General features: G+C 38.4%; 4 protein-coding genes across 4 annotated transcripts; 3 read left to right on the top strand and 1 right to left on the bottom strand.

Annotated features, from left to right (window-relative positions):
- Window positions 1-921: 921 nt before the first annotated feature.
- On the top strand, window positions 922-21,035 carry LOC140235078 (glutamate receptor 4-like). The gene is made up of 16 exons (XM_072315114.1): window positions 922-1,149; window positions 2,755-2,933; window positions 4,235-4,288; window positions 4,649-4,846; window positions 5,902-6,072; window positions 7,793-7,897; window positions 8,405-8,512; window positions 9,291-9,494; window positions 10,387-10,645; window positions 11,383-11,527; window positions 12,327-12,525; window positions 13,129-13,379; window positions 13,993-14,104; window positions 17,944-18,078; window positions 18,751-18,864; window positions 20,397-21,035. Exons 1-16 carry the CDS (start codon window positions 1,023-1,025, stop codon window positions 20,454-20,456), a joined length of 2,421 nt encoding a protein of 806 aa, XP_072171215.1. The 5' UTR covers window positions 922-1,022; the 3' UTR covers window positions 20,457-21,035.
- A 7,566-nt stretch (window positions 21,036-28,601) lies between these two features.
- Window positions 28,602-35,421, top strand: LOC140235483 (gamma-aminobutyric acid receptor subunit beta-1-like). The gene is made up of 7 exons (XM_072315510.1): window positions 28,602-28,658; window positions 30,836-31,053; window positions 32,048-32,130; window positions 32,506-32,637; window positions 33,249-33,500; window positions 34,255-34,409; window positions 35,017-35,421. The coding sequence occupies exons 1-7, from the start codon at window positions 28,617-28,619 to the stop codon at window positions 35,419-35,421; spliced, it is 1,287 nt and encodes a 428-aa protein (XP_072171611.1). The 5' UTR covers window positions 28,602-28,616.
- Window positions 35,422-39,935: 4,514 nt separating this feature from the next.
- LOC140235481 (glutamate receptor 2-like) lies at window positions 39,936-68,727 on the top strand. Its single transcript, XM_072315509.1, has 18 exons — window positions 39,936-40,020; window positions 46,155-46,334; window positions 49,884-50,138; window positions 52,305-52,483; window positions 53,037-53,090; window positions 53,832-53,996; window positions 55,083-55,271; window positions 56,646-56,750; window positions 57,522-57,638; window positions 58,256-58,459; window positions 59,089-59,304; window positions 60,690-60,874; window positions 61,367-61,565; window positions 62,927-63,177; window positions 64,604-64,715; window positions 65,171-65,359; window positions 66,922-67,047; window positions 68,638-68,727. Exons 1-18 carry the CDS (start codon window positions 39,936-39,938, stop codon window positions 68,725-68,727), a joined length of 2,901 nt encoding a protein of 966 aa, XP_072171610.1.
- A 7,025-nt stretch (window positions 68,728-75,752) lies between these two features.
- Window positions 75,753-152,061, bottom strand: LOC140234635 (gamma-aminobutyric acid receptor subunit beta-3-like). Its single transcript, XM_072314663.1, has 9 exons — window positions 151,805-152,061; window positions 151,417-151,526; window positions 132,194-132,261; window positions 106,127-106,347; window positions 97,287-97,369; window positions 90,959-91,096; window positions 82,763-82,915; window positions 77,174-77,430; window positions 75,753-76,239 (listed from the first exon to the last, which is right to left on the bottom strand). The coding sequence occupies exons 1-9, from the start codon at window positions 151,882-151,884 to the stop codon at window positions 75,856-75,858; spliced, it is 1,494 nt and encodes a 497-aa protein (XP_072170764.1). The 5' UTR covers window positions 151,885-152,061; the 3' UTR covers window positions 75,753-75,855.
- Between the last annotated feature and the right edge of the window lie 63,763 nt (window positions 152,062-215,824).

The raw sequence follows: 215,824 nt of genomic DNA, 5'->3' as shown, positions 1-215,824 counted from the left end.
CATAAAAAAAAAATGTAGACACACGTGGACTGAATCAAAGAAGTTTGCTTTCGATGGAGCAGAAAAACGGGCGTGGAAAGATCAGCGGAAATTTGAAACTGATCGTCTGGTGATAGACGCCCTTTGCAATATGATGGCGTCTAATTGTTCTTTCTGAGAGTAATAAAGTCTCAGGAGATCCATTGCACAGTGATGGTTCTCGAGGGAGCCCTCTAGCGGCGATGAGCAGACGAAGATTCAAAGAGACAATACCAATCGATAATCACTCATCGTGACACCGATTAAAACACACGCACCCCACCCCGTAAAACATCCCTAATCGAACACGGCATGTTGTGACGGAATGCTTAATCAGCACTGCATTAAACATACAATGCACGGCACATGTGGCTACGTGTGTTTCCCAGTATTCCACATGCCATTAAATTTGTTCTTCAAAGTCAAAACTGCATGCAGATAGTCAAAGAGATAAGGAGAATTTAAAATAACACAAAAGGGGATAATGCAACTAAACAGCCTGTAACTAAATTCATTTTCTGGTCATTTTACTCCATAATGCATCCGGTGAATTTGAAGTATAGCTCTTTATCCTTTGCAACCGAAATAACTTCCCTGCAATTTTTAAAATCTATGACAACTTAACTAACATGTTTTCTTTTTAAACGAATCGTGAAAGTACATAGCAGAAATAACAACAATAACAACAACGAAACCTCCAATACAGAGTAATCTGTGACTTCGAAGAGCCACCAAGAATATTTTCTTATTACTGCAGTACCTGTAATACTTGATTCGTTTCTGTATTACCTTTCGCTTTTATGTTGTTTCATGATTATGTTTACCGGATGTAGTTGTCCGTTTATGCGTTGACCAACCCCTCTTTTCTTGCAGTGTGTAAGTTGTACCGACAGAAGAGTCTCTTGACCGGTGGTCACTCGAGTCTTGTCTCCCTTCGGACATTCCGGGCCTACGCCAACAACTTCCTCATCCCCTACGTGACGGCCAGTCTGTCGAAGACCGACATGGGCATCAGATCCGACGAGAAGGACTTCCTCGTCTCGATCATGCCCTCGCTGGTCCAGCCCCTCGAAGATCTCATCCGCTATCACAAGTGGGAAAAATTCGCCTACATCTACAGCGGTGAAGAAGGTAAACAAATGACTTTCTTCAGCTATATCCTCTGTACACCTTATAGAGCATTACATTGTTGTTCTTCTAATATTAAGCTTCTCAAATGCATACGCCTCAATTTTATGGAGTCGTTTGGTGCTCAGAAGTTTGATAGGGAGATGAAAAGGTCAGCCAAATGCTGACTAGAAATGACAAACATGATAGGTGATACGCTAGTAGAGTATCACCTAAAAAGGCTGAGAGAGAGAGAGAGATAGAGGGAGGGAGAGAGAGAGAGAGAGAGAGAGAGGGAGAGAGAGGAGGGGGGATCGAGGGAGGGTCAGAATGACAATGTACGTGCACCGTTTATGCTCTACTATGGGGAGAATTATATCGAGTCGAAATAACAGAAATGAACAATATTCGAGTCGCATAGTCAATCTGATGGAATAATGACAGTCACTCTGAAGAGGAAAGGAACCAATGATTTAAACAGGATGTAGTGTAATTTATTTCCGATATAATTTTACCAAAAAAGTGTTTTACATGATTCTACATGCCTTTATCCAGGTTTACACCTACACACCCCATATCCCCATTCTGGGGGTATACAATAACTTCACTGCCTATCCGCAAAAAAGGAAACATTATTTTACAGATTGTTCATACTCAAAATCTGTTTTCTTGTCTTCAAAATTGATCTGCGGTATCTTGCTTTGTAAATACCATATTGTCAGTGTTATCATTGCTAGGTAGCCCTGCCATTATTTAAATTCATGAAATTCTTCAGTCGAGATGTTTTTATGCAACTGATAGACAAATTGCCCTACATCGACGTAAATAAGCACTGACTTGATCAGTGTTTTAGTAGTAGCCATGATAAAAGAAATCAAGGGCGTGCATACTCGAGCAGGATTCGAACCTACGAACTCCTGATCTCCGGACAGGCGTCATCTCCACTAGACATAGCCCTGCCATTATATCCCCAGTCTTGCCAGGTAGACCTACCACTCTAGACTGAATAAGCAATGCATCATTTTTGTCATATGGATGCATGCAGCAGGCAGGATTAGAACACCATCTTTGATATATCAACTCCCATACGGTTAATACGGGATACATTTTTGTCACCGCAAGCAAGTGACAATCATGTCAAATATAGACGTTTATCCTCTTTCACGCACACACAAACATACATTCTTTTTAAATGATATTCTTTATCTGAATTTCATTCAAAGTCAGGCTCATTTTCACAATGAAACTAGTATGAACAAAAATAAGCAGCTACATTCTTCTCACTTTCACTGCTGAATAACGAACGCACGCAAAGACACACACACACAATCTATATATATATATTATATATATGTATATATATATATATATATATATATATATATATATATATATATATAACTAACCCATAAAGTCCCACAGAAAACCCACGCAAATTTCACAAATTCTACCCTCTTAAACAGAGTTTACGCGAGCTTATTAACTGTCGTAAATTAGTGGGATGAGAGACGAGCATGTAGATGTAAAGTAGTTCTTTAAGGATGTGTCTACACTGTTCTTTATGTCACTACTTCCACCTAAATGAACTCATTGACATCAGGCTGTTTGTTATGTGATCGTTATCTCCAGCTCTTCAGCGCTACCAGACCCTTTCGTCTCGTCTCTCCCCGAAGAAGTATGACATCGAGCTAAGGCAAGTTGGAGACGAGCTGAAAACCCGAGAACTGCTCAAGAGTTTCCGCGACTCCGGCCGACACCGCATTGTCTGCGACACGGTTGGAAACGACTCTCTCGTGATTCTAAGTCAGGTAGTCTATCCTGAGATCATCATCATCATAGAAGTAATAAGTTGGGGTCACACTGTCCAGAAATTGACATTTATGAGAGCCCCGAACGTGGTTAAAAGCCAATCAACAGCCAAAACACGATGCCTACAGAAGATCACACTGAGATGTGAAACGTTATTATACAATGAATCTCTGCAACATTTTTGAGATAATGTATTGCAGGCTAACTTAAGTAGATATTAGTAGCTAGGAATAGAAGACTGATGACGTGACACTAAACTCAGCTTGTGTTTCTTCCTTGATGTTTAAAGGATGGACAATGTGCGTATTATGAACCCTGCCACCGACGACCACATAATGCTAATACAGAAAATTTGCAATCAGAGCGAATCCCGCTGCAACATTAAAAATGAATGATCTCCACAGGTTTGAGATTTTGAATCGTGCTCCAAGCTTTGCCTGTGACAAGGCAGACTCCTGCCAGTGGATTCGCATTCTTGAATTCAAGATGAAGTAGGCCCTACATCATAAATCATAGATTGAATGCGAATGAGCATTACGAATGAGTACTAGCAACACATGCAGTTGTACATTGTTACACATTGACAGAAACAGCGCACTGATAACTATGCAGAAAAGGAAATACTTTATACACATGTAAGTTTGCTGGAATTCAAGCCCATTTCTAATCTCCTAATGTGCCATCCATTCCAGCTACAGATTTCGATTTGTATTTACATAGTTCGTAGTCTATTGATTTTGAATGCTTTCGTCGTTGCAGGACCAAGCAAACCTGCAATAAAACTGTGATTTAAACAATCCATAAGGGAGCCTGGTGAGCCCCTGTGCATCATTTGTTGTAATTATATGGAAACGGGTTCAAAGGAATCTAGAATCCGATTTGGTATACAGCGTTCGCCATTTTTTCCTTGTCTGCGCGTTCCATAAAACCACAAAATATCATCCTTACTTTAATGCGAATGTGTTTGATTCTTTCTCTTACATATGAAATGATCATTATGATTATTTTTTAATGTCTCTATCATGATTATTTAAAGATGTAAGAAACGGTAAGTGCCTCGTTCGGACAAACATTATCCATAACATACGCCTTTATTACTTGCAGTGATGGGCATGTTAGCCTAGACATTTAATAAGATTATATTTTTGGTTTGCCGTAGCTGTTTCTGGTCTTTTATAACAACCTACTGACCATGAAAACAATGACAACATCTTTCGGTGTTATAATGGAACCTTGACGAGTGGGTTTTTGTTTGTTTGTTTGTTTTTTTTGTTACAAAATGATATTCTTTTCATTTCAGGCGAGTGTCCTCGGCATGATTACACAGTCATACCATTTCATCTTTCTAGATTTGGTAAGTATGGCTGATTCACCATCTTTGTTTTGTTTTGTTTTTCATATTTTATTCAATATGCCCGTATGCCTAATTGATTATGGTTTCTTGTTTTTTTGTTTGACTGACATCGTTTTGCATATTGAGACTGAAACACAACACACGCACACACGCAAATATACAATGACAAAATACGCACCATTGCACACAAACACATGTTGCGCACACTGAGAAAAAAAAAAACAGAAACAGAAAGAAAGAAAGAAAGAGAGAGGCGGAGACAAAGTAGAGAGACAGTTTTTTTTTTTTTTTTTTGGGGGGGGGGGAATATAACTATACTCTCATAATCAATGACGCTATGACTGTCTCGACTCCACGCAGGACATAAGCGACGCTAACATGGACTTCTTTCTCTACGGCGGAATGAACGTGACTGGATTCCAGCTGATAAACAAAACCAACGAAAACTACCTGATCCTTCAGAAAAAGTGGAACAAAATTAGAGTGAACAAGACGTCGAGGCTGAACGGCACGCAGGACCTAAACCCCCTCTACGGCTACAGTGACAACTCCATCAAGGTATATCTTCCACGCGTACAGTTTCCACTCACGAACCTTACACAAAGTTCCGTTTCAAGTCCAAAGTGAATTTTGATTCCGATAATCTGTAGTTATTTCGTCATTCGTCATTTCGTTTGTAAATTGGCAACTCTGAATACGACTGCTCATCTTTGTTTTGGAAAAAGGTTAAATCATTTTTTTTTTAATCAACAAATTATGAAAACCTAATACCGATTTGAAAGCATCACCGGATTTATGATCTTTCAAAACATAAAACGTAAACACACACACACACACACACACATACAACGCAACTTCAAACCACATATTAATACAGTTTCAAGGGATTATATCTAAATGCATGCGTATTAAAGGGGCGTAGTCCCGGTAGTGTAGATGGCGCTGTTGATGATACTGCCGAAGATTACCGAAGAAGAGCTGTCATCAAGAGTAAAGTGCGTAGGTGTTGCTAAGTAACGTTGCCTTTGTTGCATCGCGCAGTCTGTAGTAATGCCAGGGTGCGTGCATATGTGCTTGTTATTATGACATCACAAAAGAAGTTTGCTAAAGCTGTCATCCCCCTCAGCCGAATCATGAGCCGAAGTGTGATCGGACCACTGACTATAGTGAATCGGTCTTCTTCGGACTCGGGAAAGTGGGCCAAAGCGTAAGCGCCAAAAGAAGTCGATAGCGTAGGTCTCTATAGGAAACTTGCGCCGTGCGCCCGCGTACGCATTTGACTAAAACACGGGGACCATGCACCTTTAAAGGTTAGCTTAAATTTCGCTGACTATAGCAGTTTGCATGATAAATCATGTATGTATTGTACGTCGTATAGGTGTATGTATGTATGTATGCATGTGTATGTAAGAAACTTGTCATGATCAAATTGTGTAATCTTTGTGTCTCACTTTGATAGAAATCTACATTGGAACAGTGCAACAAACAATGCATTCATGGAATTCTCCTCTCGATTGTGTAATGCCGTAACTTCATTAAAGCCCATCAAAATTACAAGTTCAATGGACGAATCTTGACATTACTGCTCTTCTGAAATCCTGTTCGAATTTCAGACGTTGACGGCGTTAGCCTACGACGTGACGCGGGTGTTCGCGAAAACCACGGAACTGCTGGAAAGATATGGCTGCCTGCCCATATTCCGCGCCCGGGAGGCCCGGCCGTGCTCGTCTATCGGTATCACGGGAAGCAGGCACGATTACGACTTATTGAAATACACTAAACAGGTGGGCTACTTTCTGGGAAGAATAGTATACTTATGAAGATAACGAATATCTTATACCTGTAAATGTTTTTGTTTATATAAATCTATAGCTATGTATATTAGTAGATAGATTTAACTTGAACATCTTACTTCAAAATTTAAAAGGCATCGCTGACATTTTTGCTGTGTCTGCGATCATATATTATATTATCATATGTTTGTTTGTTTGATAGATAGTTTATTTTCTGCAAATCAATATATACATAAATTACATAATCATGAACATGGGAAACATACAAAGTATATTTGAAACAGAGTCGTTTGACTTGCATAAACAGCGATATAAAAGGAAATTAATGATATAATATTACAGTATGCATGTCTATGCACAGGGATTACAATAACAATATTATATTTAAGAAGCGATAATGCAGAGGGCCGCCATTGTAAGCATTGCTTGAAAAGATGGCCGGCCCGAGGAAAAGGTAGGGACGTACTAGATTCGTAACAATACAAATTCTGCTGCGAAGGTACTAGGGGAAAATAAACTCTGATGTGTGATGGTGGTGAATGTGCGTGCAAGTGCTTGAAAGTGCACAGGGGCAGATAGGCTGGAATTTAGAATAATAGAATTGGTATGCTGGAAGAGGGAACGACATGCGATGTTGCTATCGGGAGACCAATATGAGTCATATACATTATTCGTGCTTAATTCGTATTTGAAGTATACTGTAATAAAATATGCTTCTTTAAGTTTGCTTTGAATGAAAACAAGGAGGCACACTGTTTCAACTCCTCAGGAAGAGTGTTCCATTTATCCGGACCTTGATGTCTAATCGACTTTGGAGCAAGTAAAAGCTTTGGATTACTTAAATGAAAATCATGGGAACGACGGGAAGGGTATAGGTGAATATGGTCATTGGTTACTAGGGCATTATGGAAAAATGGTAATAAATTTCGAATGTGTTTATACATAAATATGGCAGTTAGGTATAAATGTATATCATGGGTCTTTAGAGTTTTTAGGCGATAAAATATGGGATCAGTGTGAGCCAAAAAAATTGAATGTGTGCATATACGAAGAGTCTTTTTCTGGAGAAGAAAAATTGTGTTCAATTTGGTTTTGCTACAGTTGCCCAATACAATATTGCAGTACATTATGGTAAAAATAAGGTGTTGTATAACATTATTAAAGTTTGATCATTAATTAAGTATTTTATTCTCCTTAAAACACCAGTTGCTTTAGATATTGCTGTTGTAATATTCTGGACGTGAGTATTCCAAGTGAGATTGCTATCTAGGGTCACTCCTAGGAACTTGATTGAATGTTTCTCAGCAATGTTTATATCATCAATAGAAATACTTTGAGGAAGGGTGGGTTGGGATTGAAGCGTATGAAAATGTATAAAACATGTTTTATCAATATTCAATGAAAGCTTGTTACTTCTAAACCATTTCGAAATGTTACTTAATTCCATATTTAATGTATCAACCAGTGTTACAATATCCTTGTGGGAATAAAAAACGTGGGAATAAAAAATGTTTGTATATGTGTATGTATTACGTATAATTACATTTGTTATATATAATTACATAGAATTATTATTCATCACGCACACACACATATATAATGTATATAAATTGTATGTGAATACTTGCATATACTGCATATTTTTATTTGTTAATGTTGTTTCACTTTATCAAGCTGTTTTTTTTTCTCTCTCTCTCTACCCCTAATCCAGGTTCAATTTCGGAGCATCACGGGCCTGATTGCTTTCGATGCCAACGGCGAGCGTACCAACCACACCCTACAGGTGCTTGGCTTGAGACCAACCGGTCTGGAAGAGGTGATTATGTAATATTGACAAAAATGAAGGTACTGTTTACCATGGGCAACAGCGATTAAAAAATGTTCGAGTTATCACATTTGATGCAAATGTGTAGGCCAGTTGTATCACAAAACAATGATGATACCATATAAAAACGTCACAATGAAGCCTAAGGAGATGTCACTACTTTCTCAATAAGCCATAACCGTAGACGGTTTATTCTAGAAGCAATTTTATCATAACTATTGTTCATATTTTGCGTATTTAACAATACATAACATTGATTATACTGATTAACAGTTTTAGATTGTTTGTTTCTATCCTTAACTCACATTTTAGAACTATTTTGAAGCACTAAAGCTGGGTTTTTGTTTCATCTGCAAATGGCAAAAAATGCCATAAAGCTAAACATGTGCTATGATTTCTCGATGAAAATATAATTTCAGATGCAATCAGTATGACTTCAAAATTGTTTCTTTTTTAATTACCATTTGTTATTTTTTTTTCGTGATGTAAATTCTTCAGGTCGGGATTTGGGACCAAAGTGCTAATCCACGGCTGAAGCTCTATGGGGTCAACGGACAGAATCGATCTCGTGATCTGAACAAGACCATCATCGTTACAACAGTTCTGGTAAGTGGGTAGTCAGAGCAATGGTCAATAATCCTGCTTTCGTATGGAAACGAAGTAGTGTTACTACTTAGTCAACAGAAAGGAAAGGGTGACTAAATTCCGACTACTTTATTGCTTTAATGGCCTTGAATGAAATGGTGATGTATTCTGACGTCGTGAATTGCGTTGGTTGTTATCTACCTAGATGTGATAGTATTCTATGCAGAAACCTATGAGGTAAATACATTGTATTGTGATAGCTGATGTCTTGTCTCTTCAGTATTTTTGTTTGTTTCCTTTTCTTCTTCTTTTCCTTGCACTTTTTTCTTGTATCCTCCTTCTCTTCGTCCTTTAGTTGAGATGCAATTGACATGAATTTTGCTGTAAAATATAAAACATAACTTTATTAAGACATAACTTAAATAAGTTTTTTAGTTTTGTTTTTTTACGTGCAGTGTAACTTTATTGATGTACTTGTGTTAATTCAGACAGTTCACCAAAAGACGACCAACCAGACATTTCCTACATCTTCCCCACCTATACTCGCTCCTATACTCGCTCCACCTTCCCCGAAATACAGAGCAAAACAGGAAACGACAGTTATGGGAGACTGTCATCCATTGTCGTTTTTATGGCATGCTGGCGATGCTATGAAATTCAATTTGTTGTTGCTCTTGTTTTTACATCATTATTCTACCAACCATGTCCAGCGTTCTTAACTTTTTCCTTGTTGTGTATTTGTGTATGTCTAGTCTACTGAGTTTACCTGATTTAAATCGCCCTCTAACACCCTATGCAGGAAAGTCCGTTTGTGATGATGAAGCACCCAAAAGAGTCGTACACAGGAAACGACCGCTACGAAGGTTACTGCGTGGACCTCCTCGCTCAGATAAACGAGCATCATAAGTTCAAGTTTGAGATCCGAGCGCGGAACGACAGCAAATATGGAGCCATGGACGCCAACGGGAACTGGGACGGCATGATTCTGGAGCTCATCAAAGGGGTAAAGAGATTAGAAAGAAGTATCAACTATGATGGATGTTTTGACTCATGCTGGAGTAACAAACAGCGGTCATCCACATTAAAACATTTTGGGTCTTACTATTCTAGTACCATGCACATCAATGCTAAGTTAGCATTAAAATTCTAAAATTCACTCATTTTGTTTTATTTCAACATAGAACAAAATCAAACAAACAAGAACGTACCATACAAATGATATTCATAATGATTACCTTATAAATTAAAACTCTTAAATCAACTTCTAGGCACCTTTTCGTTTCTTCTAAAAAAGTGTATCAACACGCTCTTGGAAACTGGAGGGACCCAATATAAAATGATGCGTAAACTCTGCGGGCACTGAAGTATATGTTGTCGAGTATGTATATTTATACTCATGCTTTATATTTTGTTCTCTATTCAGGACCCCTGTCGATTCATTTTTGTTATATTATCATAATCTTACTGTGAACAATGAAATCATTGTTTAATTGTGAGTATACGGCTCTTTTCCTCTACTTCAAAGTGAAAACCACGATCGACATTGAACGTTTTTCGTCGTCTAATTTCTACAAGATATCTATTACTTTGTATGAGTTTTTTTTTTTTGCCGCTAACATTGGTTCCCTCACTCTCCCTCTCTCTCTCCCTCGACTTTTCTCTCTCTCTCTCTCTCTCTCTCACTTTCTTACTCTCTGTCTGTCTGTCTGTCTTTCTCACATTCTTCTCTTACTTTCTTGAAATTGTCGAATATGTTATCTTGCGCCGGTTTATTTAAACGAAAGCAGTTCCATCAAATCTTTATTCCAAATAAGATATGAGTTTTGAAAATTCAATGATGACGACCAGGATGACGTGGTGGGAGAGTCGTTCTTGTTTCGTCTCCTTCTATGCAGGATGCCGACATCGCCCTGGCTCCCCTGACGATCAACTCCGACCGCGAGCGCGTGATCGACTTCACGAAGCCGTACATGAGTCTCGGAGTGAGCATCATGATCAAGAAACCCCAGAACACGAGGCCCAGTGTGTTCTCCTTCCTCCACCCTCTCTCCTATGAGATCTGGCTGTCTATTATCTTTGCTTACCTCGGGGTCAGTGTCGTTCTCTTCCTCGTCAGTCGCTTCAGCCCCGACGAGTGGTACACAGTAGAGCAAGGTTCGCCCTTTAGATATCTTCTTCTTCCTCCCCTCTGCCTCTCTCCTCTCTTTTTTTTCTCTATCTTTCTATGACTGATATTCGCTCCCGCCCTTTCGTCTTTCTTTTTATTTTCTTTTCACCTCTCTCTTTATATCCCTTTTCTCCCCTTATATACATGTACATGTTTCTCCCTTTAAGTCTTCTTCATTTGTAATGGTGCTGGACTTCGGTCAAGTGTTCTTGCGTAATGCAATATGAAATTTGACAATTTTCAGTCAATTCAGGATTATTGTAAAGATTGGGCATCAAACCAAGTGTTACACGATAGATTTTTTCCCCCTTGATGATTATCTTTATATTTCAGAATCACATCATAAATATCACTAATGCAGCTGTTCTTCCTTAATGTCCCTATTGAGCACCAAATTGTGATGTCACAGTCACTCATTGCCATGGAAACTGGCCCAAATGTTTGTAAAGACTATTACTGCTAACCATGCCTGCACCTGGTTCCAACCTTCACAACTAAAGGCTGTAATACCATCACTTCGGAACTCTATACCGGTCATGTATGGCATGGATCGTAATGCGTTGGTACAATACGGTCTGACCCGTGAGGACTTTTATTTTCACATCATTGCATAATTCAATTTTAACAGGTTCTTCTATATTGGTATTATTATATGTATGTTGTGATAATGATTTAACTTTTGGCGCTCTTGCATGTTGATTGTCATCTCCACTATACTGTATAGGCACGTTGTCCTGTGCGCCCTCTACGGAGGGAGATATAGATCGAGTGGAACCAAGAGACAAGAAAGAGAATAACTTCGGCATCCAGAACAGTCTTTGGTTCTCCATGGGTGCACTCATGCAGCAAGGATGCGAAGTTTCCCCGAGGTAGGGCCGTGAAAGAGACCAATGAGAGTTCTGTGTATGTTATTCTGTGGATATGAGAAAAAAAAAATGATGATAACACAGAATGATGGCTTATGTTAACAACCAGTAAAACATTGATCAACGTTTCACCTACAGTAAGTGTCATTCTTGCTCATCTATTCTGCGTTTTGTTGTTGTTGTTGATGGTGATGGCAGTGGTGTTTTCTTTTTAAAGCATTCAGCAATATGCGTGTGCAAACCAAACCAAACCAAACCAAACCAAATCAAACCAAACCAAACCAAACCAAACCAAACCAAACCAAACCAAATCAAACCAAAACAAACCAAACCAAACCAAACCAAACCAAACCAAATCAAACCAAACCAAACCAAACCAAACCAAACCAAACCAAACCAAACCAAACCAAACCAAACCAAACCAAAAAGTATTGTAATTCGATTTTTCTCCTCCAACAATGTACCGCTAACAACAACAACAAACAATAATAAAAAACAAACAAACAAAAAAGAAAAAATCAAAATCAACCCGCATTTAGATGTCTACATGGCTTCCGCACAAGCGTTTATTTCTCTTGTATAGTTTTTGTATTTGCTTATGCAGGATTTTGTATTCGTGTTTTCTTTTTGTTACCAAGTCTGCAAGAATGTGTTAGGGGTTTTTTTTTTTCACGCCAATTGTATTCTGTGTGACTACTGTTGCAGTGTTCCTTGGCAGAGCAGTTCCAAATGAGCTGAAAGGGCTACATGTTAAAAGAAAACGGAATGAATGAATGAATGAATGAGATGCCTTGTCTTTCAGATGTCTGTCTGGTCGCATTGTGGGCGGGGTCTGGTGGTTCTTCACTCTCATCATCATCTCCTCCTACACGGCCAACCTGGCCGCCTTCCTCACGGTAGAACGCATGTCTTCTCCCATTAACTCCGCCGAAGACCTGGTGAACCGGAAGGATATATCGTACGGAATTCAGCGGTCGGGAGCGACCGAGCAGTTCTTCTCGGTAAATGAGACATCGCATATTATCAATAGTTTCTTCTTTCCGTTCTCCTTGCAAGAAAGTACAGAAATGATATTAATTCTCTTTTCCATCTGTATCCATAGGGAATAATATTAGAGACACGATTACAGAATCTGACAAATGGAAAGCTTGGATCCACGTGTAATCCAACTGTCATTTTTAGATGTGCCGTACTCACGTTTTGTTTGTTTTTCAAGAATCTTTATTTGATTTATATAATTTCACATAACAAAAACATTCATCTTGAATGTATAAAACAATATGCAATCAGCAATGTTTGAATTAAACACACGCACACACACACGCACAAAAGATAAAAACAAAACAAAATATTTACTTACGTGAAATCCTTTGTTTTAAACAAGAAAAGTGTAACACATTTTTGAGATAATATATCTGAATCAGACTCAATAAAAGATAATTAGAAATAAAAAGATATGAAAAAGAAAAAAATAAAACAAAAAAACAAAACAAACAGACAAGAAAGCCTGATGATTCTCCATAAAGTGTGAGAACCCGTGTTTCCAGCCAACTTAAAGTTATCTTACTCTTCCTCTGACCTCCTCCCCCTCCCCCCACACACAGTCCTCGAACACCGACATCTACCAACGTATGTGGCAGAGGATGAATACGACAGTGCCCTCGCCGATGACCGACTCGGCGGCGGAGGGCATCAGCCGCGTTCGCCACTCCAACGGCAAGTACGTCTTCATGCTGGAGTCGACCATGAACGAGTACCAGAACCAGCAGAAGCCGTGCGACACCATGAAGGTTGGGAGCAACCTGGACTCCAAGAGCTACGGCATCGGCGTCACTCGGGAGAGATCGCTGCTGAGGTGAGCTTGATTACCATGGCAACCACAAGTTGGATCTGTCTAGCATCCGGCCATGATGGTGAACACTAGCACCGCGGATTTCGACGATTTTTAACCCTGATATCTACTTCACATTGTTTGACAGTCAAATCCAAGATTTCCATCTGCCCAAGAGATATGTGAAGATATATTTTTGTAAACATTTGTTTTAAAGTGTCTTTTGGTCGATGAAAAGTTGAAGAGGAGGAAAGAAGTAAAGTAAACTTTTTCATTTTATTGCGTGCAATTTCGTAGATCTTTACAATGATGCTCAATGCTTAGACAAGATTTCTGATTACCTGGGCAATCTTAATCATAAAGGCAAACAGATAGATTTCAACGCATTAGGAAATCCGTTCAGGTTTCCTTTCAGGAAGATATGATGCAATTTTAATGCATTAAGAAACTAAAATTATCAAGGGGAATAGGCAGGACTATCCTCGTCATTGACGTAATTTACTCCGAAACCTGTCTCATTTGTATGGATTAAAGGTGGATGAATTAAGTCATTTTATGTTATACTGGGTGTATACAGCGAAGAGAATATTATCGTGCGCTTTTGTATGTCATTATCATTGTTCTTTTCCATCTCCAGAGACGAACTAACGCTAGCTATACTGCAACTCGGCGAAGATGGCGTGCTTGATACACTGAAGAAAAAGTGGTGGTACGACAAGGGAGAGTGTGGTGTGCAGTCAGATTCGGTGGTAAGCAGAATCTCGTCCTTGTCTCAAACATTTAGGCCCGAATTCACGAAGGAGGTACAAATGAAACCACGGTTTAAACCATGGACAAAAACCATGGAGCGCCAAGTGTTGCACGGAATATTTCGTTACGAAATTGGTCATTTCGTCGACAAAATAACCGTTTCGTTAACGAAATTATCATTTCGTGGACAAAATGTTCATTTAGTTACAAAATGTTGTCATTTTGTTACAAAATAATCATTTCATCGACGAAATGACTGATTTCGTAACGAAATATTCCATGCGGCACTTGGCGCTCCATGGTTTTTGTCCATGGATTAAACCATGGTTTCATTTGTACCGCCTTCGTGAATTCGGGCCATTGAATCATTATGTGTGGATTCTGTCATTGTACAAAATCTATCGGAAAATTTTGATTAAAATCCCATAACAGCTCTCGTTAAATGGGAATATTTACCAAAAAATGTGATGTCAAAATAGCTTAAAACACTAAAAGGATCATATAAACGAAACTTCACGATTTTTTGTTGTTGTTGATGACAAGGTCACTTTCACACGACTTTACACTGAGACATCTTTAGCCAAATACTAATTCCCGTTCTCGAAAAATCTACCGTAAGTGTTCTTTCGTTATCCTTGTGTATTGAATTTAGTGAACGTCTGGCATAAACAAAATCACTCTAGAATGTCTATTCTGATGGAGCTAATCGAATATCTTTTTTTAATATAAATATATATATAGTTCAATATTTCGCGAATTGTCACCGAGTGTTTTACTTAATGAACTATAAGTTAGTTTTTTTCTTCAACGTTCAATGTAACACTTGTTCTCCAAACAGTTTAGCCGCTATGTTTTTAGAGTTTCAGACTTTCAAAGAAAATACATATATATAACTTTAAGGAAAGTTTATGATCTTTTGAAGAAAAATTCAACATCGAATTTAAATTGTCTCTGGCAGTTAGAACAATTGAATACAAACAAGTAGGAACCTGTGGCACTTGAAATCAATACAGAAGAAGACAAAAATCTATTTGTATACATTGTATCACCAGTGTATAAGCATGTTTCAATCAATTCATTTCAATTCAATTCATTTTATTTCCATACTTCTCATTTGTGGACATTATAACAGAAATCAAACAAGTTCTTTCACCTTGTAAACAATGTGCAAAACACAACAATATACATGGTGATAACACAGTAATTATATGTAATAACTGGTCAAATTCGAAATCGAGATGGGGTTGATCAAAGAAAAGTATGGCGGGACCTACATGAAAGCAAGCTTGTTTGGCTGTAAGCCCCGAGTAATCAGTGTTTGTGAAAAAGAAACGGAGAACGGATAGTAGATAAGACCAGATGATGCAAGAGTGCCAAATAAGGAAAAAAAATACAAAAAACTAAAATGTGAACTATTACTGTGACCGAGATATCATTGGTTTCAGGAGGACAACATGATTTGCATAATCATGAAGCCTACTTAGGTATATACATAATGTACACTATAAACTGTTGTTGGATTAAAGTTAGCGCCAGGATATGATCAGTAAGACACAAAAAGTAACATGTACAGCTATCAAGCCATTTGGTGTCCGCCGTCAAGCTCTGTATAGAAAGCTAGAGAGAGAAAGAGGGAAAGAGGAGGAGAGGGAAGCGAAGTAGAATGTGGAATTGATAATGATGAATTCGGAGAGCCTGACAGCAAGACCTAAAATGGAATCTGCAGCGTGTTGACAAGAATGTTTGATCGGACAATAACATACCACAATATTACATAAGACATTACAATTCAGTTTCTGCAAGATATGCACTCAATAAAGACTCTTTTAATTTGCGTTTAAAGGAATATAAAGACAAGCAGCTTGTTATTTCGGGGGAGAGGTCATTCCAATATCTGGGGCCCGTATACATTATCGTTTTTTTAGCGAAAATTGTTCGAGTACGTGGAAGGTGAAATGCGTCACTTTGGCGGGTAGGATAATTATGAATCAAATAGTTTTTCCTGAACATGCGCGTAAAAACATCCGGTAACTCCTTGGCAGAAAATTTATACATAAATATGCCGACGTTGTAACTCAATAAATCTGATGTTTTCAGTATCTTATTTTTGAAAAATAGATCGTTCGTGTGAGACAAATATCCAACATGGTTGATATTTCTGATGGCGCGTTTTTGAACACGGAACAGTATGTCAAGAAGATTTCTAGGTGCATTCCCCCAAACAAGAATACCATAATTAAGGTACGGAGCAATCAAAGTAGAATAAAGATTAAGCAGGATTTGACTTGGAAAAACATTCTTTAGTTTATTAAGAACACCCGTATTTTTGGAAAGAATATTACTTAAGTAACTGACGTGGGATTTCCAAGACAAATCACTGTCAATAAAAAGCCCTAGAAATTTTATACTACTAACTTGATTTAATTCAATTTCATTAAACTTAATGTTACAAGGAAGGGTTTTAAGACTGTTGCTAAAAAAGCATACAATGAGTTTTATCGATATTAAGTGACAATTTATTGGCGTATATCCAAGATTGCACAGATTTAAGTTCTTTATTCATTGTGTTAACAAGAGTATGAGGATCTCTGTGTGTAAAAAACAGATTGGAGTCGTCAGCAAAACATATAAAGGAAAGAATTGGCGAGGAACTAGGAAGATCGTTAATGTACAAAATAAACAATAGTGTAAAATGTAAAATGTCTTTTACAAAGTGGCTAAGTTCATGATGCCCTTAAAAAAAAGGAGGTTTGTGAGTTAAAATGAAAATATTAAAATCATAGCTTTGGTCCATGACCTAACAATTAGAATTCATTAAGATCACAACAAGGTTATTGCAACATCATGGAAATTTGATGCTAAAAGTATGACTTATTTTGTTGAATTACATCCCAACCCCCCCCCCCCCCACACACACACACACAAAAGGACATTCAGAAAATATCTGTATGTAAGTCTATGGGAAAATTGTGATGCTATGATGTCATAATTATGATGCAATAAAAGTAATAGTCATAGGACGAATATGATGTGGAGAAAACAGAATGGATCAGATGAAACAGAAAAAAAAAACACTCGTGTTAAATGGTACACTTAATCACACACAGCTTGACAAAATGAATTAGACATTCTCAGTCATGTCAGTCGTGTGTATTTTTAAACACCATTTTAATCTTATTTGTAGATAGTTTTCAATGAATTCACCCGCTTTGTTTGAAGAAGCTGTGAGAACAGCTCGCGATCAATACCTCAAAGAATACGAAGTGGGTTTTAACTCGGTATCTTTGTCTTTCATGCGATAATCAATATAACACCCGAAGAGGTCACAATCGATTCGGATCATCCCTGCACCTTCCACTTCTGTTGGAAAGGCAGCTGTAATCTACATGACCCAATAAAAGGTCAAATAGTGAAATACTCATTCCAAACGGTACACTTTAATACACATTATGACGAAAGTAACTTGACATTCGCAGCCTTACGCCTTTTTAACCTTCTCTTACTCAGACTGTTGAAGTCTACGTCACTCGCAACGGAAAGAGATAAAGAAATTCAGATTACCGCTAATTTGACAAAAACCAAAAGACTTTCGCATAATTATTCAGACGTATTTTTACTTTCTTATTTTTCTCAATATACTATCATTGATAGAGATTGAAAACCTGTGCGATCATAAGTAAAACAAAACAAACAAAACAACAAATCAAATGGCAATCCATCCAGAATGTGTATGTTTGTGTAGTACGTGTTTGAGTATCTATATGTTTATTAATGGCTCTTTGCAAATGTGTCGGTGTTAATATTGTGCAACTGATATTTTTTTTTTCAAATGTCACAGGACCAAGCTAACGCCCTGAGTCTGAGCAACGTAGCAGGAATATTCTACATCCTGATAGTGGGTATGGGCGTGGCTATGTTCGTTGCCATCTCGGAATTCTACTGGCGGTCACGTGCACAATCGAACAAAGAAAAGGTTGGTGTCGTCAACTTGCGATATGACACTTTCTTCTCTCTGAATTCTTTGAAGAGGCTGAAAAAAAAATATGACAATATCAAATTTGGTGTAGGCCTATAATGGCGTTCTTTATTTCTCTTTCTGTTGCAAACTTAATCGAGGTCAAGATTCTGATGTCATTTGATTACTTTTCACGTTGTTATACACTATAATTGTTTATTTGATTTGTCTTTTATACATCAGTTCCAGTTTACTTCGAAATTGTCAGATTATTTGTGAAAAATCTTGTTACGGCAGTTATCAGCAATTATGATATGAATATAAATCATGTAGCATTTGCAATAAAAGCATGACTTGTGAACAGTAGAGATAAATGTTACGTATTGACACTGATTGACTCGGAGTGTAAGTACTAAAGCACCTATAATTTCTCTAAACATCAGCCACCAAAAGTAAACAATCATGAAGACCGGAATTCGAATAAGCACAACGATGTGTCAAAAAGAAAAGCGAGATATATTTCTGATTATGTCATTTTGTCTTTAATTTGATGGCTTTTGCAACAGTCGAAGAATAGTCATGCAGACTTGACACATTCTGTGACGTGTTTGAATTATTTGTAGCATATTGATGAGATTCTAGTAACACTTGTAACAGTTGATATTTGTAACTCTGTGACATTCGTTACAGGTGTCACTTTCCCACGCCCTGAAAGCAAAGATTCGAATGTCGGTCACTGGTGAGAAGGGGATGCCTACTTACCCTATCATGAGACCGGTAAACCAGATGGCATGCGAGAAAGCCGTGAGTACTGGCACGGTGATAATACGGGTGATGTTCGTCATTCCAAAGTTCGTTCATCCGAAAATGAAATAAGGTTCATTGATCCGAAAATGACAAGAAGTTGCGTACAAACAAACCTTCGGAATGACGAACCTTATTTCGTTTTCTTATTAACGAACCTTCGGGCGAACGAACTTTATTTTCCCTTTTGGATAAACGAACCTTCGAAAAAAAAAAACGAACCTTATTTCAGTTTCGGATGAACGACCTTTAAAATAATGAAAATTCGGAATAAAAATTTTTCGGAATAACGAACAATAACCGATGGTACACACTTCCAGCTTCTTACTCTTGCCTTTGAATCGCAATAATTGTTACTTTACATAATGTTAGTACAAGTTTGCATTGTATACGCCATTTTCATCTTTGATTCCTCCGTTACTCACTGTCTACGTCAGGCTGGTGGTTTAGAACATTGCAGGTAAAGGGTTTAGCGCGTTGCTCACGACAACAAACAATCAAGTACACCACATGTTAGATTCATGTGAAATGATTATATCCAGGGGACAGGGCATTACAATTGATAAATGTTTTACAGCTAAATTGTTTGGTTAGACTGTGCATTAAATCATCGTCTAGTGGGTTGATGCAGATTAGAGTAAATGAAAACGAATGATCCTGGAATAAGAATGCAGAAGGGTGATGATATTGTATTCATTTCTTCGTGGAGCAGTTCGAAAGTTTGAAAATCCTTGAAGCTATGTCTTCTTCTGATCATCCAGTCAATGTCCTCCTTGGGACTGAGGTCATCATCCTGATCATCATCATCAGCATCATTGTGATCATCGTCATGACCCTTACCACATACCATGATAATGATGATGATGATGATAATAATAATAATGATAATGATAATAATAATAATAACAATCATCATCATCATCACCATCATCATTATCTCTTAACGGTACCATGATCTTCACTGTCTTATCACAATAACCACGACTAACCATCACTACAGTAACCATATGCATCATCGTCATAATGACTATTACAGTCAAGGACACAAATTATTGCTAACATTATCATTATCATCATCATCATCATCATCATCGTTATCATCATCGTCATCATCATCATTATTATCGTTATCATCATCAGCATCATCATCACGGTCATTGAATCACAGTCATCTTTAAGGCCAGTATCAACAGCAAAGATTGCCAACACCGTTATCATCGCTGACATCGTCATCGTCGTCATCATCACCATCATCATTATTATTATCGTTATCATCATCATCATCATCATCATCACCATCACCATCATCATCATCGCTATCATCATCACCATCATCATCATCAGCAGCAGCATCATCATCATCACGGTCATCGAATCACAGTCATCTTTAAGGCCAGTACCAACAGCAAAGTTTACCAACACCGTTACCATCGCTGATATCGTCATCGTCATCATCATCATCATCATCATCATCATTATTTTCATCCATGTCGTAATCTATCCACTTTCGTGTTTTGTTTTTTTCTTTCCAGTTGCTCCCAAAGGACAAGGAATCTCCAGCATTGATCAAGCGAGGCCAGACTTCTGTCTAACCGTGGATCGATTCATTTTTAGTAAAGGTCATGATTATATGGAGTGAAAAAAAAAAACGGCCTCAGGGTCCAATATGTGATGAGGCTGTTCTTGTTTGAACTGTGTAGTTTGTCATGCTTCGCAAAAGGCCTCGCAAACTGAACAATTGATCAGCGTGGTCGTACGTACTTTCAGGCCAAGGTAAAATGATGATATTATTTTTTTTTTTGGTCCAGTGGGTTTTATTAGTCATCTTAGCTTTTATCGAAAAATAGATCATTAACTCATTGACCGAAAAGATTTTCAGTTTTATTTTTTCCTTCGCTTTTAGTTATGATCTAGATAGTTTTGTATATCACCTTTAGCATCAACAATGGCTGGTGTGAGTTTATGTTCGAGCTTTGTTTTTTTCATTACATGATAGTTGTACCATTTATTACGTGAAATGTGTTAGGATTGTCATGTTCATTGAATAATGTTCTTACTTTCATTTTTCCAGACATATTCAAATGTGGATTTTGAAATAAGCGAGAATATGATTATATGCATGCACATAATATTATGACTTGTCAGTAGTACTTCAAATGCCACCGATAAACTGTTACTTTTGATTAATCTCATTTCTGCTTGACAAAATAAAATTTTCCTTGCTGTCATTAGAATAAGAATTATGAAATTAGCGTGTTAATAATAACGACAGGAATGACTATTGCCAGTCTTCGTTTTTTATTGCCTTTCCATTCATTATGGTTAGAACAAATGTTGACATAGTAGCAATAATAGTGGCAAGTAAGAAACTGGTGGTAATTAGACAGATATCTATAAGGTTGACGAGAATTATACCATCACGGTCAATTGAAATTTGATTCGTTGTGTGTTGTAATATATAAAGAGAAGTTAAGAAATTCGCGAATAAACGCCTAATAAAAAAGAAAAAATCTCGAACTGGTGAATCGTAAGATCTTCGTCCTGGTACTGGTCCTTAAGAGTAAAAATGAGTAAAAATGTACATATGACAGAAAAAAAGGAATGAAAAAAAAAACCCAACGTAGTAGACTGGTAGGAAAGAACTAGGATAATGAAGTCATAAAGTCCACTGAATATTAAGCTATCGTTTTTCAAATGAGCCTCAAATGAGAGACTGAAAGACAATTTCCAAAGAGCTCTCTGGTCTTGGATAAATCAAAAATCACTGTACAGGAATGATGTACATTTGCATATATGCTTTACATACTATATCGATTGTAATCTTTAAGTGTGATTTCCAAAGCTTTCACATTGTGTATGATTATTTTCCACATGGAATGAATGTGAAAAAAAATAATAATTGGCATTAAACATGACATTATAACCACGCTAGACTGAATTCTCCTTTTCAATTTAGTCATTTTGACGATGCTTTGATTATCGTAGTACGGGTGCGTGATTTCAGAACCTCTGCTACAATTGAGACCAAGCGCCATGGTGCTAAAAGAAAAAAAATACAAAAGAATTTTTAAAAATAGCTTAGCTTTTGGCCTGTAGAAAACGACTGTACTATCAATCCGCAATACCCAAATAATGAAAATAAGGCTCAAACAGAACAAGAGAGATTAGTATAACGTGTCTAATTGCCTTGGAAAAGTGTTACTCTCACTGAGGAAAACGTGTGAAAAACCTTTGAATGTACATGTACTGAAGATAATTATATAAAAGGTGGTTGATATTAGTCCAAGAATAGCAGTTCGATCTTACTGGCGGAGATGTCTCTCTATGTTAAAATGTCACGAAGAGTGAAAGCTGGTTTGGAGAGGTAGGAGGAGAAGAAACAATTTTAAAAGGGGATGGAAGGAAAAAGAAGGAAGCAGAGAAGGTGGAAGAGAATTTAAAGGAAGAGATTGAGGAACAGGTGGAAGCACAAGAAGAAACAAGAGGAAGACAAGAAAAAATGCAACAACAAAATAAAGAAAGGCGTGGACGAGACACAAGATGGGTGGAGGATTTTTATATCAACATGATCTCAAGGAGAGAGAGAGAGAGAGAGAGAGAGAGGATGAGCAGGATAGAAGGAGGTGGATGTTGGAAGACGGAGAGAGACTGAAAGAGTGAAGGAGAGGAGGAGGAAGATGGTGAAGAGTATCATCAGGAGGAGAATTCAAGGGAAGTAGGAGGAGAATACTGGATCAGGTGCAAGGTGGAGAAGGAAGAAGAAGAACTGGTAACAGGGAAGGGGAGAATTATTGAGTGAAAGAGGACGAGAATGAGAATGGTGATGGGGGGGGGGGGGCACTGGGTGAGAAGGAGGATGAAGAAATAGAAGGGAGGAGAAGCTAAGTGTCAAGATTAATGATGTTAGAACTCATTAAAGTGATTTCCTTCGCATTCAAGCTGGAGCTTCTTTTTAATGCCAAAATTTGTTTTGTTTCTCTGTCTTTTTTTCCCTGACATTTATGATTCTGTGAATCTAACTATGTTCGGTATTATAGGTGTCCGATAATGTCGTTTTCTTGCGATAGGCTTTTTACATTTTTTCCCCATTCAAATTGCATACGTACTATCATCATGCTTCACAAAGTCTGCCCGAGTCTTGTTTGATATACATGTATTAACATCTGATATATGCAAGGTCAGTGGCGGATCCAGGAATTCCGTAAAGAGGGGGCGCCTTTACAAAATTAAAGGGGACGTACGCATCCTCCCAAATTAATTCTTTTTATCTATTTTATTTTAACAAAAATAAAAGAGATGGAGCGCGCACCCGGTGCGCTCACCGCCCCCTCCCCCCATCCCCCTGAAACTGTATAGTGAAGAATATTTATAAGGAAGTTTAGGGTACTATTACGTTATCACAAAATAACAACACCACTAAACACAAATGCATTTCAGTGTATACATTCAATACGTGTAACACGTGCGTCATCTTTTGCAGGTGAGAGATAACTCGAAATCTGTGAAGTGCCTTTTACAAGGCTATTACCATTGAGGTTTATCAGTCTCTCAGTCCTTCAGTATCAACGGTACAATGCTGTGGCCTGCGGGCAAACAGGAGTAAAATGGTCGAACAACACATTCCCAGCTTAGATGTGACACCTCTCATTTATGGATTTTTGAGATTACCTTTTAGAACCTAAAAACAGTGACATCATTGGTGTGAATGGGTGAAGAGGCTTTGTTCTACATCTCCTTTTCTCTCTCTCTGTCTTCCTGAAAACGGGTTGAGAACGAACTTGTTAGAACAAATTTCCATACAGCGGGACAACGATTTCTAATCGATCGGCTGCCCTTTCATCGATTGATCCGTTCCGTATTGAGAAATACCCAGGTAACTTCGATCGATCGCTGGATCGCTGGCCGCGAATTCCATTCAAAGGTGCATGGTGGTGTGACGTGGTACGATTCGTTCGAGTCCGAGGCTGTGTCATGCAAAACACTTTCAATACTCTAGCATTATCTCGTTCAGTTGTGTGTGTATGTGTGTGTGTGTGTGTGGGGGGGGGGGGTAGAAGCCCATAATCATTAGAATTTCACTGGGTTGTTTTCTATAAACAAAGCACCATGGAGAGACGTGTGGGGTAAAAAGTAATAAAGATACGCAAAGGAATGTAAGTTAATGTATCATTCATGCTAAGGAAGTAATTCTCATTAATTTTAAGGTTGAGTCCAGCAAGATTTGTCTCCCTCGCTCTCTGTTTGTCTATCTGTCTGTCTTTCTCTCTTTATATCTCTATGTATATCTATTTATTTCTGTTTTATTAGCATTTTCTTTGGGTAAGAAAGCTTTCTTTTGTTGATCATGAAAAGAATAAATGTCAAACTATATCACATCAGAATGTGCTATCCAACGAAAGGTAACAATAATGTAAATCCCCTGAACCGCCCTCTATAACCGTAGACCAATGAATCTCTTATCCAGCACTGTGGACGAGATTATTCTTCTGTCTGAGATCAGTTCTGGGATACGTATAAAAAGAACTGAGCGGGATATTGATTAGTCGAGATACTATTAATGTCGTTGTGGTAGCCGACGTGTGTCTGTGTGTAAAGACTATTGTACTGTGGGTGGGAATCAACAAACTAGTGAAAGCGAAGGGACACCCAGAGAGACAGCTATTTGCGCTGTATGATAACTTCTCCAAGACACTCTTTACCTCTTTCACGGATCTACCGCTCTTGCATCTACACATCGGGGTCTCGAACAGCACGTTTTCATTATTTTAAGAGAGTGTGAGGTCCCAAGGTAACCCCAATTGGTAAAGCAAGGGGTGGAGAATGGAGCGGTTATGCGGTTTCCTGTCAGTGCATGCTGCCGTGCTCCTAGTGATTGGTAGCGGGCTGGTGTCGGGGAATGACGAAGATTCTATGTAAGTATGAATGACGAGTTACTCGCTTGCGCGCCCTTACATGAAAGACCACTGTCTGTGTGTGGGGCAGCAGGTTTATTCTCTCGTCAAGCATTCTATTTCATATCACATCTGGTTCTATTTTGCTCTTTCAAGTTAAGAACCACAACTAGGAATTACAGTCATGACTATGAAATTACATGTATTTCAATTTACGCCTCGACGTGTAGAAATCCCCGCGCGTGTTCGTAGTGACTGGTGCCCATTCATTTATATATCTTTCAGTTTGTTTAAAACATTGTACTTTGCAACTGATTGACAAATTGCCCCACATCGACGTAAATAAGCACTGAATTGATCAGTGTTTTAGTAGTAGCCATGATAAAAAATTATGGGCGTACATACTCGAGCAGGATTCGAACCTACGACCTCCTGATCACCGGACAGGCGTCATCTCCACTAGACCACCGAGCTTTCGCCCGACAGCAAGTGTTGGTTCTAATCCTTATAGCATGCAGCGGGTACTGCTTTGTTATTCAAATTCATGAAATTCTTCCGTCGAGATGTTTTCATTGCAACTGATTGACAAATTGCCCCACATCGACGTAAATAAGCAATTGATCAATTCAGTGCTTATTTACGTCGATGTGGGGCAATTTGTCAATCAGTTGCAATGAAAACATCTCGACGGAAGAATTTCATGAATTTGAACATTGTACTTATTGCTTCTCTGTCACTTCAACAAGCCGTAGTAGAGCCATTAATGAAATAATGTTCAAGTTTAAAGGTCACAGATAGTAATGAAATGCATAATTATTGCCATGAACAGAATTACTCTTTGTGTCATTACAATTTTTATCACTATCGTTATTCATAACATAATTGTAATTAGTAGCAATACGAACAAGTTATAAAAGAGCGATGCTTTGATAACATTGACGAGTAGTCCATCTATCCAACGTATTTGTTGTGTTTTAAAGGAAGAAGAGAGAGAGAAGAAAAATTGGGCCCTATACATCAAATAATTTGCCCCAGACAATACGGACATATATCAAACATAATAAATCGAAACTAGAATATGAGATATACCATAATGGAGTCTCCACGAGGGAGCTCATGAAGTCATAGACATATTTAGGCCCTGTGTATCATCTGTATCATCATCATAGGCATCTGTAGTTACTACCAATGATACAAATCAATTTTTGTTCATTTCATGTTAATTGCGTTCGCCAATTTGCATATTTGAGCTGCTTTGTAGAAAATTATATTGGTGTTAAATAGTGAGAACATGTGAAACTTTACATTTCAATACTTGCCGTACTTAAGACCAGAATAAAAATGAAAAGTCCATCAGTATGTTGGCATGGTATTATAACTATTGTTCATCAGAGCAAACTTGAGTGATATGCTGACTCGCAATGAACCTACAGTACGTGGTAGCCTTTTGGTCAAAGTATCTCTTAATCATCTTAATGAAACTCATATAACACAACTGAAAACACACGCGTTGTAACACGTAGTCGCTGGTTTTCGTGGCAATCACAAGGTCAACATTCGTTTTTGTGTATCATATAGAAACATAATGTGAGAATGTCTGTGAGTGAGTGGTCCATGTACGTTAATGTTATGTCGAACACTGCTCTCAGAGTGTCTTTAAACTCACCATGATGATTGATACAGTATGGCTTGACAAATGCGTCTATTCAGTGAAGGACAATTCACATACAGGATCAATGGTAGTTGAACTTGCGTGTAATAATCAATGGGGGATCCATTATCATGATTATGATAATCATACTGTTAACGTTGATTCTATAACATGATCCGACAGAAAAAGAAGCACACACAGAATTCGCCGCAAGGACGAATAACATGATTATTGCATACACACATTGTGCATAGGCTTGCTAATCATAGTTACTCGCGTCTATATAAAACACGACCCTTGCATTACTTGTATACTAGTAACTTAAACACATACGCACGTACACAGACACACACATACACACAAACGCGTACCCATCACTTCCTTGAAATTAACATGTTGTTTTGGTCTATTGGAGAATTGGCCGTGTGTATTTTAAACTAAAGGTACACATTTTCTGAAATGTTACTGACATAATCATGTTATCATGGTTATGGGTGATATTTCATTTCAAATGTCTTTTGAAGGAGATATTGAGTGAAATATTGTCACTGCAATAAGAAATTAAAACACGTGGAATTCTCTCTTTATTTCTCATTTTCCGTTTCACATCGACATTCTAAATTGCTCTAGAACTATGAATAATTGCGATTTAACAGTTTTTTCTTTAAGCTGTTATCTGATTTTAGTTATTTCTTTTTCTTTGTCGATGTCCTAGTTTTGATAATGACAAGGACATGCTTATATTTAATTTGATTTATTTCTGCATATTTCACAAAGTTATACAACATAACAAACAATTTTCCAATACTCTATATATTATATCCAACACAAGATGAATAGAAATATAGTCATAATGTACCAATAATGAAATATTGCATAGGCGAATTATAATCATACAAAAACAATTGGAAAATCATTGACCATTCAATCGAATTAATACATACAAATTGCAGGAGACCGTCATCTTAAGCTAAAGCTTGAGTTTGATGGCGGCCTCTGGAAAAGCACACGGCTTGTACTTCTTTACAAATCATTTAATACATATTAAATTGTATAACCGATGAGGGTAGCTACAAAATGCATCAGTGCAATGGTGAGTTAGCGTGCAAATACACTTGTACATAATATGTGCAGTTTTGTTATTTTGTCATTGTTAATGCTATTTGAGAAAAAAATCTTTGTAAATTAATTTTCATATAGAAAAATGATATACTGAGTTTTTATGTGTGCATATCATGTATGAAAACAAATCATGTAATATAACATTGTGGTGGAAAGAGTAAAGTATATCGTAGCAATTATAACTGTGTCCACACACTGTGTTTTATTAAACATGAGACCCTTCAGAAGGTTGCTGATATCAATCCAGGACTAATTCATAAATAAATCTTAAATCTCTTAAGCTGAGACAAATATTATTGATATTATAGTTAATACACCACTATTTTTGGCAGTATAACCATAGTAGTAGTAACTATAATTGTTATTGTTAACATGATTGTAATGGCAAGGATTAATATCATCATGATCACTATGATTATCACGATCATCCCCATCATCACCATTATTATGCCAGCTTTCCTCCTTCGTAACGGTAAATTTAAAGGCGCTGTAACAACATGAGCTATTGTAAATGTCCTACCACAATGGGTATCTTTCGTCATCGTCCGTCATACCTTTCTCTTTCATACAGCATTGTCGATGTCATTACTTTCTTCTTCTTCTTTTTTTTTTCTCCAGTGCTGCAGAGTTGCAGCGGAATACTTCCCGGGTTCTCGCCCAGCTTCTGGACAACTATGACAAGAGGATTCGCCCAGACTTTGGAGGTGAACAGAACAGAATGCCCTATTATAGAGGGGAAAAAAAAAGAAGGGAATGGAAAAAAAGGGAAGATTACTAAATAGCAGTCATCATCATTTCGACAAAATGTTATGATATAATTGAATGATTTCCCCAGGCAATAGCAAAATTAATGGGCGTTGTCTTACCTAAAGAGAATGGGAGCATGATGTGTAAAGCCCACGCTGTATATTTGGCAGTAGATTGGGAAATGTGCTGCGAGATGTATTCGGATATACTTGCTCTTACATCCTTCAGCCGCCTGCCAAATTTCGCAAACCCATATCATAAGTTGCTGATGCTCACTACAGTTATGTATATCTTTTTACTCATTATTTCTCGCAGGTCCTCCTGTAGACGTCTACGTAAGCATGTACGTGTACAGCATGGGACCTGTTACCGAAGCTAACATGGTAAGTATAGACCATATACAGACTGTCGAAACGAAATGGTAAAAGCCAATAGAAACTTCAAGAAACTGGTAGAATATTATTGTGTTTTTCTTTCTTGTTTGCTTGTTTTGTTTAATTTTTGTTTGTTTGTTTGTTTTGCGCCACAGATGTGTATAGCAGACTGCATCCCTGTTAAGTACATTTAGGATCACGGCTTACGTTTAACTATGTCAGCACAAAAGCCTATTTATATTCGAAAATATAACTATCCTGCAAGCAATGATTCCTCAGTTTCGAAGTGTTTTTTCTGCCTTAGTAAACATGTGATACTTTCCCTACTATTCCTGACCTCTGAAAGTGACGTATTCCCACAAGAACAAAACTAATTAGATCAAATGTAAAATCAAAATGAAGAAAACAATAGAAATTTTCAGCAAAATCGGAAATAAACAAAGAACGTTATGGAATTCTCAAGCCTCGTGCAATTTCAAGCAACGGTGAAGTCCGTCTAACAATGGTTTATACAAACCGCCCACTTTACCTATAGTTATATGCATGGTTATTATTAAAAGCGTCCTTGCCAGTATTATCTGAATTTGTATGGTTGGATGCTTCGCCAGCACCCAGTGTAATTTCAACTTCTGCTGCCATGGCACCAATGCCATCTTTGAATTAATTTGACTGAGTTAATTTCACTAATGGGAAAACACTGGTTGGGCATCTTTCACCTTTAACAGGCAAATTGATTTCTCACGTACATCTTGAATACTTTGGCCCTTTCTTCTAAACCTAATTAATCCTATATTTCACAGAACTCACCTAGCCATGCAACCTTGATTGGTTATAATGATGATGAAAACTGCAATAGATACGGTACAATGCAGATTCCCGATTGCTTTTCTGAAGCTCGAAAGTTTGATACACAGCACGATTTTTTAAATACAAATTATACTGATTAAATCTCATACTCTTTAACGTTTAAAAGGTGATCAAAATCTGCTTCTCATGGCTGTTGTTATATCTAAAATCTGGTTAGCTTTTGCGATGATTTTGTATTTGAATGAAAAAATCCGATATGTATCCAGACTTAAATGTTGATGCAGTTATTCCATGTAGCCTAGTATGAACCTTGGTATGAGGTATAAGCCAGTTCGGGGTTCCACTTTGAGCATGAGCAGAAAAAGGTCATCAGAACCGGCAGAGCATGTTGGTTTTTTATTCACTGAGATAAACATCTGTGATGTAATGATTATTCAAGTGATCATTATGAGTGGTGCTTGCTAGCACATCCACCTGACAGCAAATGCGGTATTTGACAATATCAATAGAAAAAGATTGTTAATACATTCAATGCGAAATAATGAAATGGATGCTTTCCAAAGTGCTAATTGATGGATCATTCTGGTCACCTGGTCTACGCAAGTTCATTCTTTCTTTGAACATGACTGATGAATTCCATAAATTGTTACGTCGGGTAAGCTGAAATACCTTCTCTCGCTTGAAAACTCGTGGAGTGCCTAATCAACTGAGAAAGAAGAAAGGTCATTTGTACCGATGTGCCCATGAGCTAACCCCGAACTGGCTTATTCACGACAGCCTATGTGTCCACACTGGCAATACTCGCATTATCCTCTGAGGTCCTGTTAAAACAAACAGACAAACAAACAAACAAACAATAAATCAATCAATCAATGTTAACAAAGACTAACATCCCTTCACTTGATGAAAAACGCATAGACCGGTATTTGTCGTTGCAACAATAGAAGGCAACCGGTGGCCATGATAATTGGCTAAAGTATACTTGACATAACATTATAGTCTTCTTCAGCAGAATGCAGTGTTTTGAGAATGTTGACATAAATCGTTTTCCATTCATCTTAGGACGGACGTGATGAAGACAACTTAACTCAGTTCAATTCAGTTCTTTCTTCCATCCTATAATTTTTTCGTCCCTGACATATTATGCCTGATGTAACGTACAGTTTTTTTTTTTTTTCTTTTTTTTTTTTTTTTTTTTTTTTTTGGGGGGGGGGGTTAACTACTACATATAACTTTACACTATTTTTTTGATAATCAATTATTCTGACTCTTTATATTCATATTCGATATTTCATATTATTCGAACTCACCGTTGTGGTTAGTAATGTTGGCGTTATACGAAGTTTAATTTCAATCACGTGATTGGTTCTCGCTTGTAGGAATACACTGTGGACATGTACTTCCGGCAGCAGTGGAGGGACAGCCGACTGACGTATAGTGGTATAGACGGTCTCGCCCTCAACGCCGAGACTTTGACAAGTTTCTGGGTGCCTGACATCTATTTTATCAACGAGAAATCAGCGAGGTACCACACCATCCTGTATAAGAATTCTCTGCTTCGCATCAACCCAGACGGCACCATGCTTTTCAGTACCAGGTAAGCTATTAGCCTAGGAACCAGCGAAGCAGTGAAATATTGTATACTGTAGGGCCTACGCCTATACTTCCCCGTCTAAACGGAATGTTCATCCAGACGTTATCCGGAAGTTCCCCGGAAACGACAAGAGAGAAATTTTACAGGGAAAACAGAGACAGAGACAGATATTGGTCGGAGACCTTCTCCGGGTACGTTAGGCCTACTATAGTAAACTCAGCCGACCTTGGTCATTTCGCCACTGATACGCGGGAAATGTTACTTGGAGAATTATGTACCATCGACCATACCACATGGTGTGTATCGTACCACATCATTACCATGGCAGTAACATCAAGATTTCTGGCCAAGGTGACGTCACATGATTTTTTTTTTTCATAGGTTTATCTATCAGGATGTCCGCCGGACGTTACCCCGAGTCTACCCTAGACGGTCTAGGGTGAAATCTACCGTGAGGTCCTCCGGAGGCTATTACCAGGAGGCTATACATTGTGTTGTGTTTAGACATGAGGGTATAAACGTTATCCCGGAGTTGTCATGCCGATAACCAGAGTTTGAGGTCTGTTCCAAGACGCAGTAAAGAACAAAGATCATTTGAACTTTATCGTTATAGTTTGAAGTTAAAATTCACGATATAACTTTTCAAAATGAATAAAGAAAGCGAGAACAATATGTCGAAACTAAGCAAGAAAGCAACTTCAATAAAAAAAAAAAATCATCCGTAGGATTTGTTTCGATAGGGTTTATTCTACCCTTTGTGGAAAAAGAACAAAAATCACAACAACACTTTGTGTTACAAAATCAAGAATAACAAATGCTTTCGGCAATAAGTAGAAATAATTTTGGTACTAATCTCCGATAAGGTATCTGGACAGAATGCTCTTCGAAACGCGTAAAATGTTGTGGTCCCGAGGTGGTGGACTTACTCTCTCGCAATTGTTCAAGTTTCAGTCAGTGATTACTACAGGTTGTTTTGTATGAATTCTCCATTTCGTAGGTTGACGGTGACGGCAAGCTGCAACATGGACTTGTCTCACTTTCCTTTCGACAAGCAAAGATGTTCGCTGGAAATGGAGAGTTGTAAGTCTGGTATTTTCCCTTTCTTTAAAGGTTTACAACAACAACAATAACAACAAAAGAACAAAACGTTCATTGTTATACGAGTACTCCAACGATCTGCTGAAAATTATTAAACCTCTGGCTGTTTTGGAGTACATAAGAGCTATATTCAAATAATGATGACAGACCCCTCATAATATTTATTAAGGTTCTGAAGATAAATATTTCGTGCCTTTTCATTTGTGCAAATTCAAAAACATAACAACGGACCACATTGACTATACTGCACTGCATTGTCATTTAAGGCACTCAGATAGAACGTGAATGCTATTGTTATGAACGTTTATCATCTCTATAGTCATCGTTTTCGTTATCGCTTCGTTTTTGCTACTGCAGATGCTTATAGTACCAAAGACGTGTACTTCCGGTGGATAGATAGTGGCCCGATTTACACCGATCCAGATATTTCACTCCCTCAGTTCAAGATTTTGGAAAGTGAAACAAGATCAAAAATAGGCCAATATTACGGTAAGCAGAATCATTTTTTTTCTGTTTTTAATGATGACAGATAGTTATAATATCCGTCCAGTATACTTAGAGTGAGTTCTTGGAATATATATTGTATAATGTGACCCTGCATCACAAAACCAACAAAAAGTGGCACCATGCACTTAGTTTTACGTGAGGACTAAAAAAAAAATAAATAAAAAAAAAGAGTGAAATCAATCAATCAATCAAGTCAGTCTTAAGTTTTTAATATTTTCTGAAAACACTATTCTTCTACATTATTCTTCTTAAGTTCGGGATAATGAAATAAATGGGTAAGTGCATTTTCAGCAGTTTCTCTACAACATTTTTCATTTCTTAAAAATCCTTTACACACTATTGAATTTCAACTCTAATAACTTTTAAACGGATGATGCTACTGCTTTGAAAGTTGGCTTAAATCATGGGCATAAATTATATAAGATAATAATTTCATTATTCATTTATGTATCTATTCATACCTATATGTACATAAAAAGGAAAGGAAATTATGATTCCAATAGCTTCTGTGTTGTATCCTGCTGATGTCCTGAGATTACCCGTGTTATGTTTGCAATATTTCCCTGTTTCACGTTTCCCTCATCAAACATCAGTCGGAAATTATTCCATCATTGTGGCCGATTTCTTCCTCGGTCGCGACATCACCTACTACGTCATCCAGACGTACATCCCGTCGTCGATGATCACGTGCCTGTCTTGGCTGTCTTTCTGGATTAACCGTAACGCCGTGCCCGCCCGCGTCGCTCTCGGCATCACTACGGTGCTAACGATGACCACCCTGGTGGGGAACGCTGGCAACTCTCTTCCCAAGCTCTCTTACGTGAAAGCCATCGATCTCTTCCTAGGTAGGACGTGGTCATATGGAAGATTTTGTGAAGTACTTTTCAAGACCTTATTTCGTCATGTTATTATAAAAACTTTTTGTCTCTCAATTTCTAGGTTGTTGTTGTTGTTTTTTGTCTTCTTTTCTACCTCTTCCTGTCCCTAGCTTCTCATCCTGCTATTGTAATCAATAATTATTTTCGTCATCATCATCATATGACGTCACTTGTCACTCGATCTCGTCACCATCATTAGCAGCCAGTACCATCACCTGGTACCATCAATATTGAAGTATTCCTATCAGAAATAGGTTAGATTCTACTAAAGTCATAAATAGGCAAGACAAAGTGGTCACCTTTGTTATGCCATAAGCATAGCCGTGATGTTTTGAATTCGTTCTAATCTCTCCCTTTCTTTCTATCTCTCTCTTGATGAGGCAATGGACAATAATTCCCGATTAGTAGTATAGTTATTACAATTATTACATCATCATGTGTGCTTGGGAAATCTGTTATTTTTTCCTTAGTGCTACATTTCGGTTTTTTTTTTCTTTTTCTTTTTTGTCGTTAGACTCTAATTCCTAATCGTAAATGAAAAAAAAGAAGAAAACAAGATTTGTCTTGTGCATATTGTCAAAATTAGTAACTAACTTGCTCCCATTATTGCATCATTAAAAAGGAGGATAGTAAGTGTCATTACCACCCTCTTAAATAGTCTGCTTCCTTACCAAGTGTATGACATGACTCCCCCCCCCCCCCCCCCTCCTCCTTCCTCTAGGTATGTGCTACCTGTTTGTGTTTGCTGCTTTGCTGGAGTACGTTCTGGTTATCTACTACGATCAGCCAAGGTACCAGAAGGCAAGAGGTCTAATGAAAGAGATCCAGGAACAGGCCAGTGCATCCAAAGAAGACGCCGCACATGAAAACCAAGTCGTAAGTCCTGGATTCTTTTGGATGTTTGACAATCTCATTAACCTTGTTAGTGTGGTAAGGTAATGTGCTATTGCCATTTTCATAGGAGTGGGAGGGGGTAGAACAGTATTATAATGTCCGGTTTCTGTCTAGATACAATAAACGCAGGATAAGACAATGTCGTAATGTCACTCTATGGAACATAGTTGACAAATGAGAATTCATTGCTCAACAACACACGGTAATTTGTAATAGAACTAATAGAAATAATGAATAAAAATAGAAATCGCGCATAGAGTCTCACATCTCGATAAAAAGAATAAAAACAGGAAATAGATCCATGCAGAAAATGGTAGCGTTGCCAGCCTTTCAAGCAACAATTAAGTGAGTGTTATCACACTCATTACTTGCATCATTTTTTTTTTTTAGTCTTGCTATAGGTATACGACTATGTTAATAATTGTGTCTTTATCCTTATGTTTATGATGATGATAATGATTAGTAGTAGATTATTAACATTATTAATACAGTACTATGATTTGCATCACTAGTAGTATCATCGTTGCAGTCATCATCATGATCATTATCATCATTACTATCATCACTTTATACTTGCATGTAATTACAGGCTATCGATATCGAAGACGAGGAAGACAAAAGAGCGTCGAACTCCCGATCCGCCAAGAACGGATCTGCGAACAAGAGCATGCGACCACCGAATGCCCAGCAGATTAGCCAACGGGCTGGAAAGGGCGCGGGACCAGCCGGACCCGGAAATAGCAGGGACGACTACGGTATCATCGAGGGGAAGGTTTCGAAGGAAGAACCCGACTGCATGGAGGAGACGATATGCTCGTACACGGAGTCGATAAGGGAGAAGCTGTGCGTGTTCGGCTTCAACCCCTACTCCATCGACCGGACATCACGGATCGCCTTCCCTCTCATTTTCACCGTACTCAATCTCATTTATTGGCCATACTATCTCGTGTTCGACAACATTACTATAGAAGAACTTCGAAACCTACCCGGCTAGGCATTTGATATACACATAGTACAAAATTAAGCATTACACACTTTAATGATATGCATGATAGAGTCAGATCAGCAGATTGTCGTATTTTCTATTTTTTTTTTTTTAAACGTGCTCAGGCAACGATAATCATTTGTTTTTCAATTGATTAGTGTGATACAATTAATGATAGTTATTTGGTAGTTATAATGATAGTTATAAGAACCTTGATAATCATAATTTCCTCAGTTGTAGTAAAATTGAAAATCATAAGAACATCACTCATTCTTGATTACATCATTGATAGCAAATACTTTGAGTGTGTCAATTGGAACAAGAGCATCGACGGAGGAAAGTCCTTGACAATCAAAATCATTGTATAGACTTTATACCAGGCTGAACATGAGTTTTAAGGGATGATACGGTATTGGCTGAGGTGAGGATTCAGCTTTTAACTTTATGTGAGATACTTAAAAACCACTTCATGAAATGTTAAAGAGCATACAATTCTCAGAGGAATTCAAAGTTTACCTGATTTGATGAAAATCGTGGCTAAAATATAAAAAAGTAAAACAAAGCACCACTAATAAAAGGTGGGTCCCACCTTTTATCAAGATCGCTTTGTTTTGGATATCTAAGTCATTTCAAAACCAATTTGTATCAAATAAGCTTTAAATTCCTCTTAGAATGATTATGTTCTTTCATATTCCATAAGAGATTTCTCATCATCTCAAGAAATCATCATCAAATTGCTAAGTTGGCATGTCAGAAGCACAGAGAGAGAGAGCGAGAGAAAGAGAGAGAGAGAGAGAGAGGGGGGGGGGGAGAGAGAGAGGGGGGGGGGAGGCCTATGATATTCGACTGGTTTAGGGAGACACACATGCGTCAGCCAAAGTTTCCATTTGTTCGTTTTGTGCTACATCCGAGAGGTACCTTAAACGAGTGCAATACAAAGATAAGGATATTTGTTAAGAACGCGTGTATAATGACATACTGTGATGCAACTGGCGTTTAATATCAACCAACCTTTTTTTGTACTTTTGTATTACCTCACGATGATTAAGATTACCTGTGCGAAATGATTAGTGTTCTAATGAAGTGGAAATACTGCTGCTTTTGATTTGTTTTAAGTTTTCGATTTCTAAGAAACAATTTGGATATCAATCTTTTTTTAGCAACTGCTGAAAAAGACATTAATCAGGAGATATGGCAAGTGGAGCCAAAAGAAAGTTCAAAAGGACATGTAAAATGGATAGGAAACGTGCATTGTCTCAGATGAAATGCACATGTAATAATCTGAATTATCAGCCAAATAAAAACAAACATCAACAATGGGTGATGACGAAAAATGTAAGTGGAGTTTTGGAAAGCAAAACACTACATTCAAAAGACTCATCAGTGGACGATCGTGTTAATTAGATGTCGAAATTTTTTGTGATAGAAAGACGAAAGTGTGTGACGAAAGAACGCAATTTTTTTGTGTATTTGATAGATTTGATATGTATCTTAGTGAGATGAACAACGAGTTTTGTTTAAAAATATTTTGCAAACATTGTATGTTCACCTTGATGAAAGAGCAGCCACGTATTATCTTTTTAAGAGTCAGCACAACCAAATGGTATCGTTACATTTCATTAATTTACGTTTGTTTTTTTATTTAGTATTTTCAATGTAACTGAAATATCGTTTAAAAATGTGGCCACTACCACACACATTGACTGAGGAACATTCATTATAGAGTGGTGCACAATGCATGTGTTTTACGGCCTGTTTTACCATGACAATCGAAGTTGATTTCAAATTTATATTTTGTAATTTAAGTTTTTAAGATATCATTTATAAGTCTTCATGTATTTTTTATTTATAGTGGGTTACGTTGAATAAGTTAATATTTTACAGTCATGCATCTTAGATGCATACATGTACATGAGGATGAATGTATTAGTAATACGATTAATTTGAAAAAAAATATATTATTCTGGAACTATATTTTCACAAAGCGATGTCGTGTTGTAGATTGGAGGAGTAAAGCTTTTTATTCATTTTGTATTAATCGTCATTGGTACTACCACGTGCTCCGTCCTTCCGTTTTGTGTGAATCTGAAAGAAAATAATGTGCGGCTAACATCATGTTGGCAGAAGGAACGTCTAACAGTTTAAATAGCTGCCCCTCCATTTCGCCATTCTTTTTCTTTAAACCTCTTGCGTTTCCTCGGTACGTCCCCAAGTAAGCGTCCTTCGTTTGCTAGTAGGCCTACTTGCGCAGGTGTTTTGAAACTCCCGTTATTTTGATTAGTCATTATAACATCATGTTATCTCTGTTGCATCATTTTGAACCTCTGAAAAAGAATACCATTCTATTTCACCATGCAGAGTGGGTTTGCCCATGGAGCATTCATCGTGAGAGGAAGGTCCTATTGCTGACACAAAGAAAGTCAGACGTGACGTTCTGGTTATTATTGTGTGTGTGTGTGTGTCTGTGTGTGTGTGTGTGTGTGTGTGCGTGTACGTGTGTGGGTGTGTGTTTGTGGAAAGGGGAAAACATTATTTTAGCGAAAATATATTATCAACATAAATATCTACCCACATGAAGTACACTGATACTTTCCAGAATTTCGTGTCACGTGATCAGACACTAGCTGGCGCTGTTTAAGATAGTTCTCTCGACAACATTAAAGTGTACGCTTATGTGGCAAAGATTTGCTTCGTTGGTATTCTTTTTTTTTAATTCAGTCAGAGTAGTTGTTTGCTTCCATCCAACAAAAAGCTAAAACAAAATATAAAGCATACATTTCACAAATTATGCTGTATAAACAATGGAAATACGTTTAGTACAAGATGAATCATAAAGAACACGCAAAATTGAAATAATGCATACAAACACACCCGTTCATGCACACATACATACTCACACACACATAGTAGACATACATACAGACACACATACTACATATCCATACAAACATAATCATGCGCATACAGAACAGATACAAAATGTATACGTATCATCATACACACACGCACTATGCACACATACAGCGTCGTGTCTTTCGCGGCTTGCATGGTACTCTTCTCAAAGTAACTGATAACAACATCACCGGATGATAAAACCACATTATTTCTTTGATTTCATTAAATTTTGTGTAGTTGTACATATAATCTGTATCAAACATCCCGACACTCATCCATGTCAAGCACGCATTCACCTTTACAAAATGTATCAATGCTGAGCGTATAGGGATCTGATCTTCAATTCACGATCATTATACATCGCAACATTTTGATAAGGATCTCACCGAGCATTATGTAGAAACCCTGCACGGGTAACTTCTTTCTCCAAGCTGAGCGATCAGTTTATCCCTCTCCTGAATAATATGTCAGCCATGGTTATCAATATGCCCGTCTGCGGCCCTGCGCGAGAGACGCGAAATTGCGCGTTGAATAATTGATGAGCCGCCAGCGCGAGCGGGCCCCAGCGTGATTTGTGACGATTCCCCGGGAGAGGCGCCGGGGGTGAGATATATGGAGGCTACGTATAAGTGGAGCCCATCATTCACGCTTCAGTTAACTAAGGAAAAGGGAAGCCAAAAACAAGAACACAAGGAAGACAAAACAAAATGAAATAAAGACAAAGGAATGAGAGTGAGAAATAGAGGAGGAGAAAACGAGGGGTGAGAGAAAGTGACTGGAATAATTCGCATGATCACTTGCATGGACTGTAAAGGATCCTTCTCCTCTTTTTCGTCGCCGGAATTTACCCCGTACAGCGCTTTCCTTTTGTTTAATAGGACCTCACGCCGTTTTAGCGTTTTGTCCTGTCTCGGTAGATATTCACGTGTTTCACGGCTTTCTTTAAAATGAAATGTCTATACACTGCTATTTTCAATCATAGCTGCAGAGGTATTCATGTTTCGCCGGTAGCATTTTAGAAAGTAAATGGAATGTTGAAACTAGGGAACTGATCAACAATAACAAAAAAGAACAACAACAAACCAACAGGATTATCGTTATTTTTTATTGCAAATTCGTTGAGGAAAGTGTCACTGAAGCATAGAACTTCTGACAGCTGGTTGCTGAAATATTGAGTGCCTTATAGCAGTAGTGACTGTTACAGCGATTATCTGTGAAAAAGCAGCGGAGGCGCCATTTTAGAGTACGCCCGCACGTCCCTCTTTCGACGCACATTACCATGATGCAAGCCATGAAGGATCTATGATCTCATTGCTGTTAGACCTAACCCCACCCCCACCCCCGCTCCTTGGGAAGTGACATCTGTAGTCGGCGAGGAGCACGCTGTGTCCGCGAAGGGGCAGACGGGTTATACGCCTCTTAACATCACCGACTTTCTTCGGCCGATGATGTTTCGACGGGGGTGAAGTAAAGACCGGTAGGATTTTTCGAGAGGAAAGGGAGAAAAGGTCGTGTCGATACCAGGAACTTTGCACCGAAGGCTTGAGCAAAAGGTATCCAGGAGACTGACACGCTTTGGAGATCTTTAGCTCGTTGTCGTACATACCCTCTGCGGCAGATAGACAACGATGAATCAACAATATATTTTGGGAGCCTTCGTCGTGGTCTTTGCAGTGTTGCCCGCCACCAAAGCAGCATACCAGATAGTGGTCCGTAAGTTTACACACGCTTTGTAAAGTCCTTACTAGTCGTTACTTATCTGAAATAAGTTAGAATGATGCATACATAATAATTATTATTTACACTCGATTGTTTGTCTTCGTATGCATTCGCGACTTCATTGACGTCAAAGTGTAATCAATAATGTTTGATGATCTCACCTCATGTGGGTTGCTTTATATATTCATTATATATATATATATACACCAAAAATAATTATTGACAGAAATGTTCCCTAAATTGTTCATCGATTATAAGTTGAATGCGCATGTTTCGTGAACAAAATTTTTGTGTATTATTGAAAGTAAGTGTACACCTTGTTCTCAGAATCATTTAAGGCTGCTTCATAACTTAACCTGTTGGTTTCTTGCTGTTGTGGTTATATATATATATATATATATATATATATATATATATGGACAAGGTGTACAGCTGCTTTCAATAAAAACTTCCCCCGTGGGGATGATGTTTCACTAAGCACATTACAACCTGGTTTTTCCTCAATTATACCCTATGTGACTCGTGTTTTCTCGGGCCTTTTTCCGAAATGCTTTTTTAAAGTTATAAGCAGCGTTTAGCCGAATGACATTTATCAATAGTCTTCTATTCATCTTTTTAACACAAAACTCTCCTAATAATCACATAATAAAATGTCATGATAATTTGTTCTTTTCCAAAGCTCTCGGGCACGAGAGTAATGGCCATCATCATGCACTCCTTCCAGAGTAAATTATCGTCTTGACCATAATTATTATAATATCTACATTCATTAAGTTCATAAACGGCTGGGTGTATGTGTGTAAATTAAGCAAGCGAACTGACATCGCCGTGATCTTCAAAGTCCCAAGAAGTGAGAGATTATGACCACACGACAAGAACAAGGCAGCTTGTTTATATATCTCGCTCTCATTCATAGGCAAACTTCGTACCGCCAAGCTTTTCTGAGAACCTTTGACTGCGAGTAATTATTATTTGCCTTCAATTCATGCAAGCGTATAGCTCAGTGATAAAGTTTTCACGACCCTTGATGGCGCGGACGCTACCCGTACACTCTCCCGTCTCCAACCGCCTTACCCAACCATGTTTGCTCCCAATGGTATTCTTAATATTCGCTGCGCTACAAAAACTCATGAATATTTTGCAAGACTGGAGGACGGTCTAGCAAACTACAGCATTATAATACTTGAAATTGCGCTCTCCTTTTACAGGACGCCAAATAATGATAATTTCATTGGCCTTGATATCTAAGGAAGACAACTGGGATTGGATTAGAATGATGTATCGTTTGGATGAAACTGCCCTCTTTTTTCTGCGATATGAGATGAAGTGCTCTGCGGAACTCGTGCTACTATCGTGACTTTCGATAAGGGTATCGATACTCTCCAACAGCGTAGAAGAGGATACGCATTGACAATTATTGCTATGTTATACGCATTATACGAGTTATTCATGCGCGTTTACCAAACATTGCTTCTCCCACTTTTTATCTACTCGAAACATTGACGGTCCTCGTCGAGTGTGTATGTTTGTTTGTTTTTTCTGTTGTATGTTCTGTCGTGGTGTGAACCCCCTCTCTCTGTCTCCCCTCCATCTCTTTCTTCATTTCTCTTTACCTCTCACCCATCTCCCTTCTTATATTTTCCATGGACAAAATGAAACGATATGTTTGTCAGATGGGATGTCTCTCAGTATAAAGTCATGTTCTCTCTCTCTCTTTTTTTTTTTTTTTACATGACGTTGAAGAATGTGTACAAGTGATGGCGCCACATTTGACCTGACAGAGGTCATTACAGTGTCCATCCCATCCCACGCCCAACCCCGACCCTCGGCCCCCAACACTCGGCCCCCAACACTCGGTCCCCAACCCACAGCCCCCGCACCCACTCACATATAACTGATACACTGTCAAGCGACTTCTATAACGCGGTATCAAAAATAGATCTCCTTGTAATTCTCAATTCAATTGAGATTTATCTCCATTCTATTCGTTCACAAAAAACGACACTTAAAAATATGAAGTGTATTATATGAATGTGTATGAATACAGCCATTATTTCATCATTTTCTAGAAAATTCATAATGAAAGTATGATGGCATATAATAAACATACAATTTTGTATGTTTTGTATGTTTAGTTTACAGGATATACCTTGCACATTCACAGGTTCTTGCCTATAAAGGTGTCATTGTCCTTACATTTTTGTTTGTTTGTTTGTTCTTGTCATTCTTAGATATACAGGGAATAGAAAAATTTGACGTTTGATATAAACTCTCAATAAGTTTTTTTTTCTATGCTTATCTGAATGATTTTGCATCAAGAGTGTCTACTAAAATAAGCCAGATTAATCAAAATGAGTTACTTTTGATATAATATTAATATGTGTATTCTTATTACATTAGCATCAGATGTTTTATGAAGAGCGATGTTACTTTATTCGTTGCGCGCTAGCTTGTCTTAATTCTATCAACCACTGAAGATATTCGGCGCCATTTTGTCTGATGCTATTTTTCACCGCGTTGCTATATTAATGATATAATGCTGGAGATCATAGAATTCAGAGCTCAATCAATCATTCTCCTAAATGTTGCGAAGATTCTGGCCAGAATATGGTCTAATCTTTTCTATCTCTCTCTCTCTCTTCAAGAGACCAGTTACCGAGTCTCCTCGCCGGCTATATACAGGGAACGATTATATTACAATGGCTTATGCATTGCAATGCGTGTACCTTGCATTTTAACTCCACAGCATAATGTAAAATCATTGTCACCTACTCGTCTGTTCAAGAGGCACAAACATGAATTATTGATGGAGGTTTAGTCTTTCTCGCTTTACACAATCATGTAGATAATGTCGATATATTCTTAATGTGAGATGAGTGTATTTAAACACACACACACACCATAATATATATTATGGTGTGAGTGTGTGTTTAGATACACTCATCTTACATTAAAAATATATCGACAATATCGACATTATCTACATGATCTATTATATATATATATATATATATATATATATATATATATATATATATATATATATATATGTATGTATATACACATATATAAATCATCATCAAATTTTGATTACGTCCGGGCACGTGTCCCAGACCTATGTGCATAATTTATGTGTGTGTGTGTGTGTTGTGTGTGTGTGTGTGTGTGTGTGTGTGTGTGCGTGCGTGTGTGTGTGTGTGTGTGTGTGTGTAGTGTGTGTGTGTGTGTGTTTAAGTGAATGCGATCAATGTTTTTTGGTCTTCTGAGGGATGCGGAAATTTTTGAGGGTTTTGGGGGTAAGTTATGAGTTCTTTTTTTTTTTTATTAGTGCATTAGATACAGTGAACGCGTTGATTTCCTATGTGATTGGTGCTGGAGAAAGGAAGTCAGTAATCTCTTACAGATGCTGCAACCCCCTCACATGTTTAGCTCTTTTAGAAAATGGGGAAAATGGGAAAAAAGAAATATAAAAAATCACAAAGCTATGATTCTTTAAGAGTTCCGCCCTGAGATTCTTCACATCAGAGTGGATGGGGGTATATTGTACATCGACCCTTGATATCCAGAATGGCCCTCGATAAAAACAAAACAAAAACAAACAAAGAAAAAACAACAAAAAACAACATCAACAACAACAATAACGACAAAAGTTCAGTGGACCTTGTTTTACAAGAAAGGAGTACGAAGAGGAGGAGGAGTGCTGATTTGGAAAAAAAAATGGAAAAAAAAAGGGAATCAGATAATCAAGAAAAACAGTGAGGAAAGAATAAAATACAAGAAGTACTTTGGAAACAAGGAAAGTAATACGAGAATAGTTGCAAGTCATGTCCTGAAGATCGGGCGTCTCAGCATGTCTAATGATGCAAGGTGCCCCAATGTAACATTAGTTTGCCCTTCTCTGGATTTACACAGTCTACTTCGTTTTGTCATCTTCCTCCTAATGTAGCATGTCCACTGATACTAGTAGTCCGATTCGATTTATTCCGCATGTGTCTTCGCTTCCGCAATTGTAAGCGTGTTAATGTATAGAGGCAGACCTGTCCCAAAGCTTCTATGGTGTCCTCAAAGATGACTTCGTTTCCTTTTTCTTCTTCTTCTTCTTCTTCTTCTCTTTCTCCTTCTCCTTCAGCTGTGTCTTCTCAGTAACCCTCCCTTCTGGATGGCTACTTCGCTGGTGTGAAGAAAAGAGAGAATTTTCAATGATTAGTTCATGAATACTTGATCATCCTTGGGGATATAGTAAACCCTCACCCAGAGCGGGGCGCGTATCAATTTAAGACAGTCGTAATTACGCGAGGAGAATTACCCCCTTGATGGCGTACGCACAACGCACAGAATCGCAGAGAGAAAGAGAGAGGGGAAGGGGGGGGGGGGGCTCAACAGATTATAATCTCACTTAAACGTCCACTGCGTTTCACACGTCGAGGAAGGATTCTTTGATATCTTTTTTTCACACCTGGTATGAACCATCTTTCTGAATGTAAACCTTTAGAACATTCCCAGACAAGCTCACACATTGAAATTGATACCATTGGACGGTGTAATATGGTGGTGACAGACTTTGTTGATTATTGAAAAAAAAAAAGTCACAAAAAGTATGTGCTTCAATCCTCCTCAAAGTTCATCTGTCGCACTCCACTCCCTGGGGGTAAGGAAGATGCTAATCATGCTAATCGCACCTTTATCGAAAACTTCGCGCTTCAAAGGGAGCACGCCGGGGATACGGTGAATATCAAAGACTCTTAACCTTCAGACGGAGGTCGTGATTTTATTTTGTTTAAATCAGTTGCTTTACACTTGGCGTACTAACGAGTCTGTTTCGTTGTCATCGGGAACCATACAACCCATCTAGAATAAACAAATGAACGTAACATAAACAAGTACAATGCTGCAAGATTGAAGCTTCCTATTCTTGATCGTGTATTAACGTAGCATTGATCAGCTGGCTATGCGTTTTTCTCTGGTGCTATAAGCGAAAAAGCGAAAAACTCTCACTCGCTCCCTCTTTATCTCCCACACATGCACACACTCACACACATAAGCACATACAGATACACACAGATAACATAGGCAAACACACACAATCGCAATCAGACACACAGACACACAGAAACTTGTTAATCGGGGTGGGGTTCTTATACGGTCCCTTGGTATACCATCAATGTTTTAAGAGAAATGCTAGCGTTAGTTGTGAAAACAAACTAAATATTAAAGTCACGCATCATTTTGCAATGAGCTTTGGGGTCTTGGGACCAGCATCAGCCGACGTGTAGTCCCCGTCTCTATGCGAAAGGAGCCCTCGATGTGCAATCTGGACATTCGCTCACAGCAAACCTAATGGCAGGTCTGCAGTGTTGCGACTGCAAATCAGCAAAGCATTCTATGTACACAAACGAAAATAAGCAAAATGGCGCTGGGAATTGTGAAACGTGATGTGACTGTGTGAAGAACATTCTGCTCTCGTTTTTAGTCTACTGCATGGTAAACAAAATAATTCAAAATGCAGCTCCCTTTGTTGAAATGGTGCATTTGATGCTTCAAGTAACATGATAGATTAGAAATGAGTCCAATTTTTCTTTCCACGGCATGAGACAAATCTCAAGTGACAGATGAAGCGAATTTACATTGTTCTCATGGAAGTGTTGCCAGAATGAAATAATTCGTCAGTCTGTTTGTATTTCTGAATTAGATCAATTACCTGCACAAAATGTCGAAAAAGAGACTCCGGTTTTACCATTGAGAGCAGTGTACAATCTGATATCATATCAACGACAATAGCATTAATAAAAATGTTATGTGATATGTGTTGTCGTGAAAATCATGGGAGTAAATTTGTGATATTAACATAATGTAGACAGACAGGCTTTTACGTCGAAAAGGCTATATTATGATCAAAATATTGTCATGACCAAACTCCGACAAGCCGTTAACTGATGGGGCCTAACAGTTTGTCTCAAATACTAAGTCAATTCGAAACGAGATTCTGAGATGGAAGTTGATGGGTTTTTGATCTTTATACTTTTCTCCCTTTCTCTCAAATCGTCCTCTATCTGCCCTTTACAAACAACAACAACAACAACAACAACAACAAACAAACAATTTTTTGCTGTCGCCACTTCATTTCGAAGGTGGAATCTACGACGAGAACTTGGCGCCACATGACCCGAAAGCAGTGGGCTTTCGTCGCGGCATCCTCCGTTACAACGTCCGCAGCAACGAGACGGATGACGCCCTCAACGCCCAGTTTCTCCTGCTCGGTATTGAGGACCGAGTCCAGATCAACAACAGCTACCATCTCACCAGTGCTAGTAAGTATATCTCCAAGATTTACTCTCCTACCAGTCTTATATAATACTCTTCAAACAATCAGAATAATACATTTCCAGCATCCATGACATTATAGTATAATCTGCTAGGTTTTAATATTGGATCCCGTGAGATTTTTGTGCCAAAATTGATTTTTTGTTGTTGTTGCAAACTTTGTCAGTTTGGGGGTGCTGAATCTAAAAAAAAAAAAAAAAAAAAAAAAAGCTTTCGTTTCAGTTTTCCCAACCACGTCTTTAGCCGCCATTTTGAATTTCAAAATGGCCGCCATAGCAAATTGTATTTTGCCCCATATCTTGTAGTGTAAGCATTGTAGAAGGTTCAAGTTTGGGTGCAAAAAGCATGGTTGCGATGTCAGACTTCAGTTGGCACCACTGAAAGGATGACCAAGCAGACCTTTGTTGTTGTTTTTTCGCAAAAACAAAAACAAAACGAAAACGGCAGAGCTTCTCTGAACAATGTTAATTGTACTCTTGGTATCTCCGTTTCCTTGATGATGCAGTAAGCAGAGCAAAGATCTATCCGGAGAATGAAAATGTCAGTGCATAGGGAATATAATTATCTCTGATTTCCCAGTTGCTCTTGAAGTAGCACCTAGTACATGCAATGGAATGAGATTATCTGCTTCTTCATTGTGAGTGACGGGTGAAAGCTCCCATGGCATCGATGATGAACCCTTTATTTATTTTGATATGGTCTCTGTGTCAGATGGAATTGACTACTCGGTGTTTCAGCTTTCAGACTGACTATTTGGCTCATTTTGGGGGGTTTCTACGGCATGAATGAATGAACTTTTGTTAGTTAGAATGAAGAGAAGGCCATATGGGATGAAAGGTTAATTACAGAGAGCCTATACTTTACATTGTATCATATAGCAATGACTGGATGAATACAGGTTTATCATTGCCAGTGATTACAGATTACACTCCGTTGTAAATGGCATGGAATACAGAAAGCTACTTTTAAGCTCTTGTCAATACCATGACCATAGCTCGTCACTGATAACAAGCTGCTAGTATCGTGAAAATCGTTATAGACCACTGTTGACTCATGACTTTATACAAGCTGCTATTTTTTTTTTCCGGGCATTACAAGGAATAATAAAAAGAGAAAAACAAACAATCGAAGATTAATTCGCCTAACATTGAAATCAAATCACATTGGTATCTTGGCACCGTATATTGTTTTCATGTATACACGCGTCGAGCATTTGTGCACTCGTGTGTTACAAGCATGCCGTCCACTAGCTGGGTTTCAAATGTAGAAAATTCATGAACATGTTCTGCATCATTTATGGATGCAAACGTGTTCCTTCCTGTTAGATCGCTGCAGTATGTTCATAGAAGAGAGCGCGACATATTATCCGAGTAGGAGTATTATTATGTCGGAGCCAAAAGACCCAGCGCTGTATGCGCGAAATTTGCGATGCGAATCGGCCTTCTGAAAATAACAGGAACTTTGATGAATTATTGATAGATCTGCCATCCCACGCGTTCAGGCAGGGTAATATTATCTATCTTTTCCGGACGCTCAGGCAACACAACAACTCTCCTCCTAAATTATCAGTAGGCAAAGGAAAAAGCGCTTATTTTTTTTTTTTCAAATTACACAATTACGCACCTCCAATCAAAATTCCACCAGGAGTATTTGGAGGGGAAACTTCCAAGTACACAGATTGGATATTATCCAGTGTACGACTTTAAAATAATTTAAACATTTTTGTGAAAATTGTATTTTTCGATGACTGCGTACATGCATAGGGTAGCTCGTTTTAATGATAACATTAAAGCAATTATGATCAGTGCCAACAAATTTTACGCTAGGCTACATTAGCGGTAAATGTTTGATCACGATCGCTGTGATCAACTCTAATTATTCAACTGGCGTGTATGCTTGAGCAGTTCGAGTAATCATAGAGCGGCCATCTTGAGTCAATTGCAAGTTCGTGACACATTTGAGACTCACATCAGCTGTGAAGTAGACTGGTAACCTTCGAAGGCAATATGCTGTACTCACAACATTAGGTAAGCAAAGTTAATTAGGTTTACAATTTCATGCCAAGTATATATCATTTTAAGAAAATGCTTTAAAACAGTCAATTAAAACGCGTTTTCCCATGGGGGCTTGTGATGCACAACAAAAATGGATGGAAAATGAATGAATGAATGAATGAATGAATGAATGAATAAATAAATAAATAAATAAATGAACGAATAACGAATGAATGAATGAACTGTCTACGGCATGAATCATCTACGATGTGGTACAATTTTCTTTTTGCAGAGTAATATATTTTTGACGTGTTCTTTTTTTCAGTTGTATAAAGAAGTTCAACTTACTTCACTATAACTCACATACTGTGCACAGACCGATACATTTCACTTATTGTGTTCAACAATAAGTTATTCTAAAAGCCACTTACCCACTAGACTAATTCATTCAGACGTTGGGGATTCATCATCTGTTAAAAGAGAAGCTGCGGTCATTGTGCGTATCAGAGATTGCTTTGAAACATATTTGCTTTGTGCAATTATTGCATACTTATATTTACACCGATTATTATGTTAGAGAAAAAAAATCTATCAAACATAAAGTTCCAACCTCCAAACTCACTCAGCTCATTTATCCTATGTGAGGTGTGCAAATTTGTTACAGACAACACGTAATCCAGGGACAATTAAAAAATACAATGTTTCCCTTCACCATAACCTTCTTTTAATAAAAGTATCACACATTAGGAATTTCTCTTACCTATCTTTCCTTCCAATCTTTTCTCGGGGAGTCAGATTTGTAAAATGAATCTATGTTGTCTAAACTACTCCAATCATCCTACGCCGAACCCAGTCCGTATGAATGTCAATTTATTGTCTCATTTCTTCATTTCTCATATAGTGTTGTATTTCTTGCGGTCAGATTAATGTATGTATTCTGTTTCATGTAAATGATAAAACAGAAACCAACAAAAGCAAAATCTATATCAAAATAACTAATCGAATCGAATCAAATCAAATCAAATCAAATCAAATCAAGGCTGCTGAAGTAATAATCACATGTTGATGTCACCGCTGTTTACCACATCACAGGAAAATGTCGTAGTTGTCCTTTGTATAGATTATGAACACATGCATACACACACACACGCACACACATACACACACACACGCACACACATACACACACACACACGCACACACACACACACACACACAAACACGCACACAAAAAACCGTTAACGTCTATCCAGATTAAACTTATTTGTGTGTGTAATGTAACGTGCGTGGCAGATTTGGTTCGTTCAATCCAACTACTTTTTTTTTTTTTTTTGCAGTACAACGAAGAGAACTAATACGTTTATACTCAATATAGAAGAAATGATTTGATTTTGATACAGTAATTCATGACATTTGTATCAATTGACTGGTTCTGCTGAGAGTAGAGATACCGTGCCTGCATTGAAGAAATCTATCTCTCTGTGAAAATATCTAGCTCTCTCCTTCATCCCCATCTCGTTAATTTGACACCATTTTGATCAGTTTGTGAGGCCTTCGAGGACGGCCAGATGTTGATCACAGGCGATGGTCACCCAAGCACCATCCACAATGCCGCCTACGCCAGCACAGCGGTTCAAATCCCCTATTTCGTCACGGGTCTGGCCCCGCACGACCTTTATCCGGACTTCTCTTCGTCCTACCTGCTGTCTCTGCAGCCTCAGATCCTGGAGCCTCTTGTCGATTACATCACCTACTTCCGGTGGGACGAGCTGGCCTTCCTCTATGAGGGAGAAGAAGGTGAGTGTTTATTCCCTGTCCGACTTGTTTTGTTTGTTTGTTTCATTTTCTATCTGAGAAGATGGCTGGATATCCCATGTTTAGCTACACTATTGCTGGTCTTCCATGGGTTCCAGTAACTGTTGGATGTGAGGTGGGACCACTTCACCAAGACTTGTGCCAAGACTGCCCTCCTGGATGAATAAATAAATGAGTAATGAATAATGCCATTAAACACAAAGTAACAACAACAAAACAACAACAACAACAGTAACAACAACAACGACAACAACAATATAGTGATTTCTGGAAACTCGTGTTGTAAAAGGGCTGTGATTTTGCTCAGTCGGTATAGCGCGTTTGCCTCCAGATTCAAAGTACCAGGGCTAGATTCCCGAGTCTAACTGAGCAATGTTATGTGTTATCATACCGTCCCCTCTACAGTAACAGGCAAAATATTCTGTCCCTCGGATAGGACATAAAATGAAGGCCCCATATGTGAGAGAGTCACAACTCATGCACGTAAAAGATCCCTCTTTATTCATTCATTGCAAAGAGCAGGGTGCATAACCGGGTAGGTCCAGCCTCGCATCCAGGTAAACCCCATGGAAGACCAGCTTAGTATAGCTGAACATAGGCTATATCCAGCCATCTGAAACAATCAAAATGGATTATGAAAACGTTATGAATCACTATGTCCCACGTGGTTTTGAAGAATAAAGTCGATCCACACGTACAGAATGGCAGAAGCTTCATAGGGGACTCAAGTATTTATGAAAGTTATTGAATTTTAATGATCGCGATATTTTCACGCTTATCGCACTTACATAATATACATACAAGTCTCTCATTGAGCCAGTAAAAAAAAAAACAAAAAAAAAAAACAAAAACAAAAACAAAAAAAAACTTCCTTCATTTCTGTCATGAAATTAATCGGAATAAGCTGTGTCTTCCCAATTACACTCTTGGAAAAGAGGTTGCAGTTACTATCAAATTCAGGGACACAAAAATATGATTTTGATTTTTTTTTTTCATACCAAAAAAGGTTGAGAGTTGGGATGTAATGATTAAGTGTTCATCGCCTCTTCCAAATAAGTGTATTCAGTGAAAACATAATAAACTTATATAATAATAAAATCATCATTTATTTGATTCAACACGGGAAGGTTCATTCTGTATGAGCTGTTTTATAATGTTTCCGTGCAAAAAAATCACAATTCAAAATTATAAATGAATAAAGCAAATCAAAATATAATCAAAATAAAAAAATATCTATATTTATAAAGCATAGTAAATGAAATACATTTCGCAATCATATATATACAAAGACATAATAATGCAATGCAAGTAAATTGAGTAGAAAATAAAATTAAAGGGAAAAATAAACAAAACGACGCTAAAACGGAATCTTATGTAAGCCTTTACACCCCCTACAAATGACAAAACAATGGAATTCGCGGGGCAAGTACAGGCACATGTGCACACACACACACACACACACACACACACACACAACCACACACCCAAAATATATTCATATGCATGAATCACACTTCCATCTATACGCTGTTGATTTCGCATAATACATACAGACACGCAAAATACACGTTCATTTCATTGGTGTGTTAATTATACACATATACACATAATACGTATGCAGATACCTATCAGACAAACGACATTCATCAATTGATTCCTTTATGTCACGTTTGTTAGTAATGCCCTTAAATCCATTTTTCCTTGAATACTAGATAACAGTGCGTTATTCCGAAAGTTCGTAATTCCGAAAATGAGTTTAAGAGTTTGTTATTCTGAAGGCTCGTTAATCAATGTTAGGGCCGAAAAACGAAATAAAGTTCGTAATTCTGACGGCTCGTTCACTGCCTTAATTTCATTTGCGGATAAACGAACCTTAGTCGGAATAATGCACCTCATTTCATTCCCGTACGAACGAAGCTTTGAAATAACGAACATCATTCGAATACTGTGTATGCTGCAACTTGGTCAAAGTGAATCTATAGGAAACGACATCTTATTACTAAAGCTAGACCAAACATTACCATGATGCGATTTATTTACTTACGTTGCGTCAATCATATTTATATAGTCATGTTAAGATAAGAAAAGTAATTGTCAGTAGATAGTATGACTCATGATTTATGACAGAGAATGTTTAATCCTACCCAGGGTTTCTCCGCTTGACCACCTTCCGTGACATGATCCGCCCACTCGGAGCTAAGATCATCCACCGACGCATTGACACCGTCCAGTCCGTCAACGAGACCTTGAATGAGATGAAGACGGTTGGCTACCATAGGCTCGTGTGTGACGCTGGCCTCAAGATTACGAGGACTGTTCTGAAACTGGTAGGTTTTTTTTTTTTTTTTTCTGACATATCCTCGTCACATAATGTCCATGCTGGTTGTAGTTACATCCTTTTAAATACTGAGCTTCCAACTTTATGAAGTCAGTATTTCATATCATAAAATAAATGAAATTAATTGGAATAAAACTGAAAGCGTAAATATCACCCATCATCACGAAATTCTGGTAAGGCATAGATTTCGTTCTGAATATTTTCTAATTTACCACATTCAAATCCTTTTACGCGTATATAACTCATCTCGCTATCATATTTGTGAGAATCTAACGCTACTGATATAATGCTTAAAATTATTTTTTCCATTAAATATATTTCTTTTGTGTTTGTAAGTTAAAACGTTACCACTATACAGCATGGTTATTTTATGAAACCGACCTCCCCTTGAATTCTTTAGATGACGTATGCCAAACTGTTCTCTCTCTCCCGCCATCTCTCCTGTCTTTTATTAATTTATTTTTCATTTATCTTCTTTTTTAAAATGTCATACTCGATAATTTCATTTGATTCACTCCCTTCTCTGTTTTTTGATACCAAAGGCTCTAGAACTGGAAATGGTCACCGCATCGTATCACATGATATTTCTCAACTTGGTAAGAACATTGATATCTACATGTGAGCATTTTTTTATCAATCTGGGCTAGATTACAGGAAACGTGCCATTTCGGTTGAGATACACAAATGCAATTTAGTCAAAATTGCGGGGTGTTTGTTGTTGTTTTTTTTTTATTAGGAGAACAATGTCCTGTTACTGTACAAAAGTAAAATGCGATACAAACAAAACAAAAATCTCAATTAAATTGTTACGTTTACAATAAATATTGATCATAAAGTCTTGTTAGTTCTTGAAAGCCATGTTTCTTCCACTCGTTTTCAAATTGATATATATTAATGTAAAGCTTTGTATGATAAATTCCGAAGCTTTCATGAATGTTTCTTTGTTTGTGTGTTTGTGTGTGTGTTTGGGGAGGGGGGGGGGATCAGAGACACCTGGAGGAGGATTATTATTTTTTTTTTTTTTTGATGATTCAACTAAACAAAATTAACATCCCAATTGTCTAATTTCAATCAATGCGTCTTCTATTAAAAGAAAATGATAATTGCAATAAACACGCAGTCGGACTCAAGAATTTTCAGCAACGTTTACATGAGCGCATTATCATCATATTACATAATATTCGATTTAAACGGCAGGATCATTCTTGTCACAGCTTTAATTATTCAACTTTAAAACTTGAACGTCATTTCGGAGGTGTATATGTGTTTGTGTGTACATATCAATATCCATAAATTGTCCTTGTGCCTGCCATTCTTTCGTCAACCCTAAAATAAAGGACTTAGATACCATCGATACCACTGATATGTCATTTGGCGGCATGAATATCACCGGCTTTGCGCTCATCACCAACAAGAGCGGCGACGCCTACCGGGACCTGTTCGGCGACTGGTCCAACAAGTTCCGCGATTCGCACTCGCTCCTGGCCGAGGCCGAAGTCGGGGTAAGGAAAATCTGTTTTTATTTTCTTTCTTCCTACTTCTCCTCCTCCCTGTAGTTCTTCTTCTTTTGATAAATGACAAAGCAATAACCAAACACAGAAATATGCCAACGAGCAAGCAGAAAAATACTCCTGATTGAATAAGTACATTCAATAAACAGCAAACAAGGTGTGATTGTACTCACCGAAAAAAAAGTAAGATGACTTCGAATTACCTTTTAAACTTACGACTGTAAGGATGCAATAAGACTGTCAAGTATGTACTGAAAATATGATTTATAAATAACCCAAAACGGCTGAATATTATCAGCCTCTTAATAATTGCAACAGATGCCACTCAACTGGTGAAGACAAACGTACCCGTTATACACACTGCATGGTCACACAACCATTAAGTACGCACAAATCGACACCTCTACAGACACACCACGAACCTGCTGACACTAAAAACGTGCACAGAATATCACACACATACACACCAATGGACGTGTGCATTTCTTCGACAAGTTGATTCTAAGTGCTTGGAAAATTTAGAAGAGACAAAACTTTGGGAAGAAGCCCCTTGAAAAAAAAAATAAAAAATCAAAACAAAACAAAACAAAAAAAGGAAAGAAATGGATCTATCAGAGGGCCTATACCGCACTATGATTAGACTTAATCATATTAATTTTGAACATGCCGTGTTCGTCATCATGAAACGCACTTTGTTTTGCTTAAAAGAGTTTGCAGTTTCATCTTGTGTTAGTGAGTTAAACTAGAGGGTCAAAGGGAGAAAATAAGGGATTAATGAAGACAAGAGAAGAAGTTGGCAGATTAAGAAAACATATGGTATAAAGCTCATAGGTATTAAAACAATTTTAATCATTAAGAAGTTTCGAACAGTCGCCCAGTACGAGCCATCTATCTATCATATCTATGTATTTATCTATCTATCTATCTAATGTTTTTATGCAAATGTTTCCTGTTAATAGAATTTCTTTCGACAGTATGAGGTGATACTTTCTTACGATCTCTGCTATCTATACTGTTATATCTATCTATCTAATATTATGATACAATTAATGTTGCCTATCAATATACTTTCGACAGTATGAGGCGATACTTGCTTACGATCTCTGCAATGTGGTCATCCAGGCGGCACGGCGCATGCGCGAGAATGGTGAAATGGTGTGGCAGCAGCAGGGTTCGCAGGCTCGCAGGAGGACGTGTTTCCCTAGTGACCAGAGTCGTTTTTACTCGTCTGCCATTGGCCCGAAGTTTTTGACCTACATCAAGTCGGTACGGTATCCTTGTCACGTTGGTTCCTTGTCTTATATTGACAAGTGTTTAAGGCATTTCTTTCCAGGTTGAAAATCTGAGCTGCTTTGTTCTTCATGCTACCAGCGCATTTGAAATTGCGTGAACTGAAAGAAACAACTAAAAGTTGCAATTGATTGACAAACTACCCTACCATTGATGTAAAAAAATTAATTTCATCAATTTGAAATAAAAGTTTAGATTATTCCCAGAACGTAAATAGCGTTAAAACTAAAGCACTTCGAATTCGGTTAACAGTAGTATTGTCCACGAATGCATTCATAATTACACCTGTTCATCCTTGGCAGTTTCTTCGTCATTTTCATATCATTTTACAGCTCAATTGGCAGATATTAACGAATTGTCAAAATTCAGCAACAGATTTGTAGCCCACGGACCATTTTTTTTCTCTTTCAGCTAAAACACATTTTGTTTTATATTTCTTGACTCCTATCTACCTTTATGACGCATGTTCACACGATGAGATACGCAGTCATGCACACTAATGTTCTTGAAGAGCATAATGGTATTTGCTGTTGTTACTCAAGCGAAAGAGAGTGGGTGTTTGTGCGTGTGCAATTCAAATTACAACACACTTGGGGTGTTTTGTGTAACGTCGTTTATGCTGGAAGACATACGTTTACTGACGTTCTCAACGATTAGCTCTAAGGTTGTCTATGTGGTGTCTGGAAAGCTGCTCTCCCTCTCTCCTTCTGTCACTCCTACCTTCTTCTTCTCCTTCTTCTCTTTCACACTCACTCTTTTTCTCTCCCATTCGCACACACACACACACACACACACATACGCGTCTATGTCGGAAAACGAGGGCCTGTTTTACCACATAACCGAGGACCTGTGTGTCAGTAGGACTCTTGTCAACCGAGGACTCATTCGTATATTACCATCCAACCGAGGACTTATTACAATAATGCTAATCGAGGACCTACAAACATGTACCCCTTCATGCAAAAGCATGCAAAAGCAGACTGTTTGGAATGGTCTGCATGCGTACCGAGGACGTCCTCGGTTCTCTGTGTGTCCTCAGTTTAAATGTAAAGTTCGAATGTGTGTCCTCGTTTTACACCATGGGTAAGTGGGTAAGTTACCTTACCATGGGTAAGGTAAACACACAGACACAGACATACACAGACACACACACAAACAAAGACTAACATCCATGTATTCATAAGTGCTTAATGCATGATTTTTGAGCCATTTCAAGATTGATAATGAACTCGATGTCACTGTGAACGTGATAAGAAGCTTGTTTCCACGCTGATTACGTGTAAAGCGATAGCAAGCTAGAATCATAATGTCTCCTCTTAAATCCTATTTTCAAATCACATTTTTTGTTAGACCGCGGTGAACATCCTGAGTGGCCGGATTCAGTTTGACGATAAGGGAGCGAGAATGAACTACTCACTTCAGATCCTGGGACTACAGGGTGGGCGAATCGAGCAGGTAAAAAAAAAAAGATAAGGAAACAATGAAACATAGAATATCAAACGAAAATATGTTTGTTTATTATCACAGTTATTATATTCATATAACTTTAAAATATTTCATGTATACCTAGATCATTAAGGCTCGACACGATCATCTTTGTTTGCTGTTCCGACATCATTTCTGGTGGTCCCCGGCTCACCGGACCACCGGTAATTATTATTATATTATATCATATTATATCATATTATATTATATCATAATCGTCTAATTATATTATATTATATTGTATTATATTATATTATATTATATTATACTATATTATATTATGTTACATTATATCATATTATATCATATTACATTGTATTATATCATATTATATTATATCATATTATGCCACATTAATGACTTAAAGGCACAATGACTCTGGTTTCAAGAGCGCACTGTCGAATATTGTGATGATCGACAATCTAATGGGCTCTCTTTTCTAGAGGTCCAATAGTCGTTGTTGACTCCCTGTACAGCTGTATACCGAACCAGCAGAGAACAGCGGCCGAATCAAGAGACGGACTGGGAATGGCGTCATTGTGACATTTTTAGACATAATCACCTTACAAATCGGTTTTGGGAATATTGGGACGTTCGTAAGATACCAAATGCACCAAGCGTCGAAATATCCAACAGCGCCCTCATGGAACCCGGGTACGTGTGCCTTTAATAATCAATTTATACTGTGATCAACCAAGCTGTGTAGGTATGTTTGTCTTTGATTATTTCCGCCCTCTTCAGGTTGGCACTTGGTCTCAGAAGGAAACACCCAAGATATCTTTTTTCGATAGCGGCACCCACGGTCGTCTGAAGAGCGCTGACTTTACCAACCGGACTTTCGTCGTTACATCAATTCTGGTGATGAATCTTCCTTAAATTCTCTTTTCTTCCCTATTCCTATCTCTGACTCTCATTTTTCTCTCTTTCATTTCATTTTGCACACACACACACAATCACAAACACATACTCCACGCACTCGCGTGTATGTATGCTTGGATGTACAATGTCATGTGTTACAATGACAGCCGGTTGCCGTCTACCTGATGAGATGATATCTTTGAACAGCTTTCTAAAAAAAGTAAGAAAATCTGAATATCAGAACAAGAAAACAAAATGATTTGGTTGAAAAAGAAATACAGAAGAAAAGTTGTCAAAAATCGAAAGCTTGATTTTTCAAGTACCACTTTTTATTGATACTTAATATCGTGTCACATGGAATCACTCATAGGAGGGCACCATTCAATCAAGCAATAAAGATTAACTAAGATGACAGCCTTGTTTCAACTTAAATCAGTTTTATTTATTCTGATTTTTTTTCTTTTTTTTTTTAGATTATACGCTTTGTAATGGTATGAAATATGTATATCTATTTGTACTGATTCACCTAAATGCTCAGGTTATCATTACAACTAATGTACTTGTTGAAAAGCAAAAATTAAATCAAAGGAATCAACTTAACATATTTTGAAATACAGGAAGATCCGTTTCTGATGTTGAAGGAAAACGCCGATGAACTGAAAGGAAATGACCGTTACGAGGGATACTGCGTCGATCTCTTGAAACATATCGTCACAAAGTTCCCCTTTAAGTTCCGGATCGAATTGGTGAAGGACAAACAATACGGCACCATCCAGAAGAACGGCAAATGGAACGGAATGATCGGCGAACTCATGTACGGGGTAGGTCTATAGTTTTGCCTCATCCCTTGCGACTACCTCCTTGACCCCCCCCCCCCCCCCACACACACACACACACACACACGCACACGATGCATTATTCATTTGTATGCCCTAAAATGAAACCTTGATTACACTTGAGGGCAAATCTGTACGCATTTATCATAGAACTGCCGCTAACTTTAGGAGTCGTATCATATTAATGGATATTTTTCTGAACTCTACATCGGTTGGAATCCTGCTAGGTGCATACATCCATGAACAACAGATAAGCACTTACAATCTTCTCATGACCAAAGTTTCCCTAGCTATGCAAGGGTGAAGATGATTGCAGGACCCTCTAGTAGAGCAGTGTAAACGTCGAAGGGAACTATCCTAGGTGTACGGAGTCATTATTTCAATTAATTGAAGTATAATATCCTTTCTCAGCGGAAGACATATTTATGTCAAAGAGTCGATTTTGACGTTTGCGTCATGGACAAACTATGTCCTTTGACCATCCGAGTCAAACACATGAAAATCAGCACTCTTGGTCTTTACAAAACACGAAAACCAAAAAGACCAGAGCCTTTTATATCCAATTTTTATCTCCTTTGTTGTATGTGTGTTTGTTTTTCTGTATTTCCCCCAAGAGCGCGGATATCGCGGTCGCTCCGCTCACCATAAATACGGACCGGGAGCGCGTGGTAGCCTTCACCAAGCCATACATGAGCTTTGGTATCAGCATCATGGTGAAGAAGCCTCGGGAAGAGAAGCCGTCGAGTTTCTCCTTCTTCCATCCGCTATCTTACGAGATCTGGATATGTCTTGCTCTGGCTACCTGTGGCGTCAGCATCATCATGTTCCAGGTGGGAGAGATAGATAGTTAGATAAATAGATAGATAGATAGATAGATAGATAGATAGATAGATAGATGAATAAATAAATAGATAAATAAACAGATGGATAGACAGATAGATAGGTAGAGAGATATGTAGATGGATAGATAGATAGATAGTTGGAGAGAAAGAGAGAGAAAAGGGTGAGGAAAAGAGATCGAGGGAGATTTGAGAGATTCAAATTGTGAGAGAAAGTATCTAGAAGGAAAGATAAGAGAAATCCGTTGAATATTCACCTGCAGAATTGGAGGGCTTTCGCAACTCTATTATGTTGCTCCATGCATATCGCAAGCTCTTCTTTTTAGCTTCCCCTAAATTTTCGACATTACCATGCATCTAGGCTTTAGAATTTATTGTGTGTTCATGTTATATTTGGATATGTGTAGAATATGAATATTTTTGACATTTTTGTACACTTATAACGTTTGTGAAAAAAATGAAAATAATAAATGCATTGATATGATGATATTATGTGCAACAGTAACAACTCTACAGCCGATTAAATCCGATGGTGTCTAGGCGGACAGGGAGATATACACGGCATTCTAACACTTCAAGGAATGATTTTCTTTTCTCATTGCAAAATCGACTGTCGAGTGTGGTTTTGGTTATATAGTGCCGGAGGTTGACCAACATCGTGTATCCCTAAAGAAAACAAATTAACTTTAGCGGTAATGAGCGAAGCCGTTAATATAGGGAAGCTACAGAAGGAAAATTGTACAGAAAACAGAATTAAATCGTGACTAAATGAATACTGTGGTTAGACATATTGCTGAGATAAATTACCCAAGTGGATATTATCGCCTCAACATAACAAAGCTTGTTGGGCTATCGTTGCTATGGGCATGATGGGTGTTTCCGATGTTAGACTCCATCTTTCTAATGCAAGGATTGTTTTTTTTTTCTAATGTATCAGAAGGATCAGAAGGATAATGATAATAAACATTATTGGTAATGAACATTTATACAGATTACTATGCCAATGTATACAAAAGTGATGGGATTTACCAACACGTCTGGACGGCACAGAGATAAGTGATGGTGTGTTTGTTTTTTGTGTGAGTTTAAACATTTTGTGTAAGTTGTGCTCTTGAAAAAAAAAGTAAGAAAAGCTTTCAAGACCAATACATTATATCTTCAAACTAGATAGACGTAAATATGGCATAGATACGTGGTATGATAACAACACATCCTTTGTTTCGCACGCAAGACATTACTGATGTCTTCCACACTTCGCTCTCTACTGTTGGTTGGTACTAGAGAGCAGTGACAGATCCAACAAGAATGACACAGAGTAAATTTGAAGACTGATTACTGAGTATTATGAGTGTGCCAATTTCAAATTTCCTCTAAAGGTGTGTCGGTTTAGTACGACGGAGTGGCGGATCGACACCGACAACGGCGCGGAAGAAAAGCCAACAACTAGCCAAATACCCGGGGCGAGCAGGGGCGCCAAATGGACGAACGACTTTGGTATCGTCAACAGCTGCTGGTTTGCTCTTGGCGCCCTCATGCAGCAAGGAAGCGACATTCTCCCGCGGTAAGTTATTAATGACGTCCGAGTTTATGACTTGCTATGAATTTATATCTTTATGATTTTATGAATTTTCTTGATTCATTCATTTCTGATGTGATGTCTTTGTATTTTCAGTAGGGGTTTATGAACCGTTTGTGACATTGCTAATTTTGTACGGGGCACATTTTACCCGCTTAGATTCTAAGAGTAAGCGTCTGCGTCGGTTACCCCATTTAGTGTCAGGTACTTTGGGCAGAGTGTGTGCACTGAATGCTTTGGCGTTTCTGAGGAGGAAGAAGAAGAAGAAATATGAAGTTAGAAATATAAAGGAAATCAGGGCATGAAGCAGCACATGTACTTTGATCCCATTCACCATCCACTCTTCCTGTTCCAGTTCCTACGATCACGGTGTGCAGAGGTGGCTAATAGAACCTAAGACTCGCCAGCACATTAAGAATAGATTGTTCTCACTCTACTATTGTTGTTGATGTTGTTGTTTTGGTTTTGCTATTAAAGGTCAGTGTCGGGTCGCATCATGGGAGCCATCTGGTGGTTCTTCACCCTAATCATTATCTCGTCCTACACGGCCAACTTGGCCGCCTTCCTCACCACCCAAAGCATGAAGACAGTCATCAAGTCCGCCGAAGACTTGGCCGCACAGACCAAGATCCAGTATGGTGTCCACGGCAGCGGCTCTACCATGGATTTCTTCAAGGTTAGCACAATATTCATCGTGTGTGTGTGTGTGTGTGTGTGTGTGTGCGTGTGCGTGCGTATGTATTTGTTTGTGTGTGTTTTGTTGTTGTAGTTGTTGCTTTTATTTTGACGGAAGGCATACCCACGTCATCCTTCTCAGTCACATCTTGACCGATTGCCAGAATGCGCATGCGCAGACGAGAGTCTTTCAGACCAACAATTAAAAGGAGACAAAGAAGGGAGAGTAGACACAAAGAAGTGGACAGATAGAGATGTAAAAAAAAAAAAAAGAAGTGGAGCGGTAAAAAAGAATGAAAGTAATCCACATGATTGAAGGAAAAACGAAAGAATACAGGTGAAGGAGAGATGCTGACATTTGCAGAAGAAAAGAAAAAGGGAAAAGAGGAGATAAATGAGAAGGTGTAATGACAAACAGGTAGAAGAAGAATTGAAAAGAAATCATCAGAAAGGAAGAGAAGAAAGAAGAAGGGATACGTGAAAAAGAAGAACTGTTTAAACAATGTACGGCGACCTTGATTTCACTGATTTGCTGCATAAAAAAAAAAAAAAACATGGGGCAGTTATCTATATCCACACCCACGAACTTGTATTTGTGATGAGTTATATTTCCCTACATACATACCCGTTACTTGTCATTTATGAAATAGATGGTGCTATACATTGTACATCGGATGACGGAAGTCGTAAAATTCTCTTACTGTTCATAGATAAATTTGGATACACCATAACAGGAATTTGGCATTTTGTTTTTGTAGTGACCTACGCTTTACAAGCTCTGCGTTTCTGTAGATTATTATTTTCCATCAAATTATTTATTTACTTTTTTTGTTACCATTGCAAAGTATGCATTGCTTATATTCATTCGTTCATATAGATGGCAATAGTACTACTACTACTACTGCTACTAATGATGATGATGATGATAATCTTGATAATAATCATGACAATAATAATGATAACAATAATGAGGATAACAATAATATGTTATTTTATTGTATAGAGACTTTATGATCTGCATTGCTTACAAATTGTTAACAATATATTATGATTTTTTAATGAATACCGGTACTCTGTATTTTTATTACTTTTCTGTTGGATAAAAAATAAAAAGCTCAATTAATTGAATTGAATTGAATAAAGTCGGCAGAAAATAATAATTTGATAACCATCCAATTCGGTACTGACGTCTTAAATCCCCGCCGAAGAACTAAACACTGAGGATAAAATTGCCTTGCCTGTCGGCACATCTGCTACCATAAGTGAACTCGAACCACTACTACGAGTCCTTAGATTTCTGAACAGAACCACAACGGGGTCCTTTGTCACTTTAAACTGCACTTTTGTCTCAATCTCATGCAGAACTCAAACGTGCCACTATACCGCAAGATGTGGCACTTCATGAAGAACACCGAACCGTCGCCACTAGCAAAGGACACGGAAGATGGCGTGCGGCGGGTCCGTGAGAGCGACGGGAAATACGCCTACCTCCTGGAGTCCAAGATGAACGAGTATGTGAGCACCAGAGCGCCGTGTGACACCATGGCCGTAGGCGACCCGCTGGGAACAAGCAGCTACGGCATCGGGGTGTCCAAGCACCTCGTCGACCTCAAGTAATGGTCTTTGTTTGTGTGCATGCATGTTTGGTGTCTTGTCGGGGAAAGGGGACGGGTGAGCCTCATACCTCTGCATTTTGAAAGCACAACCTACGCACACGCGTGCATGAATGCATAACTTAACCTGCAACCCACGCACACACCCGCTTGTATACGCACGTACACGAATTCCATTAATCACACTTAATAATTATACACAAACGCGCATACAGACAAACACCCCCCCCCCAAAAAAAAAAAAAAAACATAATGCACGAGAGATATGTATGGGGTGTCTGTAACTATGGCAATGTGTCAGTCGTGATTCTTTGTGAATACCTGCCGCGACATTTTAAGTTGTAGATTCGTATAAAAGTTGATACATGGCAGATCTGGGTCCCGGACGCAATGTGTTGACCTTGTTGGTTTGGTGGAAACTCCAAGGAATTTTTAATCAATTTTAAGGGATCCAATGTTACACAAGGTGGAATGAAATTGGCATTCTGAAACTTTGCATTTGTTTTTTTCGATCTCGATTATGATCGACAAGGACATCAGTTGCAAGAAAATGACAGGTTCACACATTTTCCACCAGAAACTTTCAAACTTACTCGAGTAAAATCTTTCTTCTTTGTGCCCAATCATAGTACCGAATAAGTGACTTGCTGTTGTAATAAAAAGATACAGTTGATGTGTGTGTGTGTGTGTGTGTGTGTGTGTGTTTGTGCGTGTTTGTGCGTGTTTGTCTTATTTTCCATCTAAGATGGCTGCTGGGGATAGCCCATATTCAGCTACACTAAGCTGGTTTTCCATGGGGTCCAGGTGGATGCAAGGCGGGATCACTTCACCGGGTTATTCACCCTGCTCTTTGAAATGAATAAATGAAGCGGGATCTTTTACGTGCATGAGATGTGACTCTCTCACGCACGGGACCTCCTTTATTTTTTATGTCCTATCCGAGGGACAGAGTGTTATTGCCTCTCGCTAGAGGGGATGGTATGATTGTCACATGACATTCCTCAGTGAGAGTCGGGAATTGAACCCGGGTCCTTTGGATCTGGAGGCAGACACGCTGCCGACTTAGCTGGATCACCGCCCTTTAATAACAATGATGATGGTGATGATGATGACAATAGTGATGACGGTGATGACGATGAAGTAGATGATGATGATAATTATAACAACAACAATAGTGATAATAACATACTAATAAAAAAAAAAAGGTGCTCAAGGAGTTCACAGCAATGTGTATAAGGAGCAGAGGCTGATGGTGTTTACAGTTATAACTTGTTCATTTTTAACAAAGAGTATTTTTGTCAAGATGTGTGTTTTTAGATATTCCTACAGTGTTACTGCAGTTATTTGACTTCCTGTGATCCAAACGCGTGAATCACAGTATTGCTAATGTAACGCTCTTATACCGCCTCCACCTGTCCACCTACAGAAAGCAGCTCACTGTCGCCATCTTGAAGCTACGCGAAGAGGAAGTACTAAGTGACCTGGAAGATGAATACTGGGAAGGCAGGACCCAGTGTCCCATTATTAGCCTAGACACGGTGAGTAGTCTCAAATCAGCCGTCTAGGTTTAATAACTACAGGGCTTGATCGCGTTCGGGATGACAACTCCTAACACATTTTGACATACTAGATCCTTTACGGATGAGAGTTGTCTATGTACTCTATCTACCTACCTGCCCACATATGATTTCTTCTTTTTTTTTCTGGCTAGTTCTTTTGATGCCCATTTTATTTTCAGTAGCATTTAAACAGAAGAAACTATGTAAACCTAAGTATATTATGTCTGTCTGTGTATATACAGACAGACATAATATACTTAGGTTTACATAGTTTATTCTGTTTAAATGCTACTGAAAATAAAATGGGCATCAAAAGAACTAGCCAGAAAAAAAAGAAGAAATCATGAACTTAATACAATCGTTGGATTCGTATTTATGTTATGCAACTAATTAAGGTGATTTTGTCGTTGGTTTTGTCACACCTGTCCATGTAGGAACGCACGAGGGCGCTAAATCTCGAGAAGCTGGCCGGCGTCTTCTACATCCTGCTCGGTGGGACGGCGGTGGCTGTACTGGTGTCCATCGTGGAGCTCATGTATCGCTCAAAGTCGCTTTCCTGTGGATTCCTCCATACGTTCGGCTGCAGAAGATTGTGCCGCAACATGCGGGCCGTACTGGCTCATGTAAGCCATTTTATCTTCTTCCATTTTTTTTTAATTGAACTGAATTGAAGTGGTTTATTGATGAAAAAAACAAAACAAAACATACACAGTAAAACATAGCAGCCAACAGGTTGAATTCTGTTTATAATTCACAATAATTAAGAATTACACTGAATTTTACATTGAAAACTTTGAGGTCTAGGTATAAAAAAGTGATAAATATGGACTTAAATCGTATGTTAAAAATAAAGGTGTAATTAATATGTTAAAAGTTAAGATATACAAAAAACATGGGAAATGGATTTGGCTTCTGACTTCCTTTTGATGTTTGACAGCAAAATATATTCATTCTCATTGAAATATGGAAAAAAAAGTAAAAAAAAAAATCATTAACTTCATCCTGACACTTCCTATTCTGCATTATTTGTGTAACAACAAAGAAATGATTATCAAGTAATATTTTAGTCATTTTATATAAAGAGAAGACTCCTATGTTCTAGTGCGCTGAAAACAACTTGGAAGTAATTGTGTTGATGATGATACTGAGAATACTAATATCGATAACAATGATAATGATAAGTGAGTCATAAACATCATTTTGCAACAAGTCCATCATTTATATTTTCTTTTGCAAACCAGCCAGGCATGCAATGGGATAAAGGTCGCCGATTCGTAATTACTTCCAAACATCTATAAAACTACCACTTATTTTGAAAAATCATGTTACGCGCCAATTCTAGTAGCTAGGCAAACACCAGTCATCTCGCATATATCCCTGGAGTGAAATCTCTCTACAGAACATGTTTCCTTTTTTCGTAGAGCAGTTTGTTACAGTGTGTGAAAATGAAATAATATGACACATAATATTTCATTTAATGTCCCCTTTATACAGTATATATATATTATATATTATACGACAAGGAGCTACTATACGAAAAGGAGCTACTATCATCGTATGTAAACAAAATACATGTACCATCAAACTGTGTCTGTAAAAGTATCCCCCAACCTGACAATACTTGTTCCAAAAAAGGTAATGTTGTCACTGTTGGAGATTGTCACACAAGCTAATTGAATCAGTCATTACATTTTCTCCTCAGATGAACGCTACAAATTTGACAAACGCCCTCTATCACCAGATGGTATGAACACTGTTGATATCCATAGAAATGAAAAGTCCTTCTGCTGAGATGGTTTGTCAATTCATAATATAGATATACTTTAGCCAGTTTATAAGGTCATCTTACTTCTCTGATGTTATGGTATTATAATTTTGACAATTATCTGTCCTTTTTCACCGTAAAATTGATACGAAAGCAGCATAAAAACACAATATTATGTGTTTTTTTTCATTGTGTTGAATCCCGTGAAAATACTTTGAGAAAGCATTTCAGCGTGGGGAAACATGGACGAGAAGAACAAGAAGAAAGAAGAGAAATAGAGTCATGACCTCACCATATCCCATCTTTTCTGTGCGTTTCACCTCCCTCTTCCCAACCCCCACCGCCATCCTTTCACTCGCCCTTCCTGGCCCCATGACCGCCTCATCTTCTTGTTTTCTATCGAATCGGGGTGTCGCCTAGGAAAGGCTGATGGCGTCCCTTCGTCGACTCAGTACACCGGGCCGGAAGTCCGCCTCAGACGTCGCGTCGGAGACAACGGAGGAAGTGTCAACCCCCGCCACCACGCAGAAGTCCCTCCTGCCTTCAGTAAGCTTGGCGCACCGGTAGTCTATCCTCATCAAACCGTTTGCATGCCCCTTTAAAGGGATGGAATATAGTTTGGGTTGAGATAGGGGATTCAAATTGTAACTTTTTTTTGCGAGATAAGTATAAATCACTCATGAAATATTATTGAGCATACCAATACTAAAAGGCATTCAAAAATTATTTGATGAAAATTGGTTTTGAAATGGCTGAGATATCCAAAAACAAAGTAAGATAAAGTGGTCCCAATAAAAGGTGGGCACCATCTTTTATTAGGACATCTTTGTTTTTAGATATCTCAGCAATTTCAAAATCAATTTTCATCGAATAAACTTTGAATTTCTCTTACAATAACGCTATGACGATAGGGGACAGATAATCGTTTGTCTCGCGAAGAAAATCGTAGGTGAGGTGAACGACATTTCGCTCGCTACTGCTGAGCTTCGTATGGTTAAAAAAAGAATTCTTCACAAGAATTGATATGCTCTTTAGTATTTCATAAGAGGTTTCTCATTATCTCACAAAAAAGTTGGAAACCCAAAGTCCCATCTCAATCAAATCTTTACCATCCCTTTAAACCATAGCTCATGTGTGCACCATTTTCAATCGTCAAACAGTGCAACATCTGCAAATAGTCTGATCTTTGTTTTTGAGAGGGAAATTCACTGTTCGTAAAAATGCACCTTAAAATCTAACGTAAATTCTTTCTATTATTTGACAGTACAGTAGAATTGAACCAACAAAACAGTTTATATTACTAAATGCGTTTTAACTGGACTAAAGATATGACAGAAAAATTGTAAATCTATCACGTCTTTGCAAAACAGTGATATTGCCCGCAGTTATTTTTGCAAATTGAACAAGTTAGTGACGTCTCGACTCACAACTTTTGGATGGTTTCATAGAATGACTCTAAAACAGCCTTTTCGTCTTTAATTATTAGGATATTAAGTATTTTTTGTCATTACTATGATTGTAACTCTTATTTCCTTTTAATAGTTGCCACTGTTGTATTATTTTCTTACACTATCTGCACCATTTAATATGAAGGATGGAAGCGATTTGTATGCAAATGAATAGAAGTCTTTTGAGACTATGACGTCATCATCTCATCTGACTACACTATGCCTTGTGGATATGGCCGATGTCATTAGCCGAAAACATTGGAAATGTCAAAACTCCCTAAGTTTCCTATCCTTGGTCCCATTGTGATAAAACTTTCACTGTTATTATCTGTGTCAAAGTCAACTTTAACAAAGATGGATTTAGATATTGTATCTACTTTGATTTAGTTCTCGTTATTTGAAAAGACGTGTTCATGTGGAATGAAAATTCTTTACATTTGAGTCTAGAGGATAGGATTCGATGGCTATGTATAATCATTATAGTTTAATGCATCATAAGGTAGCCACTATCAGCAAACCTTACATTATCTATCGCTACTGTCGTTATACAACAACTTCTGTAGTCATTATCATGATTATGATTTTACTATCAAAATTGTCAACATTGCATTTGTTGTTGTTGTTCCCATTCTCACTCCTTTCATTATGTTCTATTATGCTTGTTTGCATACTGGCTTTCTAATCTCAGATCGACTCTGACGAGGGACATGTGAATACCGCCCTCTGTAAGAAGAAATCGGGCAGCCAGGCAAGTGCGGTGACGCACACCGACGTGTGAAAGACCACTGTACTGTTAGTACCGTACAGGCAGTGCAGCCATGAACTGCTCCGGAAAAAAAAAAAAAGTAAACAAGCAAAACAAAGAAATAAATACATATGCATATGTATGTATATTATGAGTACACCTCAGATCAAAATGTTTGCGGTGAGTACCATAGCAACTTGTGATTGTATATCTGATTATTACGATCACGTGCGTGCAATAAGCCAGTTCGTTATTAGCTCATGTGCATAATTCCCAAAGTGATCTTACCCTTTTTTGCTTGGACACTTCACTGGTTTTAAAAGCGATGTAATGCATTAGCTTGCCTTACGTGTTAATTCATAGGATTCATGTTTCTACAAAGAATTTGCATGGACGAGGTGACCAGAATAGTCCGTCAATTAACATTTTGGGCAGCATGAATTACATAGTTTTGCATTGGATGCGTTAACGTTTTTTGTATCATTATTGTCAAATATAACTGAACTAGGCTTTTTACGATGAACACTTTATTGCTGCCAGTTGGATGTGCATAGGCAAACGCAATATGCAAGGACTACATGAACAATCGTTACATCACAGATGCTTATCTCAATAAATTTAAAGACCAACATGCCTGTTATCATAAATGACCCTTTTCTGGTCATGTGCAACGTACAAAAAGTGGAATTACGAATTGGCTCATTCATACTGTCCTATTATCGGCAATCTATGTAATTGTCCACTATGTCAATGTATTAGGATGGTAACAGGTGGAGGCAGGTCTCGAAGAAGAAGTCTGGTTGAGTGGTGGCAGTCTCTTTGACAGAGGCAAGGCCACCAAATCATTCGTATCTGATTGATATCTTACTCATTCATTTATTCATATCATTTATTCACGGTATCAACATCATCCAGGGTTTTCACTTAGTCCGTGCAATAAAACTCTCTTCTATTTTTGTTTTTGTTTTTGTAAAGAGATTGGACTACAACTGATTGACAAATTGCCCTATATCAACGCGCTGTCAATCAGTTGCAATGAAAACCTCTCGACGTAAGAATTTCATGAATTTGAGATTGTACTATATTAATTTCATTACGATGATTACCATGTTTGTTAGCGCGTTTTTTTAAAATGTCAACACGATACTGTGAACCACTCAACCATAAATGATAATTGAATTGAACTGAATGACATTGATTTTAAAGCCACTGAATGCCTATTTTAATAGCTAAAACTTGCCGGCAGACAACGATGACATGTCCAAAGATACTGCCAACTTGAAGTTATTGACCTCGTGTTCTACATTATCTCTGTTCTTTATTCGTTGCTTTGCCGAAATCTGAATATACATGAACTGAAATTTAGTTCATTAGGGAAAATTATTATTTCAAGATGACAAATAAATTTGCATTCAATTTTTTTTTTCTGATTAGGGTATGTAACACACACAAAAAAAATTCAAGTGCGTTTGATGTGCTCTGGTCATCGTTGTACATTTTTCAATAGTGCTACAAAATGTAACAATATGTCACAATTTGATGTATTGCTTTTGTAATTTGTTTGGATGGTCTAGTGTTATAGTAAACGAAAAAAGGATATTCAGAAGAAAGGTGTTGCGGATATTGAGAACTTACAAGTTTTCTCAGCACACTTACGTATGATAGGAATCCCCTTTCCTCCGTCATGAGTAACATGCTTTGTTTAAATACACCGTAGAACCTTTTGCCCCTCATGCAATTCACTCTTGACAACCATAATATACTGCAAATCAGCCAGCTAATCATTCCATAGTCACACAATCAGAGTCATGTAGAAGATGATGAAATAAGAACTCCGAACACTGATGTAAGTTTGATAAGAAAACAATTCATTTCATATCATTATCTCTTAATTCACAAGCATATTTATTGTAAAATTTGTACACAGTATATCAATAAGTTGTTTTGAATATCGCATGTAATCTATAAAGAATATACACATCATGTAAATGTATATGGTTGTAACCGTAAACATACGCGATGAAATGGATAATTATGAAGAAAAAAAGAACTGTATGTCATTAATAAAATCTTGTCGAGAAGGCAAGACGAAAAACATATTTCTACAGATTTTCCAAGGAAGTGTGTGTCTTGCATCAGTAGCATAGTTGTATCTCACATACAGAAATGTGTAATGGTTATGAGGCGTAATTGTGTGTATCGCGTTGTTCAGTTCTAATTATGTTGCTCAGCCATGCACCACCAGACATAGACGAGTTGTTACTTTAAAACGATTTTCATGATTCTTAGTCTCTAAATAGTTATTCATAGTTTACATGTTCGTCTTACCATGATTACAATATTCAATTGCCATGGTTTAAAATGTATGCTTCGAATCGAAGAAAGATGTGGGATATTCGGGACATACTTCACTAGATTAAGTGTCGTGACTACAGCCCAAAGAAATGCGTCCCTGTTATAATTCAACATTGAAGAAACTAAAAATGAAACACTGTTGGCTTTTTAAGCTGTATGATGTGGGTTTGTTTTATATCATCGTGATCATGCATAAATTAAGAGCACAATGTGGAAAAAAAAACCACCTTTTAATGTCAATTATGTACAGGAATGGGACAATCTAACCAACGAAAAGTAACTGACTTTTCGGAGTCATACATCCTAAAAGTTTTTAGCAGCACTTTTTTTCCATCATCCCGAAAGGGAACATTTATATGCCTTCTGACGTACAGACTTCGTACGCAGTTCGTTGTTGGGATTGGGGACTGAGTAGTGTTTCTAGAGACATTGGTGGGTAATATCATACAAAAGCAATGAGACAATCGGAAACCGTACTTTGGTCTTGTTTCGAAACAAGACTTTGTATGGTCCCTCATCACAATGCCGTCATGAAGTCGCAGACACCATAGGCAGTGTCGGGTGATGTTCGTTATTCCGAAACACAGACATTTCCTATACATGGCTGTTGTTCTTTAATGCGAAAATTAAATTGGATTTGTAAATCCAAAGGTTCGGTAATCCGAAAGTAAAATAAGGTATGCTAATTTCAAAAATGAAATAAAATTCATAAATCCGAAAATGGAAAGAATGTGCGAACTAACGAACCTTCCAAATGACGAACCTTATTTCAGTATTTCGTTTTCGGATTAAAGAAACCTCCGGAATAACGAACTCTCAGATTAAAAAAAGAAATGTTTCATTTTCAGATGAACGAGTATTTGGAATAACGATCTATAATCATAGCAGGTAGAACTGAACGAACATAAGTGAGTTATTACATATGAATAAAGTGATGACAAATATCTATTCACAAATCAAAATTGGGCATCTTGATCACCTCTTATCCGAATCTCAGGGTTTGTCGATGTATGAACATTTGATCTTGTTTCTTTTAACCGTAGTAATTGCCTTACACTTTCCTCTTAAAAATATTTAGATCTTAAAAACTCAATCACCTGCATACTTGCCTTAATAGCCTATATCATCAAGTATATAGTATTGATCTTTTGGACTGTTTCATGTCCAATATGCCAAATAGTTTTCGATATAAAGTAAGATAATGAAGACCATCGTATTGTTTGGAGTTTGGAGACTGTGCCTAGCAATGATATTGAAATGAGACAATGACAGTGAAAGCAACAGCGGTAGAGTATAACCAGAAACAGTCCTATAGAGTAAACCAATGTTGATAAAAGGCAATGATGATGATGATAATAAGAGATTGATACTACACATAGTTACTCTGATAACAATGGAAGTGATTACAGTGAAATTATCATCACGATAAGAGCAAATGAAATGAGATAAAGAGAAGGGGCTCTGTTAGTAAATAAAGTTCAAGCAAGTTATAACAAAAAAAAAAAATCACACCGATTCGGACTAAATCTTCCATCCTTCCAAAAATAGCCTAACATCAAGATGACACTGTTGAGTCATCTGAAAGTCTGTCGACTGAACTGACGACGATCCTTCCAATCATGGGTTTTTCACAACAAACAATTCAAATATGGTTAAATGCTGTTGCGATATATAGCTGCAAGGGGTAAGAAGGACACCTTTTATTTGACATGATTATTTTCTGTTTCTGTTCTTAAGTTTTACACGATGTCAGAGTTGAACTTTGTGTAACACTAGGACGAGTTTAATTCAATATCTGTTTTTTGGTTTTTTATTTATCTATTTACTTTTTTTTTTGCAAGAGCGTGGTCATGAGGAATGGTAATAGACCGATTTGAAATAAGCGGAACTAAATAATAATATCCCCGGTGGATTTTTTTTTCATAGAAGAGGGTGGGGAACAGTTATCACCATATGTATTTTGGATCACCCTATGTTTCCCAATCGGCCATTTTGATTCAAGTATTCAAGTCTGGATGTACCCAAATTTTAGAATCACAATGATGTGAGCTGAACTCTTAAATAGTATAAACAAACAAACAAACAAACAAACCTGCAAGTGCGCACACATACACATATAAGAAATATGAAAACTACTTAGAAATCCAGTATGATTAGTGCTTGGGAATCTTATATCAAAACAACAAGAAAACGGCAATACATTCCCAGCACTGCGACAGTCAGCCGTAGGCAGGACGAGTTGACAACTATCAGCGGGACTTTGGTTGACAATCCAAGCCTTAGTATACGAGTTGATATGAATTGTTGAATACAGTGTATAGGTATGTATATAAATTTTCTCGATATCTAAGTAAATCCAATCATGAACCGCTGATTCATCTGCTAACGAAAGCTAGGAAATATTGCCCCATGGCATTTCTTTTTTAACATCCCATCCCCTTCAATCGACTAAAGTGTATTGATTTTTTTCCCCCCGCAGAACATATGTGTCAACGCACGACATTTTGGAAAATAGGATAAGAGGAAAAGACCCAATCCGATTAATGCTGTCAAAATGCGTCAACTTGAAGAGTGCCGACAAATTCTCACAGAAGTTTTACTCGAAGGCAATTGAACGGAAAACACGCTGATGAAATTAAAACGCTTAAAGTCCACGTTTGCTTCGCCGAGATTTCGGCGCGATGGGCTCGGATTGGTAAGATCACTAATGTACTTAGTGGTTGGTTCTGAATCATTTCTTCAGAGACAGGCATAAACTTAATATGAATTTTAGAGACAAGATTTCTCAGGCTGTGTGTGTGCGTCCTAGTTAGTTTGTTTGTTTGTTTTGCAATGGGCATTACGTTATGATTTTCGATTACGTTTTGTGCATCATTTAAAGAAATTGGGCTGCGGACTTTAAAGCGAAGACAAGGGAAAGATCAACAAGAACACATTTTCGTTAAAGATAAGCCTACTAATTTTCCTTTTACGTTTTCTCCTACTGCGCAGGATTGCTTTGAGGGAAATAGATAAAAAAGTAACAAAATACGTTAAAGACACGGGGGGGGGGATGAGCCTGACAATATCGATTTTTAATCTTTTTTTAAGTGGTGGGATAGGTGTCACGAAAGCTATAGTCTCTTAACTTGATAGTCATAATATGTATCTTTAATACAGTAACATTTTCAGAATGATTAGAGAGACACAAACATGATGGATCAAACCCGTGTGCTTTTTGAACAAAACAAAAGGAAGCATCCATTTATAGGAGAAAGTAAAATGTCTCAAAAAGTGCTAAATGAAATACAATTATGCGTTCCGTCAAACAGAAATGTCTTTACCTTATCTCGACATAACTTGTTCACACTGAACGATTTTATTTATTTTTTTAAATCTGTGATACGATGACTTTCAAAAGTTGAGAAAAATGTATCTTCGCTACAGATATCTGTGATAAAAATGTCCGTCATGTCCATGTGACCGACGCTTTAATTCCAATCCCGCTGCATATAATAACAAAATTACAAACACCATCAGCAGAGGAGATGAACGTTATAATTCAACGAGGCGTTGAAATATAACTGAATTTACGCAGTGGGATTTTAATAGTAGTACATTACTCATGAATTATACTCGTTGATGTACTGGTATTTCACTGATTACATTTGAAGGTGCGGATGAATGAAAATAATACACTTGTCCAATCTTGCATCGTCCAAGAATATAACAATTCTCCCCAACTACGCTACTTGGTGATCATTCGATTCATAGTTGGTTTAACCGCTTCCAGGTTAGCAGTAAAGCCCGAATTCACAAACTGTCAGTCATTTTGAACACGCGTTTAGGCCTCACTTTCATGGGATATTGAACGCGTAACCTGTCAAACACACTTCGGGTTATAATCGTTCGCTGATTAGATTTAAAATTTCGTTGTCATAAATAATCTATAACTTACAATGAATGACACATTCAAAAGTCTGGCTTGATCCTGTAAAGTACCGACCAATGCATATAAAAACAATTGTAGTTGGTAAGACATGATCAAATATATCATAATATATTCCAGTACAATATGTATCATTGTTTTGTTTTGTTTTTGTCAAAAACACACCTGTTCACTTCCGTTCTATTTTTGTCAAACAAATGACATCATAATGAGATTAGAAGTAGGAATAATCGTCTGTATATTATCATCACAGCATGGTTACACTCGCTGTACGTCGTACATCGGTATTCGTGCATCGATCGTTATTGCGCATAAGTGATTCGAAGACGTTTATCCATGTGGAATCTGATAAGCAGAGTTGAATCTCACGTGTGGCTATATATGAAGTAGTTTTGATACATTTACAATGTATATATTTTTGCATTGATATATCGAGTATATCCAGTTCTATTCCCAACACGCACACACATAATTATGTATACAAACATATAGACTTTATCTCTCTTTCTCTCTTTCTCTTTCTCTATATCTTTCATAGTCATACACACAAACACTCATCACACATTCCTCACGATACCAAACAAGAACAAAAAAATATGTTTTCTTTGTTCCTGCTCTCATCATAAACGCTCCATTATAAAATGTCACGTCTTTGCTATAATCTGACCGGCAAAAAATACAAAAGAAAAAAAAATCAAATTCCCAGACTATGGCGTTTAGGTAACTTTTTTTTTTAATATAAAACAAAATGAAACTACGTTTACTTGTCTCTATGTTATGATATTGTGATTAGTATGTCTTTTCTATAAGCTAAAATAAAGAACACTACATAATGCATGGCATTTAAGTACGATAATATTGTAGCAAGTATTTGATAACTATTCATGGGGATTTTTATTCCTCAAAACGTACAGATAGCCTACCCAGTATAATACGTTAAAAAGTAAAAAGCCACTTGGAAATATGATGCGCGCCACTCGGTCCACGGTGTTCACATCTTGAATCTTCGGCAGGACTCGGAGTCTCTTCGGCTTCTTTTTCCGCCGCCGAAGGTTCGGATGCACATTCGAGTAGCGACCGTACGAGTTGTTGTTGCGCTGACTGTGCGAATTGGAACGATGCTGGGGCCGGTATGTGAGCGACGTGCGCCGATGTCCGCGTATGTCTCTCTCACTGCCGTTGATGGCGTCCATTCCGATGCTGTTCTTCACTTCGTCGTCGATGTCGTCCTCCGAGTCGAGCTGCGAGAGCCGGAGCGCCACCTGGGGGTTAAATTGTAACTGTGAAAATCAAAGGAAGATAATGAAAGAGAGTACGAATAAACACAATGAGCCTCCCTGGAGACACACACACACACACACACACGCTCACACACGCATGCTTATTTTTTTTCCTTCTCTATCCAAGAATCACGTGACAGGTAAAAATACTCCTCTCTCTCAGTATCCCCTCTTTCTCTTTCCACTTACTCTCCATTGATACACACGCAAACACAAAATAACACACAACATTAGTGTACATGCTTGCAAGAAGCTAACAAACAAACGTACACAACAGCAAAGTTCTATTTTTTTAATGGTGCAGTTGTTGTTGTTGTTTCTTTCCAGACAGCCTGTCATCTTGTCTGATATCTTTATCCCCGCTCTTGAAAGAAAATGGGGAGGGGGAGAGTGCATCCAACGAAATCCAATTACTTTGGCTTAGTGTGAATTGGATGAATCAGATCATGTTGGAGGTTTCTTACTGAATTTAGCAGTATGACTGAATTTGTAGAACACGTTGCGCGTTTCGTTAATCGCCATCCCCCGAATGCAGATGACTAAGAGCATTACCATCCAGTGCACTTTTGATGGAACCAGAGGTAGCATGACCAAAAATTTGACCTATCTAGTTCATTCTAACCAACCTGCACCATCTTTTTAAGTACCACTGCCGCGCATGCGCAAACGTCAACAGAATCTCGCTAATGTGAATCACCGAATGAAAGTGTATAGGATGTAAGCCTGAAAATCAACGGTGTCCCCCACCTCCATACTGGAGCTGCTGTTGTCAGCCTATGACGTTGTGAATCATAGTTCTAATCCCAAGTTTTTGACGCAACAACAACAACAGCGGCAGCAGAAACAGTAACAAAATCAACGAGAAAGGAAGAGAAAACATCAACTAATTAGTACGGCCATGATTTAGTTCAAATACCTGGCCGTATCGCACATCGGACTGCTGTTTGCTGCTGGGCGGCGGTCGATGGTTCTTGATACCGTGCGCCTCCTTCACCTTCTTCTTCTGCTCCGACCAGTAGTTGAAGTTGACGATGGCGTACTCGACCAGGGCGGCGAAGACGAAGGAGTAGCATGTGATGACGTAGATGTCGATGGATTTGACGTAAGAGATGCGCGGAAGTGACTGGCGGACACTGGTGCTTATCGTTGTCATTGTGAGCACGGTGGTAATTCCTGCAGGAGAGAGAGGTTAGGTCGCGGATGTAGAGAAGAGGCAAAATAGTCGTTAATTCTTAACAAGATGGAAACCCCCGTGGCTAGGATTTTTCGACATAAATTGCCTTTCTCTCGCTCTCTCTTTTTTTTTTTCTTAAAGAAAGGAAAAGATAACGGAAGTAGATCCTTGCCGTTAAAATCAGCCATTACCCCCCCCCCCCCCAACACACGCACCCAAACACTCACCATGCTCACGTCAGGATCTTACTTGATTTTGTACTGTGGCTGAGCGGGTTACCCTCTTGACTTTGTCTTGCGTTTGAATCCCATCAAGTGCTACGTAGGCCTACTTGGAAAAGATGTTTCTACCCACCATGTCCCTGTCGACCTAGGTGTATAAATGGCTGTACCTGGCAACACTAAGATAATTATATGATAACAGACGTCCACCCTCTAAATGAAATGACTGATACATTAAAATGATAAGGACGATGATGATGATGATAATAATAATAATAATAATAATAATAATAATAATAATGATGATAATAATAATAATAATAATAATAATAATAAATGGTAATAACATTACTACTATTATTGCTACTAATGATCATAACAATATCGATAACACAATAATTGAACTCGGTATTGGAAAATAATCATTAGGACAGTTGATCTTTAATGATTGTTCAAATATTTGACTTTGAGACATTTTTGTTGATTTTGTCAGTTTGACTGTGGCTGACACTGTTGAATCGTGCGGTGTGATCTCAGAAGAGAGAGATGCTATTGTAAACAGGAGACACGTTGAGTTTTTGATGACGAACTTTCTGGAGAAAAATCGAATTGCCGATGGCCAGTGAAACGGGTGTTTCGCACATGTCTTGGCGAGAATTTTCCTCCCAATTTCGAACGCTGATCTCTCATGCGGAGAAGCAACTTAAGTAAACCAGAGGCGAATCTTCTCGTGTAATCACGACACATAAATATCGTTATGTTTGGGTGGCTTAACTTGTCTTCAAATAGAGAAGAAAGAAATCAGAAGGGGGTGGGGAGGCGTGAGAATAAGATGGGGAAAATGTAAAACCCTCAATAGCTCATCCCCCCTCAGGGTCTACTTATTTCCTTTTCAACATTGCTTCAATTTCCCGTCCAAGAATTGAACAGGTGCGTGAAGAAATGGTTCATACACCGCGCCACCAATACCAATAGACACACAACCCCACCCCACCCCTTACTCCATGATCCCGTAGTCAACCTTTCAAGACCTGTAAGGTTTGCCCTTGCCCTTCATCCTAAATTCTTATAATCCCATCGAGGCGACAAGGGAGATTTTAAACATAATCAAGACAGATCAACCACGACATGGTGTTGATGTGTACGGTGTTTTGATAGGACTAAGCCCACAGATTCGATTATTATGATTTCAGATGAAATTTATTGGAAGAAAACAGTGCCAGGGGATTACAAAGAAAGCAAAGTCGAGAAGGGAAGGGGGAGGAGTAAGATGTTGAAGGCAAAAAAAAAAAGGTAGATGAAGAATGAGTGGGGGAATGTGTCGTGGAAAGAAGGGGAGAAACATAAGATATATGATAAGAGAAGAAAAGTATTAAGGTACACAATGGGAATGAAAATTCAATGAAAGATAGTGATATAGAATTACTGACAATAGAGACATGGAGAGATAGTTTTGCAAAAAAATGGATACGCCAGCGTGTTCAGGTCTTTTTAAGGGAAGGGGGGAGACACCAGGAGGCTGAGAAATGAAGGGGAGAAGGAAGGGGGAGAGTAGAGGAGCAGGGACAGGAGGGGAGCAGGAGGAGGCAGAGGATGAGAGACGAGTGAGGAAGAAGAGACGAATAAGGAGATGAGAATGAAAAATAAACAAGGAGGTCGAGAAAGGGTTAAGGAGGAGGAAGAGGAATTTGTGGCACGTGACGTCATTGAGGAGAAAACAAATACAGAAAAAAAAAGATGAGGAAGAGATGAGGTGGAAGAGTAATATGAAGCAGGAGAGAAACCAGTAGGATGAGTACGATAGGAGGAGGCATAGGAATGAAAGCAAATGGGGTTATCTGGAAGAAAAAAATCATTGAAGATGTGGAGAGGAGGAGAAGAAGGAAGAAGAGATGGTGGAGGCAGGGGAGGATGATGAAGATGATGATGAGACAGGTAAGGGTATGGGGGAGGAGAAAGAAACACGGAAGATGATGTGGGACGGAGAAGAAGGAAGAGGGGAAAAAGAGGGGAGCAGGATGAGGAAGGGGGAATGAAAGCAGATTAAGGTATGGAGGAGGAGGAGAAAGAGGAAGAGAAGGAAGGTGAGGGAAAGCAAGAAGAAACAAGGAGAAAGAAAGAAAAAGAAATGAGGCATAGAGGCAGATGGAGAAGGAGAAAGAAGGCGGAGGAAGAGTAGGAGAAGGGGTGGAAGAGGAAGAAAGAAGACAGAGAAGAGTAGCAGCAGCCATTCGTGTCTGACTGACAGTTTCTCAGACCGACATCTTGTCTGTCTGGGGAGGGACTCCAGACCGAGAGTCCACTTCACACTTTCGCTATCCTTACCGGTCCCTTCCTCTCTGTCTCTACCTCTCTTTCCTCTCTCCTCTGTCTGTCTGTCTGTCTGTCTATCTGTCTGCCTAACTCTCTCTTTCTTTCTCTCTCTCTCTCCCTCTGCCTTCCCTCCCTCTTGTTTTATTTTCTATTTTGTTCTTTTTTGGTAGGTCTGACATTTCGCCGGCTGACAATTGTCAACAGCGATCCGCACCGAGGAACGGTCAACAATCCGGCTCGGAACGTGCGAGAGATGCCGATATGTTCGACGGCAATCAATGATAGCTCTCCATCAGTATGGACTGTGAACGTACGGCTTCCTTAACATGAGAACATCGACCAAAAACGCTTAGAGCACACGGTAGAACACATGTTAGGTTCCGATGCCCTCTTCTCTCGCATGCATCTGGGAGCATAGTGATGCAGGGCAGCGAGACAGAGAGCAGTAACAAGGGACATCTCGAAAGAAGTGCATTCTTCATTTGCGTTTCATTTATACTGACGTCACAATGGTACAATCCATAATAGTGAGTGTCCAAATCATGCCCCTAATGTCACATCAGAATGGCCGAGTAAATAAGTTTTGGTATGAGCCATTTGGATAATATGCGCACCAAGACCAAGACAGGTAAAGGAAAACTTCATGAAACCATATCATTTTTCGTCACCAATGGCAAGGCACCTACGCAGGTGGGGAGTTAGATTATTGCGGGGTGTGTCAGTAAGTAGATTTGAGATGCATTTGAGATGCGTCTAGTCCTTGGGCCGTGTTGTGCTGCGTCAGCAGCGGCCCACCTGAGCTCAAAGATACACCCTCGTTCAATCATTCGACATTGTACGTGTGATCGGTCTCACCCGGCCCGACGGCAAGATAGATCTTTCTAGTTTTGCTGATTTCTGTTCTTTTGAAAATGATCGCCGTTTTCTCAGATCGATGTTTTGCTTGATCGAACAACTCTTCGAAGCTTTCTTTTCATATTCCCTTTCTCTTTTTCTCTGTCTCTATGTTTCCCTTTCTCTCTCTCTCTCTCTCTCCCTTTCTCTTCCTAAGCAATGACGTCTAAATTCTCAATTAGTGTTTGGAGTCTGGGAAGAATTTATCTCACGTTCCTGAACGAGAGGATATTTTCACAGCAAAGGCAACTCAGGCAGTTTGCAACGATTCCATCTAGTATACGTGTCCGCGGTGCGAATGAGTTCCTTATTGATCCTGATACAATACCCGGCTCTACGTATCACTCGAATGCTCAGTTGGTAGCTGCCCTATACGACCCTATACCCTCTCTCCAACACCTTGCTAACTTTCACCAATGTGTGGGCTGCTGAGTGAGCGAAGTTATTGAATCATTTGTTCAAACACTGAGAAGACTCGACGATAACCGGATGACACTTCTTTTCTCTCTCGGTTCGAGGATAAATCTGAGAAATTCACAACGAAAATAAGCGAATGAGCAGATGAATAAAACAGCACACACAACAGGGCCTTAAGTGGCTTCGTGATCAGCAACCATTTTTTTTTTCACTAGACCTGTAAGGTTTTGTTCGACACGTGACGCATATTAATGCCATGAGGAAGAAAGGTCCAGGTTTTAAACTGCAAATTGACAGAACGTTGCAGTATATCGTGAGAAAAGAAGCACGTGTAGGGGGAGGGGTGCTCAAACGCACATGACATTTTGCGATATCGATTTCTCTTCTTTTCTACATACATGAAATGCTCCCCGCAGCAAAGGCATCCTCAGAAAGATATAATACAGGCAGTGCGCACTTAAATGATGACTGATATTTCATTTACATATATCGGCAGAAGCTGAAGCACCACTCTTCAGAATGGATGACCAAGGGCAGTAACTTCTCGTTTTAGATATCACTCCGCTGGTTAGCGTGGGTCTCCAGGGCGCCACGAACGTCAGAAATGTGAATCATGTTGGCGGGTAATGCGTCTTGCTGTAGGCCAAGTGTGAGCATTCAACTCTCCCAGTCGATAGTACATGCATGCCTGATACCCGCACACCTGGGTACGGCTTCACTCATCAATGCAGACTCCTACCTGCGGGGCACAGCGAGTTCGATCTGACGCACATACACTGTGGAGAGCAGCAAATCACCACAGCTTAAAGTGTCCTTAACCCACTACGTACTGCTCCACCAGCAATATGCACAAAACTCGCACGGGACACCCAAAACTCTACATGCGTGTGTCTGGTGACTTTGACAGAGACACATCATACTGTAACAGCAGAAATGCACAGAAAACAAAACCCAAGAGAAAATGGCGTCTTTGAACACGAGGCGCTCCTGTTTCCTTCTTTTACATGATATATTTATGTTTTCATATCCTTGGACCGTTCAGATTTCATGCACACATCACGAACATTCGTTTGCAACCATACGTTTATCGAGACAATCACGATTACATAATAATGAATAGATGTCAATCTCTAGTACAAACCATGAGAAGGAGGGCAATATGGGTGAAAAAAAAATGATTACTTGTAAATTATCTCACTAGGCCCAAGAACATGACATTGTTGGCGAAACTGCTCATTGGCCATATCAACAATATACGTATCTTCGTTTTCTCGCCCACTTGCAGGAGAACAAAGTTTTGCAATGGAATCACTTTCTCTAGTAAAAGGAAACAGCTTATGTAGAAACAAAATAAAAAGAATAAAGAAATAAGTATAACAACTTGGATTTATTGTTCATTGGTTTGTTTGTATGTTTGTTTGTATGTTTGTTTGTTTGTTTCATGCTATATTCGTTGCTGTTGTTGTATTGAGTGATGGAGGCCCACCTAGAGATACTCTGGCTGATGTGGCTTCGTGGTTGATCCAGAATGACACCCATGATAGCATGACGAGGAGGATGGAGGGTAGATACGTTTGGAGGAAGAAAAAGCCAACATTCCGCTTGATCCTGAACGTCAAGGCCAGCCGAGGATACGAGCCTGTAAGAAAAGGATGAAATAAAATGTGACAGACTTACAAACTGTTGATTGCATTAAAATACCTTCCAATGCTCACAAAATCATCATGGTTTATAATAATTTTGATGTTTACTTGAATTATTTCATTTATTTCATTGTTGTTGTTGTTGCCCCTTCTTACGTTTTAGTCGCAACAGCTGGTATTTGAAGCACTTTGTCATATACCTGCAAATATTTATGTAATTATCATGATTTATTCTATTAGTTTAAACTTTTATCAAATTACTTTATTCCTAATGTTTTTCTTTATTTTTTCTTCGGTCTGCCAAAGTCTAATTGTCGGCCACTACGAATAAATTTGAAGATATTTGGTGGACGGGCTACGGGAAGAAAAAAACTAGTGTTGAGTATGGTGTATATACATATATGTATATAATATATACATATGTATATAAATATATACATATATATATATATATATATATATATACATATGTATATATGTATATATATGTATATATGTATATGTATATATATATATATATATATATATATATATATATATATATATATATATATATATATATATGTATGTATATATATATATATATATGTATATATATATATATATATATATATATATATATATATATATATATATATATATATTCATGCATATACTGTAGATGTATACATCTCCCGAAGCGTTACGTCTCCACCATTTCACCATCTACGAAATTGGGGTCGGTCTCCTGAATGTGCGCCATGTAACTGGAGGCGATTGAAACATTTTTTACAGAACGCATTAAAACAAAAAATTCACTGTTAAGAGAGAAAGCAAGCGATGCGAAGGGGACGAGCGAAAAAGGTGTGCACACATTTCCAGATGGGAGGGCGAATAAGACAGGAATGGCTTTGTATTTTTTTTTCTTTGCCATTATTGATTAAAACATTCTCCAGAAGATTTCGAGCTGAAAGAAAGAAATTGTCACGAAGAGGTTTTCCCCCAGGGATAACACTTATTTGTTTTTCTCTGAGTAGAGAAGAGCGAAGGTGCGCAAGAAGAAGAAGAAGAAAGAAAGAAAAAAGAAGGGAGTATGTTTAGTAGCTCCGCTCCCCAAGAAGATGAGCACATGCAGGAATTGCGGGGGATTCTGAGGCCTAGCGGTGAGAGGGGACGACGCCAAAAGAGCGGGAGGTCCCTTGTGGATTGAGAAGAAACGGTTCAATGGGTTTCTTCTCTCCCTCTCGCCTTCTCCCTCTCTCCCCTTTCTCCATTTCTTCCCTGTTTCTTTTGTTCAATCCTTATTTCTCTCGAGATTAAACTTTCAAGAAGAAAATGATCCAGGAGATTGATTGTGGTGGAGCTGAAAATGACATCAAAGGTGACCACGAGAGGCGACGGCACCGTGTTACCATGCATCTCCGTGGTGTTACCCTCATCGCTCCGAAGTTAGGAGGACGTCTGTCGCTGTGTGGTCGTGGAGGTGGTCCGTGGTGGGTGTTTACAAAGAAAATCTTTATTCATACCCATATCTATTCAATTATGCATTTATGGATATATCACTCTGCTGTCAAGGATGAGAGGTTCTTCTGCCCGACTTGTCCTTGGGATTCAGGAGCAAAGGTAGCGCAACAGCCAAACAAGTGAACCAAGAACACTAAATTGTCAATACCGCATTTTTAAGCCTATCTGCGTGCCTATTTATCTTGCAGGTACCGCACTGGCAAGTGGCGCCTATCCGAAAGTACTATCACTATAACAACGCACTGATCATAATCAGGCATGGACGAAAATAAAATGTGATCACTGACAGTCAAACTGCAAACAATTATGACGATCAGTGAGATATTAAAATAATGAAAATAATCTCGTTATTACTCCCATTCGGGTCTATGCGAACCGGACCGTCCGTCAGACACACAACATCGTTCAATTACACTTTATAGTCAAACTGATTGTCTCAGTCAGTTCGAGAGTAAAGACAACTTACTGCCCCCCCCCCTCCACCAAAAAAAAAAATGGTCAGAAGTACTGGGCACACAGACAAAACGGAACGATTCATGATGAGGGAGAGGGAAAGAACGAGAGAGAAGGAGAGAGAGAGAGAGAAAGGAGATAAAATACAAAGAGAGAGGGTGAGATAGAAAGATAGAAAGAGAAAGCAAAGAAGAGATTGGAAAACGGTGAATACAACGCAAACTCAATTTTACCGGTTGGTTCGCGTCGACACTCACACAACGTCAGGATTATTAGTTTGCTCGAAACACGCCAAGGTGTTTCTCCATCTAACAACTTGTCTACTACCATTTAGATTATACTTCACTTGGGTAGACTTTGGCGCCTGAAAGCGCGCTGACGTTTGTCTGTGTGCAAATGTATTGTGTCTGTGTTTGAGTGCGTGTGTGTGATGTGATGTTGTGTGTGTGTGTGTGTGTGTGAGATGTATCCGTGGTTTGTAAGTGCAAACAGCGTGAAAGCACTCATCCCTGTCAAGTAACTTTTCAGGTAAAGACATACATATTTCTGTATTAGTTGCAGTTGAGATGACATTTGAGATGCGGGAAGCGCTAGACAATCAGAGACACGACTACGTCTTACAAACACGAATGCATCTGTCATAGGAACATTTCATGTTCCTCCTCAAATGTTCCTCCTCCCGAAAAAGGAAAACAACGAAATCAAATAAAAAATAAGTCCAAAACGTAGTATTTGCGAAAGCCGATTGCATTACTGCCCAAAAGACTCTCAGCGTGCTAGTGTATTCAAATTACAATATGGTTTCTATTTTTCTTCCTTTCGGAAATTATGTTTCTATGAAGTTTTGTGGAAGAAAATGGAGCGTGAATGAAACCAAGCAAACATTGTCACATGTTTTCTTTTTTAATTATTTTGTCTACTACACTTGTCAGAATAGATGATCGTTGTAGTATCAATGCATGATTTCTGGAATGCAACGCAATAGACACCAGAGTCTTCGAAATATTGGACAGGTGACATTCTTTTTAGCGAATTGTCGTGAGTTGAATGAGAAAACATCACTTCCACATACGAGTACTTTGCTCGAGAGCGGAGAACCTCTTACACTGTGTCTGTATTCAAAGCTATAAATAGCGTAGCTACATGAGAGTATTGCGTATGTTGTGTTTCAAAGTAAGTTTCAAAGTTTTTTAAGTAACAACAAAACTTAATTTCTCCTCTCGCCTCGAGCGCCAGCGTCCCCAGTCTCAATCCGTCCTCTTCTACAACTTGGGCCGGACAGGACAAACCCTCTTTGCACAAGTAATGCATATTCATGACAGGTAATAGTAGTAGCAGCAGCAGTAAATGTAGTAGTAGTAGTAGTAGTAGTAGTAGTAGTAGTAGTAGTAGTAGTAGTAGTAGTAGTAGTAGTAGTAGTAGTAGTAGTAGTACAGTGTAGTAGTAGTAGTAGTAGTAGTAGTAGTAGTAGTAGTAGTAGTAGTAGTAGTAGTAGTAGTAGTAGTAGTAGTAGTAGTAGTAGTTGTAGTAATAGAGTAGTAGTAGTAGTTGTTGTAGTAATAGTAGTAGTAGTAGTAGTAGTAGTAGTAGTAGTAGTAGTAGTAGTAGTAGTAGTAGTAGCAGCAGCAGCAGTAGTAGCAGAAATAATAGCAGCTGTAAAAGATATTCCTGAAAGGGATTTTGTTTTTATTTATTTATTTTTTTACGGGGGGTTTGCGGGTCAACAGTAATCCCCCTCACACCCGGCTAAGACGGTAAAAATCTACGAACGTAACCCTCGGAAACTATAGGTGTTGTGATTTTCTCTTTTTTTCCTGATTTTTGTCCCTACGGACCAAAAGAGTGGGTGGTGGGGGGGGGGGGCGCTGTCTCTAGCTCCCCCATCCCCGCCTCGCGACCTTCTGTAGTCTACAGAATAATAAAAACAGCTGCGTAACGTCCAACATTGTGCTGGTAAAACTTAGATTATATCAATTCCAAATATTTTTGCCTCAGATGAATAGATTCCACGAGTGATAGTGTTTATCTTTGATCAAATTAAATGATGCATTTTTGAAATGTAGTTTAGTATACTATCAGAGTAGTATATGTGACCCTGCATCACAAAACCAACAAAAAGTCGCCAGACATGGATTTTTCGTTAAGGGCAGATTCTAAAAGAGCAGACTCTAAACTTTAAAATGATGTATAACTCACTCAAATGGACTCCCCTAACCTATCTAAGTACTGGGAAGAAAGCACACACTCTGAAAAAGTGTGAATTGAGAAAAGAGGCTCTGAAGTACAGGGTCTATTCAAGCGTTCAATCTTTACCAAGCCGTGCCAGCTGTGTGATGACAGGGACAAAACACAGGATGTAAGCCACCGGAGCAGCAACAATGAAAAAATTATCAGATTAAGCTGAAATTGATAATGCTTTTTTTTTACCACATTCTGTCCATGATTAATCCGAACTTTCAAAGCAGTAGCATTATTCATTCAAAAGTTATTAGACTTGAAAGTGAAGAGTGTGCAAAGGATTTCAAGAAATGAAAAGGGGCCTCAAAGACATGCCTGATCATTCCACTCTACCCTCAAAAAAAGGTTGTAGAAAAACTCCTGGAAACACACTTTCCCATTCATCTTATGTTCCCAAACTAAGGTACAATGTAGAAGAAAGATGGCTCTTTCAGATTCGGTTTACCCATTTCACCTTTTTTGAGTCCTCACGTAAAATACAGGGTTGTGACTTTTTGTTTGTTTTGTGATGCACAGTCACATATGGTGTGTACGTGTGTGTGTGTGTGTGTGTGTGCCAGTCTCTGTGTGTGAAAACAACATAAGAGTGTGTTCTTAATCCACTGACAATAGAAATGGTAGAAATTGTTCATTTCACTAACTTGTCTCCACCGTATGTTTAATTTTTAAGAGAAAGCGTCGATGCATGCAGCGTGTGTATGTGTGCGTGTGTGTAAGTGTATGTGTGTATGTGTGTGTGCGTTTGCGTGCGTGTATGTGTGTTAGAAGGAGAGAGAAAGAGAGAGAGAGAGAGAGAGAGAGATAGAGATGGACATTTATCTGAGAAGTGACCAGTAAAAAGATATAGAGAGAACAAAAACAAATTCTTTTCATATAGTTCTGAATTATATAGGTAAATCGTCACCCAAAGTCAAAAGGTCGTTCGCGCTTTTGAAAAAAAAAATAAACAAAACACATGATGGTATCAGAAAAAAAGAAAACCGTGTGGGTGTAGCGGAAGTCCAAAGGATGAATCCCGAAGGGGCATGAAAACAAAATGTAAAGGGTATTGAAGAGATTTCGTCATTCTACTCCACGATCGAATCCGTCCAATCCCCCGGGGATGGACGACTCGACAAAGCTATGTCCAGGGGCTTAGGGTTAAAACTCCTTACTACATCTTCAAGATTGTGTTTCGCTTCGAGGGGGTCAAGCCGATGTATGGCGGAGACTGGACTAAAGCAACCGTAAAGCTGGTTTAAATCATTGGTGTCTATCCAGAGGCCAGATCGAGAGGGCGAAAAAAAAACCCCAATGTGATTAGCCAGCACTTATGAAGCGTCTTCAAAGAAACAAGTTGATATGGAAGAAAACTCGGCAGTAGACCCAGCAGCTAATATTTCACTCGAAAATGAAGGGCAACGTTAAGACTTGAAAAAAGATGCAAAGTTATTCAAATGAGAGTGATATCTTATTTCCACCCCCTTTTTTTTCTCATGCCTTGGCTTCTCCTAGAAGTGTTCGTCAGTGGCAGTCACTAAACTGTCAGGCTCGAATTCACGAAGGTGGTACAAATGAAACCTTGGTTTAAACCGTGGACAAAAACCATGGAACGCCAAGTGTCGCACGGAATATTTCGCTACGAAATTGATCATTTCGTTGACAAAATGACCGTTTCGTTAACGAAATTATCACTTCGTGGACGAAATGTTCATTTAGTTACAAAATGTTGTTACTTTGTTACCAAATGATCATTTCATCGACGAAATGGCTAATTTCGTAACGAAATATTCCATGCGACACCTGGCGCTCCATGGTTTTTGTCCATGGTTGAAACCATGGTTTCATTTGTACCACCTTCGTGAATTCGGACCTCAGAGTTTAAAAGCAGAGAGATGTAACAGGAGCCCAGTCTGTCTCCCTCATCGTCGAGTGCTGTACTTGGTCCCTAGTTTGGGGCGTGGCTTCTCCAACTTTGCAACCCATTAAAGTTCAAAGATACGAATCTTCTTGTCAAACATGCATCCTCAAAGGACTCGCCTGCACTTGCAGCTATTAATCATCAAGGATACGCGAGAAACGCCGTCTTCCCAGACACAACTGATTAGCTTATGATCCGTAGACAGTCAGTGACAGCATGTTATGGAGAAGGGTTTAGGCATTGAGCCATGCTGCACGACATACTACGCCTGTTTGAGCAATCTAATAAACTTGCCGTTTAGAGCCGCAATATCTCATTGAATAGAGTCAACAAACAGGGATACTGATCCCACATTGATTGGTTATTTCTACCGTTTGAGGTACACTGCCCCCATCGAATGTGGCTTGGACTTGGACCCCTACCGTCCAAGCCATATCAAATCCACCCATCTCTCCTCAACGTCTGTGCTTTTCTCAGCCTAAGAATGACGTCACCATGACGCCCATTGACCGGAGGAGCAAGGCGTCATGCGCCCTCACAGGTGAACTCCAACGGCCGCCTTCGCCTCACCACTTAACGAAATTGAAATACGACATGGCGGGTAAATAGTCTTGACAACTTCGTCGACTCAGACGGTCTGTCAGAGACGTGGTTTCCTTCGCAATCAGAGTATCACCAAGGGAGCAAAAGGCTACAGAAAAAAAAAAAATATCTTGGCCATGCATACATTTGGGGAAGGTAAAGGAATTTCATCTACAGAGGAAACGCAAAGGGTGCTACCATGTGTACATGACCAGGACTACAACTATATGATACATGTACGACACTTCAAAACAGAGTGGCATTACGCAATTACAGTGTCAACGACTAAAACATAGGTTGGTCTTCATACTTTATGGTGATATACGATAAACTAAACCGTCATTCGGTATAAGCATGATAAGTACTACACAAACTAATCAAACAGTTAAAGGCAAAGCAGACTGAGTAAATTCGATTCCTCCCATGTTTTGCGTGACGAGAATCTGTCATGACCCGTCTGGAATCGTTGTCCACCAACCTTCGTCGAGAAGACATATTCATTATGATTGGAAATGGGAATTTCTTTACATAATAAATTTGTTTCGACATTATTGTTATTGGACGTAAAAGTTGCAGAATTTCGTAAATAGATATCTCTGACCGATTTCTTGTAAAAACATTATTTTATTATGTTCCTTTTAGTTAAACTTGTGGCCTTGTGACAAAACAGTGGCTGGAATTCTTAAAGGAAAGGTAAACCCAAAGAGCAATGTGGATTGAGTGAAAGCAGCAACATTAGTAGAACACATCAGTGAAAGTTTGAGAAAAATCGGACAATCGATGCAAAAGTTATGAATTTTTAAAGTTTTGGTGTTGGAACCGCTGGATGAGGAGACTACTAGAGGATATGACGTATGAGTGGACAACAATACAAAGAAAATATAAAGGATATTCTACAAAAATTCACTTTTCTAGAATTATGAAAGAGCAGTGGACCAACCGCTTTCAGAAAGCAGGGGGAATATCTGCTTCCCTTAACATATGTCAATTTCAAGTTGATGGAATTTGTAATTTTCATGAAAAATTGATTTTTTTAAAGTATTTTCTTTATATTTTCTTGATATTGTAGTCCACTCATACGTCATAACCTCTAGTAGTCTCCTCATCCAGCGGTTCCAACATCAAAACTTTAAAAATTCATAACTTTTGCATCGATTGTCCGATTTTCTTCAAACTTTCACTGATGTGTTCTACTAATGTTGCTGCTTTCACTCAATCCACATTGTTCTTGGGGTTTATCTTCCCTTTAAAAGGAGTTTAAATCTAGTCAATAGACTTAGCGCGCACGCCAAAAAAAAAAATGCACGGACTAAATTAAACCATGTAATGAATTGAAATTACGCTTGTGAATTCTTGACCATACCTGTTGAAAAATTTTGCATTTTTACGACGAGTTTGTAGTCGACCAGGGTGAACTGTGCCATTTCGATGTTCTCTACACCCTCCAGGGAATCGTCGCCATATTGCCATACGAAATTCACATCTGTCGTCGTGTAACCATCTGGTGAAATGAAACACAATATTTATATTTAACAATGAGACATGAATGATAGTGGATATCAGTTCAAAATCAAAGTGCTCGGGTCTTTGATATTAGCCAGTTAAATTGTAGGAAGTTGACCATGGAAATCAACTTTACTGTATTTGAAAAAATTTGCCGAAGAAAGACTGTCGGATGATCAAACTCCAGTTATGATTTCAGTGTGGCATGTAAAAGAAGTTTCTTTTTTCCCCCTCAATTTAAGAAGACTAAATGACACGTTTCAAGTCAAGTGTAAATGTAGCGTTTTAGTGGTAGCACTGCTCTTTCAGAGTTGCGTCGATAGCACACAACAAATTTGCAATGCAAATAAAGAAGGATATTTTACATATGGATCGTGTGTCCCTAAAACGATCGAGAGACAGTTTGGTTGTGCGTTCGACATACATTCATCCGATTTTCTTTTCTCTTCATGTCAAATCACTCTATTTGTCTAAAACAGAGACGTTCCATTTCATAAATCTATAACCCATTTCATGGTTATTAAATTCAGCACAGACAAGTCTGATAAAAGGTATGCATACGAGGGGGATAGATCATAAAAAGGCACATCAAACAGAGAGAGAAAGTCATTCTATAGAAATATACGAAGGAGGAATGAACATTCTTGTGCAGTACAGAGAAGAACAAAATAAAAATGAAAATGAAAGAGTAGCTTTGATTTAACTTATGCTAAATTAATTATACTTTTGCCATAAAATAATATCTGGTTTGAAAATACCTTATGGCAAAGACCAGTACCTTCAAAGTTTTGGATTTGTTGGCGTAGTCTTGTTTTTCTTCAAAGGGAGGGGAAAGGACACACACACACACACACACACACACACACACACACACACACACACACACACACACACATACAAACAGAGAGAGAGAGAAAGATAGATACAGAGTCAGTCGGATGTGATACAAAAATGAATAATTCTTCTTTGACCAACATATGCCAAAACTAACTTTTAGTATACGTGGTTGATGACGCCATCTTTTGGTGAAAACGGAAATCGGTGTATGTGGTTGTGTTATGTTTGTTTGTTTGTGTGTGTGTATGTGTGTGTGTGTGTGTGTGTGTGTGTGTGTGTGTGTGTGTGTGTGTACTGTTCTATCTCATAATACGTGCTGTGTGTGTGGGAGGGGGGGGGGGAGTATGGTTTCCCTTCCAGCGACCAGTTCGTAAACGTAATGAATTTTCACATCCTATATAATTGATTATAAAGAAGATGTAATACTGTTGACAAATTAATGTGATTCACTTAAAATTGCAACTGACTGAATAGGGAGTCTGCTGAAGAGTACAGCCATAGGTGTAACCAGGTGGATAGACTCTGGCAAGTAGGCGAGAGCAATAAGTCATGGGAAAATGAATTTTGACGTTGTTTTAATGAATGTGTTGAGTGTTTTATCACTCATATATTAGTTGTTGTTGCTTTTCCGAACGTCGTGTTGGAATTAGCTTTACATGTGACGTGCAGTTGATGAACTGTCATTGTCGATGAATATTATTGGGGACAATAGATGAGGATCCATCGACCATCAATAATCCAGGGTATTACACTATTTGTCTGGCTGGGCCATTTGCGCACATTATTCAAGAGTGTCAGGTGATTGGCACCTTACGCAGCACGGATCACACGTCGAACCGCAACTCACGGTGGTTCTAAGCCACAACTTCGCGGTAGACCGACTTCCGCTCGTTGCTGGGCAACGGCGCATATCCACCAATATCGAGAGCTCGCGTCGACTCTGCATCGCATGTTGATAATATCTTGAAGCAACATCTCAAATTGGGCCAGTCTACTGATGCATCCAGTCAGCTTTAGTTACCGGGCAGAAACAATTGAGTATTACTGGAAATTCACCTGTGAGCAATTGCCACGGGTTATGGTGTACGTATATTTTGTCTTGTTTAACAGGTGCCGCTTTATTAAAGCCCAGTAGAGCGACCTTGGTATTATGTCCCAAGACACGAGTCAAGAGTGAGACATCGAGACTTGCACACGGCTCAGCAGGTGCAAGCTTACACCAGGAGAGATAAGAAGAGGAGTCCGGGATGGCTCTCTATCACGAACTGCGGACCAGGTGGTGCAGAAATTAAAACCGATCTGTCAATGACCCTGGTTCATTAGTTATACATGGTGCAAGGAAGGGGGTGGGGGGATTGGTAGGACAGGTGGATGTAGTTGATGAAAACTATTTCAATCAACTATTTGCAATCTCATTGATGTGTGATTTTCAAATCTCCGGTATTTTATAATAAGACATTTCAAACGATCCACCATAGTGTGTATAATTATGATATGAGCATCAATGTGCGTGTGTGTGTGTGTGTATGTGTGTGTATGTGCGTGCGTGCGTGCGTTAGCGCATGTACTGCTTTGCTGGGGGCTTCAACGTATCGCACCCAAATAACTTTACTTTAAAGTTAAATAGAAGTTAAATATCACTTACAGGTGTCACATGACCCTCCACGTCCATGACGTCTGAATAATTAATTCCGTTTTCAAGTGAAGTTGCAATAAAGAGGCAATATTCACGTTGATGGCTTATAGACCTGTTGGGCTTTATTCAGCAATAACTCAGGAAGGGGGTGGGGTTCTTCAGTATATCTAAAAATAGTTGATTTATGCATTGACGTAGCAATGTGCCTGACTGAATCATCTTTTCTTACCATTTTGGAAGCCTCTCAGTTATGGCCGACACTATAGTGACATTGCTTTAAAACCAAATATGTCTAAAGTTGCTAAACAAAGAAAAGATTCCGGATGAAAGACTCGTTCTGTCCCCTTGATGGAAAGCGTGGGTTTGTACGCATTGTAAGCCGCTCGAGCTTTATCGAGTGATTTTGATCAATTTCATATTTCATCTCCACTTCTGCAAACCCCAGTCCAGGGTTGAATGTACATAATATCATTAGTCCTGTGGCCTCGAGAAAGAAAACACGAGACGTTTACTTTCAGAAGCACACGGTGAAATCGCTTTTTTCCCCTCTCAACCCCCCCCCCTTCCCTTTTGCAATACCTCTATGGCAAACGACTCCTTTGTAATGACAAGCCCATGACTGCGACGTGGACTGTGTTTTCCGAACGTGTATTTGGGACTAATCAAGCTTCTGCACCCCCACGACTCTCTCACCAAAGGAGGCCATGATACGTGTTGTGTCGGCAAACATTGGCTGAAAAGTTGCATATTAACGGTCCAGCGCTGACACTCGGTCCCATGCAATCTCCCCTGGATCGCTGTGATATCCACACATCACGGGGAGGGCAGGAGGCAGGAGGTAGGATTGGAGGGAGGGAGGGAACATGGAAAGAGAAGAAAAAATTCTGGAAATGAATTGACGGACATGGGAAGAGGGAGAGAGGAAATGTAGATGGAGAGAAAGAAAGATTGGAAGGAAAACGAAGATGACAGATTAAAGGAACCAGGGATTTTATGTATGTATTTACTCAAGTACAGATTGAATGAAATTGATGTAGATGAACGGAGATGGGTGAAGGTTGCACGGAAAGGCAGCTCGCGAACATACATGGTTGGAACTGGGAATGTCTCCTCAGATTTTGAATGATTTATTTCTCACTGCAGCTTGACTGTACAAATAGGGCTAAAGAATTTACCACTTTCATAAGCCTCAAGAAGATTGACATGCTACCGTTCACTGATGTTATTTCTCCAACCTGTCGCGAAACAACTTAAAAAAAAAAAAACTCCAAGATAGATTCATTATTGAATGATTTAGATTCAAAACAGTGTTATGAATCAAAGTGATTCGTAAAATAAGATGTAAACGGTAACGTGCATAAAGTAGAAAAAGAAGTGAAACAGCGTGAAACAAGCCACAAACACTGGAGTAGAGAATAAAAAGATAGAAAGAGAGGGAGACAGAAAAGGAACGAGAGAACATGATTGATAGTCATTGTCTTTCTTTCCATCGTAAGCACGTAAGTGCGAAAAGTTCATATTGCACTGATGATATTGTTGAAAAGGTTATACCACGCCCCCTTTCTTCTTGTTTTTGTTTTGTTTTGTTTTTTTAGAGAGAGACTAATTATATTCCTGCAAAGAGTAGTGCCCGTCCCTTAATATTTCTTCTCGCCAACCCAATGGCGTACAGCGCGGGGTCATTGTCAAAGGTTAACATCTTGATAAGATACACTGCAACGCGACTGGCATCCCGTTATAATACCAGCGCGGAGGAATGCGCGTAGAATATAGCATAAACCGCGAAATCAACGGATGGATAGAGAAAAGTCCATCCAGCCCGCTAGCCGCTTTGCCGGAGAGCCCTAATGTGAAAGTAGTATTTGTTATGGCGGCACGTCGATTGTTGACGTCGGATGTATACAAGTCAAACACATTTCAAAGGCTCGCGGGCGAACGTTTTCTATACGAGCGGGAATGATTATTCTCAATGGGCTGACCACGTTGGAGGAAGTTTCCAAGATAAGAGGGTGGCGGATGAGGAGGAGGAAAAGATTAAAGACGAGGAGAAATTCGAAGTGAGATGAAGGATTGGCAACGGAGGGAGACATTGATGATCTAACACAGAGAAAACGAGACATGTGAGATCTCATCTACTATTTCTGTAACATCCGCTAGAAATATCAATGGTGATACTTGATGAGGTAAATCCCTCATGCAGCTTCAAGAAGCCACACTGGGATGAACTGCACATGTGACGTGGGAAGGTGTACGGTGATGATCTCTATTCACAATAAAACAGTGTGCCCTGTGCGAGTGAAATCTGGATGCAGCTTTATAAGTCTTCTTTATCCAGGGTAGCTTCTTCAGTGTTGCCACTGCTCTACCAGAGGGCCCTGCTATTATTATTACCCTAATAGCGTTGCCAGCTATATGTACCCATTTATACACCTGGGTTGAGAGGGACATTGTAGGTAAAAACATCTTGTCCAAGGACGTAAGCACTGGGTGTGAATCGAACTCGAGTGCTTCGTTTGGGAGTCGGGAGTCTTATCCACTCTGCCATAGCGCCTCCTCCCATTTAAAGAATAAGAGATCCAGTCGAAGACTGCCATGGGTGTAAAGTTGTAATAGTGGGGAGAGCTGCTTCACTGAACAACTGGATGTTGTCAGGGTGGTAGCATGCATGACCAATTTGACTAAGTAGGAGGTACCAGATCCAAACTGTCTTGGGATATCGATATTGATGGTGATATCAAAATGCGATGACGTAGTTATGTCCGGATTTCATCTAACCCATCGAATCCCCCAGACCACACTTCGTCGATTCGATGCTGTATCTCTTTGGGATGGTTTTTACTTGTCATTGCTAGTCTTTCATGAGGAATGACTATTTTTGCTTCATCCTTTGAGCGATCTCTTGTCTTGATTGCTAGATCTATAGCTGCTCCTTAAATCGGCAAAACATTGTAGAAAATTAAAGTTCCCGTTTTTCTCTCTAATGACCAAAGTTTTGCAAATTTCTTTCCTGATAGTGTGCAGTTCTAACTAATCTAGCCCCATAGGATATAGTAAGATTGCTATTTTCCATAATTGAAGTTATTTTCCGAACGCTCACGAAGTATACATGCATTGTTCCTCGTAATTATTGTACATATGTTGTTGTATATAATTTATTTCGTATACTACATGAATCTTTTGTATAAACGTTTGGACAATATCATTTCATGACATGTATACTTTGTATTATGTATTATGTTTTGATTTTCGTTGATTGGAAATAAACTATGATTGAATTGAATTGAATTGAAAAGAACGTGATGCTGATGATAATGGTCATCTGATCTTTTTTTTTTTTTTTTGGGGGGGGGGGGGGAGGGTGTCATTCTGGTGTTTAAGGTGTAATGAACTTGTCACAATACTGTGTCAGTATTAACGAATCGTAAGTTCAGATAATTACTGCTAATTCTAGTTTCATTTATAACAATGAATTCTGTATTTATTTTAATGTTGTTTAAAAATGCACAAATATAATTGCTCAACACAAAGAATTAGCCCTTTCATTTGGTTTCATCTTTATAATAACGGAACACATACAAACATAATACACGTAAACACAAATACAATGTACATATTACAAACAAGTGACGATATAGACCCACTCGCTCACCACACACGCACAAGAGCGCGTATGCATGCCTGCTCGCACGCACAATCACAGCAATAGTTTACTTACAACTTTCAATTTCTAATGTACAGTTCTGTTCGTCCATCGGGTAGTGTAGAAGATCCATCATACACGATGCGACCGTCGTTATCCTGGTGAAAAAAAAAAAGAAAAGCTAGGAAATCAAGGAAATCCTAGTCAAATTCCTCAATATGAATCCAAGGAGAAAGGAAAATGTATGATCTCCTCTACATGCCGTTAATGTATCACATAATGATAGTTGCTGCTAATAAATCTATATTATCTGGATTCCCAAAATATTGATCTTGTTAGAGTTGCCACCACTTAAGCAGCAATATCTTAGATTTCTTTCTCATTTTGAAGGTGACAGAGTCTCACACATTAACTACAAACAAGAAATTAAGTAACATAGATACCACTTTTGAATTTTTCCCCTTTGAGGTGCACTTTGAAGAAATCGAAATACCATTGTACCGTGTATAAAGTAATAGCACGAATGCAACGAGAAAATCCCTGAGGAATGAACATCGTATTGTGTTTGACATGTTTTATTCAGCTATATACACAGAACCCCTCACAATATCCACAACCACGAAAACGTACCTTTTCTAACATCGATCGGGTTTCATTTCGCGCAGAGTTCGCATTTCAGCGCGTTTTATTTTCTTTTATAGCAAAGAGACTTCAGTCAGACATATAAGATATAATAGTAAAAGTTTCCATTGCCTCTCTTCTTGCATTTTGTATTCATCAGCCACTTCATTCCATTTCCACGTTTTACGGCCAAAAGCTGAGCGGTGAAACCGAGAAAGGGAAAGCATATAAAGACTCCCATGAAACCAAACTTGTTTCGTTTACTCAACATGTCTTCCGTAAAGCGCAAAGTATTCCTTCTGCTGAAATTGACTTACACCACATAGGACCCACGTTGCGCCAAGGAGTATGTACGGGACATGGCGAAGTGGACGTGACACACAAAAGTGTCCGAGTTCTTCGCGAAAGCGCGATTTTTTTTTTTCCTTTCTCCCTCCTCTTTAATGCCAGGGTGCTTGTTCGACGGGTTCGTCCGTTCCCATGGGAACGCTGGGAAAATATTTGAAGAATCATCCGAAAAACATTTATAGAGACTAAGATTTCGGGGTGGTTTAAAGTACAGACACCTGTAAATCAGACAAGTCTCCAGTCCTACCTTCTCTCGCCTCATGTTTCCCTTTCTCTCCCTCTCTAACTTCCTCCCCTCCCCCTCCCCTCCCTCCGTCTTTCCCCCTCCCTCTCATCACTTTCCTGTCTCCCTAAACTCTCTTCTTCCCCTCTCCCCTCTCTTTTTCTCTATCTCTACTTATCTCTTCCATCTGCTCTTGAGGAAAATTGAAAGAGGAAAATAATGTGAAAGAGATATATCACAAGTTGAGATATACGTGTGTAGTGTAGAGTAGGTTTATTCAGTTTTTCTGTGTATGTGTGCGTGTCTGTGTGTTCATGTGTCTGCGTGTTCTTGTGTCTGTTTGTGTGTGTGTGTGTGTGTGTGTGTGTTTGTGTGTGTGTTTGTGTGCGTGTGTCTGCGTGTGTCTTCCTTCCCAGTTTTGGGAAGCGGAAAACAAAATATTGTAATTTCGATCAATACACTCTTGTTTGTGCTAGTGACGTTTGCCGCAGCAGTTTCATTGCTGTTCCTTTCATTGGTATTTCAATTCTTTAGCTGCCGCGGTATTGCAAAAAGCAATCATGAATAGCAGTTTCATCATGCATCATGCATTAGAGTGCGGACTTGGAACTTTGATTTCACAAGCAAATCAGTTGACGCGGAACGCAGTCATTATTGTATTAGATTACAGCCCATTGAAACAGTGTCAAGAAATGCGGCCGTGACCCGCATAGCTGTTCTGTTTTTGTTTCTGTCGCTGGTTTTTGTCTTTCACCCTCGTATGTTGTAAATCGGGATAAGTCTGTATCTTACCGGCGGCAATCATTCTCACGCAGAATTTCCACGGTGACTAAGCTGTTAAAGGTTCATGACATTTAGTTTATTAGGAAAAAAATACTGGTCATGTAAGTATATACTGAATGAATAAATAAAACGTGCTACTAACTTTAAAAAAAGTAACGTGCTGTACCTTGAAATGATTCCCTGACACTAACACCCATCATAAATTGCTGCAAAGTCAGCAGGTCTTCACAACATCCGTTTGAAATAAACAATATAAATGAATTCTAAACGTAATTATCAACTATTTGTCGTTGCTTTGACAGCTTCATTTTACGCATACGAGCCAAAGCATTACTTCAATCCTGACATAATTATAAAAAAGATGACAGAAAATTGTTCCGCTTTGCGAAAGTTTACACTAGTGATCATACATGTCCTCAACATGAAGTTACTCCTGCCATTATCTGTGACATACATGGATAAAATACAAGTAGTTATAAGAGTTTCTCCGTTTGGTCGCGTTTGTAGCTTATGCGTTTATGAGCATGATTCAACTCAAACGCTCCCCTATACTTTGCGACATTATACTAGTACACCGTCAGAATATTTCTAACCTTCATCTACATTGCTGCGAAGAGGCACACTAGACATTGTTAGATAATTATGCTCAACCCGTTGAGGATGAGTCCTGGGTAAGGTATACTCGGGCAAGTGTCTATGGGAAATGTGTGTTGTAGCAAATTCAGACTGTCCTCAACGAGTTAAAGGCAACTCCAGACCAGTTAAAAGTTAATCTGATAAGAAAGAATAAAATTTTACACTCAAAAACAATAAAACTTGATCAGTATTGGAGAAAATTGAAGAAGTTATAAAACTGGGAAGTTTCGCTAACTTTTGCACTTCTCGAACAGTCAATCTGAATAACTATGTAAATGAATGAGTTAATGATGACATCGCCTCACGACTAGCCGTATAGTTTGTCACAAAATCTTGAAAATTCTAGGGTGTTTTTTTTTTCTAAATCGTAATAACATATGACTGATCATCATCATTAGGTTTTTCAGCTAGGAATATAAAGCTTTGTTTTTCAATTTCACAGCTGAAAATGTGAACTTTTGTAAGTCTTCTGTGCACTATCAATGGAAGATTGCGAGGTGGAGACACCATCAGCTCACTCATAAAGTGTACGAGAACTGTTTTGCAAAAAAAAAAAAAAAATGCGAAACTTCACAATTTCATAATTTCATCCATAATCTGCAAACAAGTTTGATCAGATTTTCACCGTTATGCCTATGAAATTCCACTCCTCCTTTTCAGATTAATATCAAACTGTTCTGGGCCTTGACAAAATTCAACATTCAACTTAGTGCCAATAAAATCTATCACAGTGATGCGATCTTATTATGGAACAACCATAATCTTCATTGTAAAACTGCACGGTGCTCCACGCTAAGAACGTGAAGGACCCATCTGAAGATTTCAAAATGATGGAAAGAGAGATAGATTGATGGAGTGATAGATAGAAGGATAGATAGATAAATAGATAGATGGAGAGTTAGAATAATATTCAGACAGACAGACAGAGAGATAGGGGAAAAGGGTGAGCGGGAGGACTTATCTTGCAACAGTCTGAGGATGATATTCACGAAGGTAAAGTATAAAGCAAAGCTCTGCCCCGCCTTCTCATGTTGATATATTCGGTTCCTGCTCGAGCTGTAGCATTGAAATGCTAATGTGGTATCATTGTTGTTTCTCCGAGGCATCTGCTCTACAGTATACGGTGCTGAATCAGTGTCAATGATGTAACAAAGTGTAGTGACAGCTATAGTCCTCCTTGTGGGGGATGATGTTTAGGAGCCAGGAGACACCCTAGGGTGATAACTCTCCATTAATCTTTCAAACTTCCAAGTTGGCAGCCCTTCGTTGGAAGTCATCCTCGCGATCTCGAAAATAAGAATGGAGTTCCGATGGAAACATGATATGTCATTTCCGGATTTATAATTTAGCATGTAACTAAAAAATCAGATCAATTCGCAGACTGGAAGACGCCTTCGGAATCGATAAGAAATAAAGTAAATCCCCTCGGTAATGATAGTTTTAGAACCGTTCTCCAGAAGGATCGCTCCAGAAGGATCGTCTCATTAGATTTAATGCCAGCTTTTTTCCGCCTCCTATTATTACATGTCGTGAAGACGCGCATCGCAGGCTAAACGTCTTGTTAAATGATGCACGCGCCGAGCGGGATTCGAACCGATGTCTACCCGCCATACCGAATTGCTTTGACTAATTCAAAACAACTTGAGTATATTTGGAACTTGACTTGCTTTCGATTCCAAAACATTTTACGGAGAAATGCATTGACTGTAGACAATGGACAGACCCTAACAACTACTGCAGAAAAAAAGGAAAAACAATAGAATACCCTGATAGGTGTGTCAAGCCAACAAGAAATGATCTCTGTGATATAATTCGGGGTAATGGCTATGACCCTTTATTTTTATTGTTTTGTAATCTGCCTATTACGTACCTTGTTACATCGAGTGACAATATTATCATCTCGTGTAGGAAGTAGTCTTTTAATCGTGCGAGACTATCACTATCAACGCCGCGATGTCCGCAAAAACAAAACATTCCAACAAAATCATCAAAATCACATCATAATGATCAATGAGGAACGAAATAATTATGAACATTTTCACTCTGAACAACTTTTAGCTTTGTCTGTCTCTGTCTGTCTGTCTGTCTCTCTCTCTCTCTTTCTCTCAATCCGTCTATCAACCTATCTACCTATCTATCTATGTCTATCTCAATCTCCCTTTCTTTTTTTCCACTAATTCTAGACGGTCTCAAACACACAGTACGAAGTTTGGTTTGTCATCACTACTTCATTTACGCATTAGTGCATTACCAGTATTAAGTGCTAGACAATTACCAAGGCCAATTAGACAATTTGTCCCACTGAAAAAGGTACAGATAGATTCAAGAGTGCCTTAACGACTCGTTTATTGGGCATTGAGTGTGTTTTTTTGTTGTGCGACAGGCATCAGGCGCTTCGTCGGCAATCACTGCTGAAAGTAAAATTGACATGCTGAGTTTACATCGAATGTGTGAAAGTGATTAGCGGGTCACGGCGACGCAACTTCAGGTGAAAATGGTCTTCGCCCGGAGCTCTCCGGATGTCATAATGCTAGGAATGCGGCCAGACAGAATGCATGCATCAGGTGTAAAACGCATCAATACAACGACATGATTTAATTAATGTGATGAAGAAATGCACAGTAGTCTTGTTCGAGTGGCATTACCTATGGGCAACCAGTTTGTAAATGCTGAAGCGATTCGAAAAAGTCGGGACACTCATTCCTCATAAAACCACCGCATTCTCTTCCGTTAAAATATCTGCAACGTGGGCGTGAGGCGCGGTATGGAATACACAGCAAACCCGATGGTGGCATGGTGATAATATATTAAGAAAAAGATCCCTGTTGAATAGCAATCGTACACCTAGATGAGTGAGTGGGTACGGCGGCTGGGCAAAGATTCCTTCCTCATTGCGAGACGTATGGGAAGTCCCTTGGACATTGCTCGTCGGTTATCAAGGTGAATGCTGGGCAAGGCGAATAGATCAATTCAGGGGGAAATGAGGTTGAGAGAAAGCAATCTTGACATCTACACGAACTTTGCCTTTAATTCGCGAATTAAACTGTCCTGTGCCCTACGCCTTTCTCGACGAAACGCAACAACATGATATGGCGAGTAATGAAAGCATACGCTTTGTTCAAATGTCTTTTGCACAGAAATGCAAGTCAAGTCAATTCATTATGTCTGCAATATCACATTCTGTTTGTCGCTAGAGTTAAACATCGTCATTTGCTATTTAAATGAGTCTGTTGTTTGTGTATGTCCGTCACACGGTGATTTTTATGACGAGGGTTTAATGGGTATGTTGTTATTAATACGTCAACTGCGTTCATCGTCACTTGGCTCAAAAGCAAAGTTTCACACTTAACATCCAATATTAGCAGATGTCCAGATCGGCATTTGGAAAGAGTAAACATTCGAGACATGGCCTGATAAACTATGAAAGGTACGATGGCTTGTTCCATAATTAGGGCTGGCGTGTGTAAATCACTTTCGGATTGAGTTTTGCTGTGGTCATTTTCCGTTCGTACCTCCATTGTTTTTAGTTTTGCTGGATGTTAGTTTTTATATCCTCAAATACACTGTTACTGTTAACAAAGAAAGTACGATACTGCATTGCTTTCGGTAGGGGGAATCAGTGAACGAACTTTATTTCAACTAACTAACTATTCCATCCACCTTTTTTATTTCTAGAGTGGACCACATGGCAAATTTTGAACTCAACTTCCAGATAACTACTGCCGGATTGCAATGGTTTCTGAAAACACCGTACATGGTGTATCTAAGAGGAGCCCACATTCTACAAGCTCTGTCTTTTTAGTGGGTCCCTCCGTGGTTTTTTTTTTTCACACAATTCATATTGATAGTTATTTCACTTTAGTTACTTTAGCAACAGTTGTAATGTATCCTTACTGTAAGTTTTTAATTTATTGTTTTCTTTGTATAAATTTACACGCGTCATTTTTGTCACTGAAGAAAGTGAGATTTATGTTTATATCTATTTTCATTGTGAAAAAAACGAAATAAATTTGAATTGAAAACATGCATATTGTGTTCCCACTCTTTGAACAAGATGAGCAGATTGGCAATTTAAATAGGTCTACAGTGAATCCACTCTGGTTTATACATGTATTTCCATTCTCTGAAACGTTCATTTTTAGGGATGTTTTGTGCCATTGTGCGAAATTGTCTGTTGATGACAAACGACGAGAGTGTTTTCACAATTCACATCAGTCTTTTAACAAGCTCCGACATCTAGTGTGCCAAACATGATATTAGAAAGTCTCACAATTTACGGCTACCTACTGGCATTGACATATCATAGTGATCACGGTAGACATCGTCAATCTATACGTCATTAAGCATAGTTGTTGTTATTCCTTCCGCATTATTACATTTGACCTTGGAAACTGTCCAGGACGTCAATATTGATATCACTCATATTTATGGCGTCAAAAAAAAGAATAAAAAAATACACCTGTCGGATCACCTTTCCATCATTTCACGGCGAGTGTGGCATAAATATTAAGGCTTCAGAGTGTCCGCCAATCAGAATTTTAATCGAAGATGTTTCCTTTATCATTGTAGTAAGTTGATATGAATTGAGTTTATTGATATATGATTGACTTTTTGAGCCACTTTGAGCTTACTAGAAAACTCTAAGCGATAAGACCTAGCGGAAGAATATTATTTTCAATTTCTGTTTAGTCCACTCAAGAGAAACAGAAAAGTATCTGAGGTATGAATAAGGGATAAAAAGTAACGGAAAATACGAAAAGGCGTTATGGAATGCGTTCTATAAAAGACATAAAAAAACAAGCACAACATGTAAGTATTAAAAGGTATTATCTACTGAAAGCAGCATCTGCACTGCTCCGATCGCTTTCCAAGATAGGCTCCCCTATTATGATTAACCTAACATTGCAAGGTACCTATTCACACACCTGGGCGAAGTCCGACATTGCGGATAGCTTGCCTTGTCTATGGGTGTAAGCATCGAGTAGGTTTCGAATCGGGGACTTCCAGTTTGAATGTCCTGTAGCTGTATCCACTATACCATAGTGCTCACGCATTAACTCATGGGTGTTTGTGGATGTGTATATCTGGCAAATACTCATGCGTACTGGTCCCACATGGTTCCACATGTACACGGTCTAAATTGTACGGTTTACAATGGTTTGAAAAATCAGAGAAAGAAGGACAAACATGAAAGCGTCTGAAACACTTAGGACAGAATTCACGAAGGTTGTACAATTGAAACCATGGTTTAAACCATGGACAATATGTATGGAGCGCCAAGTGTCGCATGTCCTATTTCGTTACGAAATCAGTCATTTCGTCGACGAAATTAATGTTAATTTCGTTAATGAAATGATCATTTCGTCGACGAAATGTTGTCTTGTCATTTCGTTACGAAATGATCATTCCGACGACGAAATGGGCCACGCGACACTTGGCGCTCCATACAAATTGTCCATGGTTTAAACCATGGTTTCAATTGTACCACCTTCGTGAATTCGGGCCACAGAGTGGTAACTTGACACTTGATACTACATGTTTCCCATGACTAAACAGACATTCGTTGTGTGTGTTTGTTTGTCAGAAAAAAAACAACAACAACGTAAGATAGGACGGTGCGTGATTGTTTCAAAGCCAGCCTTTCTGCTAAAACATGTGGCAAAAAGTACATTTTGGTGTGTGTGTGTGGGGGGGGGGGGGTAGCACAGTGCTGTTCTCCCCTAAGTGAAAATGACATTTGGGAAAAGACGTAACCTTGCCACTGAAGTGCAAAATTGAACGATGAGTCCTTCTGGTACATTCACATTCTTCGACATGGACAGTTGACAATCATGATTTCTTAAATGCGCACGCATGTAACCGTGTGTGCAGGCACGTCCGTTTCAAACTTTTACGTGCTGATTGAGGGCAGAGAGATGTTTCCATGCGACAAATAAGACTGTTGTCACAAACTGCACGAAATAACAAACTCCTTCACAATAGTATCATAGGACTAAAGAAATTTGTTCCTAGTGATCGTTTTTCCATCGAACTACAATGTTATATGTGGGGATAAAAGCAACACACTGGTTCTTAGCTCAAGCACATCACACCTTATTAATCGATGTCTATGCACGATGTGGTGTGGTGTGGCGGTGCGTGTGTGTGTATGTGTGTATGTGTTTGTGTGTATTAGTGCGTGTGTGTGTGTGTGTGTGTGTGTGTGCGTGAGTGCACTGTGAATATCAATGTATAAGACTGTGTTGTATCTTTGTGTATGCGTGTAAGGGTGTAGAATGCCTTTAATGTGTTCACAAGCCTTTACCTCATGCCGTACATGATGGTGCCGTCGTAGTGAAATCTCAGCAGACGGTTGGTTACCGTCACGTCGTGGACGAACGAATGTTTGTCGTTGGGAAAGTACGTGTCGGGCACCCATATGCGCTCGGCTAGCCCCCCGTTGAGGGATACGTTGCCCAGGCAGGGGTCGTAGGCTAACCTCTCGTCCCGCCAGTACTGTCGGAAGTACATGGATAGTGTGTAGTCCTACGAGAAAGAAAGAACAAACAGAGGCAGGTTTGACGTAATCCTCGGCAGAGAGAAGAGAAATATTGACAAGTGGTACTATACGTGCGTCTGTGGATCATACATTACGGTGGGGCATGTATTAGGAATAAGGGGAGAGTAAACTGTGAAAATCAGGTTAAATTAAGGTTATAGATTTTTTTTTGAAGTATGATTTTGAGAGGAAGAATGAAATGATTTAATATTAAGCACAATTACTGTTTCTTAAAAGGATATAGGATACAATACAGTACACAGGATATTGGACATAATATTATTGCAACATACATGAACACGCCCAGAATGTTACGATCTACTGAAGATAACAGTACATTGTCTTCTGTAAAAAGGAAGGTAGGACCTACTCCTTGGCATTGTCAATAGAAAGATCACACAAGCAAACTAAGTAACTACCTTATAAACGAACGAACGAACAAACAAACAAACAAACAAACAAACAAACAAACAAACAAACCTATAAAGCAAGCGCAATACGATTCCCATGTCGGGATATTGGTAGCGCCCCCTTTTTTCCAGTCATTAAAAATCATAACGATATGTTTCTTTCCACAAAGCTGAAAGTGTGAAAGGGTATCTCTACATAGAAGAATTCGATTCACATTCTCTCTCTGTGCTATGTGGCTATCTGTTACCACCCGGAAGAAACTTTGTGAACCAGGATAAACATTGTGATGTCATACGGGCAAATGACGAGAGATGGTATTCACCAAGGGTAGTCAAACAATAAACTATGCACGTGGACAAGTCTAGCAATTAAAGTTAACGATGTAAACAGTCTTTCCTCTTATCTGATACCACCAATCATCCATAGGATCATACTTTATGTGGCTGATGTCGCATCGTAATCATATGATGCTGTATGATGTTCAACACCTTGTCAATGAACAGTTACGATCTTTTGTTTATCTCTCGAGCATGCCAGCGAAACTTGTATGTGATGCTATTTGTTAGAAGAGAATTAAGGGAAAGGAATCGGATAGAGAGATAGATAGAGAGATAGATATAGAGAGATAGATAGAAATAGAGATAGAGATAGAGAGGGGAGAAGGAGATTTGGTGAGTCATCTGTATTACTGCGATGATGTCGAGATACCGATTGGAATACCCTTGTCATTAAATCACAGTGTCCAATGAATTCACGGTACAGGGGATCATTAAAACGTCATGTTCTTGGGAATATAAACTTCATGAGTAAAAATCTACTTCAACCGAATCTCTGGCACACCGTTTACACAGTCATGTGAACACATTGTGAATTATTTACACTCTCCATAAAAACCTCCAGGTAATTTAACACCATGAGATATCAGAGTACAAGTTTAAGTCGAGCCTAGTTTTGTCACGAGAAGTGGAGCTATATACATGTCAAACCTAAAAAGTCATAAGCTTTGATCATAAATTGTAGATGACTGTCATACATCTTAAAAGACAAAACATCTATAATAACTGTGACCAAAGTCAGTATTTCCCATTTAGATAACGCTACTTCTCGTAAATGTATTAAGGAAATATTCCTAAAAATAAGGGTTGCTAGGCAGCTTTCGGCCACAATGTCTAAATCCGAACTGCGTACATATGAAGAGTTCTTTTCCAAATGTGCTAAATCCACTGTAGACGGCAAGGAAGAAAAATGCATTTTTATTCCACATGATTCGAGGTGTTCTTATGCAATGGCTTTTATGTTACTTGTGAGTACCCCATAACGGGATAAAGAAGATGAACTTGAAAAATCAACGTGTCTACACTGACTTTGTGAAAGAAATAATGTTTTGGGCTTTTTTGGTTTAATCTATCACCTTTTGCGATAAAAAGAATTTAGCACAGTAATGTAAAACACGCAAATGTTTTAAGTGATTAGTTTTTTGTGATTCAGTTTACTTTTACAGGATGATATGTTATCTCTACACATCCCACTCCTGTTTCCCTATCCCTGCAAATAATGTATATGTTTGCAATTTAAATATTTAACATCTGATAATCAAGCAATATGTGGGTCAGCTGGTAAGCTATTACAGAACAAGAAGAAGTAACCAACCTAGCCATACTCTGGCATTAAAGTGCAGTCATGCATGACCTGGATTTCTGATTGGACCCAGCTGGATTTCGGACCTTTTGGAACAAAACAGTAATGGATTTTTCTTCGCCTGATTTCTCCATTGTGTGACAAATTTAAAGAATATTTTGTACAGGACTACTGAAAAGGAAAGCATTTCTGTAAAAAAAAAAAACCAACAACAACAACAAGAATGAAAAAGTCCCAATTGATGACAAATGGATTTAGCACCTTTTGGAAAGTGATTTTCCAACTATCAAATCATAATAATGATTACAAAGTAATGCCGACATTTACACGTATTGCAGTGGGTAAAAGTCCCACATACATTTTACTTAGAATATTTGTAATAGTAACATCACTAGTCCCTGACATCTGAAAAAATTATGATTTGTTTCTGATCTTGATTAATTACTTTTGATGGGGGGGGGGGTCTCGAAATGGAGTAAATGATAATTGTTGGCAGAGCATACACTCCTTGCAGGCCAATTCAGTGTTTATTTGTGATTGTTGTTCCAAAAAACATGTTGATATGAACATTTGAAGAGACTGATTGCAAAACGAGCTAAGTGCCATTTTCAAACTTTTTAAAGTCCATCCATCAGATAGAGCAATATAAAACCTTGTTGCATAAGAAAAGGTATTTTGAAAATTATGATTAAAAATATCCATTGTTTTTCTTTCAATTTCTTTGTTTTTAGGAAGGTTTAGTCGGAAATATCTCAAGTGACATGAATGGGGTCGGCTTGTTCTGCGATCAAGTTTTTCATATATTGCAAAGGAAACAAATTGCCTTGAGACGACATCATAACAAGACTTTGACTTGGATGGTGACATCAACAAATATCAAATAAGAAAAAGGAAGTAGGAGGGACCTACTTTGTCTACTTTCTAATCTAGAAAGTATGTAAATGTTTGGAAAAAAGGGGAGCAAAGGGGGAATGATAGACAGTTCCCCCCCCCCCAAAAAAAAAAAAAAATTAATAATAAGGGCGAAGAAGTACTTCGTCTATTTTATAGTCTAGAAAAATTTGAAATGTTTAGTGAAAAAAGGGAATGGCAAGACCACTTCAGAAAAAAAACCCGATTTCTCACGAAAATGATATATGAACATACCAATACATGTTATTCACACCCCCCCCAATGTTTTTATTATCTTTTTTATTATTATCTTCATTAATGTGTTGGCGTTTCAGGTTCTCACAGTTTGGCAAGCACAGACCGGATTGGCAGCTTATTTCCTAGAAATCATTGCAATCAAGTCACGATGGGCTGACGATAGGAGAGAGAGAAAGAGTTCATCAATTATCAGCTTGAGAGTACTTTGCGTCAGCTTGGGTTTCATGGGATGGCTTCTCTACGTGAGGCAATTTCTCGTGCCCTAAACTGGCGGGATTGTCATACTCCATTTTGGCGCAACGCGACGAAATATCACAATCTCGGAAATGAGAGAATGTGTGGCTGTCGGAAAGGAGACCAAACTAAAGTTGAGAGAAAGAAAGAAGAAAGAGAGAGAGAGAGGGAGAGAGAAGGAAGAAGATATAAGTGTTACTTGACACCTCTCACGGCGGGCAAATTACACAGGCTCACGTTTGCAAAGATATTCCAGAAATGAATATGGATTCCATGCCACTGAAAGTGACTCCGTCCCCATTGGGTGAAATGACGATTGGAAGGAAACACAAATCTTGACTGGCTTAGAGGGGAATAGAAAATAAGAAAATAAAAGAAAAAGAACGCAGTAATAAAGTAAAAAGACAAGCCAAAACAAATCAACAACCAAAATAGCAGTGGAACGCCGCGATATCCTATCATGCATGATCCGTATTAATACACCCGGCTCCGCTGTTTCTGACTCGGTGGGTGGTGGTGGTGGTGATGGTGGTACCCGCACACGCTCAGCATATTTCTATGTCTATGTGTATACTGGTAGGGGATTTAGGTCAACATGCCACATTTTTTTTTCTTCTCTCTCCATCCCTTTCTCTCTTCCTCTCTACTTGTCTCATTTTTTCTCTTTTAACCCTTGTTAAATGGGATGGCTTATAAAAGCTTACCAATATCTCACTCCAGAATGACTTGGGAATGACTTATGACAAGCATAACAGTTCATGCCCTTGGAACATCACACTAAATACTTCATTTTTTAAAGAAACACGCCTACAATTTTCTACCCGACATAAAACAAAGAAAAAACTGCGTAATTGTTCGACCCATGTGTCCCAAGAGTTCAAAAGAGTACGACATTTTCTCGCTAGCTCGCGTCCACTGCTCCGTAAGATACACACAGTGATCTATGCCGCGGAGTATGAACTACAATATCCAAGTAATCTGAATTTCATGAGCGCCCCGCATCAATATTCTGAGTGAAATGAGAACCTTTCGTCTTTTTCTGCCTGAAAGAAAAGAAAGATGGGAGGAAGAGAGAAAAAATGAAAGAAGGTAAGGAATATGACGTGACAACCAGTGATTGGCTGGAAGGATAAACTGTTCCATAGCTCAAAGCGAGCCGCCATCCATCAAGCCTTATTGGAAACATCTTATTCTATTTCCTTGCGATTGGCAATATATGGCCTTCTTACCCGTTACAAAGTGTACCCATAAATCATTACAGGGGAGCAGCCTGTTACGCAGCGCCAATGGACGACGAAAGCTCACGTTCGAGTTTGCACTTTTTGCTGCTTACACTGGCACAATGAAGGTTTGCCGTGACCTACGCCTTGATTCAGCGAAGCTTTTTTGTCATCTATGTGAAAAGGTTATAAAAGACGGGACACCCTTGCGTTGTGGATATCACCTCCGGTAACCCCTTATGGTCCGTTCAAAAAGGAACAGTAATTGTATGATTTATATTTCAATTAGTCAATTCTGACATGTAGTAGGAGAAACAGCTTCGAGAAACAGACTAAACTGCTATATGATTTCCAGGCTGCTGTGTTATGCGCACATCAAAATATAATGACGCTATAAAGATTTGTATGTATTACATGAAACAATACTCGCTGCCATTTGAGCATGGTGCATCTTGTCAATAGCAAAACACAGGGCATGCCATGAACATATCTCGCGGTTGTTTTTTCCGTTATTCAAGGATCTCATGTGGTTTAAGGATTTAAGAGCTAAAACAATATGATCGAAAAATATACTTTGATAGCGAGGAGCTTACAAGTAGAAAGCACATCGAAACATCGAAACAGGGGTTACACTGATCTCCGGAGTATTACTCTAAAAGACCTGGATCTACCTCCAGCATGATACTTTCAGACGCCGAGATCCCGTCTGACAAAACTAGTTGAGTTTTCGGCACGCCCACAAAGATCCTGGCGGCATCCCAGTACAAGTGTATAAAATAAAGAGTAGCTGGTGATCTGCGTCGTGAGCTGTGAAGTCGATCAAGGCACTGACGCAAAATTCTAAAAAGATCAACAGAACGGATTTTTTTTTTTTTGCTCTTTATTTTTTCGGTTGCTTGACTTTGTTTCTGTTGTATCTTTTCGCTCTTGTTCTTTCTTTCCTTCTTTTTCTTTCTCGGTCTACTTCTTAAAAAGGCAAATATGCGGAAGAACAAAAAAAAAAAACAAAACCCAAACAAACAAACAAACAAAGAAACCCACATAATCTTTTTCTCTTTCTCTCGGCAATACTGTTCATTGTAATCGCTTTGATCGTATTTACCTCACTCCGGTATATTTAAGGAATAGATGCTGTACGCAGACTTGTGTATATATGAAGGGTTTGTTTGCAAAAACCGATAAGTCCATTTTTGAAGATTTTGAAGTACGATCTCTGTCATAAAGTACAAAATAATACCTTTTAAATGATATATTGGTCACTACATATAAAGCTATATTTTTGAAGATATGGTCAAAAGAAGCAAAAATTTTCTTATTATTCTTTTTATTTTTCTTGACCTTTAATCGCAAATATCTCCATTAGGCAAATATGGACTTATCGGTTTTTGCAAATAAACTCTTCATATGGTGAAAATGTAAGAAAACAGCGCAATGCTCTCCTGCAAATGTGCAAAATTATAAACACAACACTTAAGTATGCACACACACACACACACGCACACACACACATACGCACTAAAACATAGTGAGGTGATACATCGTTGTTGTCCGCTATTCTTCTCATAACAGACTACTGTTCTGTTGAAACGTTAAGTGTACCAATCGATCATTACATGATTTTCCAACATCGTATTTCGGTTTCCTTACAAGCTCTGATATCAAATAATTCAAGTCGTTTACTTGAAACCTGTACCTAAGTGAACAGTATGGGCGTCTCCTTTAAACAAATGAGACCCGCTATCGATCGAAAAATGGATGCTAGGATATTACATACAGGAACAGAAATTCCTTCTCACTAATGCACAGGGAGGCGTGTCACTATAGTCATACTAAGTACATTCATATCTACGTAAGATCGTTTTAAGTGCATACATTACATATGTGTGTGTTTGCGTATGTGTGTGTTTCAGTGGTACTTAATGGACCTTTGACAGGGTGCAACAAAGCGGTGTCTTCTTTAAAAACTGGCCATTTCGAAGAAAATTCTTATATGTATTTGTAACAATTGGTCTTTGATTTCATTCTCAAATTGTATCCTTCACAAAACAAAACAAAACAAAACAAAAATTAAACAGACATAAATCTTAATTACTTTGGATAAACAAATCTGATTAAATCGACAAGGTATTAAAAAAACAATAACAAGAAGAAACAGAAAGGACTATGAAACCTATGCCAGGCAGCGGAAATAGATTTAGAACCAACTTCACCAGTGAGATCTTATTTTCAGGGGAGTTTCTTCGTCTGATTTCATTTCACTTTGTTCTTCGGTTTCTTAATTCTTATATTTACGTCAATGCCAAGAAATATAGCGCGGATACCAAGGTAGCAGTGCGCTCTCAGCAATCCATCTTCTTAAAAAAAGAGGGGCAAAAAACAAAACCTGATTGCACCGCATTCCGTGTTTGACAATGATCGTTTAACCTTCTCATGACGAATCGTTCGTGGAGGATAACCTTTAATCGCAATCTGTACATCGCCGTCAAATGTCTCGGAATGTGAAGGGAAATGAGATATCCTACAAACGGGTGGGTGGTGGGCGACAATGGACTCTTTCCCCCCTCTTCTCCTCCTTCTTCCTTGATGGTGCTTTTTACCTCCTACAACATTTCTTCCGTATTTCATTGGAAGGGATGGGATCTGCCCGATGAAACTTCGATGCCGTGCTACGAGTCAGTCGTTTGTTTAGAATGGCATCTCAACTATTGGGCACGAAGCCGAGCCAGAGAGAGAGAAGCTCCCATCGATGACACTTATGAAGTCACGATAATGTTCTCCAAAGATGGGGGGGGGGGGGGGGGGAGAGGTTGTAGTTATTAAGAAGAGAGAAAGAGAAAGGGAGGAGTTAACGGAATTGGTCTGACGCCAGAATTCGATGCTTGTGTGTTGTTACTGGGATTAATGTGTCATGGACAAGACGGAAAGGTAATTTCACCGGTTATCGCATGAAAATATACGGGGGGATTGGCCGCTGGGTTGATCGGCCAATGCAATCAACAACCACTTTCCCGGCTCATTTTACCTCATCACGACGTACACGTACGGGAGTGGCGCGGTTGACATCTATTATTTAACATTCAAACTGTCGTGAAGCATCCTTTTATAATGCTCTCAAGTGGATTATGAGTTCATACTATTAAAATGATCCATCGGTTATATACTCACTCCTGCACTCGGAGTCTAATTGAATAAAGTGTTTCAATCAAGTGTGTCACCATGTTTTAACTGACGGCTTCCATCATCCGCATGGTTATGCACTGTTGAACGGTTATTGGCCATATTTTGACCTAACGTTAGATATCATAATTGCAAACGGTTAATGAATGGGCGAACAAGAGACCAGCAATAGCAAAGTGTAAGAAAAGAGGGATAATGTTGAGGTAAGGGCACCTTTGTAGAAAAATGGGGGAGGGGGGAACTATTGGCAAACTAATTCATGATTCAGAGTTCTGATAAAGTTTTCATCAGAACGATTAGAACTTCTGGTTATATGTACCGGAACGTTTATGGCTTTTTGACTGAGTGTGTGTGCGTGTGGTATATTTCGTGTCTATAATGTTTGGAAGTGTGGATGTCGTTTTCAGTGTTCAAACGGCAAGCACTGGCAAGGGATGATCACCAACTTTGCACTCCGTTTTTGACGACAAATTTACAATAACATTCTAGCCATGCTTAGCTACAAAGCTTTGAAGTTTACTCTCTGGGTGTGTGCAGCTTTACATAGTGAACGTTAACAACGAATGAAGTAGAATTTTAAACGACATAAAAGTCGATGTATACATTATTGCGGATAAAGCGACAATATGAACCAGAGGTTCAAACTTCAAGTCAAGACATTAAACGCCAGGCACTTCAATCCCTTTTCCTTAATATTCTCATTTAGTCGCATCCTTTCTGTAAAGCAAATTCCGTACTCAATTTGGAATATTAGAGGATTCCAATTCATTTCAGCTTGGGATGATTACACGAGCATCGCTCGATTCCTATGCCCTATCGGATAACAAGACACTCCGTTTGAAGAGAGCGGGAGGGGTAAGAAAGAGCCCCTCCTGGATTCTCGACTTTCCCTAAGTGTGGTGATCGTGGGCCGAACAAAAGAGAGCGGAACGCTCCAGCTGTGCTATCGGCAAAACACATTCGGCTTTCACCCTTCATTTACTTTGGCAAGGTAGGAAATGAAATTGAAGAAAGGGATAAAACAGGAATAGAAGATGAGGGAGAGTACATCAATACTGTAATTCAGTTGCTCTCATTTCATTTCATACCATCTTTTTTACTTCTATTTCTTTCTCGGCGCCCGCGTCTCTACCTAATCTCAGTCTTCTCCTCGACTCAGTCTTCGACTTTCTTTATCTCTTCCTATCTCTCCATCTATCTCCCTCTCTCTCCTCTCTCCATCTATCTTTATACTTATGTCAATAGATTCTCTCTCCTTCTTTCTATCACTCTTTTCGCCCTTCTCTTCTTTTCTTCCCTCGTTGCACTTAACTGTATGTTTCAGAAACAACTCACCCATAGGGGTCTGGAAGCTTGATCTCGTCACTAGTTTGTTCAAGTAAAGGTTTCAAAGTTAGCTGTAACATTTTGATTTGATATTGGGGGTGGGGTGGGGTTGGGGTTGGGGCAATAGTTTGTTTAACTGTCGGGGTAGTCCCCCTCAAAAATGATGGACTTTTTGCATTTTTAGAACTGAAACTGAACGATCTGGTGCACACTTTTGGAGGAATATTTAAAGAATTTTCAATCCACAGAGTAAGAAAAATAACCATTCAGGGACAATATGAAAGCCTAAATCGTGGTGTCTGTCAATACTTGTACCTCTTGTTACACGTATAAACCAAAAGCGGACATCTACTTTTGTATCGTAGGGACATTTGACTTACTTGGTGACCTCCCAACTATGAAGCTACCAAAACGTAATTGAGTTTTCAACGCCTAAAGATAACACGAACATGCTTTCATTGTATAAAAAGGTGCAAATAGATGACATGTTTTTAGTGTATTTGAATGTGCGCCTTTTGTGTGTGTGTGTGTGTGTGTGTGTGCTTAATACGGTATGCTTTGGTGTACTATTGTTTGTATGGATTTGTGTGTGGACCGATAGTGTAAACGGATCATGTACTTTTACTGTGTGTGTGAGTGTGTGTGTGCGTGTGTGTGTGTGACTGTGCACGTGTCACTGTGTGAGTTTGTGGAAAGCCGTACCAATGCGGTTGAGCAGCTGTGGGAGTTACCTTTCAAAATGTAAGTAAGAGACAATAACTTTGAGTAAACGTTACATTGATATACTCTTTGACATTTGTCATTTAACCAAAACTTTAAAGTCTTGAGAGGCTGCTAAGAATATTTCATTTTCTTCGCTTTCTCGCTTATCATCGACCATCATGTCCACAGTCCCCTTTCTCATTTTTGTTCCATTCTCAGCCCAAGATAAACTCTCTTCCCTCTTCATTCTGTCATTGTTTGGTTTCCCTCAACTATCCAGGTACTGTCGTCATTCGCTCCCTCTCACTGAACACGCGCCCTATTATTCTCATTTCGTACGATCCCGAATCGCCATTGTCTTCGTTTGTCGTCCGCTTTGGCCGTTTCCCTCTCGTCACCCCGCCCCACCCCCACCCCCACCCCATCTCTCACTCTTCTTCCCATCGCGTCCCTCACTGGTTAAGCTGATCTCAAGTACGTGGCGAGCGATAGTGTCTCCCGTTCTTTAACGCCTGGGTAATAATTGGGCCAAGGCGCGTAGCATGGGTTGGGAGAAGGGCATTCCATGTTCCATTACACGTGAAAGACGGCGACACGAACTGTTTCTCGTCTGGGACAGAAGAGCATTGAACCAATATAGATCTCTTCTCTCCTCTCCTCCCCCCCCCCCCTCTATCTCTCTTCTATCTTTCCTGTTATCTATCCGTTTCTATCCCCTTTGTCTTATCGCAATCTCTATCTTTATCTATCTATCTATCTATCTATCTATCTATCTATCTATCTATCTATCTATCTACCTATCTATTTATGTACCTTTTACCATTCTATATCTATATCTATTTCTATCAATCTAGCTAGCTTTATATCCATACATAATCTCTTTCCATTTATCTACTTTTCAATCCATCTCTATCTACCTATCTATATTATCATCTATCTGGTTATCTCCTGCTTCTGCCGTTTCCTATTCCTACGGCTTCGTGTGCATGGTTTTAATTAAATCATTTCCAATCCTACCATCCATCTCTCCTTTTGCTTAATTATTCTTTTTATTTCTTATTTCACCTAATAAAATACTTTGTTCATATCTTCTTTTATTTTAGCCCAGTTGCTTTCTGGCCCTAATTCCCTTATGGGATCCACAAAGTCTGTGTGAAGCTTTATTACCATTATACCAATATCTTGGGTTTTAACAAAATCATTAATATGCCACTCGCACCCAACACTGCGAGGGGACAAATTAATTCCGAACTATTACTGTTGCCTAAAGGAAAGAAGTCAATGATAGATATTTTTTTTTTTTAGAAAAGTACGCAAAATGAAATTGAATTTTCCTTGTATTTGTGCAATGCATGTAGATCAAGTTCTTTCTTTTCTCTGGATCGCATATCTTGTCATGAATACCACCTTAAACGATCAGTACCGTGAACATAACACATCTATAACATGCTCAAGTGAATGCGAAACTCTTCAATAATCATGGATAGTGACTACTTTATTTGCTTGAAAATAAGACGTTACTCAGTAACTAACTTAATCGTTCAGTACCGCTTACATCAATCATGTAGAACATGGTACGGTAAATGCAAGCTTATTCAATAATGATTAATAGTAGTGATAACATTTGTTTCAAAACAAGATTTTGTACAAAATCTGAGTACAACTTTACTGACATACGATCGCATTTGATAATCTATTTGAGAATGGAGAAAGAAAGAGATTAAAACCACTACTAACGAATAAAAACCATGTACTTATTTGTTTAGAGTATGCAAGGAAGTTATTGTTCGCTTTCCCCAGTTCCTTATTGGCAATTTCAAAACGATAAATAAACAAGGTTTTTGTGCAAAATAAGAATCCCCCTCCTCACATCAAAGAGTGATCCGATATCGGTGGTAAGGGTTGCACGTGACATAGATAATATGAATCGCGATTGCAAAACGAATCAAAGATTTTCAATCTCTCTTTACTAACAATACTAGCTTAAAAATGTAGAAAATGCAAGTGGGCGTTGGGGCGCCAGGCCGGCTATGAATAAAAGGGATACGTTGCCTCAACTCAGGTTGGGTTGGGATTTGATATCACACAACAAATCCGGCCTACCATTGCATTCAGGGTAGCAACTACACAAACAGATCAGCTCATATCGAAGGAGAGAATGAGAAGGAGGGAGAGAGAGAGAGAGAACATAAAAACACATAGATGGGACTACAGTCTTGAACCTAATAAGCCCGGCGTAATGCCCCAGACGCGGAAGACGTCACGTTCTTTAGTTTGATTCTCTCGGAGCGCGCAGTGGCCCGAGGTATTTCTTTACCTCGATATATTCAGCCGAAAAAAACAAAGATTTCATTTTAGGCCAGCATGACTCTATTGGAGTAATATTGGCCATTGGCAACATTGTAGCCTCAAGGTCTAGGGTAACAAATACACTTCGTAAAGTCCAAACAACGGCATGTACATGTGAAATTGTGCCTTGGAATTCATCATAAAAAGCTAGAGCCATTCTGATTTTCGCTACTGTTATTTCTCTTCTTGGAGGGAGTGGTTACTATCATCCTTTTTTCTTTAATCAGCCAGCTAGACAAAGTTTACCTACCATTTCCCAAACCCAATGTCAGTCTATCTTATTTTTGTGTCTTATTTTGGAAACTCATTTAAACATAATGCATCTCAGTTCTTGCTTGTGAACTTTGCACGTAGTTCAGATCCACTGAACATCAATACTCAAATGGATTTCACGCACCTCAATGTTTTCTTTATTCGTCCAGCATGTGTATTTCAATATCATACTGAGGTCAATTTCACACACACTAAGTTATCGTATAATATACAATGTACATTCATATAGCAGGGGCGGATCCAGGAATTCCGTAAAGGGGAGGTGCCTTCACAGAAATAAAGGGGTGGGGCGAAGCGCCCTCGCCCCCCCCCCCCAATTTCTTTTTTATTTTATTTCTTTAACCAAAAAATGAATAAAATTAATAAAAAGGGGCGCGGGCCCGATGCGCCCCTTCTGAATCCGCCACTTTATAGATAACGAGATCATTCAGACACGAATGAAAGTCGTACGGATGTATACGTCGTAGGCTTATAGGAGAGCATTCAGACATGATGCCCCAATATACGTTAATAATAATGTAGGACAGCATTAGACCTCGCGCACTGCCATGTTATCATGAAAAGTTCATAGATCATGCATGAGTCTCTTCGTTGCTGTCTCAAAACAATGTGGCACAAAATTAAAGTGGGCATCTGCGCCCCCCTTCGAGATCTTTTTGGATTTTTGCTTCTTCTTTTTTTTTTTTTTTTTTTTTTTGGGGGGGGGGGGCTTCAAATGCTATCAACATACTGTTTAAACATAATATAGGGAACAATGTGTCCAATGTGCTCATTAAAATGTAAAACAATGTACAAAACCTAACCAGAATTTTTCTTTCAACATTATCCTGACAACAAGTTCTTAAAGAGAACAGGACAGACGACACTGCTCAATTCATCATCATTATGTTAGACTGTCTTTCTGACTGACGATATCACTGGAATGCATTTTTGCCCCAAGCATGTCGCATATTTTCTTACGAAACTTTACTCAGGCACCTTCTACTGACAAAACTGATGGAAATCGACAGGTAGCACATAACCGGTGGTATGTAGGATGTTTGTTTTTACTTTCATCATAACATGTTCATGAAGTACGCATCAGTTTTCTTAATCAATCTTGAGATGTAGACAGGACTTCCTTTCATTCTACTTTAATGGTAAATAATGTTCGAGACCTTGGATTGGCGTATCATTTCGTTCGAGGAAGTCAGAATGGCCGCGGGAAAATTTGGAAGTCTACTTAACTTGCCATTAGACTACCCCCGCATTTCTGTATAATCGGTCGACTGGTCTCCGTTGGCGTATTCTATAAGTTAGGATCGCTGAGTTGCGTGAGTTTTCTTGAAAGCAATGATATCAACAAACACAAAAATCGAGTGTGGTTTCTGGGGGAAAAAAAAAGATATAACAAGAGTGAAGCAAATTGAACCTGTTAGTCAACCATAACAACTGAAGAAAAGAAAAGAGAAGAAAAGAACAAGAAAGACTAATATGCAAGAGTCAACCCCGGTCAAAATGGAAATAACCGAAGTAATCATATCTATGTCATCAAAGACAAATATGAAATTGAATAAATAAGAGCCAGGGACGTTAACAAACAAACCAAAGATGTGGATAAATGTAACCACGTCTGTTTGAATTCCCTAAGATATAAAATTTCTGAATTAGTAATAATCTCTTCCTTTTATGTGAGCGGTATTCGCAACTCAGTTCAGAACTTCGCTCCTAGAGTGTATTTCTGGTTCTCTTGATATTTTGTACAATATTTCACTACTCATTCATTCTACTTCAAAAGAAAAAAGAAATAAGACCCCTTGTCTCTCCTCTGTCTCTTCCTCTCTCTCTATCTCTCCATCTTTCTCTCTCTTATCCTCAGTCTTTACACATACATACACACACAGACACACACACATACACATACACGCACACGCATATATATATATTCTCACTTAGTTTACTTAACAGCTTTTACAGTACAGAATATTGTCACATCTTTTTCCCTCGTTGATTTCATAGAGTAGTCCTGTTTAGTTTCACGGGCCTCAGTGTTAAGATTAATGTTCATGGATAAGGGGTCATTGCAGCCAGCTTTATCAAAGGTTGGATAGATAGGGTTTCAAACCTTGGGGAAAAAGAGGGAAGTTTGAAGAAAAAGACGATGATCAACGAGAATGAAAATATTCCCTTTTGTTATCAGCAAAAAAAAAAATAGAGAGAGAAAGAATGAAAGAGAAAGAGAGAGAGAGAGAGAGAAAGAGAAAAAGAAAAGCAGGGTGGGGGTGGAAGATAGAAGACGTGGCGCCGACAAGCCGTCATATCAATGACAAGTTAGTATTGATCCGCCTGGAAGAGTATTGCTAATTGCCATAAAGCATGCACAATTCATAACTCGCTTCCCGCTCAAAAAAGCAATCATCGATTTGGCTTATCCAGTCGTAGATTTCCGCATCCTAATGTCCCCGCATGCATTATTTGCGCTTGCAAAGGCGACTTGATAACAGGGCGCGGTGAGTTGAGAGCAGGGAGTGACGTGTAGGAACGGAGTACGAACATGTCGGTCTAATGAAGCGCGAAATAAGTGCAAATGTCTTTTTCTCACTCTCTCCTTCACTCCGGTTCGCCAGTATATCTTCAATTTACTACAAAAAATAGGCTGTTTACCTGTCATGAAACACACACACATACATACACGAGAGAGGGAGAGAGAGAGAGATGTGTGTGTGTGTGTGTGTTAACCTTTGGTAAAATCTTAAAGTTAAATGACATATTATTTCTGAGACCATTATTCTCTTAAAGCGTTTGCTCTGGTTTATGGTCTTCTATTATTTCTTTTGTATGTCTAGAGTTGTTTTTTTTTTTTGTCTATCGAAGGCACGTACATGTAATTTCTAAGTTTGCATCTGCATAAGATAACACCTTCTCGTCTTCATTAGTCTTTTTTTTCCTTCTATTTTGTATATTTCTACTACATTTATGTATGAAAAAAATACAGAAATGAATTCAATCAATACATCAAATATACTTCATTTCATGAGATTATGTGCGTTAGATGTTTGTAATTCCCTTGACAGAATTGTAAACTATTTCTTAAATGGAGACACAAAGATTGGCAAGATGCTCACGACTTTGGCTTAAAATTTCTGAAAATACAAAAACGACAAAGCAAAGATACAAAACTACCTTCACCTGAATGATGTTTGTTATAACAGAATAAAAGTCTTGACAAAACTTTTTTTTCCGTCGGGGGGGGGGGGGGGGTCCAACACCTAATTTTCACAAACATATATTGTGTTTACTAGGAGGTATAAGATACCGAAGATGTCGTTGAAATGATTATCGACTGACAAATTTTAATTTTTGTCATCTTTGAACAACAGGCATTATTTTGTGAGGCTGTTATAGACAATGTACGTGCTGGTCTTTGAAGGAACGGCAAACCATTATACCGTATTTGGAAGGAAAGAGATTTTTTAGACCCGGGAATATATCAACGTAGTACTAGGGACTCCATACCATAGCAGACGTGATAAAGCTAATACTGATATTGCTGCTGCTGATGATGATGATATTAATGATAATAACAACAATCATCATCATTATAACAACCACAGTATAATAGACAACAGTGATAATGATACATAATAATAATGATAACAATAATGATAATGATGATAATAACAATAATTAATAATAATGATAATAATAATAATAATAATAATAATAATTACTATTATTATTATTATTATTATTATTATTATATTATTATCATAATAATAATAATTATTATTATTATTATCATTATGTACTAGAAAATAATACTATTACATGCAACAAAAAATCAGAAGTAATGTTTTAGATTTATGAGGATTTTCGGGGAATTACGAGATATCTAAACTACATAAAATGCAGGAACCATTTTTTTTATCCTTAAACAAACATCTATATTTGACATCCCATGACTTTCTTATTTCATGATATAAATGTAGTTATGACGACACTTCTACCATTGCTACACTTTATTTCATTTAATATGGCAGGAAAGCAGAGAGTCAGTTCAAGTCACGGTGTGAATGTATGTGTATGTGTAAGCGCAAGTGTGTGTGTGTGTGTGTGTGTGTGTGCATCTCTTTCGTTGGAGCTATGGTGCTAATGCATTACTAGTACATTGCATGTTGTGTAATTAATAATGTGCACTGCTACACAATACGTTATCTTATTGTCCATACCCCACGTGGTTCTTGGGATATGTTCACGCCCACGTCGTGATGGTAAGATCTGGAGGAGAAGGTAGTGTACGGAGGGGGGGGGGGGGAGGGGGTATAAGGCCGGGGGTGGCTGGATTTTCGGAAACGACTTCTATTCGCGCCGGCTCGACTAGCTAGTCAACAGTTGAGGCGAGGCGATCTGAATCTGGCATCGATTACGGAATATGGAGGTCAAGATCGAATTCTAACTACAGCTCATCGAGCTTCTACAGAGAGTGAATAGATCACGATCACTTGCCCTTCTACGGGAGTAATGGAATGATCAAGTAATAACAAGCAAAAACCTATTCACGTGACAATAATACCAGCTAGTCTCGTTACCCGCCACCTCTTTTCTCTCCCTGATCGTCGTATCTGTCAGTCACACTTTAGTGTGTACGCCCACACATACTGCATAAAATGATAACAATCACGTCTAGTAATTCCTTAGCACGACATGCTGTCTCTATTTGTGTTGATTTCTAACAAAACAAAAAAAAAAAAACCCTCTCGTGACGAGAGGTAAAATCTTGATGTAGGTAGTCATGAATAATTCACTGGATGAACGTCACACGCATTTCGTGGTTCAGTTTAAAATAGTTTCCATTAGCCCGTGAGCACATCTATCAGAACAGCAATGCATTGGTAGACAGTGGTGGGATATACAGACTTGGGAAGTGCAAAATAACTTGTTTCAAGTGACGTCTGTTCGGTGATAATTCTATTCAAAAGAAGCAGTTTCTACACGCCATCAGGTCTGTGAATACTGAATATTGACCCCACGTGAATAATCGTGAACTTGAATCGTTCATTTAAGTTTACAAATATTCAAATGTTGTTTTGTTTTGTTTTGTTCCTTTCTTGAAAACAAACTTTTAAGAACATTCAGTTCCCTCCTGCTACCTAATTAGTTCTTAGAAGAATAGGAAGAAAAAAAAAAGTCGAAGTTGGTAACCCCCTGACGAAACTTGGTTATGTCTCCCTCGTGCATGCCCTCCGCTGTGCCTCTTCGCACCGCGGTGTAAGATGTCGGTACAGGAACCGGCTGGTCTGAATGACCATGACGGGTACTCCAGGGCTACAAGGACTCAAGTGCCCTCTCCATCTCCGTCTTAAGCACCTTCTGTGTCTAACATTACCCCGGGGTCCCCCAGGCCCCGATCATTTCATAGGGTAAACAGGTACTTCACGGCGATCGTTCAGCGTCGTGTTCATCGTCTGCCCCGCGTCGCCTTCCCTCCTCTCACAGGGCACATGACCGCTGCGCACGCTTGCAAGACAGCCACATGATGTGGAATCAACTATGAAACCCAATTATGAGAGATGAATGCGAGATAAATTTCATTGCCCAGGCGTATACTGCAACCCGAGTAAAGGGTGAATTAAAAAACAACAACAACAACAACAAATGAATATATGCAGAGGAACGAGTGTAAAACCTTTTAACTGGATAAGCCGCAACGCCTATTGATATCCATCTATCTGTCTATCACAATGTATTCTCATTTAGTATTTGAACGCAACTGTAACAATAACAATATGAGAGAGAAAGAATGTGTGTAGGGTGTGTGTGTGTGTTGTGCGTGTTTGTGTGCGTGTGTGGTCGTGTGTGTTGTGTATAGTTACCTTTCGTTCGTTTGAAAGCTATGACGAGGGTCGCAAGTTTGTAACCTGTGGACAGGGCTTTGAAATGCGAACGTATAATCACCATGGCGTATCTAGGGAATGCGTGGAAAATTATGTATGCCAGCAACAATGGCACGGGAGTATCAGTGTCCTAGATCGTGATCCGACAAGGATAGTGCGCACTCTATACAGTCATATGTTACACAGTCATATGTATCGACATGTCTCTTGAATACACTATTGCTCTTGTAATTACCGTTATATCTAAATATAGATGTCTCTCTGCATGTGTTCCTCCCATATTAACACCAAATACACGTGTACTGCATACGTATATGAATATGATTATGAACAGTATGTCCCCCAAAAAATTACAATCCGATTTTTGTATTGTTAACACCCAATATGATTAAATTGTCTAAGTACTACTTCAGTGTCTTAAAATACAACATCTTAGTTCTGTTTTGCAGAAACCCCCATTCAATTTGGTTAAGCGGTCACAGAGAAGTGTGGATTGTTGTAAAGCATGTCATGAGTCTGATTCTTCCAAGTTTAGCACTTGGATGCTCTTGTGTGTGAACACAATAGACAGAACTTGCAGGGAAGAGATTCCTGACATGCTCCACAAAATTCCTCATTTCTCTTTGACCACTGAAGCAAATTGAATGGGGTTTCTGTAAGATGTGGGCAATGAATTATAGTTTTATACCCTGAAATTGTATTTGGATTGATTCACTATTTTTAAAGTTATAATTGCGGAGGGTCTCATTGTATTTTTTTTTTTTGGGGGGGGGGAATACGGCATAATGCGTAAGTGTGAGTGTATGTCTGTTTGTATCAATGTTAAACCGAATTAGATAAGGTATCTCACTATCTTTGATAGCATAGTAAAAGTTGGGGTCATAAATGTAACTTACTATGTAGCTTTTCGGACGTAGATGATGGAAAATTCGGACGAACAGCCTGAAATTACGTCACTCACCATTCCCCCACACATGAATTTTTGTGGACGAACAGCACTGTATTTGCCCGACTTCTTCTGAACTATACACAAAAACTAAACGACATCTCTTTTATTTGGGCGGGGGTGGTGGGGATGGTGGTATAGGAATGACAAGAAACAGAATAATAGATTCAGAGGAATATTTTCGGCTGCATAATTAATTGTTTTATTAAAGAATGTAGCGAGGTCTGGATTCATAACTGATAGAATTACTTTGGCAAGAAAAGTTACAGTTTTATATGGTTCGATACAAGCAATGCATTTTTCAAAAGCCACAACGAAACAGCATCCAAAAAGCTGAAAGGCAAATGGGAAACAGACACCCTCTGTAGTTCTTTTAGTTACATGATATGGTTCAGGTTTGTTTGATAAAGTTATTGTCATCAAATTCGACATGTCACGGATGTATTCTATGCAAATTAGGATGTTGGGCTCTTCAGAATTCTGTCGTCTTCTCCCATTCCCATGGTAACGAAATATTTAAAAAAAAACACCATATATTTTCAATGATAAAATAGTAATGAAGTTGAAGTGACTCATTCTATCGATTTAGAATTAGGCCCTACCCTTTCAAATGCAATTAGCTTCTATATGATAAGAAATGGACCACAAGTTGTTGATTTTGTCTTTGTTTTTTTTTTTTTTAAGAGCGGGATTACAAAGGTAAAGTCCAGTATAATACAGTAGGTATAAAACAAGGATATATCATATGACAATGTCAAAGAGGAGGAGTAACATTTAAAAATACATTACTACATACAGTTCCTATTGATTTGTATGCTATAAGCATATCTGCTGAAACTGTTTCCTCTGGTATGACCATTACCGTAAAACAAATTGTAATTACTGTCAGAACTAAGTGTACTTTATAGAGTGATTTGTGTACTTATTAAAGTCATCTGCGTTTTGTCATGATATAGGAATAATCTTATCTTCTCAAACATCACTTTCTATACAGTCGTTGACATAGCAACTACCATGTTACAGAGGAGATAATAATTATGAATTTGCAGAACTAAGATTGCGATGGCAAACAAAGTCTTACTTGAACATTCTCATAAACTTCTATGATGTTTTAACATTGTTTCATTATGAATATTGTTTTATGGAAATTCAAACGTTACCATAGCAACTACCATTTCTGAGGATTTTCATGAGGTTGAATTATTGTGTTGTATGATTACAAATATACTTCAAAATAATCTTTTTACTATGACAACGGGAGAAGACGTCGGAATTCTGAGCGATTCAATATACAAATCTGTATTTAGAATAGATCAGTCCACATATATACCAAATTTGGCACTTTTAGACAAACCTGAACAATTTGGTCTGATCTGAATGTGCCGCTGGACTATGTTTCTATCAAAGTTTGATTTTGATTTCAAGTCAGATCATCGCAATGCGCTTCCCTTTAAAATCCGTCTGCCGGTAAACCCATTGACTAATGGTTTCTAATGTGCACTATTCAGTGAGTGCATTTGTCAGTCAAATCTACAGCGATACTCATGTCATGTTGATAATTATTTCGGGAAGCTTCTTGAGCGGACGCCGGTGCTAGACGCGCTTCAAGACCACTCCACAATTATCTTCCACAGACACCAAAGAGCCTTCTTCGTTGTACGTTTCAGTGGAGTAGAAGAAAGACAAAAAGACCCCATAAAAGGGTACCAAGTTCATTTGAAAGGCCTCATATGTCTTATAGCATGAGAAACATAAGAAAACTTGTAGTGACAGGAAATAAGTATATCATGACAAACTGCATTTTCTTTAGAACGCAATGAAACATGGTATATCTAGTGTACGATGACATATTACTATCTTTTTATTCCGTTCTATTTTCACATGGTCGCCTTTCAGTTATTAAAGAACTGATTTTCATGATCAAATTGCGAATTAAAATGATAAGAGAATGAAAATGCACTTAGTCAAGCGAATATCACGCAGGCATAATATGACATTTGAGCTTAAACTAACATTTTATTTGCGTTGTATAATTAAAAGATCACAGTAGCGAATATCTCTGTGACAGTAAAGAGATTGCATCTGATACTCCGTTATCTATGCGCATTTTTATTACGGAAATGCTCTGGGAATCCACAGAAAAGTAAATGGAACTCGACGTAAATATCTCATGCATTACTGCTCAACGTAAAGATACCATATTTTACGTCGGGGGCGCTGTGGCATAGTGGATAAGACTCCCGACTCCCGAACGGAGGACCGCGACTTCGAATCCCGCCCAGTGCTTACATCCTTGGACAAGATGTTTTTACCCACAATGTCCCTCTCGACCCAGGTGTATAAATGGGTACCTGGCAGTATAGAGTAATAATAATAGCAGGGCCCTCTGGTATAGCAGTGGCAACACTGAAGAGGCTACCCTGGGTAAATAAGACCTTATTATTATTATATTATTATTATTACCATAACAAAAGTAATATCATGGAATGTCATAATGGTCAAACCAACTCATCGAATATTCATCGCCGAATAACATTATTACTTACAAATCGCAAGAAAAAGGATCACCGAGTGATTTCATTTTTCATGGAGAACACAACATGAAACGAATGTTTTAGAGTTAATCATTGGTCCATTACTACTTTATCTTCCATTGTCTTCCCTAAAACAAGTTCAGCTAGTTTGTGGGACTTTGGAAGGTTTACGAAAGAGTGTCTTGGCAAATTCTTCCCTATAATATCATTGTAAAGGGAGGAGTAATCCTTATTCCATATGCAATCGATCAAGTTCCAATCGTTGCCTATCCTAGAGCGAATCAAAAACATCGTCAGAGAAGAATTATCCGAAGGGAAAGAAGCAAGGCAACAAGAAAAAAAGGGAAGGACATTTAATGAAATAAGAATCATAGATAGAATAACAAAGTAAACGAATTAAAAAGAAAACGCTCTTTGGTGTTACTTTAAGAAGCGAAATTCGCACTGCGTGAATATGCGCTCGCTTGAATTTTCAATCACGGCGGTCTTCTCCCGTGCTCTGCGCATTGATCAAGCAGATAGGAATAGCCACGCCATAATAACCCATTTCGCTGTTCCAGTTAAACTCTAGAGGGTATCAGGCCCTTGGCGATGTGCTATGTATCAACTCGAGCATCAATTACAAAAACAGCGTGACCAGGTACTACTTTTCACGGGCCGCCTGTGGCACTGGCCTCGAAGTGTAACGACTGCGGTGCAGACTACCTCGCACCATTTCTCGGTTTACTCACCATATTCATTCGGCTATATACGCCGCCACCGTTGTAATGAGGTTTCGAATTGTCATTCAACTGTTCTCAGGTCGTTTCACTATGTTCTTTTTTTCCCCTCTTTACGATCACCAATGCGCATCCTACGAGGATACTTTGCAGGGTGCTCATTTATGTACTTGCCATTACGCGTTGTTGCGGCGGGGGGGGGGGGGGTGGGGGTGTGGGGGGGGGGGTGACGACTCCAGACTCCATTGAAATGATAACAGCGACTGTAGAGAAGGGTTGACTATGTTTCCATAATGAATTTCCCGTGTTCGTTATAATATGGCAACACGAGTGAAACGAGGGCAAATGAAATAACATATCGGACATCATGTATCAAGCCATTACAGTTATTTTATCCTATTTGTTTTTTTTTTTCTTGGTCTTCATTCTCCTTCTTCTTTCCAGTCTACGTACCACTACTGCAACATATAATGAATCAACGATTCCACTCTTGGTCAACCTTTCTCCCTCCCCGCCCCCTTTTTACTCTCGAGAGAATTTTTTTTCCCTTCTTGATAGGGGATTGTGACAAGCGCGAAGCAAACAGCAAAGAAGTATCGGTGCTCGGAGCGGTGCATGGCGTTGATACTGATTATCCAGGAGAGAGATAATACCCGGATTGTGGCTACCCCACCCCATCCCTCCCCATTTTATATACTCTCTTACCAAGTACTAATGATAGGTGAGAGAAGTGACACACATATTCTATATCTATTCCTTCTATCTACAATTAAATTTGTATACATTTGTGCAATTTTGTTTTAAACTGACCATTGTGTTAAAAACATTTCTCTTCCAAAATCAAATGGAATATAAAACTTGTATGAAACGTGGAATATGGAACATAATATATGTATATATATATATATATATATGTATTTGTGATCGTGGCGATTAAAATTTACTTACAAGATACCGAAAGATGAAAACAGCAACAGCAAAGCTTTCTGCTATATATGATTTGGAATCCCCAATTTAAAATTGTTTGGATCATCGCATATATCCAAAGAAAATGGGAAACAGACAAAGAGAGAGAAAGATGTACGGAAAGAGAGAGAGAGAGAGAGGGGGGGGGGAGAGGGCGACTGCAATATATTCGTCCACTCAATTGGATTTTTCCAAATTCTATCCAAAGTCGCTAATTATAGGACGAAAAAAAAAATGCGGGCAGTGGCAGAGAAGTTTGTACGGGAAGGAGTCAATATTACGATGTGTGCTGGCCACTATATGCATTTAGTTGGGGTAAATATTTGAGCGTACTTGAAATGAACAGAATACATGGAGGATTGGGCGCTTATTTACTGGAGTGCTTGTTTCCTAGTATATCAACACGGGGGACGTGATTAAATGTATGGCAGTTATTAATTTCCACAAAACCCTGTCATGATACAACTCCAAGGACCTATCCCTGGCCGTAGCTGAGCGTTCGAGGCAGGGCTGACGGTTGGAGCATATTTGCTTTTCATCTCCCAAGCTTGGGGTAAGCGGGTATCCACTCCTTCCAATAAAATTTCATAGTCGACTAGAGACAGGTAACAAACGGTAATGATTTCAATCCTGAAATCTTCTCCAACCGTACCATGCGCAATGGAATCAACACTATATTCGTAATTGTAATTACAATTTATAGGAAGATATCTTTTCTCTTATACTAATTCCATGGTAAATTTACATAGAGGTAAAAAAAAAATAAAGTTTAAAAGGACTCTTACGAATATCATACATACAACTGCTATTTACTTACCAAACTCTAATACTGCTATGACGATGGCAGTAGTAATGGCAATTTTACAAAAATAGAACAATGATGATAAAGATATGAATCATCTCAAAATCATGACACTCATGAGTTTAATTTCTGGTCTCTTCCAACACGTATACTCAATTCCTCATCCATGTCATTTATGACCAAACTACATGACGATTATGCCCATGAATGACGCAAATTATAACACACGACTTCATACGACGTTTGGATGGCACCTTCACACTCTCAGTGCACGTAGAGATGAGTTGTACAACGTATGATAAGACATGAATATGACACAAAGAAACAAACATGTTTTAACACTTGTATGTCTACGATTAACCCATTATCAGTGCGAAGTCAATGGTTGCGTAAATAGTACTGCTAGGAAATGTATTATTGTCAAGAGTAAAAGTTCCAGACTTCCGATCCGGGGAGAAGCATTAGTGGACGGACTGACACGCAGGTAAGTTGTAAGTAGGTATTGATTGAGATTACCCACTGGAGGGGCAAGGTTCCGTCTCGAATTCAGCAGCATACTGAACCCTTATGAAACTCACAAATCTAGTTGTAGCATTAACCCAATGAATTAATCTCCTCTATTTTTTTCTTATGATTGGAAAAGACAGTAAAGCCTAAAGAATATCTCTGTATCTGATGGCTATATATAAACCTTCCAATGATTTCGGGTGAAATATGATTTGTGCTCGTCCGATATTAGAAGTTCTCTTCACATTAACATAGCATATTACTGTCTATTTTGGACCTGTTTCACTTGTCGAGTAATTACTGTTAGTAGTGTAAGCACAGTTCAACTATTACTCTTTCTCGAACTTCCCGAAAAAGCTATTTTAATATATGGGTAAAGACGAGCGAAAAGGGGTAATTAAGCACATTATCAATACTATCGTAGAACAAAGACTCGAACCCAGTTAAGAGCGCTATTCACTATACAGTATGTCCCCTAAAAAATTACAATCGATGTTCGCATTGATAACTTTCAAAATGATTGAACAATCTAAATGCTATTTCGGGGAATGAAAACTATAACTTCTTACCTACACTTTGCAGAAAAACCAATTCAATTTGGTTAAGTGGTCACAGAGAAATGTGAATTTTTGTTAATCATTCATGGGCCTATTTCTTAAAAAATCAGTAATTGATGCTCTTGGAACTATGAACACAATGGACAAAATTTGGAAGGAATATGCTCTACAAAGATCCTCATTTCTCTTTGACCACTCAAGCAAATCGGATGGGGTTTTTTGTAAGATATGGGTGATAAGTTTTGTTTTCATACCCTGAAATTGTATTTGGATTGATTCACTATTTTTAAAGTTACTGCTGCGGACGGTCCCGTTGTATTTTTCTTTTTTGGACATACGGTGCAACATTGCTCACCATCGCGTATTCTGCCAGCAAACAATTCCAATGTAAAAGAGAACAACTACCTATACAGTAAATGTGAATCAAGATTACTTATCCGAAAGACTCACCATATTCACCTCTGATATGCTGTTGATTGAAACTATGTCGATATCCATTCCAATATCGATAGGAGGGCCTGTACAAAAAGAAAGAGAGGGAATAGTTTTACAAACATGTTGTATTTTTTCTGTCAGGAAACTCGACGGTAACGACAAAATAATGACATCAAACAATTGTCTATATTAACCAATACTCTTAGAATCTGAAAAAAAAAAACCGCGAGCTATTCCATACATTCATTCATTCATTCATTCATTCATTCATTTATTCATTCATTTTTTCCCATTTCCAACAGAAACATTTTTGAATATTTTACAGAAATTGAATACATAGATTACATCACAATACATAATAAAAGATAAGATTATATCTAATCATACAGAAATGCTGGAAATGGGGAGGAATGCTAAAAAGCAGAGCTCGTAGGATGCATTCCCTCCACACGTAATACGACAAATCATATGATTGATATAATGTTAAACACCGACATACATTCTATTTTCGTCACTGACTACATTTCCCTTTTGACATTACTTTATTGCAAAGTGGTCACAAAGGTGGACCTAAATTCAACTTTTGTTTTATATTATCATACATTGTACATTATCACTATTTGAGCATATCAAACAAACAAAAAATGAAAAAGTATCAACGCAGTATAGAAATAACACGAGTATTACAGTAACACATTGACCAGAGCAAGACGTATTATTGAACATGTAAGGCAAATAAGAAGTAGACGTAGAATAGACAAAAATATAAAATTGCTGCATACTATGAAACCTGTCTTGCACGTGGATATTAGCTCAACATAGCAAAGCAAGATAACTAGCAGATTTAAATAAAATTATGAATAAACCACTAATTTACTACGGGTACACGAATGCACCATAATTTTTTTTTTAAATCATGAATGAATGCGTCATTCAACAAGTCACTAATTCAATCACTAAGACGAAGAAGAAATGACGAGAATCGACAACTCCTTCAAAACACCTGCACATTGGGGTGCTTCATATTTTTCCCCATAGTCTCTTGTGCTGTTGACAATGCATGTCCAAACTTTTTGCTACAATCCACCTTCATGTCAAAGGCTTGAATAATCATTGCAGTCTTACACCACGCAGATGCGTTTTTTTTTCTTTCTCCTAAGCTAAGGAAATGTCATACGTAGCTATTTAAAGGAAGAGTTCCGTTGGGCACGACGCTATGCCCTCAAAAGAACATGCATAGAGATGTACGATGATTTAGTTCTACACGGGTGACTCTGGCGTGACCTGATCAAATTTTCCATTCACTTCATTACCTCCTACTCGGCCAAAGCTCCTCTATGGTACGAGCTTAGAGCCTTTCATCCACTTTACGTCCACAGTCTACCTAGGCCATAATTACACTGACCGCGTTTTTCGCCCACGGTGAAGAAAGAAACAGGAAAATGGAGAAAAAGGGCCCAATATAACGCCCACTAAGCTCCTTTAAGAATAAAAATCAGGGGATAATCACGCGCTTGACAAATAAAACACGCTGGTCGCATATTCCCCATCTCCAAAGAACTATTGCAAATTGCATACATTCGAGCCATGCAACTTAATTCACCTACCCGTGGTCCACTGCCGAGAAACTTGAACATGCCTGTATATTCGGTAGACTAAATTTTGATATGTTCATTTCTTTCAGTTACCTCATGATTAGCCTTCACGCCTTAAAAACTTCAGATTACAGCTGCCTGGAGAACTCACTCTAGAAAAGATATCATAATATTACCCCCTCGCTTCAATAACTACATTGGTTGTACATTATATAATCGCGAATTCTGTTTGAAATTCTTCTGCTCCTGTTCCTTTTTGTTAATAGCACTGCCCATGACTATAACGTTTCGTTTGTTCAGCAATACACCCCTGTTTGGCAACTATCTCACTCATATTATGTAGCATCAAAAGTTCATACCCAGTGATGGGGGGATCAATCATTGTTCATGCGGGTCCATCACTTTGGAATAAATTGGCATTGTGGTATCCGAGAACCGCGTAGTATCCATGCATTTCAAGTGAAACTGAAATTTGACATTTCTTGCATATAAGTAGTTGTTTCGTTTTATATTTTATTTGTCTGTTATGCATTTTCCCTACTTGAACAGTTTCTATTTTCACTTCTTTCAAGCGCTCAAAGCGTTTCTCTGGATATAACGCTATATAAATAATCATAATTATTATCATACCATAATTGATGGATCCCGAAATTCAATATGTGTAAAACCCACTGGCGTTGGATTCTGCAATAGGTGACATCGCATTGTAACATTGTGTAGGAGTTCTTAAATTTGTTAAAACAGAAATAAAAAGATAATCTGAAAGAGCACAGACATCTTTTTTTTTCTGAAATGAACCCTCTTTTCATCTCCACCAGCAATAACCAATTTCTCCTTTTTCAAGTTCATGATATGAACTTGGAACATGAGAAATGGGTTATTGCTAGTCGAGATTATATTATATGATAATGAACACACGCACATCCAGGTCAAATGCACAAACATTCAAGCCCAGCTTGGGTGTACCCCACTACAGTCGAATCAATCAATTTCTGTTACGGTCATTGTTCTTGCAAGTGAGGCCGCAGATAAAGTAGAAGCATTATAACAGTCGTTATTTGAGATTTCCCTACAAGTGTGACAAACATCACGCGAAACGTGTATATATATATATATATATATATATATATATATATATATATACATAAAATATAATGTCTATTGACTAACTCTTCAATCATGTCAATAGGTGGCAGCACCAAGTAGGGCTATAATGTGAAAAAAAAATATCGTTACTGCGGGGACGTCGCTTTATTTTTTATTTTTCTCTCAAGCTTTAGGCCAGTCCATAATCCTAATCCAGTGATGCCTCACTAAACTTGTTAAAGACATAACAAGGAAAATACCTGATGTAAAAATGATTTAAAAATCTCCCATTTTTGTAAGTTTCTTTTTTTTTAACCTGCTTTAATGACAAACATCTCAAATTACTACGAACTGAGTGATCTCCTTTTGCAATCAAACTCATCATAAAAATAAATATGAATATAACTACAAACATATGATACATGTATATATATATATATATATATATATATATATATATATATATATATATATATATATATATATATATTACACAAACTGTTGACAGCATTCGTATTGACAGCATGACCATGGGTTCTTTTCATTTTGATATACATGTACACATGTAAATACGTATGTATATGTGTGTCTTCCTTTCAAGGTGTAAGATCGTCTTACACAAAAATAGACGAAGTTTTTACTAAGTTCATATTTTCTTTTCTACTGTCTCTCATTTTGTCTGGAAATCCCGAATTCAGTGGAGGCTTTGATAGGGGGTAATGCCCTTCGGGCCTTAGGGACCGGTCGATACGACTGGGTTGTCTGAGGTAATATATTGACTCCCTCCTAAAGTGATGGCAATACTGGTCCGTGGAGAAGGAACAAGAGGAGTACTGATAGTGACAAGTCATTTCCATTCTCTACTGACAAGCTTGCTTCGGGACAGTTTTCATGTGATCAGTGTCGGGGAAAAAAAAATAAAAATAAAGTGAGAATGTCTCTCTTTCTACTATCTCTCTCTGTCTATTCCTCTTTTTTTTTTTTGGAGAATATATTTCTTTTCCCCCTTTCTGTTACAGCTAGATGGCATTGTTTTGTTCGCCTTATTGCAACACAATTATTTTAAACATTTTTGTACATTTTTTTTTAAACATTTTGGACACATATAATTTGAACATTAGTTTCACATGTAGATACATATATTCATTGTTGCAATGCATTGTAAACTTTTTCCCTTCAACTTGTATCAACCAAAAAGTGCCATTGAAAGTAAAATCTTTTAATTGAATTGAAAAAAAAAAAAGTGGAAGATCACTCTTAAATTGTTGGTACATGTTTCTTTTTCATTATATACAATACTTTATAACCTGTATCTTCTGTGCATCTAATTGTGAAGTTTTAGGAATGCCTATAAAATCGCACCATTATGTTTATGTCAACATTGCTTATCATAAAAAAAAAACTCGTAATCTGTCAGCAGCGTATGGTTCGTTTTGTTCTGTTGTAATTGTATCTGAGAACTATTTGCTACACACCGAATGTTACCGTCAACCATCTCTGGTTTGGTCCTAAGTTGTATCCATGCTCCGTATCTTTTTCTTCACACTCGATTTCTACTGGAACCTCCGCTTATCGAGCTTGCTTTGCAGTAGATCTGATTGTACTTTCACTTAGATTCAGATTTTCTTATGATGGTGATATTATATCGTACATCCAAGCTGGACCTCTGTGTCTAGTTTGTTAAATTTGATAATTCTTTAGTGAGAAATATGAAAATAAACTGAAAATGAAATGGAAAGTCTTCTTTAGTGACAAGGCATAAATCTGCGGTTTGTCTTTGCTTAGCTAGGAATGCTTATGCACTCGTTTTGTGAACTCACTATAATTTCAGCCTGTATCGAGCTTAACAAGCCGCCAAGATATTGTTTTCTTTCTATTCTGCTTTCTTCTCCTATTACTGTTTGTTTAAAAAAGAGTCCGTGTGTCGCATATTGTTTCGACACGATCACTTACATAACACGTACCGAAACTAAGCCCGAGTATATTATCCCGAAAATTCTCCAGGGGTTTCCAATGAGAGAAACTAAACACTGACAACCTTCAGATTCCATTTCTACACTTAAATAAGTTTATTGAATTTTATTCAGGATAGTCACGTCTGTGTATGGCGAGTGCTACCCACCTACAAGTGTAAGATGTGTTTAAAATTTACCTTCCTGCCGAAAAAAAAAAATAAATGGAAAAAGCAGTACGTTCACATACATCAACACCAATACTTAAATCCAAAAACAACCTTCCAGGTGAAAAAAAAATCCAGACAGACAGAAAGAAAGGAATGGTAAGAGAGAGAGAGAGAGAGAGAGAAGAGGGAGAATTGCAGACGTAACTTTTGGAACCCGAAAGAGTGTTCGTCAAATGGGATTAGAAGAAAAGTGTGAAAAGAAAATATCTGTATGGTGAGAATCGTCTATGCGGCGTATCTCCTATCTCCGTACGGGGAGTCCGTTAGAGATACATCTCGCAAAGTGTATTGACTTAACACGTATGACTTGCTCCCTGGTTAGACATTGGGGTCAATGGGTGAGAGGGGTAGTCTTTTGTCGTACAGTGCAAGGACGAACACAAGGACATGATATTATAGGTCAAACGTTATATCATAGTAGCAGTCTATGTTCGAGATTGCAAATGAAAAAAAAAAATGAATGCATCACCAAGTAGTTATGCAACTTCCTGAAATAACATGAACACCGATCTTAATTTCATTACGTTACATCATCCAGAAATCGTCCCTTATATTTCTATACATCTTAGAATCTTGTGTGCCTCAAGATGCCGTAGGAAACAGACAGTGCGACAAGTTTACGAAATTGCATTACATGTGACGACCAAGGTCAGTAGTAATGCGTCCGTTGCATTTGGACATGATTGAATTAGCACGATACATCCATCCCGCTGTTTGGAAAAACCACAACAACCAAACAGAAACCTTTTTAATGCTCAAAGTGCCAATTTATAAGAAACAGTTTATAAGCACTCTTGACCTTAAACCAAACTGGCCCCTACCGTCCTCAACCCATATGCATGAATTTGGAGCAAACGCGTACTACTCAAGTCACTGCTTATCTGTAGTTAGTTGTTAAAGGAGTCATTTTGACTTCATATATTGGGGGACAATATCTACCCCAAAAACCATACCTTGCAGGAACGGCATTGTTCTTTCTCATAACAAAATTACGTTTCCTTTTTATGCTGTTCATTGTGGCGTTGTTTCCTTCTACTCAAGAAATACACACTGCATTTCTCACGGCTCAATGATTTTCATTCAGAAACTCTGGTTTCAAATAGAAGATAAAAATATAAGGAACACTAAATCTTTAATAATTTTACCTTTGTGTATTTTACTGCGAGGAGGAGTCACTTGATAAGTCAATTTCTCAAATCTTTGTTAATTCAATTAAATAATATTAATTCAATACAAAAAATACGAAAGTATTACCTAACGGAGTTACTACCTTTATAGCGGTAGATCTGATAGAACCGTTGCAATACATCCTACTTTTTACTTACATCTTACTATTTTTTACTTACATCCTAATTTTATAGTGTCACGTGCTTTCCTTCTGTCTTAGAATATCGAGCAATGAAACATGATTGTCTTACTTTCACAAGTATCTTATTGATTTTTAGTCCTTGTCATAGATTCTTTCTACTCACCCTTTAATGTTATTTCATGAAAGTGTTTGGTGACAGGTATTTTGTTTGAAAAAAAAATACTACTGAGGCTTAATACATCAAATTTGTGCGTGATGGCGTCCCAAACCAAAGCCCTGCTTTCCTTATTCCCAGCTATTGCTGAATCGATGAAACAATCTTTACTTATTATGTAGACGTCTTAAACATTATGCCATAGTTTGGAATGTGAATTTTAAACAATTCATAATCAACTCCTCAATCATTATAGTGGGATTTTCTTTTGCGCTGTTTATACTTCATTCGTGCTTTAATTTAGATACCGAATTCAGTTACGTTGTATTACGTCATGGCCTCAAAATGGTTTTCACTTTGTTGGTTTGTTTTGCTTCATGACAAAGAAAAAAAAAACCGAGGACTTTCTACTTGGCACTTCTTTGTAAATCAGGAATGCCCTGTTGGTATTGCTGAGTACAGTTATCTCCCATATATTTTTGTTCCATTTGTATGTATGAAACTATGTATTTCTGTTTTTTCTTTGGTATCGCACTTTGTTAAAAACGAAATATAAGAACTCTGCAATCACACAAGTGTATAATCTCGATCATTTCCGAATCTGTCATCAGAATCTAAACATAATCGTTTTCGAGATATTTTTACTCTATAAACATATCTTGTTCCATCATATTCACCATTACCATCTCTTCTGGGATAATACCAGCACTTTTGTATTCCCAGAGCACCAGTAGAGATCATGTTTGAATTATCAGGATATTCACCCGCCCTCCTTTCCTGCGTCGTACATGGGCAAAGATGCTAATTGCGAGACAGGTGACCAAAATATTCACTTTAATCAAATTTGAAAGTCAGTAATAAAGTTTGATTCATTCCCGTCTCGATCACTGAAGAATAAGTCGTTCAATGCGCCTTATAACACCAAACAGAGTTCGTTGGACTTCAAAATTGCAGGTGGGGGTCTGATTTGGTGAAATTTGAATGATCATTGACTTAATGATACCATGATTATTCAATTGCAAAGGCAAATTCTAGCATCACTTTGGGAACATTACTTTCAACTCATAAGAGATTTTACTTTATAGGTGACTTTTAATACGAAGTCATATTGTCGTCACGCCGAAATCAGTTTTTTTTTTCCAAAAGTTCAACGGCAGTGATCGTGCATTCTGGCAGCGTGGCCTATTCTATGCTGATGCAGTTATACTCGAGAATTTGAAAAAAAAAAATGTTGACATCTTTATATATACTGAGCACACAACCAAAATACCAGCGACTGTCGCCTATTAATAATGCTAGAAATGTCGACTAGCTATGACGACTGGTACGCTTCCGCTATATAGAATCATTCACCCAAAGGGTCTGGATATATGAGATGACGATTTCACATGATTAGCATGACACTGAAATGACTTGCTTTAAAGTTTGATGGCACACGCCCAAAATGTGTTGAGTGGCTATAATATATACTTTCCTTTAACAAATTGTTGTTGCTGTGGTTGTTGTTGTTTTTGTTTTCAAATCATTTGGATGGCAAAATTGTTCAAAGAGCGGTTATTTGGAAATGTTACTAGTTTCATGATTGTACTACAGCTGGGAAGTGTTAAGGTACATTTTTTGTCGATATTTGACCTAATGGCAATAATGACCATTCACAGCAGAGAGGCATTAGTTGAGCAAACATGTGCTACATCTCAAAAGTTTCTAGCATCCTGGACCGTGTTTTGCTCGTCACCTTGTTCTCGAAAATGTATTGAAAGCTTCGTCATTTGGGCACGACCTTCTCAAGACGTGCGCGATGTTCGCAAAATCTTTGTGAAACCCAAAACATGTCCGTGAACTTTTTTGTACTTCTTGAGACAATCTCACGAACGTTTGGTACATGTTTGGGGGCAAATCCGCACCACGTGACGTTTGACCTATTTAAAGTGCATGGCCAAGTTGTCCGATTTCATACTATTTCATCTCATTTATTAAGTTTTCCACGAATAATGATCGCAACGTACATCTGCATATCAAATAATAGGCCTTTCATGCTAGCACATGCATACATACACACACGCACACACACACACACACATGAAAAACCCGTATACAGAGAATAAACTTTTCATGATAATTAAAGGGTGTGTACAGTTCTGGTCGAGGTGAAGATTTAGCTTTTAACATTTTGTGAGATATTCAGAAACCACTCTATGAGATGTCAAGGAGCATGCAGTTCTAAAGGGTATCAAAAGTTTATTCGATGAAAATCGGTTTTGAAATGGCTGAGATATCCAAAAACAAAGTGAAACAAAGAGATACTAATAAAGTTGGGGCATGTCGCCTTTTATTATTAGCACTTTTTTGGATATCTCAGCCATTTGAAAACCAATTTTCATCAAATAAACGTTGAATCCTTCTTAAAATTACATGCTCTTTCATATTTCATAAGAGGCTTTTCATTATCTCACTTAGGAATGTTCAAAACATGAAACCCTACCTCAACCAGTACTGTACAGTCCCTTTAAAGTTACAGAATACACTTGAATCAGCCCAGACCCAGAGTATGCCATATTTATAATAGGTAGTATAATGAGTGGGGGAACATACAGAAAGAAAAGAAAAGATTCTTGTGGGGGTGGATCCTCATCAAAGAAGTCGACATACAAACGCCCAAGCACACGCACACACATAATTCAAGCACGTAAGTACACCTTTGACAACCGCGCATACATCACAAACTAAACACAACAGCGTAAAATGACAGAGGAAGAAAGAGAAGATGACAAATCTAACTTCAACTCAAGACAGCTATACTTAAAGGCATTTTCAAAATATGGAAAAGCATTGAAAGTTTAGTATTTCCACTTGACCTTTGACCTACACGACCCAAATATTTCCCTATTGTGCTGCAATGCATGCAAATACTATAAGTTTGATTAAGTGTACATACGTTGAATTAATTCCAAGGTACGAAGCATATAGCGTAATTTCAGCGTGTCACAGAGTAATTCTAGCATTTCAACCTAAACTTTGACCAATGACCCTAAACCTCACAAAAGAATCATTTTCTTGTTATATGCACCGAGTTTCATTAAGATAGCACGAACCCTTTCCAAGATACAGAGAAAGAAAATCCTATTCTAGTATTTTACTTGACATTTGACCTTTGACCCCATAGCTCAAAACTTTTCCTAGGGAATCTTTATGTGGTAATACATGTAGGGTCTATACACTAAGTTTCCAGAAAATATCTTCATGTATTGCAGAGATACAGGGGAGATACTTGTAGTGAAATACTAAAATTTACGCTGACCTTCGACCTTTGACCTTCTCATTCTACTTGCTAAGCACTTGGACCTGTTTATTCTGTTGATCAGGTCTCCCTTCACACTGTAAATGCATTCCGTGTTTGCACTTGATTTCCAAAGATGGGTTCAAATGAACAGAACCGCAGACATTTTATTACAAACTGGTACGCCAGATAATCAACGTCATAAAATCCTGAAGTTTCACATATAATCATATCGTCACAACAGTATACGCAAACGTGAAAAAGTGATGATATTTTCGCCGCACTACCAGCCATGGACAACTACAGTCCAATTTGTACCAATTCTTCGAAACGGGATCAAAGTTTGAATACATCAAACTGTTGTAATGTCACATTAATTTGGCACTGTCAACCTCTAAGACGAAAATGATTCAGGTGTCTGAATTGTCGACGAATTAGGTAAAAGCATGTTTCTTATATCTGTACCACAAAACAACAGGAGTGGTGATTCAACCATTATTGTTCGTGTAAGTAGTGACGATTAATCCTGCAGTTTAGTGAAAATACAGCTGAACCCTTACAATCCTTTACCTTTCTTACATTAGGTCTCTTGTAGAAGAAACCACAGCCATTTTGTTCGTCTGATGGTCCGATTTTGACTATATTTGTACTATTAGATTTCACTGTATTGATACATAATCCCTTATGAGTATGGAGTGGTTCAATGATTCAACGACATAACAATGACGTCAGCAAAAGTTGTGAGTGAGTCTGCATCAGTTCACGTCAAATGAATGAACAACGAGGACAACTGATAGACACAGACATTGTATTGATGTTATGTTATTATGCGCATGTAAGTATTGTGTACTATGGGAAATGACATAAAATGAAATGAAATGAAAAGTTCGTCTGTTTCCAAGTAGACTTGTTCATTCGCTTTATGATGGTCAACATAATACACATAAATCATACTCCCAATACACGTACCGTACTGTGAATTCATATCATGTGAGCAGGTGGGAATAACAAAATATATGTTTGTGTTTGTGTGTCCATGGTTTCTTTATGTCATTAGCAAAATGAGTTGGATTTTTTTTTCATGTTGTTCCTTGTTATAATGACATTAAGCTAAAAGACTATTTAATGAACATTCATTACGTCATGATTTTAGTTTACTAGTAATGTTTTGTGAACCACTGCAGTGTCATAATGGATAAGATTCCTGACTCCCAATCGGAGGACCCGAGTTCGAATCCAGTCCAGTGCCTACATCGTTGGACATTGGAAAAGATGTTTTTACCCACAATCTTCATCTCGACCTTGACAGCGTACAAGCGTGTACCTAGCAACGCTGAGGTAATAATAATGACAGGGTCCTCTGGTAGAGCAGTGTCAACACTGAAGAGGCTACCCTGGGGTAAAGAAGATCTTATCATTATTATCATCAATATCATTATCATGATTATTATAATCAATATGATTTCTATCGACGGAAAAAATATCTGGACGGATTCTATTAAGTGTACGCCATACAAAGAGAATGATACTCCTCTTTTTTTTTTCCCACACCGCATCTTTCTGTAGACCGCCATGGCAGTTGGCATATTCAGGCTGACAAGATCGGCCAAGAATTTGTGACGCTTCGAATTCGGGTGCTCGCCTTTCACTCCAATATGCTGCATATTAATGTGTCGCATCATTTCAGCCGTATCCTCCCGTCTGTGAATAATAGGGACAGCAGATTTTCCTCTTCCGACGTTTCAAAGTTCATTTTTGACAGGGATAAGATGCATAGCGACCCCTCCAGTATTTTTCTCTTCTTCTATTGAAGGAGATGCAAAATAACAGAGAAGGAACAGTAAGTCAACGACGCTTTTAATCGAGTCAAATTGAACGTGAATGGTAGATAAATTTCACCTGATGAATGGATTCTCCACATGCGCTCTGGCAGTGCAGCATATAAGACACTGTCATTGTAACTCGAATTGACAGGCTTAAGAGATTAAGCAAATGGACCATGCTATACCGCGTTGCAACAGACAGTACAGGTTCTTTTTAAAGCTTTCCTTTCGTCAAGAGGAATTTCCCCAAGGTAGTTTAGCCAGGTACAAAACAGTGAATCTTATGGTATCTGCTTCCTTCTTTTTTTTTTGTTCCCGATTGCCCCCTTTTTGTGCTTTGAGTGCCAATTGAAACAGAAGATTCCATAGCGACATACCCACTGTCCAAAGTGCGTGACAGAAAAAAAGGGGCAAAGGATAGAGAAAAAAACCTCTATGTTTGTCATCTTTGGCACTTAGCTAGAACGAAATCTGGGTAAGTATCATATAAGACGTACTAAAGAGAACAGCTAAATCAACGCGATCTTTGTCGAGACAGAAGTCCCTAAATTTTCAAATTCATGCGGCGCTGTTGCAGTATCACGACTTTTAGTTTGTGATCGCACGAAAGTGACTATATTTACAAGTTTATGTTTTATATTATAAGGTGATGATGCCATCACTGCACAAATTCCATTATGACCTGCACAGAAATCATCAATCATTGTTTTCTTCTTTTTTTTTTGCAAGAAATAAATAAGAATTTACCCCATCTTTTGCAAGGAATCAATGTGCAGTTTTAATATCATAGATAAGATAGCAGTGAAAGTAAAGAGGTTAATAGATAACAAAGTGATCCGCCAATATCATTAATGAATGTATGTATATATATATAAAAGTAATTAACTGTGTTGATTTGTATATTCATGCTATGTGTCACAAACATTGCGCATGTGCCGATGGTTGTGGTTGTCTGTATGTGTTTTTCTGTGTCTTGGTAAGTGTATTCATAAGTGGAAAAACAACCGAAATAACAGTTACGAAGCGATTGCTCCATCACTCCATCACTCCATCTAATTTGTGTGAGTGGCTTAACCTGATAACACCGTTACACCGTTTTAAATCACACATGACGGTCCCGAAGGTCATAAAATACACATTAATGTTCGCTTGTATAACCAATAACTTTGCACTAGGTATATAAGTCAATTCGAACAAGCCGTAGTTGCATGATTTCAGACTGAATGTCAGTAACTCGTATAGCCATTACTGAATGTCGTATTATCTTGAATATGTGTCTGTGTTTGAATGTGATTCTGTTAATTGGTGTGTCCTAACAGCCAGATAATCGCAGCTGAAACACTGTGGTAGCAATTAATCTGCCTTGCATAAAATAGAAATCCGAATTTTCAAACAGAGTTACGAGAAAGCGGAGCAATTAACATGATATTGTTCTTACAAATATACCATTATTATCGTCTTACTCGTGTTCCTGAGCTGCTTTCGTATCCAATGTCTTCTCCTCTGAGATTACATGATAGTCATATCTCATTTCTTGTTTCTTCTTGGCCCCAAACTTTTTGCTAAAAATCTTGGAAGCTCCACATCTCTTCTTCTCTGCAACCATTCACTCCACTCCCATGGGAGGGATTATTTTGTTCTTCTCTTTCAAGTCATACTGCAGGAGAGCAGCTGGATAAAATTAGGGGCAAATGGAAAAGATGTTTGCACTGATCACGTAAAATCCATGCGCCTATTTCCTCCAGGGGTATGTTATACTTATACACACATATACAGACGCACACAAACACACACATACACACACTCACATAATATATCCTATGTATGATCATGAACTTATACAATTGTGTATCAAATAGTATCAATTCGATCTACCCAACGTACTTATTTTAATCTCATATTACATAATTAACTAGAATAGCTGGTTAATTTTAACTGAACCTAACCCTTCCCCTACACGAAATGTGAAACAATACATGAAATTTGGTCAAGTATAATGTCGAATTCAATCTGAGCCCAAAAAGCAGGAGAAATTCCATTGAGTGATTTTGATATTTTACGATTGTTATGTTTTCTATTCATCACTTATCATGCTAAACTTGTGATAAAGATCATGTTCTTTTTCTCTTACTCTCCATAGCATGTCTTCTTTAATTCTCCCTTTTGTTTCTGTGAAATAAATTCAAATCATTTCTTTCACATTTTTTTTTCTCAGTATAACACGCCCTAATCACTTTGATAGTTTCTCTGTTTCGAAAGGGGAGAGACTTATATATCTGTGTGACTTTCAGTGGCTGTGTGGGAGATGGTTCTCTAAATTAGACCTCAAAATAGTCCGCGTATATCATCACGCCTTTTAACAAATACGTAGAGAACATTCCGAGCTCTTACTGCCTTTCCCATACACTCAGAACTCTATCACTCTCTCCCTCTCACTCTTTCTTTCTCGTTTGGTCCTTCTGCTCTGTATATTCCTTCTCTATCACTTTATATCTTTCCGCCCGGCGCCCTCTCTTACTATTTCTCTATTCCTTTTCTCACTCACACACACACATACTATCTCTCCCTCTCTTTCTCTCCGTCTGCAGTAGTTGAAGTGCTAATAGACGCATACTCCTGTTTCATTTATGCTCCTTCTCCGTTCCCCCCATCAAGAGCCACATTTATGAAGCTGCTGGCAAAATGAGCACGAAATCGATGCTATCGTTTTCTCATTTAATATTCACACATTATCCTCAGTCATCGATAGATGTGTCGCGTTACAACGCCCCCATATCTTAATCGGCGCTCAATTGATATGAACTGTGCAAACTAAGTAAGACGGAACTCATATTGGCTTGCAGTCTTCTAGGGACTAATGCAAAGACACACGGTAATCTCGCCAGAATGAAAAGGAAAAGAAAAGAGAGACATCGGCGGTGTAGTGAAAACGTTTACTATTCGACTCTTTTCCGAGGAAATAAAGTTTGGATACACTGTCAGAAAGAACTTAAAACAAACAGGTCACTGACGTTTTAGGCATACCGATATGTGGATGAAAATGTTGCAGGTTCTCAGTATCAAATATCTTACCAACGACAATGCCATAAGTTGGGTAAGGTGTATAAGTAACGCATGGTCGTGCATGGTCAAGCAAGACAACCGTTAATGATACGTACTTCAAAATTGATATATATATATATATATATATATATATATATATATATATATATATATATAATATTTCATATCACATATCATAGTAGGTCTAAATTATATGTCATGACATATCTCATTGTGCAATCACATTTTGTTTCCACAACTGCTTTTCTTAGAAAATTGTTGTTTTAAACCTCAGTAGTATTTCGATATTATGGACATGAAATGTTTTCATGGGTTCAAGGCCAGACTTTACCTTTAACTGCTTAAAGTATGTATAGAAGAATGAGAAAACGGAAATCCATAATAATTACTTTAGTTTTCGACCTGATGATCACTATTCCATTCATGCAGCATAGTAAGGTTGTAACACGTATGAGTGGCAGTCACTCCTCATTACATATACTGTAGCTCCTAATGACATAAAACGTGCCGAATAAAGGAAGAAAACGCGCTGTAATTGGATAGCACTCTGCTTCAGAGACGCATGAACTACAACACTGTTGTGATATCGATAATATTGTAGTGCGGCTATCGATCGTGGGAAAACAGCTCAAGAGACATTCCCATTTTCGCTTCAGTGATTTACTGTAAACTCGAAATTAATCGAAAAATGGGAGTATTCATGACAGCTTTAACGGTAACTATGATACAATATCGAGAGTGGGAAAAACACATAAAAAAGAAATGGGAAATTGTATACATAAACAAAATTGTGACGATATACCGAAATGTGCAGCAGGTATTCAGGAGTGCTTACTGATGGGCGATCAATATTCATAAACCATTTCGCTCTATTCGTTTATTGCTCAACTGTGGAGCATTTTTCAGGTTCATTTGAGGAAAAGGAGAACATTCCCTTTTGTAGCTTAGCAGAGTTCGATCGAATACTTATAGTGCAGTGGGACCTTGGAATGCCAATTAAGCGGTATTATACGAATCAATAGGCTTCTCAATCCACACTGGATTATAACAATTCATTGACATGAGTATTTTATTTCTCATTTCATTTTAATTTGTTTGGGCTTCAAGTTGATTCGCATTTTTTTCTCCAGCAATGAAGGGAGGGCTTAAAAAAAGCTGTCAATCAAAAATGTAGAGGATATTGAAACCTTTTGTTAAAGAGACACAGTGTGAGAACAATATAATCTAGGATAAGGTGAAGGTGAAGGTGTTCTCATCCATGATATATTATATTCGCGATATGCAGAGTTAACTTATTTTTGTTATTCTTTTTCAGAGACCTGACACGGGGACAGTCTGTGACAGAACAAAACTATTTACACGTAATATTGCTGAGTCACTGTACTATTATAATGACTACAGTTGCAGTAAAGAATTATCTGTGAAGAACAAAGAAAAAAGTGATGACATTGTTAGAATCGATACAGTGAAAAACACAGTATCTGCAATATAATGACATTGCAGATACTGCGTTTTTCCTTGGGGCAGACATTTGCATAATCGTTATTCGTCTTTGCTCTTGTGTGCATTGCTATTAATTCTTGAAGAAAGTAATTTTAAAGTATATCTGGAAAAACCATACCAACATCCAGATGACACTGCTTTAAGTGATCAGTTGTTGTTGGTTTTTTTTATCTCTGACCTTTCAGTTATCGGTCTGAGGGCTGTGAGTTGGCTCAGTCGGCAGCGCGTCTGCCTCACGATCACGCGGCCCGGGTTCGAACCGAGTCTGGACTGAGCAATGTTGTGTGTAAACATACCGTCCCCTCTAGCAAGAGGCAAAACACTCTGTCCCTCGGATAGGACATAAAATGGAGGTCCCGTGTATGAGAGAGTCACAGCTCATGCACGTAAAAGATCCCGCTTCATTCATTCATCGCAAAGAGCAGGGTGTCTAACCCGGTGAAGTGGTCCCACCCCACATCCAACTGGACCCCATGGAAGACCAGCTTATTGTAGCTGAATATGGGCTATCCAGCCATCTTCACAGATGGAACACGAACAACAACAACAACAATCAATTTGACATAAAATCATATTTTGTGCGTTGTATCATCAGACATATCAAGAAATATTTCAAGGGTTCGCTGTAGCTTTCAACTATACTCAGGACTTCCTGTGAACGAACATAATCACAATGCATTATCTGTACTCCTTAGATATGTTTATCTCTCTGCCGCCATCCACACCCTCCCTCGCCCCCCCCCCCCTACACACACACATGCAAACAAAGAAGTTCTTCACACATTGTGATATGGTTTGAATGATGCTTAGTTACTAGTTTCGTAATCTTTTTGAGTCCCATCATAAATCCCAGATGAGTTGGGATAAAATCATAGATATTTTGTTTTGATCCGTGTAAATGGGACGAACTGACAATAGCTCAATTAAGCACGCAAACCGCAGTTATATCATCCCCACACCCGCAGAAAGAGAAAAAAAAAATAAAAGCAACACCAAAGAAAAAAGAAAGGTGATCCGATTGTTAACCACAAAAAGAATGTAACATTTAACATCGAACATGTAACATACCCGTGCACATTCACACTGACAAACACACCCACACAACCAACCACATAATACTGCATGATTAAATCTACATAATCTTTCTCGCTCTCTCTTTATCTATCTCTCCCACAATACTGTCGCTCTCTACTCGCAGTTGGTGTACAATATTCCGTGTTTTGATTCCCTATAAATCTCTTAAATCTATTCCTCTCCGCCTTAATCACTTTGCGTGAAGAATAATATCCAATAACATCAAGCTGTCAGTGTTTCAATACAGAGTTACCCAGTGTGGTGATAACCTTCTGCAGTTACCATCTGATATACTAGTACCATGGTTCCCTCGTGATGGCGCCCTACAAAGCAGAGCGAAAAAGGATTCAGCGAATCAGACAACGAACATGAATACCATTCCTTGTATCAAACGAGCGTACAATAAGAAGTACATTCTGAGACCTATCATGAGAAATGAAACGAATCAAGACACTTTAGCATACACTAATGTCATCCACCTATAGCTAACCAATTCAATCCTGCTGAAAACATTACCTAAAGTCGTAACACACTGTCATACAAGTAAAACACCATAACCAATACAAACACATACACATACACAAACATACATACATACACAAAACATACTGTTTATTCAATGCATCATATCTCTATAAACTACTCAATCAAAGCAGCCATTAAAGATGGATTGACGAAAAGTTAACATCAAATTATACCGACTAATCGAACCTATTTAATCAATGCATACAGTGGATAGCTAAAACTTTGGTAAACTAATAGGAAATCTTTGCGATTTCAGATGTTCTTGGCATTCTCACTCATTTTAGAATGTTTAATCAAACCTTCTCGCCATTTTCAGTGCACTTCGACAAAAGTAAAATGGATTTAACAATGGATGTTGACTTACTGCATTAAAGAATTGCGAGTTTCACACTGTCTAGTTATGAGTGACGTGCATTTTTTTTACATTCATTCATGCACTACATCGTCAAATGACTTTATAGGAGTAGAAACAAGGTGTTGTTTAAACAACGTTGTTCCATGTACATTCGAACGTGTTATTTTTAGGCTGCTGTACTGGTACTAGTTCTTGGTCTTGTGTACACCCCCCCCCCCACCACCACTCAGAGAATAAAGAAAAACTCAAACAAAACGTCTCTTCACGCAATTAAGTTTTCCTGTTATCTTTACATTTGGGTAAACTTAATGTAGACAGTTGAATCTTACAGATAAAGGATTGCCCGAGTCTTTACCCGACGTAGCAACAACCAGTGCCTGTTATTTAATCTTACTATGAACCACAAAAGTCCAGCCTATAAACATTCCAGAATGTTTCTGGCTTTAATGCCCGAGTGATGACGTATCTATTGCACCTGCTTTGTGGAATCCTAGTCCCATGGCTTGGATATGTTTTGCCTACATTAGCCGACAAGCCTCAGGCATGCTGTTTTGTTGCTAGCATCCTCTGTGGATAATCGAGAAGCATCAAATCTGAATGTATAAGTAAACTTGGATGGAGGGCGGGGGTGGTGGTGACGAGGTCCTGGCTACAAGAAAGAAGGTAGTTGGCATCACTTGAGTGCAATTGTGTTTATTTGCTTTTGCTTTTATTACAAAATACTGCCATGAGCAAAAGCTTTGTGGGTTTTCTGTATGTGTATAATAAGAGTAGCCCTATATTTATTGCCACTATAGGAAATTATGAAAGCAAGTTTGCATTCATAATCAGTATATGCATATTCATATCATTAAGTGAAAACAAGTACTGTAGAACACACTTACGCTTTGCATGTAAGGTTGTGGTACAACATACGTGTATGTGGTCAGATTACAATGAGCAGGCATTTCATTATCTGACATTTGCCAGCTGCAAATTGGGAAGAATTACAAAAGTGCGCCAAATTAAGGATAAGAACCTAGAGCAACATAATTTATCATTTTTGTGCGCTGCTTAACCATAATCACACTGTAAAGACTGCCATGCACCGGTAGACATTGCTAAGCATAAACACCATGCACACACCTGCACAACATTATCTCTATTACTTCCGCCATAAGACACGCAGGGGGCTTCACAAACAATACAATTCCGTAACGGGTAGCGACCTAATGCACGTTGCTCATACGCCATGGTACTGTATGGGAAATAAGAAGAACGTAACCAAAATCAATTCAACGGTTTATACCCACCTCCAAATCTCGGCCGCAATCGAATGTCATAGTCATGGAGCATGGATTTGATTGCCGCTGTAATGTTCGCTATTCGATGGCTGTTGTCGAATTGATACGACTCGTTGTTCCTGCATGCAAATGATTGAATTTGTAGACAAAACAATAATACACCAATCATCACTCTCAGATTTCAGCAAGACTAATCACACATTAATGGCACAATTTACTGGGTATAACTAAAACGTGATGGTCGACATTTTATACAGATTTGTTTGTTTTCCGTCACTTCGCAGGCATCCACCCAAATCAAGCATAAATCCGACGGGAGAGCTTCCCGTACCTCTGCGATCTACATCCGATGTTAACTTACTGTGAAAGGCGAGAACAGTGGTTTTGGATGTCTTACCTACATTGCCCGAGCCCAGAGCCTGTCGTCAGCGAGAGAAGAAAGATGAGCGGTGACAAGATGAAAAGAACCACTGTCATGATTTTTTGAGGTGGCTATCTACCGAAATTCCAAAGACACGGCCCTCAGAAAATGCTTACTACACTGCATGTACGTTCCCCGTGTCATTTAGCCGTACCGCCGCCATAGATTCCTCGCTGCACGTCACGGTATGGGGCCGTGTTTAGTCGATAGGCCAACGGCGTATTCGCGCTGAGGCGTTCGTAACACGTCGCTTAACTTACGTTTCTTACACCACTATAAAACCGTTCTCCAAACAGACGACACTGGCCTGGCGCTATTGCGCATGCGCTAATCGAAAACTATAAACCCCCTCTCTCGTATCACTATAGTAAGCCTCAGAAGATGCCTTTTGGGGGCTCGAACGAGAACTCGGCCAGGGCTTGTAATTTCTTTTTCTTGCAGCTTACTGAAACATTATTCTTTCTCTTTATGGTCCCATTTTGCTGTTGGAAGGATGTTTTAATTTCCGTTCTAGAATTGCGAAGCAGATGCTACTGTGAGTAGCTCTAAATTAAACGTAAACAGGAAAGTTTCCCATCATCAGCTTCCATGCAGCGCGGTTGAAACTATAATTTGGAGTTTCTTTTGTGAGAACAAATGTATCGCATTTTAACTGTAGGGAGGTGATGGCTGAGAACGAATCAATTTATTTGTTGATAATCACATCGTTGGATGACAAGCACCCGTGTTTTCATCAATCACCCTTTGGGCTCAGGTAGCCTTGCCGTGAATGATTAGTTTGCGAGTTAAGGTTCAAGTGCTCTAATTAATTGTTTAGGCTGATAACAAAGTAGCTCTATTTTTAACCCCATTTCCATGTCTGTACTTGATGTTTGTTTCTTTTTCTTCTTCTCCTGATATTTGGCACCAAATTATTTCATATTTTCCTACTTGTCGGTTACAACGATAGGAGTGTGATGACAACTTATTCCCTCACTTTGGAGCAAACATTTTTTTTTTTTTTGAAAGAAAGGTATATAGGGCCTAATATATATATATATATATATATATATATTTTTTTTTTTTTGGGGGGGGGACGGTTGGTTGATCACATGCAGCTTACAAGAGTGCATTTATCATTATATTTGGGGTTCACATGATTGGTGAAGAGGTATTTGTTGTTGTTTTTTCATCTATGTCGAATGAACTTCATGTCCTCTAATTCAAGTGGTATTCTATGATCATCCTTGATATGAACAGTTTTGATATTATTCATTTCAAACTAGGACTTATTAACATATTATGCAATAAATTAGGAGGAATTTCTACTTTTTCTCTATCAAATGAGTATTTTTTTTTCTCTCTTGCTCTTTGCACTTTTATTTTATGGAACATATCCTTACTAAAATCCTTCAAAGGGGGGGGGGTCATTTACCACAGTCTTATCGCACATGAGGCTTGTTATCTTCTTAACGTATTTATATTTCGCTGCATAAATCGCGTTTTAAAAAGCAGTGCTACTTGAAATAAATAACAAGCGAAATGAATTGGAGTGAGACATACTTGTTCCATCAAGACAGAAACAACGCCAAAAACAGCACACTCAAAGACAACAACGACTGAAACACGTGGGAAAACCCTAAAGATACAGTCACGGTGATAACACGTCTCTGGGCACTCGCAACCCTTCCAGATTTGGCGTAAAAACCACTGTTCCTCACTTCCGCTGCGGGCAGACGGCGGGCCTGCATCTCTTCATGTCATTTTATGCTTGGTGTTAACTCAGCCTTTAATAGCAAGGGTACTGCATGGAGAGAGATCAGAATCCGCTGGGGTGAAAAATCGCATAATCCGCAGATATTTCATTAAAGTGAAGAGTTCACTGAATCGAGATTAAATATCCGTGATAATTATGCCGACCTTTAAGGCATCGTCTCCATTATTTGCCGGCAACTGAATATGTATCTTTACTCGAAGCTTTGATGATGGATGAGCGAATACACAAAACTGATTTGGTATTCAATCATGAAATGAGTCGGCGCCGAAGGACTAAATCTGCCGAGACCTAACAGACGTTTGCAAGCTCTCCTTAATACTCGGGAGTCGAAGGAGAAAAAGGGGCGGGAAACCATTACATGATTCGAAGTCGCCTTCTTCGACGCATTCGTCAATCTCTCTGACATCGCCTTTATGCATAGTCCTGTTCAGTGCCGAGATAAAAATTATAACTCTGCTTTCTTTTCTCTGAGATTCTGTGACAGTTTGTCTTTTTCAGCTGTTGCTGTTTTTAAAAAGGGGTCATTATCTATTACTTGTGACATTAGACATGAGAGCGTAATAAAATGTCAATCAAACGTGTGAGCGAGCCAACAATTTTTCTAAACAGAAGCCACTGTTTGGGACTCTGGAAACAAGAATCGGGTACAATATTGTTTGTAAATTTGTTCACACAAAGGAAGTATAAGACAGCTAGTGATATTGAATCATGGTGTATTATTAAGTCCTATGAAACAGTCAAATCTAATCATAGTAACTTAGTACTGCTGAAGCGTATGTACTCCAATCAATATGTATACAAACTTAATTTCCACGCTGTTGTAACTAACTGTAAATGGCAGGATCTGATTTTAGATGTCATTTCCAATTGTTAGCACAGGTGCGTACTCTCGGCTGATGTTCAGGTCTGTATTCAAAGTCGTTATTTAACTCGACACATGTATTCCCATACAATATGTATTGATCCCTCTAGCAAAATATGTGTTGATTTTCCTTGTCTGAAATGTATCATCAAATTTACATTTGATGTAATGCATTGTGAAGACTTCCACTTTTTACATCATTGTTTTCTGTTGGTCTTGATCTCAATTTCGCTAGTCTTATTTCATGATTTTTTTTCCTGGCTCGAATTTAGCTTTCTCCGCGATGATGCCCCCTCCATTCCCAAGTTGCCTAAGGTGGCATTCTACATAATGCGTATTGTTACCCATGCATGAAAGCCTGATAGCATTGGGCCATTCATTCCATGTCTTTGTAATTTATAAATCAACAGACCAAACCTCCCTATATACGATATGTCATTCGTCACAGTTTATTTCAAATTGTATACAAAATGCGACGAGATAAGTACTGTTTAGGAAAAATCGTAAGCAACTAGGAGATATGTATTCACCAACAGAATAGTTTGATTATTGACTAATTAATAATTAATATATATTATTAGAAATAGATGTCAAAATGTAAGAAAAGTTATATTGCATGGATGTAATGATTCTTGACAGGATATGTTGAGAACTATTATATGTTCACAGTTGTTGTCGTTGTGTGTGTGTGTGTGTGTGTGTGTGTGTGTGTGTGTGTGTGTGTGTGTGTGTGTGTGTGTTTGTGATATAATATATTTCTGTTTGGCAGCTCATCACAAGATTTGCTTTCTTGATGTTCTGCCTCCCGTTGTATGATTTCATGTTTGTGAAATGCAATATGAAGAACATTATTATTTACAAAGTTTTGCAAACTTGAACCTGAACTTTACAGAATATTGTTGTAACAGGTTTTTACTTTATGATTAGGATTATGAGTTTGTGTTTTCGTCACATATGTCATCAAAGAAAAAGAAACACCTGACATTGTTAACGTTGAAAACATAGAATGAGAGGAAGTTGATGCTTTGCTTAATATTTTTCTCCAGGCAAACAAAACACGCGCGCACACCCCTAAACACAAACAAGCTCATAATTCACATCAGATTGGTGTCCTTTAATGAAAGGTCTATTACTTTTCATGTCGCCACGCTTGCATGGTTTCTGATCTTCAAATTGTGTGACCAATCATAGATTGTTACAGTACTCGTGACTTATTGATTGTTTAGACAAAGTGCAACATATACAACAACAAGGAAACTCTGACGTTGAAGTTGCCTTTCTAAGCAATAAAATGTGGTGGTCACAGTAGACAGTTACATCATGCAGAACATATAGAAAACACACACATACATTAAACAATGCAAAACATGTACCTGAGTCAAGTGATAAAACATCTCGCATTGATAAACTGCATGCATAATGATCCGTTCCTCTGACGCCAAAAGTTTTCTGCCGAATTACATTCATTGACTGAGCCATCGAAAACAAAAGGAGGAAAAAGAAAATACTAGCGAAGGCTGGAATTGCAAAACAAAAGACAAAAATAGTTATGTTCTACAGGGAAATGATGGTATGGGTTGATATATGATGCTTATCGCGTGAAAAAGATGTGCCACCAACTATACCGTGCCATGCTCTTGATGAGTACTTCGTGTTTGCATAGTTATCAAACCACGATCCACCGCGAGAAAGAAAAAGAAATACTAATTTGTATACATTTGAGCTCCATGCACGCATTGTAATGTGTTCTGCATAAGTATTACTCATCATCAAAAAGAAGGAATTAGTAGTATTGAAATTATGTAGCATCATCAAGTGCAGTATGTGTTTTTAGGTTATTCTCATAACTCGTTCCTCAAGTGATACTCTGATATATTATGACTCGCTTTCTCAAACGCCAAGGTAGACAGTGAAATCCCTTACTGAGAGGGCCAATAGATTCATCCCACATTAAGATTAAATTCCCTTCAATGGATATCGGAGTATGCCGTTGGCTTACGAGACAGTGGGTTTTTATTCGGGACATAGGAAACAGTTAATAACTGATAATTGTTGGTATTTACAGTAAAAGTATTTAGATATAAGACTAAAACAAATGGCATTTATAGTAAATGTAGTAGTTCAGCTGAAATAGCTTCTGACAACGCAGAGGGCAAAACGAAATGGCGTTCTTGTGCTGTGTCATTCTACATTTACTTTAACTTTAATGAATTAGTCTCACTACTAAGGAATAATGGTCTCAACTACACTATGCGAATTAATTAAGGTGACATTAGTGCATATTATGTATCATTGAAATCATGCTGAAGCAGATAGTTTACGTTGGTAACTTAAACGCGTTTTTTTTTTTCGTCTGTTGTTATGGTCTGTTATTGCTGCGTAACAAGAAAAGATTTAAGTAGGATTCATATGTTTCCTTAAAAGGTCAATGAGAGATAATGACGTCACAATATCATTATCGCCTCATATCTCACCGACTAATATATCTACTACACTATCACTGCTACGTAATTCTTGTGATTTTCTTATTCCTGTAATTTGAAAAACTCTTGATCATTCTGTTCCTTTCATTTTATTCTTCTCATTTAAACCCAACTTGAACTTGGCAATGAATTTCATTGGCAGGTTGTGGATTGTTAGTGTAAAGGGATGGAACGGCAGTGTCTGGTTATAGCTGAAGGCATAGTCTTTATACATCTTGCAGACAAGAAAAGAAACGAAAAGGTAGGCATATGCATACATGTATATGATTGCGATTTTCCAGAGCCTTTCTTTATGTAGTGTATCAATCAGGAAGATTTTATTTGCGTTCTGCAATTGGTGATTGCATTTCGTCTGGTGCGAGCCCCCGTGGATAGCCCAGTGCAATAGGTTAAGCAAATAAGGGTCACCGTAGCCAGGGCATCACGTCTTTTGCCAGCCAAGCCCAGACAGCTTATAGAGACAAATAGAAAGAATAGAGAAAGAGGAAAGATATGACTTCGTCTTGGCAATCATATAATACACTTACACCTTGTTACGGCTTGACGTTGCTGATATAGATCCAGCCGCATGTGATCCAGTTTCTGATAGACGGTAGCTTAATAGTGCCCTAGTTTATTATTTTCATGTTATTTGTGTCTAGACTTTCTCTCTCTCTCTCTCTCTCTCTCTCTCTCTCTCTCTCTCTCATTCCATTCCTCATCTCCCACTCAGTCTGTCTGTCTGTCTGTCTCTCTCTCTCTCATTCTCTTGTCTTCTCCCTTACGTCTTCCTCCTTGGTGGTTTGACACCTTTCTCTCTCTTCTCATTTAATCTAGCAGATGAGTAGTACATGAGTATGTTTTCATATTCTTTGTTGCTGTTGAATGTATAGCTGTGGGTAGGCAAAGAGATACAGAAATAGATCGAGAACAAGAGAAAGAGATATAGATAGATAGATAGATAGATAGATAGATAGATAGATAGAGAGATGGATAGATAGATAGATAGATAGATATAGATAGATAGAAAGATTGAAAGATATATATATATATATTTATATATATATATAGAGAGAGAGAGATAAATAGATTGATAGATAGATAGAGATAGAAATATTAGAAGATAGATTGATAGATAGATGGATAGACAGAGGGAGGGAAGGAAGGAGAGGGAAAGAGGGAATGTAATATAGAGAGGAAGAGAGATGGGAGGGATGAGGAGAGAAGAAGGTGATGGCGTATGAACGCCAGTGAGGGTGTCAATGTTGACTTTTTCATGTTCATAACTAACATGTTTGAGTGCCAGCGATGCATACACCACTTGTGAAAACATCATCTTTAGCAATACACGCGACTGCACATTGTGAACACACACTCTCTCTCTCCTCTATTTCCCCAAATAGACAAAATACACAATGTATATCTAAGTTTGAAAAAAAAAAAATCTCCGGTGTCAGACAACGTTCAACTTTATTATTACATTTTTGTTACGCTGCGATTGTCACATTAATTTCCTTTTATCCTTGCTCCATAGCAAACACTGAAAGCTGATACGTCCAAGCAGGTACCACGCATGGTGTGTGGATAAATTTGTTCTATCGTTGCTAATAGCAACCAATTTTTTTTTTCCCTGAAGAAGGAAAAGAAAGAAATAAACTCTTCATGCACCTGGACAAAAAGAGCGAAGTCATTATTCAGTGGCTTGTGTCATTTGCTCCTCTTCTCTGCAGATGTTAACCGCTTTCCACCTGCATTCCTCAAAATATACAGTCAGGAATTTAGCAAGCTACCTACATGAGATTTAGAATTTGGAGATAAGGTCGTAGATTGCTTCGACTTTGTTGTCGGTCATTCTTAATTTTGTTTCGATCCATGGCATGCATTCAATGACTGCCATAATTTGTATCCGCGTGTAAAGATGAATGATACCATGCAGGCAAGTAAAAAAAAATAAGAAGAAAACTCTCAGTTCGGCATATTAACCAGGTATACTGACCCATCAAACCTACTCGGGAGACAGTGTCGAGCACAAGGAAATAATGAGAATATCATAGCTTTGGTCTGACCTAGCTACTCCATTGAAGTACTTTCCTCAGGGCTTTGCGATATGCCACTATAGGTAGGTTATTGTGCTTACTTAATGGATCTAATCTTTAGGATCAGACACTGACACATGGGTATATTATTCTCGTACTGTCGTGATACTGTCATGAATACTCACTGATTTTGCTTCATGCCTATGTACAGTACCTTTGCGACAGGAGAACGCTGTGTATTACCAACAGACGACATGACTGAATAATGAATGACTCGTTGTTGCTGTATATTAGTAGTTTCTTTCAACATCTTCGTGATGTAAACGTATTCAGCTGTGATCCCTTGCAGGACTTATAAAATAGAAATATGTATAAATATATATATATATATATATATATATATATATATATATATATATATATATACAAAATCATATTGCCCTCTGATTTTTTTTTTTTTTTTACTTTTTATTTCTGTTCAGTTCAGTTCAGTTTATTTTATTTAATCACGGCAATTTACTTCAGCAAAGCTGTTCTTCTGCATATCCGTGAACAACATAAAAATAGCAGAAATACATACAAACTGCATATACATTAATGAAGAAAGGAACAAGTGTCAGGTAACAACAAAAACAACGAAACATTAAAATATACAGAAAAAAAAGGAAGCGGTGCAAATACCCTACAGTAACATGTTTTTTCAACAATTTCTCTCTTTCCTCTTCGATTTCAGATAATATATCACTCTTACCTCGCTCTCTTCGTCGGTCCATGCCCAATCTATCTATTGATTTATCTATCTATCTATCTATCTATCTATCTATCTATCTATCTATCTATCTATCTATCTATCTGTCTATCTACCTGTCTATCTTTGTCTCTTTCACATTCCCTCTTTTTTCTCGCCTCTCCCCTTTCTCAGTTCCCCTTGCTTTAATTGACTGCCATTCTTACCTTTTCTCTCTCTTAATGTTAAAACAATCTGAGCCCATTAATTTCAAGGTTGCTGAAAGTCTATTGACACAATATCTGCCATAAGAGTACATAGCCGCTACACCGCTACCTTCACCTCCAAATATCATCCCATTACTTTGTTTCGACGATTTGTTTGGAAAAGATATTAAGATGAACAACTTAATTGCGCTTTCCCTCGCCGGGGCAAGCAGCGCATTGAAGGCGCTGAGGTATTCACACTGCTCTGGGCGAGCTAGCGTAGTTGACTTTAACTATTTTGCTTCGGAAAACAAAGCTGACATTTTTTCTCCATAGCTTATTGACACTTTGGGCTAATATGGTAAACGTGGACTCAGAATCGCTTCTAATTAATCTGTCTTTCTCCAGTCATTTGGACGTTTCTGAAAGGAGAGCGTGTAGAAATTTGTCGAGTGGCAAAATGAGAATCTATAAGCTCACAATGACACTTACAGGGTGTCATCGTCCCCAATTGTCACTTTGTCATTTCAGAACAGCAATGCGTATATTGGGATCGTAATAAGGATCTTCTTTATTACATGCGTGTAGAGTGTTTCATGCTTCTTATAAGTATGATTAATATACTGGTATTAGTATATTTGGGCCTTAGAAGGAACCTGCCTTACATGCGCTACAAACCATTTTTTGTTAAGTACAAATTTCTGATATCAAACTATGAGTTATTGAATCAAATATTGAATCAAAAGGCAACTACACGATGCCACATGCACTTACAATGGGGGGGGGGGGGGGGAGTTGAAATTCTTGTCCACGACTTACTGCTAAGAATATTCTGGTTTTTATATAACAAACCTTTCTTTGTTCATTTGATCAATAATGCTTTGCTTTGAATATAAAGTTTATTTCCTATTCTAAAGATTTGGTTGTGTTGGTAATTTGTTGTTTCTTCGAATCATGTATATTGTAATCCGTAAATTGACGTTTTCTATAATATCACTGAAATAAATTTCACTAATTTGTGATTTATCTATTATACATTTCATTCATTTATTCCAGGAGTGTCCAGGGTGTATTCGGAGGCTACATGCAGGTACACAGTGTCTTTAGGAAAAGTAAGGATTGTTGTTGGGTTGTTTTTTTTTTTCATGTGTGAAACCCAAATTCAGAAAAAAAAATCTTGTCCTCCCCTCCTATGTGAGGGGACGCCAACAATTACATCAGATACCTCCCCTGTGTTTTCACGGTAATGCCAGAGATAAGACGGATGACACCGGAGCAACGATCCGAGATGCGATCCGTGAAAGTGTGAAAGGGGATTTAGACCTTGCTTACAGTGAGGGTATTATTAAACTGACTGTACGACTTGGTACGCTCATGAAAGGTGTTTTATATTGCTGACTCTTGGTTCGTAAGCTTTCACGTATCTGATAGGTAGAAAAATGAGAAAACCAACCTAAAAGAAAAGAAATATCTACGTCTACGGAGACTAGTTCAATTGACTACGTGGTTCAAAAAAATAGGGACAACTTTGTGGGAAAACGCGTAAAACCTTATATCAACCGGTTTGCCGAGGAATCCTTATTTTCAGATCTACTGGAAAATTCACTACTTCGACCTTTTCTCGGTTTTGTAATGCAAGAATATATCTAGATTTTTGACATAAAAGAAGCAGGGAGAGAAAGAGAAAGAGAAAAAAAGTGAGTAATTAAGTTTGATTTGAAATTGTATCTTTTTTTTATCAAAAAACCCAATGGTTATTTGCACTCTCATTAACACAGAACTGTCAAAATGATGAATCAAATGCCGCTACTTAAAATGGTAACGGGAGCTGAAGTGAAAGTAGAGAGCGTATATATATATATATATATATATATATATATATATATATGATTTTTTTTTCTGTTTGCTCTCGAGTAGTTTTTGTTCAATTGACTCGATCATGAGATTACTTTGTTGAAAGCGATAAGCTGCAAAACTTACTTAAAATAAAGCAATGCATTTCATTTTTCCATTTGACTTTAAGTACCAGCGGTATATTGGTGAACAGTGCTAACATTTATCCTATGTTTCGATTCCCCCCCTCTCTCTCAAACACACACTCACACACACACACACACACACACACACACACACACACAAACACACACAAACATCCACATCCTCTCTTGCCCACCCACCCCTCTCTTTGTCTCTATATCTATATCTCGCACTCTCTCTTTTCTTGTATATCTTTCTCAGAATTCAGGTATATCTTTTCTTAAAGATTATCACCATACTTTCTTTATTGAAGTCAATCATTCTTCGTTTATCTTTTTAGTGCCTTGCTCATTTTGTCTATAACATGTTACAATGCGCTCATAAACACGCTGATACCCAACCCACACTCACTAACACAGAGACTTGCATGCCTACATCACTTCATCGTCTTTTATATATTTTTTTTTTTCAACGGCAGTGAAACATTCTTGGAAACGTCAATAGGTCGTGAAATATCATGCACTCATGAATATCATTGAGCACCCTTTATGAAAGTCATGAGATCTAAGTTTCGTGTCTCGTCTTATTTTCCCCCTTATTTTGGGCCATATAGGAAACTCGGGTGTCCTTTCGTTTGTGATTTCCTTACTCTCATAATTCCAGTGCGAGATTTGTCAATTATTCAGCGATCACGAGGCGTCGAGATAATTCCCATGCCATGATACAGCGCCAAAGTGCTAGGGTCATACTAATAGAGGAAGCTGACCTCTTCGGTATTCTCTCCGGCACGTTTTTTTCTTTTCCTCGTTCATCTTTTTCTGAAGAGCGCATTTATAAACAAAAAAGTGAGTTTGAAATTACGTACATCGCGCAGATTCTCTATGACAAAATGTTAGGCCTAGATAATCACTTACATCTGAAGAACAACAATACATAATTACTACGGTATACATGAACACTTCACACAGACAAAAGCACATATGAACATTATAATTATGTATGTTGATTATGTGTTTGTATATTGACAATGATCATGTATTCTTTTCATTTACTAAAGTGTGGCAAGGTCACGGTGTGACATTTATCAAGGTGTGACATTTTTACCATTCCCAAAAGATAATGGATGGACTAATAGCCTAAAACATTGCCATACATTGATCTCGATTACCTATTACTGACAACGGATAAGACAGTTGAGGTGCTTTTCTTGTTTAGCTACTTCTCCCTCAACCAAACCTACTCCCGCCAGTATTAAGCCTTCCGTTGTTCCTTGTTAAAGCAGTGTTCTTGTGTTAATCCTTTCTACACTTTTGCTTCTTTATTTCTTTTTTTCTCCTTAGGTAAATTTGATGGATATAATCTTCGGTTGACTCAGCGTGGACATCCGAAGTATTTTAGCCCCACCAGCCATCTTAAAGCCCTTCATCTCTGCCTCGCTTCACCAAGTCCGAAACCATACGTTCCGTGATTGAGAGATGGAGATGTCTTTAATTGAATTGGCTTCGATTCGGCCATCCCTTTGAAGTCGTCTTCCCGGACAGAATTATCGCTCATTCTTATCATGCGGTCCTCCAATTACAACGAGTGGAAAAAGTAGCCGTTAATACGGTCATGATGAGGAAGAACTTAAAGGGTAATGGAAGGCTTCACAGCATCCATTAAGATGTAACAACTCGTCGTTTACTCTAGTGACCCAAATGACTTAACTGTAATCACCGGCATTTGTGCCACGATGTGTATTTTTATCGTCCTCTTTTCTTTGCCCTCTCCATGAACGTTGTAAAGATGGAATTCTGCCTGTCCTTGAGCAATATCTACTAATTTGACGATGTTACCTTAAACATGATGGGAGAGGGAGATGAGAGAGAGAGAGAAGGGGGGGGGGGGAGGAAAGAACCAGTGTGAAAGGTTTGGGAAAGACGACGAGATGAATCTGGTATAGTGAAGGTTTTTAAACAAACGCAGTGAGTCACCAAGTATTGGGGATAATTCTTAGAAACACTATTCCGCACTTCTACTTTTTTATCTCAAAGGTTCCTGTTCTGTCGGTCTGTTTATAGCATGATGTTTGTTTGTTTTTTTCGTAAACATTTGTTCGCATTTATGTTATTATTGTTTTGCCGATTGGTATTATGCAATGTCCCAGTGTCTGTGTAATGCACACCTTCGTGGTGTTGGGTTCGAGTGTAGAACAGAACAAATGAATGAAACAAATGAAACAGAATGAAATGGAAAGTGATTGGAAGGGAGTGTATAATATACACTATACACTATAATCATTATGATCTGCATTTGCTTGTACGCCAAATACGTTAGACAAAAAAAAAATAGTTATAACTAATAGTGTCTATCCAGACAATCTTGTCTTTTTTACCGATTGCCGAAGTTCATCCTGTCAAAACAAAAAAAAAAAAAATCATTTAATTCTGGACTAATGGTTACCGGCATTACATCTGAATCCCTAAACTTCATCATCGGCTTTGTAAATATACACATTTGAACATTCCCCATACTATCAGCTCACTGGAGTACTCTAATTATAATGCACTAACCGTAAGATGCACATTATAATGCACATTATGATGCCCTATTACCTTAGGTTATTTTTGTTATTTTAATGGGTTCCATATATAGATGGAGTAGTGCACTGTATTTTCTAAATTACATCATGGTTTCGAAGCGAAGAAGGGGTTTGGATGGCGACACCCTAACCGCATACCCCACCCTACACACTTAACCCTCCCCCCCCCCCTCAAAAAAAAGGTGATAAATAGGTAAGGAATTAAAAAAAAAGAAATAAGATACAAAACTACAAAAATATTTCCCTCAACCCTAGATTTCCAGGGGATCGGCAAAAAAAAAAAAAAGCCCTGGGTCTCTATGCATGACATTATGTGAAATCCACCCTACGAAATGGAATGGTGGGTTTACTTTTTATTCATCACCGCAACGCCCACTCTTGGAGGATTTGAATCGAATATGGATGTCATTACTAGCCAATATAGCAAAGGAAAAAAATCCTGGGTAATGGTTGAATAAACCTGAACTGTAAAAAAAAGTCTATGGGAATCGAAAAAAATCCATCGCCCGAGTTTTCGGGGTTATTTTCCTCTTGTTCCCCTATTCCTCAGAGATGTTTTCTGATCTGTCACTCGTCAAAAGTTAATTTATTTGTTTCTAGCCACCAACCGAAGTCTAATGAATCTGATTTGTACTGGTTGACTATACGATATCAGGTCAGTGTCAGACAAATCTTGCGGTGGTCCGATGAGGCAAGATCGTCCGAAGAGGATCACACCCGACATGTCTGGTACTGACCTGATTGTCGACCAACACTAGTCGATTAATCAGACTGCGATCTTACACTTACACTTCTGTAAGTGGTCGAAGCAACAAACTTTGCTTCCGACGAATGACCGATGAGAAAAAAAAAATCTCTGTGAAATGGGGGTATTCCACTTACCATCAGAGACTTATCCGATCCTCAATATACGACATTTAAATCCCCTTTCATAGGGCTTTAAGCTCATCGGCTACCCGTCGGAAGCGAAGTTATTGTATTTTTACTTCTTCTTCCGGGTACCTGCTGAACTGTATCGTATCACAGTCTGATAAGTCCGCTATTTGTTGGTCGACTGCAATATGTCACCCCAAAATTACAATCGGACTTTCGCCTTGATAACTTACAAAATTATGAAACAATCTGAATGCTATTTCAGGAAATGAAAATATAACCTCTTGCCTACATTTTAGAGAAAACCCCATTAAATTTGGTTAAGTGGGCACAGAGAAATGTGGATCATTGTAAAGCATGCCATGGGTCCGTTTCTTACAAGTTCAGCACTTCGATGCTCTTGGAACTGTGAACACAATGGACAAAACTTGGAGAGAAGGGATTCCTGACATGCTATACAAAGATACTCATTTCTCTTTGAACACTGATGCAAATCGAATGGGGCTTTCTGTAAGATGTGACTGATAAGTTATAGTTTCATACCCATGAAGGAATTAAGTTCGGACTTATTTCGCCACCGGATGACGTTTCCGACGATCACAAGTAGTGTCAGTGTCGGATTGTGTCGAGTCATTCCGAAGTTAGATTTGTATTCAATAACTATGAATCATAGTTTAATTTAATCTGTGTTCTAACCTCTCATGGCATTGATATCACTCTTTGTAAACTTTGTTGAAAGTCTCTGGAGCTTGTCAATTCAGATTACATCGGAACTCATCGAAAAGCCGAATTTTTTGCATTTGGAGGATCAGGTGAGCGAGCCTCTGACGGTTAATTGAAAGGGCCATAAGCTCCGAGCTTAGTTCTTTTATTATTTTGCCTCATCGGGTCACCCCCGACACGTCTGACTCTGACCTGATAGTCGACCAACGCAAAACTGATTTTTATTTTATCGAAATGTTATACGATACACTTTGGAAAGGACGCTTCAAGTACTGACAAAGTTAAGGATTGGCACTCTCCACATCTTCAAAGTTTATCTGTCTTTCTCTCTGTCTGTCTCCTTAGAAATAGAAAGGATTTTCTAATTCTACCGATTTTTACAGTTGATTTGATGGAAATGATGGCCATCAGTCTGGCGTTAATTGCTGTTGTCGGCTGTGTTTGATTGCAAAACAAGGTACAATGTTGATGGTTGATTACGAAGAAGTGCAACACTTCGAATCGTGCAGACCGGCGGGGAGGAACACACAAACTTTACTCTCCAATAATTCAGGGTTGGTGTGTTGACATAGAAGATCCTGTTTGCTTCTGTTTGGAAAGAATAAAAATTATACCTAGTGATAAGGTGGCCAAGGTACTGCCTATATACATGGTATAATACTTCTTTGCTTTTCGTTGTGTTTTCTCACACCTCCCGATCACTTGTTCCACTCACACAAATTCTGCAACCACCTCCGATTGGAAACATTGACAACCGTGTCATCAGGGATGGCTGTCAAAGTCTGATGGACATGATACTAAGGTAATTGACTCCCTGGGCGAACAAACCCTGTGACATTCAAATTATTTAGACAATTTAATCAGCTCGTCTTAAGACTTGAAGGTAATCGTGTGCGACGGGGAAAAACCAAGCTTTAATTCTGCTTGTATATTTTTCCTCGTCTTATGTCTGAAAACCAACATGCATAGATAAGAAGTTGTGCCGTCTGCAGATTACATTGGAGTGGATCTCTACCGCACAGAGACGTCAGTGCAGAACTTTACAAGATTCATAGCGCCTCGGCAAATCTTGTGGAATTGCAAAGTAGGTGTTTATACCTCAGCTCGTATGCTTCTTATTGCCACAGCTCAAGACTCATTAGATTCTGAAAAGATTGAGTTTTACATGGCTGAGAGCTTTCGACATATTATTACCATATGCCGCTGTACTTTTATTGAAGGAACAAAAATAAAGGAAAAAGAAGAGAAAGAAGACCAAATACAAACTTTAGAATGTAAATCTGTAGGCTTGGCAAACAGATGTAAGGATGAAGTTAAGATGTACATGCTTGTTAGTTACGACTTGACACCTTCGGTGAAATAAAAACAACTTTTCAGTTGGTTCTGGTAGTCTTCGTTACGATACTACAAAAGCTTGGAAAGTTAATCGGGGTGAACTAGGCGCGACAAGTTCCTTGTGGCTGGTACTTGAAAAAACTATAATAGAGTGCCGTTATACGTAGGTGCGCTTGAATAATTCACCTTTTTTTCTGCATCTGGGCTGGTATTGAATAATCATGATGATTATAATAATTATGTTGCCATTGGCAACCCTAGTGTTCTTCTAGGTTCAGAAGACATAAGACAGAGTTCAGCAGTCTTGCTTAAGAGGAAATCGCCCCACGACAATAGAAAAGTTGTACTCTTCAGAGTGGCATTCTTTTTATTCCCTTGTTGTTCGAGGGGTTTTCGACAAGATATCGCATGGTAACTCCATTTGAGTCGGTATTTGTAACTCAAGAGAAGTGGCTCTATATAAGGTTGCAGGTGCAATAAGAATGGAAGGCTTGAAAAGGATATTGTGTGACGGTGAGTTTAGGCACTAATTCTAGTTTCTTCCCTCACTAGTTTGGACGACGTAAATACAAAGATCTACACAACTCACGTTACATTGTTAGTGTGTGTATAAGGGGCAGGTTTCCTTATCTATTCTTTTTTTTTTTCGAATACGTCTAGGCCCTTGTACATTTCCAAATGTTTCCTTTTGTTCATGACTTTTCAATTTGTGCCACATTTAGAAGTTTCATTCGGTAATGTATAATCAATAATCAGTTGTATTTGCAGTCAACGCATGTTATACGTGCTCGATTGATTAAATTTAGGTAAATGCAACGATCCGTATCCGGTAATCGAAGGAATTCGAAATCGTACATTTTTTGATCAGGTGAAACAGTAGAGTAATGATATTGTTATATTAAAGCTTTTGACGTTTTTTCGTGTCCCTTGCGAGCCTAACGAGAGTTCAATACTTTCGCAGACAAGTACAATTTTTTTCACACACTCACACATACAGACAAACCAACACCCACACACAACGCCCCCCCTCCAAAAAAAGTAAGTATTGACAATGGTAAACCAGGTGTAATGACTATTCCCTTAAATTCTACTTGAAATTTTTTGTTTACGGGAACAGAATTTATACCTCCAATCTATTCTCTCAAATAGAGTCATTATATATTTTCGTATTCAGCACAGACAATCACCTTTTGATTTGATGAGAATTTTAATTTTAATTTGAATTTGAATTTGAATTTGAGAAAATGTTGCACCGTGTAAAACTAATTGTCGGGGTTTTTTTTCTGTTAAACATTTGGTGGCCTATTTCATTTCGGTGGCCTCTGTGTTGAAAGGAGATCTACAATCTAAATAAACTGCTAGAATTGCAGTCTCCTGGTGTTATCTCAGACATTACCGAGAGTAATGATTCGTTTACAATGAAGCACCCTCTACTTTGTTGTCTCATTTTTATTTTCGGCATCATCCTTGCTACACCCCCGTGACAGCCCCCTGCTCATGTTCCCACTTGGGAGGCAGCTGCTAAATGGACTATGTGGACGTTTGTCACTCTAACCTCACCACTCGGACCTATTCCAGCCAATCAGATCCTCAAATTAAGCAGCAATGCCAGCCAGCCACTCAACAGCACTCACAAGCTTGAAGTGGACAGGAAGAGTACAAACCCCGGAATTGACAATGCTTTCATGCCCCTTTATAGTATGTCTACCCCAGAGTGCATTGCAAGTGTGTGTGTGTGTGTGTGTGTGTGTGTGTGCCTGTGTGTGTGCCTGTGTGCGAGAGAGTGCGAGGATGAAGAGTGCTGAAAAGATACCCTTTAAAAGACATCATTATGTTGGTAAATGTCAGGTCTGTGTAATACGAGGTGCACTGCGCCAAAATCGTCTACCCCTTACCCCTTAAAAGTTTCACGAGTTGAACCTTATCATACTACCTACCATTCTGCGCCTCTTCTCTAGTCATATCGCGTTCTGGTCCCCGCATCTCCTTCTTTCTCTTTCCTCATCTCCCTCATATTTCTTTACTTTTTTTTTCCTTTTTTTTTTGCTCGTATCGAATTCAGATCAATGATACAGAAATTCAACATCGAAGTGGAAAGCGAGCCTCCGTGAGGCTGTTCGCGTATTCCATGCGAAGCCCTCGCATCCAGACTCGTTGGGGCTTGTCCCTTATCACGGCTTTGCGTGGGCTTTTCTTTTGTTGGGCTGGGAGGAGAAAGCAAGGTTGAGATCGTTAGCTCCAGGAAATTAAAGGAGTTCGCTATGAAAAGGGGTGCAGGAAACGACACGGAAGAAGCGCTGTATTCGGGGCAAGGATTTTCGGCCCAGAGTGCGATACTCCTGGAATTACGTGTGGAGAAGAAAAGAAAAGAAAAGAAAAAATCACCCCGCAATCTACCCAAAATTGGGCGACAGCACACCTTGTCCTTGATGCCAATATTGCGGAGCTGATCTTTTCATGGGCCTTGACTCGGAAGACTTTCAAAATGAGAAACTGTTGATGGGGTTGTATCTTGATGTTTTCTTAACGCCGAAATGGGCAGTGTCAACAGTGGAAGTAAGAAATCGGTTGTTTGTAAAAATCATTAGTGGGACGGCGTCATTGATACTCTCTTATTATTTATGTATTACATAAAATCGATACCACCTGTCCAGCCTTTTTATAAAGCTATTTTTATACACTTGCATTTTGCCGAACTCTCAGTTTCCATCATCTATCACACTTTTACCTATTAGCTTTTAGATTATGTACTTTCAGGTGACCCTGTAGCTGTCGCAGTATATTGTTTGATTCAAACAACTCAGATGTATACCTATAACACCTATGGTTCACAGGAACCGAAAGTGGCATGCATAAAGTCTATAGCCATTAATGAGAAATTGCAATGCTTGGGATGCAAAAATTTAATACATTAACAATATTTCTGCACGAGCTTGTCCCTGGTTCATTGACCATCTGTGTTAAGATGACAAGGAACGTTAAATAGTTTCTATGAGTTTCCAAACTCGTATCAAACAGGTAAACAAGTCATGCGTCTTCCTCCTTTTATTTAGTATTACCATTATTTGTTCTCCCAGCTGCTGCTTCTGCCGGCAATGGCAATGACAAGGGGGGGGGGGGGGGGTAACTCAACATTGATATCAATGAGTAAGTGATACACTAAGGAATGGACGCGAAACCGATAGTGACTCATCATGGGACTGTCAAACAAAGTCAAGAGCGATGGTGAGAATAAAAAGAAAACTATTAAAATTAATCATTAATGTGATAAAGACTTGATTGATTATCATGTCATGAGTAGTAAAGACCTCGAACAAGCTTTATATACATTCTGCAAATGAAATTATTTACAATTATTTAAAAAAATGCTTCATGACAGCAGCAACAGCAGCAACATTTCAACACCAATAATTGTCCAATAAATCCATTCAAACTTCGTCAGTTGCTATTAATTTAACTTAACAACACCATAATCTAGGCAACTACCTCTATCATTATCGCGATTTTATCTGCTAGTAATACCACTAACGTGGAGAAGCTGTGGGACTGTTTTGACTATATATATTCCCATGCCGGCTCCATCTCTGGCTCCAACTCACTGACCTCTTCACTAGCCGGCCGGAAAGGCGAATGAGCCGATAGTGAAGGGATATCCTATAGGTGTTTGAGCGGAAGACAATAAAGCCCATCCCCCGAGAGGTTCTCTATCGTGTTTAGAGGTGGATAGTGCAGCATGCCAACTGGAAAAGGAGAAAAAAACACGAAAGGGTGCTAAGAATGGACTTGTCAGGATGTTGAGAGAAAGGAGGGGTGGTTTGAGTAGATGTCGGAGGCACTGTGGATGTTTTGCCGCTATGGAACAGGAAACAAAAATCATTACTCTATTTTTGCTTAAAGAGAACATGGACTTAGTGTAGAGAAAAAGATTTTTAGAGTTGTTCTCTTCCCGCATCATTGTAACGCGTTGGGTATCCAGCATTTTGTTGTAGATCATAATTCAACATTAAAGAAGTTTCAATAATTATCATCATTATCATCATTTTTAGAATCGTAACAAGTGGTGACATTATTACTGTCAATGTCATCATTATCTGCGTAACCAATCTCTTGACAATGGTCATTATCATCATTCTTTACATAATAGGAAAATTAATTAAGACGTATAGTCACTTCTTGCTTTTGTTGTTACAATAGCATAATTCCTGCGCAAAAGGTCAATACATATCCCTGATGCTTCCTTTATTGCTGAACAACTTAAATCTAATTTTTGCCCCCCACCCCCTTCCCTACTGTCTCTCTTTCTCCCTCAATCACCCCTAACCCAACGGGTCTTTACTCCAGGGTGAAAAATACACGACTAATCAGGCGAAAGGGTCAGTTTGTACACTAATAGTGCCACCGAACTTTGACATTGTTTTGGCCTAATAAACCATACCATGGGTCCATCAACCTTCCTCTAAATCCCCTGGATATTTCGGCCACTTTGCCAATGTAAATTCTAATAATGCAACCCTTCTTCCTGACCACGTTATGACCAACGGTTTTCTAAAAACGAAATAGGAAGAGAGAGAAAAAGTGAATCAGTCTTTGATGGCCGACCCGTAAAATTAATAAGCCCTCCCTATCTACACGCCAGAAAACTTTATTATGGACCTGCTTGTGAAGATACTGAAGGAACTGGGTCAAAATTGAAACACCCGCACTGTTAATAACGGTAAAGCAATGATAAGGAAAAGAAGGAGAGAGAAAGAAAAAAAAAACCCAGCAGAATTAACTGAAGCATGCACGTGCGATATCAAATTATAAAATTTCGCTATTATGAAGCCAAATTAAATTAAACCGATAATATGAAAGAAACATTTGGGAGTGGCCTGCGATAATTGTTATGAGTGCGATGCAATGGAAATCAAGATAAAGATGAAGCCAAACGAGGTGAGAAATTTATGTTTATACATGCAACCTGAGAATATTATGTTTAAGATATAAGACACTCAGATAGATACTGGGAACCATAGTAACAGGTGTTTTTTCTCACACTACATTCTTCCTCCTAGCACCAGAGAGTAATCCGATGGAACTGTATTGTAAAGAATTAGATTTTGCATGTGATTAGGTATTTGAACTCAGTGGGTTACGGTCCAATCACCTCAGTAACATGCTTCTAAATAAAAAAAAAAAATGGATACTAAATCCAAAATGTTTGAAAAAAAAATCACACCACCATTTTGTTCTTTTTTTTTTAATTCAACGAAATCACGAACCATGGTATGTTGCGTTTTGAGTTTACGGAGTACCGCGGTGACTGGACATATACACATCCTTGGGGACGTCTATGATTTATATCTATTTATCATTCTCTGTCGGTTTATTGTAAATTTCCATCAATTTGATTTAGTTGTTGTGGAGTAGCTTCTACTATTCGCCTGAGAACGCGTTCCCTAAGGCGTGGTTTTTGAGCAGAGAAATAATCTAAAGCATAATGTGTGAAAGCAGTCAACATCATGGGCGAACACTTTCGAATAGATCCTTTCCAGAAAGACAGAAATTTAATTGAATCTTCTGCAAGAACTATGCAGAAGACTTGCATAAAGCAAAGTAGATGGAATTGGATATCAACATTGTGTGCATCATGTTTTATGGTTTTATCTTTCCATCGTATTTCCTCAGCATTTATACTATGACTTGAATTGAATTGAATTGAATTGAATTGAATTGAACTGAATACTTAGATTCAAGCTTTCATAGATCGACAATCATATTATGTTTGCAATATTCTGTTAAGCATCCTAGCTGGATATCGTGTATCATTTTACTTTATTATTACTTTATCATTTAATGTAGTTTTTATTGAGAAATATGAAATCAAAATAGAAATAGAAATAGAAATTGAAATTGTATTTGTTGCTCTACGTGAAAAAAAAAAATATGTAGGAATAAGGTTTAACCATGATAACATCCTGGAATCTCCGTAGACTTGGGTGTCGGTACGAAGAAGGTTAGATTGAAATAGAATAAATTTAATCACATCATCTATCTGGTGGGTGTCATGCATTACACAAGCACAGAGCTTAACAAGTAACACCAATACTCAGCGCTATGATCACATTTTGCAGTGATCTCCCCCTTCTAGTCTAAGACTCCAGAGAGAACATAATGTCCGGAGGGGCTCGTCAAGCTACGAGTGGGACGTTCCGATATTAATTTACTTCCCGCATAACAGGGAGATGTAATAAACTTATGCAAAACCCCGTTACTATCTCCAGCCACACAGTGTGGAGTCGAAAGAGTCAATTTTGGTTTTGGAGTTGAAGCATGTATACATATGCATGCATTAACATACACAAAAAAGACAGCTACTTACACACAGAGACCATGCATCTTGTTCCGTTAATGTTTAAATACTCCAAAACTTTGAAATATTGAAAGCGTTTGATTGATTGCCCGTCGGATTTGATAATGTGATGACAATACTGTATTTTGTGGAAAAAAAATGTATTCATTTTGTGGCTTGTGTTTTGGGGCATTCTATGAAATAAAATTTTGTATAACGGCGTTATCATGCCTTACTTGATATCACTAAAGTTTGTTCTGGAATCTTTCGGTTTTTCTTGAGACTTGACAAATTTGTGAAACCAAAATACATCTAAATGTGTATCTTTTTTTTATTGACATTTTTTTTTCTATGATTGTTTCTAGATATTAATCACCTGTGACTATTCCAAACACTCTATTACATACATGTAATTATTGAATATAGAATGAAATACCAAGCTATGGGTATAAATCTTGACATCTGGAGAATTATCATTGAAATATAAGACCGAGTGACGCCAAACCGGTGGCTTTGAAAGGCTTTTGTGGTGAAGGGTCACGATCACTCATGGAAACACACACATACAGACGTTTGTAATATCATATACACACATACATGTTGTAGCTGATAAGTTATCTTAATTGATTATTGTATGGTTGTATTATGTACTGGTCATGCTGGTTATGTAAGAGCGCCATGAACATCATTCTTGATGGACTTCAGCGCATTATAAGAGGTCACTATTATTGTTATTATTATTATTATTATTATTATTATTATTATTATTATTATTATACACACATACACACATTAATATATGCCTACATACAGACATACATTCCAGTAGGCTCTGACTGACCTTTTACAGTGCCAACTTCCAGATACCCCCAGGAGAAATACGAAAAGGATAACAAAAAAGTAAGAGATAATAGAGAGAGATAGAGAGAGAGTGAACGAGAGGGGTTAGAGAGAGTGAGAGAGAGAGACTTAGAAAAAAAGGGTACAGAGAAAGGAAGATGAACGTGGCAAGGGGTTCCTCTTTATAGCTCTCAAACATGGGATCCTTCTTCCTATGTTTTCCCGCCTTCTCAGATTACCACCGCACAAGGCCGACTTCAATTCCCGCCATCCAATCATTAACATAATTGATGGAGATCCGACCTTCAATGGCGGTAGAGGGGCAAAACATTTTTCTTATCTTTTCCTTTCTTTTTCCTATTCCCGGAGGAATGGGAACACAAGCTTGAAAAATCAATATCCAATTATCCGTTTCAAATCAACAGGCCGTTTAACACTTGTCATCCCAAAAGCTCATCTCTTCGAGTCAGGTGTAGACCGGCTGCCGTCTTGGGGCTGGTCAGCTATAAGGCGCCGCACAGAATCCCTCAGCTCCCAATCGTGTTGAGAGAGACTGTGTAGCATAGGAATTTGCGCCTTCAAGAAGAAACTAAACCAAGCAAACAAAACAAAACAAACAAACAAAACAAAACAAAAAACACAGAGATGTTTAACTCCCATGTATACACACCGGCATAAATGTTTAAAGACAAGCTCACGGATTCATGTTTGTCAATAAATTTTTGATCTCTGCTGTACATTGTAAAATAATGCACTCCTTCTGAAATCAACGTTTGAAACGTAATCAATGATAATACTCTTAACAATAAGGTACATTTCCGTAACCCAGCTACATGCAATAGACTCCTGTCTGCTTGGTTGTTGTTGTTGTTGTTGTTGTTGTTGTTGTTGTTGTTGTTGTTGTTGTTGTTGTTGTTTTCAAATTATATATATACCCAATACATTAGAAAAAGCAAAGATTAAAAAATTAGTGTTAAAAAGAGAGCTTTCATTAATACTACATATTATGTCAAGTAGCAAGGTATCAAAGCGCTATTAGTATTTAAAAGGCAATCAAGCAGCATACATGTATTACCATTTTAGTCCCATAAAAACAAAGTACACACACATGACGCGAGTAAGAAAATTCAGATATAGCCACTTTACCTTTATAATGACAAATAGAATAAATAAGAAAGGAAACCGATAGGCCTTGTAGAATGTGCTTACTTTAATACTCAACATTATAAATTTCTCAAGTTGCACTGCCGTAAATGGCTTGACAAACAGGAAAAGGATAGGCATTAAGATATGAAACCTATGAATGTTCTAAAGTATGTATGCTGTGAGTAAAACTACCGGTAGTCAAGACTTGACAAGTAAAATACCACATTAATGAATATATTTTTGTTTCTTCTTAGTCGTTCCAGACGGAACCTGCAGTTATTGATACACCACTGCCGAGTGTGCCCCCTGTGTGTTCATTTTCATACTCCCCGCGAGCGACGAGGGCGAGGAAAAGCGAATCATGTTCGCCCGCCCATCCGTTCGGAATCCAATATATCCCGTGCATCCCACTCTAATGGTCTTGGCTACCGTTCATCCATGCGTGTCATAACCTCCTTCTTTGTTTACGTACCGCCATACCGCCCCGTGATGAAAACGGTTTACGCGATGTTTACTACTGCACGACTTTCGTAGATCGCCGTTATTATTATTATTATAATTTTTCTCTCTTTTTCTCCTCACTTCTCTGTGTCTAGCTGCTGAGAATCAGGGTACCACAGCAGACAGCGATGAGAGTTTTGTGTCTGTGAAAATGTGATTAGTGCAGAAGAGACGGAAACTATATAGGGCCTACAGACGGATGTCTTTCCGTCTAGATGACATTAAATGAGGGACGCAATGATATGTATATGCGCGAAGTGGGTAATGCTGAGCTGGATGATAGCAATTGAAAAAAAAAAGAGAAGAAGAAGAAAGAAGTGAAAGAACAAATCCTCAAAAAAGTGGAGAAAAGAAAGAAAGGAAGCCCTGAAATTACATCGCGATTTAGTTGACTTCCCATGTTTGTTGGCGGGGTGGGAGGGATGGGGAGCGGTGTATGGGATTCTTTTTTTTGGGGGGGGGGGGAGGTAGGGGCGAAGCTTTACTGACAATATTTTGTGTTTTGATTCTTAGGAGAAGTTAGCTCATCACCTTGACACCTGATCACGTTGAACATGATTTCAGTTGCACCATTATTCTCTTGAAATATTCTCCTTTTTATTCGGCGAAAATACTTGCTCTTGTGCGCTTTCCGATTTATAGTTGCTGTTGGTTTTCTCTTTCAAAAGGCGTCTAATCGTTGCATTAGGCACGTTTCCACGTGTGGCTTGAGGTTGCCTTTCGCTATCTAGACAGTTAACGACGAGCCGCCTCACACGGAACACTCCATGCAGAGTGATGGTCTTAATTAGTTCCAGTCGATTCCAGCTGACAAGGAAAAGTGCTTCTCGAAGCCACCGAAAGTCGACATTGACGCAAGAAATCGATTCATGATGGAGCGAGACAAAACAGGGGGAACAACCTCCTATTAATATTAAACGATAACGGATTTCTGCTCGTGAGTGAGAGAGCCCTACAAGAAAATTCCTGCACTCGAGTCTGTGGCTGACATTGATGTGGTAGTGTTTGGTGTGATGAAAAGTCATTTTAAGCGATGCCCGTTTGATTAAATCAATCGCCAGCGAGTGGCGCGGTTGCCTTATTGGCGTCTCCCTCCATCACAACACTGCTCGTACCCAGGATGAGCGGCACTCGCCCGTCGGGTCTTGTCTATTTTAAGACGCGTTTTCCCGCCGCTCTTTTGTTTGTTGAAAGGGGTGTAGGATTATGCGTCCGTGAAAGCCCGTAAGGATACTCTGATTGCACGAAACGGATAGCAATCTGTGTCAATAGATCGCCAAGGCTCTTCTATGTTTCTTTATGCAAGATATGGTACACATCATAGCTTGCGGCCGACTGTTATCGGTTTGAATATTTCTTTCTTATGCATATATATTCACTGATATTATGGCAGTTTCTACGGATATAGAGGGAAAGAATATCAAAGAAACAAACAAATTTTATTGCGTGTTTGCCCTCTGTGTAATGTAAACAGCCAATCTGGAGCAGCATCGAGTGTGTCTTTAAGAGTAAGGCATCAGCTTGGCCGAAGAGGACGTTAATACGTGAGAAGTTTAGCAATCCCAGCATGCCACGCGTTTCCTCGCACCTTCTCGTCACCCTCTCGCAAGCATCGTCTGCTAGCACCACAATGATTGTGCGCGCACACAGACCGCATGTTCCTGCCGTATAGCAACACACAAACAAACAGTTATTCGCCTGGCTCAGTCACCATTTGCAACCACGCGTACACATATGTTACTGCTTCTTGATTGTGGCCAAGCTCTCCTCCTCGAAGGTCGAAAGTTGAGGTCAAAGTTCACGCTCTTACACTGGAACTTGGTGGTGATTTCCTTTGCTGTGAACAAATCAACGTCCATTGTCGACTGGAATGAACACCTCGCCTGTATCAGCGTAAATGCCTATGAATATGTGCTGCTAAACTTTCAATCATAATTTTAGCAGTCTACCGCAGCACTTCTGGAACCGCTTCAATTGGTAAATGTTCTCGCTTGAACTCGAAGATTTATGAACCACTCTCGTTTTTACAGGCCGGTTTGTTGTGAGAGAACTCGGTAATTAATTCAGAATTCAATTTGTTGAGCTAAAAACAAACCAAGAGTTTACTGCGACGCCAGAGCAAGAGAGATAGAGAGAGAACACGGAAGAGGAGAAAATGGCCGTCACAAGGAGATTAGTTCTTGTCCTCCTCATCTTGTCACAATATTTCAGCAGGTAAGTCGATCTCGAAGAGAAGGATGTGAGATTAAAGTGAGTCTATAAGAGAGTGGGGGGGGGGGGTAGGAGGGGTAAATGTTGGCGAAATGACGAATGTTTTGTGTTATGTCTTCCTTTTGATGGTATTCTACCAAGCTGTAAAGAACTATATTAGATCAGAATGAGTCCATTATGGTTGTGAAAGAAACTTGTGGAGCACATGTATTTCCGCTAGGAAGAAAAAAAAAAACCCAGATACAAACAGAACCAATGAGCTCAGTACATTCTTGAATAGAATGTGAATGTGTGTGGCAACTTGAATATTGCGTTACTAATGGGATGTGTGCCAAAGACACACATGTCGCATTTATCTCGTTAGGCAAAGTCAATGCTTTTCTCTCTGTACTGAACTGGGGGAAACAGATCTAGTGAGAGATATATTAGTATCGATGGATCGAGACCTCAGTATGCAGAGTGTGACAACACTGATGCCCCGGTATCGGGGTGCTCTGACAGCTGCGTTATCACTCGCCATCACCCCTTAAGAGAATGATTATTAATTGCAAAACTTCTCTTCTGAAAAGCCACCCTTATCCATTTCATTATCACGTGGCATTTGCGTCATGCGGAGAACGTATACGATTTCATCTCAACCTGCCCATTTGTAGTGCACTGAGAAAATTGTACATAGTATTAATCACATTGCTCTCTATCCTATACTTTGCATGCTTAAAGCGCGTTGTAGTTGTTGCATGAGAGGAGAATTTCTTTCCTAGTATACTGATATGTCAGAAAAGCAGTGTTGGGACGTTATCTATATCACACATAATGTTTACTCCCAAACATACATTAGAAGAGAGTAGTGGGAGTGAGAAATATAGAAGAAGACAGAGAGATGGAGAGAGAGAGAGAGAGGTGGTTTCCTGGTTTCTCGGTGTAACTTTTGCCTGAAGGCATGTCGTGTGTTTTTTAGAGCGAGACATCTCCTCATTCTAATGCATTTTTGTCGGGTCTATCTCTTCCTCCTTCTTATGTTTGTGTGCATATGTGTGTATACACACATTTATATATTGTAATTATATATATATATATATATATATATATATATATATATATATATATATATATATATATATATATATGTATATATATATATATGAATAAATATATATATATACATATATATAACATGTATATACTATAATAATATATATTCACATATACATATCATATGAACATACATATGTATATATATATAATTATATAATGAGTATAATACCATCCGTCTTCCTTTTCCCTCGAATCCCTTTTTTATTCCCTTTGTCTGATTTTAAATTTGAGGCATAGGGAGCAAAGAATGTGTTGAGTGTTGATATGTGAAAGATCAAATGTATCAAAAATCAATGCACTTTAAGAAAAGAGATTTCTGTTCAAAAACTAAAAAGCATGATAACAATGATGTCATTATCATGTGAGAAATCCTTGGAATATTTTTGGTTAATACTTTAAATGTGAACACAAAAGAAATCAGAGAATATGCTTCTAATGCATCCTTTAACAGGTCTTTTGCAGATGTGTAAAGGATTTCCGAGTGCTTTACGATCTACCGTAGATAACAATCACTGTCTTTTTTTTTCCCTCTCCAGCAAACCACTCACGTAACAAAGTGTTTCTCCCTTCAACATAAAACCACTTCCCTCCAAAGACAGGTCATATTTCATTTTCTCGTCGATCAGACAGTAAATATTATTTTCCTGACGGTTTCCATGGAAATGCGTAATCTGTTTAGATGCATTGCCGATGGATATTGTATTTCGTACAAGGCTGCATGCGAAGTGTAAGTGTTAATTCTGGGCAGCAAGTATTGAAAAAAAAAGCTGAAAGAGAATTTCGATTGATGTTACCTTGAAATTTCACTTGTCTCTTTGCTTGTGTTGTTGTTCATTGACAGATGTATCGAACACAATGATATAGTTTTGGTATAATTATAAAGAAACAATCTGAACAAGGAAGATTAAGATTTGAAACTGCCAGGATGGGCGTTAAGAATTGTTAATTTAGCAAGAAGCAGATGACTACTTTTTGTAAACGATGTGTTTATGATATTTCCATGTGTGAGCGCGTATGTTTGTGTGCGTACGTGTGTGTGTGTGTGTGTGTGTGTGATATTTTTGTGCGTATGCGTGTGTGTCTCTCTCTGTCTCTGTGTGTCTGTGTGTTTGGTGGTGTTATATAAAAAGAGGAGAAGTGAAATATTAACCAAATTGAAAAGTATGTGCGAGATACGCAATGAAATGGGAATGGTTCTTGGTATATGTTAGAACATAATGAATAGCTTTTTACTGAGTTAGAGCGTGACAGTAATAATCTCATAGTATATTTATTTTATCCAAGCCTTGATTATTGTATTCATATCACAGCCACTGGACCCAGAAAAGTTGGTATGAAATCAGGACTGATGTACCGATAACGGCAAAAACCGCCTGGACAAATGAGGGCGGTTTACCTGTGTGTGTACGCTACCTTTCACTGTCGATGCATTTCGAAGCTGTGTGCGAGAGGGTCTTGGAACTCAACAGTTTTAAGTTATCAATCTCACTTCCGAGGCATATGTGATTCTTTTGGACTAATAACGTCAGGTAGAGCTTTATGAAAATGATATATTTGTTTATATCATATGCTTTCTTCCGTATCTGTCGAGAGACCGATTGTTGGTTGCCATCGCTATTACGTCTCGCAAAATATCTTATTAGTCTTATCTGATTTTTTTTTTTTTTTTTTTAGTTTTCGTAAAATGGTTAAGATTGGTGACTTTTAATGGGTATTGATTAATTCTTCTGGGCTACGTGACAAGGGGTAAAATGTTTTTTTGACTTTGTCTACTAAACCTAAGGCCAAATCTTAACACAATTATGATTCCGAATTTCCATAGTATCCCCTTTGAACTTGGAAATACATGTAGACATTATAAATGAGAAGATTATGACTTGATCTCCCTCCTATACGGAAATAACTTAACAAGTTACTATAACCCGTTTTTATTGCAACTTATTGACAAATTTCCCTACATCGATGCAAATATACACAGAATTGATATGTACTTTTAGTAGTCGTCGTGACGAAAAACCATGGACATTGATACTCGGGCAAGATTCAAACCGACGACCTCCAGATCAGCGGACAGCCATCTTATTCACTAGACCAAATGAGAGTGCTGGTTCTAATCCTCGTAGCATGCAGCGGTCAATGCGTATTTGATATACAGATTGATTAAATTCTTGCGTCGAGTTATTTTTATTTCATTATTTACTTTGATATATAGGGCAATTTATCAATCAGTTGCAGTAAAAAGTTACTCGACACTACAATTGCATTAATATTAGTGTAACCCGTTTCCTATGGAATTCTCAAATTTCCAAAAGATTCTATACAGGAGTCGCTTGGCGCCGTAAGCTAGGAGTTCACGTTTCTTCTTTTTCTTTTTCTTCTTCTTCTTCTTCTTCTTCTTCTTCTTCTTCTTCTTCTTCTTCTTCTTCTTCTTCTTCATCTCCTCCTCCTCCTCCTCCTTCCATGTCCTTGTAAAGCGTCGTTTTGAGTCTCGAACGACGCAAGTTAACGACCATCAATGGGTAGTCATGTCGGCACCACTCGCTTCGAGTACATCAAACAGAAGACTCTGAGACGAGTTGTGGCTCTTTAGGAAATTCAAATCCCATTATGTCTTAAAAAGGAGGATTCGAAGCATTTAATAAAAAAGATATTCTGGTATACGTGCAGGATATTTCATTACATTTCCAATTCAAGAACTTCTTTTTAGTCTACATGCAGAAATGGATACTAGTATTTGTAATTAATTGCTAGCCATTTCTTTATGAAATATAATCCTTAGAATTATATGGCGGACTTGAGCCAACTATATTTATAGATCAATGCATAATTATAGGCAAAAACATATTCATACACATGTGCACACATACATAAATATACGCACGTTAGTGTATCAATGTATGCATAGGTACATACGCACATACATACCTGTACATACATACACACATACTTGCATACATTCATGAAATACACGTAAACTTATTTTACAATACAGTTCAACAAATCTGTGCTGAAATAGGCAACGGATAAATTTTGTAGTTATAACAACCGTTTACCTTTTGGGAAATGGTATTCATCATTTTATTCGTAGGCAACTGCATCTTTTTACTAATATACCGGTGACAGAAAGTGTGTCTATGTTTAAAGAGGAAATCCACTCAAGAATATTATATTTCATAAGAAACAGAATGAAATTTCTTGCAGAACAGTGCAAAAATGATCAAAATCGGATAAGAAATAAGGAAGTCATGACATTCTGAAATTTGTATTAAAAAACTCTATTCAAATGAGCAAATTGATGTCATGCTCTCAAAATTTCTTATTCCTTTTTATATACAGAAATGACAAAAATTTCATATTTCAGCTACATGAATACAAAACTTGCATCAAAACCACCCAAAATAAAAAGGAACAAAATGATAACTCTTTTTTTTTTGTATGGGAATATGGTTTTAACTGTTTTAGCTACATATAACATTTTTTTTTTTTCGAATTCAATCTATTAACATAGATGACAATTTGTGAGGGCATGACATCACCAACTCGTTCATGTAGATATCATGTAGATATCCAACTCTTGCAATGTTTGGAACGTTCTGTAAGGATTTTTTTCTCTTTCTTTTAGATTTTATTTATTTATTTTTTTTTGGGTGGATTGCGCTTCCTCTTTAGTGACAACAGGGCTTGAAATTTTGTCAGCGAACGGTATACAGGTAAAAAAAGGCAAAAGTGACTGAGAGGATGAGAATGGTATATATATATATATATATATATATATATATATCAGGGCATTTTTTTTTTCTCTGATGGCCCATCTGGGTCACTACTAAAATGTTGGTGGACCGCAAAAGAAGTGTATTTGTGATAAATAAAAGGAAACATATCAATGTATTTTCAGTCTTGGTTGCCCGATGTGGCCACTAAAAGATATGCTTTGTGAAAGTTTGGTGGCCCTACATTAATTTGTGGTGGCCATGGAACGCCCCGGGCCACAGGGCTACAAAAAATTATCGAGCCCTCTATTGGCCATTTTCAGGCCCTGTATATGTTTACACGATCCACTGTCCAATCAGATTAATGATGATCATAATATGGCCTTGTAGTTACAATGCTTTTACTATAACAGGGGGAGAGGGACATATATAATCATACATTGATTTATATATGTATGTGTATAGTATATATGCATACATACATGTATATATATATATATATATATATATATAAACATATATATATATATATATATATATATATATATATATATATATGAGAGAGAGAGAGAAAGAGAGATTGTCCCATGTACTAAGAGTGTTTTCCTTTCAACTATTTGTGTGCCACATTTGGTCGGCCAACAGAAAAGTTGCATTAAATGAGAAATGTTAGTCCTGTGAAGCTCGCAGTTGTCTCTACAACTTTGTTGTATTATATTTCTAGAATAAACATTTCTATATGAAATTACATGGCATTGAAAAACAGAATATATTTACAAAAGTGCTCATGCAATTAATTGTGGTCTCAGAATAATGTGGCACACAGGGGGTTTAAACCATGGCACGCAAAGAGTTAAGCTTACCGGGGAAATTATGCCGCCCTTCATTCAATATACTTCATCAAAGATTAAGGCTGAAATAAAACCGGCAGAAGCCGGCAGAAGCAAGAATGGAAACTTTTTTTTTTATAGAAAAGCAACGAATATTAGATTTATCAGTTAAACGAAGTGTTATGGCATGACATAATGGTCCCCAGCTGCATATGATTATTGGCATCGAATCTTTCTATCTTTTTTTCTTGGCGTCTTGGTTCCTCCTTCCCCTCTTCGTGTTTCAACCTCCCCCTCTCTTTCTCTCTCATTTCATCTTCCAAGCTTTCGTCTTGTATCCCTTTTTGTCCGTTTCTTTGTTCCTTCGTTTAGAATAACATGACTTACATTCTCTCTCAAGCGTTTTTCAAATCACCCTCACACAGTTAATGTGACGACAGACATCTGACGCTCAGCCAAGAAATCTGAATAATAGCGAGCACTGAATATTCGTTCACTGAATGCCCGTTTCTTGAAGTGCGTAAATTGTCTTCAAATTGCTCCAAACCGAGGGAACCTAAATTTATCGACTACCCGCCACTTCCTCTAGATAATAATGATTACTCTAACATTTAGTACATGTCACATCCCACTATCATACGCCACGGGTTTAAATACAGTTGGTTAATTTATCACGAGGGCATGACAGTTCATTGCTCCGGCAATCTTGATCTTGCCAAAAAAAAAAAAAAAATATTTTCCATTATGTTAACATAGACCTATTTCTCTTTGACATTTCCTTTCTCTACCCTTCTCTCCGATAAACATACACACAAACATACTAACGCATACACACACACACACATACACACACACACACAAAGATGGGCAATAATCTCTGTTCTACATACACACGAGAAATCCCTATGTCATTTGGAAAAGCCATACGATACCTCCTGTTATTGAGTGAAGTAATCTCCTTCCAGCCTCGTCAGGCTTGGTGAGGAAATCCTGCCATTGCCTAGGATAGTCCAACTTTGACTACGCCGAGCGAAAACATTTCGCAAGCTTACTGGTAAATCATTCCGCCTCGTAAAACGCTTGCTGTCGGAACACCAAATCTGATTTAAAAAAGCAGTACTCACCCCATCAGTCTTAACTCTCACGGTCTCTTTTTTTTTTTTATTTCTTCTCACCAAACAACAGAATAGATGTTGACATAGACGAACATTCAGTCAATTAAAGACAATTATAATGTTTGTAAAAATATGTTAAGCTTTTTACAGAACATCGTAATTTGTCACTGAAAAAATATGGAAACTCTTGGCGATAGTGATTTCAGCAGGTATGAAAATTCACTGAGACTGAAAAAAAAAGACAATGGAAAACGGAAAAAAAGAATCTGGATTTTGAAAATATTGTATGATATTCAAACGTTTTATCTTATAATAAGCCTGGTTGGGGAATTTCGTGGTATTTCATGAAAATAGTGGAGAAGTCATGTCCCCATAGAGAAGATAAAAATGATGAAATTTCATGCCCTTTGCCCTACCAAGAAAAAATGGTTATCATTGTACACAAGTAGAAAGCAGTTTCATTTGTATTCATACTACCGCGGAACGCTCCCAATCTTCAAATCTCAACCTGCTTCTCTTCTACAGTGGAATAACATCCCTTCTTGTGCAAGTATACAAGAAGCAAGGAGCCCAAAATGTTTACATGTCAGACGTATTCAATGTCATCCGATGAGGATCTGGAAGGGGATTATGAAGCCATCTTATGTCCAGGGGCACAATACCGTGATTCTTAGGTAGCTGGAAATGCATCATACACTGGTTCTCTGTAATACGGAAAAAAATACTATACAATCCACATCGACACTCAGGAGAATAAAGTATACATCGACGCAACTGTACAGCACGGGGTGCTAATGCAAAACGTAGCAATACGGTTGTGTATTAAAACGTTCTGTAATGCCCACTTGGCTGTAAAAAAGAGTGACGTGTATAGAATCTGCAAAGGGAAGGGATGGTGGATGGGGGGGGTAGGAGGGAGGGAGATTCAAGTGGCGAATGGCTCACTGCAGCTTAATAAGACAACTCAAGTAGTGGTGTATATTATTATATCACATCATTCACTTCGTTGTCACTGTATACCATTTGCATGACAAAACAGACTCTTTTAACATCCATTAGGCGAAGGAGGGAGAGACCTTTAGGCTCGAATATGTTTTGAGCAAACAAAGCAGAAAAAATACCAGTATCATTACGATTCCCTCAAAACTACTCTGGTCATGAAAGATACCAAGAACACAATTTACCAATATTGTACGCAAAGCTCAAAAGAGAACGTATCTGTAAAGCCAACATTCTAGCTACCTAATTTCTGACATTTTCAGAGTAAAACTTCTGTTATATTGTATTATGATTTATGGGGCGCCAGGCCTTCCTAAACCCACATTATTCTTCAATTAATATTGCTAATATTTCACAACAGGGAACATACAGTAGGACTTACAAATGCTTTCGGGCAATTACTAATATAATGTGCATAGTATACAACCAAAATCTATACATAACCATATGTATACGTAATGTACATGATTATAGTATGACCGAAATATCGTTACATCATTTTAGCAGTGAAAAGTAGCTGCCTTGTTGTCATCGTCTGTGTGTCGGTATGGGTTATACATACATACATATATATATATATATATATATATATATATATATATATATATATATATATATATATATATTATATAAACATACATATATGTGAGATACGAGAAAGGAAGGAGAAAACGGTGCGTAGCTTTATCGTTATTCCTCATACTGTTCCTCCTTTTCGGAAAAAGTGCAAGAGTTGAAAAGTTGGTCTATATATATATATATATATATATATATATATATATATATACATACACACACACACACACACACACACACATATATATATATATACATATGTGTGTGTGTGTGCGTTGAGTGTTTGACAGAGAAAAAAAGAGATAAAGAGAGAAGTCATATACAGCTTTACATAATACTACCATTCAATACCCTTCTTGTCGTTAATGTTTGTTGGGTTCTTTTTTTTTTTTTTAACTTGCAGTGCATCGAATAGGTCTTCAACTGATAATACCTCCAAGCCATATCACTGGTGTAATGGCCGAGTTTTGAATAGAGCCTTCCAATATAACAGAAAGTTGATCCCGCTGAGACATCAGGAATAGAAGCCCCAAAGACGTCGCACGAAACATGATAAGTAGTGGCCACAGACTCCACATATAAGGTTATTTTCCGTGACCCTCTTTTTTATATGCGTGTGTTCTTGTAATATTCAGACAGAAGAGGACTGGAGTGGCTGAATACACCCCTGTGCATCTCACCAAACCTCATGTTATCTCTTTCTCTCTCTCTTCTCTCTCTCTCTCTCTCTCTCTCTCACCTCTCTCTGTTTCTCTCTCTCCATCTTTCTTTCGTCCGTCTCGGATAAAGGAAATACACGTCGGTGATATTGGGAGAAGTAAATTGTTTACATCTCACAGCAAATAGCCACCGATATAAACCTTGACTGCAGATTTCTCAAAATATTGAAAGATGACTGCTCCGGGAGTAACCCCCCGTTCACATCGCTCTTTAAGCCTCTCGATCCGTCAAATGCTGAGGCACTCCTGCACATCTCCTCTAGGCGTCTCTGAACTAGATCTCTGGGCTACAAAACAAAAACATTTGATGAAGTGAAATATCGCCCCGATCACATTTTGTAAAAGCACAATACATCATGGCAGTGACGCTTTACTTTTACCTATTTATAAGCAAAACCTTTCCAATGTTATCCATTTTACTGTCATGTTGGAAAGGAAAGGACAGTAGAAAAAAAAGTTTCTGCATAATTACGATTCGTATGGATTGATAACCTTGCCATTTCTGGAGGAGAAAATTATGTATTGGGTGAGAGGAAAGCTTTTACTTGTTATCCGTGAAATGATGGAATGAAGTCATACATTTAGTGCAAGGCATCGTTAGATAGCTCCCAATTGTGTTGGTAATTGCTCAAAAGTAACCCGGGACAGCGTCGCATAATCAGAAATTGATAAATTGATCGAGTCGCTGAACGCGACATAGCTGCCCGCCGCGACAAACAGCAATTTTCGGTTGATATCAATGCAGCCATAAATTGCAATTGCAGAGCATAACTGAGGGAGCCCGCTAGTCAGCCGAAGTCAACGTGTTGAGTTGGGGAACATTTTATACCTTGCATTCTTCATGGTGAGCATCTTACGTTCCTCTTCAAAGCTCACTCAATACCAACAAAAATCCCTCGAGCAGCACGTATTCTCATTGTGAAGGGCGTGATAGATGTAAAAAAAAAAAAAAAAGGCAAAAAGAGGTTTGAGGGTGATAAACAACAACAACAACAAAATACAACGTTTGACGTAAAACTGTCAAAGATTCTTGTTGGGGATTCGATGCATGCCTGAAAGAGCATTGAAATGCCAAGTACAGAGTCTTAATGAGTACTTGACAGATTACTATCGTTGAATCTCAGAAAATCACAGCTACAATATAACCTTCACAAGAATGTGTTCGAGGATTGTTTTCTGTCTAGTCATAGTGTGTGTGACTTTGTGTGTGTGTGTGTGTGTGTGTGTGTGTGTGTGTGTGCGAGGGTATACATGTGTGTGTGTGCGCTATCGTGCTACCTTCCTGCCTAGTCTGTTTGTACGCTTATCTAATTCGTTTCGGTAGTACAATTGTATGTCATTATACATTTATACAATGACACAACTCAGTGCTTTTCGTATGTAACAAATCGGCTGCGTGTCTCGCCATCGAAGGCTCACAGTATACTAGTACCCTGTTGACGTAACACGTGGTAGTATGACGTAGCTTCGCTGACCATTGTCATGTTTGCAGTACCTCCGTCGAGGCTAACATCTCATCCAACCAACGCATGCAAAACCCCTCTTGCCAAATATGCAGATTTTTGCCTTCTTTACTTTACACCTTTTTTCATCATCGAAATGTGTCATTCTCCCTCGCTCCTTTCCTCTCTCTCTTTTGCTTCATGCCTCCCCTCTTGATTTTTGTTTCTCTCCTATCTCTCTCTCTCTCTCTCCATCTCTATCTATTTTCCCATCTTTCTTCCTCTCTTTGACGCTGTCCGTTTCGAGGGGGTGGAGAGGCTTTGATGGGTGTTTCTGTTGCTTTACATTTGGCGTCAAAATCGTTTCTCCCATTATGGACGATGGCTCTGCTCCCAAATCCTAAATAAAAGACTTCGAACAGATGCAAGACCCACATCTGTGTAGATTTTAGGTTACGATGTACAGCTTTGGACGGAGAGAGAGAGGGGGGTGGGGTGGGAGAGCTAGACAAGAGAGCGCGAGAGGAAGGGAAATGCACAGAACGTATGAACATCACCTGTTCACATGATTTACGAAAGATCCTTTATTCATCAGCAAATCAGATTTACGCTTCAAACCATGGGAAGGGGAAGGGAAGGGAGTGATGGGGAGGGGGGGGGGGGGGGTGGTGTAGGCCAGAGAGATAGTCGATAGTGATAGCATTACTCTTGATGGAAGCCAACTGATAGATGACTCGTGTACATTACAACCTGCAGTGTACATTGCCTTCAGTCGTGAGCGTGGATACAACAGAAAACGGGCACCTTCATATGATTCTTGAAATATCTTCGGCTTCTATATTTTCGCCATCCTATCTTTCCGTTACGTGTCATGACACCTCACACATTATGATGTCATGTTGGCTGACTGCGTGCTTGATTTTACACAAGAAAATAAGTGAAACTCACACCTAAATGGATTTCCTCATCTATCGTGCATTGACCTTATAAAAGAACGCTCTGTATTTACCAAAATTGGCCATTGTGCACATCCCTGATGGTCAGTCATTTCTGACTCGTGTAATCACTTATTTTTGGCTAATTGTAGGTACATTGCTGGCTCTCTCCCACACATCTGAAATGAATTATTATGATGGAGAAAGCCCCTTTTAACCATACCATGAGCGACCCCCTTCACAATATAATAACATACACGTTGAGAACATATAAATTACAGCCACTCAACAAAAATACTTATCAATTTGATTAACAGAAAACAAAGTTTCCTTTCAAAAAAAAACTTGTGTACAAGGAGTTGTATTTTCAGTGCCAGATAAGATGCACACGTCCTTTCAATCATCAGAGAAAGTAGGCCTATACTTTCAATTCAAATCCTCTGCCCAAGACGGATAATATTGTTTTCTCATATCCATGGAATCAAGGCGAAAATGGAAAATAGAAACTAGGACATGTCCTACAAAAAGGGGACAATGTGTCCTTCCCTAGAGTTGACTTTGCAAACTTAAAAACAGCCTGACCTGGGGCGAATTCCTTGAATATCCGAAAACAGCAGTCCCACCCGTAGCGTTTTGTGCTATCGCTGTAATGAATTATTCATTTAGAAGATCCGCATTGGAGGCACAAAAACCTCAGGCGTTTTTGCCCCCTTAACCCTGTCATTCCCATAGGCAGCCTGTGTATTCACATTGTCAATAGCGTTTTTACGTAATCCTGGTAATGGCTATTAGATAATCAAGGTAACGACTGTGGGTTCAAAGTTTCAGTTTTAAGTAAAGATGGCAGTTATTTTCTGATCGTACTTATCATGTTACAGCCAACGCCAGCTTCATGTTCTTTCTCGCTCTCTTCATCTATTCCAACGCTGTCCTCCAGTCGGCTAAGATTAGTGACACGAGTAAAAATGTTGTGAAATTTTTATTGGATGTTTTACCCTTAAGGAAAATTTTAGCTTCGTGAGATCCCAGGATGGAAGTGGCTATTTCTTCCCTTTAGTTTCAGATGTAGATGATGTAGCAGTCTTGCTCTATTGTGACTTTCCAAACATGCCAAAGCTGCTGTAGAGATGACTGCCCATGTGGTTTCCTGAGGAAATATGAAATTTAGCACCCCGTTTTCATTTTAATAGCGTAATGTTGTGCAAAGTGAACGGTCTTGATAAACATGTTATGTTTAGATATCTTGTGAACACATACGTAGAGGGGCATTCTGTTTGTAAACGTCATGGAGATGTAACCCTTGGAGCTGTTTAAAATTCATATTTACCTTTACAAGTACAGGCCAGTGGGCATCACACTCGTCACGTAGACTTCTACCCATGGTGCATTGCGCCCATCGGGCACTATCGATTTCAAGTTGAGTGGGGGAACTAGATAGTCAAGAGGGGAACGATCGAGGCAAAATATCTCTGTACATATTTCTCTTTTTATTCTTCATCTATCTAGCCATCCATCTATCCATTCATCTATCTATCTATCTATTTATCTATCTATCTTTTGTAACAAAACAACATGTAGGCCTGATCAAATCACTGAACATTATTTCCCGCTTTTGGTATAGGTGAATTCGTGCGCATTAAAGTTTTTGTTCATTTATAACTTGTCGTAATTGGTTTGCTTTACTATAATATACCTCCGAAGTGGCTAGATGAAGCTGAAATCCGCTTTGTGGTTTAAGTGCGGCCAAGCATGGAGGACATAAACCATTTATGTCCATTCAAATCCGAGTAACATGCTTTACCAAACATTGCCAAAGACGAATGTGTATGTCTATTTATTCGTCTCTCTTTCTCTAATCGCCTCAAAGTTCTTACTTGCTCATTGATCCTCGTCATGCCCACAATTTGAGGTTATCATATCGCTCTAATCCTCTACAGCAATGTATAGGCACCTCAACAATAATGATTATGAGATATGCAACTGAAGGCTTCTTTACATGATGTGTTTCGTCTTACACCCGAAAGAAAGAAAAACGAATAGATGCTTAATGAGCAATATATAATCCATACAACTATACTTTTACAGGATTATAAAGTGAACAGAGGAATAGTCAAATATGTCTGCCACTGCAAATCCGTTGCTTGTAAAGCATTTGTACACGATGGTGGGAAGGTGCGTTACCCAAATTATACACTTAGAGAGAAGAGTCACCGTAATTGGAGGAGGGAGGGAGGCTGTTAGGAGGGTTAAGTGCCATTTTTACGGTCCAGCGGTCGAGAGCTCGCCAAGGTGATCCCACGAGGGGGTACCCTGCCCAAGTTCTCTGCCGATGGAGGTAATGCTAATCATACTTTGTCAAGCAGATCGAGAGATGCTGCTTTGAGGCTCAAGTCAGGGTCGCTTATATCAGGGTAAAGGGCGAAGATGGAGGGGCAGGGTGAGGGAGGAACAGCTACCAGCCTTGACGTGGCTGTTTCATTTTGCCGTGTGCAGAACAAGACATTATAGTGTATAATGGTTTTAAAGGCAACTATCCGACTGAAGCTCTATACCACTTCCTCATCAATTTGTACTAAAGATTTATAGTCATCGTCCTTTAAAGCGATTGTATAGTTTCGGTTGGGATGGGGATTCAGATTTGTACTGTTTGCGAGATAATTACAGACCATTTATGAAATATTATAATGAGCATACAATTCTAAGACGAATTCAAACTTTGTTTGATAAAAATCGGTTTTGAAAATGCGGAGATATCCAAACACAAAGTTAAACAAAGTGGCCCTGATGAAAGATGGGTCCCACCTTTTGTTAGGACCACTTTGTTTTTGGATATCTCACCCCATTTCAAAACCAATTTTCATCAAGTGAACTATGAATTACTCTTAGAATTGTGTGAGCTTTCCTATTTAAAAAGAGGTTTTTAATTAACTTACAAAAATAAAGTTGTGAACCTGATGTCCCATCTTAACCAAAGTGATACCATCCCTTTAATGAATTTTCCAATAAATGGAAAATTCCATTGTTACAACTCGATAATGTTTTCGTGCCAATGATATGACGTGATGTTTTGCAGATATTCTGAAGATATTTCTCAAGGTAGGAAGTTTAAATGACTATTGTTCGCAAACCAATAGGAAACTCCTGAGGCGATGACATCATTACTGCATTCAATCGGTATTAATACGTGACTGTCACCACCACTGCACTTGGAAGTGGGACACCACTTTTAAAATGTTCTTTTTATTTTGCCAAATTCTTCTAAAAAAACTGTTTTAAAGAGTTCTCTATTCTGAGTACAATAGACATGATAATTGAAATTTGTTGCTCAAGCATGGTTGTACCCGTGAAAGAAGCTCCTGAAGCTCAAAGCTATATTTCGTGGGACCACTGTGTTATAGTAGATAAGGCTCAGGAAAGTTTGGGGTTCAAATCCTTACTATATTTTTGAAGCATACCGTTTTATAGTGTAGGGAATGTGTAATGGTAATTCCGTGGTATTATTAGCAAGTGTAATTCTGCCTGTTATGTGTTTTCTTTTCTTTTCCTATAACTCCCTGGACACTTTGCACTTAAAAGAATCGTTGACCATTGGGAGTAGTGATTTAAAAAGATTTCGAGCTATCACATTTGGTGACTGTGTATGTGTAGATCAGTTTTATCACTAAACATCCTACCATATACAAATTTCTCAATAAAGCCTAAAATAATAATGAGATATCACTGTTTTTCTCACTAAACCATAACTCTAGACAGTTTAGTCTAAAAACAATTTTATTATAACTACTGTTCACATATTCAACACTGATAATAACGATTAAAAACTTTACATTTGTTATTTTATCCCTAACTCACATTTTAGAGCTATTTTGAAGCACCAAAGCAGGGGTTTTTGTTCCATCTGCAAAAGGTAAACAATGCCTTTAAAGGCAACCTACTCGAAAACACTAAACATCTTCCAGGGAGATAAATCATGTTGGGAAGTGATAGGTTGGAATAATGTTCTGCATCTGAAGTCATTCGCATCTCTCACACCACAGGGAACCATTTGAGTGGGAAAAAAAAAAAGACATGCACCAATACAGAACTTACACTTTTTATCTTTTCTCTAACGATCCCTTTATCTTTGTGAAAGGCTACAGCAACATATCTCAAAATTTATTCAGGTGATTATGTTACCATTCTCACTGTCACCATTACTTTTGCATCATTCTTTAATCAGCCATTGAGCGTGAGCAACACGACCATCAATCACTTAGCATTGGTAAAGACTTTATTTACGATAACTTTAACTATATGTGTTTACCTAATAAATCCATACCAAATAGTTTTATCAACATTTATCCATGATCTGAACTGCCAACACGGAGAGTGACCTCGAACCTGAAGAGAGGTGAACACACAGGTCTCGGGTATTGTCTGGAACCCCCCGGGGCATTGCTGTCTGATGTCGTCTGTGCTGGCATTTATTCCAGCAGCAATTCTCTCCCCCTTGGACTCCTTTGACAAGCATTCTTCTGGTGTACTGGATATATAATTCAAAGAACCTCTTCTGCTGCAATGCTTTCGGTTTCCACGCTGCGCTGAATTATGTATCTGCCCCGATCAATGTATTCAAAAACAAGGTACGTCTTTTTTCAACCATGATAACTTAACTTTTGAAGGTTTCCCCACTTGGGATTTGTTGCTCAGAGATTATTGCTTTGGATAAGGCACTCGTATGTGTACAGAAATTATCTATACTACACAAATCACTGCTGTGACGCAAAAAAAGGGGGAGGTCTAGAGGCACTGGCTGGGAAGCGAATACCTGATTGATCAAACCCATGATAAACATTCCTAAAACAAGCGTTAAAATAACTACCGTAATCAGAATTAAACAAATTGCGGTAACGCTTTCAAATCGATCGTGATGATGGAAATGATACAGTCATGAAACGAAGTAGCATACAAAGTTGACATCAATAAAACTGGCACTAGTATTTTTCCTCAAAATTGCACAGTAGCATGCCTAGTAATTCTTTAATAATGATAACGGTGCCAAAGAAAATATACTACATGTACCTAGGTCTCACTCAAACCATTATTAAAATTTCAAAATTTAAATTTCACAGTTTATTTCATTTTTCGACAAAACATGTATGTTTCACTTCCTTTGATAACAGAGAATATTGTAAACAGAACATTGTGAAATGAAAAGATATTAACTGAGTCATATGTTTCAAAACTTTTATATCTTATTTATCTTAATGCATTTTCTTGCAACATATGCTTGCATGTTTGACGGCAACAATTACTCATTCCATCATTATGAAGCGAAAAATACACTTTTGTGTTTGACTGTGTATATATGTGCAAAACAAGCATGTGTTTTTGAATAACTTGCGGAAAGCAAGAGCCATTGGACAGCTCTTACATAAACGGCAAAATATCTGGGCTGCAACCATTAGCTCCTGACGGCTTATTTTGCAAAGTAGGATGATTATGTTTCCGTCGATCGTGTTACGTAATGAAAACATAACATGTATGCGCCCTTGAGTGTCTCTTTCTATTCTGATGTTCTGTACTTAATTTGACAGAATAATGACATGTTTATCGATGTGAAGTTTCCTCGAGCCAAAGAAAGGAAAAATGTGAAATCACCCTTATTAGTTCTTGCACAGATATTTGGGTGATTACTGGAATCATATCTTATTCTTACATCAACTTGTTTTGCAATGGGATGCATCGCGATTTCGTGTTTTCTAACCTCCTCAGCCACTGTCAAAGGAATAATATTATTCAAAGCTTACGTAAGCATGGTAAGCTCATGAAAGATAGGCTCACATGAAAAACATAATATTGTTTTGACGTTTTTTTTTTCTTTTACCATACTAGTCATTACTGGAAGTCCTGATTAAAGTTGACTTTGCTCTAGGTCCCGGCGCTGTCTTGCAAGCAGTCTTTACGTTTGAATGAATTACACGAAGCAAAAGTGGGTAGAGAGGAGGAGGAGGGGGAAGATTTTGGAACGCAGGTGCAAAAAGACACCAATCGTTAAGGAGATTCGATTCCGCTTGGATAGTGATGGCACGGGCATTAGACACGTGGAAGGTGTGGCGAGAAATGTGTGTCTGCGCGCTTGTGTATAGAAGTATGTGCGAGTACGAATTTATCTGCACAGGTCGTATTATATTAGAAAAAAACAAAAAACTTTCAAAAGGAATGAGGCGGGCGGGGAGGGATTACTTTCATAACTCTTATGTCCCAATGATATGCAAAGGTGTTATATAATATATATATATATATATATATATATATATATATATATATATATATAGATATAGTAATATATACATATACATGAAAATGCGTAAATACTAATGATATGTATGTGTATTATATTTCATAAATCAAATTACACATAAACGCAAAAGAATATTACGTTGAGGGGGTGAAGGTTGAGGTTTCACATTTCTTCTGCTTAATATTCTCTTTCATGTTACATTGTTTATTGATATAATAAAGAATGTTGAACAACAAAGCCTCGTCCGCCTTGGACTATTTAACATAACAATGTCGGAATTTCGGAGATTGGGTATTTGTTCCAAGTTTATCGTGTCACTGCCGGCAACCAGGGACAGCCTGGTGGTAGTGTCGCTGCCCGGAAAGCAGTAGGTGACAGATTCGAGTCACGTGTTGTTGTTTTTTTTTTATAGATATGTTAGTTAAATTACTGATCAGCAGTTGCGATCTTACAAATTTCATTTTTTTTTTAAAGAGGGAGACAAACTGAAAAAAAAAATTCAAACCTCAAATTATACATCTTTAATATTTTGTGTATAGTGTATTAGTGTAATCAAAAGGCATATACTTTTAGAATCGAGATCATCACTGACTTTACATTCAGAGATATGACTGAAAAGAAAAAGAAGTGTGTGTGATTTGGTGTGTGTTTATGTATGTGTTTGTGTGTCTGAGTCTGTGTGTTAGGGGAAAAAAGTTGAGTGAAGTTCAATGCCTCACTTAAACCAATAATAGTTGCTACTCCCGTCAGCAGATGAGCTGGTCTCATTACCTAGCATAGTGTCCCTAAGTCAAATGATCACAGAGCGAGTTGAACTTAAAACGTGTATCGGTGCGAATAAGGAAAAAAACATTTTTTTTTTTTTTTTTTACTGAAATCATTAAAGACATTGGCGGACAATACATTATGTTTACCCCGTAGCAGAAAAGCGCTAAAATGTTGGTAATAGTTTCTGCTTATTCACATCTCTGCACCTCCTTTCTGGAGTGCTTTTACTTTTATGATTCTTGATCACTGACGATAATTATCATCATCAGTATTATTTCTCATACTGATCAGGAGAATTCACCGCAGAGCACGCAGAATATACATTAAATTTAATGTCAAGGCCGTGTTTGAATCATATTTCCTCCGTGTAAAGCACACTCCCAGACTGCGAATTTCCCCGTCTACGAATGTGATGACATGGATATATACGAAAGACTTAAGAACCTCGCCGGGTATGCCGGGTGCTGTGGGAGAGGTAGAATGGTTATCAAGGGCCACGTAATGAGATAACCAAATTTGTTCCGTGCCGTCCTGTCCTTCCTCAGTCTTAAGAGACAAAACCTGGAGGGTCGGTTTGAATACTGGCATTATGAAAGAGACAAATGAACATGATTACATGATCTAATTTTTATCACATGCTTAATCATGCGCACATGACCTTATCTGATTAGCGGCCAGGTTGCTCTGGCAACGCCGGCCAATTTCCCACCATTTTTCAACGACCAAACATTCTATTCCTGACGTCCATCATGGGTTATGGTTGATCACTGCCTCATCGCCCAACAGGGTCAACGGCCGCAGTCTTCCATTTAAAGAGAGAGAAAACGTGACTGTTCTTTTATTACTCTTTTATTACTCTGCCACTTTTGATCATACGTGTAATTATCATATTATGTATGGCACATAATTTGAAAACAGGGGATAGAATACTGTGAAACTTCAAAAGCTGCCCATTCCCCAATATTTTATAAAGAACAAAAAAAAAAGGTAGATAAAGTAAAGGCAATGGCTCTTGCATTTCACAGTAAAATTGTGAAGGGTAGACAGGATCAGTTTCATATTGTTACGTAATAGCCATGGCAACTATGCGCATTGAGATTGAGAGTGGAAATAATATTTGACATGAATACAGACAGAGACAAACAATATCTATCTATGTATCGTATATATTGTGTGGGGGCGCTGTGGCATAGTGGATAAGACTCCCGACTCCCGATCGGAGGACTCGAATTCGAATCCCGCCCAGTGCTTACGTCCTTGGACAAGATGTTTTTACCCACCATGCCCCTCTCGACCAAGGTGTATAAATGGGTACCTGGCAACGCTAGGGTAATAATAATGGCAGGGCCCTCTGGTAGAGCAGTGGCAACACTGAAGAGGCTACCCTGGGTAAATAAGGCCTTATATATATATCTATATCTATATATATATATATATATGTATATGTATATATAATATATATATATATATATATATATATATATATATATATATATATATATACATATATATATATATATATATATATATATATATATATATATATATATATATATATATGTATATATATATTATATATACATACACTCTTTTTTTTACCATAAAACCGCAGCTGATTATAGGTACAATAATCCCCCTCTCCTTTTATTTCCCGTCCTCTTTATGCTAGCAGTTCGGCCATTTCTTTCGTCCTTTCATCTCTTATGTGTTTTCATATAGAATAAGATCTCCAGCTAGTCACCCAGTTAGTCCCCCAACACGTATACCCCGGACATGTCAACAAAATCTATTGTACGTGGGACTACAAGCACAGCGAACCCTGATTAAGCCCCACCTCTCCGGCATGTAGGCAAACCCTCTTTTTGTCAGACAATGTCTCTGTATATAGCAAGTCATATTCTGTGAAAATCACATGATTGCCATTTAAGTATGACAACGATTCAGAAACAAATGCATAATACATAACATAATAAAGACAGATATGTAAAATATTACAGAATACATAATATATTACAATATACATAATAGATTATACAATGGGATGACCTTCGGGACAACATCAAAACGACACCGCCTGAGCAAATGAAATATGAAAGAGCTGAATTCTAGTGCAAAGAAGATCTGAAAGACAACCTTAGATTTATGTGATTCCTCTTTCGGTAGATGAATAGAAAGCTTATCAAATATTTACCACATCATGTGTTTTCATATTACACTGACCACATCATGTGTTTTCATATAGAATAAGATCTTAGTACACGATAAAGGACTGCAACATTATGTCCCTCTTCTTAGGCCTATGACCAGTAATCATTGCATCGTAGTTGAGATCAAATGTGTGTCTAATGGTGGCATGAATTTGCGTGTTAAAGTACCGTGAAGGTAGTTTATTGTGAACCACGTGACTCACCGCGTAAAGTGAATGAAGTGTATATAGAAATTCATAAATGCACTTGCCTATTGCAAACAAACATGAAACATGATATCCTTTGTATAAAATTATGTCAAAGTAGGGATATCTATCTCCTCTACAAATGAGATGGTGTTCGAATTATCCCAGGTATGAGAATGATTTACAAACGGACTGTACTGTTGACGAGTCGGAGGTACTGGTGGTAAGGGGGGGGGGGGAATGGTTGGAGTCAGATTTGGTGTCCGTATCGGTTTCATTCGCTGGAAAGGAGACTGCGTTCGCTCATCGGTAAACCACTCAACAGCGACATATGAGCGCAGTTCCGTCCTGCCCCCCAAAACGGGGTTAACGGGAAAAGAACTATGAAAGCTGAATAATACTCAGCAGGAAAAACAACCATTCGATATCCTTCATATTTTTGACAACATTGCGTCATTGCCATTATGTAGACATGCTGCCGTGTTGAGCAATGCCGTACACTGCTTGTGATGTAATTGATCTCAGTTAGTATTATACAGTATATAATTATCGTCTGGCAGTGGCTAACATCGAAATCACTATCAAGCTCTGCTCAGCGTTTCAAACATTGACTAATGTTGGTTTCATTGTTACGAAGGAGAGTACCAGTTTTAAACATAAATTCATCCATGAACACACCTACACATACAGTATACACATACATGGTAAATAAATACGTATTTCTATTTCTTTATATTGAAGTTGTTGATTCTAATCTTAACTTCATTCCGCATTAGGTAACATGAGAAATGAAGTAGATTATGCTCAAGAAGAATTATGAAAGGCCTTTAAATGGTTTAATAATAATAAAAAAAATTCATAACTAAGTAATTTCTTGCGGAGATTTATTCGTTTCAAAGGGAATTGAAAGAAAAAAGTGTCCTCTAATCGAAGAATTATGGCACTATCAAATTTTCCCGATATCTGTACCCCAAAGGCCAAAGTTCCTAACATTTGTCGCGTCTTCTTTCGTGATAGGTATCTTTCGATTTGTGATATAAGAGACAAAACAGCTCCAGAATGGTAGTAGTTTTGTTGTTTGTTTGGGTTTTGTTTTGTTTTGTTTTGTTTTGTTTTGTTTTGTTTTGTTTTTTGGGGGGGAAGGGGGCAGGGCATGCTTGCAAGCATCGTTCATTTCAGAGCGTGTAACACATGGAAAAGAATGCCATGGGGAAAATAAATAAAGGTACACGCTTTGTACATGCAAGCAGGCTGCGCAAGGAGAGACGGGTTTTTTTGTAGCGGTGCAATTAAATGACTGTATTTACCAACCAGACTAGTGGCTACTCTTCTCAACAGTGTCGTTTGCCATAGAAAACACCTGCAGCATCTAGTTTACGCTTTTGGTAGGATAATTGACATCGACAAAATACTACCTTTAATGTGAATACTTTTCTGGCTGGAAGGAACAGATATCGCGCCAGAAAAAGATAATCGAACCCATTGGTGAGTAATACTCTATTATGCGCATTTTGTTATCTTCAGGTGTGCGTAAAAATGTAAGGGAAGGAGATGAAACACCATCAAATAAGTACCTGTAGCCCTTTGTCATCTCTGCACTATAAATGACCGGCTTGGAAGCGCGCTGAAGCGTGGTATTATTCCTGCATTAAGTTTTGATCTCCTGCGTGTATTCAACCCGCCATACCTCCTATACTCCCTTCCACACCGCCTCCACCTACATTGCCCTTCTCCATCGCGCAGGGCTTTGCATCAAAATTCCTCTGACGAAAGTTCTTTGTCTATTGGCATCCAGGTCACAGTGGATGACCCGGCCGAAATTGATCAGCGCGATAACAATGTCCGTGCTTGGAGTAATTAGATTTGTCGGCGCCGCGCCATGATCAAATTCCGATTTCTTTTGTAAAGTGTTTGGTAAACTTTTTTGTAAGTGTGATTGCTCGCGGTCAAAGATAAAGATAGAAACAAAATTATGTTCAGTCTGAGCAGATCGATAGAACTCACAGTAGGCCCTACATCTTAGAAAGACTGCAAGAGAATAACGGCTAGGAGATATCATCTGCTTCCGTATTACTGGAAGCAAGTAAATGCAACATAAGGACTTCTAAAGCAGCCAGTTATAGGAGTCACCTGGTGTGCATGCATGCTGATTATACACAGACAGACACACACGCATACATTCCGACAGTCTATTATTTTCATAAAAGAAAAAATTAAGATGATATATATATATATATATATATATATATATATATATATAAACGTTTTACATGTGTGTATCATTAGCATAATCATTATACATTATTAGTATTTTCGTTTTTTATATTTTGTTTTTATTGTTATTATTATAATTATTATTATTATTATTATTATTATTATATGAAATCCCTCATTATGATGAGGTGAAATGTGAAACTATATATAACAGAAACTGTAAAAGAAGCAACGCGTTGCACATAATTCGTCAATGACTCAATGACGTTCGTATAACAGCATGTAAATGACTGCCAACAAAGTGAGTTTGATGTATTTAGTTTTGTAGATTATATATTGTACTATTTGTATTTTTAATTTTGAGGTCATAGCTTCTCTTTTTTTCCCTCTCTATTGGTTTTATGTCTGACTGTGTCATGTATAGAAATACCATCCCTGAATGGAAAGAATACACAAGGTGTGGTTTTCAAACGTTTAGCATTGGTACCATCTACAGCTTTAGCAGCCACCGCACAAAGTGCACACCAATATATCATTTTCGTATTGTTATTTGGGAAACATCCGTCTAATGATAACGAACCCGTGAATGACATAATGGAATTAAAAGAAGGCAACATTCTTCCATCACCTCTTATTGTCCAATCGTCAGTGGCGTTAAAAGCGACTTAGGTCGTTTTATCCTTACATTGAGGAAAAAAAAAAACACAACAAAATGATAATCCCGCGTGGTATTAATGGATATTACAATACAAAGAGGAGTATTTTTCGGCATTTTTTTTAATTCATGTGTGTAAGCCCATTTGTTATAAACTGAAAGGTAAACGACATTTTATGAGAGAAAGAATAAACAAACAGAAAGCAGTATGTGGAAGAGTAGCAACAGCCTTGCGACAATGAACAGCAGATCATATCCATATATTCATATTTCGCATTTGAAATTGTTTTGAGGGGACGTTGTAAGTAGGTCACCACAATAGGCCAATGTCAATTGGCTTGAGTACGATAATGCATCTGTAACACCTGCAGCATCCCCAGCACACTGCGAAGTTAAGGCGCGTAGTTATTCAACAACGATCGTAATTTATATGACAGCTCCTGAAACGCTTGATTGGCTGCAAGAGGTGTTTAATATATTCAGTATTGTAAAAATTGTACTGTAAAATTTGTATTTGAAACGCCATTTGGTTTTTTCCCTTGGGGTTGGGGTGGGGGAGGGGGGGGGGGGGACTCATTATTTGTCGATTGGTTTCATCCGGTGTCTGGCTGTGCCACGCATAGAAATTACCGTCCCTGCAGAGAAGAGGCTACATCAGGTGTGGTTTTCAGCTTTGCACTCATCAAAAGTCACCACGGTCATGACGGTCGCAGCAGTCATAACATAAAATGCACAGCAATGTGATATTATTTTGTTGTTGTTCCTATTTGGGGAGCATCCGTCTAAAAATAACGAGTGCATGAATGACAAAATTATGGAATTGGGTGAAGGCAAATTTCTTCCATCGCCTCTCATTGTTGTCTAAGCGTCAGTGGCATTCACAGCCACTTAGATGGCTCTATTCCTACATTGAGACAAAATATTTATCGAATTCGGCGTGTTATTGATGGGCTGTTCATTCGCAAGCTTTTTATTCATGTTGCTATCCTCCACCAACCCCCCCCCCACCCGCCCGTCCCTTGTGAATCACTTGTCTAATGGTAGTTACCAGTATCGACAATTTGTCTCGCAAATCTATCACGTGTGTACAAACTGTGAAATCGTAACATGAACCTCTCTCGCATTTCGTTCTCACTTCGTATTTCAATGTATCAGTTAAAGAAGCCCACATATATAATGCATCAGATACAGATAGTGGTAAAGCACGGGAAAGAGAGTGGGGTGTACTTTCTTCATCTTGGTCATTTTTTTTTCTCAATAGTGAAAGCATCCTTGTGTCATCTACGGGAGGAATTGCTAAGCATTTCTAAAACACTACAATATCTTTAAGAACGTTTATGAAAATGTAACTATGAATAACATAGCATGCATTTTTTCATGAAAGCATACATACAATCATTTCCTTTGCTTATCACTTTCAAGTGGTTTCATCATTTTGTTTGGCTGTTTTACTCTATTTTCTTCTTCTCTTTTTATAAAATGGACGTTCATCAAATTACAATTGAGAAACCACAGTTTAATGACGCCGTTCATATCTGTAAAGGTTGTAACACCTGCCTTTTAATACAACAATTTGCTTTAAAGGGCGTGGGGTGGAAATGAAAGGAATAGAACAGCAAAATATGGGCAAAATCCCAGCAACAAATATCAAGATAAAGAAAATGGTAGAGAGTCGTTACAATTCTAACAGAAAATGGTCGTAATTGGAGTTTTTTTTTTTCATGATATTGTCATCATACAACTTTTACCCCTCATGGATAAGGAAACAATCAGTTTTAAATTCCATATTCTAGAACTATTACAGTGTTGACGAATTCCTTGATGTTGATCAGAATGATGTCTGATAGAAAAGTGGGAATTAAATCATTGCTGTTGTTGTTATTGTTAATGATAATGATGATGATGATGATGTTATTGTTTGTTAGTGTTGCTGCATTAACAGAATCATAGTCTTTTTTGCGGAAACATTCTTTTAGTAGACGGATATACAAGTTTTCACTGAAGAAACACTTGCTTGCTCTGCGATAGAAAATACTCACCTGTCCCTCGAAATCGTAAATCCCCTGCACTAGACTGAGATGTTTCCATTAGTTCATCTACACTTGTAGAATTTTGCCCTCAGCTGTTTAAAATCTCATTGATTAAAGTCAACAATGTAGCACTGATTAAAAACGGAAAGAGCAAAGCAGCGTGGGAAAGAAGGAAGAGAGAGAGAGAGAGAGAGAGAGAGAGAAGGAAGGAAAAAAGAAAGAAGAGGACTGGATAGAAGGAGGATGATGCTAAGGTAAAGTGGCTGTTTGACAACCAGATGTTCCGTGGATCATCCTGTGAGGGTCGTTGGTCGCATTCCTGACAGGGAAGTCATCGTCGATATCATCAACCATCTCATTGCAATATAGCATCCTAGCTGAATGTTATCATTGGAAAATTTATAAGAAACCTTCTGTATTGTCATTTTTTCATTATCTTTCTCTTTTTCTTTCTCTATCTATATAAATATATCTACCTATCTACCTATCCATCTATCTTTCCATCTATCTATCTATCTACCTATGTATGTATGTATGAATGTATGTATGTATGTATGTATGTATGTATGTATCTATCTATCTATCTATCTATGTATCCATCTATCTATCTATCTATCTATCTACCTATCCATCTATCTTTCCATCTATCTATCTTTCCATCTATCTATCTATCTATCTACCTATGTATGTATGAATGTATGTATGTATGTATGTATGTATGTATCTATCTATCTATCTATCTATCTATCTATCTATCTATCTATGTATCCATCTATCTACCTACCTATCTATCTATCTTTCGATCTATCTATATATCTACCTATGTATGTATGTATGTATGTATGTATGTATCTATCTATCTATCTTTGTATCCATCTATCTACCTATCTATCTATCCATCTATCTATCTATCTATCTATCTATGTATCCATCCATCTATCTATCTATCTATCTATCTATCTATCTATGTATTCATCTATCTACCTATCTATCTATATATCTGTCTATTTATACCTATCTATCTATCTATCTATCTCTCCATCTCGCATTCGTTAACGCTGTCCATCTGTGTGTATGTATCTCATTTGTCTGTCTATCTTTCTCCCTGTTTCTCTGTTTCTCTTCATCTATAATATCTCTCTGACACTCTCTCCTCCTGTCTCTATGTACCTCATCTACTTCTCTCTCTTATACTCTATCCATTTCTCTCTATATATTTCTAATTTGCCTCCCTCAAATCCCACCTTGTCTCTCTTTCTCTCTCTCTCCCGCTGTCTATCTATTCGTCTCTGTCCATCTGCCTTATCTCTTGCCAAACAAATCAAAATCTAAAATCTCGCGATTGAGTGCACGCAGTCCTGTAGAGCGAAGAGACGTCATTGAGAACTGCCACACCATTTTTATTACCCCTATGACGTGGCCTCATTGGTGAATGTGCAAGCAAATTTTACTCCCCATTTCTCGGAAAGAACCACCTATTATTGGCTTCCTGCCTTCCTTTCTCTTCCCCCCCCCCCTGCCAAAAATCAAGCTAGTAGGTGTCCTCTGTAGAACCCTCTCATCCAGCTGGTCTGGTGTGTTTGGATGGGGATGCACCGGCCTGATGTTTGGCGTGGCGCGTTGGTCTGATCTCGTAATGGCCGTTTGATTGCTCTTCTTTCCTTGAGCGGTGCCAAATTTCGCAGGTTGCTCCGCTTTTCCCCTTCCAAATAGAGAAGGGGTAGGGACGCGAGCATCCCTTAGCCAGTTTGGATAAATAATAAAAGGTTGGGAATTGAGTTGGCACCTCCTCCCCCATCGCGTTGTGTATCCCAAGATGCCTGGCTGTGTTTACTTGGGGTATACTGGAATTTGACATTGTCCTTTTGTCTGACGAAAGAGTTCAAAGGGTTAAAGTAATGTATCAAGAGTCGCACACTTTTTTTCTGTTTATGTCGGTAACAGTGGACCTACAACGGCTACACCAGTCAGAAGCTAACAGGTTACCCTCACGGCCAAGCTCCGCGTTTTCAAAAGTGTGTGTGTGTGGGGGGGGGGGGGGAGGCAGTTTATATTTTTGGTGCATCTTCCGGGTTTCATCAGCTAACAAGCAAAAAAAAAAAGGGGGGGGGGCTTTACCCGCAACTTCCTGCTACTGCTTCTGAGCTTCTTCAGCTGACAACCCAAAAAAAAAAATGGAAATAGAAAATAAAAAATAGAATAGACAAAAAAGGGGGGGTCCCCTATGTATTTCTATGTATTATCAACAACAAAAAAGTGTGGGGGAGCCCCCCCCCCCTTCCACCCGTTCCGCTGACCCTGGCCCCGATGCACTAGAGCGTTCGACCCATAGTTATAACAAAACGATATCTAAAGCAATCCTTTAATACCTTGCTAGTAAACAGCAAATTACAATATTCTGATAGTGTTATCTAAGGTAGATGGTAACATGCTGGAATGCTGGCTTGTCGTGATTGAGGTTGAAAAAAGTCTCTGACGTTTACTGGACACATTAAAAACAAAATAGGGAATTTCCCCGCTATATTTTTTATCTCTCTCTCTCTCTCTCTCTTTCACTCCACACACACACACACACACACACACACACACACACGCACATAACTATATATCCGTGTGTGTGTATATATAGTTGTATGCGTAAGTGTGTATAAATGTGTGCATACTTGCATGTATCGTGTATAGGTGTATACACATTATTCCTGCTAGAAGGACGGACAGACGGACAGATCAAAAAAAATGTACAAAAGATTAATAAACATTTTATGTGCATTTCTTCTTGCGTACTCAGGGAAGGGGTAATACAGTGAAATTACGTTTTATTGGTTGCCGCAGAATCCCCTATACTGTCTAACGCAGAACATATTAACATGCGCTCAATCGTTTTGAGAAAATCAAATTCTGGTAAAACAATTGTCCGTATCGCCGCTAACATGTAAACGCGCGCGCATTCCTCTTTTTTCTTCGCTTCCACAATTAATGATGATGAATTAAGCTCCCCTCTTTTTTTCAATAAATGTGTTCATATGATTAAAGCTGTACTGACTGCATATCTGGAGGCATCCTTATCTACTGCTACCCCGATCTGTCAAAATTGGTGTGGCAGAGAAATTATGGAAGCGGCTGATGTCGTTTTTATGATTCCTGAGGAGTATTAAACTATTCCCACAATAAAACAGTTACAAATCACCGCAAGTGTTCTTTGAGCTAGCTGTCACAGTGATTTAGAAGGTTCATTCGGGTAAATCTTTTGTTATTGTTGTTGTTCTTCTCCTTCCTTTGAATAATGTAGCTGCACGATGAAGTCCCTACTTTAATGTGTATAACCATGATAGTCTCTCGAATAGCAGGTGTCAGAAGCAAACGCCAAAAACACTAAACAGAACTCCGTGAATCTTGTCCTCAGACATTTTTCCTCAATCCCTTGCGCACTTACGGCACTGCATGAGTTATTGTTTTATTTTTAACGTTGTTGTTAATGCATGTATATGAAATTAACAGATAGAATAATTAAGAATGTATTTTAGCATTAACCAAAGTATGATGGGAACACTTGTGAATCCATATTTCTTCAAAAGAGGAATACGGCAAGAACAAAGGTTTCCGCGCCTAGAGCATTCTACAGAGTGGATTTGGCGCTATATAAATCATATCAATTATTATTATTATTATTATGTCAGTCAGTCTTAAGTCTAGTGTTCTTGTTCTTGTTTTGTTTTGGACTACATTGCCTGCACTAACTTGACATCTAACTTAATTACTTATAGTATGCCAATTTTAGAACTACGTAAAATATGCAGACAAGACTTGCCCACTGCAATCGAATTAAAATGGAACAGGTGATATCTCGGAGGGGAGGGGAGGATCACCATGCAGTGAGGGTCAACAAAATACAACAAAACAAAGTCAAAGGTTTCGGAGGCTTACTAGTGGGGATAACACGTATCTGAACTACATAATTCATGGGAACTGCTTGGGTGGATTTTTGTACTTTCCCCTATCATGCGGGTGTGAGGATTTTGTTCATACACAGTTCTTTGTTAACTCATCGACCACTGAAGGGTGCTGGTAGATGCTTTGAAAAGTTTAGGGGAGTTAAGAATCCCGTATTGAACGGGGTAAAGTAGTTGAAGCGGACCCTGACTCGCTGCTGTGGGCTGACATCAAATTGAAGTCGGGAAGAATAGAAGGGGTGGGAGATGAGGGAGGCGTTGAGCTTAGAATTCTCCTGGTAACATCACTCCAATGAAGTCAGGGGAGGTTTGATTTCATCCGTGTGGGTCTCAAAGGACCTACCTTGACCTTTAAGTAGTACAGTGAATTGAACGATTTCTCTCTCTTTTTTTTTTCTTTCCATATGAAAACTGTCGGCCTGTGCACAAAGGAATGCAGCCAGCCAATGTGACTCTGCCCTTTATCTATGTCACGGTCTAATTTTCTTGATGATCTTCAATCGCTGTGAATTTGTTCGCAGCGTGTGGGTCCACGGGGGGCATGTTGCTTTCATCCTTACGGGAAGGAAAAGTTATTAGCGATGATAGCTTCAGGATGCTACCAACACAACATGATATTCAATGGTAGCCGTGGTTGTCATATTTTTTAAAGTAAAAATCTAAACTATTCCGTCTTTCGAGAGGTGAAATGCAACAACACATGGTGTTTATTATTACTATTATTGTTATCATTATTAGGTGATACGCTATCAGCGTATCACCTATTGTAATTGTCAAAATTTCTCTTTTTTAGGTGATACGCTATCAGCGTATCACCTATTGTAATTGTCAAAATTTCTCTTTTTAGGTGATACGCTATCAGCGTATCACCTATTGTGATTGTCAAAATCTCTCTTTATTTTTTTTTATTCTTCTTTCTTTCTGGACAATTTTGTGTCGTCAATATCTCAACAATGACATTACGGAATGACATGAAATTTTCAGTCAACATGTCTCATAACAATATCTAGCCACAATAAGGTTTTCATGACAGTAACATATCTATGACGTCATTTAGGCGCCATTTTGTGATTTTCGGACCTTGTCACATGATCGATCATAACTTCATAACTAGATGTAATTTCTGCGTCATTTTCGGTGGACATAAAGTTCAGGTCACGCTCTATCTTACTTTTTAACGCTAGTTACCCAGGTCTTCATTACGCGCGCGTAAGAGCGCGTCAAAATTTTAAAAGGCTCAAAACGACTTCCCAATGGGAAATCTCGAAGTTTCAGACAATTTTAAGCGTTTCAAACATTTTCTCGCGTGCGCGTCCGTCCGCGCAATTTCGCGCGCAGAGGGCGTAACCAACATGAAAATGCAATTCTTTTGACTGATTTGGATTCCTGATACTTTGAGTAACAATATCCACTGATTTCCGATCGATGTTGACCTATAACAAAGGAATGCGCTGGCGTCAAAGTTGAAATTTCGTGTGCGCGTCTATGTGGAAATATAGCGAAAAACATGTCTTTGTTTATTTCGCAATAGCTCTTTAAAAAGTCCGTTGACCCTATGTTTTTATTGCATATTACAAAAGCATATGAATTGGAAATAACGTTTCAAGTATCAATATTTCCCGAAATACATTATGACGTCATCATATCATCATCTGAAATCAAAAAAGTGGAATTAATTTTTTTGAGGTACTGTTTCTAACATTCATTTGCTCGTATCTCTGTTGTTTAAGCTCAATATTATCCCAAATTCACATATGTTGTACTTTTAACATTTGCCTTTCAAGTCCATGTCGTGGTTTTGAAATTTGATGACGTTATCATACTTTAAATTGTGATTAAAAGTAAAGATGTAAAATCGGACAAGTTTACGTGTTATGTCTATGGGAAGTGATTTTTTTTAAAACCATCCATTGACTTGACAACGTTTAAGCAACTTTATCTCAGCTGATTTTGCTTCATTTCCTCTGAAATTTAAGTATGTTGTAGCTGAGACAATAAGCTGCAGTTATCATGCATTTTGTTCTTTGAAATCTTCTCATGAGGTTGACAATTTTGCAGTTTAAAACTGAAAATGAGAATGGAATGTGGACGAATCGATTCCTGATTCATCTTTCACATACATAAGTTTACGTTCCTCATATTTTCTCGTCGAGACGTATGGCCGAGTGGTTAAAGGCGCCGTCTCAGAGACGTGAGGTTGCACTCGTGCAGGTTCGAACCCCACAAGATCACGAAACAAAATACCTAGCTATTTTACTTTTTTTTTCTTCAATGGTGTATTACACATTCGTCCATGTAGAAATTACGTTCGTATATAAACGCACCTATACACACACACACACACACACACACAATATCCCTCTGTTTTGTGTTGGAGACCACATTGCTTCGACTGCTGCAGAATGTTGCATCCTGACTCTGTCAAATAGTATGTAATGACGACAACGGAGGTGTTGTACTTTGAGCAATTGTCTTTCAAGTCCATGTCATTGTTTTGTACTTTGATGACGTCATCACACTGAAAATTGTGATTAAAGGCAAGGTATCAAAATCAGCCGATTATAGGTTTTATGTCTGCGGGACGTATTTTTCCGAAATTGCCAGAAATGGCACAGCGACCTCAGTCGTTACAAGGCCGCATTTCCTTCTAGCAATGCAATACATGTTCACGCGGCCACAATTGTTGAGTGGGCATTGACTTTTTCCCCCTGTAATATCTATACATTTTTTTTTCGGCCTTACCGTTTCCGTGGATGTCCCGTGGCCGAGTGGTTAGAGAAACCGTTTTGCATGCACGCTCAATATAACTTCAAGGTGCCTATATCACATTCTTTTCTTTGTCGATCACAGATGACCGACATCTGATGACCCCAGGCGTATCACCTAACTCGTCAGTGTGACGAGTTTCATGTCTCGTTATTATTATTATTTTTAACATAAATACTGATAATAATGATAATAATCATTATTATTATTATCATTATTATAACATATTTATATAGCGCATTTTCCATATACGTGCATGTTCAAATGCGCTTTACCAGTGGATTATTGACATTAATGAAATAAGCGAGTTTTTAGATGAGATTATTAGATTATCAGATTAGATTTTTAACTGTCAGATATCCAAGACAAAACAAAGTGGTTGCCATGCAGAATAACTAATGTTTACATTTTTGATTTCATTTCTCCTAGAAGTTGCAAAACGTCACTCTACATTCACCAGAATAACATGGAGGAACACTCAACTTCAAATCTTACCAGTTAATCAAACTGATTACGCATGTCATCGCATAATCTCGTTGATAGATGTATGCTTTAGCAGTGGACCTATTTCCTGATCGCGATATAATGTCCCGTTTGAACCAACGCAAGAAGACAACTGCAGTTCAATCCATTGCAAACGATGTGGGAGCCGATTGATAGCTCCCTTCTAAAATTTTGCATTGCATGTAGCATTTCATTTTTGGTTACAGAGCGTGCAAGACGAGCAAATTTCTCTTTACGCATTCTTTACATTCTTGACCTACTAACCCTCTTGTCATGAAACTGACGATGACAACGTCTTATATTTTGAAATAGTACTAGTTTTCATGTTTGTTATGTTTTTGTGTAAGTCGAAACTCGAACGAATGATAAGAGTCTATACCAATCAAAATTGTAATAAATCATCACCTATCTTTGAAATTACATCATCCTGTCACCAACAACACGCAGATATCAGAAGTTTTATTCAAAGGTAAAAGGAAAAAAAAAACCCACACCAGGAAACTCTTCTTGAAATTCACAGAAGTAGATCTGGGATAGTAGAGTAACGCGTAATTGTGCCAAGGTGGTGGTTTCGGTACTCGATATGGAAATGACACACTCGAAAACAGACTCGCTTGGCAGCGATCGTCACCAACTCCCGCCCGTAGATTGAGGCTCATTTTAACCTTGCGCTGCCTACACAAACACTATCAATGATTCAGGGATGCTGCGTGGAAAGAGACAGGTAGATAGAAAGGCAGAAGGGGAAGAGGGGATAGCTGAGGTGCTCTCTCGTCGGTTTCTCTGCCGTTCCTGATGAATTTTGTCGCCGACCAGGTGGCCTTTCCATCTAGCCGCTCAGTTGATCGCGACATATCACCTGTAATTACGATAAAATTACCTGTGTTTGTGTCACGGAGCCGATCCTGACAGTCGTATAATGAAAACTGACAAGTTGATGTTTCTTCACGCGCCTTGTGTCAGGCATCAATATAAGCCTGGATGTGTTGACGCGTAAGTGCCGGAAAGTGTCATGTCAGTGTGTACATTCATTATATAAGATCACAACAAAATGAAAAAAAAAAAGACTGACGCGCACAGGGACGTAGTGTTTAGCACCTTTTCCGTTTTCATAATCGTTGTTGACTAAAACAAAATATTCCACGACAGGGTTGAATAAGCGTAGAAAGTCGTTATAGGAATGTCTTGAAAATAGAAGGGAAAGAGAAAAGGCAAATTGGGAAAGAATGAAAAAGAGAGAGGGGGAATGAAGAGGGGGAGACAAGGAATATCAGAAGTGATTTGAGAGTTACTACGCAATGCGTCATTATGTACAACGTAGCTGAATAGTGTGACGTTGAAACATGCGATCACAAGTTGAACGAGGCAAGAGTGAAAACAAACATTATATGCTCTCTCGATCAATTTTTAATGCGAAAGGGCTCCTCCAATTAATAATGCATTGTCATACATCCCGCTTTTGTATTCTTCTTTTCTGACACAGTCATGTTTACCTTGCTCTTGTCATTGCAATCCTATGCTGGCGAGATAAAACACGGGGTGTGCGCATCAAAATGCATTCTGGATTCAAGTATGAATTTCACTATGAGCAATGATGAGTCCTGCACGAGCGCTTTGTGCGCTTGTCAGCCCCCCCCCCCTCCCTCACCTGTGGTGAAAGTGATTCACTAGGTACATACACTCAAACCTGATTATCATCTTCCATACGTCTGATTGTTTCAGAACTGGTGAAAAACGAGCGAACATTCAGGGGGCCTTCGTGGGGCAGGCGATCGGGAGATGGGCCAAGAGAGGAATTGAGCGGGAAAAATTGACAAGAGATAGGAAACAAATATAAAGAGATGGAGAGGGAGAGAGATAAAGTGGTGAAAGGTGGGAGAAAGCAAAAGCAGCCGGAGACGGAATGCTGGAAGGAGGGGGGGGGGGGGGTAACACGATTTCCAGAGAGGAAATGGATTAAGATGGTTCGATCACGCTACGAGAGGGAAGCTCTCCCCGCCATAACTCGAGCTAGACGGCGAGAGAATCACAGTGCCTTGTACTACCGCTGTCATTTACACCGGTCCTCTGCAGACTCTTTTATCTTTGTACTCCGTGACAAAAACAGATTACGATCTACAGTCAATGACGCTATTATTTGTCTTCATGCAACGCGCGGCAAGCGTAAAGACGCCACGTTCAGAAGCAAAAGCAGAATACAGCAGCTGTTGTTGTTTCTGGGACGGGAAATCAATCAAAAGTAGCGAGGCTTCCACGTTGCTACTCTAGCACACATACAGACACACCGTTTTCATTAGATCTATGTTGTTTTGGGCAGGACGTTGTGTTTAAGAGTGATCCATGCCTCAACATAAGAGGATGGAAGGGTCGGTTGGTTCAACATTTCCAGAGTCGCTTTAGCGAATCTGCATGGATTATGGGGAAGTTTCATAAGGACTACCGGAAGGATATATTTAGAAAGGGGAAAATAGATAAGAGGTAGTTCTAGTCGGCTTCATAGGTTTCGTTTTTAGGGTTTCAGGGTTCGTCGGTACCGGGCTTGGTTATCTACCCGCCTTCAACGATACAATGAAAAGAAACATAAAAAGAAATTTACATGCTATTATGTGGTCATTTTTGTTTTGCTGTCTGTGTTTCAGGGTTTCTTCCTTCAACAATATGAATGTCTTTTTTTCTCAATACAGGAAAGCTAATACCAGCTTCTTTCGATAATTCTCTCTCGTAATCTCAGAGGAGAGAGCTAGGAAGAGAAAAACGCAGCTTAATAACGACGTTCTGTTATGAACGATGTGTATTTTGAGGAGAACGAGATGTAACAAGTTTAAACAAAACAATGATACGATTTCACTTTGCCGAGGTCAGCCTGGCATTGTGCCCTTTATTCTCTTTGAAATGCTTGGAATTATATCAATAGCATTAGTATGATTACAAACGAGCTCATTTAAACCCCTATCATCAAAGAGAGGCATGCTGGCTAAAATTATCATCAGCTTGGTCATGTCCAATGAATGATGTACTCCTCTGGTAGGTTTCGAATCCTGGCAGATGCCTGGATCAACATCCGTAACCATGGTGACGTCGGACAAACTACGAGGGAGCAACTCTGCTATGGCTCCTGTTGGTCTAAGGATATGTAGGAGCTCGCATGAAACTTGCATGACGAAACCGGCCGCACGTCAACAAAATTATTGGACTAGCTTTCCCGAGAAGATAGACATTTTAACCGTGCCGATGTTAATAATCAACAATATACCCTAACCAATTTCCCACTCACAAAAATGATATGATACGCAAAAGCAAATTACGTCGCACTGAAATATAGAGAACTAAAGCATATAATATATATATATATATATATATATATATATATATATATATATATATATATATAATACATGGAGTTGGATAGGATGGAAAAAGTAGATCGGGGAAAATGAAACAAAAAGTGGAATATAACAGGCTAAAGGGTACCTTGTCCGTAGGCCTTGATTACGCCCGCATTTAAGCAGCGCAGCAGACTAGCCGAGAGTGAATTTTGATTTAGCAGCATGCACGACCGGACGCTGGAGTAAAAATTTGATGGACGCCAAATTCTGCGTACATAAATCAGGGGCGACACTTTTTGTATGGTGTACGTCATGGGTACGACTGACAGGCAACGAAAGGATGATCGTTTTCCAATTAGTTTTTCAAGGATAGAGTTCGATGTGACGAACTTCCCTGACAGAAAACCGAAGAAACACACAAGGGAGCGTGTACAGTCCAACAGCGAATGCATGTCGACCAGTCACACATATCATGTCCCTCATTTTGAACAGATCAAAAAACACACCCACACACACACATGCGCACTTATAAACAAACACACATATCACGCACCCACGCACATCATAAGCACTAGACACACGAACCAAACACACACACACACGCACACACTCAAACATATTGACACACAAATGCATAACAAACCACAAACAAGATTTTCCCGTATTGAGCACGTGCCTGTAATGGCTTTCCCCTAAAGACGAAGGAAGACGTGTGAAATCCAAGGGCGACCCTTTGAACCCCTCTAAAGTTTACCCTGGCACCAAGCAATGTTTGTAAACCTGCTTTCCCGAAATCACGCGCGGAATGCTTGTCAAGCAAGGGGAACTGAATGCGGGCCATTCCCCAGCCAACTTCTATCAGCGCTTCGCTGTCTTTTTTGCAGTCCATAATTTATGCCGCCATCATAAATCATACAGTCTAATGTTGACGCAATATTAGGTGAAGTGTCTGGTGCGTGCTACAGGGTTATCTTCTGATTTATGTGTTTGCTTCAATCTGCGGCAAGAGAGCATGCTTACCCCACATCTAAGCCATGACTTCATGAAGATCTAATTCTGGAGTAGCATCATGGTTCATAGGGGCGAAAGGAAGACGAGTGTCCCCATATGCATGTACAAG

The sequence above is a fragment of the Diadema setosum genome, chromosome 11 (genome assembly GCF_964275005.1).
Source record: "Diadema setosum chromosome 11, eeDiaSeto1, whole genome shotgun sequence".
NCBI lineage: Eukaryota > Metazoa > Echinodermata > Echinoidea > Diadematoida > Diadematidae > Diadema > Diadema setosum.
Note: the sequence above shows the minus strand (reverse complement) of the source record. Positions and strands in the feature narration are given on the sequence as shown.

Excerpts from the sequence above, each read along its gene's own strand:
- LOC140235078 (XM_072315114.1), top strand. The coding sequence starts at position 1,023 with ATGGGCATCAGATCCGACGAGAAGGACTTCCTCGTCTCGATCATGCCC. Across the intron at positions 6,073-7,792 it reads TATTGAAATACACTAAACAG|GTTCAATTTCGGAGCATCAC; the intron begins GTGGGCTACTTT and ends CCCCTAATCCAG. Across the intron at positions 18,079-18,750 it reads CACAATCGAACAAAGAAAAG|GTGTCACTTTCCCACGCCCT; the intron begins GTTGGTGTCGTC and ends CATTCGTTACAG.
- LOC140235483 (XM_072315510.1), top strand. The coding sequence starts at position 28,617 with ATGTACGTGTACAGCATGGGACCTGTTACCGAAGCTAACATG. Across the intron at positions 33,501-34,254 it reads AGCCATCGATCTCTTCCTAG|GTATGTGCTACCTGTTTGTG; the intron begins GTAGGACGTGGT and ends TCCTTCCTCTAG. Across the intron at positions 34,410-35,016 it reads CCGCACATGAAAACCAAGTC|GCTATCGATATCGAAGACGA; the intron begins GTAAGTCCTGGA and ends ATGTAATTACAG.
- LOC140235481 (XM_072315509.1), top strand. The coding sequence starts at position 39,936 with ATGAATCAACAATATATTTTGGGAGCCTTCGTCGTGGTCTTTGCAGTG. Across the intron at positions 40,021-46,154 it reads AGCATACCAGATAGTGGTCC|GTGGAATCTACGACGAGAAC; the intron begins GTAAGTTTACAC and ends TTCATTTCGAAG. Across the intron at positions 61,566-62,926 it reads CTACCATGGATTTCTTCAAG|AACTCAAACGTGCCACTATA; the intron begins GTTAGCACAATA and ends AATCTCATGCAG.
- LOC140234635 (XM_072314663.1), bottom strand. The coding sequence starts at position 151,884 with ATGACAGTGGTTCTTTTCATCTTGTCACCGCTCATCTTTCTTCTCTCG. Across the intron at positions 151,527-151,804 it reads TCTGGGCTCGGGCAATGTAG|GAACAACGAGTCGTATCAAT; the intron begins GTAAGACATCCA and ends ATTTGCATGCAG. Across the intron at positions 132,262-151,416 it reads ATTGCGGCCGAGATTTGGAG|GCCCTCCTATCGATATTGGA; the intron begins GTGGGTATAAAC and ends CTTTTTGTACAG.